Here is a 243,719-nt window from a genome sequence, read left to right as displayed (position 1 = left end):
CGGGAATTAGCAGACTGTACTTTGTCCTAACTTAATGGGATGTTAGGATGAGACATTTAGCGCCAGAGTATTTTTTTCATCATGTCCGTTGACTGTAAAAAAAAAAAAAAAATCCGTGATTGGCCAGTTTTAAAACCAGCCTACTCTCTCCTGTGTTTTTTAAGACACAGAGGAGGGGCTGGAAACTGTTAGTTGTTGTGACCTACCTTTAATCACTGTTAAAATTCAGTTCAGCAATGCTGACAAAACCCTCTTCCTCTAAGCAGCCCTTAGTCTGCTGCTGTGTACAGATGAGCTGCTGCCCTCCCTAGACAAACTGCTTGGAACAGTTGCATAAGAAGTCTCCCATTTTGGCATCCAGAAGAACTGAAGACTTTGACATCTAGCACCACAATCCCTATTTTGAAAGCAGTGTGACAAAATTGTCCCTGCACATGCTTTAATGTGGGGAAAGGAGTAGAATAAGAGTCTACAATTGTACCCTGAAATATGGGCTGTCCGACGGGTCTTGTGAGTCTGTACCCCTGGCAGATAGCTGTCTGTCTCCTCTCTGCACCAACACTGCACATGTGGTCTCTGCTGGGGGTGGATGACATGCCACATACCTCAAGCTCAAGTCTAAGTGCTTCTGCTTTTGTTGCCCTTGAAAGCTAACCTTGAAGGGAAGGGTGATGTTTGTTTGTTCTCCTGATATACACTGTTGTATATCAACAAACTCTCTTGCAGTAGCCATTTCATGCCTAGGAGCCAGGCAGGTAATAGGGTCCTGTCCTCCTGGCAGCACTTCAAGAGCAGGCAGCGCTGCCTGAATCTCAACTTAACACTGCATTCTTAGGACTCTATGAAGGATAAACAGCAGTGTGCATTGCAGTGTTCAGATGCTGCTTTTTTCTACCAGTTTTGTTAGTCATTTGCTTAACCTCTCCTTCCCTCTCTTTCTGTGAGGGAGCTTTCAAATAAATACATGTCAAGTTAAAAATTATCTGGAGAAGTCTATTAGGTTCCCTTTTTGCAATGCCTTGCAAGGCTCTACCTTGCAAGCCTCTCCAGGAGAGGTGTTCATGGCTCCTTTTTCCTGAAGAGCAAAGAAGAAACCCTTTTTCTTTTCCCTTGTAACCCCTCTTCCCTAGCAGGCAATAATGATGATCACCTTGCTGCAAGTTCTCACACTTCCAGGTTGGCTCTAAGAGAGGGTTTGCATGGTGCTGTGAACCTGCTGTTGGCTGTCAGATCTTGGCACCATGTCAGTCAAGTGAAGCTGGCCAGCTTGCCCTGTCTTTCTGAGCCAGTGGAACAACTTCTTTGATCTCCTTTCTGGTTCTTGTGTGGAGTTGTAAATGCAAACTGCTTTCCTCTGTGCCACGTTGTATGACTTCATTTTCACATGGGAAGGAGATTTTTATATCTTAAGTATTTTTCTATCTATCCCAAGAGATTCAGATTATTCCCTTTTTAAAAAAAAATTGTTTTTATTTCTGTATTGACATTAAAGGGGTGAAAAGTAAAATGCAGTAATGGAAATTAAACTTGCACTGTATCTAAGCCCCGAAGTATGGGAGAAGCTGGTGTTATGCTGTGTCATCGTGGCTCTGTGAACTTGTAAAAGACAGGTCCTATTCCTGTTTCTGCCCCGACTAGTTTTGTAATTGTGGGTATGCTCTCTATGCCCTAACTCCTCCATCTAGAAATTGAGGATCATGGAAGATACACTGGGTTCTGTAGGACCTGTGGAAAAACACTCTCAAAACACCAAGTTCTGTATCACAGGACTCCACTAAGGGAAAGGAAATAACTGCTACTCTTCACTGGGAGTTACGTACTTGTCCGATTTTCATGGAGTCTTGGTGTTTTACTTGTTCTTGTGTTGAGTTTGCTCATGCTTTGCCAAACTTGCGTTCAATCCCTGATCTCAGCAGCCCTACCCATTGGCACTCTGTCCTGGGACAAGCTGTTTACAGAAACAAGGCCTATCTCTAAGTCCTTGACATTCATGCAATCTATCTCAGCAGCCTGTCAGGGCTTATTGTGAACATACATCCTCAAATCAATCGCAGATGGGGATCCTGTCGTGTGTGTCAGGTTCTCCCCTCTCTCAGCGGCAGGAAGTGCTGATTAGCTCTTCCGCCTGCTCTTTCTAGACAGGCTGCAGGAGTTACTCCTGCATCGAGAGGTCTTCTTCACACACCTTACTTTCATCAAATAGTGGTTTGTTGTGGGAGGTGGCTCTGACAAAGACAAGGCCAGCTTCAGCAACCACCAGAGCATCTTTATTAGTCCATTACAAAGAGCATGAGGCTTTGAAGAATTTGAGTTCCTTGTGTAAGGATGGTAAAGCTCTCCAAATCTCTGGGAGGGGTGAGAAGTGTGGTTGCCGCCTGCAAGATAAGCATTCTTTCTTGCATTAAGACTAGATCTACCCATGCTTAGACAGCAGCAGGTTTAGAAGATCCCATCTCTTGGGTACCAAAATAAAATCCTAGCACTCTATTTCAATGTTACCTTCCCTCTTCCTATCTTTTTAACCCATACCGATGAGCACTTTTAAGAAACACTAATTTGATCCTGATTCTTCTTGCTACTTAGGAAGTCAGGCTCACTCATTTTGGGGTTGGGGAAGTAGAGGTCAGGCACAACAGATTTACCAGATCTGCTTCCAGAGTGCAGGCCCTACAGTATCTAGAGTACTCCACTGGAATTGTATTCTCTCTCCTAGAGGGTCTGTTTGCAACAGGGTTTTTTGTTTGGTGTTGAGGTTCCTCTCCCCCCTCCCTTCCCCTCTCAGGAATAATTGCTCTAGCTCCCTGAGGCATAGATTTGCAGTGGTCTACTCTAAAACAGGCTACTATTGTTTGTGGGGGAACTGGAGCTGTGTATACCACCTGAAATAACTTGCACAGCGAAGGGAAAGTGCTGATAGAAGAGTTGCCTCTGCTGGTGCTTCTTCCGGAAGACTGAGAAGGTCCTTGTCTTTCTAGAGGCAGCACCCTGAATCTTCTCCAGCTTTAGACTGTTTCCTTGAACTAGATGTTACGGCAGTTTGGGATAGTATCATCTCTGGGAATGCTGGGGCATTTCCTGCTTTAATCCCTTTTGGAGAACTTCAAAGGGCCTGGTTGTGAGACCTTTGAGGCTCAAAACTGTTATGATGCAGTTTATTTCCTGATGTTGTCAATCACTTACATGTAACTGTCAAAACATTACTAGTGTCAGACCTAATATACCAGCTACAATAATAAAAGCAGCTGGTAATGAAATGGTTGGGAGAAATATACACATCTCTAACACAAATAGAAAATTCAATTCAAGCTTGTCAGTTTTATTTACCCAGGATCTTAAATATGAATCAACCTCTCAATGAAAATAGCAAAATATAACTTCCTGTGCCTTGCGGTAGTATTCTCTGTTCAATTTTAGCTTCTCTTCTGGGAATTCACATAATCACCTTTTGAGGGTTATCTGCCTTGCTAGCTTTGCATAGTGAATTTGTTCTCCTTTCCTGTTGTTGAAAAAACTTTTCTGGTACTGCACAGCTGTCAGCACAATATAGCCACAAAGTTTTTATTTTGTTTTTTTTTTCTGTTGTTGGAGGGAGCAATGATAGTCATTTATAAAGCTTCTTTTGTTGTTCCCTGGAGTCATGCGCTACCGAAAAAGGCTCCTCTGCTGGGGTGGAACAGAGCAGGATAATGCACTTCACTGCTAGGGCAACACCCAGACAGAGAGGGGCCATTGAGAGCTTTCTATAATGTACAATCTCTACGAGGCGGGCAAATACTCAACTCCTTGTCTCATGCAAACTCAACATGGAAATAACATAGCTAACTCTTTCCTACTGGGATTGGAAGCTAGCATATCAACCTTGACGTTATTCCTTACGCCACTCTGCTGCAGAAATACAGGGTGTAAAGGAAATGGGGAAATGCCTACGCTTGCTTGATTGTGCAATTACTGTAGGCTTAGCTGTCCTCTTTGCTGATGGAGAGCTTTCTGCCTGCAGATGATTTCCTGGTGGAGAACTATATGACCATTGTTCATAAGCAGGGAGGAACCTGTAGATGTGTATATACAAGCCTTATGAGGAGCAGTTGGGAGAGCTGGGGTTGTTTAGCCTGGAGAAGAGGAGGCTCAGGGGAGACCTTATTGCTCTCTACAACTACCTGTAAGGGGGTTTAAAAGAGGTGGGTGCTGGTCTCTTCTCCCAACTGACAAGTGATAGGACAAGAGGAAGTTGCTGCAAGTTGCACCAGGGGAGGTTTAGATTGGATATTGCAAAAAAGTTCCTCACTGAAAGGGTTATCAGACACTGGAAGAGGCTGCCCAGGGGAGGGGGTTGAGTCACCATCCCTGGAGGTATTTAAAAGACTGTGTGGATGAGGCGCTTAGGGACACGGTTTAGTGGTGGACTTGGCAGTGTTAGGTTTGCGGTTAGACTTGATGATCTTAAAGGTCTTTTCCAACCTAAATGATTCTATGTTAAAAACAGAGCTTTAAATCTTTTCTCTATAATAAGAGGTGCAGTTAGTGGGATGAGAGGGAAGATTTCTTTCTGCTTATTTGCATTGTCCTTGGTATCTCTCACTGCCAGTCATGGTGCTTGGTTTGCTGTAGTAGAGAACAGATTTTCGTGTGCTACATCTTGTCTATAAGCCAGAGCATGTGGTTATGACCTGCAACTCAGCCTAGTTTGGTTTGAACTGGTAAGGCAGAGGTTCTAAATTACACAGTTTTGCATGGAAGTTAATTCGGTACTGTTGGGTTTCTTGGTTGAAGGTTTGGTTTTGGGTTTGTTTTTTTTTTTCAGACAGAGATCATAAGACTGCTGCAGAAAAATGTCTTTATTTGCCTTGTTTGATAATCTTGCTGTAATGGTCAGGTTATGTGACCAGGAGTGTAAAGGGTCTTTGTGTAGCATAGGAACAACTTATTTCCCTGTGGGATACCAGTCCTTCACTTTGACTGATGTTCCCATTGTAGGTCTGCTCCAAGCATTCATCTGTAATCTCTGCTCAGAAGGATCGGTTCTCCTCCTCTGGCCACTACTTCCTGCAGTTAAGGCTCTCTGGCTGGTGTTTTTTGTCTGTGGGGAGCCATGAAGTCGTATAACTTGTGGAAGGAGCAGAGATAACAACAAGCACCCATCTGTTCTTCTTTTCCATCCTTTCGGGATGTCCGGGTGTCCCCTAGTTAGAATTCTTCTCCAGATAAGATAGCGGAGGTGTCACTCTGGGGCAGTCAGGCCAGAAAACAATAGCGGGTTGAGTCCAAAAAACAAGATTGATCAGTAAGTACTTCTCTGTTGTCAATAAGGGGCAGAGCTGCTCTGCAGAGGTCAAGGCTGGAGCTGTACCCCACATCCCTTCAGCTTCTTCCTCTGATAAACTTCCAGGAGAGCTATCACGCTTGCTCTTCAGAAAGCTTGGGGTCAGAAGCTCCACCGAGAGGGAGGCTGCAAGAGCCACAGTGTGTGCAAGGGCTTTCAAACCTCTGTTTCTTGAGTGGCAACTGTTCCTTGGCTGAGTGGGATGTTCCAGTACTTGTTTTTCTGTATCTGCTTTGTCATCCATTTGCAGCCAGTGTCTTTGATGGGTGAGTAGAGAGGTATTGCCTTCAAGCTTATTTCTGTTTGCTGTCTTTAAGGGTCGTGCTGAACCTTGGTATTCTTGGGTGAAAGACTGGAAGATGTGAGAAGTATTCTTTTTTTTTGAAGGTGGTGTAAAATTCCAGTTGGAAAGAACTTTCTGTTACAGAGCGTGAAGGCTCCCATATTGGGACAGTCTCTACTCTCAAAGTACTGTGGGATTTTCCTCTCCCTTTGGAGGAGAGACTTTATGAGTAGATATTATGCTACTTTTTCACCTGCTTCTTTGACAAATCTTGACTGAATTTAGTGTCATAATGCAGTGCTGCTCATTTCTTTGCTTAGTCGTGCCAGAGCAGAGACCTCCAGCTACGCAATACACACAGGATTAATCTCTCTGAAGAACGGCGGGTTTATGAATGCTTGCTAGAGCCTGATTAGTCATCCAATATATATGCTAGCATGTCAGCTAGAGAACTGATGATATCATCAAGATTACAAATTGAAAAGCTTTACTTCATAGCTAATGCATGTCAGGCTGAATTGCTCAGGCCACGCAAGAAGTGTTGAGGAGGAAAAAAATTGAGCCAAGAAAAATGAAAAACAGAGGGAGCTGGAGACAGTTATATGTCTTGTGCAAAACCCCCATGCTTTCGTTGTTTAGGGAGAAGAGAGGAGAGGTTGATTAGTTGTTTCTATATTTTTGCGGAGTTTTTTCTTAAAACCTCAAATTAGTTTTCAGTAAACTGTGCTGCCAAAGACTGCTTGGGAGGTTGGCTTGGGAGCAGCCCTGGCAGTCCGAGGGTGGCCATGAGGGTCTTCAGTGTTCAGAAGAGCACTGTCTGCTTTTTCTGCTTGTTTGCCTCCTCTTTACTCCTGCCTGAAGCTCCCAGAGGCATGAAAGATTGGAAGGTGGGCTACCCTATTCTCCTGAAATGCCTTCTTTCAGCTCTCTCTGAGCCGCTGCGTGTTCATCTCAGTAAATTTTGTCTTTAAATTAGCTTCTGAATGTTTAGGAGACAATGTGATCTCCCTAGATGAGTGTTTTCAGAGTCTGTCTACAAAGGATATTTCATAAAGTTAATTATACTATATGAAAGCTAATGAGAGTGTGTGTATTTTTGGTGCTGCCCAGCTGGGAAGCTGACAGGGCATTCCTCGCTTCGCTTCATTTGGCTTTTAACAGCACAAAAACCTTTTAATCTTAGTCAGTGACTCACCCTAAGGCCGTACCAAATAATCTTGTGGAAACCAAGTGAGTTATACTGAGGGAAGCCTGGAGGAAGCTCTTTTCAGCTGTGTGCAAAGGCAGGACCCCTGTTTTCCTGTTGTGAGAAGTCAAGCAAGCTTTTAGAGGATGAGATTTAACAGTGCTGCTGCTGTCTGTGGGTAAGGGGAGGCAAGGAGAGGCAGGTGAAATCGAGAGCTTACAAGGGATTGCCTGGTGAATCTCATCAGAGATTCCTGCTGCAGTTCCCCTCCGCTGCTCAGAACTAAGGGCTGGTTGCGGTGGGAGTGAATCCGTTCCTCTGCATACCTTGTGAATTATGGCACTAGAGATTCCCTTCATAACCCAGACCTGTGCTCCCTGTGCCAGCTTGCAGCTCTGCAGTGCTCATGACTATGGCAGCTGCCCCTGCCTTTTTTGCTGGATTTCAGGCCAAACAAAACGTGTCTATGGCTGAGGATGGTGTAAGGATGTTTGTCAAGAGAGGTGTAATATTTGTGAGAAGGTGCAAGATAGTATGTCAGTGAGACAGGTATTTACAAAGAATGCAGCTAAATACGGGTGACTTGAAGGGGCACAAACTTGGTCATAGGAAGTTCCATCTAAACATGAGGGAGGAACTTCTTTACTTTGAGGGTGGCAGAGCACTGGAACAAGCTGCCCAGAGAGGTTGTGGAGTCTCCTTCTCTGGAGATACTCAAAACTCGCCTGGAGATGTTCCTGTGCAATCTGTGGTAGGTGACCCTGCTCTGGCAGGGGGGTTGGACTAGATGATCTCCAGAGTTCCCTTCCAACTCATATCATTCTGTGATTCTGTGAAGTCCATTCTCTGAAGCACTTGTAGTTCCCACTTCTAAGTCAGTGAAGCAAACCAAAATAATGAACCAGGAAGGTTTGTCTGTATCCAGAGCATTCTAATAGAAATAATATAGTGTCTCCTCCCCCCGCCCCCCCCCCCCCCCAATTGCATCACCCTGTTGTTTAAACAAAACAAACTAAACAGAGAGAGCAATTTTAGAACTTAAAAAGAAATGTGGTATGGAAAGTACGGGGTATTCCAGTCTGAGATGCATTTAATCAGAATGATTGGTTTTATTAGCCTAATTCTAGCAAGTGGTAATCAATTTTCCTTATTCAAGGCAGTATTAGCATTCATTTTGCTTAATAGGGAATAGTCATGGGTAAGTGGTGCTTAATCAGGTATTAAATGTAACTGAAAATGAAACCTCTGGACTTTTAGTGAGGAAGCTGCCAAATCAGGGTTAATTAGGAGAAGACTGAAAATGTAATGAACACTTCAGTTCTTCATTTGTTTTCTCCCTATGGTATTCTTGTGTTTTAATTGTTTGTAGAAGGTTCAGAAAGGCCTCTGAAAAGGGACACGCTTCTTGAGCCCTGCATGAACAGACATGCGCATACCAGGAGGTCCATGTGTTTATATCTTGCCCTCAGAAACACTTACAAACATCTGATCCCCTGCAGAGATCAGGAGGGTTTGCGGGCTTGCAAGTAACATGACTGTGGAAAGAGTTGAACATTTTGCTCCCCAGAAGGTCCTGATTCAGACCTTCATGCTCTTTAGATTTTAAGATAATAAAAAGATTTCGGGAAGCTGTTTCAGATGCAGGGAGGCGACAACATCACACAAAACCACACTAGATGCCGTGAATCGTAGAGATGTTTAGCATTTGGCAGAGAGGGAAGAGGACAGAGTCTCTGAAGGAGACCAGGGCATGTCAAAGAAGATCTGTAAATACAGGGGGCTGCCACCTCTCTCTCTTGCTCCGCTGCAGAATTTTACGGAGTGCACGGATTTGAGTTACAGCTCTTTCACCTCACCTTGGCATAAAGGTACATAGCTATAGGAGAGGCAGTGGAGAACAAAACCCCAGGTAAATGGAGCAGGGCCTCTTTCTCCTACCTCACCTCTCTAAGCATACACTCTTGGTTAGAGACAGCCTGCTGGGCTATAGATCAACTTCATTGTGACCTGAGATAGCAGTTCTTGTATTTAGCTGTTTAAAATTGTACCCTGAAGTGAGTAGGAACTGATAAATTATGCTTAGAGATCGCTTACAATTATATAAAGGTCTAATAATTGAAATTGAATATTTTCTTTCTGTACGCCTGTTGCATATCTTGCAGTTCATGTTTTAACTGATGCTTTGCAAGGTGATCTCTGGCTTGTGGTTATGGAAACTCAACTGTGAGGGCTGACATGGGCTATGGATGGATTTTTAGAGAGGCAGCATAACCTGTTTGAAGTCTGGTCCTCTTCTCCAAGGCATGTGGGAGAATTACCAGTGACTTCAGGAGCGGTTTGCAGGTGCTCAGTTAGCGCTTGACCAAAGGGTGGATGTCCTCGGCTTGATCCAGTGCTCCCAGGACATATTTCTTATGGCAAAATCACTCCCTGGACCTCAGGGGTTTCTTTTGTTGTTTGTTTTTTTTTTTTTTCCCCTGTCGTGCTCTAAAGCAGCTGAACAGCAAGTCAGACGGTTGCGTAATGTTGTAAGAGCTCTGTTAATTTACTTTTTCTTCCAAGACACTTAAGTCGAGCTGTCAGAATTTTCCATAAGGCAATTAGTTAGCTGGTCTCGCTGTTTCTCCCCAGGGATCCCTATCTATCACAATGATTCTGTTAAGTCAGGAATAGAAAGAGAAATTATTTTCCATTCCTTGCAATTATGAGTCGACAACTTGATTTGATATCTACCAGATGTTTTCTCTTGTCTCTTGCTGCATATCTCAGCCCTGGACCCCTGCTCTGCCTACATCAGCCTGAACGAGCCCTGGAGGAACACAGATCATCAGATAAACAGTTCCCACGGCCAGCCGACATGCGACAGTCAAATTGACGGGGAGTGGTATCGCTTTACTGGCATGGCTGGCGATGCTATGCCTACCTTCTGCATCCCAGAGAACCACTGTGGCACCCATGCTCCCATTTGGCTGAATGGCAGCCACCCGCGAGAGTCGGATGGCATCGTCCCACGCCAAGCCTGTGCCAGCTTCAATGGGAACTGCTGCCTTTGGAATACCACGATTGACGTCAAGGCATGTCCGGGCGGGTACTACGTGTATCACTTAACCAAGCCCAGCGTTTGTTTCCATGCGTACTGTGGGCGTAAGTAACTGCTGAGATGGCTTTTCTGAAACCCCTTCATCCCCATGATGCAGGAGAGATAGTGAGCATCCATGTACCCGAGAGAGGTGGTGACTGGTTTCTGGCTTTCTCACCTGGAAGCATGTCAGGTGATGCAGTGCAAACAGTGTCTATAAGAGATCGATTAGACAGTTTCACCTATGTGAATTCTAGCCTTTGTTCAGCTAGAGGAAATCTGTAGCTGACCTGGCTGCAGTGATTTAATGCTGTCTGTGGGCCCTCTGGTTTGTCTTGGCATGCTAGCAAAGCCAAAATTTGCATCTCTGACTTAGAGTAATTAAACCAGATTGTTTCTCATCAGCTTCAGCAGTCTGTAACGGATGGACTAGGTGTAGGCTGTGAAGCTGATGGTGCAAATACACTATTTTCAGCGCGTGCTCAGTGGTTTGTGCTGACAAAATTCTTGTCATGCCCTAGATTTTTATGACATCTGTGATGTGGTGGATTGCCAGGGCTCCTGCCTGGACTCCAGTGACTGCACGTGTTCCCTGGGGACGACGCTGGGACCTGATGGACAGACGTGTCTTGGTAAGGGTGGAAATAACTCGTGTCAGTTACTGATGCTTTCTTTCCCCTTTGTTTTGTTGCTTGCATCTCAATCCATTGTCTTACAAAGCAGCATAAATAACAATAGGTATCCTGAGAGGAGTTTCCCCCCTTGCTGCTTAGAACAGGTCTTTGATTCTGTAAATGGTTCCCGATCTCTCCCTGCAGGGTGAGGTATGACATCCCATGACTGAATACATTTTGGTGCCCCTGGAGCTACGCATGTACAGAGGCTAGATTTGCTTTCTGCATGGTCCAGCTGCTGAAGGCAGCAGCTTCACTGTCAGTAGGAGACTCTCTTTGCAAGATCACGGTATAGCCTCGTTGGCATTCAGGAATGGCTGTGCAGTCTGTCATTAGAGGTTTCCTCTCGCTCACTCTGTTGAATGCCTCTTTCCTCCAAGAAAAAATTCACTGGCTGGCGTAGGGCTATGCATTAAGCTTCACCATACTTACGGCCCTTGTGGGGCATCGTCCAGGGCCTGGGGTTTGAGGAGAGCCAAAGGATTGCAGGTGACAGCACAGCCTCGGCGGTTCTAGGCAGCATGACAAGGTGGTATTCAGGGGGCTGGCACTTGGTGGCTGCACTGGCAGAGACCAGCATGACAAGGAGGGAGGTGGAGGGCTGTAAGTGAGAGCAGAGCGGGGAAGTGGGCTTCAGGAATTTGTGAGGAAATCCCCATGAACCTCTGAGGAGAGGACAGCTGTGGTTGTGCATGTGTTGCTGGGAGGTGATCGCCTGGTCTGTGAGGTCTTAGAAGATCATCTGTGGGGCAATGCAAGGGGCTGGGAAGGCGGGTGCCTGTTGGGGAGCTGCAGAACCACACCAATGGATAGGAAGAGGTGATGTGGAGGGAGGAAGGGGTGCTGGTGTTTGGGGGAAGCAGCCAGAGCTGGGGTAAGAAGCCTAAATTTCTCATGACATGACTTTTCTTGGGGAAGCTTCATGGGGTTCATTAAAATGTTTTGGTTTGATTTCAGCTTTGTTTATATGTTTACAGCTGGTTTTCATTCTTGTGTCTTTATTTTGAAATAAGGGTTGAATCATTTAAAATGGCTGTAAGATAGTTGGCCAGGTGTAGCAGTACCAAGTGTGATGCAAAAATAGATAGGGTTTATTTTTGACCAATTCTGGTGTTCACCTAGTTTTACCATGCAGTGAAGTCATGTAACTCCATTTTAATGTCTTTGTGAGTGGAATGGAGAACACTTTAGGATGAGAAGATAAATGAAAACATGAACTCCCTCAGTGTGTGGAACCAATTTGGAAGTTTCCTAGTGCGACTGTGTCCGTCTTCACCCCAAAATGGCTGCTGCATGCATGCTGTCTTTCCTTCCACGTCTACTTTGTTCCTGAGGTAGACACGGCCTGGCAAAACACTCTGCTACTGTCAGTAGTTAGTGGTCACAGAATCACAGAATCAGTACGGTTGGAAAAGACCTGTAAGATCATCGAGTCCAACCTGGGGGGGGAAAAAAAAAAAAAAAACCAAAAAAAAAAAAAAAAAAAAACAAAAAAAAAAAAACACCACACAACATCAAAAAACCCACAAAAAAAAAAAAAAAAAAAAAAACCACAAAACCCACGCCACACAACAACAATAACAAGCCACAACCCACCCAACACCACACAGCACCATGTCCATCAAGCTACATCCCACAATGCCACATCCACACGCTCCTTGAATACCTCCAGGGAGGGTGACTCTACCACCTCCCTGGGCAGCCTATTCCAGTGTTTCACCACTCTCTCAGTGAAGAACTTTTTCCTAATGTCTAGCCTGAACCTCCCCTGTCGCAACTTGAGGCCATTTCCTCTAGTCCTGTCACTAGTCACTTGGGAGAAGAGACCAACACCCACCTCTCTGCAACCCCCTTTCAGGTAGTTGTAGAGAGCGATAAGGTCTCCCCTCAGCCTCCTCTTCTCCAGGCTAAACAACCCCAGCTCGCTCAGCCGCTCCTCATAAGACTTGTGTTCCAGACCCCTCACCAGCTTCGTCGCCCTTCTCTGGACACGCTCCAGCACCTCAATGTCCTTCTTGTAGTGAGGGGCCCAAAACTGAACACAGTATTCGAGGTGCGGCCTCATCAGAGCCGAGTACAGAGGCATGATCACCTCCCTGCTCCTGCTGGCCACACCATTTCTGATGCAAGCCAGGATGCCGTTGGCCTTCTTGGCCACCTGGGCACACTGCTGGCTCATATTCAGCCGGGTGTCGATCAACACCCCCAGGTCCTTTTCTGCAGGGGAACTTTCCAGCCACTCATCCCCAAGCCTGTAGCGTTGCCTGGGGTTGTTGTGGCCGAAGTGTAGAACCCGGCACTTGGCCTTATTGAATTTCATCCGGTTGGCCTCAGCCCATCGATCCAGCCTGTCCAGATCCCTCTGCAGAGCCTTCCTACCCTCAAGCAGATCAACACTCCCTCCCAACTTGGTGTCATCTGCAAACTTGCTGAGGGAGCACTCTATCCCCTCATCCAGATCATCAATGAAGATATTAAACAAGACCGGTCCCAAAACCGAGCCCTGGGGGACTCCGCTTGTGACCGGCCGCCAGCTGGATTTCACCCCATTCACCACAACCCTCTGGGCTCGGCCATCCAGCCAGTTTTTTACCCAGCGAAGAGTGTACCTGTCTAAACCACAGGCCGCCAGCTTCTCTAGGAGAATACTGTGGGGAACAGTGTCAAAGGCTTTGCTGAAGTCCAGGTAGACAACATCAACAGCCTTCCCCTCATCCACTAGGCGGGTCACCTGGTCATAGAAGGAGATCAGGTTGGTCAAGCAGGACCTGCCTTTCATGAACCCGTGCTGGCTTGGCCTGATCCCTTGGGTAACCTGCACGTGTCCCGTGAGCGCCCTCAAGATGAGCCTCTCCATAACCTTCCCCAGCACCGAGGTCAGGCTGACAGGCCTGTAGTTCCCCGGATCCTCCTTCCGACCCTTCTTGTAGATGGGCGTCATGTTGGCAAGCCTCCAGTCATCTGGGACCTCCCCCGTTGACCAGGACTGTTGATAAATGATGGAGAGCGGCTTGGCAAGCTCTTCCGCCAGTTCCCTCAGCACCCTTGGGTGGATGCCATCAGGCCCCATAGACTTATGAGTGTCCAGGTGGCATAGCAGGTCGTTAACTGCTTCCTCCTGGATCATGGGGAGCCTATTTTGCCCTCCATCCCTGTCATCCAGCTCAGGGGGACGGATACCCTGAGGATACCCGGTGTGGCTGTTAAAGACTGAGGCAAAGAAGGCATTAAGTACCTCAGCCTTTTCCTCATCCTTCGTGACAATGTTCCCCACCGCATCCAGTAGAGGATGGAGATTCTCCTTGGCTCTCTTTTTGTTGTTAATGTATTTATAGAAGCTTTTTTTGTTGTCCCTCAACATTTAGTGGGATTATTCATCTCTGTTGCCCTGATCCAGGTCATGAGGCCAGGAAAGCCAGTCCACGGTCTGGTCAGCGCTCCCATGTAGCAGCCCCTCTTTGCCAGCCGTGTGTTTACCCAGGGGCACATTCTGACAGTGTGTTTTTTGTAGATGAAAATGAATGTGAGCAGAACAACGGAGGCTGCAGCGAATTTTGTGTTAACTTGAAGAACTCCTATCGCTGTGAGTGTGGGATTGGGCGCACGCTGGGAAGTGACGGGAAAACCTGTGAAGGTGAGGTTTCAGTAATCACAGCCTGCTGGAAATTATATAAATCATTCCCCTTCCCTTGCAGCACTAGTTCTCTCTTGGCTCTTTGCAGCTGGGATTAAATGTCACTCATCACTTCTGTGCTTGCCAGTGGTGGTGTTACTGAAATATCCTTCTAATCAAGCAGAGAGGGAGTCCTCTTGCTCTCCCTGCCTTGTTCATTTCTGTTAGGATTTGCCTTGTATTTATCTCTGTAGGGGGGAGAGGCAGCAGTGGATCTGGAAGACTGGTTGTCCAGACAGAACTAGTTATTTCTGGAGATGCTGGGATTTGCCTCTGGAGATTTGTATGGCAGTTGTGCGAGGGCAGATTTAGCACTGCTGTTTTTTGACCGCTAGCATTAGGTATGGGGTAATGTCATGACATTAGACTAGAGTATGAGGATCACATAGCCTCCCAGGATAGAGATTGAGGAGAGGGGGTACCAGTCTGCAAACAGAAGCTAGGTTTGAGGTTAGGGCTGCATTTTGACTGTTTGCTTTTTGTAAGTAGTTAGTAGTGGGCTCTGCTGTGTGCAGCTGCTACAGTTACTTCCCAGTGGTGGCTCAGCCAGGTTGAAAACGATTGATGAGTTTAGACTGGTAGCTTAGCAGGGGCTTAAAAACTAAATTGTAGGTTTGATCTCTTGTCACTAACAATGTACAAACATCTTTGAGCAGAAATATGAAAACCCAGCAAAAATTGACCTGTCCCTTAAGTTTTCTGTGGTCAGCTGTGAAGAGCACTGTGCCCCCTCACAGGCAAAGCTGCCATGTTGTATGTTTACAGGCTCTGTGGGGCCTCAGACAAGAATAACAGCTACAGATGTGCCTCACTTTCGAGCTACCTGGTTGCCAGCACTGAATACATCTGCAGCCTGCATGAAACTTTACATCAGCCGCTGTGTGGCAGACATCCGTGGTGCAGGGAGAGAGAGGGATTGCCATTGTATTTTGGGGCTGGACTCCACCCTTCTTTATGGTTCACTGACAGATGGCTCCAAGCTGCAGTTTTTGTCCTTGTTTTCCCCCTCTATGATACCAAAGCACGTTTCATTTCACTTCTGTGAAAATCTCCTCTCTGAGCTCTGTTAATAAAACAACAGTCATCCAGACAATGACATTTCCCTGGGGAAAGCTGCTGTGCAGAAGTGCTCCTTAAGTACTTGTTAAGTTGTGTGGAGCCAAAAGTGATCTGTAGGCTTTGTCCCTTCGGCATCCAGCACTGAGCCGGTGGGGTGTCACGTAAACCATCTGTACTACACGGCAGTTTTTATTCCTGAGCACTGCACTCTTCTGACAGGGCTGGAATAGTCTGTGCTTGGAAACTCATTTGTTTCTGCTGTTCCCAAAGTTGGATTTTAGTGCCTTTTGATATATCATTTAATTTCCCCTTCTTTAAGAAGGATGGTGCTTTTCACGAGTTTAATGCTGCTGCTGGGCATTTTTACAATCTTGTTAGAGAGTTTTATTTCTAAAGATGTGCCCTCAGCTTTGTGAGCCATTAGAGTATGTGATTTACTTGTGAGCCACCTCACAGCTGTTGCTAAAAAGAACAAATGCAAGAGATTTAGCTTGATTCTGTGTGCTGGTGAGGCTGAGTAGAGTTAAGAGTATCTCAAAATTTCCCTTATAATGCTTTACCCATTACTTTGACTCATGTGGAGTGTTCAGGCTGTTGTTTTCCGTGGAATGTGTAGGGTTGAGAATGGGATTTCCATTCTTTTCTTTACATTTCAGTGAAAAACACACAGTCATTTCTGATGGCAGGCTTAGGGAGAAATATTTTGTATTTACGATTTGTTTATATTATATGTACTATTGTTTTAATGAGGAGATCTAACAGTATTCATCCCAAAGGGTTAAAAAAATCAGGCAGTGAAGGTTATTTTTTTAAAAAAGTCATGATACTCTGTTATTTTCTTTGTAACAGAAAGGCAACAACAACTGGAAATGGCCTTACTTGCCTGAGATTTTCAGATCTTCAGAATGTATTCAGATGACCTTTCAGGCTCTTTTCTGCAGCTGTAATGGCTAGGAATATGTTTTACACAAAAATTCAGATCCTCGGAGAATTGCCTCACCTGAACAGAAAAGATGTAAGAAAAGATATGACACATCCTCCAATTAGCTGCGCTGCCCTCTCTCCTCTGTACTTTAGAACAGGGGAAAATTAGGAGGGGAACTGACCTTACACCATGAACTTGTGTCATTCTGTCCCTGCGATAATGCACCTCAGGGTAGCTAAACTCACAAACTAGCAAAATTTCCTGCTAAACAAACTGCCACGAGCAGAGTTTCATCCTCAGCCTACAAAGGGGATGCAGGAATCCAGTACGCCCACCTCCATTACAGCTGAGAAACCCACAGCAAAGAGCGCGTCATCTTCTCCCTGGTGTTTCCCGATGGAAATAGGAGCTGGCTACCTGTGAGTCTGTCCTCCCCAAGATACTTTCCCTGCAAATCTCAGGGCTTTAATTCTAGTGATGACTAAGGGAGTGAGTATGGTTCCACATGGTAGAAGTTTCAAGAGGATTTTCCCCCCACCTTTTTGAAGTGAGAAGCAACATAAAAAATTAGTTTAAGAGGAAGTCTCAGAAGTTAGAAAGGGCTGAGCTGAAGGTTGTCTATTCAGCCTTCTTATGTATGCCAGTTATAGCATACGATTTAATTTGTTTTTTTCACAGACTTTCTTGTTAAATTCACTGTGAAATGACAAACACTGGAAATTGTAGAATTAAAAATAGGTTTCCACCCCATTTTCTTGGAAGCAAGCTCTCACAACTCTGTTGCTTTCGACCTCTGTGTTGGTCATGCTGTTTGTCAGGCAGGAGTATACATTGGGGCCTGCGTAGCTGCCACACAGCTGCCTGAGGAGCAGGGTGTGCCGATTTTCCTTTCTTTTGCAGAAATTGAAGGCTGTCACAATAACAATGGAGGCTGCAGCCATACCTGCATTGAAGTGGAAGACACGTACCAATGTGAATGTCCGAGAGGACTTGTTCTGTCAGAAGACAACCACACTTGCCAAGGTAGGTCAACAAAATGTCCCTGGCAGCCTCTGTCCCCTGGAAGTCAACAGTATGTCTGAAGGAATTTTTCTTATTGTTTTTGTTGCGTTCTATTAGCCTGTCCTTTCCAGTTTTGTTAATGGAGCTTTGTTGTTAATGACAGATCATCCAAAACTGAGAGCCTGGAGACATTGCTCTTTTTACCAGGCAGGAGAACAGGGACACAGGACCCAGCTGGGTGCATCTTGCATCACAGGCGGTTTTGGCAGTGTTCACTTACAATCAAAATTGCTTAACATGTCCCATTATATTGCTCTGCTTCCCTTGTGTATGCCTTTGACAAATTTATGCTATTAGAACTGAAATTTTCCATGCTTCAAACCGGGCTTTTGAAATTTCAGCTGAAGTGGTTTAGCCCTTTCCAAGGATGGGGTTAAAGAGAAAGGCCTTTTTTGCCCAAGTATCTCAGTAGCCATTCCAGTAAGCATTCCTATGTCTTGAAGCAGGGCACTAGTTCTGATCCTAGGGGTTTCTGCTGTCCCTTGGAAAAGTGCCCAAGATAGCATCTGAAAATTGACTGTTGCTTCTGCTGCATAGAGGCAAGGGCAACGTTATCTTTGGAAGACCTTCCATCTGAACTTTACTCCATTCCTCTATGCGGGGGTGTCCTTGCCAACTCACTTGCACCTATAGCATGCACATGGAATAAACGTGTTCCCTCTTTCAGGTTGCAAGAGCTGAGCGAGATTTCCTTTGCAAATACATCCAGGTTCCCAGGGTTCAATTTAGCTCTGCAGCAGTGAGTGCAGGGAGCAGAGGATCAGGGAGAAGTTCCTGAGGGCATTGGGAGTTAAGCAGAGGGTCTGTAGCTCCTCGTGCAATGACTTCTTACAATCCAGGACTTGCACCGAGGATTCTTCTGGGTCTCATAATCCCACAGCTAGCTGAGCCCCTGAGATGCTGAAAGCATTGAGCAGCCTGTGTGTCTTACAGAGAAGTCTACTATCATCTTCTGCTGAAGGGACATTCGGTCAAAACTGTGTGTCGAGGAGAGCTATGCGGGCATGTGAAAGGCAGACGGAGGTGATGCTCTCTGGTGGGCCTCATCTGACTTGCCTAGCCACTTCTCAGACCCGTCAGGCTCAGCACAAAGCTGGAGAAGACGCAGTACTGCCCTGGTAGAGACAGACCTCGTAGCTCCCTGCTTGTGTTCTGCCTTGGTGGGCCCATGAGGAACCTGTGTGGTTGCTTCCGGACATTTCCACGGGGATTTGCTAATGGGCTGGACTCGGGCTGTAGCCAGGGCAGGGTCTAAAATCCAACAAAAGGGACCCTGTCATAAGCTAATTCACTTGGGCTTTAGATAATACAAATGAGCTGGTGTTACCCGGTGTGCTCAGAATTTCCTGTAGTCTGATATGTTACAAAGTGCCCAGACATCAGTTAGAAGAACAGATTCAGACTTCATGGCAGCCACAGGGCAGGTATGCCTCAGAGAAGAAGTTGGAATGGTTCTACTTGATGAAATTTCTGCTTTCTAAGCTTTTTAGAAATGCAGGGCACTGTTTTCAGGGGTGAGCACTGCACACTTGGGATTCAGTAGTGCTTACTGTTCCAGCAGAGCCAGGTGGGGAGTAGGAGATGGGGATTTCCAAGAGCTGTGATTACACTTACTGTTTGAAGGTCTGATTGATGGATACAGGCCAGAAAAGAGCAATGAGGCTCCCTGAGGCAACCCCAGCAGGGTTAGAAGGCCATGCATTTCCCAGCCAGTGTTTCTCATTCTTCTGAGGCTGCTAATGAGAGCAGCAGCACTGCTGGGTGCCAAGCTGGGGCTTGGGATATGACATCTTGTAAAGTGAGATTGCTTGTTCTTTTGCATTTCATGAATTTATGTCCCCATGCAGTGGTCTGCAATTTTGAGCAGATGTGACAGAATACATCTGGAACTGAACCACGCAATTTTTTATGGTATCTAATTGGATTCATAGTGGTACAATTAACAGTGCAGGGCAGGCACCGTTGCCTGAAGCAATTGGATCTGCAGCCTGTTAACTCTCCCCTGCATTGTCCCTACATTCAGAACATTAATAATCTTCCACAGAAATCACAGTATTGGCTACAGTTTTCCCACAAAGATAGCAGCCAACGAAATGCTTGGAATTTTGCAGACCATCCTAGTAACCCACCTCTTTATGAAGTGTGGTGGTGAGATGCTTTTCTCCTCTCTCCCATGCCCAAGCCTTGTGTGCAGTTAAGCGGGGTACGATGGTGTAGTTTATTTGTGTTTGTAGCAGTGGTTCAGGGCTCCCCAGCACCAGAAAGCCTGTTCTACTGAGCAGTCTGTGCAAAAAGATAACCCCTGCTCCAAGCAGCTGTACTTTGAAAGGCCAAGGAAGGAGCCACAGACTGGACAAGGAACATGTTGCCAACAACAGCAGACAGCAAAATGAGTGTTGGACTCATCACAGAGGCTTCCTACCAGGGTCAGAGTACTAGCAGGCATTGGTGCAAAACAGAGTTTAAAGCAGTCATGAGGAGGCTTTCCCAGTACTTACAGATGCTTTGCGGTGTATGAGAGTGAAGAACTGAAATGTTTGACTGGCAAAGATTGGGCGAGGCTCTCAGGAGCCTTGCAGGCTGGGGTGAGCCCAGGGCAGGGATGCAAGAGATGAATGCTGACAAGAGTGCAGCTTTCTGAACGGATGCAAGAAGTTCTGAATAAAAGTGGATTCCCTGGCACCCAGGATAACTCATTTCTGCTGGGCATCTCAGTCCTGGCAGTCAGGACCTCATCACTTGCCCTGGAATAACATGTCTCCATATAGCCACAGCTCCCTTGCCAGCTCCTTTTCAGCTCCCCTTACGATGCTGTTGCTGGCAGTCTGTCTTGGGGGAATCAGGCCTGCTCAGAGCTGAATCACGCTGATGCACGCAGTCTCTGCTTGCACTGTTAAATTGGTAGAACTGAAACACTGTTCTCAGTATTGATTACCGTTCTGTGTACAAATGTCTAAGGTGGTTTGAATTACATTACCAGTTACTCTGAGATGGTTAGTATAAGGAGTTTCCCGGAGTGTTTTCTGAAATAGTGGTAAGTTGGCTTAAATCAAAAGTGGATCTACTCACAGGTTTCATTCTCTTGTTTGTGCACCCTGGTGGTGGAGTGCACCCAGACAACTCGTGCAATGCCAGAGCAGAGGGTAAATAGGTGTCTCCTCTTTCTTCCCCTTTGTGCCAATCAAAGACATTTAGAAACAGAGATAGCCCGAACCAAACTGGTCCTGAACTTTGGAGAATTGCAGTTGGGATCTGCACTCTCTTGCCCTGAATTACACCTTTATAAAAGCATTACATTTTCTTATTTGTCAAGAATTCACTAGAACAGTGAAGCTTTAAATCCAAATTGAGCCAATCAGTTCTCCAAAGGATATTCATCTCTGTCTGCATTGCACTGTGTTCTCAAAGTCCCTCTGTCTCCTTGTGAGCTTTGCCATTTGACGTGCTCGGTTATTCCTGCTTGCCTTCTAGTGCAGATAGAAGAAAAGTTAAGGTAATACTTAGTTCTTTAATTTTCTGTTCTAACCCAGCAATGTCATTATGAGAGCACATTGCTTTGGGCACAGTGCATACATTTTAGCATATCACCTTGAAAAGATCAACTTTTAATAAATAATGCTCCCTGCAGGTACACAGTAGCTGTTACAAATACCTTATCTGGGACAGGAGAATTTTTTTAAGGGGGGTAAAAGACATGTTTTACCAGTGTGCCTTGTATCCAAGATCCAGAATCCTGAATTATACAATTAACTTGATCGAAACTAAGGGAAGGCAGATCATATGAATGTCAAGGACTGGGACTGTAATTTATTTTGGGAAAAAGCTTGGGGTACTAGTATATTTGCAAAAATTACTCTGCCTTGTTTTGACATGTTCTGGGTTTGATGCAAAACCTGATGAAGAGTCTTAAAAAATGGCTTTGCCTGGGGTGTTGTGAATTTGATATCCATATCTGGGAAAGGCTCTTTCCGGGACATAGCAGTGCAAGAGAGATCTATCAAACCTGTGCTGAGTGTTAAGTATAGCTGGAAATACCACATAGCTAAGTTTGTGCTGCAAGTATAGAGGTAATTTTCGTCATCTTTTGTGTTGTCATTGCACCAGGATAATTTGAGGCAGTGGTAGCTCAGGACGTTTGTATTGTGTAGATGGGAACGTAAGATAGGTAGTTAGATTACTATGGTTAGATAGTATCATAAATGTAGCATATGATTGCCCTTTCTTTCCCTCAATAGTAATTGGTGTAGCCCTTCCGCACCTCCCTGATACTGGTACTCCTTGATAGTTTTATAGTGCAGACTGTTATTCTGGGGACTTTACTTGTAGTTCCAGTGCTGTGCAAGTCCAGCTCTATTGAGGTGAGCATCCCAAAGGACCTGGTTGGAGGCCTGGACCTTTCCCTCATCAACACTTCCTGCAAAGGAGTATCCAATGGCACTCACGTCAACATCCATTTCTCCTTGAAGTCCTGCGGCACTGTTGTAGATGTATGTATACATTGCTGTCCTGTCTCTTGGGATCTCTCGGATTTGGGGACTTGGCTGTGGCTTACTTGGGGAATAAAGTTCATTTAGCTGTACCATCAGAGCAGTTTCCTGTGTTGCCATGCAGCTGGCCTCAGGCTAGACCTGGGGTGGCATCCCAAAGTAGGAGAGCTTGTTCCATCTCCGGTCTGATGGTGTGTGTCTGTCAGCATGGGTACTGCCTTCTGCTCACCTAGCACTTCACAGAGGCAGCTTCACCATCGTTCCAGTGCAGAAAGCACTGGTGTCACTCTTCACCCTCCTGTTGAGACAGAATCTAGTCCCTGATAATGTTTCAAAGGTTATACTGGCAGCAGGTCAGGAACCAGAGAGCTTATCTTAGCAGACGGGTAGCAACTGGAAGCAAATTCCTCTGCTTCATGCAGGAGTACAGCGCATCAAAGTTGACAGCAAACTGAGAGAGGCCCTTAGTTCATAGGTAGGGATGAACATCATTCTGGTTGCAGCATATAAATTCACAAGCTATACTTTCAGTGGCTAGTTTATGTCTGAGTTTCCTGAACAAGGTAAACTGAGCTGCTAGTCTGAACTCAGAGAGGTCTTTCTCAGTGATCTCTCCTTTCCCTTAAACTCCTTTCTTTGCTGCAGGTAATAAATGATAAAATCATTGCCACCAATCTGGTGACTGGCTTGCCAAAGCAGACTCCTGGAAGCAATGGGGACATCATTGTCCGCACCAGCAAGCTGCTGATCCCAGTGACCTGTGAGTTCCCACGCCGGTACACCATCTCTGAAGGTTATGTGCCCAACCTCAAGAACTCCCCCTTGGAAATCATGAGCCGCAACCAGGGCATCTTTCCCTTCACTCTTGAGATCTTCAAAGACAAAGACTTTGATGAACCCTACAGGGGTGCTCTTCCCACACTCAAGCTTCGGGACTCTCTGTACTTTGGGATTGAACCCTTGGTACATGTCAATGGGCTAGAGACACTGGTAGAGAGCTGCTTTGCCACTCCCACCTCAAAAATCGACGAGATCCTGAAGTACTACCTGATTCAAGATGGGTGAGTTCACTGTTCCGTCTCTTGCTGGCTATTAGATGGGAATTGGCAGTGGAGCTAAGTTGCGTTGCCTGTGCAGGAAACACTATGGCTTCTCCACAGCAGCCTGTCTGCTGTGTTCCTAGCAATCACCAGCAGCCAGGCCTTTCAGCCATCAAGCTGAAACCACCCGTCCCATCAAAAGTGATTGGGAGAAACAGTGGGAGGCAGTGAAAGAGGTTACTCCAAGTGCAGCCTTTACAGGACATATTTCCCTGTAACTAGCCTCGTGGATAATTGAGTTGGCTCCTGTAGAAAAGATATCCTTCCTGATATCCTCCCTTCGCCAGCCTGCAGAGTGCCAAACCAATCGGCAGAACTCCCTGATGGCTGTGTGCCACTGCCACGCAGCCGCTGCAGCAACTGGAGCAAGTTTCTTAATTTTCCCATAATGGCCTTATTATAGCATGAGCCAGAAGACTCCATGGCTGGTCCTGGTTGGAGCTCCAGGAGCTCCCCTTGCTTTGCTCTCTCTCTGATGCCTGTCAGTGCAGTAAGCTTAGGGTCCCTCAGTTTGGCTGGTAATTTTCTGAGGAGTTTGGGGTTAGTGGTCTTTCCTGGATATGCTAGTAAAAAATTCAGGGTGCATCTGTGGGTTAGGGAAGCATTGCTGTGGTCTCTGCTGTGGCTCCTAAGATGACCCCTGTTTTCAGCCTCTTGTTTGGGTGCTAACATGACAGTGCCATGGTACAACATTGCTGTGGAGTGTTTGCATCCAGCAGTGCCTGGCAGCTTAACCAGACAATGCTGTGGCAATGTCACAGTTGGGAACCAGTCTGCTGTCCTCTAGGGAGGAAAGTCCAGCCAAAGTAATACCTAAGACATACCCAAGTGTCATAGCCCAACAGTCAAGGGACTGTGCTCGCATAAGTCCTGTATTCTGTCTGCCAAACCATCTAATGAGGACAACAATTATTTCCCCAGCTGCCAGGCTAAATCATTGACCGTTACAGCTGGTGATGACAAGTCCTGTATGATTGTCTTGTAGCAAAAGGGTCCTGCAGAGTACAGTACACAAAAATACTGTTTTCATTTCCTTCTGACAAATGTTTCGGCATTGGCTTGCTCTCCTTCCATCCTAGGCTGCAGCCCTTCTGTGCCTGACATTTCTGGGGTTTATGAACAGATTTGTAATGGGAGGATTGATTTATCAACTCCCTGGCTTGGCTGTTCCTGTGAACCCTTCACAGAGTCAAGGCTCAAAACATTCATTCATTTCTCACTATGAGTGAAAATGATGGGATTCAAAACTGGCCAAAACCTGAGCTGAATAGAGAAGGGAGAAGGCAGAAAATGTCATCTTTTGAATTCACCACAGCACTAGTTGGAGCATTTATGGCACCAGCAGCCCCTTTGGCACTATTATCCTGCAGAGGGCATTAAAACTTCACTTGAAGGGAAAAGTGGGCTGGAGTTGGCTGGCTGGAGCCTCATCCAGCCTGCTCTGCTCTCCAGCCCTCACTGCAGGCCGCAGTGTCCCCAGACATGCCAGCCACCCCCCCACCCCCCCCCCCATGCGCTGTGCTGTATTTAAATTGAACCCCTCGCTTAGACCAAAGGCTAATGATGTGCTATTGAGCTAACTAGAGTTCTTTGTCTCTCTGTTCGCAGCAATTAAAAAGTAAAATTAGCTGAATACACTGCTGATTTGTCCCTGCTCCAAACAGTTCTGTAATAACCCAGTTTCTTTCCATCAACGCAGCCCCAAAAGCCCAAGGCAATAAAGATGGGATTTTTAAATCAGCTTGATTATGTAGGATTAGACCTGCAGGAGTTAACTGCAGCTTCCAGAGGGAAACACTGTTTAAATTTGAGGGGATATACCTTAGAATGAGGAATGGGAAAACTCCCTCACCTGCTTTCTTCCCTGTTAATTCCCTGCCATCTCCAGTTGGCAAGAGCTGGGACCCTCCTTCTGTGGGACTCCTCAACCCTCTCTCTATGCTGATGTGACCACGCTGGAAATCAGGATTTTCCCCAATCCCTCCCCACTGTCTCTATAATACCCTGTATTGCTGCTAGCCCAGGCAGCCAGCCCCAAAGTAGCTCTCCCACTTCTGATCTTGTTCTTTCTCAAAACAAAAATAAATAAAAGGCATTGACCAATTGCACAGGCGATAAACAGTGCAGCTCTCTGGGGCATCCAGGGCAAGGTCATGTCACTGAGGGCAATCCATTGTAATCTGATGTGGTCAGGAGCTGCGATTTATCTGTGTGTGATGTGGTTAAGGTAGTTCCATTGCAAGGCTCATCTTGTTGCATCTTGGGCTGCCCCTCCTTTGTAGGCTGAGGTGGTTATTTTACTCTCCAAGCCCTCCTCTCTACCCTGCAGCCCCTCAACGAGAGGGTCAGAGCACAGCTCCCATGGCACAGCCACTCTCTGCTGCCCTAACATGAGCACATTATGCCCAGGAAAGGGTTATTTTCCCCATATCCTGAGCAAGGTCACTCATTCTCCTTCCATACCTGTGCTCCCTACCCCTTCGCACCTCTCCAAGGTGGGAGGCACAGGGTCTGGGGGTTTCCTAGGAGGGTGGGATGTGGTGTGGCCCCATGCACAATGCAGAAGGGCTTGACCCTGTGACGCAGGAGGTTTCTGAGCTCTTTTTGTCATGCCGCAATGCTTTGTCAGAACCCCTCGTAAGACATACCTAGGGTCATGGTAGGGGCTCCATGTATCCCTGCTTTCCTCCTTGTTGTTATTCCATTTTTCCCTCTCCTTAGCCCCAAACCAGTAGGTTTCTTGCCATCAGCGTGGAGAACCGTTGGAGAACCTGGGATTTAGGAGTCAGTTTGAGCCAGTGTTCAAGAAGCATCACAGTTTATATGCTCACAAATTAAGTACACGCCTATGAGTTGACTTCATGGCCACAAAGCTTGGCCAGTCACTTATGAAAAATCTTTAACTGTCATTTTTTACAATCAGATGCCTTCAGGAATGCTACTTTAAAAAGCAATTTTATCCTAAACACCTTAGTAACATCTAGCGTTTGGCCTCAAGAGGGAGGAATCTATGTCAATTTTTCTAGATGCACAGTGTTAATTTATTAGCTCCCCTTGGGTGACTTTTTATGTTTGCCTCCCAGGCGAGTTAACTAGACAAGTGCTGCAGACAGGGATATCCCTTCAGACTGTGACCTCCACTGGCTGAGAAAAGCTACAGAAATACATGGTGGTGAAAATAATGCCAGGATCAGACCAATGCTTAGTGCTCCCATGAACTTATGCTGCTCTACTGTATGTAGCAGAAGGGCAATTCTGGGAGGGATTGCAGTAGGCTGCTGCCCACAGAGCCAAGTCAGCCAAACAGCGTAGAGATTTTTCAAATACATGTTCTAGTGAAAGCAGAGCTACATGTAGATGTGGGGTTTGCTGCTGTTTGAACATGTCAAACGTCAGCATTTCTGACAATGCCTTACATATTTCTGGTGTAAAGATGGAAACTAAAGGTTGCTGCAAAAGTAGCACTTCCAGCTGTCACACCATTACCTCTTGTCTCTTCCACCACACCATTTTATTATTTTTTTTAATATTCTGCAAAGTCTGCATTTCTGGAAGTAACTTGCTAGAAGGGACGAGCAGTGTTGTAATGCAACATAAAACCAGCATCTGGGCCTCTCAAAATGCCTAAGGCTTTGCAGTAGGCAGCAGCAAATATCAAGTCACTGTAACTTTTTGTCTTGCTGTTTCTTTGTCAAAGAAAGGCTGTAATAGTTTATAAATAGATTGCACCTCAAATGTAACTTTTTATAGAAGTAGTTTATTTTCTTGCAGTTCTGTGACCTCTCACGTGACCGTATAGTGCTAATGATGGAGAAATTGAAATTATGAATTTTCATTGTAGTGAATTTGAGCTGTCTGATCAAGTTCAGCAGGAAGAAAAATGTAAATGATGTAAAGCAAAGTAGATCTTGATTTTTTTTTTTTAAATATCATCTGTGATATTTTAGCAGCGTGGGTACCAGCTTATTCATTTTAAGTGTGATTTATTTGCATATATGTGTGTATACAGAAAGTATGTAGTACATTATATGCTGTATGACAGTTCTGTTGATCACTGCAGACTGTTGCACAGGAAGGTGAAATGAGGACAAACTCGCCTGCAGCTCTCTGGCAGTACCTCTGCGAGGGGACTGGACCACGTCCTGCCAGCTCTCTCTGCTGCTGAGCTGTTCGTTGTCTGGAGATGCTATTATCATCGCTGGTGTTTTTCCACATCATTCCCGAATTTTCTCCTGTGGCCAAAGAGGAAGTAACATGGATGGTAGCTTAGCTTGAGACAGCCAAGCCCTCCTTTCCTTTTTCTGGTTAAATAGGCTGCGATGTTTTTTCTCTTTCTTTTTCCATTTCTGGGAAACCCATTAAAGCCTATCCCTCTGCTTTCCTCAGCTGCGTTTCTGATGATTCGGTGAAACAGTACACGTCAAAGGACCATCTTGCCAAGCATTTCCAGGTTCCTGTGTTCAAGTTCGTGGGCAAAGACAACAAGGTAAGCTCAAAACCCACCTCTTAGATATTGCATCAGCCCTGATCTGACTGAAGAGTCTCAGCACAGAGTTGGCTGTATTAGAGTGCAAAGGAGAGGAATGGCTGGCCCAAGGCAGGTGCTGCTGTGCCTATTCCAGCAGTTGTGTCTTTCAGGAGCCTGACACAGGTACTTTAGAAGAGAGTGATGAAAATAACTAAAAGTAAATAAAATATGAAGGACAGTTGTGGAACATCAGCACCATAGCAGGTTAAAATCATTGCTGTTTCCAGGGTAGTCTTAGTGGACCCTTGTATGCTGGGTGAGAAAAGCGTTCCCAGTCACCAAACAGAAATTCGGGGAGCTGGGCACATTACGCAGTGTCCTATCTTTAAAACAAGACAGTCTATAGTTTTGAATCTCATCAACCTTAGATCTTCTCTAGCTCTTGTGAGTTACAGATACCAGGTTTCCAGATACAAAGCCACCATTCTGCTTAATTCAATGTGAAACCAGGCCATCCAGGCTGGTGGCACTCTGGGGCAGAAGCTTTGTAGTGGGAGGGCAGTTGAAGGATAACACCATTTTTCTAATGCAAAGAGCTTTCCTTTTCTGTGCTAGAAGAAATCAGGTCTTTTGGTCACTGTTGTTTGCTCAGCCAATGCTGCTTGCTCCAAAAGGCATAAAGCTGCCTCTCCAGCTCCTGGGCAGCCTCAGTAGGGTTAAAACAGATGAGATCTTCCAAAATGCAGAAATTTCGCTTCGCTATCTGATTGCCACTGCTGCCTCCAACCTGCATCCTCCTGGCCTGTGCAATGGATTTTGCTTCAAACCTCACCATTGACCAAGCATTTGCAAATATTTGCTTCCCTGATTCCTGCTTTCAGGGCTGTTGCTTACTCTCATTGTCATTTAGAGGGCAGGGAGCAGCAATCCTGTCACTGTCTGCCTTTACTGTGCAGAAAGAAAAGGCAGCTCTCTCCCTGCCCTTTGTGTTCTCCTTCTCCCTTCAACTACCAGTCTTAGCCCCTCATCAACCTGTGCGTTCCTCCTTTGGCCCTCGGTCTCCTAGCTTTATGTTTTCTCAGCTCATGTCAAATTCTCTTGCACGTTTCTATCAGTCCATCTCCTTGTGAGGCTTCATGCGTTCTTGGCCTGCTTCCTACCATGCAGCTCCTACCAGTCCATGCGAGCTCTTCCAAGCTTATTCCTGGCATTTTCCTCCCTTCCTCTGGAGCATCATTTCACGCCTTCGTATTCCCTGTCTAGCCTTTGGCTAACAGACAGACGCTATGCTCTGAGATCTCAGCTAGGCACTCTGGAAAACTTGCCCTTTCCTGGGCATGTAAGGAAACAGATGGAGCAGCCAGTTTGACTGTGGATGGCAATGGTGGATAAGGACCTTGTTGATGTGGGGACAGAAATGACTGTACTGTCGGAATTGTCACTCATGCTCTCTGAGAGCTGGTAGTGCTGCCAGTCTGATTCCCAGACCTGCGCATTGACTTGGCCTGCTGTCTCACCACCCTCCAGGAGGTCTTCTTGCATTGCCGCATCCTTGTGTGCGGGGCGCTGGATGAGAGCTCTCGCTGCGCCCAGGGCTGCCGGAGACGGGTGCGCCGGTCGGCTGCAACGGAGAAGGAGGAGGAGGAGGAGGAATCTGGTCATGTGGCAAACCACATCCTGACAGGTGGCCCCATCAGAATTGACTTTGACGACTAACACTCACGCACTGGAACAGCATCTCTGCCTGAGACCAACCTTCCTTATCAATGCCTTCTTTCATGGTTGTTTGAGAAATAAGAGGTATTTGGTAAAGCCCCACTTGAACCCTGGGACTTGTTTCCCTAACTGCGTGATGATTATTCGTGAAATATGTTGGGCACGTGGGGCAGCCCTCTGAGTGCAACCTGGACTGCAGAACAGTTTGGTTTTTACCTGTGTTTCTTCCCCACAACCCTTCAGTTAAAGGGACCCTATTGCTTTGCAGGCCTGAAGCGTTACCCAACTTTGTCTTGCCCTACGTCCACCTGCAGGCTCCACAGGACTATTGTCCTTGACTAAACAAATGTTATTCAAGCCCTTCTTTCATCAGACAATACAAATAGTATCGTAGCTGAACGTGTTTGCTATGCAGTTCTGTGAATGATGCTGAAGCTTTCGGATGTGCTGAGATTTTGGATGACTGTTAATAAAAACATGTATAAAATATATATATATATCTCATAATGCTCCTTGGAGCTATAAAACAGTTGTCATTACAGGTGGCTAAAGCTCAGAGCTATCACAGGCACATTTAAATGTTATTTTTAAATAGTAAAAGGTATTTAATAAAACTTGATTTTTTTTTTAGTGTCTTTTGATAATTGCATGCAGTTTAACAGTGTTTCCTCTTGTATATCGTATATCATTATTTTTTTCCCTCTTCTCCCCCCAGCAAAAATGTGGTGCCTTTTTTAAGTGCTATAGCACCTTGATTGTAAGAAAAAGACCATTAAAGATCTATAAACACCCCCCGCCAAGCGTGCCACTACCAAGTCTTTGTTTGAAAGTTGAAATGAATTACCCTGGTATAGAGAGGCTGTGGCTCTGACAAAGGGATTAGAGGAATGCACATTAAGTATTTATACCAATCACTTGTAATGTTGGTAGTTCTCGGGACAGGGTTGTCCCCAGTGAGCCTGGTGACAGGAGACGTAGCATTGTTTGAGTGACCGTGTGCATTTGCGGTCTCCTGGTGGGTGACAGCTGGCTAGAGACACAATTGCTGATGATGGTGGCGGCATCATGCTTGTCAGGAATCCCTTTGGTTTGTCAAGCTCCTTCCAAAGAAAATATAATGGATGATCAGCTTGGGCTCCTCTGGGCTTCATTCAGGAGCAGGAGCACGGTGTGGTGAAGGATTAGAAATGTAGGCTGAAAGGAAGGAGGCACAGCGAGCAGTGGAGGACAAAGTAGGAGAGGCAAGGTTGGAGTGTGAGAGAGGAAGGATCCAACTCCACCGTTGGCTGTGGCACCACAGTGCGTTCATGAGGTTTTCTGCGAGAAGCTTCACAGTGTGCAGCTCTGTCCTGTGTGTGTTTGGAGGTGCATGGGAACGCCCCCCCACACCCCCCACCCCAGCCTGCATTACCCATTTTCTACTTTAGTTGGAAGCAGCCAAATAGCTGCCAAGGCCAAGATTTGTTGCTGCTCTCAAATAGATGGGGAGTCCGTCTGAAGGGACCATTTAGAAGGGAGTCACAAATCACCTCAGCAATATTTGATTTCCTAGATTTATTTCTTCTGGTGACTGAGATTCCAGTGAGGAGTGGGCATTTGATGAGCTGGGAGATCCATGATTTTTCTAAATGGCTTCATGGCTGCTTTTCCGACTTGGGAATATGCGTGTGTGTGTTAGAATAAATGAAAATGTTTCTATGACAATAAGTGGAAAGACATTTTTCATGTATTATCTAACCATATGTGAAAGAAAAAGAAATTAAAAAGCCTCCTTCTTGCATTGCTGTGCATCTCCTGGTTCTGCTGATTCACGTCTGCATTAGGGCCACACGGGCAATTTCCCGCTGTCACTTCTTTTTTAAGGCAGCACCTGCTAAATATACTTGTTTTGATAAAATAAGAGCTGGGAAATGAAATTAATTAGCTGGTGCCTTCTGGAGAGGCAACTGGTGGGTTTTGTTCGTGTGAAAGGGACATGGCGGAGTGGTGGAGGGAGAGGTTCATTTCCTGGCTTGTTTCAGTTATTGTGCACGTTATTTGATTCTTCCTGACAAATTCATACAAAGCAGCCTTTCTGCTCTGTAGCTTTTTAATTAAATAATCTGTAAGAGTAACGAGGAGGAAACACCGGTCTGTGTGGCCATGTGAATGGAGCAGTCTGGGAAGGTGTTTAGTTTGCCCTGCAAGCAGGATAGTAGGTCTACTATCTGCCACTGCCCTGTGGCCATTCCTCCTCTGATGTGGAGGGGATGCCTCCTAGGCACAAAACAAAACCATTTTTCAAAGTCTCTTACCTCTCCCCAGTTTACCTCCTGTTTCCATCTGTCTTCTTTGTCAGCATTACAGCCTAAACATGAAATCAAAGGCCAAACTCATCTGAGAGCCAAGGGATTTGTTTGTCTGTTTAATTTAATCTGCCATGCCACAGAGTGGGAGTAAAACGCACTGCAGAAGCAGGCAGTGCATGTGCAAGACGGCACCGTACCCAACCAGTGCTCCCGAGGGTCTGACCAGCACTGCCAACCACAGTTCAAAGTCTGAGCTGCATCAGTGCTGCCCGATGTGTGCAGTTGGTGCCACCTCATTCTCTCTTAGGATGTAAAGTAAATGTCTGAGCATTGGATGTCCAGGAGTAAACACTTATTACCTGCAATCCTAGTCCCTGCTTTTATGTCCTCGGTGGAAACACAGAGATTGCGGTTTGAGGAACCATTACAAGGAGAGGGCACGCTGGCCAAATGGGTTGAACATCAGCAAGAGTTGCAAATAATCCTGCCAATACACAAAGTCAACAGGAAGCCATCGGGTGAGCACAGTGTCGTCTTCCTCTTCAGAGCAGGGTGATGACCCCGGGCTTGTGCATTGACCTGGAGAGTCCCGTGATCAGCTGCTTCAGTGGCTGTGCACCCCTGGGTAGCAGGAGTGGCTCAGAGGGGAAGCAATTTTTAGTTTGGCTGCAGAAGTTTTACCGTAGTTCTTGCACTGGTTTTCTCCGACGCAGGATTATCTGGTGGTTTTCTTGAGTCGCTGCCACCACTTGAAGGTTCAAAAGTTTCCTTGTAGAGCTGCTCGTGGGGTTTTTCAGGTTACCACAGCTTAACTTTGTAGTGAAAAATGCACTTACTCAGTAGCTGCACTGCGTGCAGCAGTCTGTAGTGTTTTGGGATGAATGGTGGTCTGAAAGCATGAACAAATTATGATTTATATTGGTGGTGTCTCCAAACTGTCAGTGTGCGGATAGAGAGATTTTGTTCAGAACCCTTCAATTTCTCCAGTGTATACCATCATCTGTCATCGGTTGCTTGGCCTGGCTTTAATCTGATATCACTTGAACTATAAAATGCTTTAAGACGTTTGCCAGCCAGTCGGCCGTTGAGCGTAGACAAGATAGATTTTTTTTAAATTGTGTCATTTAATCATAAGAGTATGCTCACATTTAAAACTGGCAACAGGCACCATTTCACCAACGAAATACAAAGTTTGGGAAGTGTCTGGAACGAGAGACGTTTCCTTCCCATCCCTAGCCAAAAATAACATGTTTCTTAGATGGATAATCAGATTGTCTGTCCAGACTCATGCTCTGATAGACACGCACTGCAATGAAGCTTGGCAATGCGATATTCACTCTCCAGTGGCATTAGCACCGCTAGGAAACGATGTCATTGCATCTGATGGGTGTGAATTAAGGTCCTCCGTAATGGAAAACATCCCAGTACACCTCATGCGGTCACTTCCATTTTCCCGGTCTTTTAATACCAGTGGGCTCTTGTTTCAGTCTACCTGGGGCCAGATGAACGTCTCATTGCTGTTCACTGTAAAGCAAAGATGACTGGCAAGAACAGGAATAATTCATAGCTCCACGCGTGCATTTAAACACAAACTAGAAGAAAAGTAACTAAAACAGACTCTTTCCATTCTTGTTAAATCACCCTTCTGTAGCCTTAACTTTTCTGTGGCAGATGGAAGAACATAACTATAAATATGTTTGCAGAAGACGCTGAAGTATTTATGTGGTATGGCCCGCGCACGCAGTAGCAACTTCCTTTCAACAAGAAACACAGATGAAAGCTGTCTGCAAATGTTATATGAAGATGAAATTCCATATACCACTTCAAATTCCAATTTTGCACACAATAAAAGCTCCCGATAGCAGATGGAGGTATTAACCACGTTTTAGAAAGAATGCTGTCGGCGGTTGCTGGATCGCTCTTCAGCTGGCAGTGTCTCTGCCCTACAGAGGTAGCATGTAAGCCCTGCCACCTGACAGATAAGCCTCCAGGATTTTGAATATCCCGTCCAAGGCAACTGTGAGCCTCCTGTTTCCCTCATGCAAAAGATGGAGATGAATACCCAGCCATTTTGTGTAAAAAAAGGATCCTAAGGGAAAAGCTTTGTTAAATGATGTAGGAGGAAAATAATTAAATAGATGCAGTCTGGATGACACTGCAGAAGAAAAGCAGTTTCCTCTCCTTGAGACTGTGGGAGAGTGTTGTGGGTTATTGCATTTCACATCTCGGGCGCAATGGGCTTTGGTCGCCCTCTGCCCAGATACAAATCGTGCCTGTATCACAAACACTTAAAGTCCTTCTCATGCTTACCAAATCCCCAGATGTTTTAAATCATTTTAGGACCCACCAAATATTTAAATAAGCAGGGTTGTCAGGGTGTGTAATGACAGGATGGAAAAATGTTAGGGACGGGTGCACGCAACATACTGAAAGCAAATTACCCTTCTTCTTCAGTCTGTCACCAGTGATGGAAAAATGTAAATAGTGTCCATGGACTGGGATTTTCAGGTGTTGCAGATACCTAATGCCTTGCATTGCAAATTAGAGAGTTAAGGGGCTGGGGGGGCTAATATATGCGTGTCTAAGGCAAACAACAACTAAAGCCCCTTGTTTATAACCAGCGCTGCATCCTGCTTGCCTCTCCTGATCAGTCTGTAGAGAAAATTGGCATCGGATCATTCAGGCTGATGGACTTGGGAAGGGGTAGGGCTACTGAACTGCATCTGTGGTGGACGGCAGGCATCACTGCCCTGTATTCACAGGCTGGCTCCCCTTTCACAGCCCTCTGCCCAAAAGCTGTGGTTGATGTGTATTGTTTGGCCCAGGTCCCCCCATCCCGTGCTAGGCCAGAGGGCTGATAGAAATCACTGTGCTGAAGTGCCGTATCTGAGAGGGGATGCTTGGCAGCAGGCTCATGGAGGCCGGGCATCTGCTCTTCCTCACAATTCATCTCGTTCTTCCTCACTGCAAATACAGGCACTCCTTTGGCTGTTCATGAAGGGCCGGCAGCCCAGGGTCCAGACGGCGTTGAACACCGTGTCTGCGACGGATTCACAAGCTGTGGAGAAGGAAGAGATCAGGTAGGTACTCCAGGATGTCTGAGGGCTGGGTGGAAACACCCTACCCTGAGCCCTGTGCTGAGTTGTGTGGTATTTGCAGTTGGAAGCGCGGGCTGTCTTTTTCTCTCTGGATATTGCATTTTTATAAATCCGCATGTTCCCTTTTGCTGAACTGAGGGCTCTCTTCTCCCTAGGGTGGCACCAATCTGGCACTAACTTCTCTCCCCCTAACCTTCCTCCTTTCTTGCTTTTCTCAGATTTCCCAGAAGACCTCCCCAGTACTGTCTTTCCTGGCTCCTTCTCCCCTTAGTTGCCTATAGCCACTGCTAACCAACCTTTTCTGCTTTTTGAACATTACGATGCTAGCTGCCAGCCAGCATGAAAAGTCCTACTGTGGTTGCAAGAGCAGAGCTGTTGATACAGTCTGCCTGACTACTAGCCACTCCTCTCCCCCAAAAACAAGCCTGAAATTGCTTGTCAATAAATAAATAGGTTAATATCAGGTCTTTTAGGGTTTACTCACTGGCACTAACATTGATTGCAGTAATGTGTAATAGATTTGGGAAGGCCCTGCCTTTGGGACTGTCTCCTCCCTCCCAGCCTCTCTGACCACCTCCCTCTGCTCCTGCTGCTTTAGGATTCTGCTTGATTGGAGAGGCTGTAGTGAGTCAGTGGGAATACTGAGGCTTTGCTTAACTGGTACTGTTGCATCTGGGATATTTGTGCCCACGTGAAGGGAGTGCAGCTGCTCTTCCCCTGCCTGCTTTCTCTCAACTCCTGGTGACTCAGTGGAAAGGATCCCAGATAAGAGCTGGGATGGTGGTGGAGGAGGACGACTGTGTGACAGGAGCTGCTCAGAGCAGCCCAAGGGACAGGGAGCAGCAGGTATAGAGCAGAAGGCAAGGGGAGGAGAGGATGGTTCAGAGGTTTGTTCGTGTTAGCAATGCTTGTGCCTTCTGTGGCAACCAAGTCAGAGATGCTGGAGGAATCTAGTCCTAGTTTTGACTATAGGCAGAGGTGGCTTGGCTCAGCCAAGGGGTGTGTGGGTGCTGCTCCACCTTAACTCCTTAGAGCCTGTCTGTTGGCTTCACTGCTGCAGGCAGAAAAGAAAAAGGAGGGGTCTGAAAAATTGGCAGGAGAAAATCTGAAGAGATAAGAAGAGGTTGGCTGCACGAGGACCTGTAGATAAGGGTGACCACAAAAGATTAGCTGTACTTGGCCTGTGGCACTTAAATCTCAGTCCACATCTTTGTTTTCTCTTGCTGGCCTGGACGCTCTTTCCAAACATTTATCTGTGACAAGGTGGAAAGCTATCTGCACTAGTACCGGTGTCATGCGTCAGGGCATCGGCAGCGGGGATGAACCCAGAGTGGCTTGCTGTGGTAAGCTGGGAGAAACTCAGCAGCACCACCAGTTTTATTCGGCTTTGGGAACGTGCTGTTCTCAAGGGCTCTGCCAGGTTTTCAGGCCAGAGCTCCTGTAGATACCTTTAACTGTTTCAGTATCACTTGCCATTGGTAGGTCTTATCTCTGCCTGTCCTGCATTACTGCCACACAGCCCCTCTGCCAGGGATGGATACCTGCCTTACAGAGGATGGGGATGCTCTGAAATGGCCTCAGGAGGGGCAGCCTGGGGGAGGTTTTCCTGCCGTGGCTGACCTCTGGTAGCGGCAGGATAGATGTTTCCCCTTCTCATACAGTGCAGGGGTGCTTGATGCTGGCACAGAGGATCAAGAGGCAGGCTTGGGCTATCGTATCCATAACCTTCACAGGGGTTACTAATTGTAGCCTTTACCAAAAAGCTCTTCTCAAACTCTCAGACTGAGGCTCTTAAAATCAGGCAAAGCCAGGGTGGCTCTTGAGCTGCTGACGTGTCACTGGAACTTTGTTAGTACAAGGGCTTCTGAGCAATCCAGATCTTCCCTGCAATGGCTGAGCCACCACCCACACTGTGGTGTGTCCCTGGTGCCATCGTCATCTCTTATCTGTGAATGAGATCCCAGAGAGCCCTTGTCCTTGGCTCTCCCAGTTTGTTGGCCCTTGGCCACATACAGGTTTCAGTGTGTAGCTTACTGGCTCTGGAAGGCTTTTTGATCGCCCATGAAGGTGTTTGAACTCTCAGGCAGGGCATCCAAGGGTTGAAGGAATTGATTCTAGGGGGGTTTTGTTGTCTGGGTTTTTTTTTCCCCTTCTTTCCACATGTATTTTGTAATGTTTTCCAAATGTAAATAATTTTGGGTGTCCAGTTTGGAGACAGAAGCATGTGTGTGTGTGCAGATCTCAGAACCACGTGTTCTCACTCGGCTCTGACCCATCTGTGACAAGCACAGGACAGATGTGCTGCTCCCTACTGCAGATTTTTGTTTCTTTTGGCAAGGAAAGGGCTCCCTGTCCACAACCTCCCCTCCCTGCCGTCACTTGTTCCCCTCTGCAGGGTATGCGAGCCGGGAGGCCTACCTTCCACCCTGGAGACGAACCCGAGACTGCGCTTGAGATCGGAGCAGATGGAGTGGAGGCACCAGCGGAACTTGGCATCGCAGCGGTATTTGTTGGCCCCGCAGGTGTCGTAACAGATGTCCAGCTGGTTACAGCACTTGGTCATGGCAGGGATGCCCAAATCTAGCTGGGGAAAGAGGGAAAAGAAGTGTCCCTTGGCTGCCTCCTGGCCTCAGACTCAAACAGTTGCAACTGCGTGAGGTTTTGCAGAGCCCAGCTGACTTCTATTCCAGAAGCTACCCCTAATAGCTGGGGCAGCAGGAGGGAAAGCATGCTTCTCCCTCACCACATAAAGACAGTGGTGACAGTAATGCAGGTCTGATGCAGGATGGACCACGTTCCCTTCTCCCCTGTCTGTCACAGGGGATTAACTTCTGGTAGAGAGGTGGGGAACAGCCCCTCCATGACCATTTGCTAGTTCTCATTTGTCAGAGCTTACTGGAGAGCTTCCTGTCCTTGCTAGCAGTGACAAAGGCCCCTTTTTCTTTTTCCTCGTTTTCTCACAACCTGACAAGTCCTGCTTCTTGACCTAATAAATCTGCTATAATTGTTATTAATGCCTTATTTCTTACAGATGCACTTGTAAGGCCAAGGACAAATACAGCTTGGTCAGGGGAGTTCTGCTCGCTTGGAGGTAAACAGCAAGCTTAGCTAATAACCACGGGGGTGATGGGACAGAAGGCCTGTCTCCTGGAGAGACTGGACTCATTAGCTTGTTATAAATTCTTTCTCTTTTTGGCCTTCCTCATGTAATATTTAGGAGATGAGTTTTTTCTTTATTGCGCTCAGTGCTTATGACTGCCTGCATAAGGAGGAGGTACCACAGAAATGCCCACAAGGTTTGCAAAGAAATATAGTTTAAGGAACTAATCTAACATGAAAAATGGGCTGTAAAGGGAGGGTGTTTCAGAGCAGGAATCTGCCTAATTGCTGCAGACTTCATGAGCAGCAGTAATGCATGAGCTAAATAGTAATTCCTGCTCTTAGAGCCTCCTAGGGGGGTGCTTTTCCTGGTGATTCCAATATGATTTTATTCACTGCTTTTAAAATAACAAGTGGGTGCAGTATTAAAGCCTGCACGTTTATTTCAGTGCTTGGCAGAGGCAAAAAGCATGGGAGGGGGTGAAGGGCCAGGTGTGGAGAATGCATTCAAGTATTGCTGTTTGCGCATTATGCTATGTCACTGAGCTGCCCAGCTTTGAACGTGTTCCATGTCCTATCACAAGGGCACAGGATTGATCAGGGCCTTGATAAGAATCTGTTTCTCCACACTGGTCCTCTGCTTGGGCAGGCGCCCCCTTTTCTTCTTCTAGTGCTAACCTGCTCAGTAAACTTTCTTTTTTGGTATCTACCGAGACAACCAGAGCAACAGGCCAGTCCTTTGTAAATATAACTCTTGGCTACGTGATTCCTGTTTCGCTGCCACCAACAACTGAGGTCTTAATGCCTCCCTGACTGACAGTCAGTTAGGCAGTGCTCAGACTGACAAGTTCACCTTGCTTGCCATCAGCAGGCAGCGCTGTTTTTAGGCAGTCCCAGGCAATCCCCTAACACCATATAAGTGATATTTCCTCCCTTTTCCAGAGCTCTGGCTTCAGCTGTGAAGAGAAGCCGTCACACAGTTGGTGCATAGCACAGTAAGCCTTTTCCCTCCCCAATATTATTAGCTGGTTACTGTGATTAGAGACTTGCATCATTTGGGAATGGTGGGTGTGGCAGTACATACACTTTCGGGTACCTTGAGCCCCAGAAAATAGGAGCTACAGCCATTGGGTTCTTGGGGTTTGTAGTGAGGTCGCGGCATTGGAGCCTTCCCTGAGAAAGAAAGGAAAAACGTTAGGAAAGCCCATCTTCCCAAGAGTAGCACCAAAAAGCAAGGAGTGTCATGCAGCTCCCCTCCGGTCTGCATCCCCAACCTCTTCATTCTCCTCCAGGAGATGCAGGGAGTGAAGGGTAGGTACTAGAGCTGGCTGAGACAATGGCCCTGCTCTCAGATCAGTTCTGTTGAGGCTCTAGAGCCTGACTTAGCTCATACTCCTCTGGCACGGCCACTGGAGCACTGTGTTGTGTGAACTGCATCCCCAACACTACTAAAATGTTTAAACTGGTCTGAGTCCAGTCCCTAGGTCTGGGACTTTACCCAGCCCTTACAAATGGGCAAGTGCCTCTTTGCAGCATGGAGTTTTGCAGTTGAGTAGCCCTCCATGCTAGAGCTAGTGCCTCAGACCTCCCAAATCTCCTAGGAGCTTTTTCATGTACTTCCTGAGAGCTCTGCACAGCTGGGATCACCCAGATGTGTTTTTAACTCCTCCAAGAAACTACTAGCTAAACTACTAGCTTAGCAAGGGGACTTTCTGTCCTCTCAGAGTGTCAGTGAACTGTGGATGTCTGCAAAATTGTGCTAGACCTTGCATGTCTGATTTTGCTTTGAGTAGGAGGTTGTCTTGGTCCGTTTTCAGCATGTGGTGATGCACTGCCACATTTTGCAAATAGTAGCTATCCCTTTATCTCTGCCTTCCCTTAGTATGCTTCTTAATATGCATAGAGGAGCAGGAATTTCCTCTGTGAATAATTATTTACCCAATGTAGAAAGAGTCCAGCAGATAGTCAGCTAACAGAAGGTTCAGCAGAAATTTGTTTTACTTTGCTTTGAAGGTGTGCAAGCCTTCTGCCTGCCAGCCCATCCTGGGGCTTTGTGTATCTTATATAGACATAAAATAGATCTAATTTAGCCCTTCAGGCAGGGTTGGGTTCTTTTAAACTTGATTTCCACTGTTTTCTTCTTGTCACCACTGATAATCATTTAAGACGCTTTTCCCCTTTTTTCTGTCAAGGTACCTAAAGTACCAGTGGTTAATATAGCCATAAATCTACCGTGTTCTTGAGAAGAACTCAGAGACAGATGCCTCAAAAGGTCTTACGTAGGAATGTTCCCAGCACCTTCTAAACTAAAAATTGCCAGAGCGGTTTTGTTTAAACAACAGATTTGCAACAAATAAACAACTGGCTGAAATCCTGTCCAGCTGTGAGACACCAATAGCCAATTTTCTCCAACGCTACAGAAATGCAGTTATGCACCAAGGATTTAGCTGTCTGCAAGCCAAGATAAAGCTCTCTAGTTGACATGACCACCGGGTGATGGCATTTGTGCGGGAAGGTATTTCTCAGTACAGCAGTTACTACTGTGTTTCTACCTTTTTGGCCCCTTTTGAATAGATCAGATCTGCTTCATGCTGTAGATGTACCAGAAAGCATTGTTTCTAGTGCAGAAAGCATTGTTATATTGAGCAGGTAGAGCCCAGTTAACCGTAAACAAAGAGCACAAATCAGTTGGTTGCAGCACACTTTCATTGTAGGATTGTCTTCGCACCAAAAACATAACTTAAGTCCGTTGAGGTATGCTGATGCAAGGTAGTTTCCGAGTTCATGACACATTGCGCATTACACTGTTTTGGTGGTTATGCTATAGAGAGAAGGAATTATGTCTATATATGGGCCGAATCCATAACCCAAGGCTCCCAAGCAATATAACGAGAGGAGGTGCTGCACCCAGGTCTCAGTGCAATTCACAGCCTAGTTGCTCTTTTAGAAGGGGGTGAGAATTGGGACTCAGAATTCAAATGTTCCTCAACTGAGGTAGGAGGCAGAGGAAAGTTCAAAATCCAAGGTGGATTTTGCAGGATGGGGTCAAATTTTAATGACTTGCTTCTAATGCTGACGATAAGTTACATTCCAGTAGCACATCGTCAATTAATGGGATAAGGTATCAAGTCAGAGTAGGAGTGAGACTGTCTGGGGATATGGAGATAACTGAGTTTCGGGAGAAAACCTTCCATTAAGCTGAAGTTACAGCTATTATAATGTCTTAGAAAGTTTTCCAGAGGAAAAAAATATCTTACGTGAGAATTGTGTTGATCGACAAAACATTGAACTGCCTTCAAGATAATGTTCTTGTAGGAAACCTGCCCCCCTCCTCTCTGAAAACCAAAGCTTAATCATTTGTAAAATGCACCTTTGTGAACTCTTTCTCAGCTAGATAAAGTCCAAGACACCACAGTTAACCTCCCTCCCATGTCTTGTTTTCTAGCTAACAAGAAAACAAAAGCAAAGCAGAAATAATAGGCGTTCCTGACTCTACGTGAGCATTGACTCAGTGTTCTTGTTATCATTTATTGCTTGCCTGTCTTTATAGGCACGTCTGTGATGGGGAAGGGACTTGGTGGGTCATGCTGGCTGTTTTGCTAGCTGTGTTTCACTAGGAGCCTGTTGTGGTCTGTCTGCTTGCTGCAGGGCATCACTGGGGAGAGATACCAGAAGGCAGCTGCAAACACATCAGTACCTGCCCAGCAACACGCTGAAGAGCCATGCTGATGTGTAGAAGCACCGCATTGCTGAGGAGGCTTGTTCTTTGGGAGAAGATACACTTCAGGGCGCTGCCTTGTTGGCATGGCCTTAGAGGAGAACTGAAGTTCAGTTTCTAATGGGAAGCGAGTTTCCCTGATGCATTTTAATATCTCCAGGCTGTTGTAGCTGTGCCAAGAGACTGGAAAACAGCCAACTGGCTTCAACAGCTGCTGGCGATGCAGGAGGTCTCAGACACTGCAGTACTGATACACTGGTAGGGGGAAGTGAATGTATTTCTGGGTGAATAGATGGTCTTGGGGCTCCTTGCTGTTTTGAGTGGTCCATTGTTATTTCTCTGCCCCAGGCAAGCAGGCTTTGGGCAGACGTTGCCCGTACTTACCACAGCCTTTCAGCACTATGTTGGAGAGCCTTACTTTGAAGGCTCTATTCCCACAGCCTGGATGTGCCTCCTCATCCTAAGCCCCTCAGGACCAAATGCTGGGCAAAATGTTGAAGTCCTGCCTGGCCAGGCAGCTGAAGGAAGCTGTCAAGGGATTTACTCCTGGTTCAGGCTGTTTCTCTGCCTGAAATGCCCAGAGAGATTTTGTGAGGAGGAGGAGATACTTGCCAGCAAATGCTGGTGTAACCCTAATGTGCTGATTTAAGGGAGTAATCCATCAAGTTGTTTGTTTTCAGACCTCACTAGCTGCTGAAAAATCAGGAGGAGAGTCTTACAGCCAGAACAGCAAAGTGCTTCATGCTCAGCTGAAGATGGATGTGGCAATCATAGGTGAGTCCTGACCTTTATCGTGGCAAAATAAGCTATTATCAGTGTCTCTTGGCTGAAATGAAAGAAAGGAGAAGGCATAATTTTTGCTTCTTGCCTGGGGAAAAAGCAATCAGGCCCTGATTCAGCAGCAAGATGGTAAAGATGGTTTGTGTTCATTCTTCTGGGCACAGACACCTGGTCGCACTGGTTTAGGATCGTCCCTGCATCCCTTCCACTTGCAGTTTCCAATGTCTGTGCTAGAGACCAGCACAGACAAATGGTCATGGAAGGGTCCAGCAGAACCCTTGGAGGCACGTGAGCAGTGTTTCAATAGTTTCCTCCTTCAGTCAGTGATTAATGAGTTGTTCAGCAGAGGACGAGAACAGGACTAACGATGTGCTTGTTTGTTTTCCTTTCTAGGTAAAGCATTTCTCCAATAAGACGCAGGATGCTCTCAGGGAGCGGGCAGGCATTTGTGCCGCTCTGTGGAGATGCTCTTCCCCCTGCCCGCAGCTCAGGGCCAGGCAGTGGCAATAGGGGCAGGGAGAGCCCCAGCCTCGGGATGTGCCCAAGAGTGATGACTTCCCCAGGACTTGGTGAGTCCTGAGACTCCCTGAAACAAGCTCTGAATATCAGCCTTCCCCAACCTTGCCTCAGGCACACCGAAATACCAGCCACTTTAAGCCCACTACCGGGGTTTTCAGTCCTTATGTTAAGAAGGGCAAGTCTCTTTCTGCTCTGAATTTGGAGCATGGTGTGGACCTAAAGGGAGGTTGTCACACACAGTGTGGGGCTGCCACAGTGTGGGCCTGGGGATGGGCTGCCTGATGGGCAAATGGCCTCATCCTGTGTGCTGGGGCGATGCTGTGGTGTGCATGGGGGTTTCGTCCTCCAGACACTGCGCCCCCAGGGCGCACGCTGCCATCGATGGGCCCCACAGAGCAGCTGCATTCCCCTGAGCTGCTGCAGAGAGGCAGCCGTGGTCCGGGAGTGCCATGGGGCCCTGGGTTGAGGGACTAAAGCTGCAGGGCTGAGGGACCAGGGCCACTGTGGGGCTGAGGTGATGGGCTGAGATGCCTGGCTCCCTGCAGGTCCCCGGGGCTGCGGTGCCTGGCTTGCCACTCCCTGTTTGCTCTTAGCATGGGGCCTGGGGAGCAGAGCTGGCAGGAGCAGGGGGACAGATATGTACACGTTATTTAAAAACAAAGCAAAACAAAAAAACCCCAACAACTTTAAGGCTGATTTTAAACTCTTTGTGGCCCCACTTTGGCTAAGGGTGGCTCATCTGCCCTCTTGCCCTGACAGTGAGCTCAGGTCCCAGCCCTGCAGCATCTGTTTCTCCCAGCACCCTCACTGCTGGCCTGGGAGGGGTGGGAGGTGCTTCCCTCCGGCTGTATCTGGGGGCGGGGGGATCATCACAGACAACTCTGCGCAGGCTGGAGAAGTGCAGCGTGTAGCCCGCATTCCGGAAGAGATGGGATACGTACAGACTGAAACTGAGTCAGTGGGATCTCTCCAAGGCATGGCGTCTGTGTCGGTGAAAACCAATGCTCAGAGAAGGAGAGGGGTTGAAATCGCCTCTGTGCTTGCAAGCATCTTTCCCAGGCTGTCAGTAGGGACATGGGATGAAGCTGGGGGGGAAAAGGGCTGATGGGCAGTTGTGTATGGGCAGGCTGAGGTGACAGAGGATGATTATTGCTGTGAGGACAGTTTTAAGAGGCTGGGGAGAGGACGCAGCGTGTAGGAAACCTCCTTGCTGTTGCCAAACAGGTTGTTTCAGCAGGTACCCTGCTGATGGCTGGTGCTGCCGGTGCCTCCAGCTGCCCAACACCCCACAGACGTGCACCATAGGGGCCTGCCCCACTGCACCTCTGCACACCCAATCCCCTGCCCTGCCTGTGCTCCTCCTGCCCTGCTCTTCCTGAGATGTGTCATCCCCCTGCATCCTGCCCCTAGGACAAACCAAACTCTTCCTTTTTGGTAAATCACTCTAAAGTCCAAGGCAAGTGGCAGCTGCCTCATTCCGCCTTGAGTACTAAAGGTTTCTCCACAGTGACAGCAGGTCTCGTTTACCCTCCTGTTATCTCCCCTCCTCCAGCCCACGTTATTAGCCAACTTGCAACTGCTGAATAATGACACTCCGAAGGTTGCTGAGATTAGGGCCGCTGGCAATACTAACAACCCCTTCTGAGTCAGGTCTGCACGGGCTGCTCATCCTCCCCTCCGGGGCCTCACTGCCTAGCATGGTCCTTCTCTCTAGGTGTCCAGGCAGCTGGGCAGCCTGGTTACCTATATGCCCTTCCTGTAAAACCTGTGTCCTCTCCTCTTGTCCCCTTGCACACAGCACAGTGGCTTCAAGATCAAGCTGTTCTTGGCGAGAGGGAAAGATGAGGGTTCAGTGTCCCTGTGCTGGTACTAGCAGAGAAGTTGTGACTCTCTGCAGTGACTTTTCTGTACCGAGCATAGCGGGGTCAGGTCATGGATAGGAGCTGGTTGTAGTCTCGGGGAAGGAGAGTGCTGTGAGTTTCCGCACGAGAGGGAAAGAGGGGAAAGGGCAAGGGAGAAAGGAGCTAGCAGGAGTGAGGTTCGCTTACCGTACCGACATCTGTACTGACAAACGCCGTTTTTACCCCCAAGCAGTTCCAAGAAGGAGTCAAAGTAGCTGTTAACCATTTCGAAGCTGTCCCGGATGGCCCCGATACCCCAGTCTGAATAGGATGACTCTGCTTGGGGAGCTTGGTGGACGGTGTTCTCCTGTGTTGTTTCCTCGGTGCATTGCCCTAAGCCCAGGGTCAGGCACAGAACCGCTGCCTTGAAAAGCAGCCGCATGCTGTAGTCCAGATCCAGGCCCTGGAGCCCTTGTCCAGGCAGATGTGCAGGCAGGGAGGAGTGGGAGTGAGCAGTTGTGCGTAGGAGGTGGGTAAGTACCCCTCTCCCCTGGACTTTAAACGCTGCCAAGGGAGCCGGCATGAGGTCACCACAATCAGAGTGCAAAGTGCACCATGGAGGTTTGGACCAAGTTCGTCTCGCAGAGAAACACCGGGGTTTGAGTTTGCACAATCCTGCTGGAACAGGCTCAGCCCCTGCGGCACCAGGGCTTCAGCTTCCCCAAAAGGGACTGCTCCTTGGGGTGCTGAGCGGGGTCTGTGTGCCCAGGTCGTGTGGCACACGGGAGACCCTCTGCCTGCCCCACCGAGGCAGTGCACGGGTTGCCGCACTCTCTCCCCAGCCTGTTGGGAGTTGAAAAGTATCTCTTTGTCCAAAATTTCTGCTGCTCAGGCAATGGGGGTAACAGATCAGCAGCAGACTGAGGAGCACCACTTGCCTTTGTCCTAGGCCTCCTGGACATGTACTGGGGGGGACGAGACATCCACACAGCCTAGCTGCTGTGGGGGATTGCTCCTAGCAAAACCTGTGGGACCGCGGGGCTGACACGCTTGTTGTGTGAAGGGGCTTTCCACGCCTGCACGCCCAGAACAGGCTACCTTGCGGGAGGCAGGCCCAGGATAGAAAAAGGTGGCAGAGAGCGCCTGGGTCCTGCTTCGCCCCGTGTCCTGCTCTGCTATGGCTAGAGGGTGCTGTTGGGCCTCCAAGGGGTTGATCCAGCAGCTAGGAGTAGTTTGGGTTTAGGAACACTGCATGCAGGGCAATCCCTTGGCACGTCCCCTCCGGTTATAGGATCAATGACATAGATGAGTATTTGCCTTTGATGGGACTGCTGAAGGCTGATGTTAGACGGCTGGTTGTTACAGCTTTTGCATAATGCTAGCGTTGCTGAATTAAACATGGGAGCATTGGTGGCCCAGAGCGAGGAAGGGCTGGCACCGAAACCCAAGTCAGGTAACGGGCTTGTGGGGAAGCTGCAGGTCCTGTCTCTGGGGTGGGACTGGCCTGCCGGGACCTGGGGGCCTGCACAGCTGGTGGAGGTTTCAAAGAAGTTACTCATTAAAAGAAAACAACCAAACGAACACCAACAGCAGAAGACAACACAAGCCACTGATAAAGAATGGGGAAGGGAAACAGCATGGGAAGGCTCCGGCTGCTCTGGGAAAGCTTTTCGGATGTGTCCCAGCACAGCACTGCCTCTCAAAAACAGACATTCTACAGCTGATTGGCTGATCTCTGTGGACTCCAACGGCCAACTTCAGCAGTCATTCCTGGTTGAGCAGCCAGGCTGTCAAGTGGAGACTCTAGAGGGCAAGGGGTAGCCAGGCAGTGGGTCTTTCAAATATATGGCAAACGTAAGTGCAAATTCTGACGTTTTATTGTTTTGCAGGAGACTTGGCCCCACTGTGTTGTTATTTCTGAAGCACCAGGGCCCTGCGGCACCTGTCTGCCTGCGTCCTTCTGCATATGGCCGTGCGTTATGTGCTCCTGGCGTGGGATAAGAAGGAGGGACCACAGCCAAGTCTTGGTTTCTCAGACAGGTAAGTCAGAGAAGAAGTGGGGAAGAGGAGCAAACAAGCTGGTTAGTCCCTTTCCTGTGAGATGGTGCGGAGACAGAGCCAGCTGTTGCCTTCTTGTTGTATCTGTTCTGGTGCCCACCACTGACTGCGTTCATGCTCAGTGTCCCTCAGAAGGGGGTGTGAGGGTTCCGTAAGTCAGCAGCCAGAGGTGATTCAGTTGTACAGCCACAGCTGATACCTGTGTGATGCCTCCCTGAACGCTGTTACATAGCCAGAGCTGCACACCACTCTCCGAGCCCGTGGGGAGAACCTTGGCTGAGTTACTGGATTGAGGGGATATATAAGGTGTGCAGGAGGTTCCAAGGGAACTTCAAATCAGCGTTGTCTTTTGGGAGATGAAGCCAAGGAGAGAGACAGAGAGCTTCAGGAAGGGAGGTTGGCAGTGTCCAAGCTACAGACAAGGCAGAGGAGCACTGTAATGCCTGGTGAGAAATTAGGGTGATGTTTTGGGTTGAGCTAGATGTGCCAGCTTGCTACTAGATGGGCCATTCCCTGGAGCCTGGGAACCAGCAAGTCCCTGCCTCTAGTGAGCTTTTCTTGAACAGGGCATCATCACTGTCATAAAGCAGTGGGGACACTGGTCAAGTGAGGACTGCCCTACAGGAGCACTTTGCAGGGCAGGACTGGAGAGCTGGGGCCTGTCCTGCTGTTCAGACCATGCTGGGGACTGGTCTGCCAGTCACGGGTGGAAATGGGCAGCTGTCCTTGGAGTTTGTTGTCAAGGAGCCCCAGTGAAGGGAAAACCGGGTTCAACAGTCCCACGCAGTGTCTTGCACTGAGTGGAGCTGTTCGTGTCTCCGTTGGCTGAATCACTGCCCTGCGTGACACGCCGGTTTGCAGTCCTAGTGCTCCCCGCCCTTAGAAACAGCCTGGCAGAAGTTAATGTGAAAAAGAGCAAAATAGCTATTCAGAAATAGCTTGGAAACATTGTGTAGAGCCCCTGGGTGGCTGTGCTTGGTGATGTGCTTTTATGTGGAGCCTTTTAGGGTTGCTCTGGAGGCAATTCCAGAACATGGCTTTCTTCGTCATCCCTTAGTCCCTGGTGGCTGATCCATGTGCTGCTGAACGCAAACAGAGAGGGGAAAAAATGCTGGCAGGACTGCAAAGGATGCAAAACATAGTGACTGTTGCATGAACTGTCCGCGCTGTGCCACACAGGACATGCAGCCTTGGAGGGGGTGGCTCTGGCCCCAGCTGTTTGCAGAATCAATTGGAATTAGTTAGGAAAGCTGAACAGGATTGGGGGGGAGCAGCTGGCAGAGTGCGGAGCCTGGGAAAAGAGGAGTCAGAAACTTTCCTCTTAGTTCGTCAGTTGTTGTCCTGAAGCAAAAGTTTGTGAATAAAAAAGCAGTCTAACTGCTTTCCCAAAACGTGGCAGCCCCTTTGCCCTGCCCCGGGGATGAGCCACTCTTCTTCCTTCCTCCTGCTTCCTTCCACCCCTCCCCACACCAGTCTCCCGAGATGTTTTCAGTCTAGCTGCAAATAGCTTGGTTGCACCCAAACTTCAAGATGTGAAGATGAGGAAAAATGTAGGATTGAGTAAAACTAACAAATGCCACACAACACCTCCCCACACACACAGTTATCTCGGAGAATTGCTGCTCAGGCTCAACAGCTGTAGAAGCGAGGACTTCCTGAAGCGGATGTGCACAGCAGGTACCTGCAGGTTGTCTGACCTTGCTGTGACCCACTGTGGTTGCAGATACCCCCTCCCTATGCCAATTTTTCTCTCTCTAAAGATTTGAGAGATACAGATGTTGTTTGCCATGATGGTGAACTCTTACAACTGGTTTCTGAACCTCGTCTTGACCTCAGGATGAGCAGCTCCTGACTCCGTGCGTTCATTTCTAACTCTGTAATGCTTAAATATAGAGCAGCCCTCGGGCTTGATGAGTCACTCACTCCTAATGACACTAGCAGACTGCTGGCAGCGTGCCTCTGTCAAAGGGGAGGTAGAGCGAACTACACCGGGCAGACGCCTGTCCCGCAGCAGCGCGGCTGTGTCCCCCCACACTAATGGTCGTGAACCCCGTCCCGGATGAAGCTGGAAATGATCTTGGCTTTGCGTTATCAGCCACACCAAAGCAAACGCTGACCCTTGCATCCTGGCTCGGTTCCTGGGAGGGAAGCGCAGGGGCTGGTCCAGCTTCTTTTGTGCATGTCTTTTTCAGAGCACTCTGTCATAGGCAGATGCGTGGTCATGCACTGTGCCAGGATCCTTCCCTTTGTGTTCTGCGGGGGACATGGGAGAGGACAGATGATTGAGGGGTTGAGCTCTTTTTCTATCAGTTTTGGCCTGCTCGATGAGTTGCTGGTCGATGTTTAAGCATGGCCTAAGCAGGGTGAATAGGCAGCTTGTGGTTAAGGTGCATGAGTGATCTGTGGTTGGTTCAAAGCCTGGTTTGGGAGCCAGGTGAGTCACTGATTATCGGAATGAGAAATGTAGCTTGATGATGAAATGCCCGAGTCCCTCACAGAGTCAGGTCAGAGTCCAGCAGCTGGAGGAGGATGGGTGGGTGGTTGAAGACCCTCTCCCTCAGGGGGGCTGCGCTCCAGTTCGTGGTCTGGTCCTGACTCTCCAGGAGTTGTGGACAGATCACTTCAGCCTTGTGCTGCCTTCCCCCATCCGTAGGAAAGGGTCTGACAGTGTCAGCACCTTTCTCTTCATCTAGTCCTGCCCTGTGGCGATTCGCAGGCCTTTTTCCCTATCCCTGTCCCTACCCTGCCTCGTTCAGCTGCAACTGCTGCAGTTCTTACTCAGGCGGGGCTCCTCCCATGGTCACGATCCACCATGGTTGTGCTCTAAGTGCAGCTGGAAGAGCCCCAGATACCCAGGTAGGATGGTGGGAAGCCACAGTGCATAAGCACTGGCCAGGGGTAGCACAGAGCTGAACCACAGTCCTTCCCTTCCTCCGTGGGAGGGGGTAAAGGCCACCTAGGCCCCCCCCAAAATCCTGGGCAGAAGGTGGGGCAGCCCCTCTCTTGTGTCAGGAAGGCAGGCTGTGAGCTGCATCTCACCCCATGAGGCCCCTGTGCTGAAGCCACTGCGCTGCCGGCTTGGTTACAGCAGCTCGGTAGCCAGGCTGACAGCACGAGCCTCACACCTACTCGCAAACGGGCAGCCCCGCTTCAGCCATTACCAGCCTGGGGCAAGGAAGCGGTGTCCCCAGGCCAAGTGGCTGGAAGGCAGCCCGCAAACAGCCCAAGAAGCCCAGAGGGTTGGAGTAAGCCGTCCTCTGAAAGGACAGAGCCATTCGGGTGCTCACATTCTCCTGGCGTTGGCCCGCCTTGCTGAGAGGGGCACGGCAGCAGTTAGCGGCATGTACAGAGTAGCTGGGGATGCAATCAATTCACATTTCCAAAATGAACTTTGGACTGATTTCCTATCCTGTGGCTGCCAAATCTGTGAGCGCATTAGCTGTGTCTGTGGGCTTCATGGGGAATGGAGGGCAGTTCCCTAACTGCAAGCCAAATGCTCTATCAGCAGTGCAAGGCTCCATTCCACAGGCAAAAGGATCAAGGCTTCTAACCAGCCCTTGGTATGCTTTTTCGCAGGCTGCCGATGACCACAAATGAAGTACGAGCGCCACTGTTTTGAAAGGGTGAAGCACAGGAACAGCTGTTGTGTATAAACTGCAGGGTCTTGATTATGGAAGACATCAACCTGACCTTCCTACACGTAAGTGCTCTGTCCCCCTGTTGTGCTGTTGGTGTCTGTGTTGCAGGGTAGTCTGATCTCTCTTCCCCACCCTAAAACTATTCAGAGTAACTGGTTGTTTGACCTCTTGCTTCAGGAGATTGAAGTATTTGTCATCCCTGGAAAAGGGTCTTTTAGCAGCTGACCCTTTGCTGTGCCTGTTTCGAGTTTCAAGCCGGGAGCTCACGTGGTTCCTGTGTCACTATTAAATCCTGCACCAGCTACTGCCATAAATCAATGCACTTGGGAGACAAAGGGGCTGAGCCATGCTCCTCCCCAAGAGCGTTCAGCTCCTTTTCGAAAATTTTTATGTACAACGTGCTTTCAGCCCAGCATTATCTGCCCTCCCCTTTTGCAGCCCATTAGTGCTGTGTGTTTCCAACTGAGACACAAAGTTTGGGTCTGAGAATGTGTTTAATAGTAATTTGTGGTATGAGCATCTTCTGCACCTGCCTGCCTAGATTATGAAGTGAAATAAATAAGCTTGGTTTCCAGGAAGCACATATGGTGATAAAAATCTGTGTGATCAGATTTACAACAGCCATATACGAGGACAGTTTGATGTGGAGGATTTTTCACTGCTAATGGCAGTGGCTTTTATTTTAAGCCCTTTTTTTTTTTTTTTACATTAAAAATTTTATTACAAAAAATTTAACAGTAAGGCAGTTTCTCAATTGTCAGTCACTGTGAGCCAAACAGTTTTCAATCATCTTTAATACAAAACTAGATTCACCCAGGAGCCACGCTCTTGATCCAAAAGCCCTTTGAGAAACGAAGGGGTAAGGCAGAAAGCAGCAGCACCACTGGTGTAATCCCTTACACATTTAGTGTCAGGTGCATGAACACAACTGCAGTGGAGAAAGAGGAAATATGGATTGGCTGCAGCTTAACAAAATAAGCTTACCCTTTCTAATAATCTGGAATGTTTTGGTCTGATGTCCCTCAGCAGACTTCAGTTTTGAGGGATTATTTTTTTTAAACCAAGTGAAATTTTCCACTGTCAGAAGACAAACTATTTTTCTTCCCCAAAGAATTGCAAGTAAGTCATTGAGTACTTCACTGCTTTAACAAGTCATGCACTAAAACATTTTTACTCCCCAAGCAATGCCTCTTAGAGACCGTTCTTAAAATGCCGTTTAACACTGCAAGTACTCGATGGTAGTTGAGGTGAGGGAGGTAAGTGTTTAGCAAACTTCCCCAGACATTCTGCAACTTCTCTTGAGCTTGTCATTCATCTGTTGGTGGCGGCTGAACAGAGATCGAGGAGGGGGGGGAACCAACCCCATTGCTTAATATAACGAAACTGTGATTTCTCATTGCTTCAACCCTTCCCTTCTTCATTCAACACGTAAGAGACCATAGTGTTTTCTTCCACTATGGCCGTACCTAAAGCAGTCACTGACACTTTTTATTCAGTATTTCTCTTTTACCTTACATAAATTGTACAACTTGTAGCTTTTAATTATTTAAATGCCCAGTAACTCCTCTGCTCACTTTAGAAAAAAACAGCTTTTCTGTACTAGCAAAACCAGATGCTGTTTTCTAAACGTATTCATGGTGGCAACACTTTGATTTCTGTTTGTGCTTCTTAACTATGCAGGATTGGCTTTTCTGAAAGCATTTATAGATGCCTCGGAGCTACTGAGAGAAAATTAGTGCCCCAAAGGTAAGATTCCGAACGCCACACGGTTCGGTTCGTTGTCTTCTTTTACTTGCAGGGAAGTGGCAGGACTTCCCTCCTGCCATGGTTACCTTTTTTTGGAGCTTAAGAAAGTAAAGCTGGGAAAGAGAAAACCATGGATAGGAGGCGATGAATGACACTGTGTGAAAGGGAGAAAACTCAGGTAAGTAGAAATGTTACGGTTTTTTTTTAATGATTACAATTTATTGATCAAAAATATACTCTGATAGCCCATTTCTTTGGTAAATCTATTTATATCAGATACTGCTCTAGTGTACCAGTTACTTTGAACAGATGAGCAGTACAGATCATGAGGTGGAACTATTTCTGATTTTTCTTTTTATTTGTTTTGTTAAGTAAGTTCTGGATAGATTTTTGTTTCACACCTGCCAAAAGCACAGGCAAAATGCAAGACGGTGCAGGGCTAAGGATAAACAGTTACGTAGGTCCCATCAATAACAGGCTCAGAAGAAACTTAACAATGCATTTTCCAGCAAAGATTTTAAAGTGTCTTCTGTGAAAGTATGCAGTTCCTCAAACTATAGTACCTTAAACTGCATTCTCAGTATTCCAGAGGTATTTCTAACATGTTAACAGTTGGTTTCATCTACATTTTGGCTCAATTTTCAAGATTTTATTGAGGCAGAAAATCCAATTAACTAAAATTGGAATTTTTTCCTTGGTAAAGACTTCAGGCTTGACCCCTAAATCAGTAAAACCATCATCATCCAGAAAATCAGACTGTTTAGGTAGAGTCTGGTGCAGCTCACTGATTCTTGTCCTTGTGCTAGTGGAATATTTATTTAAGACGTTTTGCTAAAAAACCTGCTGTCGAAGAGAAACGGCTTAGGAAAGCGAACCTCCCTGCAGCCTCTCCCCACCCTGCTTAGCTCTTCCTGTGCTGGGGGGCAGCGGGGACGGCAGTTATTCCTCCCGCAGCAATCTGACAAGCGGAACAGAAGTTCAACAGCTACAGCAGCCACAGTCTCATCTCCCTCAGAGGTTTCAACTTCATCTCAGTGTAAGGATGACTCATCTCAAACTAAGGTCCCTGAAAGTCACTGTGAGTGAGTTCTTCCAGTGCGGGCACCGCTGACTTTGGGGATGCTTTTTCTGTGTAGGTGGCACGAATCAGAACAGCTCCAGCCCTGGCTCGTGGGAAGAGCAGCAGTGAAGTGAGCAGCACCAGAGCCTCTGGAGGGAGGGCCCTTCCCAGCGCTTCCTCGCTCTCACGAGCGCCGGGGACAGCTAAGGAGAGGGGAGGCAGCGCAAGGTGCATCACTGCAGTGGAGGTGGCCTCTGCAAGGTAAGTGACACCAAACTGTCCAGCACAGGCACCTTCTCTGGCATCCTGTGCAAACAGCTGCCCCGTGACTGAAGGCATGTCACTGCTACAGCCTGCATTCAGCATCCGCAGCAGAAAAAATCATTTGCAAAATAAAAAGCATCTAAAAAAGATTTAGGATTATAAATAGGCCATCTATTTCTCACAAAACCTTAAGAGCTGGGAGGACGAGGGTGGAGAGCATTCCGTGAGGACTGTGTATCACCTCATCACCTGAAGTCTCATAACCAATTTGAAATTCCAGTGTCCTAAGGCACAACTACTTTGATTAACGAAGATGGTAACATTCCCATCCCCGCTGCCCAAGGAGCAGATGTAAGAGTTGACTACTAAGACAGAATAAAAGCAGCATTTGTTTATGTGGACACACATTAAAGAAAAAAAAAAAAAGGAGAAGGAGGGAAGATGGGCTGTAATTGTTGTCAGGCTGCTCTGATGCAGGCACGTGTGTGACAACACTGCTGAAGCATCTCATCTATGCGTATGTAACTGCTGGCTCACGTTTTCAAGGTTAAGAGCCAAATTCACCGCACAGGCTGAGAAGGAAGACAGTTTAAGAATTGGGGCTTTTGTGGAAGTGGAAAACCAAGCTAAAACATTGTAATAACTCGTTCCCCAGAGAAACACCAACCATGCCCACAGCTCTCAACAGTAGCGGTCAGGCACTCTAAAAAAGTGAGGAGGCGAATGTCTGGAAATTGAGGATGAACTGGTTTAATTCAGCCTTTCTTAGAAGGGAGCCCTCCTGTGAAATCATCCCTCCCTTAGCAGACTGACAGTTGCGAGGAGGACTCTAAGCGAGCAATCACTGGCTTTCTATGCTGATCAGACGGGCGATGGTAAGGGAACACCACACACAATACGGCTGTTAGTTGTGGCCCTGATCTGTATTTTGTCCTTTTGTTTTCTGTAACACTCATAGACCTTAAAAATCAATATATTCTGTTCATAAAACCTTAAGGGGATATTTTAGAGGGAACTAAAAACAAGTTTGTTTTGTCCACAGATGAAACACCGGTGTAGTTGAAGACTGAACCTGTAGTGGAGTGTTAGTCAATTGTAAACTGTAGGAGATGTGTGCATTTTACACAGACTGAATACAGAAGAGACAAAAGAGGAGTCTGCATCATTCCAACTCTGATAAAGTGCATGGCCTTCGGAATTCCTGTCCCCGCTCGTGGAGCCATTTATTGGATACTGCAAAGACATAAAGGTATCTGATCACTGCACCTGGTTAGCGTGCGCCTCTGTTTAAGCTAAATATAGGCTATTGGCCAACTTTCGGTTAAGCCCAGGATTATCTTCATTTTCTAAAGTATTTTAATACATGCACACAAACATGAAGTTGGTCTAATCAATCCAAGAGGGAAAAAAAAACTTCCAATAGCTGCAAAACTACAGAAGACTATTAAAGTAGATATAGTATTGCATGTATTTTATATATACAATAACATAGGCTACTATATTCTGTAACTTATAATTATATATAGAGATTGAGATGAAGTAGATATAAAGTAGATTTCTTTATAAAGGACCTAATTTCTGCCTGCTTTTTATTCCACCATGAAGTCCAGAGGAAAAAGAAAACCAAGACAACCCACCACCAAGCCCCAGGCCTCCAGGTCATAGGCAGCGAGAACAACGTGAGGGGTACTTACCCCATTTGTTTCCAACTAGTACTGGGCAGGCCGCATGTCGCGTGCTGTAATCTCCTTCTCCGCTCGGAAAGAGATTGTACCAGAATACAGCTGTTCCCTGGAAATTGCAGTGGAAACCCTCAGCGTTTTGCTCTGTGCGAAACATGCTTTCACACTAACTTACTTAACGGTAAGGCAAAGATAGGTGTATTTCTATTTCAGACATTCTTTTTAAATGGAAAGCTCTTTTGCATAGTCTAACATTTGCTTTCTTAAGGAATGAGCCTCCTTTGACTCATTCTGTGTCTATATATACACTTGGCTGTTAATTTTTTTAAGCCCTAAGCCAGTTTCATTCAACTCTGACCAATTTAGAAAGCAAGATGATTTACTAAAAATGCACAGCAGACCAGAAAAGAAAGACCTTATTCGTGACCTTTCTGTGGGAAAAAAAAAAACATAACAGGAACAAGCGATTTCAGGGAGAATTCCCTACAGCCACCTCAACACTAAACCTACTTACAGATTTGAGTATTTTCAAAATGTGTTTTGAAGTATTGTAATGTTTTGCAAAATCTACGCATTAGAAGCAGTTAAGTCCAAAACGTAACTGTGTGTTAACACGCAGAACATCAGAGGCCCTTGGAATCGCCAGCGCTACTCCAGTCGCTTCACTTAATTTTAAGTACCTCTGTGCTCCCATGAACAGTGCTCCAATCTTCTTTATATAAACCCATTTTAAAGCTTCTTGGTAAACGTTTGTGCATCTGTTCTATTTTTGAGTAGGTGGAGAGAGGAGCGGTTACACCGGATAAAAGAACCCTGCTTACCTTTTTAGGCCAAACACTAGCTCCTACTTCAGGAAAGACAGTAGCTCCCCCTGCTGACACATCGCTCATCTGAAAAAGCGGGGAAAGGCACAGGTAAGTCGCAAGCCGACACTCTCCCAAGCGTTGCGTTTTAGTAAAATAAAACTAGGTTACTGAACAACTTAATTTCTACCTCCCAGTCAGTGAGAAAAGGCTGCGTGATGAACAGCCTTAAATAAGGCTGAAACCCACCCGCTTCGTTCAAAGTGCAACAGCCAGCCTTGTCCCTGAACGTTACACGCCTAAATGTTTTGGCAGTGAGCATGCTATAAATACCGATGCAGACATAAAACCGAATAGACAGGCAAATAATTTAAGCGGATGCTCACCGCTGAGGGGAAAAAAAACCCTCCTTAAGAACACACAGAAGAACCATTACTTACGGGTACAAAGACACCCCGTATGTATTACCACTAAGTTAGTGGCTGCCTTAATTTGCAAGTCACTTCAGTAAAAAAAATGTAGTGAAATCATTCAGTGGTACATGGAATATGCAGTGACAGATATTTTTGGCACTAGCACATGACAGAAATACATCACTTACATAAAACAACCAAGTAGCAATTCTGTTGCCTGTTCCCAATTCCTTAAAAGCATCTGGCTCATCTTTCTGTGAATAAAAGCAAGCAGATCTCATAAGCATTTTGTTTTGATTATTGAGAGGAGCCAATGACACAGCTGCAGAGCCAGCAGCAGACAAACTCATGCAGAAAAATTAATTCAGTCCCTCTATTTGGAAGGCGGGGAGAATGCACTATGGGTGTATCTATTCATTTCATTTAAATAAACCAGGTATTTTAAAATTCTGTAGGACAGGGAAGGCATAAGCCCAAATTGCTAATGGGTAAGAACAACTGTACTCTCTGAAAATAAGTATATAAATCCTCTTCGCAGCCACAGACTTCATTATTTCATTACGCTCACTCATCCCCTCTTGTCCTTGGCCAAGACGAGCAACAGCGCAGGCAGCTCTTCAAGTCCCAGGCTCACCAAGAATCACGCTCCAGCAGAGCTCTACCATGGGGGCAGCTCCAAGCATGCCCTGAGGGCAGCTGCTGGCCCTACTCCCTCGGGGGTGGTTCTGCCTCTGTGGCCCTCACCCCCCTTCCTGCTCCAACCTTTCCCACCTGGAGCTGGAGCCATGGGTGCCAGCTGCTGTGCCAGGCAGGCTGCTGCTCGACCTAGCTGGCCTTCTGCACTCCTCCCTGGCGCACAAGCGTTTTGGAGTGCCATTAAAAATCCAACAAGTGATTCATTAAGCGGTGCGTGATCCCAGCCGCAGGGCGCCTGTGGCAGCCCTTCCTGAAACTTTCCACAGGACTAAGGTGTGTCCCTGCCTGAACGCACGTGGCGTGGCTGCAACAGCACCAGCCCAGCGCTGTGTTCAAAGGCGAGGCCTCCTCCCCACTGCGCTCTGGCACTTTACTGTTGCTCTTTTCATTACAGCTGGGAAGAAGGGAGGAAGCCGAGTGGACCTCAGCAAAGCAGGAGCTTGTAACAGGCTAACAAACTAGCCAAGAGATCCATTTGGGCAACTAAGAGGTTTTTATCACTTGACTTACAAGAGAAAAAACCCATTTTGATGAGTTAATGAGACTAACTTTTGTCACACCTCACAGCCCACCCCCTGTGACCACTATTTGTGTGTGCTAAAATTTCAGCAATCATTGCTCCAGAAATTAACCCATGCATTTCCAAACAAAAACTGTTAATTGTTTGCAATGCTTTTGAGCATGTGCTTACAGAGCAGAGATTCTGATTAATAGTTTGGTGGCTTGGATTCACGGCGTAAGGTTAATCGGAAGGTGTTAAATCACACGTAAGTATGCCCAATAAAGAACCAACTGAATTCAGTGGCATTATTTCCAGCAGTCTGCAATTTAAGCTGGAATAGAAATAGATTGGGAATTTAAATCAAATTAAAAACAATGACGAGATGAGAAGACCTCAGTAGACTTTTTCCAGTTTCAGGAGTCTGCTAGCAATCAGCATGTAAACAACAGTAACAGAGCACTTCTTTCTTACTTATATTTTCAAAATTTCTCCAACAGCGTGCAAGACACCCGTGTCTCGGCTCTGGGGGAAGGGGTTCTCTCTCGGCATCGCAGGCCTACACGGTAAGCTGCAATGCAAGTTTTCCTATGCTGCCTACAAAGCCTTCCCCACAGAAAAGGGCATTAAGCTCTCACCCACGCAGCCACGTCTGCCTTATTCAGCAACGCTCTGCACTGCGGACACAGTTAGGGTAGCTTCAGTGCATGGATGCATGTTAGCTGAGGCCACCGTCATCTGCCACACATGTCAGGAGCACAGGATATACGCCAAGTTTTTATACAGTTAAGCTGTATATCCTTCAGTGATGTAAAACAAAACGGCTTTACATGGCCAGTACCCTGGCTAGCTAGAATATTTGTAAATGTTTCTCCAGCTTTAGAATAAAGCTAATAATGCCCTTTGCTCTGTAAAGAACTATCAGTCATCTCCTTAGAATTATTCTTTTTAAATTAAGTTTTAGAAGAAAAGCCTTGTTGCTCTCTGTAATGCCTAAAATAATTATCAGTTCAGCTGGTGGTTTAGAGGGCTTTCTCCACTAACATGGATTAGAAAAGTTGAAGAGCTACAAAATTTACTGCACATTAAAGAATAAAAACTGTGCCAGAGCCAAGAGGCCCAGGCTTCACCAGGTGGCTATCTCTCCTCCATCTCTTTACTTGCCCGTGCAAAGTCAAAGTGGGGTTCATACTGTCCTCCCACTCCGTAATTTGCCACCTGAAAAAGAGAAACACAGTGCTTGTGAAGAAGAAAGAGGTGGAGACAGGAAACAGGACTTACCCTTCCAAAATCAAAATGAGGCTCATACTGGCCTCCTACTCCGTAGTTGGCTACCTACAGTGAAAGGAGAAGCACAAAATCTAGTAAAGCAGTATCTTATCCAGACAAGAATTTGACCATCATCTACAACCTTTCGATAGGTGATGTTTAAAAATCAAGCCATAGGAAATTGCAAGTCTCTGCCAGTTAACCCATACTGTACGCAGCAAAGTCCTGCTAGGTTTATTCACAGATAGCTCTGACTTCACCCAGACTCCTCATCAAGTGTAGAGCCAGAACCGGACCCCGAGCTTTAGGGTCTCAGCCCCTCAGTCTGCCTTTGCAGTTCTCAACTGGACACAGCTCCCAGCAAAGCCACAGCTGAACCTTCTCTTCTTCCCCAGGCTCATCTTTCCCTGAAAGCTCTTCTGTCCACTCCCAGCTGAATGGTAAAGACATTCCCCCATTTCTGAGTGCCTGATGCTGTCTGATCGAATGATAATCACAGAACCTGACCCCAAAACTTTTGAAACTCCTGAACACCTGGACAGCCCCGGGCTCCAAGGAGCGCCAAGATGTTTGGCTACAGGAGCAGCAGCACATCCAAGACTGGCACCCACAAGATGCAGTGTACTCTGGGTAAGGAATCTGGTACTTCCCTAGGGCAGAAAAATATTTTTGTTCTGTAGAAATTTTACAAGCTATATTCTCCTCAAAATAGGTCACGGAGCTTTTACATCATTCAAGTTTGAATCACTTTTTGATCTCTATGTCAATAAAGAGGATCCACTGTCCTTTTTGCTGATTGATTTTTTTTTTTTTTTTTTTCATCTGTGTAGTCATAACCAAGTTTCAAGCAGCTGCTTGGGCATTTTATCATCCGGGGCCTTGATGGAGTAGCACAACAGCTTTCAGGAACCACTTTCTAAGTGGCTTTCTAGGTATTCATGCTTTCTCAGCATCAGTGAAGCAGCTGTTCATTTAAAAGCCTCAAGCAAAAATGATTAAAATAAAATTTACTCAAGTTACACGTACAGTCGGTCTTTCCCACGTTATAGAGACACCAGACACAGTATTGGCCTTCTGGGACCGAGGATGGGGTGGCAAATCTTAACACCCCTTCTCTCCCCCCTTCCTTAGGTATTGGCCACTATCACCACAGCAGCAAGGTTTGACCCTGCAGCAATGAAACTCAGTTCCATCAAATCAGCTGCCCCTGGGCTGAACGAGCTTTTGGGGCCACCTCACCCCACTACCCGAGGGGGCATGGTGCTGCACATAAAGCTGTCCAAAATGAAATGCCAAGCGACATTCACTACCGTGCTTGTCCTAACAGTTTACCTGTAGTTCCTCTGCTGTGGAGACATCAAGTCCTGTTAGGTCCTGTATCCTTGTGTTAATGCGAGATACCACAGGGCTTTCATATCCAGACAACCAAGCGCTAAGTGGGGGGGGAAATAAATTAATAAAATACAGTAGTAATAGGCAGTAAGCTAGCAGCACAAATGCAACATTTGCAATGACTTCAAATTTGAGATTATTTTTTAGTACTTCTTAAGAATTTGGTAGGATGATCAGAAGTATTTCCAGGGCATTATAAAGACCTGCATTTAATAAACATGTTTTCTGGAAAGAGCATTTACACCACTGGTTTAAGGAAGCTCTAAAACTAAGGGTGTTAATTCCCACGCTGGCCTACCAAATGACTGAAGAAAATGTTCCAAACAGTGAAATTTGCTTCAAGCTCTTTTAGAAAACAGGCGCAAACCACTTTTGCTCTTACCCATTCCAAACAGCTAATTTAGACCCTGCATTTGATGCATTTTGAAGCAACACTTGGGAAAGGAAAAGGTGAGTTACTTTATTTAGCATACGCAGAGCCTATGTGACTGTAACTCAGCTCTTCCATACGTCATGCACTTACAGGCAAGCGTACTGTGATCTGTCCTTTCACATTACTTACTTACCTGTGCAGTAGTACTAAAAATCATTATGAAAACAATTAAATAATGCATAAAATTCTTTATCATTTTCCCCATTGAACAATTTCTACCAAAACAGCCTAGTACAAATTTGGGATTTAGTACATGATTTTTAAGGGGAAAAAACCAAAAACCCACAACTTTTTTTTTTTTAAATATAAATGTGAGAAGTCAGCCTTACAGTTCCAAAAGCATCTTCAAAATGTCTGCCTCCTACTCTATAAATTAGAGCTTTTCAACTAGACATACTGCATTTCAAATAACTGGCAAAGTAGTCAGCAAGAAAGGTATGAACAGGTAGAGAAGCAGTTCTACAGGAGAATGACTGCCTTCACCCAGACCCAGTGTAGCATTTTCTACTCTAAGTGGTTGCTCAGTTTTGAAAGCTGCATGACTGGGAAGCAGCTCTGTCATCCAAAAGCAGCCACATACCCCGAGTAGCGGTATTTGGCAGAAAAGGGCACAAGCTTAGGCTAACCGCAGCTCTGCGCATCCCTGCTGGCCCCTTACCAGCTGTGAACACATCCAGTGGCTTACATGGAAACAAACACACACATGCATTTCATCTCTTTACAAGATAAACATTTTGTTCTTTTTGAAAAAATAGCAATTTCATCTACTCAGTCATCATTCTTGTCTTTAAAAACCACGCATCTGCTCGCATGATGCTTGTTTTTCTTGCTGCTTTACTCAGCCCATTCTAGCCCATGCACCTTCATTTTACCTGGTCCTCTTTTCCCTCTCTTGGTACGCTCACCACATCCCTGGTCCTCATCTCTGTTTACCTTGGCAGTCCTCTACTAGTGGCTAATAAGGATGATAATATTGACAATTTGGGCCCTACTGTCCCCCTTTTTGCAGGAAACAAATGGAGGGAGACAGCTTGTGGTACCTTTTTTCCCTAGCATCTGACTCAGTTTTTTGGGCTCATCATCAGTGGTTCCTGCTACTTTTACAAGACTGCTGGACAGAAAAAAGAAAAAAAACCTATGCCCAGAGCCTAGCTGGCAGGTACATCATAGTATTTCTACACAAATGAACTTTCACATCTAGTCTAAATTAAGGTGGTTTTCTTTAATATAAAATTTGTATTTAAAAAAAAATACACCAAAACACTTTGCATGGGAGGAGCAGTAGCATGACATGTGACACAAGGCACTGACACAGGTTACAGAATCTCTACGAGCATTTTTTTTTTTTTTTAAAACTGACAAATAAACTATAGATAAAAAGAAAGCTTTCTCAGGACAGACTTGCACAAAGACATACAAAGATCCATCCACTTCTGAACACTGTTAGTATAAGGAAATGTTACAATGCGACTTTCATTTATGGTGGCAGGAGAATGCAAAGACTGCTTCTACAGAGCACTCCCAAAAGAAAAGCAGCTATGCAGCCACATGCTACGCAGCCATGTCAAACAGGCAACACTGACAAGCACTCCTAACTTCACACTTAATACCCAAGAAAAGCCCCAACGCAGCCATCAGGCAAGCCCGTTGAGCCTTCAAAGCGCAGGCTCCCACTACCTCTGTCCACTCTACCATAAAGGCCTTAAGGAAAAAAAAAAAGCAAGCTTTCTTACTATATTGATTATTTAGAACTGCAATGAATGCTCCGAGTATTTCAACAGGGAGAATACTACACCCTTTCACAAAGTACTATATGTATTTTAGCAATAAAATTAATCGCCCAAGGATACAAAGAAAGTCTATGAAAGGTAGAGGAAATAGGGAACTGAAATAGTATTTCAAGTGCCAGCTTGTCTGCTGGTTGCTGAGCAAAACTTAAGGGGAGGCCTGTGTGAAGAGTTACCGCCTGATTTAACCCTGTAAGCGCCAGGAACTCTGCTCCCACAAGGACAGAGAGCCCAGGAGGGCCTGCAGAACCCTGCACCCATTGTCCAGCATCAGGAGGTCTCTGCTGGCCACCTTTAGGATGCACGACAAGGGCCTCTTTTTCCTGCTCTTATCAAAAACAAAACAAAAAAACCATACACACACCCCCCCCCCCCCCCCCAAACAGCCTCCCTCACCAGTGGTGTATGTGATGCAGAATTAACAGCCTTGAATTGTGCTCAGCAAACTTTTTTCTTTTAATATACGCACAGTCCAAGGTTCAGCCCGATTCAGTAAACGCACACAAGGTTCTACTCTTCAATGTGCATTTGTTAAATTAAGTTGCTCACCTGACAACTTAACTCACATGAAAAGTGTTCTGTCCTGTTTTTGACCAGCTGACACCTGTGAGTGAGTCCACCATGGGTAGAAAACTCATTAACAAAAAGGGACAAGCTTATTTCTTGGGAAGTCGTTAAGCACAGCAGTTTAAGACATGGGTGACTACTTTTGGAGGAGTTGATATTTCCGTAAGCCAAAATTCCCAGACTACAAAGCAATAGCATTTTGGTGTCCCGCTTGGCTTTTTACAAAGACACCCATGAACTAAGCTAGTATGTTACAGTGATTGAAAGAATTTCATTAGAATGCTGAATTCATGTAGGGTGGTTTCTTCTTCCTCATGACAAGACCTGTCTTTTAACAACTTTTATATTCATTACAAACAGCTAGCAGTAATTACATTTACTTCCCCCCCCCCCCCTTATAATTCTGTATCAGGTATCTTATCAGAGATTTTTTCATAGCACAAGATTTACACGCAGAAATAATTTTAGACTAAGCAGTGTATTAGGAAAAAAACCTGACAACTGACCAGATTTACATGACATAGAAGGCCATATGTGCCCAAAACCTCATCTCCTTCTCCAACTGCACTGGTTGGTCTAGTACCAGACATTACAAAGGCCATGGCCTCAGTCTCAGCTACACATCAGCGCTGCACCACAGTATTTCAACACTGCTTTTGTAATGGTCGTTGGCCACACAAAATACTGACATTTATGTTCAAAAACTTTCTAAAACGCACTTCATATGTAAAAAGTATTAGTAGAGGTGCAACAGGGAGTGAATAAAAGCACAGACCGGTATTTATGAAGTGGAAACCTTAACATCATGAGCTACAAGCTCTGACTGGCTGCTGGGAGGAGAGGAAAAAAAAAAAAGCAGCTTCTTTAAAAGCAGTGTCAGAGCGGCTGAGTTTATTCTGGTTCTGCACACAGCACGGCTTGATGGTGCTCCTCCAGCTGCTGGCAAGGTGCCCCTTTTATACAGCCTGCCACGTACTGCACAGCGAACAGTAGTCCTCTCAAAGAGAGGAATGCTGTAATTTAGAAGTGCATTTGCTCGGAAAGAATGTTTGAAGGGGAAAGCAGTCATCTATTAAAAAAATAAAGCAAGCATTTTTTGGTTTTCAGGAGCAATGACTCATCTGGATTCCAAACCAGCTCCAACAGCTCTAACAGCAAGACATTTCTACCAGAGGTTCTGCAAGAGAAGTTCAGTGAGCTCGCGTTAATAACATGATCCTTCTGAAGCAGCCTGGCTTGGGGTTTTTGGGGGGGTGGCTTTTACCTCCTACTATAGCTTCAGGTGTCAAGTTCTCTTGAGAAGTATATACATCCTAAAACAATCTGCACATGGAGGAATGCGAAGGCAAGGGGAAGAAGCATGAGAAGGGAAGTTCCACTCCTCCCTCGAGTCCGTTCCTAGCCTCAAAAAATTGCCTTCACTAACCTCGCAATGTGCTGTGCCCCATTTACTTGTACGTTTCTTTGCAATTCTAATTTCAGCCTCCAATGAGATAAGGAATTAAAAAACTTAGCTCAGTAAATTCTGATTTAATTCTGTGAGCTCCTTAGATGTGCTGGAAAAAAGTCCCAGAGTGCCACCTTTTTGAGCGCCAAACCTTTAAACGTTTAAGGGTCTCATTCACCAGGTACGAGCCCCCAGGCTCTGTTCTGGGCTTGCGGCACGGCACACCGAGGAGGCAGCGGCACTTCGCAGACAATGGCTGCCCTTCTACTTCGTCACAGAGTCCCTAGGCAAGGCACAGCACACGCTTAATTCCAAAGTAAAGCCCTAGGAGAAATAGTTATTTTGTCATGTCGGAAGCCAACGAAGAGGCAATGGCAAGCGGGATATGGTTGCACTGTCGGCTGCACACATTCATGAGGGAATCTGCTTTTAATGATGGGTGTTGTCCAGTACTATTTTTTTCTGACTATGGCATCTGCAATAGTCTCAAGGCATAACACTTCCCACTAATGAAAAATCAAAACTCTAAATAAAAAGTCCTTTTACTGAGGATCATTCATTTAAATAGGGGCCAGTTACACATCTCAATTTCCATTAGTAATCTGGTCACCTTCTCCAATTCCTATTATTAGCCCATTAAGTTTGACAGAAACCGTGAGGGTACGTTCAAACAGACTAACAAGCCTCTTCAGTAAACGCCCCAGACTGGTCTGTGTCACAGAGGACAAATCCTGAGACTGAATAAATGCTTTCTTTAAAACACGCGGTCACCGATAACCGAGATAGGACATGGACAAACTTTAAAATTAAAAACTAAAAATAAAAACTAAATGCAACACATGTCAAACAGGAAGATGTATGTTCCTAAAGTCACTCTGGAGGGGGCCTGTGGAGGTAGTTTTAAGGAGCAAATACATAAGAGCTCACCAGGCAATTTCCAAAGGAGTCCCACCACCTGCATGAGCTCTGATGTGTAAGTAGGCCTGCACCTTGCTGAAGGTGCGAGGCAGTCTTCAACGTACAAAAATAAAAGTTTTCACCTTGCCACTGCTTGTAACAAGTGTGGCTTTAAGGATCGTTCAGCTACAATGGTCTTCTAGTTTCCGTGAGAGTTATAATCATTCCCGAATCAACCAACTTCTTGTGATCCCGTATTTGAAGCAGTTTTAGCTTTTTAAAGAAATACATAGCTAACTAACAACCCTGGAAGCTTAATCTTCTAGCCGTTCTAATTTCAGGTGTTTGTTCAAGGAAGCTGAAAGAACTGGTTTTCTATTCAAGCAGCAACTACTTTCAATCATTTAAACAAGGAAATTCTTTAAAATTATCAACTAGCTTTCATTTGCACTATTCCCACGTATTACAGCAGTTCATCGGTGCCTAGTTCTAAGCGGCGAGTATCAACACCTAATTTCAGCGGCAGAGGTGAACTACCCAGGCAGCCTTTTCCGCCGTTTGTTAGCGTGAGCAGAACCCCGCGCGGCACAGACATTTTAGTACGTTAGTTGCACTAAGACAAGCCATGCTAAGCAAGAGAGGGAACTTCCATCTTGGCTACCACTAACACGTAGAACTATTTTCTACTTCAGCAGCCGCTTGCTTTGTTAAATGACAGCTCAGTTTGCTTTAGGCCATTCTCTTTCTTCTCAAGAGAGACTAAGAACATAGAAGTTATGCAAAATCCTTATTTGCCCCACGTTTAGAGATGACGCGGTACAGTCCCAGAACAAACTTCCTCGGACTGGGTATACCTTTGGAAGACGCTCCCCTTACCTCTTAGAGACTCTGTAATGTGCTGTGGTCAGTTTCCCAGTCTCAGGGTCATGAACAGTAGCACGGCTCAGCTACAAAAAGAGAAAGGACAAGGGCTTACCCACCTAGTCGGCTGCTTTTTTGCCAAGCCACAGGTGTTTGAAAGGGTTCCGATTGGTCTGGATGGTATGCAATGCTCTTAAATTGGCAATATTAGAAGGGCAACAGAAGCTGTAGCTGCCATGTCCAAATCAAAACAAATTGGTTGGAAAAAATTTGGTGAGATTGTCCTTTCACTTTTTTCCTCCTTTTTTTTTTTTTCCTCTTTTTCCTTTTTTTTTTGTTTTCAACTAGAGACTTTCTGCAAGTAATTTATGATGCTGAGTTTCACAGACAATTCCCCTTCACCCAGAAGTTTAACTCCTTTCAGAATTTTTGCTTAATGCTGATAGAACACGCGGCCAATCTTTATAGTCACCACTACTAAAACCGGTGGGGGCGGGCAGAGGGTAGGTGGTTTCTTTTAGAGCCAGCCAATTTTGGAAAACCCTGGCTAAATGCAAGACTCATAGTACTTCAAAGACAAGTTGGGAAGAACCTGGAGCCCAGTAAAAACGTGCTTGCGTTCTGCCAGATTTGTGTCAGCAGGAGGTAAAAGAGCCCAGACAGGAGCGTGGGATTATCTCAGACAACAAAATGCTGTGTGACAAATGAACATGTGTTTTGCATGCCACTCCAGCTGTCACGCACAGCAAGGACCTGAAGCATCTCTTACACGTGTAAAGGCATTTCAAGCGGTCTGCTAGATTTTACAAGGAAAGGGAGGACAATTTTTGGTTGGTGACAAGAGCAAGGGGAAGGGAATATAAAAAAAAAAAATCTAGATGCTACTGAAGGTTTTGTAGCATCACGTATTTTTTTACGGTGATTGTAGAGACCTGCTTCTTGTACAGATCATCATTTGAGAGCACGCACTGAGAAGGTGACCAAAAAAATAAAGAAATCAAAATACGCCCCAGAACTTCCAGCTGAAGGAAAAGACTGAGAAACTCAGCAGTAACAGCCTGTTACAGATCTGCACGTAATAAAGCGGTGGACTGCAAAGCCAAAGTTGTCTTTTTAGACCACCTCTTTTTTCCCCATAATGAGCAGAATCTACACACTCATTACAGGCCCAAAACATCTGGCATAGAGCTCTCTTACCTTTTGCTAATTCTGTAATGTGCCGTCTCCAAGGCTCCTGTTATGGGGTTTGAAATGGTGGCTCGCCTCAGCTGTGAAGCGAACCATCAGAATAGTTGCATTACAAAGCACATACTGCATCACAGCAATCCGACCATTCAGAAGCCTAAGGGGAAAGGTCACGCAAGCCGTCACGCAAGCCACCCGGTCACCTTCTGCGGTGGTTTTTCTTTTACAGAGGGGGTGGAAATTCATAAAGCAGTGATGGGGAGGGAGGGGGAGTCTCCAATTTTACTAAAAGAGAGGTTTTTAGGGTTTTTTGGTTTGTTTTTTTAAACAGAGCGGTAGAGAAGATCAAGTTTTCCAGGAAGTCACGTTTCCATTTCTGTAGTAAGAAGAACAGCCGTCTGAATAATGTAAACTAGCAGCTTTCATTTCCTTCATATTGCAACAACTGCTGGAAGCGGTACAATATTATGGCACATGTACAATTGGTCCTTTGTTAGCACTATGTCCTGCGCATGTAAGATGAGTTTTACAGTTATATCGAATCCAGGCAACATTGTGATCTTGTATAAGTGAAAGATGAATAAAACCCTACCTTTTTGATTCTTTCTACACCAAAAGCAGCACTGAACTCCTTTAACGCTGACTGCTAACACCAACTAATCGCTCAGTCCAAGGACACATATACATTACATTCCTAAGTCTTGGTTCAAGGCCTTCCTTTCCCTCTGCCGCGCTCCATCCCATCTACATTAATACTCTGATTCAGAATCTTATGTGCGCCCTTTAACAAATTTGTTCATGTACTATCGGACACTCTCCATCGTTGATAACGGGAAAGGTTGAGTTGCAGAGCCCACATTTTGTAAGAGGCACAAAACAGCATACCAAGCCCCAAACATTTAGAAGAAGTATTTTTCTACTGTTAAAATGAACTAAGTAAATCAAGGCCTCTCCACACCTACTAACAAGAAGAGGTACCAGGAACTCTTAACACGCTGCCTCTTCTCTCATCCTGTGCAGAAGCATACAAGAATCAAGGCACAAAGTACGATTCCGGCGAGACTCCCGAAGCTGAGTAAGGTGGCTTCCTCCTGCCAGCTTATGCCGCCAGCGCAGCAGAAGGCTGGACACAGATCAGACAGCGCTGCCTTCCGAGAGGCGGCGATGGTAACATCCCGAGCATCGGGAAGAAAGAGATGACCTTTCAGTCTCAAAAACCACAATCCTCTTGCTATGCTCGTTACCGAGCCCTGCAAGGCCTCGGCCGTAGGAAATATGTGGAACGCTAACCACATACAGATGCTTCTACGTTAATGAACTATGAACCTCCGAGTCTTTACCACCAGCCAAACATTTGATAGGAAAACAATTATCTCAGCAAGTTCAGAAGTTAAAATCACCACGTTCACAGGTTTTTATTTTCAGTGCTGAGACTTACTTCTACTCCATAAAGAAGTGATTCAGTCATATTCCACAGACATAATGCCAGAGCTTTTGCAGCAGCAGAGGGGCTTTATCGTCTGCAGACAAACAACCGGGGCTCTGATTTGTAGGCCTGCAGCAGGGCTGCCTGACAGGAGAGGGGGAAGAGGTGCTTTACAGGTAAGTGAAGAGAACTGCTTGCACTTCTTGCTTACAGTTCAGAATGTTACCTCAGAAATACAACACAACAGCCTTTAGGAAGCTTGAAAACTGCCTTCTGGCTACCTAGTAGCCAGTGCAGAGGCCAAGGACAGCCTCATCCTCGACGTGCCCCTGGATAACCCACAGCTGGTTTACTTTACGGCAGACCAAGCTGTCCTATACTTAATGCACTTATCCCTCTAATCTCCAATTTGCTCAGCTCTCTCTGGACAAAAAGCCATTTAGGCTAAAAACAAGAAAAAAAAGCAGGAAAATTATACTTCTGCAAGTTTAAATCTTATTTTAGAAGTAACTGGTAATTGACGGAAAAACAAATCAACTTAACTAACTACACTTTCAACGCACATCTTGAGATGCGGCGTCGCACCAACCGGATACAGAAGGCAATTCCATCGGGTCACTGTTTGCCTTGGACACTCCTGTTTACTCTGACAGTTAAGCTGCCCTGGCTTATTCTGCATTCAGAAACAAGAACCTCGGGATCCAGTTTCTGAAACAGGATTTGTTGAGCTGGCATTGTGAATAAGAAGCCGAGTACCACTGATGAAGTACTGCCCTCTTAAAGCTCTTTCATCTGCAGGCGGCTTCAAAGCCCAGGAGAGAGAAGTCAGTTTTATACTGAATGGAGAATACAACCATTCATTCTTGTCTATACAACAACGTGGCACTGCAGGACCAGAGGAATGGCTGCCTCTCCCTAGACGGCACTCTTCTGCATGTCACAACTTTGGCAAATACAGACTCAAAAAAAGAAAAAACAAAAACCAGAAAATCAAACAAAAACCGGGTGACAGGTATACTTCAAGGCAACCTAGCTGCAGTACGTTTGTTTTCTGTTGGAGAACAGTCTCCTCCTTATCCGAAACAGCGTGCACTGAAATTGTGTCTGCCGGAAACGTCTGACAATCCTCTCTTAATTACACAGAATTTCCAGTTTCCCCACTGTCTCCTTCAAAGAGTGTGTCCCCAAGAGCTACAAGGTGAGAAAAGCAACGTGTGAGCACACTGCACACACACCTGCATTCAAGAGGAGACAGAATCACACACACTCATACAGAAAACTATACACAAAATTTAAGATTCCAAAAGGCAAAGAAGCATAAGGCATTTACCCTTGGCTTTGCTAGTTCTTTCACAGTTTCGATCTCTTCATCGGAGATGATGTCGAGGAAGCGAACAATACGAGGTTTGTCCCACTCGTCTTCCTGTTTGACAGGGCCCAGGATGTATCTAGGATTCCTGTTTCCATCGTAGTAGCGGCAGAAGAGTCTTTTTTGTCTCCGAGGAGTCTGAAAGCAAGGTGGAGCAAGAGAGAATCAGAGAACTTCCACATGACATTAATAACTCTAAGAAACAGAAGATGTCCTGAGAACAAGAGACAGGAACAATTCACTTTCCCTACCTTAACGTTACGTTACCAGTTAAAGAGATGCTTTAAGTTTGAGAAATTCATACTTCCGGCACATTAATGTTAGTCTGTAATACTGCAACAAGCAGTACTTTACACAGTCCTATTAAAAATAATTTTGTCACCAAAAAACCCACCCTCATTCAATCCCATATGTAAATCTAGACTTCCAGCATCCTTATTCAATTAATTACAATTATGTAGCACATCCAAGTTAGTCAGCAGTGCCTGCGGCAGTATTACTTTTTGTCTGCTGGACAGAATGAAATGGGGAAGAAATCCAACACATGCTAATCCTCAGTCCTGCACCCTCAGCCAACTGCTGTAACAACTTCCTTGCTTTCACGCCACATACAAATTCTTGACATCGCTTTGTTACGGTTGGTTTCATACATTTGAAAACAGGCTGCTCCACTTTACCATTTTGAGACCCTCCCCACGGCACAGCATTTCGTACTTCCTTCTCTCGGGCAGGTAATCCTTTTTCTTAACCTCAGTTTCCTTCTCCAGCTGGTCTTCTGAATCTGTACTGGACTTATTTGCTTCTTTTTCTTTAGCCATGATGTATTCAAAATATTTCATGTTCCCGTTTGCTCTTTGATGTTCAGGATCTATTGACAAAGAAACACACAAATATCACCGGCAAGTTTCCAACTTGTGAAGAAGTACCCAGAAGAGGCTATTTACAAAAAGAAAAACAGATGCACATTACTGCTTCTCAAATAGAAATTAGAAACATCTACTCTGGTTTGAGAGCATTCACAGCCGAGCTGGAAGCGATGTTAGCCTGCAGCATGCAGGTATCCTTACTCGTCTGCAGGAAAACACACAACAAGCTTTCAGAGCTAAGCTCAACTCATTCACAGTTAAGAAACTGCTTCCTGTGAGGCCTGGATCCTCAGTAGGCATAGGGGTCCAAGCACCAAGAAAAAGGGTTTGGGCATTCCAGCCGATCTCACCAGAAAGGGAGAGACAAGGGAAGGGGACGGGGAGAGAGCTGGGACGGCATGACTGGCTTTAAACCTAAAAACTTCCCCAATGGGAATTAAGATTTCTGGGGACGAAGCTTGTAACAATCACTAAGCTTACAGAATTTGCTTCAGTTCATCCTTTACACAGTCAATCAGTGGACTATTTACAGAAGCATAAACACTTTTCAGATTCCATAAAACAGGCAGAATCTTAGCTTGCTGTATTGCATTCTGTGTTTGTTTTCCCCCAAGTTTTTCATCTCAAGTATGCTTAATTTGCATTTAAATAATCCGCAGAGATTTTGGTATCACCGATTTAGTTTCAATTTCATTAATTTTGCTCTTGCCTGTACCTAAGGGGAAGTAATCTCAACACAGGAAAGTAAGACACAGTAAGAGAACCAATTTTCAGGCGGTAATGACTAAGATGGGTAGATGGTTAGGAACCAGAAGTGACAGGAAGCAGAAAATATTTCAATGGAAAGAAGCAATCCTTAACCATGACACTTTGTGACACAGTAGTTTAGAATATAATTGCCCATTTAAACTGGTGGCAAAGTATGATTTATGGTAATACAAGTCTTATTTTTCTGAAAGCTACATCAAGAAGTTAATGGAAATGTCAGCAGTAATCCATTTTAAAAACCCGTGTACAAGTGGGAACGCCGGCAAGACCGCGCTCCTCAGTACAAATCCGCAGCCAGCACCTGCTCGATCACAGAGCTAGATCGGGGTGAGCTGCGGATCTCTCTTTCGCATACCCAGTTCCAGGAGGCGCTTGGTGAGCATCATGGCTTTGTCCAGATCCCCCTGCTGATACACGGCGTAACTCAGGTAGTCCAGAATGTAGACTTTATCTGCAGAAGACACTTCTCCCTCATCCAGCTGTTTCAGAGCTTGTTCCATCCAGAGCTCAGTGTGGTAGTAGTCAGCTTCAGTGTAGGCAATCTTTCCCAGCTCAAAGCAATCTTCAGCTGTTAGAAAGGATTTGTGCTTCACACCTGTATTTAAAACAGAACAAACAGCATTTACAGAGAGTTCTAAACCAGTCTTCAAAGTAACATTTAGTTACTTCTTATTCTTCACAGCACAGCTTATTTCTGTTCATGTTGCAGTCTTCCACATCTCCCTTCTGCGGTGGCTATTTGTTGAAGGCTCAATTTAAGCATCTAAAGCCTGTAAATCCTTGGCAGAACACATAAGCGGTTAGATGCAGCTTTCCATTGCCAGAACCCCAGCAACTAGCTAAATGTCTTTACCATTAGTGGAAAATAAAATAAAATACACCCTCCTTCTTCAAAACCCCAAACACTTGGAGCAAGGGCAGTAGTAAGCCAAATACGAAGTTTCAGAAATCTGTTTTCAAAGACATTGTGTTATCGCTTTCAAAACTCTACTGAAGCACATCTTGTTAGTGACAACTTAGCGGGGGAGGAACAAGAAAACATCAATCAGTAAATTCCCAGCTGCTCAAGATTTTTGAAGTTAGCCATTTTTAGAAACATTTGAAGAGACCTCTGAAAGATTAAAGCACTAGTAAGCGAATGACAGATTCCTATTTTTGCCACTGTAAATTAAGGCCCAATGAAAAACCAAATTTAATCTTGCAAAAAGGAAACCAGACCTGCCAGTTTTACAGCTAAAATTACATTCCTGATTACATCTTAATATGTCCTGAATGTCTAACAGCAGCTCCCACAGCTGCGTTCCAACAGGGGAATTCTTCTGCTGAAGACATGCCTTAAGAGATTAAATAGCTGGAGAGACAGTCCACGAAAAGCAGCATCCCCCAGAACAACTGTGATTCTTCTCGCTAATTAAACACCTTGTGGTCCATCCTGTGACAGCCAGTGATTTCAGGTTTCCGAGCCTGAAGCTGCTAACTCTACAATAATGCAAAGATTAGGGTGCAGTGGCGCTGGAGTGCTCTCAGAGAGAGAGATCCTCTGGGAAAGGGTAACAGGTTGCAGGGCCATAGCCTGGTACATTTAGAAGCAACGTAACACCCACATGTGAAAAGGCAACTCTTAAAAGGGTGCTTATGACCGCTACCGGCGAATAGGGTTGATAATTACTAAAAAGAGACAGCACAGCCTGTAATGCAGGAAAGAGGATTAATAAGCAATATGACAGTAGTTAAGACTCTGATCAAAGCTTGGCGAGCTGGCCAAACAGAAATTCCCTGGGAAGAAAGACAAGGAGCACAGACAAGCGATCATGTGGGATGTTCCTCTCTGGAGCTCTGAAGAGACCAACCTATTCTCTTCTATGCTTTAGAACTTTGGGGTTCTGCAATTACACTTCGTTACACACGGTCTGGACAGCTTATTGCTTCAAAAGAAGCAATAAACTACAGTCCACCCAAAGCACTTTATCTTGTATTTTTGTGCTGTTTTAAGAAAACAGTAACGAAGTGCTTATTGTATTAGAATGAATCTGTAGGTCTTTGAAATAGTCTTGAACTAAATCCAAAAGCAAGGTTATACATCATAACATACAAAGCCAATTAGCCTTAATTTTATTAGGCATCTGACCACAACGAGTGCTTGCAAAAACACAGATGGATTGTACAGAGTTCATTTTTTTGCCAGCTGGCACAGTACTATTTTCAAACAGAGGAAACAAGGAAAACTCAGCAGAGAAAGAGTCTTCTAACAAGAAAGAAGCCTGTCTTCTCCTGCACATAAACCTATTAAAGATTACCTCAGATAATGCCACATAAGCTCAAGTCTGCGTAAGCGCTCTGTCTTTTGTTTTTCAGTTTATACATTCCGTGAAGTTTAAGCTCAAAGAAACTTCAGTCACTCCTAATGTGAAAGGTCCATCTTATCAGCGAGAGGGAAGGGGATAATAAATGATAGAACTGTTTTGTTAAAATGCATTACATTGGGCAATAAAGCTAGGTATCTACTGGTGCACACAACTACTTCAACACAAGGAAAATCCTCACCCAGGCAAGACTTTGTCGCTATTGATTTTTTTATTAAAAACTATTAACACTAAATTATCTTACCATAACTAGAAGAAAGATGCAGACTTCAACTAAAAAGAAATTTTCAAGTTTAGCACAAGCAGAAAATCAGCATGCAAGTGAGGAGAACGACAGGGCAAAGGAGAGTCTCAATTCAGAAAGAAACTTGCGTTCTGTGCAGTGCATTTTCTCCGCATGCACTTGGGCAGCGTGCTGGCAGAAGAAAGCCCACACCAGGCAGGGAAGCCAAGCAGATGTTTCCAACAGAACCACCACAGCAACAGACCCGACAGTATGGCGGAGCGGGTCAGCTCTTCCTGGGTTCCTCTGCATCGGCACAGCCTGAAGCAACAGGTTCCTCTCTCTCGAGGTGTGGCAGAATTAAAACCGATACCTACGTCAGCCTACGTTCAACAACCCACATCACACCACTTTTCATAAAGTTAGCTAGCTCAAATGTTTTCCTGTTGTTACCTTCACACTATGCAGTTAAACAAGATGGAACAGAGTCAAATGATTTGTAATCAGGACATTTAGTAAAAGTTCTCAGCATCTTCTGAAAATAACATCGATGACTCTTACCTGGAAGATTCCCTCTTGAGAGTGTGTCTGTGTCCAAATTATACGTGTCTTGAAGCCGCAAGAGGGCTTTTGCTGCACCAGTCTGATCTTCGTCATTTGGGAAAAACTGCCGCTGGATAGTCATGTTGGAGATAAAGCCTAGGAAGACAGGGAAACACTTGGCCTCGTTTGTCCCAGGAATTCTATAAACTCTATGCGTGAAATGACTCCCTACTCCGGGGAAAGCTAACATTTCAGGAAAGGCCATTAATAAGTCAGGAAGAGCACCAACAAAGGCTGTAAGCTTGTTTCGAAAGGACAGGAGTACCCATTTGGTTTCATGCAGAAACTCTTTTGTCTTAACAGGTTAAAAAGAAAAAGTTACATACAACAAAAAGACCACCCCCACGTGGAGAACGTTACAGATAATATATTGGTAGTTTTTGGAACCATTCCGCTCAATCTACCTTCCAAAAGGCTTTTCATTTAGTAACACGGAATTTACAAATAATTTAGAAAAGGGAAAAAACAAACAGCGCTAAGAATAGCAGTGTAAAGATTAAAGCTGGTCAATAAAAAGACAAAAACCAAAAATGCTGATGTCTACCCGCAAACAGCTTTTGACAAGACTTTCAGGCAACTAAGCAGCCCCTATGAACCTAACCGCTTTCTGTGGAGTTGGGCATTAATGTATTTACATAGAAACCTGGGAAACACACAAAGTTAAAAAAGGTTTCTTGAGGTCCATCTTCACAAAACTCTGAACTGAACTGAAGACGCTTGCTGAAACGTTAGCATTTGGGAAAGCAAAGGAATAATCAAAAAGAAAAACTTGGAAGCTTTTTAACGCAGCACTAGGGTGACGTTTATGGAACAGAAGACAAGCAGGTTCTATAAAGTAAAAAAATATTCTCTCTAGGAACTGTTCCCCAGTCATTAGAGTCACATGTCATCACCTCCCCTGTCATGAAAGGCTCCTACTCCTCTCTGGTGAACACACACACACACAACCACTGCCGTTGCTGTTACTTGAAGGGCCCTCCTGTAGAGCTAGCGCATTATCCTCTCTCCAGTGGGAGAACTGACGCTATTTTTCCCCTTCTGCTTCTGCACAGTCAAGAGGCTGGTGGGCTGTTTGCACTGACGAGGGAGACAGAACTCTAGGAAGCCCGGAGGGCAGAACCAGCATCCTGGTACACGCAGCCACCAAAAGCCACCACAAAGTCCACCGTGAGGACCTCGGTGTGAACGAACTGACAGCCACTCTGGCATTTTCAGAAAAGTAACTCTTCTACTGAACAAACTCTTTTGTCCCAAGATCCAGAGGCAGACCAAGCTTTGCAGTGGTAACTAAGGACAGTGCCAACATGATGTTTAAGTTCATCTAATATCCACCAGTAGAAAACTAAGCAGCACAACCAAGACCAGACAAAGCATAGTATGCAACACGCAACTGCAAAACCATCCAAAAAATAACAAACTGGCCAAATTTGTCATTTTTGCCATGCTTCGGTAGTCCTTTTTAACTATTCAGACCTGATTAATGCTATCGGTTTATGGAAAGGTGTTCCTGCTTTAAAAAGATACCATATCCTTTCACTCCCTGCCATCCATTCTTTACTACATTATGCTTCCCCCAGTATTTTCCCTTTTTCTGACAATTCTCTTAAAACAAAACAGTCCACTCCTTTTTTTTTTTTTCTTTTCCCATTCAGAAGAAGGGCTTAAGATGCACTGGTCCAGATTTGTGGCTAGCAGGTGAAGAACTTTTTCTGATGGCACATTCAGTCACTCACAGGAAAAAGCGGGAAGCTGAATGTGCTGAATCCTTATCAGAGACTAACCCTAGGTCTTTTTTTGAAAGCTCCACTTTTTTATAATTTCTTACTACAAACCTACACCTGGTGTTAGTTAGTTGTTGAGACAGATTCTCACAGGTCAAATATAATCATCCTGGCTTCCTTGCTGCTAAAAGTCTCTTTCACAGTCAACTTTTTTGTGCTGTGTTCCCTACTGAAGAGCTTCCGCCCTTGCAGAGGAGAAGAGGCAGCAAAGTGTTTACTACACTAGTTCAGATCAGTTCCACAAATGCTCAGTCTCTGCCAACGTTCAGGTTTTGAACCATCACACCTTAACACTGGGCATATTGGCAGCAACAGCGCTTGACAATACTCAAAGACAGCCCCACATGTCTTGCACTCGGAAGAGTTTTTTTCCTTTTTTTCTGTTCAATGGAGTCATCACACTGAGAGATGAAATTTCCTAAAATACTAGTTTGCAAAAAGCGGGAGAGTACATGAAGCACGCCCTGATCCCTTGCAAAATTTAAAGCATCCAAGGAGATTATTCAGTTTAAACATGACGGTTTTCCTAAATTTTTGTAAAGCTTGAATTATAGCATGCGGACAGCGAAATGGCAGGTCTTCTAGGATTATTTTTTATGAAGGCACCTCAAAAGCAGACTTACAAATCTAATTCAAACCATGACATGTGAAAGACATAGTCAAGTAAATGCAATTATAACGTGATCCTTGTTCTTACTACAGGCACACTTACCATCTGACATGTCCTTCAGAACCAGGCTCTCCAGCTCACCCCACTCTGTGTTCAGCCGCTTCATCAACTTAAATGCATTTACAGGATGTCCCAAAAACCCCTCTGGGTCTTTTGTAGCAGTATCTGTCAGCTGATCCAATTTCTCTGCCCATCTATAGCAAAAATATACATTCATTAAAGTCTCTTCTAAAAGTCTGCCAATGCATTATAAAACCGATTTGAAGCTACTCAACAGTCTTCACTAATAAAAAAACCCAACACAAATTGCAAGCTTTTACATTATCTATATATAAAGCTCTTGCAGAAGAACAAAAGGGGCTTTTTTTAAAAAAAAAAAAAATCTTCCTCCTTGGCTGCATCCTAAATTTTGTGTTGCTCTTGTGTTCTTTGTTGGAACACTGCTGAACGAACTCCTTCCTACAAATACCAACTGCAGTATGCCAGCAGTTCCGTTATGAGTTTTCATGCAGGACAAATCAAAACCAAAGCTTTACTCACATTTTTCATATTTTATTTTTAAATGCTCTTTTTTCTAAAGTTTACAATAAAGGTAGTTCAATGCTTGTCTCAAATTATTTTTCATTTAGACACACACTCTTAAATCGACCGTAAGCCCCTTGCCTCCCACCACAAAACTGCCTTCCATACTGTAAGCTTGTATTAAGAAATGTGTTGTCACGCTCCCAAATGAGGAGCCCAGGTCAACGTTCTGGTGCCACAGCTCTGACTCTGCAAACCTCTCTAACACTGTCAGTGCCGTAAGCCATTCACAACTCCAACGCACTCTGAAACAAGCAAACCTTTCAGCAACTACTGTTGTTCATCTATCGTTTTAATGCAAACACCCAGGGAGTCTGTTCCAGCCTCAAGTCAGGAAGCACATCAGTCATGCTATAAGCACCAGCGCTACGCTACTACGTGTCTGCAAAACAACCAAGCTTCCCCTCTCTATCTGAAACAATGCAGATCTAGAACACGAAGACATGTAACAACATCCTGAAAACAGAATTAATTAACGTTAAAAAAGCCACACCCCACATCAACACCGATATAAAGCAAATAGAAAATCTGTAGCCTAGAGGGAACTCTGTTTTAAACATCCTCATGAGGGATTTACACACATTTCTGAAAGCCAGGAAACCATCCTGTTCAGTGATACAAAAATTTTTATTTCTAGCTCTGATAAAATCTGACATATTGGGCTCTGCACACCTATAGAGCACAGCAACATAGTAATGGCAACAGTCAGGTCTCTTGTTATTTTTAAAACCAGTAAAGAAGTTTTATTTTGCTTTATTTTACTTTTAAATCTAAACATAGCACGTAGAAAGAGACTCTGCTCTTGTAGGGTGCTATTACTATTCATTGGTTAGCCACTCATGAGCAATACGGCCACAGCAACACTTTTTAGAGCTTTTACATCTAGTCTATCATTACAGTCCTTCTAACGCTCATTTGGCGACTTCTTGGGTTTTACTTTCCACTAAGCAGACTGTCATTCAAAGAACTATATCCCCTTGGGAATTACATGCAAGCAGGAGTCCTAAAGTGAAGGTATCATACAGAAAGCGGGTTGATTAGATTTCATCATTAGAAAGCTGAATCAAACAAACCAATGGCTCAGAGATAATAACTTAGGACAAAAACCCAGCAAAAACTGCTAGTTTAAGCTTTGCCTCAGGGGAAAAATTCCACAAATTTAATCAGCCTTGAGAAGCACTTTATAAGGGTGGACTCAAATTATTATCTATTAGCATTATGAAACAAGCTGCTTACTTTTTGATCTGTTCCAGCTTGCTTTCTTCTGCCTTGATGTAATCTTTCAGTGACACTACCAGATCCTTCTCTGTATTAATTAAGTCTGTCATATGACCTAGAAAACAAATGAGTTTGGTTAGAGAAGGAGAAACAAAAAAACTGAGAACTGAGAATTAGAGGCATTCTTCCTCTCATTCAACTCTTCCTCTCTTCAACTCTTTCTTCCCCAAAGTCCTTCTGCATTTGTTTAAATAATCCTGAAGAGGCATTTGAGTAAAGCTTCTTGCCTTTTATTTTTTTTTTTGAAGGAGACAATCCCATGTTGGACCAAGCTTGTTGCCATGGAAGTTAACGTAATACCACATATTTATTATTAGAACTAATTTAGGATTCATTTGGAAAAGGAAGTAGGTTGCAACAAGAGTAATCTTTCATCCAAGCATATGTAATGTAGAGCAAATAAAGACAAAGCTACAGAAATATACAAAGACTTCATGTTTGATATACAATACTAATCTAGTGGTTTATTTTTAAGATTACTTGCATGATTTCAATAGGTCTCCTAACAGACTCTGTTATTAATTAATAATAGTTTCATTTCCTGCAAGGAGGCAGCTGAACTGGTTCATCATGAAGTGATGCAGTCCACATCTTCAGCTGTGTCACCGGCCATCAGAACCCAAGAGAGAGTAAGCTGACATTCTGGTATCATTATTTACCCTCAGCAGCTCTTCTGCTTGCTTCTGTATGTGTGCAACAGTCCACACCAAAGTTTTGTTTAAAAGTCCATACCTCTAAGAATACATAAGGAATACAAAGCCTAGCCTGGGTCATTACGCTAACTGGACTGACTTAACTCAAAGCCTGTTTCTCCCCAAAAAAAGAAGTCAATAAGGTCGTAAGAACTTGTAAGTGGATTTAGTTCAGTACTGATTAAGTTCTGTACCGATTAAAGCCTTGCATGCCATTAACAGATCATTGCAGAATCAGTTTTGAGAGCCGTCAAGAAATTCTTTCGGCTATGCAGCATTATACACCAAAGCATGTCTCACCAATGGAAGTGAAGAAGTCCGTATGGGCGTAAGAAAAAGGCAGCAGAAGTCCAAGGGCTACGGTACACCAAATCTTGTTGAATGCCATAGTTCAATAGCTGTCACCTCACCACGTACCTACGAAAGAAACACGAACTAGGTGAAACATCCCTATTCACCAGAGAGTTGAATCTGCCTTCAAAAGAGCCAGCTTATTCTCTTGGGGCTGCCACTTGTTCTTGAGGTAGCAGAATCTTGATAAGCTTGAGCAGCTTTCACAGAGGACTGAGGCCCTTCTGCAGACTTCCTTATACTTTTGTGTGGTAAGAGAAGAAAGAATAGACTGGAGACATCTTTTTGCCATCTAAGACACACTGCAGATAGAGCTGCTTCACAAAAAGTACCAAAACACCCAAGACCAAACACTGAAAAAACCTTAATACCAAGCTAAGATGTATCTTATCAAGTTCATCTACCCAATGAAAAAAAAAAAGTATTTCCTTTGATCAGTCAAAAAGATGCCCGTGGAACAGGTCTAAATGAAAACCCTATACAACCAGTCCACAGAGCCAGTTATTTGCATGCTCCAGCTCTTCAGCTGCCACCATCAGGGAGCCAGCCTCCACACCCGACAGAAAAGGCTTCTCTGCCGGCTGGTTCATAGCTAGTCCCTGGGTAAGTCCACGGCAGGCTCACAGGCAGCGCTTTCTCCCACAAACAGCTGCCAAGCTCTCAGCCTTTCAAGATCCTCAACCCTTTCAACAGACTAGGATTTCCTCGCTACTGCACACTTTAAAAGTAATTATGCTGTCTTGGAATTCACAAGATTTACTTTTTTCCAAACACAAAAGCTTAAACCCTCATGTATTGTATCTGGTCAGAAAAATTAAAACCGCATGCACTAACAGAAACTGTTTTACAACTCTTCCAATGGCAAGACAACTAATGAAGTTAAAAAAAAAAAAGAGAAAAAAGAAACATCACAAAGCAAGTCCAGCTACAAAGTGGCTCGTCCTATTTAGGGAAGAAAGCAATATGCTTTTAATTGAGTTGACAGTACTGGTAGCAAACAACAAAAAATCCAGTGTGCCATTCACTCAAGGTGTAAACAAAATCAGGAAAGTACAAAAGTCACACCCAAAGAAAAATCACCCCAGCCAGAAGTGGAGGTATTAACAGGAAACGTTCCCTTGACTCGGGGTACAGGATCTCTCCTGACATTGCACCTGAAGGGTCAGGAAGCAGTTCCCTCCTTTCCTTTCCACCTCTAGCACTGCAGAAAGAGCAGTACTCAGGTTTAGATTTACTGACTCTGTGGACTGCCTCGTGGTCTGGACAAGCACAGTTTCACTGGCACCAACAGGAACAACAGGGAACTCATACGAGCCTAGAAAAGCAGCACAGCCTCCAATTCTTGTAAATCATCTGAGATCTGCACAACCAAAATTGAAAGGCTGAAACATTCTGACACATTCACTGGCAGAAAGTAAGTTGTAAAGTGAAAATTTGGAGAGGGAAGCCTGGAGTCCTGCTTTTTCCCCAGCTGAGTCAGGCGCCTCTGTCTCAGCAATGCTCTAAACCAGCCCTGCTGTCCACTGCAGCATTCCTCACCTCCTCCCTGCCACAGGCAGCCAGGCAACAAGCTAAATCAGACTATTTCAAACATAACTAATCAAAAAAAAATCCCCCCCAAAGGCTCATTTCACCCTGGTTCAGTTCTGATACAGTTCACTGTGTAGCCATGTAACATCCATGCCAGTACAAGAGGGCAATTTGGAGGCAGGAACTGGCAGCCAAAGACAGCAAGGAAGACAAAATTGTTGTTTCTGGCAGCAGCACAGGTTTAATCCGTTTGTGAAACTCCAGCCCTGAACACAATGAACAAATACACAACCCTCCACAGCCAGCCTGTAACACTTACCTAGTTTTCAGCATAAACCAGGGATCGTGGCAACATCTATACAACCGTACCTCCCTCTTCTGTGGCTAACGCCAGTCTCATTAAACAAGAGCTCCAATTGAGTAATTGCTGTAAATTGATGGGTCGCACCTGGAAGCAAGTTTGCTTGCTGGCAAATTTCACTCTACTTAAAAGAAGCTGTATCCACACGCTCAGAGACACTGATGTGTACCTGCACTCCTGTTAAAAACACTGCTCAATTCGTATTTTGGTCTGCAGAAAGCCAAGTACCTCCTGCTCGTTCAGCACTCAAGCTAATACATCTGTGAATCAATTACAAAGTACAAACAGTTCTACTACACAATAAATATTTGCTAACATTATCAATACTCAGAAGCTGTTTGTTTACTGCACTCAGTGAAACACAAGGAAAGTTTCAGAAAGTTTACTTTTTACTATTAATCAATATGAAACCTTTCTAAAATACAAACAAAAAAAACCCCCAAAAGGTGATGAAAACACTATCTCCTCTCCACCTACGGCTCTTGGTGACAGTCTTCCACCTCGCACAATAGAATGATGCCTTAAAGCCTGAGTAGCATGCCTCGGAAACAGTTTTTCCTCTTCTCTACCTGCCTTTCCAGCCTGCTCCAATACCGGGCTGCCTCCGAACACAGCTGCAACCCTATTCCCTCCTCATACCTTCACAGGTATACAGCAGACAGTGAATGGCAACGGTCGCAAATCGCAACAAGGGAAGTTCTAAAAAGGTATAAAGAAAAAGTTTCTCACAGTGACAGCAGTTAGGCACTAGAAGAGGTTGCCCAGAGAAACTGGATTTCCCATTCTTGGCGTAATTTCAAAACTAAATGGGACAAGCCCATGGGCAGCCTAACCTAACCTCCAAGCTCACCCAGCTTCAAACAGGAGGTTAGGCTAGATGATGTCCAGAGGTCACATCCAACTTCATTTTTCTTTCCTTTCACAGTCTCCAGATTTTCTGTCATTTGCAAGGACTCAGACTCCCGTAATAGCTTTCAGCCACCCAAGATTACTTCCCTCCCAGACGGAATTCAGAGAGCTGGAAACAGAGCCCAAGGCAGCGGCCAGCCAAGCTTTCACTGCCCTAACAGCAGTTGCTAAGTAGCACAGCTTTCAAAACTACTGCAGAAGGATCAGCTACAGGTTCCCAAATCAAAGAAAATAAAGCTCGGTTAAGATAGATGCTGGAAACATCTTAGACGCCTGAGCTGCCAAATAAGTAGGCTTAATTTCTTCCTGTCAGTGACACGAAGTAAAACAAGATGAAAATCCTCCCTACATTACTCCTGTCAGTCTGACTCTCCTCCTCAGCCGTGTCCCTCAGGCAAACACGAAGATGGCAGCTGAGCATCTCCGAGAGGAGGGAATCCACTACCCACATACAGAAGCGAGAGCCCAGCTGACAGCTTTAACACAGGAGCTTTCCCCCTTTCCCGTAAGAAGTACATTTGCTAAGTTTTGAAACAGTAAAACATGGCAGAGCAGAAAAAAAAAACACGAATGGAGAAAAAATCGCAAAGAACAAACAAACGTGTAGATACAAGTAAAACAAAGCAGCAATTAGATGAACGATACTGCCAAGCGCAGCACAGGATTCCCTGACCAGTAGGGACACACAACAAATGCCATTTCAAAGACAAAACTTAGAGGCGCGTTTTTTGAGGACTTTTAAAGAGTTCAGCTCTGCTCTACAAGTAGAAACAACCTGCAAGAGTCATAGGAGAGTGGACGTGCACGTAGCACCCACGCAAGCAGAAGTAAAATTGAAGTTAAGACAGACTACAGAGAGGGAGATAACCTCACAACAATCAAGGCCACGCTAATTGGTGACCAAAGACTGAAGCATTTATCTGAAGATGCTTGTTATACAAGTCTCCTCACTGCCAATTCCAAGCTCCCAGGTGCTTACCGGGATCCAGAAAACAAGACAGAAAATTGAAACTGAGCGTGTACTTTAACATGGAATTATTCTGGAATCGCTCTATTTTAATTCCAAAACAGCTTCTTTATTTAGGCAAGAAATAAGTGACCTACTCAAAATTAAGTCTGCTGCAAGGCCAGGAATCAAAAACTGTACCACCAAGATCCTCAACTTCTGATTTAAATACTAGTCCACTCTAGCAATCCTTACTGTATCCCACCGTATGTAAAAGAAAAATAAAAATCAGTTAAACTGAGCTGGGGGGTGGGGGCGCGGGGAAGAGGACAGCACCAGAAATGAGAGCTGCTCACTGCACTAAACCTCTCCTGTCTCAAGGACAACTCGAGTTAGACTCTCATGACATGATGTGACAGAAACACTACTCAAAAGGAAAAGAACTTTCCCAGAGTAAGTAAGTACTAAGTACCAAGAACACTTAGCTGTCATCATTGCTTAACAGTCTCACAGGACAGAAATAGTAGAATCCAGTTCCGAGTTCTCTAGCATGTTATATTTAAAGGCTGTTTTAAAATGAAGATCCAAGCAGTGAGAGAAGAAAGATTTTTCTAGACTTGCTGCTAACAAAAGAACATGGCATGTTTTAGGCTTCTTTTTAATGACGAAGCTGTAACACATGTAGTCTTATGTACATGTAAGCAATAAAACAATCTAGTAAGAGATGAGAATCAATTTTAGAGTCAAATAGGAGATGTGTTTTAAGTATCATTTATTGCCAACTTGAGGACAACATCGGCGAGTCCTACTATAGAACAGGCATGTTCCTACACAGATTTGTACCCAAGGAACCGAAGCCAGTTTTTCCTCGGTTTCTTCCAGACTGAGACTGAACGGACACAGCCGTCTCAGAGCCCACTTGTTTTAACTTTCTAAGCCAAGACAAAGAACGCTGGTGATAGAGCGGAGCACTTATCTTATTAGACACAACAAGCAGGAGGCTATTTTTCTATTTATCCTTCTGCTCAAGGATTTGCAGAATATCTATAGAGATATACAGAATGTTTTCAGATATTAAGAGCGATTATAAAGAAAGCAGGGCAATCCTAATGATCAACAGCTGAAAAATTGTAACAGATAAGAGCTCTTTTAGGCTGAATTGTAGCCCCACAGGTGGTTCTGCAGTAGCAGAAAGGCTGCTCCCCTCGAGGGGAACAGCAAGTCATTCGGAAGTTACTGCAAGAACGCTGCCTTAGAAACACACAGCACAGTGACAGCAAAGATGCTGTTTGAGCACAGACTTTATTTACAGTCTTTCCTCAGTTAAACAGACAGAATTTATGAAATAAGTGTTTTTTTCAACAAGTATATTGTTTTGGACCACTTTCTTTTTAAAAAAAGGTTTCCTTATCTATATCCATCCCAACATGGAGGCAGAGTTTTCCTCCCATAAACTTCTATTTATCCTCACTCCTTCCACAGTATAACTCCTTACCCATTCTTTACGTTTTTCAAACTGCACTGGGTATCTTCGAATCTATGTGCACGACTCAAAATCGTAGCATTTAAAGCTCGATTTTAAAACCACTCACTATGCAACAACGCTTAAATCTCTACAGGGCAGAGAGCCGCTCTCTCTTCTGGCTGGATGCATAGCTCTTAATGCATACATTAACCCTGTTGTTCAGCCGAAGTTTCTGCAGCAGCTCCTGTCTCCACACCACCACCTCAGCCACGCCAGTAGATGACCCACCATGTGTAGGGCTACGCAGTGAATCAGCAAAGGGAACTAATCCACGCCAGCTATGTTCTGCGGGGAGGTGAGGTAGCGATTTTCCCCCCGTATGCTCATTCCTGATTCGGTTTATCAGCTGTACCAGCCCGTGTGAAGAGCACAGACCAGGAACTGCCTAGGACAGCACTGCCACTGGACAGCAGCTCATGAAATGGTGCTGCTGCTTCAGCTTCTCAATGAATTAACAGCTACAAGAGATACCCCTACCTATGCCACAACCACTACTTAAATGGCAGAATTCACACTCTCAGCACAGCAAGATTTAGGCATATTCCTGTTTAAGTCCCAGGAGGGGGAAAAAAAAAAAAGAAAAGAAAAAAAAGTCAGTACTGGTTCTGTCAGCACATAATTAAGCAGCAGTGCAGAGCACTCTACGTCAAAGCAAATGCTTTGTAGTATGATTCAAGACGTTCAAATGTATCCAACAACGATCCACAAGTAGTAATGGGTGCAGAACGGTACGACAGAGAACATCTCTTACCCCAAAAGCAGGCCTCTGCTTCCCAAACAAACTGGGAAGTCGCTACCTTTACTTTCCACCCCTGCCAGAGTACTTTTTGCATGCTTAGCTAAATAGTCTTTGGCATGGTAAGAACCTGCATTTAACGTTTATTACTTGTTGTAACCGATAGCTTCTTTCATTTACTAAAACCTTGAGCACTGGATCTTTAAGTATCTGAAGTAGGTGAACACTTAAGCACTCGGGCACCTCTGCAACTCCTCTTACTGAATTCAGCAGAAAAAAAAAATGTGTGAAACTGAATGCTGGGCAATCCTTTCGATACCTTCTCTGTAACCCACAGGTATCTTTCCTCTAAGATCATCCTGCTTTTCAGGTAAACTGGAAGATTTGCCCTGAGCATATCTGACATTTGAATCTCCTCTTTGTCCAACAGCACCCTCAAGACTCCATGTTGGAGTTTTTCCTTCTAGTCAGGTTAGGTCCCGCTCAAAGGTACGGCTTACTACGAAGTTCGATGCGAGATAGGTTTTACGTAGTGCCACTGGCTGAATCCAACCCGAAGTAGCAGAAGGAGGAGGAAAACAAGGTAAGCTTTATTCCTCACCATGTCACGGCTACACACAGAGCCTTGTGGTTGCAAACACAGCGTGTGACAACCGGCGCAGCCCCTTCAGCCCTTCTGCGAAGCGACTTTTCATCTATCCAAGCACGAAACCGCTTCAGCGCCCGAGCGCTCCCGCACTCCGAGGGCAGCACAAACTCGCCCTCCGCCCGCGGCTCCCTTTTATTCAGCCCCAACAGCAGCCCCCGCCCCGGCCGGAGAGGCACCGACCCGGCGGCCCCCGGCGGCAGCCCGGGAGGTGCCGCAAAGCCGGGCGGGGACCGGCGGCCGGGAGCCCACCTGCGCCGCGCAGCCCCGGGCGGGGAGCCGAGCCGGGCCGGGCCGGGCCGGGCCGGGCCGGGCGGGAGGGCGCCGAGGCTCACGGCGGGGGGGGCGCTGCGAGCTGCTCGCGGCCGCATTTAAACGCCGGGCGCGGGGAAGGGGCCGCCCGGCCGCGGCTCCCGGGAGGCGGCGGCACTGTTCAGTCTAGGAGCCCGCGGCCCTGCCCGCCGGCGCCCTCCCGCCCCCCTCCGGAGGCTGCCGGCTCCCGTTACGTAACGGCCGCGAGGGCCGGGGCACCGGTCCCTCGCCGGGAGGGCCGGCGGCGGAGCGCTGCCACGTATCGCCCCCACCCCCGCCCACGTAGCGCCCGACGCGCCCCGCACCCCGACGCGCCCCTCGCCGCGCCCCCCTTACCCACCCACTCGCACCGGCACCGGTGGGGAGCGCGGGCGGCCGGGCCTCACCTGAGGGGGGCGGCGGCGGCGGCGCTGAGGGGGCGCTGAGGGGACGGCGGCAACGGCCGCGCGCCAGCTGCCCAGTGGCGTAACCCACCGCGCGCGGCCGGCCCCGCGGAGCCTTTTATAGGCGCGCAGGCCACGCCCCCCCCGTCCCCCCCCGTCCCGCGCGAGGCGGGGGGCGGAGCGGGCGGCCGCCGCGCTACGTGAGCTCGGTCACAGCGGCGGCCGCCCCACTGCGCAGGCGCCGCCGCCGCTCCACGTGGGCGCCGCGGGGTCCCCCCGCCGCCCTGCCGGGAGCAGCCAGCAAGGGCGCAGCCCCACGCGTGGGGTTTGTCTGTCTTCGTCGCGGAGGGGGGAAAGAAATTAGATGAAAACGGGAACAGCCGCCCGGAGAGTAAAAACTGTGAGCAGCATTAGGCCAAAAGTGGCATGAAATAAACCAGTTGGTTGTTCATCGTCGTTCCAGCAATTCAGTTGGAATGGGGGACGTCCGTCAGCAATTTTTCCTTTCTCTGTAGATGTGGGCTTCAAATGAAGAACCACCTCCGTGCCAGCCTGTCATCCTCCTGCTGTTAAGGCAGACGTTTTTGGCCACCCCTAGCTGGAAAGCTTTCCCAGCCACAATTACAGAGCGCCGGCAGAGGCGTAACAGGGTTCAAAATCCCCTTTTAACACCCGTTCTTTAGCGGGGTTACTTTCAACGGGCTTACAACCACCTCATTCATAAGAGGTAACAGCATCGCAGCACGATCCGTAACGAAGATTTCTTCCCTCTACCTGAACCGTCACCTCAGCTTCAACGCCCTCAGCAACGCCTTTTGAAAGGCAAACCTCCCAAGGTGGGGTGTTACACCCCATTTTGGGGAAGACTGTGAGATACGAGGTATCTCGTACGAGAAACAAACGACAACGTTAAGTGAATTTAGTCATTTCTTCTCCAGATGTGGACACAGATGTGTCCACGCAGCCGACTGCATCGCCGGTACTGCGAGCACTGCTGTGCCAGCGCAGGAAGAAGGCCAGCGTTCAGTGAAACTATCCGTCAAAAAATAAGCTTTCCTTTCCTCTCGTTTTGGTCGTCTTCCAACAGAAATACAACTCCTACAACTAGCAGGAAACACTGGAATGATATCCAAGCTTCTAGCCGAGGCATCTAGTTAAAGCCTTATTATCCAAAGAGTCCATAGTACCCAGCCAGAGATTTAACAGCAGCTTCTACAGATTTGGCAAAACCTCACACGCCGTAGAGGCGTTGAGATTCTTTCTAGTGAGAATTGCTGCTCTCTCATCGTCTTTTGCACTATTCAGATATTTTTAGAAAGGAAGGCAGAGAGTAGAGAACAACAACAACAAGTTTATTAGCATGTTTAGCAGCGGGCTCGCTTGTATTGGTCAGCACGGGGCCGAAGGCAAAGAAATTTCTGCTAAAAGGAGCCCAGGATTTTGGCATCTACCAAGCAATCAAATCAAGAGTTGTTTCCGATAGTCAGTGGCATCGTCCTGCTCCATGACTCTGTTTCTGCCCCTTATCGGTGCTTTCTGGCAGTTAGGTAGAGAGTTACTTACTCATTTTCTCCTGCCTCCCTCAACTCTGGCATAGTTACTGATGTACCAGCGGCATTAAAAGATTGTTTGCGAATTGCTCTATGGCGGACTCATGCATTATCACCCGCTGTCAAACGCTGATGGCGTTGGGCAGCTTCAGGCAGGCCTTAGCACAGCAATTCGTCACGTCGGCACCCTGTTAAGAAGCACTTACTATTTCTAAGAGCAAGTGCAACAGGGACGCTTCTTGAGAGAGAACCGCAGCAGAACGAGCGGCTTTCGGACTTTCTTTAGGATTTGCAGAGCCCTGTGTGTTTTCCAGCAGAAACACTGACTCCTTCGCAGCAAGCACAAGCCTAACAACAGGCTTGCTGGCCTGAGCAATCCTGTAGAAGCACTCCGTAGGCGCTAAGCTGAAAGATACTAAAAGAAAGGTCGATCTAAAACAAGAGTGAAGCACAAGAGGCCTCGTAAGAACACAACTGTAGTGGCTCGCACCAAAGCTTCGTTTAGCCCATACCGCCTAGAGTACTCTTGCAGCCTCCAAACACTTCTAACAATGTTCTCGACCTGATGTGGTCTGTCTATTTAGTAACTCTCAGCGGAGTTCTCCGTTAAGTACTCCTGAGCTAGGACTGTTTTGCATCCACAACATCCTTTACTTAGCAGTTGTGCCATCCCTTAGCCAGGGCATGGAAAACCACCTCCGTTTGTTCACTGGGAACATGGCTCCAGCTAGTTAGATTCGATTAACTAGGTTCCTGCATGGGAAGAGACACAAAACAGTGGGTACCTATCCCTTACGCAGGCTGAAGTATCGGAGCCTACCTAGTTCCTTGCCGCAGCCGTATTCCAAGTCTTTGATCATGCTCGTGGTCCTCTCTGAACCTTTTCCCGTTCTTCCGTATCCTTTTAGAGTCAGCGGACCATGACCTGCATGCAGTGTTTAAGACACAGGTGAGTCATCTTTATATCATCCCGAGTTAGCTCGCGGTACTGCTTAGCTTTTTAAAGTGTATTAACAACTCCAGTTTACCCTTTGGAAAGAGGTGAAGCCTCATCTAGTTTCACACGCGTTCATCAAACGGTCCTGGTTAGTCAACGCTAGTCTGCTCCCAAAATGAAGTCGTTACCTGCAGTCAAGAGGCTGGATCCTGTATCAACAGTTATTTTGTGCAGTGTGGCAAATCAGTGCCAGAGTTTAAGGATCTTCCCTAACCAACAGCAGCAGGGAGGGGAAAAGACAAAACACACCCAATAAGCTGAAACGAGCAAATCCTACTAAAACGTCATTCAGATGTTAAGGTGTCTCCTCTACACCTCTGCAAGTGTTAGGAGAACAGAATGTAATGAGCAGTATCAAATTAAGACAGTTTCTGTCTTTCAAGGTCCCCACCCTGAATATGAGAAACTGAAGGAGTCCCTCACGTACGTAACATACACTACAAGTCTATCTTTAGAGCAAGGCCAGATTTGGTTAGTTTGCATCTAAAATTTAATGATAGAGGGAAAGAGTACTCATTAACTTTCTCTTTAAAGAAGTGGTTTGTTTTTCCTTGCTTTCTTTCGAAAAAAGAAATATTTTTTTACCAAGAGGTTTCTTGTGGCTTGACCATAAGTTTTCAATGCGAGTTTGCTAGTTTTATGTATTTAAAGCAATTAACAGTTGTTTTGCAAGGGCCAGCTGTTAGCAATCCCAATGCTTGTTTCTCCTTATTGGGGGCAGCTGGAAAGACACAAAGCAGAACAGCAAGAAAAAGCAAGATTACTAGTATAACCATTATTAGCCTAGAATTACATTTTCCAGCCACTTCTTTGGCCCGAAAAATCTTTTACCAACTGCTAATACCAATATGAGTATTTTACAAACCCAGATTTAAAAAAAAAAAAAAACTTAGCAACACAGGACCAAAGATTTGCCTATTTTGCAATCTTATCCATGTAAAAGATCACAAGTATTTGTTCTCACTGCTTGTCTCCTCCTCGCCTGCTCCTTTTGTTTGCTCTTCGTGCGTTAGGAGAGTCTCAGGGATTCACTTCCTCTGGTGGTCTGCCAAAACTCAAATTAGTAAGCTACAGGAAGCTGTCAGAGATGCATTTGTCTGGCCAGGCCTTCACTTCACTCACAGGATTGCTTCTAGCACAGAGTACAGTATCTGCAGGGGACAAATATAATATACACGGCTTATACATGCAATTCACACAACTCAGAACCTGGCTCAAAACTACTTGCAAAGAAACAACTCAGTGCCAAAGTGACAACTGGTATTGTGCTCCTTAAATTAAATAATTACGTGAATAAATGATGAGAAAGCCCCTGTTATTTTCAAAATCGTCTCCCCTGCTTGTGTGCTGCAGAAATATTTAATTGGGCAATGTGCAATCACACGCAGGTGTACGGACCCTTGGAGAAGGCACAAGGAATCTCTCATAGACTGCATGGCTTCCCACCGGTCAGATCAGTGACAGAAATGACTCTAATCTTATTTTCTCTGCATATCTTCGCACAGGACAGAGGCCAAGTATACACAATTGGGCTAATCCACAATTTTTTTTCAGCTGCGTATAGCAACAAGAGGCTACAGCACTGTGCTGCCTTCAAAGAAGTCTTTAGACTGCAGCGTAGTGCTCTGGCTTTTAAACCTTCACGTGGATAGGGGTGCGCTTACCGAATGACCTATTGCTTTGGGCTGAAGAAGGTTGAGAGGCTGTCCCGAGATTTGAGGTCCAAAGTATCTCCCCCAACTGCTTCCCTCTAAAGCCAGCTCTTCTTGCAAGATCCGTTTCTGGGGGCAGTTAGGGTTTGTTTTAACAGCAGGGTGATACTTCCCTTCGAGATTATATTTCAATCCTTTATCTTATTTAGGGAAGATGTGTTTTGTCCATTAATCCAGTTAGCCTAGTGGATTAATAAGATTGGGCTTGCTCTGTTTCAGGAAGCACACAAACAGCAGTCAAGCATAATTAAACCTAAACTTGTAAGCAACGCTGGTAACAGAAGTGCTATTTCCCTGCATATTCTCTTTATTATATTTAGAAGCTATGCTCTCAAATTATGTGACATGAATTCTCGATTAGACTGTCTCAATTCATGACCAAAAAGCAAAAGGCTGCCCTGAAAACATTTACTTTTGTATGTTTATAAAATTATCTTTGTGCTAAATATAGGCAGGTAGGTTCCAGCCCAGAGTAATGTTTTCAGTACTTGAAAGGAATCTGTTTGTTCAGTTATAAAGGCAAGAAAAATATTTGTCATTATTCTGACATCTGTTTTGGCAAAGCGTGCTTTCTAATCAGAGCTATTCACTTGCAAATTCAGCTGCGGGTTTGGGTACACTAAACAGCTCTGCCCTTTAGATATATACAGCTCTCGGCATATTTTCCTGTTTGAGGACATACGGTCCTTAACTTTAAACAATGCTCTTATGTTACTGATACAAAAAACAGAGAATCTTGGGGGGCGGGGGGAGAAAAAAGAAAGAAGAGGAAGAAACTAACAGGAACAAACTCCTCTGCTAAGAACAACTCAAATTACTGCAGTAGCATTGTTCTCCTAACACCTTCTACTTGGCAAAATACAGCACGTGGATTTCTGATAGAATGAAGTAAGTGTGGGGGGAAAAAAAAAAAAGAGAGTTTACTCTCAGGCAGCCTTACTAACTCCAGGAGTTAATCAAAACCCGGAGCAGAGAGTCGGCCATCCAGCTTTGCCAAGGGCTTGCGAGCAGCCTGTGCAGAACTACATTTCCCAGCGCTCCCAGTGCTGGAAGAGTGACTCAACCCGGTAAGACAGCTGCTCCGCTGTTTGCTGTGGGAGCACTGCTTCCAACCGAGGTCAACGTGGGACTCTCCTAGCTGATCCCTGCTGCTGGAGACAGCACGCCTTCTGCACAGAGCGCAGTAAGTGGGGAAAGCGCGTGAGGAATGACGGGCCTAGAGCCACCTCCTGCCGCTCTACAGCCGAGGTGAGATTCGCAGGCAAGAGAGGGGAGTTTGGGGCGGCCTCCTGAGATCACGTTTTTACTGTCTCCATCTCTGAGTTTTCAATGAGCCTAACCAAAATCCAGCATTGTGGTTCCTAGAAAGGAAGGGGTTAAACGCCTGCACACGTTGCATTTCATCGTTCCAGGTACAAGCTATTTCTCTTGTCCCCAGCCGGTCACATCCCGCTGCTCATTCCAGAGCAAAGTGCAGAACTCCTCTACTCAGTGCTGGCTGCTGTGCTGGAGGTTTTCACGCACCAGGCTATGCGAGACACGGGGGTGGAGAAGTGACGGACACGTAATCATCGCACCACAAAATCGTTTCAGACACAGTCTCCGCGACAGTCGCCGTCCTCGCATGCGTCTGCCTGAGCCTGTTGGCAGCTTGCCGAGTTCCCACTGCTGCGGATGAAGCGCTGAGCAGGGACGCCGACGCTCTCCCCAGCAGGCTTGGCTCCCCCGTCTCCCCAGGGATCATCCCGGTGAAGACCACCCTCACTGAGACAGTGGGAAAAGAGGGATCCGGGGCAGAGATGTCAGAAGCCGCAAGGCAAAGCCTCCACGCCGCTGGCTACAGAAACTGCCTCCACATACAGACAGGAGCCTCCACTCCAGCACCACTCAGGCTCGGGAGCCATCACTGACCTTTACAGAAAGGAAGGACGCTCGGACTCTTCTTTGGCACTGCTTATGTGTCTGTACATCAAAGCAAATGCGTCTGCACATCGAAGCAAATGTAACTTCCTCCATAAAGGGCTTCAAGTGCTACGGTTGAAAAGTGAAATATTAAAAATAATCGTTAAGGATTATGAATCATAGTTCATTTTTGTTTCAGATGAAGGAGATGGTAGCGTTTCTGGCAATTTTCTGACATGCTGAAGCCGAGTTCAAACTGCAGTCTGTGGCTGCCTGAGCTGAAAACGTGGTAGGATCCTTTGGCACTAAAAACATTGATAGCTGGAGGTGATCCAGTTCAGCTGCAACTGCTGTCTCTCATCTAACTCGGGGAATTTTCTTCCGCAGCTGATATTTTGTCTTTCATTCTCTTCTGGCATCGGTGCCTTTCCCACAGATCTACTGTGTGCTGCAATAGGATGTTCAGTTGGATCGAGGCCATTACAACTGTGTAGGAAACAAACAAGAGAGCAGCCACCTTCACTGCTTTTTTCCCCAGGGATACAGGAGTTTAGGACAGGAAAATTTAATCTAGTCTTACAGCAAATTCTGTAAGAACAGTATACACTCACAGATGGAAACAAACTGGGGTATCTTTAAATAGTCTTAAAAATTGCCTGAAACTGGGTTTCATGTGTGACTGGAGACTAAGACCAAAGCGATAATTTTAGAAAGCAGATGCCAGCAGTCTGCAGACTCTGCGAGAGTGAGATTTCTGGTAGCAGTGGGTTATTGCATGTTTTAAATAAAACTTAAACTTTGCAGGGCCACTGCATTATATCCCATGCTTCTCTTTTTAGGCAGAGACAGCTACCTGTAGGTGTTGGTTATGGCTGCGATTTATCAAGCAGTGTATAGAAGAGCTTCCTCTCTCTTCTGCAGGTTACACTCTACCTATGTTAGAAAAATGAGGTAAGTTCTCATCTGGTTCTTGCGTACAGTGGGAAGACCAGAGTCTGGCGCTCTTGTGTCCATTGCCACAAGCAGCCCTACCTAAATCTAACGCGGGGGTTAATCTTTTAACAGTTCAGCAATAATACAGTAATGCTATGTGAGCTCTGTAAATGTTAACAGTCAAAACCCCTCCACTCCCTTCACCGCTGATAAGAACTGGTTCCCTCAGGCTGAAGGTCTGTTAATGAATGCCTATGCTTGCTGTCTTAGCTAAAGATCTCAAAATACAAGGCAGACTTGAAGTGATGCTGCTCACCTCCTTTTAAATACCGCTTCAAACAGTCTGAAAGAAGCACATCCTGACACCCTTTTTCCAATTACTGCTTTTCCAAACTCAGGCCCCCTGGCCAGCTGGGCCCTAAGACTTGAGCTTGGTCTTTACCACTTACGTCAGTGTGACAGGTCGAACGTACCCTGCAGTGACACATGTAGCCTGATGGGAAGCATATTCCACATCTGAAGTGCTCAGTAGCTTTGCCAAACAGGACTTGGAGCCATCCAGATTGGGGAGATAAAAGGGAAGATCAAGGTTTCCTGCACACAAGCGATCACATCTATAAAGCAGACCTCTTGGATTAAGAGACTGGGTTACTGATCTTCTCGGATGTCCAAGACTTGGGGCTACTTGCGTGGTAGTAAGAATTGCCATGTTTTCTGCCACACGGCACCTTCGCTAGAGGCTACAGCCCACCAAAGAGTAGACTCAGCTGTCGAAAACTCTAGAAGCGTGTGGGTTACATAAAATCTGTACTATCCGTTCAGCTCTCCTGTTCTGTGCAAAGTAAATGTGTCCAAATAAGCGTAACACGCGTAATCTCAACATGATCTTGAATTCATCTTCCCAATTCTTTTCTCACTGCAGATACTTAAACGAACTGAAGGAAGATGACAGCCTTTGTAGACAAGCCCAGACCTCAGGAACTTTCTACCTCTTTCACAATCTCTCCCCCTTCCTGCAGAAAGTTGGGAAGAAATATTTGGTACCGCAGCTCAGTGCAGCAGGTAAGCAGGTGTCCAGAAAGAAACACCTCCTGGATCACACAGCTGAAATGGTACAGAGTCCTTTGCAATAAGCAACCCCTCATGTGGGGGTTGAAAATATATCGAGCTGTGCAGGAACATCCTGCTATGTGCAGCACGCTATTTGTTAACAACCAAAGACTGTTTAGAGTTAAAACTTTGGCATGCAGACACAAGCTCATGCTTTTCACACACATACAGTATCAACATATACCTGATCTGTTTTGAGATGATCAGTTTTAAACATTTGGGCCCATGCCTTTTGAAGAGAAAGGGCTGGCAGGAAAACAAGAAAGGTCTAACTGACAAAGGTTATTTGGCATAACGCAGGAAGTTTTCTTTGAGATAAAGGTATTGGCTGGTGTAGGACAGAAACAGAATGGATAGCTGCTCCCCAAGCATGAAAACATGTGCATCTATAGCTTGACAAGGTCAAAGCTTCCAATAGCTAGGAGGAAAGCCAGATGTTTGGCTCCATCCGGGTGGGACCACTTGTCTGGTCCCCTCTCTCACACAACCACCCTGCCTTGAGCCAAGATTGTGTGTGCCTTGAAGATCCAGAGAGAGCATCGTGGTTGTATGAATTTGCTTTTATCACAGCTTTTTCTTCCCCTTTCCCCTACTGTTTAGAGATGAAAAGGATCCTGGAGAAATTCAAAGAGACTGAACAGTGGATAGAGAAGTCGGTGCTGATGGGTTGTTCAGACGAGCACGTACCACACTTTGCCCTGGATTTAGGTTGGGATGACTCCTCTTCCATCTGTGTCAGCATCACGTTTGATGCACCGAGACGAAGATGCTGCCTAGGCAGCATCCCTGCTCCTCGCTGGGTGAACACTTACTGCTAAAGAGGACTCGGTTGAGTCTCTGTAAGAGCTGTTGTGAGCCTGGCAGGTCAGAGACACGGAACTGCACTGCTGTTCCTGTGCCTGTGTTCGTAAAGGTGGGCTGTTGGCAGGTCACTTAACATTTGGGAATGTTACCACTGATATGATGTCACTTCCACGGGAACTTCCAGAAATTGTATACCGGAACAATGAAGGGCGTAAAGTTGGGATAATAACTGCAATTTATGAGATCAAAGATTTTTTTTTGTTGTTGTTTTTTTAAACAGGAGCCTTGGAGAAATCAGTCATTGAGTCTGAACTCAAGGGAACCTTTACTGACTTACGAAAGGCTCTCTTTGTAGTGGATGGGAAGGATTCTCCTTTGCTGGCTTCGGTATTGTACAGGATTTTTTACTTTGAGAAGTTGCAATTTCTAAAATCGACCCTCCTTCTTTTCTCCCATGTTGTTTTATGATTTAATACGTATTGTGGAAGTACCTACTGTATACTTTCAGTGACCTAGGTAAAAACACAGTATAAATTACAGTTTTCCCAAATCCGCGATCACAAAAGCAAGCTGCAACGCAAAGAGAAACAGACAAGTCGCTTAAAAATGACCACAGCAATTAGCCATTTAGCATCAACCTGCTGTATGTCCAGTGTGAAATATACTGATCTTATCAGTAGTCAGAGCAATCCCAGTTTGTCCTCAGCTTAACAACTATGAAGCAGTAGTTTTCTGTAACCTCCTAGGCAAACTGAATTTCATGAATGAACTTACAGATCTTCTCTCAGAGCTGCTCTTTTAGAACTACTCACTTATAAGCTGTTACTCTGCAGATGCCTTATGTTTGTAAGCCCTAAGAAAAGACCTGTGTGTGCTAATCAGCTGTCCTGACCCATAAGTAGCAATAGCTCATGTTTCTTTTCCTGCTCTATAATGTTTGTGGTGCTTGGGCTATTTTTCAAGAAGGTATTCAGGGTTGGAGACTCCTCAGAATAGTTCATTTCCCATTACTACTCCCATCATATCCCAATAAAGAACAACTCTTCCCCACCTCCCCTGAACATGCTCAAATCTGGATGCTAAAGTGAGAAGCATGAAACATCGACTGCAGAAGCTACCATTTTTCAAAGAAATGCCTGTACTTAATTTACCTTTCTGAGACTTCCAAACGTAATCAGAATTTATCCACATGACTGCATGCTGGGGAGAAGACAGCAAAGTATCATTCAGGGAGACTGCTCTGAATCATCTCTTTGCCCCAGACATAAATAAGATTTGTGTTTCTCTCTCGGTGTTCGCAGGCCCAGTCCCTTCTCCGGTGGCACGATTCCCACCAGTACTGTAGCAAAACTGGGCAGCCCACTCAGAAAAACGTAGCTGGCAGCAAGCGTGTCTGCCATGCCAGCGGAATAACTTACTATCCACAGGTGAGCACCTGAACAGCACAGGTAAGCAACACAGGGTCTCTTTTGCGACAAGCCCATGCTGCTGGGTCGCATGGAGGGGAACCTGTAAAAGGCAGCAGCAGTGCTTTGCATGTAGCTGGGTACTTTTTCTTCACTGTTCATCCAGTGACCCTCATCCAGCTACGAAATGCAATAATTTGCACTTACTCATTTGGTCTGAACTCCTCGGTTTTTGCTGCATTTGTTAGATGTCTCCAGTTGTTATCACCCTGGTGTCTGATGGGAGCCGGTGCCTCCTCGCACGACAGCCCTCATTTCCTCAGGGGATGTACACCGCTCTGTCAGGCTTCTGCGACGTGGGTAAGGCAGTCTCTGATTCAGCGTGGTGGCCTCGGACGTGCAGGGCGTGGGGGCAGAAGGATGGGACATCAAGCAAACGCCTGTTCACAGAGGAGGATGAAAACATAGGTGGTATCAGGGAAAAACATACTGGATCTAAATAGATCGGTGTTGCCATTCAGACAGAATTCAAAATAGCTGTATGTATCTGAAGAGAATGGGAATTATGGGTGGGTATCAGTTGCTGTAGTCCCTGATGGTAAATACAAGTGTAAGACTCTCCAGGTTAGAACCCTGGATACTTTTTTTAGCCCATTTTGTGTCTAGTACAGTCTGGCTCAGAAGAAAAACTACAGACCTGTTGTTACAGGAGGGAAAATGGCTTAAAAAGGGAAACGATGAAGAGGGGCAGCATTGTTCTGTCCACCAGCTGTATATAGGCAAAGCCAAAAACGTCTCCGTTTAAGGGAGGTAAGCATTGTTGATGAATTTAATTGAGCATCCTCCTGACCAGTGTTTCCAGGTCAGCACAGTCGGAGCTCCTGCGTGTGTGGTCAGGGCTGGAACACCTCAGAAATTAGTGTGCCTACATTTTCTTTGCCACGGTTTGCTGCCCTGAGGCCAGGCCGTCCTTACCTAACTTTGGCTGCTTCTAGGTGAAAACGTGGAGGAGACAGTGCGGCGAGAGGTGGCAGAAGAGGTGGGCCTGGAGGTGGAGTCACTCTGGTACTCAGCTTCTCAGCACTGGCCCTTTCCCAGCAGCTGCTTAATGATAGCTTGTCACGCATTGGTGAGAGCGCAGCAGGCTGAGGTGAGCAGACTCAGGTTCCCCTGAGGCATTTCACTGCCTGCCTTACCTAGCAAAATCTCTTTCAGTCCACAGACTTCAGTTTGGAGAGCATCAGATCCTATCTAAATGCAGTTTTCCATCAGCTTCCTCTACAAAGGAAGAACAAAATAATTCTATCTTCCGTTTCAATGTGCCAGATTTTGCACAGGTCACTATATGTACAAGCCCAGAGCCCAACACCCCTATATTTTTTCCTCTGAACTTTGCAGAGGAGGTACTCTCCAGTATTAATATAATATTTGCCATAGAACATGCAGATTCTGCCATGTTAATTACTGTGCTCAGCCGCTGGTACTTTGCAGGCCAGTGCCATGATGGAATAGGGCTACGTCGTTTGTGGCTTCCCTAAGGAAACCAAGACAACAAAGCATTGGTGGATAGTAACATCCTTTCCTGTACCAGCATCAGCACTTAATTCAGGCGTGGATAAAGCACTCTGGGCATTCTACCATAGGATCTTTGTGGGTGCAAGAAAAAGCCAGGAACTGCTGCCCACATTTAAATCTGATTTAAGGAAACGGTATTCTCTCAATCCTTTCCAGATCAGTATGAACAGCCTGGAACTAGAGGAAGCACGCTGGTTTGGCCTGGAGGAAATCCTGGAGGGTCTCAAGAGAGAGCCCAGATCTTCAAAGCAAGACGATGGTAGTTTTTTACCCTGGTTCCCTCCCAAACAGGCCATTGCTCACCAGCTGATTTGTGAGTGGGTTAAGCAGCAAACTTCCCAGCCAGCTTAGGCATGACTTCATCAAGTCTGCGATTCTACCGGAACTACGAAAGCTCGATACAAAAGCTTCCAAAGTTACTGAAGGCCAAGTCTGTGTTACGGTGAGGATAGCACCAGACGGATGGCAGTCTTACACTCAGATACATAGGCCTACAAAGCCATTTCTAAACTGATCATCCTCAGACAATTCTGTGTACAGTGGATCACCTTTGAGATCCCATGACTTGCAGTAAATGTACAATAAAATTCTTAGTCCCAAAGCATCAAACTTATTGTGACCAGCAAGCAACAGAAGAGTGAGCCCCTGGCACCTATGTCCCATTTTCCTCCATTTTATTCATCTTGGGCGGATATCAAATGCACAATTTTTCCAGAAAAAAATGAAGGGACAGTGGCACCTTTCAGTGTTTGCATTTATATGGATCTGGAAGAACTATCAAAAAAGCAGAAAAAAAGTCACTGCCTGTATGCTCTCCCCTTCTTCTGTTTCCCTTCCCATTCAGTCTTCCAGTTGCATATAAAACATCCTATTTTTTTGGAAAATTTTAAGTGGGCTCCTACTTCTTTGAGATCTCTGAGCAACTAAAAATATCTCTAGAGGCACCATTTTTCTCACCAGTAAGACAGTGTTACTTCCACCCCAAGGAAGACAGAACAGAGCTACCTGGTGGTAGAGAGTGGAAGAGCAAAACCTACATATATGCATATTAGAAGAACCCAGATAATGCAAAGGTGAGAGGAATTGCTGCAAGAAAGGACTGCACTTCCAACAGAGAAAAATCCTGAGAGGCACAATGCCTCCTACCCTGTGCCAAAAGTCTGTGGCTTGCCTGGAGAGCTCGTCTTGTTTTATTGATGAAATGGTATCACTTCTCTGGAGGGAGAGCGACAAAGAGACAGTCTGGGCAAGGAAAGCTTAGTAAAAGAGACAGATGGAAGGATGTTTGATCTGCTGCTGATTCAGGCTGACAGTCCTTTCTGCCTACTTGGCCAGAGTTTAAATGCCCAGATTGCAAAGCCATCAGTCCAGATACTTGAAGGGGGAACAGGAATGTATCACTGACTGCCACCGTTAGGATTCACTGCAGGTGAAAGACCTTTTGAGCAATGGTAAAAATCTGGAGTCATGACACCTGAGCAATAAGTAAAAAAGAAGGCTATCTCACACCGTTGAGGCATGCTTTGTTTCCTCAGGTTAATTTTATTTTAGGAGGTTGGGAGGGGATTCTTTCAGGCCATGGTGGCATGTGCAAACACCTTTCCCACCCTCATTAACTCTCAGTCAATAAAACCCACGTGCCAGAGCATGTCTTTCAGGTTTGTGAACTCGATCTGTCAGTCGTCCTGGTAAGAAGGTACTCTGGTACAGCCAAGGGCATTGCTTCCTCCCCTCCAGCCCAGCCAGGCACACCACAGGAGCCCACACACCACTCAACTTAACTGCAACACTCCTGCATCCAGTTTCTTTTGAAATGTGTCTCACCTCCTCTCTTCATAGCAGTTTCTCCTGCTTTCTCTCCCATCACACCATTTTAATTTCTCAGCATTTACCTCTTCCTCTCTTATCTCTGGAATATGCCATTTTCATTTTCAGCCTCACTCCTTTCTTCCCCTTCGCTGCAGTAGAAGATATTGAAGAGTTAGAAACCCACCAGCAACATCTTCCCGCTTCTCACCCTCTTTCCTGCTTCTCCTTAATGCCTTCCCAGCTCACCCGTACATAGTTCATTAATGTGCCCCGAGCTTGCTTCCAGTGTACAACATCCAGCTTGATCTACTTTGTACTTTTTAATATCCACACATGATCTGTTCCGACAGAAAAAGGGCGAAGAAGTAAAAGCAGCAAAAAGTAGCATGTATGAATGAAAGGAGGAACGGCTGTGTGACTTCTGCAGTAATCTGAGCTTTGTGTGTTTTCCTTTTGTATTTTCACGGTACGTATTTGCAGTGTACGTCTTTGTCAAACCAGCTACAGTGTGCTCAGATGCAACATCAACGAAAATTCACCTGTGTTTGGGAAACACTGGGCTTATTAAATAATGGGTTTTAACATCAACATGCAGGTTATCAGTGAGCTCTAACTGAAAGAGAGCAAGTACTGACTGACACCAGCTCCTTCAGAACTGTCCCTTTTACATTGCTGATACAGACCTGTCTTGGTAGGGTGTCCCTTTGGGGCGATGTGGGCACCGCCAAGATTTTGAGACACAGCATAAGGCAGGCTGGTCACAGGAGATGTGATCATTACTGCTGCTCCCTGGCTCGATGCCGGTGGGCCAGACACTGCCCAGGCTGCGGCAGCTAGATATCCACAGACTTCACGACAACTCTAAGAGGTGCAGTCCATCTCATGCTCTGACTCTACCAGGCTTTTTCAGATTTCATCAGTTACCGCCTGTTTCCTACAAGAAGAAATTTAAAAGGAAAGCTATTTTCTCATTTGTTGACTTCTGTGAGTCACCTTTTAAAACACAGTTTTAAATGTCTGCATGTTCCATTTAATTATCAATTAGAAAAAAAAGTCTTTTCAATGTACTCAAATACTTCTTTTTTTTTAGAGCAAGAACAACTCCAAAGCAGTATTCCCATCACATCTTTTAAAGGTCCTCAAATTTTAAGCTGTTTTAAAAAAATCCTTAATCCATACCCCTTTGACTTAGAGGCCACCCTTACTTAGAGGCCTCATACCTATTCCTGATGTTAAAAAAGCAGGAATGATTATAGGCAATACACAGCTATGAACAGGACACAAAAACAAGATGAGAGAGACATTGTTCTCACTTGCCTTTGCCTCAGAAATCTGGCTGAAGCCCGAGCAATACTCACTGCAGTCAAGACAGAACATGCTCCCTAAAGGCTCCCTGGAGAAAGAAACGGGCGATTCCTGACTGATGCTTCTTCAACAAAACACAGCAGGGCTTTTCCACGTAAAAGATATCAAGCAGGCAAAAGGGACATAGCAACATGTTTCTCTCAAAAACACATCCGTTAAATGAATCCTCTTTGGGGACGCTTGGCTTGTGTAAATCACTGAGACTCTACTGCTTTCAGAGACCGCAAAGGCTTGGGACTTACAGCAAGACCTACCACTGAAAAGCAGTCAGCCCACAGCATTACAACCCAGTCGTTTACAAATATTACCAGTCAGCAGGATACATGCGCAGCTATAAAACAGTAACATTAATCTGAATAATTTGAAATAGCTTTTCGGAGAACAACGCGGGCAGGTTCAGAGCAGCATTCCACCTACCTACCAAAAGCAGCAGGGCATAAAAGTTATGTTTATCTCCAACAGGTGCCAGCAGAGGATTAAAGTAACCAAACCACATGACACAACCTGTCTATCTCTGACTGAGGGAGCTTAGAAAAATCTTACCTGGAAATGGTATGGACTGAGAATACTTGTTTCACTTACCACATGCTCTCCCATCACCTTGGGCTGCTCTGCTGCTGCATGGAAAGGTCACATTTTCCTACCCAGAGGGGTACTCATCCATTGTGAATGGCAGAAAGTCTGACTTCAGCATTACAGGTCAAGGAGGAAGCTCTTACATTAAGAAATTACTTCACCTTAAAACATGCTCTGAGACACAGTGGACACGTGCTGAATCTGATGTTTAGCCTGAGAGGACATAAGCACTTAATGGAGCGCCCTGACAACATGACCATGTTAAAGTCATTTCTCAGGTAATCATTTTTCAAGTAACCATGAGCAGTTCAACTCTGGCAGCTGCAAGGGACAGGTTGTCAGAACAACTTGTAATTACACAAATACAATTCCTGTGCTTCAGTCTGAAGCACTGCTGAAATGAACTCAGCAGCCCCAGCCTTCAGCTCCCATTTAAAACTTGTTCACTTTTCAACTTTGCAACAGATGGCAAACAGCTGTGTAAGGGAAAAAATATTGCCAGAGGTCATTCATGCAACAATGCATACACCTGGGAATAACTAAGCACCACCAAACCTGCTTCTGTTAGAAAAAAAAGGCCAAGTTGCCAATCTGGAAATGGTGTGACTTGCATTTTCTTTAAGAGCCATCAGTGGTATTTTGTAGACAACCAGGTGCACTCACCCAGTGATGTCCAGAATCATCATCCCATGGAGAAACTGAAGTTGGCATCAGCTGTCACAAACATGAGAAAGATCACAGAAGCAGAAACACAAAGTCTCCCCAGTTCCCTCACAGAGAGGGCAGCATTGGCGCAGGAACAGAAAATGCTGATACAACGCCCTTCTCCACCCGTCCTTGTGCTTTTATATATCATTCTCCACAAAACTTCACATCTAAACAAAATACAGCTAGAGAGAGAAATAGCAGAAGTTAGGAGGCAAGGCAAGGAAGAAGTTTTTCAGTAAGATTTTAAGTGATTGGGGAAAAAGAATGATACATGGTAAGGTCATTCTAATGGCAGGAAATGCAAAGACGACCCTATTTCTATGAGTGGAAATCACAGAATCGCTACAGTTGGAAAAGACCTGTAAGATCAAGTCCAACCATCAACCAACAACCCCATGCCCACTAAACCATGTCCCGCAATGCCACGTCCACACGTTCCTTGAACACCTCCAGTGATGGTGACTCCACCACCTCCCTGGGCAGCTTGTTCCAGTGTTTCACCACTCTCTCAGTAAAGAAATTTTTCCTAATATCCAGTCTAAACCTCCCCTGGCGCAACTTGAAATATTGCAAAGAGACTCAGAAGATTTACTAGTATATTAATAGAAGCAGAAAAATAAGAAAGATGAGGTTTGGGATAGGGACAGAAGCAAATTCACACATCACTTATTAATAAAAGTCTAAGAATCTCAACAAGATCTTTTAAGGAATGGGAAGCTGAAAATTCATAAATGGTAAGGTGGATGCTACAGTCAGGGTGCTAAATAAATGTGTTGCACTAGGACAAGAGCAGCTATACAGCTTTACCTGTGAAACACTGTTCACTGATTTGTGTAACAGGAACACAGCAAAAGCAAATAGATACTGCACAAAATTCAGGAACTGTGATCTGTCTGAACAGTAAAAACCTGGGAAGTTTTTATTAGTGAAAGAAAATATGTCTACAGTCACAAGGGGTACACAGTAATGACCTGAGGAAATACAACAGTTAAATATGGCTACTGTCAATATGCAGCATGAAGAATGCCTAGATTAAACTAGATTATATTCCAACACTGTATCTGTATGGCCTTGTAACTGCAGGTAAGGTTAATAACCCTCACCAATTTTAAAATAAAATAAAAAAAAAGGTCTGGTCTGAACTAATTTAGATTAACATCACTGCACTCATTGGATATCATTACTCCTTTTTCCCATTGAATTATAAAGTCTTTACTGGAAAGATCTTATTTTCTGCCCCCTACCTGCAACAGTGGTCCAGTCACCTACATATTTTTTTTCTGAATAAACTGAGCTTTACCTTCACATTAGCTTTGCTCTTCACTTCTCATCTTTGTATGCTTGCAAAATTGTGAATATCCATCTGGGAGTGTTAACCCACTTAAGTATAGGCTCTATTCCAAACAGCAATCCACACTTTACCCAGGAGCAACGCACAATGTAATATTCTTCTGCCTCTGTTAATTACTTTGCTTCTTAGCTACAGTTTCACACCGGAAACCTGTAAGCTGTTCATGACACCCTTTTCCATGACACTGCACTCCACAAGACGGTTTCCTAGCCTGGAAGCATAGCTGGCACGTATTCCTACATCTGCCTGTTGTTTCTACCCCATTTCAACAGGACAAGCTGTTACTGTATGTTACCGTAAGAATTCAAACACAAGATAAACTGAATCATGACCACCACAGCAATCTCAGTTATTTGCCCTAAAAGCACAGTTTTGCTGTTGAATTAATTATCCACTATTGGCACCTGGAATCTGTAATAGGAGACCTTCTCCATCCTCACAAGGTGGTAATCAGGTTCCTCAGCTGGTGGCTGAGGAACACACTTGATGCATATCAAGTAAGGCCATGATTTAGGCTTCGCACCCCTGACTTTTCCTATTGAGCAATCCACTTTTTTCAATAGCTCTGTATTCTGCTGTTTAAGCTGAGAACCCCAACTGCCCTCCATGCTGATATTTTCTTAGGGGAACCAACAAAGTTGGAAAAAGAAATAAATTCCCATTTTAGACCTGCCAGAACAGATGCTCTAGCGTTCCGTTCCAAAGACGTAAATGGAAAGAGGGCAGGCAGCTGTTGCTGCAGCTTTTGCAGCGTCCCAAGGGATCCCGAGGTGGTACAAAGGGCCTGCCCTGACTCCCGCTGCTATTAAAAACAGAATCTAGTTTCTCGTAGAAGTTAGAGAAGTAGCTACAGCAGGAGCTGCACAAACACTCATAAAAAATGCTTTTCCATCGCTGCAACTAACACATGCCCTGCAGATTAACTGGGACTCCTATACTGCAGTGTTAGAAAGGAAAGGCAGGAGGCAAGTGTCGTGCAGGGAGGTGACCTTTCATGGCAACAGAGGAAGCTGACATCCACTTAAATGGCAAGGATGCTGAAAACAAGTTGATTTGCAGGAGATTGATGTAAGCACAGGAACTTCAAATAGCAGGTAGTATCACCGACACCAAACTGCACTTGAACACAGCTAACTGTAGGTAAATACCATTCCTCCCGAGCCACACCTCCTCCCCACCAGACAGGAGTTAGACTCATGCTGAACACATTACTAGCCTGTGGGCTGCCGACTTCTGACATGGACTGCACACCCTCCATTAACACAGAGAAAATAAAGGGCCACTTTCTTAGGCTCCTCACTGTTCTATAAAGCTGGTCAGGGGAAAGAGCAGCAACAGCCAAACTGCCCAGGTGTTTAGAAGAGTTTTAACAAGTTAAAGGTCTCTGCTGTCCCCTGGGATTAGTTTTGCTCTCATATATGGAAGATGAAAGATCCATTATTTGTTTTCTTGCTTAAAACATACCAGTCAACAACTACGACATTCAGAACTAGGGCTACAGAGGTCAAGCCACAAACAAGCAAACTACATTTCTGGGAAGGGTCAGAAGTCTTAGGATGAACAAGGCTGTAGGAAAGGCAGATGCTCAAGTGAGCAAAGTGAATAAATTGTGTTGGAATGCAGTTCTAGTTAAATTAATTTAGAGTATAATGGAAACTTTGATAGCAATCCGTTGAAAGGGAACCACACTGCACTTGTCTTCCCTAAGTAACTCCATCAGGCTTCCTTCACTAAAAGTACTCTTTCAAAATTAAAAGCAGAAACGCCTCATGTGTTACTTCAAAGCAGTGGAAGAGGCAGCAGGGAAATGCTTATTCTTCGATGGCAAATTCTCTTGTGAGCAATTCCAGAGTCTTGAAGGTCTCCACTGTGAAGCTGCTAAACAAATGTAAATAGTTGGAGTAAGTACAGCCCCACAGAAATAACAGTCCAATTGGTGGAAAAGTAAGATTATCCAAGAAGCAAGATCAGCTGAAGTGCTTTCAAAAGAGCAGCTTTGTTTTGAACATTAGGTTAGAAGTTTTCCTCACATACTACATTAGAAGAGTCCTTTGATCTATTTTGACCTTTTGTATAGTACCAGCCACAAGGGAGTTTAAACGTAATCATGTTCTTGAAACTGAATTATTTTTTAAAGTATCTAAACTTGACCTAACTACTCATCAGTGGAGAATTTTATGCAGCTTCAGTGTTAATTACCTTCCCTGTTAAAACATAAATCCTTTTTAAGGTTCAAGTACATCCGTTTTCCACCACTAACAGCTGGTTATCCTTGTCTGCTGGATTCAAGAACTCCTGTTACCCCAGTTTTTCCAGTGTAGATTTGACTAACTCCATCCCATTCCACCTCACCTCTGTGCCATCCAAACTCCTTGAACTTTAGCGGCATCTTTATACTTCCTAATTCTTCTTGTCCATCTCTAATCCCTGTCCAACTTGCCAGTACCCTCCCTAAACTGTTGACAAAGTAACTTGTACAACATCAACGGAAGATAAAAGTGGAGGTAGCATAGCCATCATACCCTGTATCCGCATTCATTCCATGCATTCACGTACAGAATCTCCAATATTTACGATATTGTACTGGAGCATTTTACAAGATATTTGTCATTCACAAAAACAAACAAAAATTTGGAAAAAAACCCAAAAACATGAGCAGGGGTCAGCAGGGAAGTCAGCAAGCAAGCATTTGTGGTACATTGTCAAGATCTCACAAATTTCAATGAAACTATGCCAATGTGTGACTTTCAAAGAATTTTCTGCACATTGGTCAAACTCAGTTGGCAGTCAGATACTAAAACTCATCATCCAACAAGTGTCCAAGTTCCTACACGGAAACAACTTTTGCTACATTCTGCTTTGTCAGTTAAAAGTAATGCCATCATGCAAAAAATTAAAACAAAGACTTCAAATAAATGGACTCCAAACCTTAAGACTAATAAGAACAACATCAATAAAAATAATTATTATTATTATTATTCAGTCCTTTAAAAGCAATTAGGTATGCCTTCAAGGTCAATCAGGCTTTCGTATCATTGAATACTATTTTTCTGACCAAACAAAACCCAAAACCTCAACCAAAGAGCTTCTCTTCTACCAGTTAAGACACTTGATTAATTGTTGTGTGGAAGAAAAAATAAAGAAAAGACTCATAGAAACTGATTCAGATCTGGCAGGACTACGTTCTTGCTGTCTGTAAATCAAGAATTTCTACGTATTTTATTTCAAATTTATCTTGTTAAAACTAAGTCTTCATATCTAGAACAGATTTTTCATTCCATGTGAAAGCAAGATGCTGAATGCCTTCTAGCTACATTTTCACTGAAAAACAAAACTCAACTGTTCAGACTAGGCTCATACACAGCTACTGCTGGCACGGTACCAAAATTCAGCAATAACAGAATTCAAAAAATGCCCAATTAGGAAAATGCTTTAACTCCAAGAACTTCCGATACTGCACAGAGGAAGTTATGCATACCTTCAAAGAAAAAAAAAAATCTCAAGTAACCAAGTTACATTTCTGCTTTTATTTAAATAAATTCAAAAAATACTTAAAGCCAGTATTTACATAATTCGATCCAATTACTCTTCAAATCCTCTGGTTAATTAAGAACAGATTCTTACAGTAATTATCAGAAGTTCTTACAATGAAACACTGTACTTTTGGAAAAGCGATTAAGTGTCTGCTGAACATTTAAACAGAGTTCCCAAATCCACAAGAGAACACTGTTCCTATAATATGGTATTCCTCCATCTCCCCCTGAAGGCAGCAGGATTTTCAGAACATGAACTGTTTTCCAAGATATTGAAACCACCTAATAATGGGTAAAAGGACATTTTAGAAATACAGCAAATTGGATCGTTGATTTGAAAAACTGAAGACAGGTTTTATAATAAAAGTTTCATTCAGTCACAACATCACTTTTCAGTTTTCCAAAAACACGTTAGCACTGGAAAAATCCAATTTCTATCCAAGATAGTATCCAAACAGACGGCTTTTGCAGGTAAGTTCACTCTGCATCTTTAAAGTCACGCATAACTAATGCATAAAATGCTTTAAATTCAAACCTTTTGTCTCTTCTTCCAAATACTGTTAGTCTTTCTGTGCTTCATTTCTCAATCAGCCATGTCTTCTGAATTAAGACAGTCTTTTATTCTGTTGCTCCCTCATTAGAGTCAATATGATCTGCATTTTCAGGTAAATACACTCCCATGCTCTGTAAAATGTTAGAGGTGGGTCCTGCCAGTCCAGACTGGGCTCTGTAGGATTCAAGCAGGTTAGCTACTAGGTTCATATCCACATCAACTGGTGTCAACTCAGTATCTTCAGCTCCAGGGCCAGCATTTCGAGATGTAGTTGCATTAACAGAACTTGCCTATAGTAAGTATAAAGAGAAAGTTTTATCAAATTGTATAAATGGTTTTATTAAAAAAAGATAAAACATGCCACAGGAGAAAAGAAACAAGGAAACAGTTCTGCAGCCAACAAAGTTCAGTACATTCCACAGTGTCTTGACAGACAGGAATTTAGTCACCAAATGCTCATGCCAGTTAAAAATCAGCACTTTCAATTATACAGATTAGGTTCCAAGAGGAGGACAGAGAGGGTTACCGACTCCTGGCTCAGTTTCCTATGGGAGTAATCTACTACAGGAACTCAAGAAGTCAAGCTACAGCTGCTTGCCTTACTACTAAACCAGGGTAAAACAGGGAAATAAAGCTAAGTCTTGGAAACGATGTGCAAGTTAAAGCTTAGCTAATTTTTTTTTCAAAAACATATACCATGGTGCAACTGCAGCACCCAGCACCTTTTGCTCGCACGTGGGATTATTATTTTTTTTAATAGTTAGTTAGCATGTGATCAGAAGACAGAATTTTTTTATCACATTACTCAAAATGACCAATTTTAGCATATTTCCTCTTTCCTACTGAAGGTCTCAAAACTATTATGCTACCAACTAGAACTCAAAGTATACTTACCGCTTTCTTCTGGGTGGTGAAACTTTTACCAACGTTGGTATGTGCCAGTTCACGGTCCATCTCATTCATATATGACTTGAGACTGCCTATAAGCTCATTAGGCGATACCTTCTGGTCTTGCCTTTGATTTTCAGCATCTAAGTCTTCATCATCCTCATCTGAGAAGTCAAACTCCTCCTCTTCATCCAGATCATCAGAATCCAGCTCTTCCGAGTCTGCCCCTATGTATTATATTGTGTCAGTACAGACAGCAAACAAATCAGCACAGTGCCCATGGGTGATCAGAAAACCCAGGGAAGTCAGATAACCATGAGATACTCTGACAAAAGAAACAAAGGAGCAATCTCACCTAAAATTCTGTCTAAGGCTTTTGTAAAAGAATCTACGTCAAAGGTCACATGGGATTCATCAGATGACCTGAAATAGAGAAATATTTTAAAATAAAATAAAGCTTTTATGCTTGTGTAAGCCTGACACAGGCATAAACCATATGGCATATTGATTTCTCTCAAGCCTAGACTGAAGTTGGGACATTTGAACTGATGGTCTTGGAAGTGCTTAGAAGTCTGAGGCCTGTATGAATTACAAATGAAACATCAAGTGGAGGAATTCCTAGCATGGAGGAGAAAATAAACCCAACAATTTTAATTGTTTGTCGTGGTCTAACAAAAACTGCACTGAAGGCAACCAAAATAAGTATGCCTGAATCCTTCTGGAACAAAGTGGTGGTGTTATACCTCAGACAAAGATTTAAAAAGCTGAGAATCTCTGAGGTCTCCTGCCTAGAAAGAACACTAAAGGCTTCATTCTGGTCTCTCTTACGGCTCAGTTGTTTGCTTTTTGTTGTTGTTGTTTTTTAAATAACTGAAAAAACCTACATTGTAACTCAGATATTGACAGTAACACTAATTAAAAAGGATCAAACAGTTAAGAGCATAGTAGACCGTTATATGCTTGACACAGCTTACACAGCATTATTTTCTCAATATTAAAGCTATTAAAAAGAACCTGGACAATATGCTACTACCCAACTCCTTGGTTTTTAAAATTAAAGAGCTGTCGACCCAACATTCACACACACTTTCTGAATGGCAACAATTAATCTAGCAGCATTCTGCTGTTGTCTAAATAGTTAAGTATCTTCAATTAGCACTTTTCTTCCACTGTTGGGAATAATGAGAGGGACCCACAGCGATTCTTTGCTCCTGCTTCTAGGTGTACAGTATGTGCTTCAGCAGTGCAAAAACAGGCCCAGTATATTCAAAACATTAGTCTACAGGAAAACTCAATACAGCTGTACCACAAAAATCAACAGTCTTAATTCACAGAGACAGATTCCCTCAACTTAAGTTTAATTTTTATTTCTGCACAGCCTCATGAGAAGCATCTTAGCAGTCTGAATAGTTAGTCTTTCACGGTAGGAAAATTGCAGCACAAATGAACTTGAGATGTACATTTTAATAACCATGTTAAGAACTATGGTAACGAACAACAGTAAGCCTTCAACTTAGAAGGGTTAAAAGAACTTTAAAAACCACAAAACCAAACTAAGAGTGCTGCAAAATAGCGTAACTTCCAGCATTTTTACCTGCACCAGTGTCAGAGTGGTCACCAAGTTGGTTTAAAAGCAATTACATATCCACTACTAACATGGGTTTGTTTCAGGCCTCTGCTAAGTGGAACACTTTCAAACTTTGATACTCTGCATTACAGAATCAACCAACGGGCTACAGCAGAATGAAAACACATTCCACACCAGACGCCGAATTTAAAAATACTACTACCATGGCATTTCTGCTCCTTCATGAGTAGAGACTTTGGATACAAAAGCCTTCATACTTTCAGCAACCGCTTCCAAGTCATACTTCTGCTCTTCCTCATTTGAGGAAGGAAGGGACTCATTTCTTGCCTCCTTCAGCATCTGATCTAGATCATCTGGTGTAATCTCCAGCCAACTGTCATCTGAAAGATTATAGGACACACTTGTTACTCTGCACAAGTCTGTTTAGACCACAAGTCCAGATGGCTGAGACTACTGCTAGCATTTTGTAGCTTACTTGTGTACTATTAAGTTTTCAGGCTGATACTGGGTAACACAGGGTATAAGGCAGTGAGAGGCTGAGAAAAATAGAGTTCAGATTTTGGTTTACTATTTAAAACTCAGCTTTATATGCAGCTTCAAGCTAGCAGATACTGTTCTAGTCACAGATAATCCTTCTGCCACTAAGTGAAGGAAGAAAAGGCTTACACTACAAAGGGAGAGCCAATCCAAGCTTAAACTATGATTGTTAGCACTGAGTGTTGGATTTGTATGCTACTGCATCATCCAGAAACACAGATGCAACCTGTACGGCACGCTGGCAACGACTACATTTCTGTCAAATGAGTGGAAAAAAGCCTATTATATAAAGTTTACGCTGGCCTTATATTGGCCATTAGAGTAGACCACATAGTAATTAACTTCGTATTGTCAGTATTGGAATTGTGGTATCAAACCAGAAACTGAATTGAATATCTTGTCAATTCACAGCCCCAAGCTTTGTGTCTTATACAAATGATTTGATTGCCTCAATCTTAAATGACGGCTCGTGAATAACACCTCTAGCAGTCACAGCATAGAAGACCAACTAAGTGGATACAGAGACTGGTACAGTGGTGTGAATGTTCACCCTCTCCCCCCACAAATCATTTGGGATAGGAAGAGTCCACCCCCCGACCCTGCCCACCATCCTCTGGAGGAAGACAAGCTGCTTCTCTCTCAAATTCCTTCAAATCAGTGGTTGTTGTCTGTAGCAATGTCAAGATTTCATCACCTGGGCTCACTTCAACAGAGCTAGAAGAAAAAAATTCAATTTACTAAAATGGATTTTTACTAGCATTACAATGCCAATGGCATCACACGCTCTACATGCAGGTTTTCACTCAAATTCCTCATTATTCCTTCTGTGCAAATACGTCAAAAAGCTAAGTGAATTTGGGGGAAGTACCAGAATACTATACAGAGAGTATTAGCCAAAACAAGACACAGCCAATTACTGTAATTCCTTGTTGATGGCTCCAAAGCCCATTTCTCACATTTCCTTTGTTCTTCATACTTACTTTGTCTTGGTAAACATTAGGATTGCCAGATCGCAAACAGCATAGACTGGAAATTCAAGCAAATAACAGTCAAGATACTGTGAGCTGGCAAACCCTCAGATATTTTTGTAATGATTTATTTTTTGGATTTGATCTTTTGAAGAAACCTACAGCCAGCTGCCTGCCTTGAGTAAAGGAGATAGATTACTCTGTATTTATTATTCACTGGGACTGCTTTTCAATGAAACTTTTAAACATTTTCTATAGCCAACCAACCAAATGATGCTTTTCAGTCACCTCTTAACCCACTTGGAATAGCTTAGCATTTTACAAAACCAAGATAAATAGTTACTCAAGCAATAACTTCTACTAGTAGAGAGTATTCTAGAGGAATTAATACCCCTATGTCCTAGCCACAGCACCTATGTTAAGTGTACAATGGTGAAAAGGGTTCAGGTTTTTTGTAACAAGCATTAAAAAAGGTAAGTTAAAGTCCTTGTAGGTACTGTGTCTAATTACTCATGAATTTCAAGTAGCTCTTACCTTTCTGGCTTGATAACAGATTCCTGGAAGTAATCTTCTGCCATATGCAACAGTTCCAAGTACTTAGCAGATCCTTCCATTTCTCCCTATTTAATGCAAGTCACAAGTAGGAATCTAAACAATTCTCTCTCCCCTTCCTTTTCACAGCCAGGCTTCATAACAACGACTACTTGTCACACAGAAACTTAGTGCTGAGAAAAATCAAACACGGAATACTGCTTTGCCACTTATACTTGGAACAGAATATAGAAATGGGCATAAGGTGTTTTCACAGTCAAATACGAATTGAACTCTTATACTGCAATATCAGATGGTGTACAGTAAAACCAATGAAAAACAATAATATGATTCCCACAACAGGGTGGATTTACCATGCCCAGGTTACAATTGTACAGGAATTGTGAATGAATCTCTTGGTGTTTGGGAATTACCCACAGAAGCAGCATTGCAGTACTGTAAGAATATTCCCCTTTTCCTATATTTAAAAGATATTAATCTAAGCATTCCAATAGAGTTGTCCAATTTTATAACCTTCAAATAAGTAGTCAATTTATGTCCAATTTATAAACTTCTAATAAGTAGTCAAAGGCATCTTTTAAAAAAAACAAAAAAACCCAAAACCCACGAAAACAAAAACTACACTTACATGGGCCCAAATGGGTCCATGGGTGTTAAACATAGATCTTTAAGAATATTTAATTCTAGAGGCATGCAAATGAAATGTAAACCAGTGAAAACAGTTACAGTGACACACAACCATATTGTGGTTTCCTTTACTCAAGTGTATTCCCCTTTCTTTAGATGAATGAATTCATCCCCAAATCCTGCTTTTTCCTTTTTAATTTCCAAAATAAATTAATTAATTCTGAAGGGGAACAAACTGCACATACCTCCTCTAAAGACATTCATTTGATTTCCGTAGGCAGAAGCATTAGATTTCTTGCCCTGCTCTAACTACTTATGCAAGTTCAAGAGCTAAAACGTATTTTCCCTGCAATGTTTAAAAGACACATACACACACACTCTACTTCACCTTGAAGTAATTTTTTTTCTTCAGGCTGCTAAGGAATCTCTCCCACAGGGGACCGCTCAACGCATTTCTCTTGGAATCAGGAGAAACTTTACTGCACTTGGAGCACAAAATTTCAAAGCCATGAGCCTGTATAAGACATACAACAACGAGAGCATCTCAAGATGTGACAGATTTAAGTGCACCTTTAAATGACTGCATAAAGAACTATCATCAAGCTCCTGATGCTGCCATTTGAGAAGTGGGTGCCAAACCCAATTATATGTCAAGTAGCAGTATGTTGCTTTGGAAGTTGCAATCTGTCTTTCTGCAACAGTAATGGACCATTTTGACTTTGCAAAGTTCCTCCACATAGGCAAAGCAACCTAGAAGGCAGATCTATAGTGCACAAGTTGCTCTTCACATACGCGTGAAAACTTTACTTGTATTTATGATCTATGGAAGTACAAGAGAGCTCTATTCTGTAAAAGAAAACTCCCATGATACTGTACTTCCAGAAAAAAGGTAACTGCGAATTTGCTTGCATTTTTCTGTACAAACAGGCAACTTACAAGCAAAAAGTAATTTCTCGGACATACGTAAAGAAGTAAACTAAAGACTAGGTACAAAATGCATGAAAGATAATTACCAGTTTCATGCCCAGTTCATAGGCTTTGTATTGAGGGTGAGATGGGGGGGGCAGTGTGTATCCACTGCGTCTATCCGGAACAAACTTCTGCTGCACCAGTTGTGCATATAAACACTTTGTGAATGTAACCTGAAAAAGCCAGAGCAAAAGAAAAACACTCACTGCAGCGTGGCTGTGTTGTGTATAGGCATAAACTTTCTGCCAGTCTCATCTAAATTTTGCTTTAAAGCACCCACATTACAGACAATACCTGAGATTGTATTCAAAATACATCTTAGATACATTTGCCTAAGACAGGTTGCTTTTCAGATCGTACTAAGTATATTCCAGGTTGACATCTCTAAATAAACATGAACTTCATTCAGTCTAAATACATTAGAAAAAATCCTCCGTATTCATGACAAGGTATATTTTGAAAAATGTAAGGGCTCTTTTCAATTAACAAAACCAAAGCTGAGATTTCAAAAACTGTCTAGAGGTCTAAAATTTGACTCCGAAGCTTATTTTCAGGAGTCTAGGGGTATAACTCTGTAATGCAAATGTATCAGATAGAACACTGCTTGGACAACGCTCATAAAACACTTCATAAAATAGCTTTCACCGAGCTGTGTAAGCACAGCTGAGAAGGTGAAAAGCCTTGGAATGAATAGCTAGGGGTAGTTAGGTGCAACTCCTTATGTTGGCTGGCGGTGCTGTCAAACTGCTCTGATCACAGAACTAGATCAATTTATTTAGCAAGCATTTCAGCAGAGGGACTATTAGCAGTAACCTCCGATTTCAGAAACACTTATCTCATGATTAGCCTTTTGAAAGTCTAGTCATGTCAATCTGAAGGCAGAAAAGCTATTAATGTAATGAACTGGAAATTCATGTCTAGTGTCAAAAGAAAAAAAAACAGAAAACATGCTATTTTAAATATTAAATCCACATATTTATATCACTTGGCGACAGAACCTCCACCAGTTACAGAACCTAATTAAGTGACAAGTTGCATTAGAAGGATCACTTACTGCAGTCATCACACGCTCGTCTGGAGGGAAAGTCCGAAAAGAACGACACGCTCGTAAATCTACAGGATCTCGCAGGTAAAAGGCCTGGACTGCTGCAGCCACCAACGAAGGGCGCTGCCTCAGCACTGCCACAATGCCTGCTGGAAGGTAGCAGTGGGCTCGATGAAACGAGGCCTCAATTTTCTCCGGATACCTGTCGCATACAATAGCAACATAGCGTATTAAGTGTATTGCAAGCCCAAACCACTCCTTTTTAATTATTATTCCCATTTTCACTTTAATATTAATCTTTATTATGGGCCAACTGCCAGGACATTATTCTAAACTACAGTTAAAACTCAGCTAATCTAGCACCTGGAGTGCCTGTTTATATATATACACACGTATCTATAAATATACACAGCTAATAAAAATGTAATCTTCACATTGGTAAGATGAAACACTGTGAACTTGACTAACATGTCCAGCTCTACAGTATCCTTCACCACACCGAGCGTAGAAGTCATCTGGCTCACGCTGTCAAATCCTTGCAAAAAATAACGTAGAGTGCTGAACGCGCCTGTGACAAGCTGACGCTCTGAAAAGCCATTTGAATTCGCAATCCTCTTTCTCCCCCCAACAAAGGACTCCTAAAGGCTCACAGAACTTTCAGATTTTTCAGTACAAGAAGGATGTGAAGGAAGAATAACTCTTGTCATTGTCAGGTGTGGCATCATAGCAGCGAACCACTTTCAGAGCCCCCAGATCACAGTACTACAGGACACTGGTCTCCCTCTTTAGAAGAATGCCACAGAAAAACCTCTAGCTGGTGGTTTCTGAAAAGGAAGCAACTTTATCACATCTAACAGGAAAACGATTGACTACAAGAAAGCACCCCAGACAGCTCGGAATCAAAACTTACTGTTGCAGAAGACCAAAATAAAACACTCGCATACCCACTGATGCGTTTATACACTGCTGTTCTAATGGGTTCTGCAGCCAGAAACTCCTCCGAACGGCTAGATAACAGCGTTAACGCCTGCGAAATTGTTGGAGTGGCAGCAGACAGGTCGCATTCCTGCTCTTGAGCCTCTGACAGCGGAATGATGTGCAGTTCTCCTTTGTAAAAGAACACCTGGCAGACAGTAACATTCTCATCAGATGGGACAGGAACAGTCACACACTAAGCAATGCAAAATTTCCTTTCATGTATGAACGTTATTTCTTTAAACACAGAAAATACTGAAGTACAAATAGAAAAATAATACAGGAAACAGCTGGGGTTTTTTTTGTTGTGTGTTTTTTTTTTAAATGGGAGATAAGGTAAATATAGATGCCAACCAGTAAATAAATCCCCCTATTTTAACTGCAATAGATTTGGTCAAATGTGTCTTGTTTCCTTAGTAACGGTAATACCAAAAGTTTCTCTTCAACTAGAGATTTGCTTCAGGAGAATCAGACAGCATAACCTAATTGCTGAAGAATAGGACAGGGACTAAAAAGCATTATTTCAGGGGCTACACGGGACCTCTGTTGGTTCCTGATCCTAAGAAAAGAACTGAATGTAACATTATCAACCCCCTCACTCCGTCCGTTCCTTCAAACGGAAGGAAAATACAGCGCTGATAGTGCAGATACAGGTTTCGAATTAATTTTTGTGTTCTGTTCCGCCCCTTTTCTTTTTAAGAGTCTTGTGGTAGGAAAAAAATTAAACAAATCTTTGCTAATGAAAAAGTAAGTTCTCTCCATTTAAATCCACTGCCAAGAAACTCAGTGACATAACTACTAGCAATCATTCACAGCGAGGTGATCTGGCTGCAGACTCCGGAGGACTCTGAAGGAGTCCGCTCATTGATTCACCCATGCCAGATGCAGTCTGTCTCCTTGTAGAGCCAGCAACGCTCCAATCTTGAGCGTACCCCAGTCTGAGGGCAGCAAACCCTCATGCCTGAGCACTCGAGAACATGGTAGAAGAAATCCAAGTGGCTGTAGCAGAGCTAGAAAGATGCAAGAGTGCTCCCGAAGAGAGCAATATGGTATGTTTGTATTATGCTGCCAAATACATTCCATAGTTCCCATGTTATCCAAGCTTTCCCTGCACTCCGATAACCTAGAAAGTAGAAAGCTGGCCAAACTTACTGATTTTACAGATCAATCAATAGCATGACAGCTTCACTGCCTTCACATTTGCCAGCATGAATAGCAAGTTTTAAAAAGTTTAGTCAGCTCTGCATTATGGAACAACTCTTAAAGAATGATTTATGTGCAAGAGTCAGATCTAGCTGAACGATGCAGACTCACAGCCTAGCAGGCAGGTCTGTAGACTCCATATTTTTGCCATAGTCTCCATAGTTTTGAAATTAGTATAAGAACATATAAGAACGTTCTCTGTCTTCCTTCCATCAACAAACCAATTCTAGAAGAACCACTTGATAGCTGTAACAATTTCCAGATATCCCTACAGCACTTTCTCAGGATGCACTCACTCTACATAGCGTTCTGCAAGAGCACGCAGAGCAGAACTGAGTATCAGCGGTTTGCAGTAGTTAGGTCTCTCATTCAACATCCACAGCAAGCACAAAGCAGCTCATTAAAACCAGAATGAAAGCAGAAAAAAACCTGCTGTTAATTAAAACAAGTCTTGAGCCCCGACCAGAAGTTTCCTCGCTAGTAAGGGATAGATAGCACTCTGGGTTTTCAGTGGCAGTCAGACCACTTGGCTAGATAGAAGTGCAAGAGAAAACTCAAAGTGGTAAGTAAAAGGCCATTGTGAACCACTTGCCAGTTGGTACAGAAGTTTTACTCACCCTGTTGTCACTATTCTCAGGATTCAGCCACTTTGGCAGAAAATCAGCCGCTTCTATCAAGAGAAACTCCCCATCGTTGTCATCGATCCTGGCCAAAGAGAAATCGGCTTCTTACTAGGGGAAGTCTGGCACAGCACAATAACGCACGCTGCTACATGCACGTCTGCTTTTTTTTTTTCACTCTTAAGACACGGCCCTCCGCCAGCCCCTGTCAGGAAAGGCGCTGCCCCTCAGCACCCCCGCCCCAACCGCCGGGCACCTCAGCGGGGCCCGCGGCGGCGGCTGGGGCCCTCACCTGGCCGCCAGCCCCGGGAACTCCCTGGTGATCTCCCGGAGGAGATAGACGATGAACCACTCGTCCTCCACGTTATCCCCGAACAGCGTGGTGCCGCCGATGTGCGCCGGGGTCTCGCCTGGCCGGGGGCAGAGAGAGGAGAGGCGGCTCAGCACCCCGCCGGGCTCCCCCTCAGGCGCGCCCGCTTCCCGCCCGCCGAGCTCCCCCTCACACCCCGTCCCCCGAGCTCCCCCTCACACCCCCGTCCCCCGAGCTCCCCCTCACACCCCCGTCCCCCGAGCTCCCCCTCACACCCCGCCCGCCGAGCTCCCCCTCACACCCCGTCCCCCGAGCTCCCCCTCACACCCCGTCCCCCGAGGCTCACCCCGCGGCGGCACGTAGCGCAGGCGGAAGGGCTGCCGCTGCCAGATGTAGGCGGCCAGGAGCGGCGCGAAGCGCACCACGATCGCCTCGGCGCAGCGGCGCAGCACCGCCTCGCCGCCCGGCCCCGCCGCCGCGAAGAGGCGGTAACGCACGGCGTCCTCCGGCAGCGCGGGCCGCCCGATCCCCTCCATGGCGGCGGGCCGGGCCGCGGAAGGCCGAGCGCGGCCGAGACGGGCGGAGACGCTCCGCCTCCCCGGGGGTGGGGCGTCGTCATGGCGGCGGCGGCGGGGCAGCGGCGGATGGCGGCGGCGGCGCGGCGGAGCTGAGGATGATCTCGCGATACGCGCGGAAGCCGGTGCCCCCCGGCGCTTCGGAGATGTGAGTCGCCGCCGCCTCCCCCCGGCCCCGCCGCTCCGCTCCCCGCCGAGGCCCCGCTTCCGCCTGCTCCCCGCGCTCGGGCCTGCCCGCCCGCCCCGCTCCCCCTCAGCCTGAAAACCGGGCCCCGCGCTCGGGCAGGGGGGGCATGGCGGGGCCGGGGTCGGAGCCGCGGGCCGGCGCGGGGCGCAGCTCGCCCGTAAGGCCGGGGTGGGCCGGGTTTAACGGGGAGCTGTGGGGGTCCAGCGCCCTGACCGCGCTGCGGCGGCCTGCGCCAAGGCCTCGGCGGGGGGAAAGGCGGCCGCGGTAGCGCGTTTACAGCGATCGTGGCCAACGGGTGTTCTCATCGCTTGAAAAACACAAGCGTGAGAGAACGTGATTAAATCCCGCTTCTTGTCTTTTTTTTGACCCAAGAGGCAACTGATGTGCAGGCGCTTTTGGGGGGGAGGGGGAGAGGTTCAAAGTAATGTATCGGGGTTTGGCAGTTAGCTGCTTTGATGCAATCTTGTTCATGTTTAATTCGGTCGTCTAGTCTGAGCAGCAGAGAAATGACAGGAGAGAGCTGCTTTGCTTAAGGCTCTTTCGGCCGATACTTGGGACAGGACTTTTGTTCCTGCATTCATACTTCTCTGTCTCCAACTACTGTGGCTTTTCTCATCCCTCTTTCCTAGACATCTAAACTTTGACAAAACAAAAAACTAGCAAATTCTGTTTCTCCTAACTTGCCTGTGCATAGTTTGGTGGCTACTCTTGTTCTATTTGATTATAAGTCTCCTACAGGGATAATGACATCGTATCTGCTTTTAGAGAGCTGTAGACCAATTCACACCAACATTTTAAGTTTAAAGGAAGACACTGATTTCTAAGCGAAGACCCTTAACTCCGTGTTTAGTCTAGAGCTAGTTTTGATGCTTAATTCTAAAGCTTTGGTAACAAGAATTAGCCTTCTAATAATAAAAAATGAGCTGTGATAACGCAAATTAGTGCATTCCTTGAAAAGCAGGGGAAAAAAAACCTGTTAAGCCTGGGAACCCTGTAGATGTTTGTTCTTATAAGTAATGTCAAGTTCCACTTCTTGTTTTAGACAAGGACTTCCAAAACATGCCTTGCGGCATCATCCACTGCCAGAACCACGAGCTGAGGTGTGCCCAGCCGTGCCCACGGCTGAAAACTACAGCAAGATCTCCAGGTACTTGTCTACTACATAACACAAATCTTTGCAGACAACGGCAAAACCAGGCACCTTTGTGCTGAGTTAACTTTACAGAAGTCATACAGTTGGTAGGCTTAGGCTTTGCCTCAGATCTGTATCATTTCAGAACACGTCCTTCCTATTTTGGAAATAATAAAAAGTGTGTAGCTGTGTTCTGTTCCCAGATCGCAAATAGCCTGGGTCATCTAATTTTATGGCAGAAACAAGAGGAGAAAAGATAAAAATAATTCCTGAGTGGTGTAGAAGCGGACTAGAAATAGTTTGCAGGTTAACTAAGATAATTTTTGGAAAATCTACGTTTTGCTTGACCTCTAGGCTGCCTATGTCATTGAGATTATTAGGAATTACAGTTGTTATAATTACTTGTGTAGTATGGCTTCTGCTTAAATGCCTCTGAAGTAACTATTTACCCTATGAAAACTCTTACCATTGTTGAGACCTATTCTGATACATCCATGCGTTTTTTGTACTGAAAGAAAAGTTTACTTACCCACTTCATTTGTCATTGTGTATTGTTGGGGGTTTTTTTTGTTGTTTTTTACCTCAACGTGCATTTCAGGGAGTCTGAAACCTGGAAGGAATCGGATTACCCTTCTGGTACTCCAGCTGATGATGGGAAATCATGGTCTGCTAGTCAGAGTTACGCTGACACCTCCACGGAAGACAGCTCAGCCTTCTCTTGGGGCTACGATGTGAGTAGAACGTAATCATCAAGCCAAATGTAGCACAGTGAGTAGAAAGACATTTGAAACACCATTGCAAATACATTTCAGGATAAAAATGGGGATTGGATCTGTCAATAAATCATTATAGCGGTTATAGAAAGAACATCTTTTTTACCTCTTCCCCATCTTTCTCTCAGATCAAAACATATTAGGCTCATATTATTCAGTTAATATTCTGCATTTCCATCTAAAACTTTGGAAATGCAAATCATTTAATGCATAAGTGTATCTATGCAACATAATAAACGTTGCTATTATGGAATCCCAAACATGAGTGGATGACTTTCAGACACTTGGTCTGAGTTTATCAAATTTCTGCATACTTGTATGTTTCTCAAAATATAGTAAGCCCCTAAAACATTATTTTCATTTAGAAATATTTGTTTTATTCCCCATCTACCAAAACAAAGTGTGCTGTTGCTTTCTGTGAGGTGAGATGGAACTGTTTAGATTGAAATTACCCAAGAACTGACCCCATTTTCTAGCTACACAAGAACATGTAACAAAGGTCCTGAACATCCTTCACTTTCACAGTGTTTCACATCAGTCTGCATTGCTTTTTGTTTTGCTGTTGTCTATGGACATTGCAAGCAACAAATTTTCCATTTCATTAAAATGTCGCTGAATTTTATCCCTCCTGTTCCGATTTCTTATATGTAAATTACTATGTCTTTAACTTAATATCCTAATACAGATATTTCAAAATGTTTTAATTGTTTTTTTGTTGTGTCATTGTAAGCTTTTTATGTAGCTACCGTCAGTGCTAACAGCAGTCTGTATCATCTCCAGGGGGAAATTATTTAAAGTTAATGTTTTTCTATGCAAAAGAAATAGAAGTGTTTAAATCAGTCTCACTAAGCTTTAAACAAATAGTTGTCTTTCTCAATTATAAAAAAAAAATAATAAAAAAACCCCTCCAAATGCTATTCACTAGGTATTTATTGGATAACTTTCCTTTCTAGGAATTTGATAAAGCTGCCACACAACAAGTTCAGCAAATGTTCAGACAAATTGATGAGCTTCTCTATGAGCAGAAAGAAAATGTGCATGTTGAGGGACTGCGGGAAGAATGCCACCAGTGGACATCCAACTTTCCTCATCTTAGGTATTTTATTAATGGACTAATGCTAGTACCATCACAGAGTTATAAAAGGGTAGGGATGGAAACAGTTGCTTTTAAAACAACGTTAGTAGCAGGGTAGTTTTATGCAATTATGTAATAGATAGAGATAAAAAGATCGCTCTGGTAGTCTGCCTGCCATTGTCATTAATAAACATTCTTCTGTCTCACATTTGGTTCCTTGCCAGAGGATTATTGCTATTTGCCACCAACTTGGCTTTAACAGCAAAATTCTCTTAGAAAAGATGTACGGTAAAGCTAAAAGCCAAAAATTTAAATAATTTAAAAATCCTCCTACCCTAGCTCAGCAGTCCTTATGACTATCTGGAAACTTAGATTTTAAATCTTCATTACACGTACTTGAATAGTTTTGTCCATATTCAAAAGTCTTACAATTAGCAGAGCATAAAAAACCAAGCTAAATTTTCTTAATGTATTTACCTGACTTGAAGCAATCTGTACGAGGGAGAACAACTAAACCCACATTTAACTATCTCCAAGAAAACCGCCTAGCTTCCCTATCGAATTTTTAGGATTTGCTGCTGTGTGTTCTTACACACGTCAATAATCTTACTTTCAACATTTTCTGATTTATTTATCCTTTGCTTTTGCCACGGCAGGGTTGTGGGGAAGCAGATAGTGATCCCCACAGATGAAGGGTATGGATGGTATTCAAGTTCACCTTCTGGCAGTTTAGCTTCCTCGGATGTAAGTTCACCACGAGAAAAAGATTCTAATGAGTAAGTACCAGCGGTTAGTCCAAGGTGGGAAGGTAATTTTGTTCTCAGTGGACTGCAGTGGTAGGCTTCTTAAAATGGGAAGCCTAACTCCTTTCTGTTAGGCTGAGCACACTTTTTTTTCTTTTTAACAAAAATTAGTACATTCAGAATAGCAAGACTACATACCTGTGCTTGTTGCTAACTACAGTAAACTGGTCAGTAAATAGAAATACCTTTGCTGCTGCTGACTTCTTAAGAATATGTATGTATTGTAGCCGGTTTTATTGTTAATCATCTATTAAATTTGTACAGAACTTCAAAAATGCAAAGCAGTACATTAGTATTACTTTTCTTATTTAATGTTTTAAAACGCTTTTTAATGAGCTTTGAATTTTTTTCTGAAGTTTCAGAAGATTTAGCAAGATTTAAAAATATCCAAAGCAAAAGAGTTTCTACTGTAATGCATAATTTCTTGGCCTCCCTACTGCTTGGCCTTAACTACCGTGTTGTCTCTCACTCTCTGAGTTCACCAAATGCTGCTATTTTAAGTGGAATAACAACTTACTTTCATTTCTGCTTTCTGAAAACTGTCACCTGCTCAGATTTAGTGTTTTTGGCAAGAAGGTACCTCTTTCTGTTACTCCCGTTCACAAAAAGGCTGACCGTTCCAAGTCTCCGACCTTGTGTTCTCCAGAGAGCGAAGAAGGTGAAGATGGAGTAATTGTCTCTGAAGGCGTAATGGAGGAATATTTAGCATTTGACTGCAGAGATGTGTAGGTATTGAATATAACGACAGCAACTAGTACCAGTGTCCTGGAATTTCTGCTGTTAAGATACATATCTATATCTCTCTATATATATACTTGATGTTGGTTGATAAAGTATTTGATGATTTTTTTTTTCATATATCTTTCCTCTAGAGAGCTCTCAAAAGCCTGAGGTTGATAGGGCACTGGGAATTCTCCTAATCCATCTCCTAGAACAATTCATTTTGCTAAATTATTTTTGTCATTTTTTTAATAATTTTTCATGCCAGCCATTTTTGTGCCTGGTTTACGTAGTTCGTTCCACCATAATTAAAAGCCTGCTATGTATTGGCATATTTAATAGAACTTGATTAAATGCCGTTTATTTTTTATACTAAGTCAAATTCATTGTTGTTTGTCATGTACTAGCAGTGGCTGCTTTGGTTTTGTACCAGCATTTTGGGTGGAATTGTACCTTTCCACATTTTCAGTGGTAATTTAAGAATTAGTCGGGATTTTATGCTTGCCAAGAAATAATTACCACTATTTTTATCTTAAGGAGAAAGGATTAAGGGTGGCATGAAGAGGATTCTTTTTGCCCCTTTACTTTATTCAACCCAACAATATGAACATATGGCCTGGGTAAGGACTCTGGATGATAATGTCAGTTGCTAACTACTTAATTGGTTTTAATAAATAAAGCCACTTACCTGCATGGACCATGAGATTCAGATTGGTAGGTGACATGCTTTGACCAGGCCAGAGAGATACTGCTGCAGCAAACAATACTGCTGTCTCTATAAAATAATGGTAAAATGCTTTTTCTAGTGGTATCTCCTTTTTTTCCGAGGTTTGTAGCTTTTTGATGTTAAGTACTAATTCAGGGAGCAGATACGAAAGCTGTAATAATGTGCTTGCATCGGTATGGGGTTTTTTCGCCCTTCTGTAAAGCTTCTTTTGGCAGCTGAACCTGAACTTTTATGAGCAGTCGTCTTCCAGGTTTCACACTTCAGAATACATCTTGCATTGTGGAAGAGTCTGCAGCAAAGGCCCCTTGGCTGCTGTGAATTAGGGTTTTTTTACTTTCTCCGTCATTGATTTCATCTGATTGTCTAAAACTGAATTAAGCCCTTTCCCTGAATTCCTCCTGGCTGTTAGAGTAGCAGGCTAAGAGTGGCATTAAACAGTCGTGAGTAGTAACATTCCCCTCTCTGGTCTTCAGAATTCTGTAGTGACATTAGATATGGAGCCTAACAATGTGATGAACAAATATCACTGTAACTATTAATATTTACTTTTAAATGGAACTTTGATCTCCTCTGCAAATTATTTATTATTCATGAAGTATCATTTATAGTCATTCTGTATGGAGGAAGCAAGGTGTGCAATAAGGTGATTGTCTCAGTCCTTTCTCATTCAGGTCAGTGGTAGATTCTGGCAGAAATAAAAGTTCAAGTGCAGAACAAAAAGTTCTGTGCAATGTACAGAAGCCTGCTGCTTTCACTATTAGACTAAGCTATTTGATATTGCTGTTTATTGTACTGTCAGCTCTCAGAAAATAATGCGTTATAACTATGAAACTTCGCCTTAAGCAATTGTCTTCAAGCTATTTGGCCAGCTGCCTTGACCTATTTCAGTTTAAGGGAAAATAGAACAGAAATGCAGCCTTAGCTGATGTTTTAATCCTATTAAATAATTGCAACAAAAATACAGGAGACAAAATGTGTTTATGGTACAGATAGTGCTCACATTTTTACAGGGAGGAGGAGTTGCATGAGAGGCAAATCGGACTCTCCTCTGGTAGACGGAAATTGGGGTTTCCTCCTATCTCTCCGTGTTCCTGCATGAAGGATTCTGTGCTCACATTTCTGTTTGATGATGTGTGGAGTGAAGTCCTAGGCTGCATGGAAGAATTAATCTGCAGACATTGGGAAGGGTCAGCCTCTGGTAAGGATCACAGTTAAACTGAAGAGTCAAAAGGGGATTTCAGTTACTTAATTTTGCAAGGATGCAATTAGAGAGATGTATTTGGGAATAATCTCGTCAGAGGAAAAAAAAAAAAAAGATATTTACTTTGCTAACAGTGTGAGACATGCCTTCAAAAGATTTAACAGAACTTATCACCCGAGAGGACTCTCTTTAAAAAAATCTGGATTCATAGCACTGTCCACAACTAGCAATGCCAATAGTCTGTATTGACAGGAATTCTCTGCTGCTTTGCATAGATGATGAGAAAAATATCATAACAGTAGAAACAATCGGAGCAGATGCCAGAAGCCTTTTGCAGTTTGATCCTCTGCCAGCGTTGTTACCTCGTGTGCCGCAAACGAAAATGCCCTCAGTGACATCTGAGGTAAGTAATTTCAGCCAGCTGGTGTGTGTAGGGATGAATCAATACAGCACTACCTAAACAAACAGATTCGAGTATGTCAGGGGACTGTTTAGATATTTAACTAGTTTGGATTTTGTATGAATGCTGACTGTCCTGTCTAACCCTTAAGTTCTGTTATTCCTCAGTTGCAAGTTTTAATTCCTACTTTTCTCTTTAAAACTTGGTATTTTATATATGTATTGGACAACTATGTGGTGACTGTTCATTAATGATGTAGTTCTTCCTACATTTTAATAATGTTTGAACTAAACTGTGAGATCGAGGATTGCGTGTGTGAGATTCCATTCTCGCTAGCTTACCTATAGTTAACTCATCAGGCAATAGAGGACAAACCTCAGCGCAGTTGTAAACCAGGATTTTTTTCTCAGACACTGAATTTGACTATATAGTCTGCTTTAGATGATCTCCTCCTAGAGTGGTGAGCACCAAACTGTTGTGTTTATTCCATTTTAATTCAACTCTTCCCTTCTTATTTCTTTTTATTTCTTTCTCCTTTGTTTCTGCCCCCTGCCTCTTCCTCATGTTCCCCTTACTGTATGTGTAGTGCCCAAAAACCAGATGTGGCCGCAAAAGCAAAAAGAGGAGAAAAACACCTCAAGTATGTATGCTGGAGAGATTAAAGCTCTGGTATTTTCTATATGCTGTCATTACGGTGGGTGGAATTTGATGTTTTTCCAGATCAGTCTGTATTCCAGAAAAGGAGTTTGCAGTTCTGTTCTTGACAGAAAATTTCAACATACACTGAAAATTAGTTTTGTAAAGCTTCTGATTATAGCCATTGTTGAAAGATCCTCTCGTGCAAATGAGAAGCTTGGTTGGAAGCTATTAAGTATGCCATAGCATGGTAGGGTGCACTTTCTAAGCACTACCGTTTGCAAGAAAAACGGAATGCTAAGATGCCTATCTTCGATTGGGAAATAATATAACTGAGCATGTATCTGGATGTCATGGAAGAAATTAATTTCTTTCCTCCAAAATTATTTACAAGGACAAAAATTGTAAATATGTGTATATGTCTCTGCCAAACAGTAATTTACTTATTTGTTTTTTAAACTTTCAGATAAATCTCTCTCAAGGGTCAAGTAGTGGCTCTCAACGTAATCTAAATGGCTTGATGGTGATACATGGGATCCAGTTACAGAAAAGGAATCTGCCTGTAATGGAGAAAACACTGTAAGAACTATAGATCATCTGTTGTACAGTAGAGCACTCTCACAGGGAGAAGCCTACAACAGTGTGAGATAACCTTCTACACTGGAGAAAGCAATTCTCAATTATTTTCCTGCTTGTTTATTTATTTATTTGTCCTCTATGAAACGGTATACTTCTAGTACAGGTTTTCTGTTTGATTGCTGCTGGTTTACCACGTAGCGAACAGCTGTGGCATTGCTGTTGGCACTAACTGACATCCTGAAAAGAGATGAAGCTCAGAATGGTGTAGAGAAAGTGATTTGCTCAGTTCTTAGAAGTGGACTTGTGTTAGATCTAGGCTATGGGTATGAAAACTGATGTTTACGTTGTGGGTTTTTTTTAATATGTTCTGTGATTAATTTTTACTTCTGTACTGGAATCTTGAATCAGAAAGTTCATAGTTCAGTAAAAAAAAATAAAGATAGGCTTCTTTTTTTCTTTTCCATCCCCTATTCTTTTCTAATTTGGCTGTAAGTTATTTTATATAGTTATGTAAAAAAAAGAAAACACGTCATCTCTATCCATACATAATATTAATGTCACATGTAGACGAGTACTTTGGTAATAAGGTAGTTCTCAGTCATGTTGACCGTATCTCTCTTGGTTTTGCAATTCTTTTGTTAGGGACCTGGATGACAAACGGCCAGGCTCCAGTTCCATCCTCTCTACCAGAGTGTGGCCAAATCGTCCTCTAGAGCTCAGCACATCATCCCTGTCACACTCCACGAGAAGGCGAAACCCACCACCACGTACCCTGCATCCCATCAACGCAAGCCACTCTCGTACTGGGACCCCAGGGTCTGCTGTGGACAATGTCTTCAGGGGAACTCGACTGTACGTTTCAAAACCAGTTTCTCACGGCAAGTTATCATATTTAGAGAGCGCAGCTTATACAAAAAGCATTCAGTGGAACAGAAAGAACATGAATTATTTGATTAAAGAAATTAACTGCCCGTTAAAGCACAATCTCCCCTGAGAAAGCTGAGTTGCCAAAGCTGATGTTTACTGTGCTACAAGCTGCAATTCAATGAATTGCATACGTATTTAGGTAGCTTTGCATACAAACTATAGACCTCAGTCTGTCCGGTACAAGCAAAGCCAATACCACCATCTCTTCTTGACATCAGCTTTCTTTTTCCATAATCTATTTTCAAGGTGAACTTAAAAGTTTACAGTTTTTGGAGGCTGAACCTGAAGGTGCTCACCTTAGATAGATTATGACTGACCAAAGGACTTTTAGTGAACTCAGTGAACCTACAATCACATCTAGAGTATCTTATTTTTGTTTGGCATTAATGATCTGACTGAATGTAGTCATTTACAGGGAGTACAGGGTATTGGGAAACAACGCAGGGTTTAATATACTTCTGTATTCCACATGTTGTAAATTGACATAGTTTCCTTTTAGTTTTGCAGTTTACCTATAAACTCGTCCAGCCTGTTATTTTTCGTCATGTACTGTTCAGAGACTTGTTCCTTGCCCCTTCACGACTGATGTTTCTACCTCCAGTATTTTATGCTTCTGTTCCCTTTCCTCAGGCTTTGATCAAATTAACAATTGTTAACACCTCCCCTTTATTACCATACATGTTTAAATGCATGTAGAGAGCAGTAGGAAAGTCTTTTTAAAAATTATGATTATAGTTTGAAGCTTTTCTAACGTATCCTTACAGAACATCCTTCCTTCAGTCAACTCCAGAGCATGTATAGAGCTAAGGCCGCTTGATCATTTCTAGCACTTTTCAAACACACGATAATACAGACACCTTTCATGTGAAAAGGCTGTATCTAGAAAATAGAATACTTGTTCTTTTACGTTCCTCCTGTGACTAATGCTTAATTCATTTTGTATTTTGTGCAATTAGATTGGTTTAGCTCCCTCTAGAAGGCTTCTATAGCATCTTGCACCTGTTCCTTCAAATACTCAAACAACATTAGGAGAAGGTAGAAGCCTTGTTTTACCCCCAGACATTTTATTTGACGCTTGTAATAAGTGGAAGAGCTACAATATGCATTTGCATTGTGTAGCTTTTTTACTTGCTTTGCTTAAAATCTGGGCTACTGCTGTTTTCTAGGCTCCGTGTTTATCTTCAGTTGCTAGGCTGAAGTTAGCAGTAAGCAATACTTCATCGTAAAGGACATGAACAAAGAGCAGAAAATAATGCCGTGTCTGGGAATGGGCAGACGAGATTCTACCGTTGTATGGTAACTGCCCATGAAGACACCTTTCTATACACACACCTTTATTCTGCAGCACCAGCCACTCGGCACACTCCTTCAAAATGCACTGGATGAGGTGCATTTTAACCACAACAAGCCTTTATATACACCCATTACCAGGATTTCTGCTGGGGTACTCATTCTCAGGCTCACTTTGCCTACATGCTTAATATTAAACATTATGAAAACTAGAAGTTCATGTTAATAGATGAAAAAGATTTCTGCCAAACTTCACCTGCTGCAGAACTCCTCTTTTAAATCTAGTCTCTAATAGTCAGCCCTAACACCAGTGTCTTGTAGCAAAATTCTGCAACCGTTGCTCTTAGTTTTAACATGGTCTACATAATGCCAAAAAACCTGACAATATTGAATGTTTGCACAATACCAAACATACAAACTGTATGTTTTTTTCTGTTCTTACTGGTGTGTTTCAGTCCGACTGCACATGAGCAGCTGACTTCACCCTCCCCACTGCGGCTAAGCCGAAATAATCTCCTACCGCCTATTACTACCACCGATGTGGCAGAGCATGCGAGCACTGCAGGGGCCCAGAGGCAAACGGTAATAGGCACAACAGTTTTACTGCTGGATAGTCTAAAATTGTAATCACTGCTGATCAAATTACCAAACCCAAGACTTCCAGTTTGTTTGTTGTCTTGCAAGTGACAGCAACTGAAACAGATGCACAAAAATGCTGCATCAGTTTTGACCAACAGCATCACCCAGAGTTGAATGCTTTAATTCCAGTAAATGCCAGAATTTTTTTCCTCCCCGTAAGTAGATGTAGAATGATCAACTTGAAAATCAGCTTTAATTCCTAGGCTAACTATTTTAAATATACAATAAGAAAAAGTCATTAACTGTTATTCTTTAATGCAGAAATCTCGAGGGAACTCAAGTCGAGCTCGCAGTGTAACAACACATGAAGATACCCACCAGCAGCTACAGGAGCGGCTTTTCTTACCTGATCACGTCTCCAGGCCTAACACAACCAACGCATTCTTGGTAAAGCATGGCAAATTATACCCAATCATCCTTAGTTACTCAGTAGGGTGCTTTGACAATTAACGTAGGTAAACATTAATCAAGAACCAAATGTCACAGGTGATGAGTGCCAGGGAGTTCATCAAGGTCACCGCTTGATCAGATACTCACAGGTTAACAGAAACATGGGATAACAATCTCACTATACTCCCCACAGCCAGCTCCTAACTACACCTATAAGCAGCTGGTGGTACTACACACTTCTTGAAGAATCCAAGTTTAGGATGCTTGTGGAAAAAGCTAAGTGTTACTTAAGGTGTAACATTCCATCTAGCTGCTTCTGCGAGGGCTTAAGAAGAACGGTGGGGTAGGAGCGGATGCTTTAAAGTTTCGCATAGACATTGGGAAGTCATTCCTACAGCTGTGTTCAGAAACACAAGGGTAGGATAGTCTTCATTGCTTTCTTGCACAAGTTTGCTGTACTATTAACGTCCAGTCCGTTTCAGTATCAAAGGCTCTTGGTTTAAGTCACTCTACTGGTACCTTGTCCTACCTAACGAAGTATTTTTATCTAAGCTTTAAAAGCTGTAATTTTAACAATAGCTTTTAAATAGCTGCTGGTTTGGTTTCTGTGTATAATTTCAACATCCTTGACTTAGCAGTTGAGTGTACAAACTTTTAAAAACCTATTTTAAAACAGAGCAGTTTCCAGAAGTGGTGAGAATGCCTTTAACTGGCCCAGTGATCATTCTAAGTAACAGTGTTACAAAAGTGTATTTTCTACTCTGTAGGAGTTAAACTTCAGGTTGATTTAACCCTCCTGAAACTTGTAAAAGCTCTACTTAAACCTTTTCAACATCTTACGAATTAGGAAATACATATGTTTAAGTAGTTTGTATTATAATCTTGATGTTTAGAATTTTTCATGCAAAGATAAGTAACTTGAACTGTCTTTTCAGCCAGATCCACAGCACCGCCGTTCTTGCACTGTTATTGATTATAGTAATCAATCTTGGACAAGCAGAGGATCGACAGGTTCAGGTATGCTCACCAGTCATAGAATTTCATAAGATTATGCAAGAGGTAGGCTTTTGGGACAAGGATGCATTTCCTACATAGGTAATTACACTGAGGAGGTTTTTCAAAGTTCTATTTCACATTTTAAATTTTCCATTATACAAGTTTTATACTTGCATATGGAGTATGTTTGGGGTAATTTTTATTACTACCTCGTATTTTAAATCATTTAAGGGAGCTTAATGTAATCAGCCCCAATGCCTCTCATGCCAAAGTTAAGAGCAGGAGCTGCCAATTTAAACAGGCACTAGCAACAACTACTTTCTGTCCAAGGTTTTTCTTCTGCTCAGCTATACAACCCAAGGAAATTGCATTATGTCCAAAAGAAACTTATTTGCACTGTATCTGGAAGAGATTGTACTAGATCTGCACTAGATCATCAACTTAAAGTATATTTTAAAGCCAGTAACTGTATCAGTACAATTCACATGCATACTCTGAAATCAAAATATGCTTGTACTGTTTAATTTGTAAAAACTGGATGAACTTTGTGGAGTTACTTAGCATAACCTAAAATGAATCTCATCTAAAAATACTTATTTTTAATCGATCCGAGTACCAAGGCAGCAGGAAGGCATTTTTGTTGTGAACGTAATGCATACGCTTCCCTCCAGTTTCCCTTCCTTCACTGCAAAGTAATCTCCTTAAATTGTTTATGGTTAATACACTTTGAAAATAGTCTTCAGATACACTTCAGAATAGCTACACAGTCACAACCAGGGCTGTGGTTCTTTTTAATAGTAGGAAGCTACGAGACTAAGTTGCAGATGTGTACAGAAGGGTTATGGTAGACCAATGAACCTTACTTCTTTCAACGTTCAGAGGTTTAGGTTTTTCACCTCTTGGCACACACAGAGCCTAGCCTAGTCAGTTGAAAGGGAGTTTGTTCAGAGATTACAGTACAGCAAAAGTTAACTTTTGTGCCCTGGAAGAGCTTTTCTGAATGCCATCTTTATAACTCTCATCTGAGTTCACCTTGAGCACTCCCTGTCAACTCTGTAATAATGCTAAGTATCACCTCCACCTGGAAAGGGTGGCACAGAGCACAGAGATTAGATGCACTTTCTGAAAACTAGGTCTGTCAAGACGAGTTACACTGGATTCCTTCCATCACAGTGTTTTGGGATTCCTTATGGAGTTGTCAGAATTTCCCACGTAAAAATATACTATCAAGATAGGATTGAAGCTGCAAAAGTTAATGGAAGCTGCAAAGGTTAAGGTGGCAAGCACATGGGTGATTACTAGAGGACAGGAGGGGTCTTTTAGCTTGTTTAATAGTCGAGTGGCCTACTACCGCTAATGTAAGTGGTACAAGAGGCAACTTGAGTTTAACAAAGGCATGGCAGTGATGTAACTTGTTTTTAAACAAGGAGTGGTTCCTACTGAAATTAAAAGAAATATCTGCTCTCCGCCCCCCCCCCCCCCCCAAAAAACCCCAGTATCTTTAAATGCAAGATGAGTTTTATGACTGCTGTATAAACAACAAAAAAATTGAAATCAGCAGAACTTTGTAGACGTGAATACTTAATGAAATATCAAGGAATACAGTAGTTCCCTGCAATGCAGCAACTAATGAAGGCACAAACTTTGCCCCTTTTGGAAGACTGGTCACTGGTCTCAAACTTGCACAAGCTATACATAATGCAGTTGATAGCCACATATTAGAATAAAAAGCCAAAAAAAAAGCATTTTAGTTTTAAGCTAAAGGAGCTGTATTTGGTACTTAAGTTTTAATACCTTCCAGAAGTCTTAAAGTTGTACATGATCTCTGTTTATTAGGTCTTCAGCTGCATGGTTCTGTGAAAGCCCACAGTCGAAGTGGATCAGTCACAAAAAGCAAACAGGGGTTCTAAGGTGCCATGAAGAAGTGTCCATCCATCTCCAGAGAGCCATGAACCAACTCTCATTCTCAGCAATGTCAACATTGTTTACAGAGAGTTTTCAAACACCCTTCCTTAGGAATAATTATTTTTATATAAATCTAAGAAGCAGCTGCCAAAGATTAGAAGGGGTATACTTAAACATTCCATTTTCTACCAGTAGAAAAAGTGATACTCCAGTGGAAGGGTGAATATACTCCAGTGGGCAGGAAAGCCTAACTGCTAGAAAATCAAGCCAATGCTCTCAGTCATTGCTGTTTTCCCATTAGTGGCTTGTTACTGGTTCATGTTGTTAGAGGCAGGTACTGCAGAACCTGCTGATTTTTGTTAGCTCTACAGAAGATTAATCAGGTTTTCCATAGCAGTAATAATTTACATTTATAAAGCTATATTTATATGTCTAAAGCAATATTACACTATCAAAAGCAAGCACTGCACATGATACTGCTTCTACAACTCAAGTTATGAATCCTGTAGTAATTGCAGCAGATATTAACATAGTTGTGTAAAAATAAGGTAGCAAACCCGATAAACGGAACTGACAGCTTTAAGGGTAGCACACCACTGAGTCTTCCTGTGTTTTATACCTCTTCCTCAGTGACTGAAGAAGGTTTTAGAGGCAAAAAGGAGTCTCTTACTGTGAGTAGTTCCAGACAGTATTCAAAGAAAGTACACTGTCTTCCTGGTGAGATGTTATATGGTAATTTCACAGAACAGGTCAGTCTCCCTTTCTAAAAATATCTGCAATTATACAAGATTTCTGCACTCCACCACAAAGTTCCACAACCCACAGATGGAATGTACCTTTTGGTAGATGTGTTCTGTACTGCGTGACAGACATACCGGAGGTATTAGCTGTAGTTGCCCTTGTGGCTCCGAATAAAACAAAAACATGAAGTACAAAATAAGTGATTAGTTGAAGGTCTTACTCCCAAGCAGTACATGCCAGACTACAAGTAAGCATAAAGACAAGGTGAAGGATAACCACTTACTGTATTTTAACCAAGTTAGGACACTGCACAAAAACAGTTGTTTCTTTATAATCCAATCAAAGAGCACTTTTTTCTAAATTTCCTTGTTAATATTTTCCAAATTACAATTTGTAACAGGCAAAACCTGTCAGTATTCTTTATGCAGTGGCCCCTACTTCCCCACTCTAAGTTATGCGATCTACCAAATATTAGGGGGACCTACAGAACAGCTAATAGTTTTTAATCAATATTGACATTCTTGAGTCTAGTTGATCCAAGCATGCTCTGATCCAAAAGAAAGGCAAAGAAAGCAAAGCAGAACCATGCAAATGTAACTGGGCTAATGTTCCTTTGCATTTCTAGAGGGGGGGGGGGAAAAAACCCAACTCTGGTCTCAATCTAAATCTCTTTAAGTTTGCATAGAGAGAAATAGATGCTAAAGGAGGCCTCTACTCACTAAACCCTTTCAAAATACAATTTCTCTTAACAGCTAAGACTACTGGAACATTGACCACTGTGCCATTTAGTTATCTCAAGGTAACTGGAGATAAGTATCTCATTTGTATCAGTGCCATTCCTCAGGGACCAAGTGAGTGTTCTGGAGCCCTAGTGCATTAAGAGTTACAAAATATACAAATAAACTTGAACAGACTTCTTGTAACATAATGTAGTTTTTCATAGCCTAGAAGAGTCTGTATGTTAAAAAAGTGGGAGCAGTCTCATCATAAGGCAATTTTCGGTTTCTGTACAAATGGTTGACAGCAGAGACTTCTCCTGGGCTGTTAGGTATCCATTTTGTATGGCAAGAGTAATGTTCAAGTCATGTGTTATGCAACCTAACAATATGCTGTACTCTCTCAGAATCAGGATAATTTTTGAAAGCAGCCAAGTAGAAGGGAACAGAGTTACCGTCTACCTCTAGCTTCCCCCCAGGAAGCTCTATTAAATAGTCAGTTCCTGAATGCTATCACTGAAGGAATGAGGACCTTCAATTCAAAATTATATGTTCACCTAGTGGCTCGTAAGCCTTTGAAAAATGATCCACAAAATAAAGCCAGCCTCATTCCTTTGAGCTACAGCAAGCTGAAAACTAGTTACCCTTCAAATTCATACCCCCCCACACTACATCAAGTGGTTTAAAACCAGCTGAAGTAAAAACCTTCAACGTATTTGCACATCTTACAGAAGTACTTCACTTCTGAAGTAACAGAACTGTTGACAAATACAATGAAGTAGCTAATCACTACCATCCTACAGCAGACTTGACTGCGATGCTATTGAAGTAACACGCAGGACGTTTCTAAGTTTTGGAACGCCTTGTTATGGGACATCACGAACCCTAGAAACACACAGAACTGACTCTGTTCTGTGCATTTTTAAGTTTATTACCTCAGTGTGTTAAGAGAATCTCTGCATACTCACATACGTGATGCGGTCTCATTTTTCCTACGTGGCCCTTTAATCGCATCACCAGTGCTGATGCCACAAGTAACAATATAGCCATATTTTCAGCTGCTATAGAAGCATGTAGTATTTACTTGCCTTAAATTAGTCAAAACAGTCAACATGATCAGTTTGTTTGGAACAGTTACTAAGACAACGTAGAGGGCTGGGGAAGCAACATAGCACAGAATTCTGCAAAATCTTTTCATTTATTAAATCTGCAATTTTCAAAAGTATCTTTATAAAACCATTGGGACATCTGAAAAAACACCTGTTGAGCTGAAGTGCAAAAACCTTTAAAAACAGCTGAAAATTTGTTACAAAAGAAACGTGTGAATAGCAAAAAGATAAGGCTTCTCACGCAGAAGCCACAGGAACCAGCACAGAAGACTGAAAGGTGTGGGATGACATTGTTTCACCATCAGCTGTACTGATACCCAGCAGGTGTTTGGAAGGAAGGTGCTTCAACTAATAAACACCCAGGCATCCCACACATCACACCGCTTCCTTACTGTAACAAAACTTTTAGTCGACAATCTGTTTGATCTTAACTGAAGAGCACCCAAAGGATTTTAAACAGTAGCACCAGAATGCTTTGTCTTTCTTGCTCATGATGTGTTCTGTATCGTACCTCCCAGTCACAGCAAGTTGATGCACACACACTCCAAAACAGTAGTGCAGAAACACTCTGCAATTCTCCCAAACCCACATGTTCTCGTACAAAATTATACCCGATATTTCAGACTACACAGTTCTTTATTTCTTTCCCTTCTTGGCTGCAGTCTTCTTTCCTCCTTTTTTAGCATTATTCCCGTATTTTGCTTCCAGTTGGGCCAAAAAGTCATCCATTTCCTTTTTTCGATCTTTATTTCTGCTCTGGGGGAGGGGAAAAAAAACCAAAACAAAACCAAACCCAAAACTTTTACTACTTCCCAATACAGATTATTCTATTGAAGTTAGATAGCTACATAAAAATCTCGGAATAGATTAAACAGGGAATACATGCTACAGGAGGTATAGTACTGTCAAGCAAAAGCCTACTTGTATACTCTAGACTCTATACCTAACTTTCAGAAGTATCAAGACAGAGGTAAAGAGGGGCTATTAAAAAAAAAATAAAAAAAATCACGACATAAGGCTAGGAAAAGCAAAGCAATTTCTAGTTTAGACCCAAAACTCTGTTACAATTTGAGGAATGATTAAGTGTGAACATTCTAGGAAGCCCACTGGACAGTAAGAAAGGAGAAACAGAAAACATTCCGAAAACCAGAACATAAACAGTATGTTTCTTTCCTTGATCCCCAAGACAGAAAAGCAAAATAGTAAGACCTATCAAATTCTACATCCTTGTGGAATCCCTCAGAAAGAAAGAATCATTAACACTCCCTAACTGCCTAAAACCAGAAGTTAAATATTTTGATTGTGTATGCAGTAAGAATAAGCATATTAGAATAACATTGTTAATTTTTAAGAAGACACAGGTAATAAAATCCATACCATGCTCTGACTATTAAAGTACATAGATAGTTAACGTTAAGGTCAGCTTTTAACCTCAGGAACTCAGAGGAGCTGCAAGGATCCAAAACACAAAGGTGCTCAGGGAAAAAACACAGTTATAAGCCAGTAACATAATTATCTTCAACAGACAGAAAAAGCCTTACTTGAATCAGCGCTTTCAAGTCATCTTCTCCACCAAGGCCCAGTTCGTCTTTAGTCTTTTCTGCCTCTCTAGCTTCTTTTTCTGCCTAAAATAGCAAACTAGATTTTTAAAAAGTATTTTGCACGTTATTTGACAAAGTCTTATATTAGTTACCAAACACTTTATTTTGCACCTGTATATAAATAGCTGCAAGGAAACACAAACTGTTTCCAAGTTTGGCCACAGATGAGAGATCACTCAACAAGAAAGCCCATTCTGGTTCTGCAATTTAGTACAGCGGGACAGCTTTTTGCCATTTCACAATGCTGAACATGACAAGATGCCCACCCCCATCCCTGTTCCCCTCCACCTGCACTTTTTTTGTCTTTGTGGCTATTACATTTTCTTACAGAAAGGTTACTGTGATGTGTATATAACATATTCTACAAATTGTCCAAAAAAAAACCCCAGACATGTTGGAGAAGAGGTCCATTTAGTCCAAAATGTTATTTCACACTTGCCAAAAGGCGAGCATAACATATTTCCACCCCACGTACGCTTCCTAACTCCAGCAACTCATGGCTTTGTAATTAAATGCAGGAGGAACAGGCTAAACTGTAGTAAGCCATTGTGTATAATAACGAAATAAAAGAAAGTAGTAATATGTAGCAGCCTATTACAACTTGAAAGCCTTTCACAACCATTTGGGGGGCTGGAGAACACAGGTTGACTAAATGTGAAATTCGGAGATACTGAGCAAGATCTGTAACCCAGCAATCCTGTGGCAAATGTTTGTCTTAAGAACGGTTTCATTTATTTCTACTGAGGGAGATTAAAAGCTTATCATAAATAATGTTTCCCTTTGGTCCCTGATTGATATAACCTACCCGCCTTTTTCTTGCGATCATTTTCTGCTTAGACTCTTTTACAAAACCTTTGTAAGATGGGACTTCTCCAGAGTCAATGGCTTTTTCTATGATTTTCCGTATTCTTGGTTCATCTGTATAGTCCACACACAGCACAGACTCCATTATTCTGTCCATGTCACCCTCAAAATCCACGTACGCTGCTTTAATATCAGCTAGCTCTTCTTCTGAATCTTTATAGCTTTTTTCGAAGTCTTCAATATCTTTTACAGTGATCTGCAACAAAGAAGTGACACTTCTTGAGTTACAGGATTTATTCACCAGAAGGATTTAAGAGACAGCATAAAATAAAACCCCAAACCCCAGTGTTTTACACAAAGCTCGTAAGGGAGACGCGGCTACCGCTCTGAAGCAGCGGGCTGCCCCTTCGCGGAGGGTTTGCCGTCCCGCTGAGGTGAGCCCCGCCAGGCCCCGCCGCCGGTGCCCAGAGCCCGGCCCGGCCCTCACCTTCTTGAAGAGCAGCCGCCAGTACTCCTGCCAGTCCCGCTCGCCCCTCAGCGCCTCGCCCTCCTCGTCCACCGTGCCCTGCTCATCGTACACGGCGCGCTGCTCCGCGTCGCTCAGGACGGCGTACGCCTTGCCCAGGATCTGTGGGGACACAGGGGCCGGTCGGTCGGTCAGGGGCCACCGGTGCCGCCCGTCCGCCCTCCCTCACCCCCTCACCTGGAACCGCCGCGTCGCCTCCTCCTTAGCATCGGGCTCGGCGCGGTCGGGGTGTACGCGGAGCGAGGCGCGGTGGTAGCCGCGGCGGATCTCCTCGGGCGAGGCCTCCCGGCGGACGCCCAGGACGCGGTAGAGGTCGGGGGAGCCGAAGGCGGCCTCGCACTGCTCCAGCAGCCCCATCCCGCCAACGCCGCCGCGGCGCCGCCCCCGCCCGCCGGCCCGCCGCCTCAAGAGCGCCAACCGCCGCGCCCCGCCCGCCTCTCGCGAGAACTGGGCGGGAGGCGGGGAGGCGCATGCGCGGGCGGGCGGCTGAGAGGAGGGCAGTCCCCTGAGGGAGGCTGCCGGGCGTCGCTCTCCCGAGCTGCCTCTCCGCGGCGGAAGGGCAGCTTTGCTGCAGAGGTGGCCGGAGGAGCCGGCCAGGAAGGCGGCAGGAGCTGGGCAGACGCCTGCAGCGGGGCCGTACCCGGCCTGGTGTCCCCCATCCCTCCCACGAGCGTGGGGAGGGAGTTTCGGCGGTTGGGATTCACGGTGCTCCCCCTCAGGGGCAGGCCAGAGCCTCCCCTCCTGCCGGGGCGCTCAGTACGCCTTCTGCACAGGAAAGCCGGCAGCGCTCGGATACCCTTCCCCTCACTAAATTAAAAAAAAAAGGGAAAGGGGGGGGAAAGGGGGGGAAAGGGGGGGAAAGGGGGGGAAAGGGGGGGAAAGGAAAAAAAAAATACAAGGGACTCCTATTTGGCTTTCCACTTCCCACTGGTAAGCAATAAGCCTCATAGGTCAGGCGGTTCTTGCAGGCTGGATGAAATCCACCAACTACTGAAGCAGCTTTGCCTTCCTTCTAAAAATACAGATGCTCCCAAATACCTCTGAGGCTTTCATTAAGACACACGGACCCCAGGAAAAACAAAAACCAAGCAACTCTTCAAAATACCTGTATTTATTACATCAAAGTTCTAACAGTTCACACATTTCCTTTTCCTTCCAGGCTGTCCCAAATGTGACAACAGGAAGGCAAAAGTGTTTGCATGTATCCAAACAAAACCATGGAATAAAAGTCCAAAGATACCTTTATACAAAACTCATATGGTCTTTAATTAAATGCAACATGAGTGGTATACACAGATTGATACGTACAAAAAGACAGATGCATAAAATAAAAGTTAGTATTTTACATTTCTCGTGCCTTTTGTTGAAATGTAGAACATTTCGCTACCAATACCATGGAGGGAATAAAACAACAGCATGAACTCAGATTTCAGCTCTTATTTACAGAGTTTAGATGGTAACATTGTAGAATATTCTTGCTTTCATAAAAAATTATCTTATAAAAGCTAGTCGTTATCTGCCATTATTGGAGAGCTCTGCTGATGTCAGTGAGTATCACTATTCACAGCTTGATTAACCGGTTATTGTTGTACAGTTCGGGCTACACCTGCAATGATTATTTTCAGTCAGTTCCGAGAGACACCGACTCCTCTCTTACCTGATCACCTTTCCTACTTCTCCAGTGGGCCCTTTACGGGCCTTCCAAATTTCAGTGCTAATGCTGACTGCAGCATTAACAGAGCAGGGTAAAGACATGACAACCAAAGGGCATTAAATATAAAATACTTCACCATTTTATTCTTCTGATTTTTTCAACTTTAATTTTGCCTTGTTCTTGCGTGAGGAAGCTTTGGCTGTTTCAGCTTTCTTGGCAGTTTCAGCAGTTTTCTTTTTTGGCCTTTGCTTTCTGGTACGTATCAGGTCTTCACGTCCGAGTTCAACCATTTTTGCTTCCCACGACTTCATTTCGTTCTCATACCGAACCTTATCATCTTCAGCAAGCTGCAGGTATGGCTGGAAGAAAACGACGTACCAACGGTTTACAGAAGGGGCTTTCTCAGGATAACTGCCATGTCACATCCTCCCCTTGGACACAAAGGTGACTTACTACAAGACCTGTGCAATGCACGTCCCAGGTGTTCACTTCTGCCTCCAGAAAATTCCAAAAACTTCAAAGTTGCACAAAAATACAAAACCTTAGCATTGAATTATGGTTATGTCAACGGGTGGCCATTCCTGAAGAGGAAGTTTATTCAGTATCACTACTAACAGCTAAGGCTTTCTATTTGAGTACTCGTTTGAGAGAGCGGGCTTATGTAAGGAATGGGAATAGGTATTTCTGCAGAACTATTTCAAATTCTTTTTCTACAGAAAAAACATGAACCTAGCGCACGTTCGAACAATTCAAAACAATCTGGAAGGAGGACATTCAGGAGGAAGGACAGTAAGGTACAGAATACTTGAAAATCTGGAGGTTTAGATTAGATTTCAGTATAGCACCCCTCCAATTTTCCTATACCCATCTGCAGGTTCATATTCCAATACACTGAGAAAGCTGGCAGAAAATTATCCCCAAGACAATCAAAGTTAATAAATTACTGTGTGCACATCACTCATAGATTTCTGTTGCTTTTACCTGTCAAAAGTTTTTCCACAAGCAGCAAATTACTATGCTGGCATTCAAAAATATTATATAATACTAAAAAAACCCCCCAAATTGTTGTAAATTATTCCACCTTCCTCCCTAGATGCCACTCCACATCCGTTTCCAGGCATACCGAATTTCCATCCTACCCCACTCACTCGCATTTCATCAACACTGTCAAAGAAATGGTCACTACTGGAATAAAAGTAATGACAATCTTTTTCAAGACACATAAATAAGATCTCAGAGGATTTTCCTCAGTATTATATTTTGAGCAATCAAGCTCAAGATTTTGTATGAATTTATTAATTTTTACTCAGGTTTGACATTTTCCGATTAGATCGGAGCCTCATCAAAATCTGCTGACGTACCTGCTTTTGAGAACTGGACAGTTTTCGCCACACATCATATAATTGCTTCAGCTTTGCCTATGGGATACAGAATACACAATACGTTAGGATTATTTTAACAACAGACTGACCGTAGAGGGTTACAGACGAATGCCACACTAGTGAAAGCCAAGTATAAACCAGTGTGAAAAAGCACATTCACACCAGCTTAATACCCTCTTAACATAGGTAAATAACAAATGACACAGTTCAACAAGTTGCTGGGCGTCATCTGAGCCACATTTACAGGTAATATAAGCATGAAGCAGTTTAAGTTTCTTAGCCTGCCGCAAAAGCAGGCAGACAGAACAGCTGAGCTGATTTATAGCAACGTCACTACGTCTCACAGTGCATATTGGTTTCATTTAAACCAAGCCCTAACTTAAGCCAAGCCCCCTTAAGTATTAACCATGTTCACAGGAAACTTTGTACCACTTCAGGATTATTTTGCCCCCTGTGTGTGTCAAACCAGTCCTCAGCTAACTGGAGATGCCTGCCTTGTACACAGTTTGTTCCTCGGTTTTCCATCTCCACCATCCTGATTTACTGACTAAATGCATAGGCTAAGGAACGCATTAGGCATACAGGGGAGGTCTCCAGCGCTTCAAGAGCTGTAATCCACCAGCATAACTTAAATCACGCCAAAGCGCAGTTCAGTGCAGAACTTGCACCTTTACTGAGGAACTCGTGCATGTTCCGTAACATCGACTGTGCTACAGGAGGTACAATAACCACTACTACAGAAATGGCAGCAGACCGCCACAACCATCTGAAAAACTAATGTAATTCTGCACCAAAACAAAGAGAAGTAGAATTCTCTCCTTACAGAAGGAACAGATGAAGTCTGTCACAACGAAGCGCAAAAAATAGCGCAAATATTTTAAGTCTGTATACCAACACAGCAGTTTATATAGGACATGCCACCAGCAGTATAGGCAGATCACCGCAGCCTAAAAAGAAATAACCTCAGCAAAGCAAAATGCAGATACCGACCTATTGAACAGTTTCTTTGAAAACGAGAGAATCTAAAACAGATTTTCTGAACACGATAGATCCATTTTAAAGAACAATTTTTCCTGGCTTACCGCAGGTGAAATTCCCTCACTTTCTTGGAAGTTTTCTGACACAAAAATGTTAAAGCCGCTACGAGGTCTTTTAGGTTTTCCAAGCACAGTCAATTCCTTTAAAAACAAGCAAAGTTATTCAATCTACCAAGCATGCGTTTTTCCAAAACTAAACTTAACATTTGTCTTTACATTTTACACCAAAACCAGACTCAAATTAATTTTTGGTGTTTTATTCTGTAAACTGGACTGAATGCCAAGATACTCTCACCGCTTGTCAAGACTAGCGCTAAACTAAATTAAGAAAAGCTAACAACTTGAATTTTCAGACATTAAAAAAAAGCATTTTAAACCAATTCTTACTTCAGCTAAGTCTCCCAGAAACCAAAGACTGTTAATAAATTCCACTCAGTAAGATATTTGTGACAACAGGTTTTCTATTATCTTCGTAAGGCTTCGGTTTCTGGTGTGAAATACTGTACGCTTGCAGAGAGGAGGGCAGATACCCAACTTTGTGGGAAGTGAGAAAGTGGAACAGAACCAGCGGTTTTCCAGGGAAACGGAACTAGGTTTCCGCTGTCAGAATGCTTTGCCTACAGGGATGATGGTGAGAGAGGGAAAGTACAGCAAGTTACAGATGCAATTACACTTCTTGTTTTCTCCAGCCCTAAGACACTCCCACTGCAGCCTGGGTGCTGCAAATTAACATCTGCTTAGGTATTAGGTATGCCAGTTAAATTCCTTGTGGTGCCACACTCTAAAAAGGATCAGCAGAATCATTTGGATTAAAAACTTCCTCTAAGTAGGGGTCTTTTAAACCAAATTAATTTCACTTCTGCCAATTAGGGCAGTTTCACGCCAGCAGTTTAATTCACAGAAGTGAACAAGTGATAAGTAACCCCTTCAGATGATTTTGCCACTGGACAAACCGTTAATATTGTATCTTTACAATACCGTTAATATTGTATCTTTACAGATGGTTCCAAGTCTCTCTGGATTTGTATATAAACCAGCTAAAAGGGAATAGGGAAGATGATCTGTACGAACAAGTCAATAAAGGACACTGACAGACGTGCCTCTATGCAGGCCTAATTCAACATGTCAGCCGCTACACAGGTAGCAAAGTGGCAGTATCCAAAGAAAGTAAGGAAAAAAGGCTATTTCAGGGAGCTACCACCTTGTAGGGGCCACTGAAGTAACAGGTACAAGGTCTTTGTGAAAAGCTATTTATTTCTGGATGTCTCCCCAAGTAAAGGAAGTGTTGCTGGTTGAAATGCTTTTTATTACCTATCATTCCTTAGGCAGCTTTAAGAATAGGAAGAAAAAAGCACACAGATATGTGCTAGTTCTGGTCTTCAAGCACAGGAAAGCCACTAAAATAACCGCTAACATCAGCTATTATTTTAATCCATGGGGTTTTGTTCTGGTTGGGTTTGTTTTTGTTTTTTTTTTTTTAATTCTGAGTTGCTTTTATATTTCTAAACATGCCTCAACTCTGCTCTGTATACTAGACAAATAAGACTTCAGGTTCCTTAACAGAAAAGAAACTTGAACTTCAAAATACCTACTCTTTTTGCCCTGAATGATCTTCTTTTTGCCAGTCGTTTTCTCCTTTCTTCTTTCAAAGCCGCAGCCTGGGCTGGAGATAGCTGTGCTTTATATGCAGCCAACTGCTCTTCATATCTTTGCCAGTCTGTCTTTCTAGCTTCCTCATAAACCTACAATGCAAACAATCACCAACCTTAAACAGATGTTTTCAGTCAGAAGCACTTGACCGTTAAACAAGCTAACACTTCTAATGTACTAATACAAACCACTACAGACTACCTTGGAACATAACATTCTTAAAGTCACAATTTCAGATCCGTTTGATTAACAGAATGCATTCAGAAGAACTCAGATTCAAAACCTGGGCTCCTCCCATGAATTATCTCAGTTCATCTGATAACATCGGCCAAATCTTCAGGTGCAGCTCAAAGCAACAATCTTCTATCCAAGAAGGAAAAGCTGAAGCTTGGTTGAAATCATTACTCTTAAAGTGTGTATACCCATTGCAGCAGACCAGTGCTGCAGTCACCGAATACATTCGTACGCCGGTCAATACCAGGTACAGAAGCATCATAAAATCATGGCCTTAGTACCAGGGCACCAAGAAGAGCTGAGCCAGGCTACCAAGCATCCAGGTGGACCTGAAAAATCACCATCCTGTTCTCCATTTCAGCAGTACAAATGAAAAGGTATATTTTATACCAAGGCACATAGAGCCAGAAGTCCAGAAGGGATATAAGAGCACTTCAATTCTATTCAACAAAGATACTACTTCAGCTAGAAAACTGCAATTACTTCCTAACTGACTCCAATTGCTAACTGCAATCAAAGAAGATCATTACTTTGCTATAAATGGCACTTATATTCAGCAATGATTAGCAATTCATAGAGCTGTTTTACATTACCCCTTGAAACTGCCACTCTTAAAGAAACTTCACTACCTATGACAAAAAGTAAGTTAAGATGAAACTTAAAGAAAGCTACCTGTTAAGTTAGGTCTCTGCTTACTATCTAATCAGCAGAAAAACAAGTTGGTCCTTTCATCAAAATTAACTAAGCTTTCACCTAACTTACGCATATGAAAGCAGATCAACTTTACAATGCTTACGTTACTATAGACTAACGCGCACACATACACAATTACCATTCAAAAAGAAATGAGATACTGGTTCCCAGCCCTACAGCCACACAGAGCAAGATCTGTCTCATTTGTATCTCTGGCAAGATATTAAAAATACTAAAACCCCGGTCACGTGTAGAAGTCTCAAAGTATCTCTCCCCGAGCACTTCAAAGCTCCCAATTCTCTTCAGAATTGTTTTTACGTCTGAACCTTTGTACGCACGCGCTTTTTTATTGTTGTCCCCAGAGGACACCAAACCAAGTAAAAGAACCACTAAGACTCTATGGAGTTCAAAGTGCACAGGGCAAAGATACAAACTTACCTGCTTCTGTGATGCTGGTAACTCCTTCCAAGCACCTGCTATTTTTTTAACCAGCTCTATGTTGCTCATTTCTGTACATTAAAATTAGAAAGCAGGAAAATAAAGATCAATATGGTATCTTTAGTAAGGTTCTTCAATCTTTTTTTCCCCAAGGAAAGCTGTCACTAGTACCTTCTTCCTGTACAAATATACTTTCCTCCCTTCATAAAACTAACTAACTTACTGTGGCATTTAAAGGGAACTATAATATTTGGGCAGGGGGTAAAAGTCCCTGTTCTTTGTTCAAACTCGAACGAAACATGCAGTTATAAACTGAAGCACCATTTCAAGACAGACAGCTATTACCTCTCCACAACAGTTTGATTTTTTTTCTTTTGAGTTGAATTCTTTTCTATACAATTCAAGATGGTCCAAACTTGGAGGGGGGCTGGCAAAAAACCTCTAAGTAAAATTTCCAGTTGTCAGTTTTTTGGCAAAAAGAGTCTGCTGGATTCTTTAAAGCAAGTATAATGTGATCTTACCCACCTGATATAGCATATATGCTTGACCTTTACTAAAATAACGTCCTTTATTTACAATATTATTCAACAGAAGGAAGGTTAAAGAAAAAGTAATTTCCTTCTCCCACAAACAAAATTACAGTGACTTGAATCCGCTTTGGTTTTCAGCTGACTGCCTTTGACTCTGGCCCCTGCACTATGGTCATCTGATGAGGTTGCCAGTCAGACCTGAATTTGTGAAGGGGGAAAGAAATATAATTTAAAAAAAAACCCAAATAAAAACCCCACGGGTGGTGGAAAGAGGATATAAGCTTTTATTTTCTTGAAAACTCCTTTACAGGCTTTCCCTCTGCTTCACGCTAAAAGAAAAAAATAGATCTTCCTCTCTCCCACCTCAAACGTAAAGTTCAGCCATCTCAACAGTGGAAAAGCAAAACTAAGCTCTTATCAGTAACCTGACTTCCAGAATTCTGGAAAAACAAGACAGATGGGGAGTTTTTAGTCCAAGTATACCCATCTTAAAACCTTGGAAAATACGATGCTTTGCCAATGATAAAAGAAAAGAAATATATTATCAGGTTGTTTTTGAACATTACCTCTATTGGAACAAGAAAGCCCAAAATTCTCAATTTGCATATGAGATACAGTACATTTATTTGCAGATTATTTGAATTTTGGTAACGTGGAAAACACTGGTGTGGCACGTAACTACAGTAAGGTCTGCAAGTTCAGTTCTCAACTTTTCAACCCGTTGAACTCTTGAATTACCGAGCAAACCAGGGTATCCAATGGTTTTCCCTACTTAAATTTACCTCATGACTTGCCCAATATGACCCCACTTCTTTAAACAGTTTAACATTCATTTCAACAGTAATTTCAAAACCAGCGCAGCTTTCCATTTTGCTGCTCTGACAATAAGAGTGACCGCATTGCCTGTAAATAACGTTTTTGATAATAAATTAAGCATATTCACAGAAAACCATTTTCCTCTAAATACATTTACTTTTTCTCCCTTATACATTGAGGCAGTTCAGTATATGTAGTTTTTAAATGACTAAGCATCAAAAGAAAATCATACACAGCTTGTTAAATCAACAATAGTGTACTTCAAATACATACAGATTTAAAAATAGCTGAAAACCACAAATCGTTGTTAACACGTATTGCCCAGATGAGCTCTTTCTTTAAATACGTTTAAAGCTACACGCAAACGTTCGCTTTTTTGCGTTATCAAGTATAAAAGACTAAGCTAATCCAGGTACAGGCAGCAAGTATGGCAACGCTGAATTTACTCGTGGTGTGCTACGGATAAAAGGATGGTTTTGGTCTCCTGAAATCAGGGTAAGATACTTGAGTTGCTTCAGGACGTTTAGTGTCACAAGGCAGTAGTTTGTTCTAGTTTTCTTTTCAAATCACACGTTCTGGAGAGAAAACACCGTGCCTACGTGAAGTGAGGGCAGCTTTAAACGAAGCCTCGGGCCCGCCCGAGGCGTTAAGCCTTCGCATTTCTAGGAGCAGAGCCAAGCCCACCGCACCCCGTTCCCTTCAGGCCGCGTACCTGGGTTGCTCTGCCTAAAGGCAGAATGGTTTTCTTTCAGGAAACGGAAATAGGCCGTCAGAGGCCGCTTCGGGCGCTCACCCGAGCTGATCCCCCTGGAGAGGCACTTCTCCGCCGAGCCGCCGACGCCGCAGCCCCTGCGGACAACGGCACCGCCAGTTACCGCCACAGCGCCCCGACGCGCCGCAAGGCCTCACGGGACGCCCGGCGCACGCGCGGGGGAGGCCGAAGGCCGCAGCCCGCCGAGGCGGCGCGCCCCCCGTCCCGGAGCCCCCCGTCCCGTCCCGCCCCGCCCGCACCTGAGGAGCCGCTGCGCGCCGGTGACGAGGGCCGCGGCCCGGCCTAGCAGCGCCAGCGCCGCCGCCATGCCTCCGCGCGCCACCCCTGCGCGCGCAGGGGTCGCGCGGCCGCCGCACGGCACCCTGGGAAAGCGGCCGCCGCGCGCAGGCCCCTCCCCCCGCGGCGAGGCGAGGCGATTGGCTGCCGCGGCGGTGACGCGCGCCCGGGGCGGGACGAGGAATGGCGGCACCGCCCCCCGCCCCCGCTTGGCGGGAGGGGCCCGCCCCAAGGTGACCCCGCGGCGGCGCCTCCGCCCGCCCCCCGGGAGGGGGTCGAACACCCCGGCCCGGCCCGGCCCGGCCCCCCGCAGCACCCACCGCCACCGGCCTACGGCTCGCGGGCAGCGGGCCGGCGCCTGTAAGAGAGGCAGGCAACTTGCTCCGTTTTTCCTCCGTGTTTATTGTATTAGGCCGCAGCAGCACAGGCGGGCGGGAAGGGGTACAGAGAGACCGAAACGGACCACGCGGAAGCGGACGAGCGGTGGCCGAAAACGAACACCGTACAGCTCCGCGGCTTTCCTCCTCGGCGCAAGCTGAGAAAGGCAGAGCACGCTTGGAACGCGCGGGGCCGAAAGAGCAGGACTGAAGGAGGGGAAAAAAGGGTGCAAAGAGGAGACAATTCTTTTCCATCATCGTGAACAAGAGAGGATGCAGTAACCTCTCAGCTGTAATCCCCCCCCCCCTTAAAACAGCACATACTGTAAAAGAGCATTAACAGAAGAGATGCACGGGGAATATTTCATCTCTGTGGATTAACTCTGACCAACCCATTGAAAGAATGACGTTTAAGTAATGCGTTTATCTCCGAGAGCATTCTATTTAGACTTTCTGCTTTTGAAATGCCAGGAGAAGCATGAGAATCAACGACTTGCTTTCGTGCCTCTAAAAGAGCACGTGCACACGGCAGAATTATTTTTTATAGTATTCAAAGAGGCTGGAGGCAGAATGCCTTACTCGTTTCTGTTGGTCTTTGGTTTTTTGATCAGGCTGCCGGTCTTGCACTGTGATGGAAAGTCATTCTTGGGTATATGGCACACAGCAGAAACATTACAAGTTGAAGTGTTTTCAAACCAGAGGAGAGTATTCCGAGATGCAAGCCAAGCTTCCCATTTCACACAGTTCAGTACAGATACTGCAAACATTTAAATAACTTCTAGTACAAAGGTGTTACTACCGATCTAGAAAAAATAAAAACTCTGGGAACACATTCTGATGGTCAAAGTTTTCTATCACCATTTTAGCAGTAAGTATAAACAATGGCTTTGCCTTCCTAGCTACATTGTCCTAGTTCAAGTATAATGAAGCACTCATTTTAATAACAAAAACCCCCACATTTATTCAGCTTACAATCTGACATGAACAAGGGTATTTTAAAATCAATAGAGCCACTCTCCACCAAGCTTTTGTTTCAAAAGTCACCATTACATCATAGATAAAACTGTAGCACAGAAGCGACATTTTCCCCGTACGTGCCCAATTGGGTCAGTAAGTCAGCAAGCACAAAGATAACAACGTCCATTGGTAGGAATAAAAGCTCCTACTGTGCACGCTTCCCACCCACAACCTAAATTCCAGTGTGGCATTCATTACAGCAAAATACTTTTGTATTCTTAAAATGGTATTTTATGATGACAAACTTCCCAACTTTCACTTTTCTTTCACGTGCAAGGTACAGAGAAAAATTAAGTCATGCATTTTTATTTTCAGATACTCAAGAAGAATGTACGTTAGGAAATCAAAATTCTTCTGCTTTTCAATCTACTTTATAAGAAAAGTCTGCCCCTCTCCAGCACTATCGGTTTTCCACACGCACAGTCTGAAGCAACTGAAGTGCCAGTTAATGGAAAAGTTAGCTTCAAGTGTGAGAAATTTACTGCAACATTCTGATATTGCAAATATACCACCTTAACTGAAGTGTTTGATGTTCAAACAATTGTGGTATTTCCTCCATAAAGGAATATAGATGTAACATGTCATTGAACTAGTTGAAATCCTATATAAAACAACAGGCATAGCATGCTAAATAAATTAGGCTAAAGCTAGCATAAAAATTAATTGCAACAGAGTTCTAAGTAGTACATGATGCATGGCTTTATCTTCCCTTTCGTCTACAACACACATGCACTTAATATTTTGATTCGCTAATGTTAGAACAAGCACTTTAAGGATATGCATGATTTTAGAAAAAAGCCAAGACAAGTAGTAGAAAATGCATTTTATTTATATGGAAAAGGCTACATTTAGATTTGTAAAAGGTCTGTGATAGTGTTATGTTGCCCACATGTCAAAAATCATTTGTGAATAGCAACAAAACGGTTACGTATCTTTCTACATAGCAGTGCAATTAGTTCACATTGCAATAAAATTAAGTCAAGTATGCAACAGAATCAAAAACAAGTGTTTCTCCATCATCAGCGTACAAAGAATTACAGTGCAAAGATCATTTTAGGTTTTAAGAAATCTGCAGTCAGTCTTTAGAATATCCTGACAGGTGGGATACTCCAATTATTTTCATTACTAGCAGTTGTATCTTGTCAATACTGTGCACAAGCAAGTCAGTCTAAAACAAAATGACTTACATGGTAAATAAAATATTTAGTCTATACAGTAAAAAAATACAAATTATATAAGTGAACTAACAAAATGAAATTTCAACACTTATGAAACAGACAACATACTTTAAGGACACACATACAGTATTCATCACATGAAAACAGCTACTTTTTCCAGCAAAAATAGTTTGGTTGCTTTACAACTGCATTATGGATTTTGTAGTCTGAAGATGCAGATGTCCAACTCTTAAAAACCGTAATAAATGTCTTCTGCAAAGCATACAAAGAGGATAAATATTCTTATCACAGTCATAAGGTTATTTTTGGAAATTTGTTCTCCCTTGCTCCAGAAACACACTTACATGGGTGAAAAAAATTCAAGGGGCATCATGATACATTGAAACAGTTAACTGTGCTCCATTTCCTTCTAATGTTGAAAAAACCCTAGAATTTACAGTACTCTGTGGTATATGAAAAAGTCTTCACAAGTTTACATTGCATATTTCTGAGTCCATTCTCTTGCATGTCTGTTGTATCTGTACGTGCAGAAAGAAAGCATTACAGTGAAGAGCTGTTAGTGATACAATGACAATGGCCACATATTTACTTAATACAGACATTATTGAGCTTTTCACCTCTTAGCATTGATTCAAATAATGTTAAAATAGTCTAAAAGGCAAGACACATATACCCACTGTACGTTCAGTTTCTAAGGCTACCTATCAAAACGATTTAGATTCAAACTCACAACCAATCTCACAGGTTTGCATTAAAATGTGTATCATTATGCATACTTAATTTGCATTTCACAACTGGTTCCCTTATTTGTACCTTAACAGGAATTTGTTGTCAATTATTCCTAAATGTGTATGCTATTAACAGTCTGACGAAGTTCACACATTTTAGTTGCATAAAATTCAGTATAATTAACTGGTTTTGGCAAGGGTGGGGATAGAAGGCACAGTGATTTTTTTGTTCTCCATTCTGCATTTCAGAACCTGAAAGGAAAATTTCCTGAAAAGCATTTTTGACTAGATTTTAAGTCTTGGGTCTTTTCTTTCTGATACGAAGCTGACTAGCACTCCCAAAGGTAAATGTCCTTAGAGAGTCAACAACTTCCCCTCTGGTCCTCACATTTGTTACATTCCACCGTTTAGACTAGAGTCACACTTTCTTCTGGGTCCTCCAGAGAAAACTGTGACAAGTTTTTAAATGCATTTCTTAAGATCAGTATAGCAACTCATGTACTAACTGGTTTTGTTTTTAAGAATATGCTACTATACAAATCTTTGGATTTTTACTTATAGTAAAACACTCATAGATAAATGCTCAGGGGTAACCAGCCATAACTTTCTTCTCCTAAATCCAAGCTGAGACAAAAAAAATATTTAACTGGTGATCAGCGTAAGAAGATAAAGTTATAGTCAAGACTACACATTCTCTCACTTTCTCCAGCAATGATTTAATTTCAAGTTTCAGAGACAGAGAAATATCCCTTGCTCACTTCCTTCAAAAACAGAGGAGGCACAATAGCTGAAATCACTATTAAGTGGATAGACAAAAGCTGCGACACAAATGGGTAGAAGCCGAGGCACAACATCCTCAATTTGAACGCTGTCTGCTTTGCAGTACAAGACACAGAGTTCAAGCACTTCAGAAGTGGGTTACGAGATTTGATTGTATCAGACGTCGAACTGTCAGAAAAAGGCCATTTTAGTACTTCTTCCTCTAGAAAGAGAAATACTAGACTATAGGCTTCCATCTAACTTCTACATCACTCCTCCTTTAGCCAGTCCTCAAGGTAAAAGGAATACGGAGACCTTCATGGACCTGTGGTACGTGATAAACCACAGGCCATTAGCATGCATTGCAAGGAGTCTTCATTGGCTCAGTACTAAAAAATAGGTACCAAACAACTTCTCAGACAGTTAAGCAGCAAATCAAAAATTTTTCTGGGTATCACTAACGTTCCACAGAATCTGAAGCGAAGAGTCTAACAATTAAAATAGTTAACAGCAAGGTTACCAAAAAGCAGCTTAAGTACCAAGGATAAAAGCCTGCCCCAAACTAAATTCATAACCTTTTCCACAGCTTGAAGAAGTCGGCGGTTATGCTGTCTAGGAGTGTGCTGCACGGCTATGACTATTTAATTTACCGTCGAGGCCACCAGAAAATTTGTGACAGATTCATTTTGGGGAAGGTTATTCCATTCTTGGCAAATTAGGACTGGATGTATTTGGAAAACCTTATAGACTCCTACTCCTTGTTACTCTCCTAAATTGATCTTGTGTTTCAGTCTTAATCCTACACACACACCCCTAGAAAATCCACAGGTGCTAAAACCCTGTTACAGAAGACAGCTCAGGCCATGCAGATAGACTGTAGACTACATCCTGGATTGTGCTCAAAATACCTAGAGCAGCAGAGTTCAACAGAATCTCCCAGTGGTAAGCAAAATATTTCTTTCCTGGATCACTGATTCTGTAACCTTTCCCAGGCATAAAGTTTTTAGTTTGTAAGCCCAGGAGGAGCAGGTAGCTGATACATCAACAGAAAGCAGCAAAGATGGAAAATCTCACACACGTAGTATTTCCTCCATGGAACCCTTTGGAAATGATGCAGTCTAATCTACAGAATAAAGGGCTCGAGCTTCCTGCCACCCACAACTGCAACAAACTCTTAAGAAATCAATGCATCACTGCGTAGATACCCATAAATTTCACTATTCAAAGTCTGAGTGGCAAAAGCAGTCACTCTAGAGAGGTGCTGCTCTAGAAAGAAACTCTGCTAAGCCAAGCACTGGGCTTGCTAGTGACCTCTAAATCCTGTTATCTGGTATTGTGAGGGTTCAGCCATGTATGCAGTTATCACAGTATTTCAAAACCCTCCTCAGGAGTGATGTACAACAAGGAGTCAGCAAGCCTTAAAACTGAACTTTGGGAAATCCAGGTCGTTCTGCACTGTAAATAAAAGACCACCGCATAGGTGTTTGTCAGTAGAGTACTTTTAGAGTTAAAACTCCTCAAAGCAAAATCAGGTTTGGTCCAGCAGCATGTAAGGCTTAAGTTATGTGCTGTCCATGTTACCTACCCAAGACCGGAAACTTCCTGCAAGTTCTACAGCTGTTCCAGAAAGTCAAAGAGGTTCTTTTTCTCTGTAAGATGCTGCAAATTGCAATAAATGTGACAAAGGTTCTTAGCACTAAAGAGAGCTGAATATTAGTCTATCCTACGTTTACAAAATTGTGTCAAAACCACATTTGTTGTTCATACCTAATATCTTACTAAAGGCACAGGTTTTACAACCAGAGGATCACAGTAGCCACAAATAATTCATACTTGGGAAATGATTTTTCATGCAATCAATATAAACGCACAACACAAAACTCTGAAGGTTTTATGCAACTAAGTAAAAAAAAAAAGTAAATATCCTACAGCTGCGTATGCCTACAGTTTCCTGCTTGCCACTCCACTGATCGATATTTTCAAGATTTAAAAATCTAATCCTGTAGCAATCTATAAAAATAGTATCTTTAAAAGTTATGATAGAAGGTGCATAGCAGATAACCATCTGCAAGTACCACACACACAAACATGTATATGTTATACTCACTTTTCCTTGTCTGACTTGTAGATCTGTGCAATATCCGGTACTAAAGGATCATCTGGATTAGGATCACAAAGTAAGGAGCATATGGACAATAAAACTAAATAAAAGAGACACTAGATTAAACAAGTTAGTTTGCTTTATTTCTATAATCCTTTAATATATTCCAGTACACTGAAGGAGGGTGGTGGAAGGGAGATTGGAAAGAGAATGCAGATCAGTATTTAGCTTTCACATAGCAGTTCTGCTCAGAAATGTTTATACAGCATCATTTTTCTAGGTCCTAAGTAAACAACACCTGACACTAGCCTCGAGAACTTGCAACCCACAGACCTGTACCTTTTGTAATGATCTCTCTCCCATGTTTTAAGCTATGAACATTAAACAAACTACAGACTACATAGTTACCTATAAATACTTGATCAAATTAATCTCTTCCACCTACAATTATTTAAGATAATTAATATTGTTAATATTACACTGCCATGCAACACTTGATTTGTGCATATCCTTCTCCACTTCTGTGCTGACAGTTATTCCCTCCTTCATATGAATATTTCACTTAATTTGACAGAAGCGTGACTTCCATTTTGGGGAAATACTTCATCAGTATTAGATGCAGGTATTCATTTATAATTCCATATTCATTTCCTGGAATTGAACCAAGGATATTTGATTTTTCTAACATTTTCAGTCCATACTTTTCAGGAAATTTCTATTCTATGCTCAGAACTAATATGAATACAAGAGTATCCAACAATTCTAAACATGTAGTGAAAGGGAATTTGATGCTACAGTGAGAATCTGCTGTAGAATAGGATTTTTTTCCTTGCTTTGTCTTTTTACAAAAGAGCCCGGACTAACACCTATTTTCAGCTGTAGCAAGTTTGACCACTTCATACTGACATATTTCATTTTATTAAGTGCCAAATACACCAGTAATATTAGAAAATCAGGTTAGAATACTTGGTCACACCAGTCAGAGGTGCTATCAGTATGTTGTAATACTTTGATCCAGTCAAACAAGAACTATAAAGGAGAAACTTCCATGAGCCACTGAGCTAATTTCCAGTTTATGAAATATATAATGTGCAAGCACAGTAAAAGCACACCAAATCAGAACATGTAAGACCAGCAGACTGCTCCTCTTTATAACTGAGGGAACAGTCAACAAGTAAAGACAGAAAAGTGCTGAAGATCTAAAAACTTGAAGAGTTTTCAGTTGTAAATGCTAACTGTTAAACAAGATGTAAGTGTCAACTCTCATTTGCTAAATACCTTGCTAAATACCTAGAAACAAGACACTGTTTTCTCAGCAATAAAACGATCAACCAATTTCTGTGGAAAGTTAATACCAACTACACACAATAGCCATTCATGTCATCGGCAACTACATCAGGAAACAGTATTAAACTGAGATTTTATTTAGCTTGTGAGATTACTGCATGGGGTTGTTACGCATGAGCAGAAGTTGCTTTTCCAAGGAGGTATAGCAATTGCCATTGGCAATTTCCATTGGACAAAGACTAACAATTTTTTTCGTTGCTTGTACACCAAATGCAATGACACTGTTCTAAAAAAAGACACATGGTTTAGAGAGCTCTCAAGTACATAAGCAAGATGTGATACTGTTTAACCTTGAGTCACATGAGAACTTTCTGTAATATGACTAAGAGCGTGCCTAAGCATTTTGAAGATGGGTGAGAACAAACAATGATAGCACCCACATTTTAAGCAGCTTTTGAAGTGACACAAAATGCCTACCACAAAAGAACTGCTTAACTGTAACCTCAGTGTTCCAAAAATCTACAGTGTTCAACTCGAGAAAATGTAACGACAGGACTAGAATATTTTAATAAATCTTTTACTGATGACTTCAAAAGCAGCTACATTTTAAAATATTCATCTTACAGAGGAAAGCAAACCAGAACAATTTATGTCACTTTAAAATAAAGTGTATTTAAGGCCTTAGCCCACACAAGGATGCCCAGGCAACCTAAAGAGCCATCAATTAGCAATCAGGTAAGCCCACACACGTCAGTATCAGGGTTTTCCATTTACATCCAAATTCATTTGATTTTTAAGCTCTCTTCACCAGTTTCTCCTCTGTTCTGCATGCACAGTCAGCTATAATACAGAAGTTGTATTTCGGGCTAATTGCGCATTTATTATCTTACTCAACTTGTTTTAGAACATTTCTTCACTGTGCACATAATATTTTATGTAATGTGACACTCCAAATAAACTGTGCAAGATCTTGGATCATAACAAGAATTCCAATGGAATTTGCCACTTCTGTAACACGCAGGATAAATGAGTTCTCACTGCCACCCTTAGACAGTGCAGTAATACACAGAAAAGCACCATGGTAGTGTATGCCATTTCATAAATCCATTGGCAAATCTGTGAGTTTACCTTTAGATACAGTCAGAGCCGGTGACCATTGCGATCTCAGGATATCAAGACAAATACTCCCATTACTGTTTATGTTTGGGTGGTATATTTTTGTTGTAAAAGCAATCTGGAATAAAAAAATAAAAAAACCCCAAGTAACATCAAATTCTATTTATTACATTTGGAACCATTAACATTGTCCCTTCAGTTCCAGTCATACTAGATCTGCCAACACAATCTATTGTACAGTCTTATCTGTTCATCCACTACGAACACGTATCCTATTGCTGGCCTTTCCGGTTTTAACTTCCAAATTAAGCCTCAAAGAACTAAGATGCAGAAGCAAAGCTTTGACCAAAAAATTGCATAAGTTTTGAGAGAAAGGACTTACCTTTGGTGGTTTGAAAGGATAGTCTGTTGGAAAGTGTACTGTGAGAAAAAATACTCCCCCTTGATATGCACTATCAGGCTGGGGAAAAAAACAAAACAAACAAAACATTACTATATATTTCAGTTATTTTGGAGCTTCCCTTCTGAACACAGGTAGCCTCCCAAAGCTATGAGTATCTTAGAGAATCCATTCTTTCCCCAGTACACAGCCCATGCTATGGGCCACAGCCCACCATGGGCTGTGTACTGGGAAGGCACAGAGGGAACTGAACCCTCCCTCTGGCCTGCAGAGCTACAGTAGAGCCAACCACAGCTACTACTGCAGTAGCACAACATGGCTACTGATTGCTGCCCTTCTTGGGGAGAGAAAGGCAGGGAGCAGTGTTTGACTGGTGGAGCTACAAAACTGCTGATCCATCAGCTCCACCGCACCAAGGGGAACACAAAACCCAGAGCAGGTCTTCCAAATCCTGTCTCCGTGAAATACCACAGCTGCTCTGATCCTCCTCCATCCTTAAACTACAAATATACTTACCTTAAGAAGTGGTTTCTCTTTGCAGATGCAAAGAGTAGGATTTTCCAACATAATTCAGTTGATCATGATGACATCAGGGAGTTTTAAAACACACAACATCTTTGTGACCTGTACAAATCTGTGAACATGCATTTTGTTAGAGAACATGTGCACAGGTTTATGTCCAGGTTGCACACAGTTAATAGATAGAAATAACTTTGTTGCAGTCATCTGTTGAGGAAGTCTTTCATTTTTATTAACTAGAAAAGTGAGGGAGAAGACCTCAGTGCTAAATGATAGAGAGCAGTGCTGCCATTTCTGATTAAGGGAAGATGAAGAAAACTTTTCTCATTACTTGGTAAATTTAAAACAGCAACATAGGGACTCAATCTCAGCAAAGCTGCAGAAGATCAAGTTTTTGGGTTTCTTATGGAAGCAAAGGCAGACTGTTTTTTAAATAAAATGTTTACATTGGAAATGAGCAAAAATTACCTCTTATATTAATCTCTAAACCTGTAAAGTCACAAATGGTTGACTAAGACATGTCGTCTTACACACTCAAAATGCAGTGTTGCAATGTGAGGCAGGTTATATATAGTATTGCTAAGAAGTCAGCATTAGGAAACATCAGAAGAGATTGCCGCTGTACTTCCAATTAGGTTTGAAAGGACTGCTTGCATGCATACTAAATGGATTTGTCAAAGTTAAAATAAGCTGAAGATGAGACAAGTTCAGTGTCAGACAGAAGGCAAAGTGAAGTCACAGTATGTTTTGTGAGGTATGTAGAACAAATCAATGATGCCCATAGACAGGAGAAGAGGTTACCCTACTTCCACACATAGGAAGTGAATTCTGAAGGTAAGCTTTAGTCCTATGCTTCCCTCAGGCCATCAGGAAACATACAGGTTGTGCATCCCTATTTCCTTATGTTATCAAGACAAAGGATTAACATGCTGACTGTGTTCTTTTCTTGCTGGCAGGTATGGCTGAGAAAGGTTGGCAAGAGATGCTCATTCTTATCTTTAACTAGAGAAATCTGAGGAACCTGAAGCAAAGAAAAGAGTATTTTCCACTACAGAATATGGAAGGTGAATTGCAAGCTCAAAGAAAAAAATGGAATTCAAGCTGGGATTTATGTGCTAGTATCTCCCTTACTCAGGTCACGCTAGTCATTCAGGACAGAGACATTATTCGTGGCAATCAGTGCATAAGCTTTTTTCAACTCTTAAATTCTTTGCTGTTTTGCCATTCACCTTTAAACAGCGCAGAAGGGCAAGGGTCAAAATGACTTTGTATGTAAAGAACACAGTCGTTAAAGAGAAATGGCAAAAGCATTTAGTATCCTACAGAAAAACTTTCCACAATCATTTCAGTTGCTGCTGGGCCATTGGCAAGTTGGACAGCAGATGCCAGCATACCACTGGCAAATTAGTAACTGGTCTTTCACTGCTTCAGAGCAGCTGTGCTGGAAATGCAGAAATAGCCTCAAAGCAGTCACAATTCCACTTTTCTCCACCCTGGGATGCTGTATCTTAATGGATTAAGTATTGTCTCAAAATTTCAACTCACACAGTGGTTCAGCTCATCACCTGAACCAGAAACTCTTCTTTACAAATTACTAAGTCCAAAACGAAACCACTAGGAATACAAACTCCTTACCATGATACTAATAAACGCCCCTTCCCTCAGGTCATGTTGTTCTTTATTCTTTATCCTGAAACTCTTTTCAGTTTTCCTTTAAAGCTTTCTCTTCTTAAGCTTTATTGTCTCTTCTTACGCAATTTCCTTGACAAGAGTCATAAATGGAGTCTTTAGAGAGCTCCTCAACCCAAGGAAAGCAGGCCTTTCTCACATAGAAACCAGAAGTACCCACAACTGCTCGTCTACAGTTTGCAAAAACCATCTGTTTTTGCCAGAGCCACATCACAGCCATCAAACAAGCTCTCTCTAAAAGCCCCGAAATCACCCTGTGCAGCATCACTCTTGTTTACAGTTACAACTTTAACTTTGGATTACACCCACTCTTCTTCCTTTCAGATAGATGAATCTTCCAGAATTGAAACGATCATCTTCGAAACACAAGCTTTTCATTTTGCAGCCCCCATCACCAATTCAAACATTGCAGCTAACTGATTAAGCACCCCTAACTTCATGAAGAGGACAGATTTTTGAACAGTTACAGAAAGAAACTAGTACCAGACTACTAAGAACAACAATACCACCCTAAAATCTTTAATCTGTACAGCAGCAAAGCTGAATTGGACTGCCATGTTTACAGAAACCCAAGTGGATCCTTCTGTAACAAAAACGGAAACAGGTCTACTTTCTAAGGGGCATGAATTACATACTTACAGGTCCCATAATTGTTGCTTGCCAATGGAACACTGAAAGCAAAAAGATACAACAATTAGAGATTTTCTGAGCTTTTTCTTAACCAAAAAAAAAAAGGTCAGCTGTGACAATATACTACGAAGAGCTTACAGTCATCTCCAACAGGTCCAGCAGAACAGTGGGCCGGTGGGTCTCGCTGCAGATCACTTAGTTCCTGTAAGAAACACACAAATATTTGTAAGACATCTACATGAAAATACACACCACTCAGCAGCATCACTTCAAAATCGAGAACGCAAACCGATTTTATTAAATAGACCTGTGGTATTTTTAAAGAAATCAACACTTGAAATGCCCATTGACATTGAAAGGGGTTTTTTGCCACATAGGTCTCCAGCTAAAGACAACATTGTGCTATAAATTAATATCTGAAAGTATTTAAGGGTTATCGCCAAGTTCATGATAAGCTGGATATACTGAAGTAGAGACAGAAAAAAAAAATGAAGAAAATGAAGGGTTCCTTGATTTCTCTGTAAACTCATTGCTTAATTTAGAAATTTACGTGCTAATCTGACTGTTCCTTTAGATTTTACAAAAGCTTCTTGTATTGGCCTAATCTATGTACACTAGCTGAGTTAAACTAGCTCATAAAATGCTTGCAGTCTGCCTAGAGGTGATAAAGATAAAATAAAGGTTCCTAAGTAAACTAGAACACAAAGGGAAATATTAGCTCTACACCTTATTTAACATACCTTGATTTAATTCCCTGCATGCCTTTTTTTTGTTTGTTTGTTTGTTTTTGTGGGGGTTTTGTTTTGTTTTTTGTTTGTTTGTTTTTCAAAATTACTACTAAAAAACCCCCAAGGAAGTTGAAATTTAAGAGAAGCATTCAGAGAAGCTTTTCCAGGTCAACTGATTTATTTCTCTTACAGAAGTCCACAGAGTCCCAAATAATTTAAAATTATTATTTAATTACACAAAACCAGGTCAGCTTTTAATCTCATTTATCATCAGCTTTTCATCTGATTTATCATCACTATATCAAATGCAAAACAAGCCAGGCATTAATGTTGGTTCACTTTCCTTGTTTAATTTAATATACTACTTTTGATGTTTCAAATTTTACTGTACTAATAACAAACAACTTTTTTCAATTCTAAGCTGATAGGAACTGTGCTGCAATAAGTTTAACAATTATGTGTAAATACTTCCATTGAAATAAGCTAAAAGATGTGTGCTAAGCCACCGTTCAAAAGTCAGTCAACTAATTACTCAAAACATACACATTTAAGTCAACAATAGACATATGGAGGTCTGCAAATATCTCCTTAATTTTAGCATAAGGAGTAACAGTGGAAATATTTCTATCCAAAAATCCTTAGTCAAGACAACTACTTCCAAAATCAAGGTTTAAATCTGAACTAAGTTTAACTCAAGTGTAGAATTTGTGTACATAGCGTGATCAGACCTTATATACAATTTGAAGGGCTAAAACTCTGCAGGTCTCAACTGCTGTGATATATTTATCCATTTACAACATCCAGTAAACATTTCAATTCACACAGTTCTCTCTGCGAGGGACCCAATTTACCGTGGACTTGGCACCCAAATTCAGGCATACTTCTTACAGGTCCACTCTCGGCCCTGAATTCAAAGAAAGGCACTGCAACGTATCTTCAGCCAGGTGACAGAGTAGTAATATTAATACTTGCTCTGAAGTCACTTCTCACAATCTTTGTGATTTAAAAAAAGAAGAGAGACATTTCTTTGATATATACTGAAATATCTCAGGTTGCCAACTAGTATTACTTGTCTGCCCTCAACATTATTCTGTTGGTGAAATTGTCTGCTGGTCCAGAAACACCACTCTGGGCTAGACTTTGACTAATAAAGGCACTAACAAAACCCTTTAGAAGTGCAGTTCCCTTTTTAATTGGAGGATTCAGATTTCACTAAGGGAGTGATACAAAGAACCAGTAATCTATGCAAAGCCAAGTCCTTGTCAGTCCACCAAGGGAGTCAACAAGTCTCAAATTTCCAGGAGTCACGAGAGTTGTAACAAGCATTACCAGCAGCAGAGCAGTTACAGCCACTGTCTACTCTAATTTGCAACTCAAGATCTAACCCAACAAGAGATTAAGTCTTGTACACCCACTAAAAGAGCCAGCTACACGAGACTGTTAGCCAAAACACAGAACTTAAAGCCTAGAAATCATGTGTTTTATAGCAGTCATGGCTGACTGCTAAATTAAAGGCGATGACAGGAAAGATATGTAGCTTAACTCTTCAGAAGGTCTCTAAAATATATGCAAACATTCCTTTATGCACATGCGAACTGCGAGGCAAGCATTGAACTTTGGAGTCGCAGGTCTGTAACAGTACTCTCATTTGTTAGATGCTTTCCTCAAGATCTTTACATATCCCAAAACCACACAAATGGTTTTTCTTTCATATGTACACACGCTCTTCAGAATTGGTAGGAACTGGGAAAGGCTCCTCAGGTATACACTTTCAATTTGTTCAGGCTAAAGGCACTGAAATTTGTCCATGATTAAAAAACCCATGTTTTTAATCATACCTTGATGAGACCCAGAACTCTCAACCCTTGTTATTAATATTTCCCTAATAATGATGAAGAAAAGGCTCTCTGGTACTAACTTTACTAAATAAGAGCAACATTCACAGACACAGAGAGCTTCTGCAGCTAGGAAACATAAAGCCAGACCAAACTTCAAAACCCCGATAGCGCAAATTCAAGCCATATTTTTCAATCAGAAGAAATAATGTATTGAAGCTAATGTGGTTTAAAAATACAAACGGTAGCATGATCAAACTTTGTAAATTGACTTTGACAGTGTTAACGGTTTGAGCCTTCGCGTACAGCAGCTCAGCTCAAGCTGTGATAAAAACAAAGAACTATTCAGTTTTACACTGTTAATTACGCGGTTTAAGCTTCATATTCAAAGCAAAATTATCTGGAGAGCCGTAAGATTTAGGCTTCAAGCTTTCCTATGTCTTTTGAAACGGTGCAAGGAAATAGTAAGAATATGCCCCAAGAGTCAGACTCACTTGCCTGTGTCCAGAGGCAAACACTGCAGAACAGTTGCGATGATTCTCTGGAGTAAGTAGATGTAGAAGAACTGCTTCGTGACTTTACATATTCACAAAAGAATGAGATGTTGACTACAAGAATTCTCTATACAAAGCAGCAAAGATGCTCTTCACAAGAAGCCCAAAACCTTGCTGTGTCCAGAGACAAGGCTGAAGAGTTACAAAGCACCGTGTGCTGAAACCTCATCAAGAAGCACAAGAGAAGCGCATGTAAGGCATTACAGAGTCAACACTAAAGATTTCCCTGTAATTTTAAGTTAATTGGTTCCAGCAGTTTTGGGCATGTTTTATGGATTATCACTATATAGCTGCATGATGCAGGTCTGGTTATGACAAGGCCTTGTCTACGCTGATATTTTTAGCTACTGGTATAGAAAGTGCTGGTGCAAGACTTTGACGTACGTAGGCTAACAAACAGGATCTATAACTCAAAGCAGTGCAGATTCAGTTTCAAAAGAGAAAGTCAATGCTACAAATTACAGTGCACACCTGTGCAATGTCTTTTATGAGGATATACAAAAGCAAAATTTTGTCTGCAAGAGATGCAAACAGAAGTATCAGTTATTTCAAACACTGGTGAATGTCACAGCATAAAAGCATCTATCAAGAGCTCCAACACATGCCACACTATCCCAATACAGCCAGGATAAACTTGTACAGAGAAAACAGCTAAGCTGAGGACAGTGGTAAGAATAAATCTTCTAATCCTCTCAAACATAGGAAATACTACAGAGCAGAACAGAATACTGTTAATTCTACGCCTCTAACTGGTTGCAACAGCAAACTACTTCTCCTATCTGTAACTACAGAACAGCAGCAGAGCACAAAAGTAAGTGGGGTCCGTGACCATAATCACAGAATCACTATGGTTGGAAAAGACCTGTAAGATCATCAAGTCCAACCATCAACCCAACACCACCGTGCCCACTAAACCATGTCCCACAGTGCCACGTCTACACGTTGTTTGAACACCTCCAGTGATGGTGACTCCACCACGTCCTGTATTAGCCACACCACCAGGTGTGGCTAATAAAGGAATATTAGCATAATGCTACAAATGCCAAACAACAAGTACTGAAGATGGATGCAGCAAAGCCTCCAAGTTATCACCTTTCACTGCACCACACACCCTGTAGAATAAATAGCTCTGTGGGACACGCGAGACAAAAATTTTAAAATCAAGTGTAACAGATGTAAAACACACGCTACGGCAAGCTATAACTGCTGGAAATATTTCTGAATGTGCGGACTAGTGCTCTTTGTCAAAGTATAATACAGGATGTATTTCATAAAAGTATAAAGTTGGTGAAGACTGGAAGGCCAGTTTAGCAGTTGCATGCTTCATTACCAGTCAGGCTTCTCTCCTAAAAAGCTACTGGAACAAGATTCTAAAGGATACTTTGATAACAAGGAGATAGATATTCTCAGCATAGTACTCATGGACACTCAATGGCTATGAGCATGAGTAGTAACAAAAAAAAGCCCTAAAAATGTCTCCTTTTTTTCAGTTCAAAAAAGACTGCAGACTGTCAGAAGACCGAAATAAACTGCAGGCAGCATCACTAAAAGCTATTTTAATTCTCTAAGCGACACAAAACCACAACCAGAGCCTTTTTCCACACTATTCTTTAAAATATAGGGTTTTATATTTGCCAGCTACGTTCATAATTTCTTGCACAAAATGCACTGTAGACCACAGACTCACTTCCTACCAACTCCGTGCATACACTGCTGCTATTATATTAAAGCTGTTTGGAACCATCTGTCCAAAAAAACCAGTGATCATAATTAGACTAGTTAAAGAATTCTCTGTTCTTCATAAATTTGGTAAATGTAAAGCAAATATTTATCATAACATTTACTGATATAAAGGTAAGTCTTAGTAATAAAGGATATATTCTCATTTTACACATTGTTTTAATGCAAAAAAAATATTGCTGAGATATCACAGCTAATGTTTTGGAAACTAATTAAAACATTTCATATTACAGATCCAAAAAAGAAATTTCCTTAGTATGTTTATTACCATCCAAAGGATGCACCTGACTCAACAGTTTAAAGTCAAAATCTAAACCACAAATATTGATAGAATTTTATTTACTTGAGTCAATTTACACTAACAAAAGTTATTTTCAACATAAATATTCAAGTCAGTATGTCCAGTTAGTCTACACATATATGAAACACATACTGAAACAAACAGACATCAGTTCATTGTCATATCTAAATGTTTGAATGCTTCTATTCTTACTGAGTTGTGGGAGAAAAAACAATCAAGCACTATGCACCAACAAGATAAAAAACAACAGCTATTTTTAAACAAGTCTTCAAACATGTCAAAATAGTTTGTCACTGGTTTCAAAATCTCTTCCAAATCAATTTTTCAAAAGTAAAACAAAAGTATACCAAAAGTAAATACTGGGTTTGTATATATTTCAAAATAGCCTGGGCCATTAACAACCATAACATCAGCCCCTCATTAATGTGAGAGGAGCACCCACAAGTAGAGGGTTTATGATTAAAACAACCTCCTCAACTGTAATAGTGAACTGACAGGACAGCAAACTCTCCATTAGATACGTAAACAAAGGATTCAAAACAGGAATCTCAGAAAAACAGTTCTGCACAGGGCGGATGGGCTGAATTGACCTATACACTAACTTACATAACCTGTCAGCCTGAATTATTTTCCACCTTGCACAAAAGCCATGGTGTCTCAATTTCCAGAGGCAGTAACAATAAAGGCTTCTTTGCAGAATATCCCTTTCCAATTAAAACTTACATTATTCTTGTTTACATAATTTGCAACACTTGGAATTTACAATGCCCACGAAAACGTGGGTTATTCTTTCATTGGTGCGTCACAGACTACAGAGAAGCAACATCTATTCTACCTCACACACAGAGCACAGCCTAAAGTTTTTGACAGCGTAGAAATACACTGCCTCTCTCTCACGCTACGGCAGAGTAAAGCACTGACAAGGTAAACTAATACAGGCTCCTCAGCTTAAGATGAATAAGAATCCCCCGTCCTTCCAAGAACTCGGAGATGAATTTGTCACGGAGGTGGCACTGACGGCTGTGCTTACGCCACAGGGCTTCATGCCCTCACTGCTCTTCCACCCTCAGCACCAAGTTGATACACTTTCACTTGCAATGATCAGCTTGTTTGTTCATTATTCAGTTGCTCGTATTTTAAGAAAGCTCCCAAGCACAATACATCTTCCCATTTTTAGTGGATAGTCTTGAAGTCTGCAGGCTGTCCTCCTTTGAGGAACCCCCTCAAGGCAGATCCGCAAAAGACAGGATGAAACCACACAGATCACAATGGCAATACTATTTAGAAATTGGAGTCCCAACCAGTATGAGACAAAAAATGCTTACTAACATTTCTACATATTACAGCTTTGCTTCCTCTGCAGGCACTATCACCCTGCACACACATGTGATCAAAATTACTGTGAACACACACTCAAGCTTGCCATCACAATCCCTTAGCTGTGTTAAAGTACAATTCTGAACCACCCAAGCTTAACTTCAGACAGTATGTCTAGACTGACAAGCTCCCAAGTAATACCATTGTGTTTTCTGACAGCGCTCTGTTCTGCAAAGAGTTCCTCTAGGCACTTTCTGAAACTATGAAGCCCTTACAGCATTTCCTCTACTCCAGATCTTATCCCTTCCTACCCCTGAGATACAACATCGCTACTAACCATTGTAGCCAGCCTGAAACATCAGGAAGTTAGTTGGCATAAACACACCATCATACAAATATATTTCATAATTTTCGGGAAAGCTTTACATATTACAGTGACATCAAGATAGTTTGCCTTTTCAAACTTTCCCCCTTCATTTTAACTTTCCATTTGAAACAATCCTATTTCCTTGCCACTTTTCTACTGCTGCAGAGGCAGGCTCTTGGCCAAATCCCTCTAGTAGGATTTTTTTTCTTACCTTGGAAAGGCAGCAGATAGTGATGACGGTAATGAAAAAAAGAAAATGAGCCATAGTCATTTCTGCTGCAAACTAGAAGCAAGAGGCAACCAGTTCTGAATCTAACCTCAACTCTTCTGGTAGCTCCTTCCCTGACATTTCTCCATGTTTCAGACACAAGTTATTGTATAATCAGGAAATCTTACACTGCCTTGATGTCAGCATCCTGGAGAGCATTTCTTCATTTTCAAAGAGTAGAAACAGAATCTAATAAGGTTAACAGGATGAAAGATACTCTTTCATAAATAGTCTACCCATAAATTTCACATTTATTGAACCTGAAGTTATTAAATGCCACACAAAGAAAGTTGCGGCTTTCCAATATATACATAGAAGTCTCTAAAGCAGAAAGAAACATTACGCAGGGAACATGATAACATAAAAATACGGGGAACATTCCTATTCTAGCAGGACCTCATTTGGAAGACCACAACTACCACTCCATCTCAAAAACACCGGAAGACTACCAGACTTTCTGCTTTCTCTTTGTCTGTTCACATTAGCAGAATGAAACTGAAGAAAGAGAGGAAAGAGAAGGTATTCAGAACAATCCTTTTATAAACACAAGGATAAGGAGATATTCAAGAAAAGGTGGGAAATTAAAAAGCCAAGAAAAAGCAAAGCATTCCCATAATATGTAGATGCATAACAGAGTTTTAGCTAGAGAAAAATCACTGTAGTATGTTATTAATATTTTATATAATGTTCAATTGCAACATTCTAACAAATATGTGGTATGAAGTAGGAAAAATCTACCCTAATAACCTGTAAAGGCATAAAAAGATTTGTAGCGTGAGACCTAGCTACCGACTTTTGGCAGAAATCCATCCAAATAACTCTGTATCTGTTGTAGGGTATCCCAAACCTGCTTGCTGCAGAGTCAACTGGTCATTACAGAATTCTCTGCGTGTAATACCAACATTTTCCAATAGCAGAGAGAATCCAAAACAACAAATTACATCACAGTCACTAAACTAGGATAGCACAAATGCTAACTAAACATGGCGTGTCAACAGCAACAAAACACCACGTATTCTATAACATGGCCAGTGCGCTACTGTTCGACTAAACTTCTATGTTTACCATCCGTAACGCTTTTTTGGTCTGCACTGTACAGTGACCGGTTAGGTCTTGCCAAACAACAGGAATCTAGAAATTTACTCCTCGCTTAAAACCCGGCCATTTACAAATACTATCCCAAAACTCTACCACTGGGATACATTCGAAGGTCATGTGAAGTACTGGACTGACAGCACTGCCTAATGTGGGAATAAAACTTAGGCGCAGAGCTAACTGAGCTGCGCACGACGGGAGCGCAGCATTTTGGCAACAGATACAGCTGACTTACACCTCAACTAGAGATAACCCCTTAATAGAGTTTCGCCCTTCACCCAGTACCTTCACAGCCACACGGCTTCGGGAAATACCTCAGACCTTTTATTAACGACAGTTTAAAACACCGACTCGGGGTGAGAGGGCCTTCAAGAAGGTGAAAAGTCCCGAAACGGCGAGGAGGCCGACGACAGCCCACCCTTTCTCCACCTCAGGCCCGCTCCGCCCGGGACAGCCGCGCCCCGCGCCGGGCCAGGCCCCTCTGCCCCCCCCGAGGAGAGCCCGCGGGGCCGCGGGACCGGCTCCGGCAGCCGGGGGAGGGACAGCGGGGCCACGACCCGGGCGACGGAGAGTGGAAGGACGGGCCCCAGGCGGAGACAACGCGGGACGACGGCTCCCGCGACGCCTCCCGCGGAGCCGCGGCCCGGCCCGCCGCCACTCCCGGGCAGCAGCGGGGCGCGGGGGGCCCCTCCCGCTCCCCCCCCACCCGCGGCTCGGGCCCACTCACTTTCTGTATCCGCTTCAGCGCCATGGGAGCGCGGGGCGAGCGGCGGCAGCGGAGAGCGCGGCCGGGGGCGCGGAGCGGGCGGGCAACGGCATCCGCGCGCGCGGCGGAGGCGGAGGGTAGGGAAAGGGGGGGGGGCGGGGGGGGAAGGGGCCGCGGGGCGGGGCGCGCGCTCACCGGGCCCTTTGTGTCCGCCTGCGCCTGCGCAGCCCCGGGCCGCTCGCGGGGCGCGCCGGGAAGTGCAGTCCGTGGGGAGAGCGGCGGCGCTGCTGCCCCCTGGCGGCCGGCGGTGCGCACCCCGGCCCAGGGCCGGGCGGGGCTACGTCTGTGACATTTAAGTATTTTTTCCTTACGCCACCGCTTACAATTTACTGTACTTTGTGAGCAGGCTTTGTTTTGACCTTATCCTCTGAGAAGTCTGTGGATGCCTGGGAAACTAAAGTGCGGTTAGGCTGTTGGCGTTCCAAGAACAAAAGGCGTTTGAAGGTCACGTCCTCCGCAGGCAGGCGGAGAGGCGGAGAGGAGCCCAACGGCGGGGAGCTCCGGGGTCACAGCACCTGCGACGGCACGTCAGTAAAAACCCCATGTCACATTCATGATGCTGTACGAAAGGAACAGGAGAGGCGTGCCGGTTGGAAAGGCTGTCGAGTAGGTCCCAGGCTAGCAAGTCCTTAATCAGGTATTGGACCCTGACAATACTTTAAGTAAAAACCAGTAATTCTTACATCAACATCCAAGTCTGTGAGGTTTGAGGCAGCTGTCGCTCGGAGGGTATCACTCCTTAGTTCTTCTCTCCACAGCTACACGGAGAGGCCTCGTACAACAGGCTGTTCTAAGCGGTTTGCAGAGCCCTAGCAACTCAAGGCACTCGCTAGCCGCGGCTGACGGCACGGCCCCGCCAAGCCGCCGCCTCCTCAGGACACGCAATGACGCCCACCACCCATTTTACACTTGCAGAGGCCTCTGCACGCCTCAGACCCGCTTCTCCCTCAGGGAGGGTGCTGTGCTGGGCGTTAGGCCAGCGATGGGACTCCACAAGGCCGCCTGCCTCCCTCCTCCCCTGCGATGCGACCCAGCACCAGCTGCACCCACCCTCACCGGCGGCAGCCCCGCCCCGTGAGCCCCTTTTCTCCGCGGGGACGCCTTGACGAGGCGGGGCCTCGCCGCCATCTTGCGGGAGGGCGTGATCGGGAGCGCATGCGCGTTGGGGCGCGGAGCTGCGCGTGCCCTCTACGGCGCCGGAGCGGGAGCGATGGGGCTGGGGCAGAACTCCGCCGTGCGGGGTAGGGGCGCGCCCGGGGAGGGGTGCGGGAAGGCGCACGCGGGCACGAGAGGGTGGCGGCGGCGGCGGCGGCGGCGGCGGCGGCGGCGGCGGGGGGCCGGCGGCGGCAACGGGGGTGCGGCCCGGTCCCGCTTTTCGCGGACCACCGAGGACAAAATGGCGGCGTGGCCGCCCCCTGTGGGGACGCGGGTGCCCCCCAGGGCGTTCCTGGCGGTGCGTTAGATGCGTACTTAAGTAACGCACTGGGGGGGGCGAGGGCCGGCGGCCCGGGGCGCGGGCGGGAGCGCCGCGGGCCGTGAGGGACCCCCCGGCCCGGCCCGGCCCCCTGTGAGAGCGTCAGGCTCCGCGCCAGGCCCTCAGGTGCGCTTCGCCCCTCGGAGCCGGCTTCGGCCACCCGCCGGGCCTTCTTTATGGTGGGGAACAGCCCCTTTCGGGCACCGCTGGTTTATTCTTGCCTTTCCTCCTGCCGCTTCGCTGTTGGGCTTTGCCTTTGTTCAGGCCCCGTATGTTTTTGTGAAGCCGCTGGGTGTAAATGTCAGGAAAACCTGTAAATTTCTGGGTTTTTCACTTATCCTCAAAGCCTGGTACTGTACAATAGGGATAACGGTGACACTTGTGCTGCGTGGTGATTGACCTAAACCATGCCTGAGATAGCGTTGTGTGTTTTAAATGCTGTTGCACAGCCGGGTAGGATGAAAGGGTGGGGATGGATGGAGGACAGAGTGGAGAGCTGAATTATCTGATTTCCTCTAAAAAAGGAGCTTCACCTGCGTGGCTGTGGTTTCCAGTTGCAAAGCTGCTCATGGTTTATGCCCTTAAGCCAGGGGACTCCATCCAGACAGATTTTTTTTTTTTTTTTTGGTACACTGCTGCTACAGAGGATGTTGGCAAAGGCATTGCTCTAGTCTAAAGTGGGTTATAGTGATGGAAAGCTGTGCTTATTAAGATAATCAAACCGAAGCCCTGAGGATGACTTGATAATAGCTTGCAGCCAGGTTGTATTCCCAAGGGCAGCTTACTGTCATTTATAAGCTTGTAAGAATTAGAACAGTTCCTATACGCTAGGAATCGAGAAGAAGACTTAGTTTGGGGGGGGAGGGAGAAGAACATGCTCCTAGTCAAACCAAAAATATCCTCTTTATCCCAGGAAAGCAGGGGAACAGCCGACCAGAGCAGTCTGTGAGGGTGCTTTGTTTAGGAGGAGGCGGCATACGGTTAATGTGAATACTGTTGAGATTAAACTTGATTAGCGACTGGCAGGTCACAGCTCTGTCGTCAGCTTGTGCGTGTGTCTCAGGCTGATAAATTTTGGAAGTCATACTAATGCCTGTTTCCCTAGAGGAAACTAGACAGTAGGGATTTAATTCCTGGAGAGTTAATTGCTTCTGTGTCTATTGGTGTGCTGTGTGCCAAAAGGTTACCCTTTGGCAGGCAGTGAACAGCGCAGCTAGTGCTTTTTGTTGTGAGCAATGTGGTGGTTTGCAGGTGTGACCCCACATTGACCACGGATCTGATCATGCTGACTTGTCTTTTGCTGTTTATTGGCCAGATCCAAGAATCTTTCTCTCTCAGGTGGCCTTTTTACCTTACAGTTTCAGTTAAATCAAACCTGTCAGTCATAATCCCATTTCTTGTCAATGCTGTGAAGTGGTAGAAGTGATTTCATCTGCTTGACTGGTTGGCTTTTACTATTAGGCTTTTGGTGCAGCCTGGACGACTCCTCAGTACACAAGTGCCACGTGTTTCTCCAAGCATGGGCTGCAGCAAGGTGGCCTTTCATTGTGGGCAGTTACTGGACTGTCATAAACAACTCTTGGACAATAATAGTCTCTTCATTGGTGACAAAAGGAGGAGAACAATGCTTGAAAGTTATAAGCGCTTCCAAAGACAGAAAGTACCGATGTTCATGTCTGGAGTTACTACTCTATAGCTGACTTTCAAATAACATGAACATTTTTCTTAAGGAGCAGAGGTAACTTGAAAATTGCCTCTTAGGACTGTCGTGGACTAACTTTGTAGGGGTGCAGCTATCCCCCGTGTTGTTGCCAGTTCCTGCAAAGTAAATCGATATGTTTCGTAACGAGGACTGTGTACTCCTGGTGGAGCCAAGACCATCTCGGTTTCTTCATGCGGTTGTCATTGCAGATGGTAAATGCATGTTCTTCCTGCAGATAAAATCTGAGCTCTCTGGTAGATCCTAAAACTACCTCTGTGGCCTAGATCTGGAAACATCCAAAGCAATTTCCTAGCTGTTTAGGGAAAGAAGGGAAGAGGAACTTTGTGACCCAAATCTCTTTGGATATGTCCAAAGAAGATAAATTCCCACCATTGGCTTGTTGCTGTTCTCATCTTCTGATTTTTTTGTTGTTGTTGTTTACTTCTGTGCACTGCCTGCTCTCCTGGGATTGCGTTCTTTGGATTTCTGTTTTCCTTCTTTCCATCTCTCTTCTCTTCTCTCCTTTGTGTGTTGTTTTTTCTGCCATTTTAGACAAACCTTTTCCATTGTATAGTGCTTATGACATTGAAAAAATTTTTCTGCCATGTTACACAGGCCTGTAGTGTCTTGTCCTGTAGTCACTTTTAACATTGTGTTTTGGTATTATACCGGAATTGGGATTTGTTTAATAATCACTCAAAAGTTGCTCTTAGTGTTTTTATTTTAAAAAATAAAACCCCTTGACATTCCACATCAATGTCACTCTGTTAACACATGCCTCTTCAAGTAATACATGCATGACCTTAAGAGTTTGGCAGCGAACTGTTGAATTGGCACCAGAGGCATGTTGAAACAGAGTTTAAAGTATTTGAAAACTTCTGAAAAGTGTTTTCCTTCCAGTTGCAGTTTTATGGTTAACTCAGTTTGAAAGATGAAATGGGTATTCTAGCTATTCCAAATCTGTTTGTGAAACAAAAACAACAGTTGACAACAAAACTTACTACCTCTGAAACCTTGCATCATAGAGAGAGAGTCCATTTGTCAAATTCAAATAGCTTTCATAAATTTACATTATATTTAAGGCAATGCTGAAATTTGAAGAACAGACTGATTAAATGTTTGGATTTTATGTATTATTGGTTGATAGATTTTTCCACCCTGATACAGCTCCAGCAAAGTGATGGAAAAAATGCTCATATGGTAAAAAAGACATGATCTATTATAAGAAAAGAATATATTAAGCTGGTTTTTATGTATACAATCTGCCCTGGTGTGTAATAGATGAATCTGGCCCTTGGGAGAAGTAGAGGGTCACTGAAATAGGAGATGGCAATTACTTTAAATTAATGATCTCTGCTTGTTGAGCTGTGCATGGTTATGTGGTATGTGGCCTGAGGGATGGTCAGAGGGATCTGGGTTAGCTGCAGATCTGTAGAACAGCTCTTCTAAATGTTCTGCAAAGCTACTGAATTTTAGTACAGACTTCCCTGCTCATGCTGTGAGACGTAGAAGTATTTTTATCATCGGAATATTTTCATCTGCTGGGTTGTTAAGCTGACCTGGACTTTTGGGTAGGTGCAGTAGAATATCAGCTTCATTAAGGTGCAGCCCCTTAAAGGGTGGTTCAGTTATAGGAGTCCTCTTTGGGCTTCATTGAAGTCACTCTTTCCCCTGAGTTTCCTTAAGGGAGTAGATACAGTCTATCACTGTCCTCTCATCAGTTATTTAAAAACGTTGGTTAAGACTTGATCCATTGGCAACGCATCAGTTAGCACTTTGGACAATCCTTGCAACTGCTGCTTTTCCGAAATCCCCAGTTCGGGTGATCCCTCTGTCTTGCCTGCTGCTGTTGTAGCTGCACTTGGCATTTCATCAGAAATCACTTTAAACGTGTCAGACCCAGCTTGTCCCTGAACTGGCTGGGTACGTCCTCCCTGCTGCAGCCCTGCTCTGCTTGGGGGAATGTGCTCAAGCGAGAAGGGGAAAGGGTGCTGCAGACTCTGGGGGGGTTTTCCGTGGGAGAACCTGCTGCCTGTGATTTAAGCTGTGGCTGTTCTTTGGATTAGTTTGGGCTGTTCTGCTAAATTAAAGCAGATTTTCTTACAATCCCTTCTTTAATTTCACCTCCTCACTTCTTTACCCTACCCTATTAAAATGAATGCATTACTCTGGCTAGTTTGTAATGGGGAGATAAAGAGGTGAGAACTCACTGGATGGATATAAAACACTGAATTCACAATACGCTCTCTGAGGCTTTTATTTTTTAAGGAGTTTGCAAGCAGGGGAATATGCCCTAAATGCTTTGATGTTAGAGGTGGTTTTCTGTATCTGAGTATCACCGTGTTGTTACAGGGAGGGTTTGTCACTCATTTGCAGGGGAGGTCTCAGTGTATGTTGGTCTCTTATGCTTCATTTACTAAGAAAATGAACTCTGAAGGATTTCTGTATCTTTTACTCCTTTAGTAAGACTCTAAAGGAGTGCCTGCCTTCCCTGATCTTACAGGGCTGCAGAAGTACAAATATTTGTCTAATTCCACATATTGCTACATCTAGACCCTTGTGGGTCAGCATAGTGTGGATGAGCTAACACAGTGTTTTAGGGCTTGGTATGGATTTTGGAAAAGGCTGTGGGACAGGGTGCAAAACCTTCTTGATCCTTTTAGTACAAGCTCACAGTGGCAATACAGTAAGTCAGTTAGTCGTGGAAAGTAGCAAGAACTAACAAAGGCTTTTTGTTTCTTCTTATCCTTAGAGTTAATGTAGTACTGTCTTTTGTGGCTTGGCATCTTTCAAATCCAATGCAAACATTGAAGGGCAAGATAGAAATTCCCAACTGGAGACTATCTTTTAGTTCTCTTAAGTTGTGTAAATGTGCTAAAACTTAAATTCCTGCTTGATTTATTTGTCTGTAGAGTCAGCCGAACTCTGTATGTATATGTTAAGAGTACATGTGTGGGTAGAAGTGGTGGATAAAAAGCAAAAAAGGAGCAGCTGCCTCCAGCTCCGAGAGGAATGGCCGGGGCTATGGTGCAACCAGAACCTTTGGGCCGAAGTCCAGCACATTGTCATGAGGCAGAGAGGAAACAATAGAGGCACAAAAAAGAAGGAAAACTTCTTGCAGAAAAGGAAATTATACCAAGTGAGCGAGACTGCAAAGATTTTGGAGATATCTGGGGGGGGGAAATTGAGGATGGGAGGTGGTGGAAAGCGGATTTTTTAATGGAATTCTCTTTCAGAGAGTCAGGACCTAATCCAGTTAAAATAAACTCGTGTTATTCTTCTTAAATATAATCTTTTTGGATCCATATTCTTTTCTGTACACCACAGAAAGGATTTAATCTAAGCTGGCTTTTTTCACTCTTCTGAAGTGGTAGTATATTGAATAATTTCCCCATTGCCAAGCACCTATTTACATTTTTAGTTGCAAGATGCGTTATATTAAAAGCTACTCATTACCCATATCTTGGGGGGATCCTGCTTGGGTTGTTGATGCTGAGCATTCTTCTTTAGTGACTTTCCTGCAACTGAAACAAACAACGGGGTTTTGCTGCTACAGGGTATACTTACAGCTGGTTTAATGTGCTGAACTTGGAAATGCTATACTACCGATGTTGGTATCACAGGTTCCCAAATAAAAGGTTAAAAAAAAAAAAAAAAAAAAAAGACCAAACCCTGCCAGGTTAATCTTCACCCTTGTGTGGAAGGGATTGGGGTGAAGGAGAACTCTGATCAGGAGGAAGGAGTAGATTAACTAGGTGAGCGTCAAAAGAGTATATTCTTCGAAAGTACTGCATTACCACTACAGAACAAAAAGGTCTGCTGGAAAGTAGAGGTGTTGCCACAAGCATGAAGACATTTACTACTGAGTAGTTTTAATAGAATGTTGTGGTCAAAAAGTGACAGGCTCTCTTTTTTTTTTTTCTCTTTCATTCCAGTTGAATGGATTGCTGCAGTCTCCTTAGCTGCTGGAGCAGCGGCTGTTGGGTATCTAGCTTACAAAAAATTTCTCTCGAAAGACAAATGCTGCAAAGCAATGGTGAATCCCCATATCCAGAAGGATAACCCCAAGGTAGTCCATGCATTTGATATGGAAGATCTGGGAGACAAGGCTGTGTACTGTCGTTGTTGGAGATCTAAGAAGGTAAGAGAAGAATAAATGGTCCAGTTTCATTCATGTGCATGCATCTTTCAACAAAATTATTTTCAAACTGCTTTATTTAGAGGAAACTAACTTCTTTTCACCTCAGCTATTCTGCAGTGAGATGTAGCAGTATTTTAATCCATAAAACTATGTAGATTTATGCGGTCACTCAGAGTAAAGCCTGCAGATCAGTGCTCATAGTGAACAAAATGTTTCTGTAGTTTCGAAGAAGCAGATCCCTTGAAAGGAGAGCTGCTGTTTGGAGCAATCACAGTCACGAATGACAAATACAATTTTGTGTTCTGTCTTTGCTAATACTGAGGCTTACACAAAACTACTGGCCTGTTGGCAGTAGGAGCTCAGGAACCATGGTCTGAAAGGACCTTAAACACCTTTTAATCATGGAAGATGGAAGCTTAGTCAGTCAGAAAGTACCTTGCTATGAGTTCATGGTGTTAGTAACGCAAATCCACTAAGAAGTCTCTTGGTATCCCAGAGCTGGTGTCAGATTGTCACTTGCAATGTCTGAGCCTATCATTAAATGTTGTAGACAGGGTGAGTGCAGAATGGTTTTGGAAGAGCCTGTCTCGCGCAGATGGTGTTACAGTGCTACTGCTGTTCTGTCCTGAATTTATTGTTGTGGTACGGCTGTGCACTGTGGATAGCTACCTTTTGCCACATGAATGAGTACAGTGGTGAATTGTTTGCAGCGGTGATGGAGGTAATCTAAAAAGAAGTCATTGTGGTTAAAAGCTTTTGAGGAATCTAGACGGGTGGACTTAATGCCTTTGTGCCTTAGCAGCTCAGAATAGTTATATGGGTAATCCTACAGTAAAGCCAGTGAAATCATGATGGCATACTTTAAGCCTCTATTTTTGAGCAATTAAGAGTCTGACCTAGACACTGGTCCAATTTACTTGTGTATGAAGTTGGGTTGTGTCAATTGCCTAAAATCAGTGGTAAGCATGATACCTAGCCTTTCAATAACACTAAGATCAGATTTAAATCTGAGGTAGAGATGCGTGACATTGGATGTAGCTGAGATCTGTGTAATTTGTCTGTGGTGGTAGTTCTGGGATCTGTAATGAGAGGAAGTGGATTGCATGAGTAGTCCTTTCCATTTACCACTGGCACACATTTGAAAGCTTTTTAAGATGTCAAGGCGCTAATGTGCGGAGACTGAAATAATGCAGACCTTCAAAGCCAGATAACTGAGGCAAACAGCCTTGAAATCTAGCTGTCTCTCCATCAGTGAACTGAATACTAGACTTCTCAAGCCTTAGACACAGGTCTAATCGAGCCACACTCTGCAGTTTTCCAGGTACTGTAACTTTCAGTTCTTGCTGTTGTCAGGTCTGACTTTATTACCTTGCGTGTGAAAATAGGAAGTTACACATTTGTAGCTGTATTTGGTTTAACACTGTGTGTTACGTGGCTGTACAGTGTGCGGGTATCATGCATATGTATAGCAGCATTGTTGCTAAATCTTTGTGTTAAGTCTCAGCCAGAATCCAGCGCTGGAAGCTGCCGCAAGGGCTACAGCTTCAGAAAAGTAAAAGGGGGAGGAGAAAGGCTGCTCTAAATATAGGCCATTTTAATATCTGAATTTGGATTTACCTCGGGTTGCAATAGTGTAGGCACCTCCTTCAGTGCTGCTGAAAAAAAATAAATCCTAACTTGAACTTTGGTGTTTGTACTTTCTGCTTCCTACTCTGTTTTCTAAACAGAAATGGAAGATAGCATCTGGTTGTAGTGGTTGCGTTGCAGCTCCTGCCAATATTCTAGCTATTGTTTGATGCTGTCTTTTTTTGTGTGTGTGAAATAAAACTCTTAAAAAGTACATTTTTGGCATATATTGAAGGGGTGTTGTCAGTTTAGGAACATACTGTCCTACTGAGTTAGGGCTCTGAAATCACACACTAAAAGGAAATAGACGGGGCTACCTTATAATGAGTCTGTTATTAGAACTCTGATCTGAAAGGTCTTGTAAAGGCATTAAGGAGGTCAGTGGAAAATTTTGAAGGCATTTGTTTTCTTTGACTGATGCTTAGTAATGAGTATTTTAATCAGCATGTTGTGCTTCAAAGACTGCAGTTTCCAGTTTTGCTGCCTTCCTCTTGCCCTAATCAGTTGAGTTGTATGGTGGGTAGCATGACCTTTAAGATGGTGTGCATGCTTCTTCTCATGTTCAGTTTTTGCCAAGCGGTAGTAAAATACAGATACATTCTTCATCATTCTCACATGCTTGTCGTCTTCGGAAGTAGTTAGCTAGCATTATCATCTGTTTCTTACAGTTCTCAAACTAAGATCCTGTTCAAATTTGTAAGATAATGTTTATATGATGGCAACATGGTAGAATGTGTGTGCCTCCAATGCAGGGAATTACAATTACTTCAAAAGCAGTAAGTACTTAACAAAAAACACAGCGGGTAAGTGGCATATGGGGATCGCTCTTCCATATACGGCTTAGAAGACATGTCCTCTTGTATGATTGTATGAGCACTTCTCGTCAGATTTAGCCTCATCTGAGGCATGAGGCTGTTAGTAAGAACCAGTAGCGTTATGAACCATAGGATATTTCTGTGTGTACTGGTGGTGTGCATGCACTACAGCAGGCTTTGCGTGGTGTTCCTCCTGTGCAGCGAATAAGAAAACAGTTGGACTATACCAGTGTGTTTTGGAGTAACTCTTAAGAAAGGAGCAGGATTATTTTCTGTTGGTTTTTTTTCTGAATAGTATACTTCAAAGGCTTTTTTTGGTTTTGTGCCGTCCAGAGTCTTCGTGGAGTGTATGTGTTTAAACAAACCACACGTGGTATCTTCAAATAAGTCTGTCTTGGAATGTAATTATCTGTTAAAGTGGGTGGTAGGTAGTTCTTTAAGTGGCCCTTTCCTATTTAGTGTTGTGCTCTGCAGGCACTTTATAGCACTGCTTGTCAAGTTTTTTGGAAAAACCCAGTGTTAAGATTTACCAATGTAGAGGCAAGAGTTTTGGCCTAAAACCAAACTGTAATTAGTCTAAAGTTAGAACATTTGTTTTCTTACCCTTCTGCATTTTTAAGTGTGTGAGCTGGGGGCAAAAAATTAATTTGCTTTCTTTTGCAATGACCTGCAACCTCTGTGTCTTCCAGAGAAGTATTAGTCCCCAGGCTGCGCATCAAGGAATACTGCTGCAGAACATCAGAAGAAATAGTGATAGAGAATCTAAACCTGTTCATTGTCAAGGGAAACAAGCCGAGCTGTCCAGATCACTGCACAGTTCCCTCAGGGTTTGAGCTTTGGCTGCTATTGCTAACCTGCTTTATCTTAATCAAGGATGAACATGTTGTGTCAGGCCCAGGATCCATCTATTCAGTATCTGGTCTTCAAGGTGACCAAGTGGGTGCTCTGGAAAAGTGGTGGTGGTGGGTTTTTTGTTTCTTTTTTTTCGTTTTTCCTGAGAAGCTCAAGTCTAGTGTCTCAGCCTCTGGGAGCCTGTGGTTCTGAGACCAGCTGACCCAGAGGATGAATTCAGAGCAGTCAGAGTTGATAGCCGTTAAAGATATCTCGACGCTATCTGAAGCTTATGAATCCCACCGTTTTTGTGACCTGCAAACTTGAAGTGATGATGTTGCTGTAGCTGGACCTTGGGCTTGCCTCCTGGGGCATGGGTGATGTTAATGTCTGATGGAAACTGGGTCAATGCTTCTGTCAAGACCAGTGGACTGTGTTGCGTGGAAAAACAACTGGCCCAGGAACATCTGGGTTGGAAGCTGGTCAGTGTCCCATGAACATATGTTCTTGTTTGAGATTTTTCCCAAATATCTGTCAGTACCTACTCATTGAGTCACAAATGACTGATGCGATGATAAAGTTCCTGCATGAATCAACTTACATGAGTATTCTCTGAATTCAGGGTTTCTTTATTTAGAAACGTCACCTGCCTTTTATAGCGTGGGTTTTGACATTTTGTAACTGAAAAACAAAAAATGCCCACCTCATCTCACTTCCCTCCCCCAACACATGCCTACAGGGCATGTGGCTTTATTTTTAGAGCTCTGGGAATATTTTTTTTGCAAGTAGATTGTCTTCATTATATTGGTTTTGGGCAGTACTTTGAAATCTTTTATTCTAGCTAAGCGTGGGTGATAGGGTATCAATTTTTTACAGGGGCTGAGGCATGAACATTAGGATCAGTGGAGTGTCGAAGATTGTTTGACTGTGACTGAACTGTGAGGGAATATTGCTGTTGCAAAGGCAACAGCTGAGTAACGCCCAGCTTTGATTCCCGTTGCTTCTAAGCAAACAAAATAGTAACCGAATGAAAAATACTGGTGCGTGATTTCTGTGATCATCTCCAGAGTTTACTCTGCAGAGGAGGCATAGCCCTGAAAACAGATCCTTGAGAAGTGATGGGAATCTAACCTCACTCTTGTTGCTTCACAGAATGTCCTTTGGCTCTTGCGCGTGAAAAGAGCTGCCCAGGAGCAGAGTGGTTGTGACTGGACTGGGACCCGGGCAGTTACAGCTGGCTAAAGGAGTCCCTGTGGGTCTTGCTCTGACCGGGCTGTTCTAGGGGGGGTTTTTTATGGAACAAAAATGTCTTCAAATTACTAACTCAGTGCTACCCTTAAAACCCCCTGATGAATAGCCATATCAGTTGGAAGTGCAGTTTATTTCCATTAGCAGGTCAAAATCCTAATGTGGAAGCCAGCTTGCACAAAGGGACCTTTGTGTCGATGAGATAAGATAGCTGTGTCGGGACGAAGCAAAGGCAGCTTGCCGCTCTAGCTGTCTGGAGGCAGGACTAATGTGTAGGTGTCTCTCTTATTTAAGAGATGAGTTAGGGAACCTGTTCTTTTTTTCATCGTGTGCTCTGGAAAACCAGGAAAAAAATTCAGCAAAGGATCTCCTCCTGTTTCTCTTCTTCACCCCACTTACCTTCTGTAACTGCACTCAACTCTGGCTGTTGCCCAGGAAAACAGAGCATGGGGCGAGGTTGAGAGCAAGATACTCCAGGTAGGTTACAGTTGAAGGTCAGTTCAGGCTGTATTTTCTTCATGCTGGCCTGAGGCAGGAACACCAAATAATGTGGAGTGGAGTTGCTTCTTTTTCTTAACAAGCCTCTCATCCGCTCTGCGCTCGCGTGGACAAAACTAGTGTTGAGCCAAAATTCAGGGAGACTTGAAAGGCCAGCGCAGAAGTTATGGTCTGTGGTCACAGCGGATTTAATGAGAAGATGTTCTAATGAACTCTCAACCTAGGTTCTTAATTCTGAGTCTGAATGTACTTTAGATGTGTTTATTCTTTCTCTTTTCAGTTCCCGCTGTGTGATGGCTCTCATACAAAGCACAACGAGGAAACTGGTGACAACGTTGGGCCTCTGATCATCAAGAGGAAGGAGGCGTAGAGCGGACAGTAGAAGCTACAAAATGAATATCTGACAAATCCTCTGCTCACTTGTAATTGGGGGAAAAACCACAAATTATTTGTCATGTCACTGAAGACTTCCCAGTGTAGTATATACATCAGGCTTCAGTATCTGTATTTTCTCTGGTGCTTGTCTTGTTTTAACACTACAATGCATCATTTACTAAATAATAATGGTTTAAATTTTTTGTCCTGTAAAGTGTGTGTACCCTCTCATTGAGTATGAAACTAAAATGACGCACAGAATGTACTTCAGCAGAAAATAGGTATTAAATTATTTTCAAATACATGTGTACTACTCTGAGGCTATTCAGTAGAACGTGTGTTCAAAAGGTAGATCTTAAAATTCTGGAGAGGTTCTAAAGTCACAGGTCTGGGTAGATTTCTATGTAAAAGGCAGCAGCAGGAAAGAAATGGTGCCAAAATGCAGCTTAACCTCTGATGATGCTGCACTTTGTGCAGGTGTCACGTTTGGCCTGTTACACTACTGTTCTGTGTGGCTTCTGTAAAAGAACAAATTTGAAATTGTTAACTATGACCAGACAACACAGAAGGCTTATAGCAAGATGGGGCTAAAGAGCAACTTTACCTTTGATTTTACAGCAGTGTTGAAATTTGACCCTACTACCATATGGTGTAAAGAACGTACTACTGGAACTGCAGGCCTGTATTTAGAGTAGGATTAGGAAGATAGTCTCTGTGAGAGCTTTCTTAATAGACAAGCGGAATGATACAAAGTGCTCAAAGAGTGATGGGCAAGGGGTGGTAGGGTTGTCTTTTGCTGCTAGAAAGCCTTAGTTCCACTTGCAGTCTCTAGCAGTGAAGATAACTTCCCTAGACCACAGGATGCTTACGTGGGGGAGGCTATGCCGATTTATTCCAGAAGCTAAAATAAAAACTAAAACCCCACCCATGGTTACTGTCTGCTTCATTATTGCTCTGGCTGGTTCTGGAGGACTCTTCCTGCTGCAGAGGGAGCAGGCACACCTTTCTTACTAAGTGGCCTTAGGCTCTATGTGTCTTAAATAACTCCTGCTTCCCTGGGCTGTTAATGTTGTTCAGCTAATTTTACCAAAAGAACTGCTGTGGACAAGGAAAGGCTTTGGAGACAGCTAGGAAAAAGGGGGAAAGGAAGGATGAGACAAGGAGAGCTCTTACCCTCCTTTTTTATGGCGCTTGTCTGCCTTGTCTGACACAGTTGCATTAATGGCTATCATGTTGGTTTCCTTAAAATAGCTTTATCAAAATACAAATAACTACAAACCAAAACCCAAAGAGTGGGGTGGGTGGCAGAGGGCAATTTTGTATTAAACCCAGTCCACTAGTGTAATTGCAGCCTGTGTAAGATTGAGCTTTCAATGTCCTGGGACAGAGAGACTACCTCAGAGCTAGAGGAAAGGCCTTTTCAAGAAGCTGACATTTTAATCTGGACCCTTAAGGATTCTTCCAGATAATCGGGGCAGTAGAGGTTTTACTTAATTTTTTTTTAAGGGTGTGGTTGGTACGACTGCTTAAGATAGAAGAAAATGTTTTGCGTGTTCTCGATGTGAGCCTTTCAGAGGCTGAGGTCTCAGCTGACTGGGCTGAACTTTGGCAGAAGGCACAAGAAGTAGAGAAGGTGGCACAGAGGCAGAGAGAAGAGGGTTTGGAGGTAGAGTGCTACAGCAGGGGCAGCTACTGTCTGTGGGAGACCTCTACTTGTCAGAAGTTGCAGTCAAATACATTTAGTATCTATCTTTTCTTCCTGTCTTGACTGTAAAGGTACTTGATGTTTTTTACTTGGCCGAGTACTGATGCATATGGAAAGTTGTTTTAACCTTAAATTATCAAATATATTGCTTTTACCCAAAATGAAGTTATTTCTGTATTACTAGAACATGACACTGGATATTTCTGTATTTTTGTCAAATACACATTTGAGCTCATCTTAATCGCAAGGTTGTAACGTCTGTGTTATCTCATGGGTGTGCTGTTTCTTTCAAGGGAGAGTTACCCTGTGAGTAGTTCTGTGTGCCAATACTGCTGTAATCATAAACCTGCATCTGGGTTGGGTTTTCCTTCTGAGACTTCTTTTCCTGTTAGCAGCAAAACCTGGCTGCTCTTGAAGGAATAAAAGTTCACTGAAAGCTGCATTAATGTTCTGAGAGATAAAGTCCTGAAGTTTCAGATGAGTCTTCCAAGCCATAAAACTTATTTTCCTGGAGTTTGGGTGTCAGGGAAGTGGGGTCCATGAGAAGTTTTTGTTCCTGGGAAGCAAAGATGCAGGAGCTGAGTCTGCTGATTTACATCCTGGTGAGTTTGTTTTGGAGAAGTGTCACATTTATAAATGTTGACACAAAGTGGTTAAATTTTATTTTGCTGCACATAGAGTTTTCTATACTGTACCTCATGTATGTGAGCTGTTTGAACATGATAATGAGAAGAGATACTTGCATTTGAGTAAACAAACTTGCCATCAGTCTTGATGAGCATCATAGAGAACACTTCCTTTTTTTTTCGTTAGTGCTGTAATAGGTTATCGTGTTCTGATAGTCTGAGTGCTTGCCTGCTCCGGTGTTTTCTGAAATCTCTGTTCTTTAGGCCTTTCCTTGAATAATCTCTAGAATATGAAGCGAATTGGTTAGATTTTGCCAAGTTTTTAACCGTAAAGAAATTCTTCTGCAAATGTGCAATTTTCATTTAACATTGAAACTCCTACATGAAAATGTGGTACAAATCCTTCCTATCAATGCAGTGGAGGATTCCTGTCCCAGAGTAAAACTGTGTTTCTATTCTACGTTATTTTTCAACGTGGAAGTGTTCCTTAGGAAAGTGAACAGATTAAAGTACTGATTCTGCAGTGTGGCTCATCAAAATAGTCTGAATGTCACATATTCAAGTGCTTCTAGAACCAGCGTTCTTGACGAGGAGGCGGCTGTAAGTTACAGGTACTTTCTGCGCGTCTAATTCAAGCACCGTTAATTTAATGGATAATTTCAAAGGGTGGAGGCCAGCATTGCAATCACATGCTGGTCCACCAGGAGGAAACAAACGCTGTGCAATGGATACTCCGTGTTGTGGGCGATGCTGTTCTTGGGGTTTTATGCATGTGTGTATTTGGGAGGTGGGGCGGGTTCAGCAGCATTGCTGGCTGGCTGAGCCCAGGCTTCTTGAAGCGCTGCATAAACATGTTTGGAACTAAGCAGCTTCTCATGCATGGTGGCTCATGCGCTTTGAATCAAGGAGTTTTATCGCCAGTCCCCCGACGGCCAGCTGCAGAGCTGACCACAGGCCCTACTAAAATTTTCATCATATTGTTGCAGCTTGGACCTTGTTCTGGTGCTGTTTGGGGTCTGTAAAATTTATTTTGCACAGTTGCACAGCAGTTGGAGTGGGATTTTCCTTTAAGTATAAGGCAGCTAGATAAAGACATGGAAACGTGAGTCACTGTGGTATCACAGTTGCTCACTCCAAAAACGGAAGAACATTTTATAATAGCAGGAAGGATAAGAACATAGGCATGAAACTAAACATTGGTACTGCAAAGAAACTTTCTGGTCAGCTGGTTTCTCTTTAGCCATGGAAGCCTCTTACTAAATTCGGCTTTTATTTCAACTCCTGCAGCTTCAAGGCTGACAAAACCCACCCTGAGCCCTGGCTGGATTAGGTGGAAGAGCACGACCTCCCCGTAGCGCATGGGCAGAGAGGGGATTCCCTGCTGCGGCTGCCCGGCAGACTGAGTTTATCAGTGCTCAGCATCTCTATTTCAGCCCAGTCAGAACATTTAATCTGCTGAGAAGACCAAACACCTTTTTTCTATTGTCACTGGTACACATTAAGCTCAGCAGTGTCAGATACCCGCTCCCCCAATTGCTTTGTGCACCCAGGCTTGTTCTGCCCTGGTTTTCCTGCATTGGTGAATGGCTTCTCTGCGCTGGCAGGAGAATTACCACTTTCCTAGAGCCATCATTAATTTAGGATGGGAATCAGGGGCTGCTGCTTGAAGCTCTCTGGGGCTTGTTTTCTACTGTAGCAGTGGTGTAGCTGTGCTGCCTGCAGTGCATGGTGCGTTTCTTGGGCAGGATGATTTCCAGGCTGGCTAATGCACAGAGCAACTGAATAAAAATTAAATAAGGTAAAAATAAATAAATCAAATGTGTGGAGAGAAACAAGAAGGAGAAAAAGAAGAAATAAAGTGGCAGATGGGAGGAGAGCATAAGCTAGAAGAGAAGATTTAACACCATGTAATATTGTGGGGTGGTAGCAAAAAGGGATAAATCAAATTACAGAAAATTATGCGCTGCATTTCATTATACCTCTTAATAGAGTGAAGCATAAGATATACAAAGTGGCTGTTCATTAGCTTCTGGGACTAAGTGGTTCTATTAGCCAAAAGCTTACTCCTTAGAGCCAAAGGGGTTATGTGCCTCGAGCAGACGTCTGTTACTGTGTTTTTTCCTTCTGAACTGTCTGTGAAATCCTGCAGTACTGGACAGAAAGCAATGTACTTTTATGCCGTGGGTCCCCTGTTAGCAGTCTAATGTTCCTCCACGCCCACCTTTGTAAACTGTTTAATTAGATGTGCAATTGTAATAAATAGAAGGAGTATTTACCGGTATGCTCCTTGAAGTCAGTAAAATCACAGTAGGTTTGCGTGGTTGTAGCAAAGCAGAATTCAGTCTACCTTTATTGTGCAGTTTGGACTGGTAAGAAAGGATTTATTGGGGTTCTCAAGCAACTGTTTTCTTCAATACATAGAAGTTGCATACATCTCACGTGAGCACAGAGATACCATTTCTCTTGTTATTTTTTTCTTGTCTGAAGACTGAATCATCCCTCCGCTCTGATTTGACATTGCACTGCCCTTAATCTGCTCTGCTCTGCATCCGCTTTGTCATACAGACTGCAGTTTTGGTGCTTTTGAATGTGTGGCACATTTATACAAAAAAAAACCTGCCTTCTGCTCTCCGGGAGAAGCCTCTGCAAAAAAGAGGAGTTTCCTGCGCGCGCCAGAAATTATAGCTTTAATGTGTGAAGCATTCAAAATTCAGCATAGTGCAAGGATCTGCTCAGTAGCTGGAATGTTTGTGCTGTTCAGTCAAGTCAGCTGGCAACAGAAAGGCAGCAAAATGAATGATAAGGTCACTGACTGCATAACTTTTCTCAAATACTTTTCTGCAGCTGACAAATATCACCATACATGGATAAGACATAGTCAAGATGCACTGTCTGTCTGTTCAGCGCCAGGACTCTTGCTTGAGATTCGGGTACCAAAACAACGGCCCGAACAGACTTTCACTTCAATAATTATTAAATTTGTTGCTCTTTTCAAACAGCGTGATCTTGCTCTTTTAATCTCATTCTTGGCTGCAACATCTGCGCGGGCTAAATTACTTTTTAAGGGTTGAAATTCTGTTGCTTTGCAGACAAAGTCTGGGAGCAGAATACTGTTTAATAGAAGATACTTTTTAAAATGCCAGTTGGCAGTGGGTTTAGTCAATAAATAGGTGTTTAATTCTGCTGCAGGTGGGGGCAATGTAAGTAGCCTCTAGGGAAAGACAAAGAGGCATTTTAAATAAACCGCTTGGCATGTTACTCATTTTAAATCAAGTACCAGGGTTATCCTAAAGCATTAGGATCTGCCTGGTAAAATGCCATTGTGCATTTGTAAACCCTGAGCAACCCCCTGATAGAGAGATACAAAGCCGTACGTGGAAAATCTTTTTTTAGAAAGACAAAGGGAGTAATCTTTATCTACCTGTAAGCCACGAGATCAGGAGATGGTACTAAAGACTTTGCTCTAATGCCTCTGTTTCAGAAAGAAGACAACTTCTTGCCCAAGGATGTCAAAGCACACGCATGTCATTGCCGTTTTCTAGGGCTGGAGGCAGCTAAAACATGTTGCACCAATTTAGACTCTCCACAAATCATGGTTTAATTCCATCTTCTGCACCAATTAATTAATGGTATGTTCCTATTCTCCGTGAGAGACCAGGCGTGGAAGCCGGACTCAATACGTGGCACGCTGAAGCTACACATAGCAGCAAAATGATGCCTTTTGTCTTTCTCTCAATGCTCTTTGTGATGTTGCCCAACATTTTGTTGGCTTTTTTTGGCTGCAGACGTACACCGGGCTGATGATCTCAGGCAACTGTCAACAGTGACTTCGGGATCTCTTTCCTGGGCTGTGACAGCCAGTTCCAGGGTCAGCATCAAAGAGCTTTGGTTTGGACGATTTTCCTCTACATGCATTGCCCTACGTTTATCCACACTGAAGCTCCTGTGCCAACATTGAGCCTTTTGTTCAGTTTTGTGAGATCCTGCAGGACTTCTTTGCTATCGGCATGGCATTTGACTGCCCTGAGGAGGCCAGGAGCATCTACAGACCTGGAGACTTTGTGCACGCTCCCTTCTGCGGGTCGTGAATGAAGATGTTGAATAAAACCAGTCTCAGCAAACACCCACTGCTGCCTCCTCTCCACCATGAAAGCCCTTCCATTTGCTTCCCACCCCTTCACCTCCTCTCAGTCCAAAAATGGACCTTTCTTCCAAATTCTGTGCTTAGTTTCTTTAATGATCACCAACAAAAAAATACAATCCAAGGACTCTGAGAAAGAAAGGAACTATTGAAATGAGCTTCTCACCTTCATAGTCCTCGTAGCTTTCTAATACAAAACAAACCTCCCAAAATTTACAGCTGCGGTTCTGTTTGTAGAAAAGGTGATCCACAAAATACACAACTGCCGTGAATTAACCTCACAGTCATTTTCGAAATGAGCCGTTATTATCTCCAGAGAGCGTAGGTTGGCTTTTCACACTGTCCCTTTGTTTTCATCCTGGAAAACCCCAGATGTACACGGTTGCCAGGGAGGAGACTAGTGTCAAAGAGTTTGCATCAGTCAGAGCCAAGTAAAATATTAATCATTGTGGGACCTGATGCCTAAGTGACAAGGAAGTAGCTAGGAAAGAAAGCGGGATAGCACCGTTGAGTTTTACAGCTACAACAGACACGGGTAGTTTATAGATTTTCCTTTGCTTAACAAGAACAAAGAAGATAGCACTGAACTTCTGTGAATTTATCAAAGGATTCAAAGCCCTGAGCTATTTTAAGAGGGCGTGACACAGCAACACTTCTGCTGTGAAACAGCGAGAAAAAAGAACTGCAACACGGCTACAACCTCCACTGCTGCAACGACATCTGGCATATGCCAAATGAGCCAGACAGGCCCTCCCGCCCGCAGAAGCACCGCTGCAGATGCTCTCGCCCTTCCAGCAAATTATTGGTTTCACCGATCGATGTTTCTTATCAGGACCATACGTACGGTCCAGGTCGGCTCTGTTGCAATCTGTTTGGCCGGCAGAAGCTACGCAAGCGCGGCCGCCCGCTGCAGGAAGTGGCTCTGCGGGCAGCAGGATCCACATCTCTCGCACAGACCTCACGCAGAAAACAGGGCTCCAGCAGAGGAGCGGTATTTTTGGCGAGATGGGGAAGAAGCGGCTGTGAACCGTCCAAAGCACCAGTCGAAAATCTAGCGGTGCTTGTTGTCAACATACCTCTAGGGTACCAATATTCTGGCCAAGTCCCAGCCCCACTAATCTGTTTACCTAATGTCCCCCTGCACTTCCACTGAAGTATGAGCTTATTTCCTGTACTAAACTACCATGCGTCTTGCGGTTAGTTATTAACTAGCTGTTGTATTTCAAAAAGGGCTTTATTTCAGCAGAAAGTGATTCTTTTGTAATCCTCACACAGTTCAGGGGAGCTTTGCAATCTCCCGGTGAGATATCCTCTTGCAACGCAAAGCAGTTTGTGCGAAATAAATGTGTGTAATATTTATTATTCTTATATTGTTAGTGTTTACATTTTCCTCAGACTGAGTGAGGTAAAATTGTTTTCCAGCAACAAAGAGTTATCCAGAATTAAGCATAATTTTGCCAAATGCATTTTGCTGGGGGGGGCGATTCCCAACCACCTGCCCCTGCTTTAGGAGCTGGTTGCAGCCTCTTTCGCTTTCTCTTCAAGTGCAATTGCACAGCCCGGAGACGAGAAGTTTCCTTGGGAATCTTGCTGGTAGGTTCAGCTTTCAGTGCAAACTCTTACAGTATCACGCTCTGTGGAGAAATTAATTATTTGTCATTTCTGGTATTCTCTTGGTTTCGCTTGTTTTATTTTAGGAGAACTTCCCAGATAAGGTTAGTGAACTCTGTGCGCTGAAGCATGAGGGTGGAATGAGTGAGCAGAAGATAGCGTCTCGCATCACTTGATTTCTATATGCATAAATCTGACTAAAGCAAATATCAGGGAAAAGGAAATAGTCAGTGTTTACTTATTCCAATTACTCATGCTTTCATATTTCTTTTAATCCCCTCCAGGCCCACTTCTGTTAGCTCTAAGGCTATCTAGAAGCTATTTGTTCAGGACTAGGTACTTGAATAGCCTTTAAATTCCAATTTTTTGCCTTCTAATTCCCTTTTTTTTTTTCTCATTAAGATTTCGAGCTCAGGTAGATAGCAGCGTTAAATGGGCACTCATGCAAGTCTGAAATGCCATCTATGTTTTTCTGTCTGCATTTAGACCCAGATCAGCCGAAGTGTCTCGCATCTCCGCAGGGGGAAATATCTTTCCGCAAGGCTCAGGCTGGCATCCGAACCGTGCAGCAGCTGCTGCTGCCGAGACCGGGAGCCTTCTTTCTGCCAGACACGTACCGCTTGTGCTTTTTTTTCACTGTACTCCTCAGTAATTTCTTTTGTGCAAGGGCTGACCAATCTGTGGTATTTCTCTCCTGTGTCAGCACCCCCTGGGAAAATTCAGCATTGGGGAACTGAAGGTAGGAGCTTACGCTCGCAACCATCTGACTCCTAGTCTTTAGGGCTGGACAGTAACGGCTGATGAGAAGGAGATATTGGGGAGGGAGAAATGTAACTTTTCAGACCAGCCTTGTTACTTCAGAAAGTATCTTGCTGAGTTGTTACCACTGTCTTCCCCATCTTACCCAATCAAGAGAGTGAAACAAATTGTTCCATGAACAACGACCTAATGAAACTCAGTTTTGAGAGATTTATATGCTATGCTCCTTCCTCTCACTCTTCAATACTCTCATTTTCCCTGTGACCTTCCTGTTGCTTTGATACTTTAATTTCCCCAGTAACTCCCCCAAACTGCCATCCGGTTCTCCCAACCACCTGCCACATCTCCCAGCTATGGGATGGGGAAGAGGCGGCAAGTAACAGCGGAGCTCACCGCATCGTCTTTCTTCTAATGTCAGCGCTGATCCCTGATACATCAGCCCATTTTTATAAAACCTGGGGGAATGTTATATATCTGCTAAAATTAATTTTCCTATCTCTGTCCTTGTTTTCCCATTCCTGCGTCCTACTAATGCTAAACATGACTTGATACTGGCGGATACCGTGGCAAAAGTGCAGATCTAATATTCACAGAGTTCAGCTAATTTTATAAAGGAAAGAAACAGCGAAAAGAAAAGGGAGTAATTACAGGCTGACAAATAGAGCTGATACATACCCCAGCGAAAAGAAATGTTAGTAAATACTGTCTCCCAGCCAGGCAGCGGGCTTTGGGGTCCCGTGAGCGAAGGCAGGGCTTGTGCATACCCTCCTCTACCCATGGGGAGTTAGAATTCAGATTAGAGATTAATCCCTTATCCAATTTTGATCTGGTGTCAGGCCAGGTGCGCCCACCTCAAACGCAAGGCCAGCACCCACAGAGCTTGGTAAGGCTCTGTTTTAGACTGCTATGAAGGTCCTTACCCACTTTAAAGGTCTGATACTATTTACAGGCTTCAGTTTGCTCGCGCTTGTAGTCCCTCTGATCTACTGGAGAGAAGATAAACAACCCACGGGATGACGGTGGATTGATACAAAACTGGAGAGGATTTGGGGTGTACTTCTGGTTACCGAGAACCAGCGGAGGGGGAACGGCCTCTGCCTGCCAGCACAGGGCTCTCCCGGGAGGGCCGGGGGAGCCAACGCCGGCCCGGGGGCTGCCGGCCGGCCGGGGCGGCGTGGGGATGCCCACGGGGGTGGGTGTCACCGGCCCCTCTGCGGGTCGGGGCCGGTCTCGGGTGCGCGGGGCCCTGCTGCCTCCGCAGGCGGCCGCTGAACGCAGGCGCTGCCCGCCCCGGCCTCACCGAGGCGCCGGCGCGCGGGCGCGGCCTACCCCCGGGGCCGCGCGTCGCTCGGCGGCGGCGGCGGCGACCCCCGCCCCGCCCCGCCCCGCCGCGGGCCGGGCCGGGCGGCGGAGGCGGAGCCGCGTCCGGGGCGGGGCGGCGCCGCGGCCAGTCGCTGCCTCAGCGGCGGGGTGGGCGGCGCGGCGCGGTGCGGAGCGGCGCGGCGCGGGGTGATGGAGCCGCGGGCCCTCACCGCCCGCGCCCCGGTACGCAGCGCCCGCTGAGGCCCGCCCGCCGCCGCCGCCGCGCGGCCGGCCCTCGCCTCCCGCCGCCACCCCCCCACCCCCGGGAAATGGCCACGGAGCCCCCGCGGCCGGCGCCGCCCGCGGTGGGGCGCCCCGAGGGCGGGCGCGGGCGCTGCGCGGGCGGCGGGCGCGGCGAGGCGGAGGAGGCCGCGGCCCAGCCGGCGCTCGGCGCCTCCCCGGGCCCCGCGGCGGCGGCGGGGGGCCGGCGGCGGGGGCTGAACGGCTGCGTGCCGCTGTCGCACCAGGTGGCCGGGCACATGTACGGCAAGGATAAAGGCGGTGAGCGGCGGCGGGGCGCGGGGAGGGGGGCAGCGGGGGGAGCGGCGGGCCGGGCCGCCCCTGAGGGGGTCCCCGTCCCCCCCCGCCCTCCCGTTTGTCTTAATTCTTCCAAACCTGGTGGCGGCGGGGCGGGTCTCGCTTCAATTCTCCTCACGTCCCGCTGGCGGCGGCCGGTAGCTCAGCTGTTGGCGGCGGGGGGGGGGGGGGGGGGTGTGACAGGCGGGAGCCGCTCACCGGCGGCGGGAGGGGGACGCGCGCGGCGCCTGAGGAGCGGCGGGTCGGGTTTGCCGCCCGGGTGGCTGAGCCGCCGCCGCCGGGCTCTGTCCGCCTCCCGGGCTGAGCTGCGAGCACCTGTTCGCCCCCGGGTGCCGCCGCAGCGCGGGGCTGTCGGCCTGGGGGTCGCCTCAGGGCCGAGGGGTCCCTCTCCCTGGGCAGGGCCTGTTCCTCCCTTCGGGGGCGGGAGGGGCCGGCGGAGCTCGGCCGGTGCGCACAGGTTGCGGAGGGAGCGGTATAATGTTATTCTTCTGGTGGCTTTCATCAGTGCTGATGGCCCGTCAGGACGGGAGAGTTAACAGGAGAGTTAACCTTTAAGCCGAAGGGCTTCTGCGGTTCAGCTTCGCTTTAACGGGCACCTTCTAAAAGAAGCGGGAATTTAGGTAACGGCGTGCTGGTACCCTCAGAATGTATATTGAAACTAGGCTTTATCCAAAGGGAACCCCCAAACCTGTGGCCGCCAGAAACTTCAGCAAAACATTAGTAAGCCATTTACCAACCTGGGGTAACTTCTTAACTGCTTATTTATTTGATCATAAGAGTAAGGCCTAACCAACGGCTAGTAAGCAGTCTAACAGTGCAGATACCATGAGGAGACAGCATTTTTGAAGCATGCCTCCGCTAGCTTTACACTTCTATTTGAATTCCAGGTTGAGGAGTGAGGAGTGAGGTGTTGGCACTTCTGATGAAGGTGCCTTTTAACATAGGCAGCGGTCAGTGCCAGAGCAAGCGGCCAAGTTAACGTTGCCAAACGGCATTTCTTCCAGGACTTCACATTTGGTATAACCCCCGCCCTGGAGCCAAATGTAAGGTATACATCCATTCAACTCTCAGCGTGCCCTTTGAGAGTGGCTATAACGAGTACCTGCTGTCATATTGCCTTTGAACCCTGTCAGTAGGAACTGTCTCTGCCGAATAGGCCAAGAGCTGAACTTCAGAACCCCTTCAACCATCAGTGAGTGGAATTACAGCACTAATGGCACTGTGAGTGTCTTATCTACAGCCTGCATCCATGGTATGTCTTGCTGCTGATAATCTCCGCAGCAAAGTAATTCTTGTCCCTTGCCCCTGGTGCAACCACTGCCTTAAAACGTCGAGGAAGGTGCGTTGGGTCCTTGGTGCTGTACGTCTTCCTCGTTGCTCATATATCATAACATGGGGTGGGATCAGGCAAAAAAGGCTCACTTCGGGGAGAGCCTCACCTTTGGCACGTCAGTTTTATCGCATTTGGATCAAGACAACATGGGTGATGCGCCACGTATATTGCGGGTGCAGCTCAAATGGATTAGGTAAAGCTAGCTCTGCTACATCCACCACAAGACGAAGATTTTCCTGCAGAGGTACAACCACCCTTGATGATCTCATCTTAGAAACCAAGTTTTACATTTAAGTGAAGACCAAAGCTGCTATGGCACTTACGGCTCTCTCATTTTTGTAACTGAATCTTCTCGTTTTATTTCTTTACAGATGTTGTATGTAGGAGTGCAGGCAGTCAAGATGCTAAAGATAGAGGGTCATGTATAATTCTGCAGTGCTGCTCCCCGTGGTGTCTTTGTTGTGAAGCTAGTGGCCAGATGTTTGGATATATGTAGTTGCTAATAGCACTGGTAAGGAATATCGCAGGCAATCTGTATGCCAGAATCTGTGAGAACTTTAAGCATGTGTGAGGAGACCACTGTGTCTTCTACCTCCTCCGTTGCCTTTTCTGCCTTTTCCTACAGTAGTCACCCTTCCTGCTATTTTCCATTCTGCCCTTTTCCACCCCATTGAACCTTTAGCATTTTAAAAGCCTAAAGCTATAAAACCAGTATGCCTTTTTGTCGGGATACCTCTATTGCTATGCGTACAACGTGGCAAACGTACCTTGGAGGTTGTACCCGGCTGGTGTTAGTATCTGAGCTGTTTACTGATTCAAGCTCAGAGCCTTCTTTGTTCTGCCCAGCTTCCTCCTGCATGTCACTGCTGTCCTCTGCGCTCGACTTCCCTTCTGTCCTCACATACAAACACGCAGAGGACTTGAAGGTATCATGAGTATTTTTTAACTTTTTTTTTTCTTGTTGAGGTATACCTTAAAATTTCTTTGCCATAGGGTTCCCTCCCTCCTGAATAAGACCTTTCCATTTTCCCTTTGCTCCCTGTGACTGTTACCGCTTTGTGAAGAAAGGTCTCGAGCAATCTCCCTGCATGCACCCATAGACCCCCGGCTTCTGGGCATTATGATTGACCTTTTGTTGAATGCTGTGTTCAGCAGTGCTTCCCCTGGAACAGAGTAAATCACCTGTAGTAAGTAAGGTGACCACCTTGGGTTGTGGCTTAATTCCATAGGCAGGTGGAAGGAGACAGGAGCTGATGGGATATGTCACCTCTTGCATCAGGCTGTGGTTTGGTGCCCGTACCTGCAAAGTGCTGGAGGTCCCCAAGCCGTTAGTGGGATTCTGTAGCTAAAGGAACCATTCTCTTTCGGTGTGACTTGCTCGGTTGTGCAAATCGCAAAACTTCTAACTCTGGCTGCTATTTTCCCGAAGCAAAGGTTAAGGTGGCACATACATACTGGTCAGTCCTTATTAGATACCCTCGGAGGGCAGAGGATCTTTTCTAAAGTCAATGTTTGTCGTGTTTGTGCAGAACAGGTTTTGTCTATAGTTCAGTGAAACGTGGATTGAATGGATTGCCTTTTTTTTTTTTAGAAGAGTGCATACATCTGCATTGGTTATTTTTGCAGTAGATTTGAATGCTAGCAAGCTTTGCATGCAGAGCCATAGAGAAATGTTGATGAGATATTTCAGAATTTTAATTTTGGTATAGTTCTGCTGCTTCTTCAGAAATGTTAATTGCTTATTCATATATTAATACTACTCTCTGTCTGTGCTGAAAAACCGCAGGAACCCTAGAACAAAACCATGACCAACGTTCATATGTTAGTATGATCTGCAGGTGATGGTATCTCTGGTTGTTGTTGTTGTAGACTGGAGGGAAGGTGATGGAGTTTTCATCTTTGTGGTGAGTGTTGAAACATGAGTCTTGGGTTTCCAGGCCTGCCTCAGTCACAGTGACAGAGTAGGTGCTCTAGCCTGTCAGCAGTCCAGAGGATGAGGGAACTTTAGACAACGTCAGGTTATATTAAACTTTTCAAGTAATATGTCTCAATCCAATAGTGTATGGGTTCTACTTCCAGGAATATTTGCCTGGTCTTTCTACCTTGTAGATTGTCTACTTGTCTTATCATCAAAGCCACCATGCAGATTTTGAGGAATAAGTGTTATAAAACCTTTTTTAATGTTGTGATTGTTAGCAACTCACATTCAAAATGCGTACCATTCAGATACTTTGTGCACTTTGCTAAGCGGTTTCCAGCACGTGTAAAAGGGTACGGGGGGGGAGAAGCTATTGTGTCTTGAAGTAGTGGTAGTCTGCGCACTGTTGTGTGGCAATATTTTTCTAGTTTTGGAAAGTATACAAAATCCAACTTTCAGCAAGCAGCATGACTTGAGAGCTGTTCTACATAATTTTTTAAAACCACTCTTTGTTCATTGGCACAGCCAACTAATGAAACAACTTTTCTAAGTCTGGTGGTTGTTTTAAAGTAAATATCTTAGGCTCTAAAGATTTTTTTTAGTTTCCAAGACTGCAAAACAGAGCCCACCCAGAGATAATGCTTTCTAAAAGGTGAAAAAACAATTGCTGTTACAACTGCGAACTCTTTCTGGGACACAAAGCTCCTGGCTTGTTTTACTGTGTTTCCTCAAGTGGCAAGCTGAAGGTGGAACCTATTTTGGATACAGTTGGCATTTGTGCTTCCCTTCTAAGCAAAATAAACTACTATCTGAAAAGCTATGAATAAATCCTAGAAGAAAATTTATTTTCCAGAAGTGTTTTTCTTTTTCCCTTGCAACTAATGATCTTGAAATTTAGAGCGCGTTTCACAGGGACGCAGTTACTTTACTCTGTTCTTGCCCATATCCATCTCTTGAGTACCCTCAGATATTCAGTTGCATTTCTTACGCAGCTACTCAGCAGTATTGCTGACTGGAGAGTCATTAAGGCTGTTTCGGGAGCATATTTTGGGGTTTTTTTTGGTGCAGGCATGATGAAGGTGGTTGCCTGGCTTGAGTTCTGTATTGTAATTACTGTGATAGAAATAGTCGCATCTGATTAGCATGAGTGTTATAGGGGTGCTACTTCTAGTAATACGGAAGTGCTCTTTCTATGCCACTAGTATAGAAATGTATTCACAGGACATATATTTCTGTTTTAGCTAGTAAGAAATGCATTAAACTTGGTACTAACTCCTTTAACTTCTTGGCATTGTTGGAAAAACACCTTATCAGTTATTTAAAAAGGGAGTGGCTATGTAATCTTCCATAGCTGAATGAATGTTTTTTCTGGGTGAAACTTTTAATGTCAAATCCCAGTACTTTGTTGGCCTTGAGCAGAATTAGACCCAGGAAATCATCTGATGGCTAGAAAAAAAGGAATGCAAGCAAACCTCTACTAAGGGTGTTGTGTAGGAGCTGCCGATTTCGACTCTACTGTGCACGTACTGAAAGCAGTACGACTTTGCAAATAGGCTGTCCCTGATGGTGTATTTGCTATTTCTGAAGAAAAAAAAAAAAGGACAAAAAAAGCTGTATTTCTTAAAACTAAGCCCTGAAGGAAGTGCTTCTCTTCTAGGTATACTGCAGCATCCAGATGGGACTGTCCTGAAGCAGTTGCAGCCACCACCTCGCGGTCCCAGGGAGCAGGAGTTCTACAACAAGGTGAGGGTCCTGCAGCGTGGAGGGAGCTGGCTCGCCGCGAGTGAAGGGATGGGTGTGCTTACTGTAGAAGTACATCCTTATTGTTGTGGTTGGGAAAGCGCAACCTAAATATCTGAACGGTAGGTCACTGGCAGCCCTGTCATGGTATCTGTGTGTTGTCTAGAACTTTCTCCTCTTGAATGTCTGTCCCCATGCCAGACCTACTTCACTCACAGGATTTCAGCTTGCTTATTTGCTCGTGGGGTTTTCACGTCCTCTAAGATTTTATCTAAAAGCCTTGTATTATCTCCATCTATGATTAAAGGGTGGTATGTTTGATCCCATCTTTCTCATGTTGCTGAGTGTCTCAGAATTGGTTGCTTCTAAATTTAGCATGTCTTACACTTCTGTCTAGTCTGGTTTATTGCTAGAAGTATTGCTCTGTTCACTGTGTTAAAACTGTTCACTGTATTAAAACTCAGCTCCTTTTAAAAAGTCAATAAAAAGTGAAACTCTCCAGTTGTTTTAACTTCAGTTGTATTTTTCCTATTGCTCATTTTCAGTTTGCCTTGTCAGTAACTTTAATAACACAAACCAGGGAAGCTGTTGCTTGTTGTCTTATGATGGTAAACTGTATTTAGAACCTCTTTCTCTTACTGAGCTACCTGCCCGTGATAGTCATGTGTTTTTTCTATATCAGCTTGATATGTCATCCCTTTCCATGGCTTATTAGGTAGAAAGAACTGTAGAAGTCTTCATGCAGGATGAGAGAGGAGTCTTGAGACTCTCTTTTTGTTGTGTTGTTTGGTTTGGTTTTCTTCTTTTCTTTTTTCCCCTAGAAGGGTATTTAAGTTACCAAAAGACCTTAGGTATTTTGTGGAAATGTCTCACATTAAAACAGACTAAGCAACATGCTCTAAGAGAACAATGTGTTTGCATACTAGCATTACTCGATAATTCTTGTGATGGGACTGGTAGACAAAACAGCAGCTCTTGAGTTAGTAGGAGCTCAGCAGGAGCCAGTTAAATCTAAATGTAAATATTTTTCTGAGGTTTCTCAGTGACTGTCATTTAGATGAGGTTAAGAAAGATGCAATCCAGTCTGAGTGGTAACTCTTCAGTAGAAGGAGAAAGCTTGAGCAGACTCCTTTGAGTGCCAGGCTACTTAGTCTTCTGTGAAATCCTGAGGTATGGACAGTAACATGCTGTCTAAAGCCATCGGATAAGAGGAGTAAGCTTGAGCAGTGCTTAGACGTTAACTGTTCACAGCACAGGCATTATCATTTTGCCTGTTGCTTAGATTCACGTGACAAGCCGTGAGCAAGACCCTGGGCAAAATCTTCGAGAAAGAGGTCTGTATTAGTGCCCTTGTTACTATGCCATGTCATAGTGGAAGAAGTCAGGTCTCAATGCTAGTAACTTGCAAAGTTAGGTTCAATTATGTCTTCCAGGGTCTTGCCGGGTTGCTTCTGACACTGAATTTTTTTGGTTATAAGCCATTTGGGAAAGGGGTTGGGCAATTCTTGAAAAATAATGGAGAAATGGAAAGGTGTATACACAATTAGTTGTGCGTGGACTAAGAACGCCTTTTTGTGGGAGAGGGGAAGGAGAGCAAATGCATGTATGTTACGTAGGTGAAAGTACAGGAGAAAGGTCTTGGGGATTTGTCGCTTCTCAATGATTAACTACTATCATGTTTGCTCTCGGGCAAGAACCACGTCACGCAGGATATAGACACCTAAGCACTACGTATGGTTGTTACAGGATGAGGATTACTGTGGATTGTGAGGGTTAGTGTAAGGTACGGTTTCACGTACAGCTTGAGCTGATACAATCGCTCGTTGCTGCCAAGAGGGAAAGGCCTTTCTTCCCATTCTTGCCACTTACCTTGTGCTGTGCTGGTGCTTTTTGGACATTGATGAGCTGATTTGACTTATTTAAAAGATGGCAAAACTTCCTTGTGTTGGTAGTCTTCTGTCAGTTTCAGTGATTAAACTGATAAGCAGTGGGAACAACAGCAAGACTGCCCTGTTTTGGTGACTGAGCTCAAGGCATCTTGTGGTGTGTAATCAAAGAGACGTTATCACCTTGGAGTAGGCTAGTGAGCCTTCAGAGAATGGGGGAAGGAGAATTTTACCGCTCCTTGAGACAAGGGGTTGTTTAAAGGCAGTCAGTTACGAGAGATGGTGAGAAACAGTGCAGAAATGAAACAAGTGGAACAAGACTGAATCCCAGGCTGTCACTTTGTCAGGAGTAGACAGCGAGTCTGTTGATAAGATCAAACCAGTAGGTTACCCATTAGTATATGTGGATTAATTGTGACTTTTTTTCATTTCTGTGCCTATTTTTTTATACATGCTTATAACTGTTTTATCTGTAGTGATAGATCAGTTATTGCTTCCTTTGCATGCTACCTTACCCTGACGTGAATTAAGATTAGTGCCCCAGTACCTGGGCCAGAAACAAGTGGGGTTTTTTACTTATGGGTGAAGCAAACCTCCTCAGCTGAAGTGATTGAGATCCTCTGTAGTTTATGGGAGCAAGAAGATGAGAATGTCTCAGTTTCAGCTGCACAAGTCAGCTGGAGAGCAGCTATCGCAGATCTGAGGCAGAAGTGTCTTCCAATAACCAGCAGTGACGGGGAAGCAGTATTTCAGCATGCAGTCTGAGTGCTCGTGAGCTGAGGGTTGCAGGCAATGTGTCATGATGGAAGATAATGAGGCATTAAGAGACAAGTTTGACTATAACTCTGATATATTTAACCTGATACCAGGTAGATAACTACCTTCTATCTGGACAAGACAGTCTTCTCTTCTGAAACTGCTGCATTTGCTTTCAAGCTCCATGTGTGAACATGACAGAGGGCCATAGTCTGTGTCAGCAAATCATCAGAAGTTTTTTTTTCCCCTGGTTATTGATGGGTTATTTTCTACTGAGCATGAGGCTGAGTGCTGACTGGTAGAGCCCAAATGAAATGGGCTTCCATTTTGGAATGGAAACTTGAGCAAGACACTGCAGTGCAAAATACTAATAGTGGTCTGAAACCTGCTCAGAAGTGGGTGGCAACTGGAAGTTTTGAAGAATTTCACAGGTCTGTCAAAGTGGAAAACTGGAAAATCTCTCAAGTAATTCCTACTCAGACTGCCATTAGGTTACCTTTCTGTTTTCCTGATAGTATATTTTCAGTTTAGCAGTTTAAAAAAAACAACAGTTTAAGTGCAGGTCTTCTTTCTTAAGAGATTATTTCACCAAGTAAACCAAACTTTTATCTCTACTCCTATGTGTCATTCTCTACTGATGGGGAAATGGCTTGCCATGATTCTGTGTTATGAGGGAGGGGAAAAATAGAGTATGAAAAGATTATTGTGAATACCTTCGCTGATAAAGTGTAGTAGAACAATGAGGTGTTTGTAGTCATTGTTAATAACTTACTATGTATTGCTTAACTTATCATCGGAGTGTGACTTCCCAGTGGTAATGTCCCCTTTCTATTGAGTTCTGTAAATATGAGTAATTACCAAATCAAAATAATAACATTTTAATTTTGTTCCTGCAAATTCCTTTGCTGTGCCTGAGGGCGTGAACTTTTTACAAACATAGGCTGCATAACGATGGAGTGTTTTACCAGGTCTTCTGGTACCCCTATCTGGGTAAAAAAATTTGAGATTTTCAACCTTGAATAGCTACAAAATACTTTGTTTTCAGTAGGTATGAGCAGCAAGAGTATGAAAAAAAATTGAAGTAGAAAGGTTGTGGTTTTTTAAGGACTATCTACACTGATGATCAGTTGTTTCCATCTAATGGAAATACTCAGTGAGAACGTGTAGGTGGAGGCACTTTAAAGGACTGCTTTCAAAGGAGTGTCGGGAGGGAGCAGTATAGAGAGATGTGGAAACAAGAAAATAGTATTGTTAGAAAATGCAGTATAATATATTATGTAGTAGTGACCCATTTCCATTAAAGAAAATAAATTGGTAAAAGGCAGTATGTGTTTATGGTAGGCAGCCCACATATGCATGCTAAGAAATCCACAAAAGCGGGCTACTACTAGGTGTGTTTTAGTATTTGGCTTCAGTCTGCTTTATGCCAGGGGGCACTTATACATGCCGAAACAGTCTGATTTTATTCAGCAGTGTTGGGAGAGGGAAGGGAAGAAGCCTATCAGCCCTCCTACGGTGATCTCTTCTGGCAGATGAGTTGGGAACTGTGAGAAAAGCATCCTTTGAAAAGGTTAGTGTAGTCACTGTATGAGGTAAAACCTCCCTGCTTAGCTGGGTACAGAGCCTGGCAGCTCAAACATGCCAGGGTGTACCCAAGAGCACTGTGTGCTAGCATAATTCTCTCTTCCTATTTAAGAGCTATCCTTTTCAGCACAGGGTTTTTCTTAATTTGTCACGTCAAGAATGTAGCATTGCAGAAACTACTGTCCTGTTGGTGCCCCGAAGAGGGGGAGGAAGTTGGAATGTCAGGCCTTAAATAGGGCAGCTGCTTTTGCGGGCACAAAAGGATAGAGCTTGGGCTGCGAGTATTTAAAACTGAAGAAGAGAGAATTTACAGTTGTTGAGGTTACTGTCGTGACTACAGTTTCCTACAAGCTCTGTGTGTTTAGCGCTAAGAGATGGAGTGTTTCTTACGTTCAACAGAACAAGAGAAGGTCACTGAACTGTTTTGAAATGGCAGCTCTTTCACTTCTGATTTCTGGCATTTGCTCAGTGGGGCTATAAACCCCTGTTGCTCTGTGTACCTGTTCTGAGCATGACATACTGAAGTTTTAAAGGTTGCTAATAAACTGGGATTTTATGCTTAACAAATCAATAAATGTTCCTGTAAACTTTTATTTGAATTGCCCTTCTGCTCTCCTGTGGTGACTGAGTGATGCTTGGCGTATGAGTAGTACGCCTTCCCCCCTCATCCTGCCTGCTGAATACTGTCCTGAGAAAGCTCTTGCAGCATGGACAACTTCCAGCGCTTACCTTTTTTTTTTTTCCCTGTTTGCTAGCAGCTGCATGTCAGAATTGTCATAGCTGTTTCTCATGATGTTGCCAAATCATGGCTCCAGATAACATACCTGCAATACTGTAAGGTTTCCAAGGCTGTTGTAACGCAAGTCTTACCCGAATTCTCAGGTATCTTTGTCCCAGAAGGCAAGGGTAGTTTTAGGGGGTTGGAATGAAAAGGTGGATGGGGTTCTCCCAGTCCCAGCTCAGCTCTGGCAGCCTTCTACCTGTGTCCCAATGCTTGGGAACCAAGGGAGCTGATTCGCCCCACGTAGCGTTGGGGAAAAGATAATCGGGCTAGTCATCTGGCCCTTCTGGATAACAGGTCTTCCACCCACTGCCAATTAATGACGGCTCTCTTAACTGCTGTAGCAGTAGTCTGAAAGTTCAGGGTTCAAGCTCTGCTGACATGTAATATGAATGCAAGGAAGCTGTTACCACTGTAGATAATAGAAATTGTTTTTCATTCTTGTTACATGTCCTGAAAACAAAGCCAGGATGTAAGAGACACAAATAGCTCCAGCATGTAAAAGAGATCTACCTTAGGTGAGAGTCAAGCTCTTGAAAGCTAGGAAGTAATGGTTTCATGGTTGCCCACGCAATTGTTGTTCTGAATTTCTGTTGGCTGCATTAAAATGCAGCTTTCAATAGGGCAATGACCTGTGTCTGTTTTGTTTCCCCTGAAGAACTTACTAACTCATTTTACAGCCTGACATAAGGCAGAGTTAATATCGCTTGTGTAACTTTTGCTGTCTTTCTTCTAACAGTTAGTCTTCGAGTTTGTGACCAGAGGATAACATGTTGGTGAAGACACAATGACGTTAATATTCCTGAAGCCATAGTTCCTTGTGCTTCTGTGGTTACAGAGAAGAAACGTGTGGGACGTATGCCCGTTTGGACAGTTATCAATAATCTTCTCCTTACTGTTTTAGTTATTTCATTCTCAATAACCTGCCACTACTCCTGTGCTATGGCTTTTCATTACTGCTTGATGCTTTCTTCTTTTCTGCATTGTCTAATTTTAATTAGCATTCAAGCAGCTTCAGGCGGTGCAGAAGACTTCTGGTGACTTCCCTCCCCCTCCGTGGCATAAAATCAAGCCAGCAGCCTGAAAGATGTGTTTTGGCCTGGAAGCTTTTGCATAAAGTTGCAAGAAGTGACTCATGAAGCACAGCCCCCTTTCAGCCTATATAGCACAAATCACGATAAGGCAGCCCGTGTTCTGTAAACTGTTCTCTGCTAGTGACGGAAAAGGAAAGGGATCGGGGAGGCAAAGTATGTCTTGCTTGAGGATGAATTACCCTATTTTGTAAACTCAGTTAACTGGTTTTATAGTCTTGATTTAGATGATTATCCTTGACTGAAAAAGGAGTGGATAAAGGCCATCGTGCTGCTATTGTGTACTAAAATATCCTTATCCCGTCATCAAGTCTCCAGCTAAGGTTCCGATTTTCAGTCTTGTATGGACAAAGCTTGGAGAAATAGGATGGATGGTTCTCTTAACATCTTATCTTGGGGATGCAGTGCCTTGCCCAAACCTTTCATTACTACCGCATTCAGAGCTGTAGCTCAATAACCTGAAAGGTTATCTTTGGCCATGTCTTGTTCTGGTACATCCAGACCTGCTGCATCTCCAGAAGAGGTAGCGGTACTGAAGTGTACAAATTACCTGTTTGCAAAGATAGCGAGCACATTCTGATCCAGTCCATTTCTGCCCTTGACATCATGCCTCCTACTGAGAAACTGTCTGGGAGGGATTCTGTTTCACTGGGGAAATAACCAAATTTAAGTTTCCAAACTAGGGTGTGAAATTGCCTCACACTCTAAACCACAAGCCTGGACAGAAATATTGTAATAAAAGGAAGGACACGCAGTACTTCTTGGCTAATGAGAAGAAAATGGCTTTTTGACCAAATTGTGAAATACTGGCAGCTTGTATTCAGATCTTTTTCACATTAGGAGTTGTCTAAGAGGGATGAAGGATGAAGTGTAGGTCTAAGAATCTGCTGAGTTCCTACTACTGTCCTATAAACCTTCAGATCACTATTAAATGACTGAAAGCCTACTGTACCAGGACAGTCAGACTTAAAAAGTGTGGCAGATTTTTGTGATTTTTGCATTCTGTAGCAAAAACAAGTTTGGAAGGGACGTACCATGCAGTAGAAGATTAGCCTAGAAGGGTCTGGTGAGCATCTGTTCCTTGTGCTCCTTGTATATTGTGTGCCACAGAACAAGCTACAACCTGCTTCAATAAATCTAAGAAAACCTCATAAAAGGAGACAGTAAAAGGCCATTATTGCAGTTTGATGCTATCGGGGAACTACTGGGTGGAGTTGGTAACAGACAGTAGTCTACAGTCCGTGCTATGTAAGTTAGTGGGGGAAAAAAAAATCCACTTCTCTTACCGACCTGAATTTGAGCAAGATTCCTTCCCAAGCATAGATCTGGCTGAAAATAAAGCAAAAATGCATAGTTTTAATGTGCATATCCACAGTATGTTAAATTGGATTAAGTTACAGGACAGTGCTCCTGCTGTGCTAGAGAGTCATGCAACTGCTAACTTTTTCAGACTGGATCAAATACTGTTTAAACTTCAATTCAGTTATGAATGTTTCAGAATATGGATAAATATACTAAAGGTATGTTGGTGTTATACAGAAAATACAGTACTTTGTGCGTTATAAGTTTATTTAAAAGTAAGATATGGTTGGTGGGCTGCCAGTATGGGATTGAGGAAAGTGTAGGTTGCCTCCTGGAAAGAAAAGGAAAATAAATTCAGTTTCTGAAGAAAAGAATTCCAGTTTCCACATTAATTAAAAAAAGAAGCTTGTAATATAAGAATATTTAATAAAGCCAGGACTGTGTATGTGTGGGGAGAGATGTGAATCTCCAGTGCATATGGTGGAAAATAATGTAATGTTTTGGTATGTCTTGGTCATTGAGATACCAGATTAACCATAAGTAAATTAAAAACTCCATTAAATATTATGTTGCATGTCCCACTGAGTATACAACATGCCTGTTAAAATTCCTGTAATATCCAATACTTAGGGAGCAGTTTGGTGGCAATTATTTTTCAGTCTTTGAGTATTTATTTTTCTGTGTGTGTATTTTATAAGTGTGTGTGTGTGTATATGTAAAAATCATCCTGACAAAGCAAAACAAGTGACTTGGCTCACCATGTCTGAGGGTAACAGAATCCACTTACCCAGATTTTTTCTGCCTTACTAGAGCAGACTCTGATCAAAGGCTTCCTAAGGCTTCTTAGTGGTGTTGCTACTGTTTTGCTTTTTTGGTTTCTCCAAAAACCGGGAGCCGTTGCATGCTTTCCCAGAATCATAAGCCATCAACTAAAACTCCTGTTAGTAGGTGCCATTCTTCTCTGTCCATTAAAAAAATCAGTAAAAATAGTAAAATAAAAAGAATATTGCTAGCTGCCTGTGTCTTTGCAAGTGTTCTCGTTACAAAGTAGAGCCTGTTGCTGGCAAACGAGCTTTTGATGTAGAAACTGAGACTACAAATCTGATGTAACATTTGCGGGGTAGCCCTTGAAATGATCAGTTTGGACACCTGGCTGCAGGTGGGAGTTGAGTAGTCTGGAATAAGGGGTAGGCTATGCTAAGAGATGGTAAAATACATAGTTGCTGGTAAAATACAAATAACTTAGATGAATAAAATTGTCAAAATTAAGGGGAGGACTAACAGGTGTTTTTTAAAAGAAGGTAAAGATTTTTTTTTTTTCGGGGGGATTGATGGTAGATGTACTTAAATGACAGTTTAAACGGAGTGCCTTGGCCTGGCACTTAGGCAGCGAGCCATCTCCAGGTGCTCAGCAGACTGCAGGACAAGCTGGATGCTGACACTGCTGCAGGGGAGGGGATGAAAATGTGCGTGGGACTGTGGTAGCCCTTGCTCGGGTTGACTTAAACTACCGTGAAATTGCACCTTGAGGGTAATGCTGCAGTAGATTCTTTGTGAGGGCTGCCTCTTGCAGTATTAGGAAGAAACCAACCCAACGTATGTCTGTCAGGACTTGGTTCCCCTTTCTGTCTCTTTGAAATGCAAAATTAAATTTTGCCTATTTAAGTGTAACTGCTTCAGTGTTCCTCCCACCCCTCGTTCTCTCACACGCTACCTTGAATCTTCAGCTGTGATCAGATAGCTTTCCAGAAACAGAGGGTAATGCTTATTAATATTCTCAGAAAGCAGGACAGCCATACTGGTTTATTTTCCCTTTTGTCCTGTTGTTCTACCATTTCACTTTTCTTTCAGTAATTTCAGTGATATTTTAAGCTTGAACTCTTGAATAATTGGAGTTGCTTAAAAAAAAAATCTTCTTGGAACAGAAAGTTTGTATGAAAACACTCTGGCTGCTGTCTTTGTTCAACTTGCTTTTGCATCCGTGAGGATTTGGATGTGTCAAGGTGGTGGTTTCTGACCAGGTCCGTGTCTTCCCTTAAAATGCAGCATTCATGTTGCACCACTTCGTGCATTGCAGTAACTGAGCTGTCTTTTGGCACGATATTTGTAAAGATAGATGAGAAAACTGGTTGTACCATACTTCTTCAAGGGAGGTATGAACTGGCAAAGTGACTTGACTTTTTGCCTTGAAATATGCTGGATGTCTCTGGCTGCTGGTAGCTTGAATTTTTGCTTCAGGACAGGGTCACTACAGCTCTGTTGGGTGAATGCTAAGTGTTGCCAAACTAAGAAGGAAGAGTAAGAATGGGAGAAGTAGTATTTAGTGTGTTTAAAATTGAAACTTCTGTATCAGATGACCAACGGTGGTATGTCTTAACTGGTTTTTTAGGCTATGTTCTCTTTATTTTGGCCTCTAGTGGAGAGTACCTAATGGGAACTCTGCTCCAGTCTGTCGTACATATATGTTGACATAACTGAACCAAAGGGATGTAGATTCTGGAGTAGAGACCTTGATGTGCAATTTGCCGTGTACTTTTGGACTATATTCACCCAAGAGTCTCATAACCGACTTAGGAGGCTGCTTAACAGGTGTTTGTGCTGTAGGTGATTGTATTTACATTAACACTTTCCTGGGGGTCATCTTTAAGAGCTTTTCTTTTTTAAGAAAAAAAATGAATAGAATGGTGGTGCCTGAGGGATCAAGCTTTGTTGCACATCCTGGAAGAATAATTATCTTTGACTTCAGAGAGCTCTCACGTTCATTGAAGACTCCAGCTCCTACGTAGTTGAAGCTGAACATAACATCTGATTGTGCTAGTCTGTTGAACCTAGGACAGACTGAAGGGCAAGAGAAAGCTCAGTTCTGTGGCAAGAGATTTCTGATGAAACATGATCTCTAATTTTGCGATTTTTGACCAAGAAGGCCCTGATGCCTGCTACCCTGCTCCTTGCTCAGCTGGGTGGCTTGCAGCAATTGTAGGGGGGTGTGTGTAAAGTAAATAATTTAAACTTGATTTGTTGTTAATCTTCAGTTGCCCAGGAATCTTGTGGCATGAAAGATGAGATGGGAGTTTGCTGTCTTGTGAAGAGGAAAACAACCCTTTTCTGCTTGTGATGGGGTAGGGTTGGGTGCCTGCTTATGTCTTTCAAAATACTTTACTGCCTTGCCAGTGGTTATTGGAAAGAAAGAGGGACTGGGTGATCTGTCTCTACCCAACTTACCTCTGACCGCTTCAGAGAAACTTGCTGCGTATGGTGTCTGTAGCTCTTCACTCACAGCTCCACGGTGGTATTTGTTCAGCATTGCTGCTGGTGGCTGTGCCTGACTGCTGCCTTTTAGTTTCTTCCTTCTGTCTGCTGAAGTTTTGAAGCTCTGCCACATCCTCAGAAATGGGTCAGAGTTTGCTTTGCCTCATGTAAAGATGATTGCATGCCTGGAGCTTCAAATCTTGCTAGGGTCAGCCTAAATTTGACTGTATAAAACATGTGGAAGTGGATAAAATAAGACCTACTGTTTTTTGGCATTGTTAGAGAATGACTGGTTGATAAACATGACCAAATAAGTATCTCTTTGGGAGATTTTTGAAGCTTATTTTCACAGCCTTCATTTTTCGGAAGGTAAGATGGCTAACTCCTTGCTATCATTTTTTTTTTTCCTGACTCCTGAAAGAAGGATATGATTGTCACAAGTGTGCACCATTCTTATTTGAAATTGCATTTACGTGATCAGATTGTGGCAATATATCCTGATTTGTTTTAAGCTTTTTTTTTGTCTTTCTGTAGGTATCTTCAGTGAGAATGAGTACAATCTCATGTATAGTACGGCTATATATTGGATAGTAAATTAAGCAATTCAGTATAATAGCATTTAGTGTAACAGCATTCATAAATACTTAACTTCTGGAATTACTCTGGTATCAGGTATTTTGCATATAAGCAGAGATGGCTCAATTCCAGTTGGATTTGTGGAAACAAATACTGCGGATGCTCGCAAGTCAAAACACGATGGTACTACTTTGAAAAAGAAGCGAGGGCTCTCTGAGTTGTAAAGCTGAGCTGTTACGAATTGCTAAAATCACAGCTGCTGTTTCAACCTCAATTTTTTGGCCCTTGTACTTGCCTGGTGTAACTGGGTGATGTAGGAGTCCGGAGGGAAATGCAGTGTGCGCTCAGGTAATTAAAGTCTAATACAATGCGTACACATTGGGAGACAGAATTAAGGTTGCACTATCATCTGTAAATCTTGCATTTGGTAATTTGAGTGCATGACTTAACTGCTCCCCACCCCTCAAGAACCCCCCAAAAAACACACTGGAAACTGAACTCTCTGCCTGCTGTTGGCAACTGCTTGTGGATCTTGAGGCTCTGCAAGCTATAGTGCTACTGCCTTTAGGGACAATTTACGATAGCCAGCAACAAGAAAAGGTGATGCTTCAGACTGACGTGCCTGTTGTGGCATTTAAAGTTGCCTACTCAAATAGCTTTAAAATAAATGCAAATTAAAAAATATATTTTCTTTTAAATCAACTCTTTTATGTAGTTTAGAAGACTCTCTTTAGACTACATTTCTGTCAAAGTGGTATTTTTTCATCAGGTCAGTTGAAGATGGGTCTGTACTGCCAGAACTAGTTTCCTGTTGAAATTAAAACATTTGTTTTACCCTCCCTCTGTCGTTTATGTGATTAGCTAGTCTTTAGAAAACAAAAAAACCTGAATGTCATGCTGCTTTTTAAATAAGGAAAAGAACATTCCCATTCTCCCAAGCAGCCCCGTTTGCATTAAAAAACAGATGAATCTGTTTGGATCAGACATAGCAAAACAAACAGAGTGTACTTTGGATTAAAAACTAAGGGATGGTAAATTTGACTTGGAATTAAAGTCCTGAGTAACTGGAAATTATGACTTCATGGTGTCTATTAGACTATCTGAGCTGCCACAGGACATATCTGGGGCATATTCTTCCTATGAGTTAGTTGCTGTAATGGTCATATTGTGCGCCCTCCAAATGTCAGCATCCTGTTTACTCGCTTTTAAGCCCAACAGTTATTACATTTTATGTCTCCAGTTTGTGCTATTGGAAGAATGTAGCCTGTGATATGTAGAATGGATACCTCCCCTGGCTGAGCTGACGCTGAATTGTTTTGCAGTTCTTGATTTGTTGGATGAAGACGTTATGTACAGTTACCAGTAAAGTAGAAATAACTTCTATTTATCAGTGTATGCTGGAGAAATGGACCTGTTGTTACATTAAAAAAAAGCACAGCTGCTTTAAATGAAATTGGAATATTGCTGATACAAGTGAAAATATAATGGTTTATTTCTGAAGGTTGTTCTGGGGTAAGTGATACCCTGTCTCTTCCATGAGTTTTCCAGCAATATCGGTAGCAGCACCTTGTGGGGCATGAGGTGCACGGTTTATTTCCTGTGAAATTTTAGGGATGGTTTTGTCATATATACATTTATGTTTGGCATTCTGAATGACATCAAAATGTGTAGCTTGGTACCAGGTTGTATGAAATGAGAAGAAATGCCCACGATATGGGTGTTGTTTACGAGGCCCCTCTCTAATAAGCAGAAGTGGTTCTCTCCTGCATAGAAATGAGCATAATTCCTGAAATGTCTGGTTTCGTTGCTTTGCCCACACCAAATGACTTCCTCTGATCTTTATTAACTGAGTGCTTATTCTTGTTTGACATGCAAATACATTACAGGCTGAGATTGAGGTCTATATTAAGGTCAAATAAGTGCTTTGTATATGTTACGTCAGACTTATGAGGGGAGTTTATTACTGTTTCTGGGAGAAAGATAACTTCTTGAGAGACAGAAATAATGCACTTAGTTCTGTTATGCTGAAGTAATGATACTGAACAATGCATTACTGTGAGTTTGTCTCCATTTAAAATGTCTTATATCAGTGTATTAAAGGATAGACTACTTAGAAGATATCACTCTGGAGCTCTTTTCCCCATTTGGCCTTGACTTTGGGCTATTAGACCCTATTATAAATTATCTGAATATCTTTATTGTATCCTACTATTTGAAATACACATGAGCATGCTCATAGTTACTTGCTAAGTTTAACCACTCATGTTGGTGATTAAAAAGTAAGTCAAAGCAAGATCATTGTCTCTTTTCAAAAAATGGAAGTGATCTGATGCGTCATTTTCTCAGAATCTTTTTGCCAATATATTAAGCAAATAAGTTCTTACTATGCTTGCCTGTTTTTTCAGTTGCATTCAGTGTTTCTCCTTGTCTGATGCACTTTTTGCTTCCATCTCTCTCCTCTTTGTCCTGTCCTAAATATATATACTTGCTCCTGTGTAAAGGCTGTGATACTGCGTGATGGTTGCTGCCTCTCAGATGTGCTTAAATTCACCTGGGAAGAGAATATTTGTGCTGGGTGCAATGCAATTCCCTGTCCTGGCTATGAGGTGCTATGATAATAAACTACCACAGTAAACAAAAACTGGGTTTGTACTACTTGTCTGAAAATACCCACAGCATGAAGTAATTCCACCAGTCAGTGCTTGGAGTCCTGGCCCAGAAACAGCCGTCTGTACGGTGGGGAACAGTGAACTCTCGTATAAAAGACAGCAGCGGACGGGTCTGTGCCTCAGCATCTGCGTGGTGCTAATCTTTCTCTCTCTCTTCTCTCCCACCCTTAATTTTTTTTTTCTTCCTTAAGCTAGTAAGATCAAGCTACATTGCAGTCTTCTGGGGAGACCACTGTCTTCTGCCAGCAACATCTGAGGCTCAGCAAAGAAATGTTGCATAAATAAAACCAACAGCCTCTGATCCCAGGGACAAGCAAGGTTTTTTGTCTTAGAGCACAAGAATATCAGCATATCAGCTTGCGTTAACAGGGAGGAAAAATAGGTCTAGATGTACAATTACCTCTAGTCCTCAGAGCTGATGCCAGCTTGTCAAACCAGGACGTGTGAAAAGAGATCGGTGCCCTGTGATGTGACACTGTGACTTGTAAGATACACGTCCAGCAACTTTTGTATGGTTAAGATGGTGACAGTAGCGGTAGAGGATGCGGCAGTAGGTGTAGGTCAGTGTTTTGCATCATTCTGTGCACATATTTGTGTGGTTTGAGCTTTGAGGATTCAGCCCCCTCCTTAGGATCTTTAAAATGGGGCTTGTAGCACGAGCTAGTTAAAGGAATGGGTCAAATTAACTGCTCTAGCATGAAGTTGGTGTGGGTTTGGTTGTATCGCCTTCTCGGTCACTGGCCACTAACAGTGCTGGCATAAAGGTGTCAGAATTGTGGCTGGTACAAGCCCAGCAGAGCCCCGTGTTACATGTGCCTAAAGGGCTATGGAACAACGCCGTGCGTTTGAAGCACGCTGGTGATTTGAGTTTGCCCAGTTTGAGATTTCTGCGACGAAACCTAAATTTAGCACAAACCTGCATTGACTGATTTTAACATTCTGCTGCTGCGTGAGGCTCTGTCTAGAGTTACACGGCATCGGTGGTCATAGCCAAGGCTTGCCTTGATGCTCTAAAATAGTAGCTGGACTTCAGGTCTGGGGTTTTCTCCCTAGGTGTATTAATATTACAAGGCTAAAGGCATGTATTTTGCAGTACCTCCCCTTTGTAGTTTCCATTGCGAGATACTCACCCACCGTGGTTAAATGTGGATCTCGAAGCAACGAGCTGAGCCAACTCTGCAGAGCTGTGTTCACACCTTAAATAATTTTTTGCATTGCTTCCGACTTTGCAGCGGGCTCTGACTGCACACTGAAGCAAAAGCAGAATTGTTAGCTTGCCCTGGTCAGTCCTATGCAGCCTCTGTGGTTATTGCTGTGCAGCCGCTGTAGGGTTGAGGGCCAGGACACGAGTCTGATAGCATCAGAACTGCGATAGCTGCAAGGGGATTAGGATGAGATGGTTCCTAAATGCAATAATAATCATTGTAACCTGTACTTGTGCGGATATAGATCTTGTAGTCTGCAAAGCACGTTGAACCGTGCTGTAGGCTACCTCCTATGTCTCTAACTAGATCTTTGGGCGGGGTGGGGGGAATCTGGTCAAGGGAATGGTTTTGAAATCCTCTTAACAACAACCCTGCAAACTGGTGACAGTCATGCGATTCCGTAGCAGATAGTATCCAAGGCTTCGGTTTAACTCCTCAAAGAATTGCTCCTTCAGGAGTATAAGCCAGCTGCTCTTCCCAAACTGTTCTTGTTTTTCTTACAGAAGTTGAAAAAAATGTTGAAAGTGTTAAAGCAAATGCGAAGAAATATATTTGAATTGTGCATTGTCTGGGTGAGGTAGTTAGAGGATGAGTTGTTTTGGAGGAAATGAGGGAATACTATCCAGTCTGAGCTTGTATTCTTTACCTGATATAACTTAAAAAGCTTCAGATATATGATACAGTGTAGTAATCCTATACAGTCTTGGATCCAGGATGGGAGAACACCCTTTTTGCTAAATAGGCTTTGACGCTAGCAATTATAGTTTAGATTTTTATTCAAGTTAAGCCATGAATTATTCTTAGTTAGAGTTGATGCATCTTTTCTACTTAAAAATTTGAAAGAAAGGATACCATTTATTTATGTTGGCCTGTAATAATTATCATCTTCATCTTGAATGTTTTTTAAATGTGAAGTAGAAGTCTTGAACCTATGAAAACAAAGACTGTAAGAAATTATAATTATGGGGCAATGGGAAGTATAAAATGAATGTTTTAAATGATCTCTCCACCCCTCCCTAATTTATTTCAGGTTTATGACTCTGACTGTTGCGACAGCATTCTTCTGGAGCTGCGGGAATATCTGCCAAAATACTTCGGTGTCTGGTCACCACCTACTGCACCAAATGGTACTGTTCTAATTTTATCTGTTAATCCAAACGTCCTGGAAAAATCTTCTGGAGACTGATTTTTGGCGGTTGTGAACTCCGTAGGGGTGTTTTGGTTTTGTTTTGCAGCCCACTAATGTTCCCTGTAACAACCGGTTCCCGTTTGCAGTCCTCTGGCTGGATTAGGTCTTTGGGGTCTTCCTCCCAGGGGAGATGGGGCATGGCCGTTGGTACGACAAACGTTTCCTGAGTAGGTGGACCTGATGCGTATCGCCCTGGAGCTGCTGCTTTGGTCTGGGTCAGGTTGGAGGAGTAGGCTGGTTGCACGTTTATGTCTGGTCAGGCCATCAGAGCAAGAGCCAGGAGCTGTGTGGGTGTGTAAGGAAGAAAAAATGGACAGGTTGGGGCCTAAGGGAAGGCGTTCAAACTGGAATCTGCTGCTGAATCTCCAGAGGTTGAATCCCGTCTCCATGCCGTATCGTACAAAGCAGTTACTTTGGCAGGTACCTTGCTAGGCAGCTCTGCTTGTCATCCTCTGTTACTGGTTTGAATGGAACAAAGCTCTGGTAGCTTAACTTTGTGTTTGTGTAACATGGTAGGAGTTAGGAAGAAAAAGGTATTTTGGGAGGACGATTGGAAGACTGTTTCTTCAAAAGAAAATAGATATTATTGATGTATTTAAAAGAGAAACTAGTTTTTCTTCTGGGGACTTCTCTTATTCACACTAGGGAAATGGACCTTCTGCAACATACAGAAACAAAAGGATGCCATCGATTCTGTTTAAATACATGGGCACTAAAACTAGATGCTGTGCTCCTTTAATGTAACTGTCATCTTTTGCTTATGCCATCACTTGATAGACTTGTTTTCCAAAAAGAGTAGTAAGACCGTGTCCAAAGACACTGTCTAAACTCTGCAAAAAGAAATGCAAGGAGGATTGTGGTAGTACTGAGCACTTTTTGGCTCAGATTTGCCTTCACGCTTTCATATTTGGCGCTAACTCAAATAGCTCTACTAGAGCTATCGTTTTCCTTCCTTCATAATTTTATGTGTGTCATGGAGCTCACTTAATGTCCCCTCCAAATTGCAAATCAATTTTTTTCTGTTCACAGTAGGATCTTAAGATGTAAAAATATGTGGTCTAGCTAAGATACAGTAATTCAACACATCCATAGTTTACTTTGGGAATCCACTAGCACTGTGCACCACAGGGCTCAGTTTTGGCAGGTCTCCACCTGTAGTCCAGACATAGCCGGTAGGAATAACTGCTTAAAGGAAGAGTAACTTCTGATTTTTGTTTAGCTTCTTGAAAAGGCTGTGCAATATCAGGAGCCCTCTTCATAGTTAACTATGGCGGGGATTCAAACAAAACTCTCCATTGCCGTATGTGTTATCTGTAGTAGTAATGAGTTCTGTGTAGTCTTGATAGAAATCAAATACATTGGAGATGATGGAGCTTAACAGAACACACGCGTGCTGGATACATCCAAAGCTAAGGAGGTAGCCATTCACGTTGGGAGTCATCTGTTGTTTAGCAGGTATTAGCAAATGCAGTTTTGCTAATGCCAGATATGAAGGAAAACCTCTGGGATGCATTTGTGTGTGCGCATTGGTGCTTGGCACCAGAGGTGAAAAGAATCAGCAGTGTTGCGTTTAGACTGCATGAAAAATAGGAAAACAAGTTTTGAAAAATAGGATGAGGGGAAGTAACCACACAGAGGAGGGACATGAGAGGCTATTTTGGGGAAATCAGGGATGGGTTTGTTAGCTGTCCCCCCCAGATTAGTTGTGGATTAAGCTCTGGTTCAAAAGATCGAACAATTTGCTTAGCTGCTGTGTTGTGTCCCAGTGATGTTAGATGAGGGAATCTAGCTGCTGGAAAGGTATCTAGTTCTTAAATGTAGATTGAGGATGTTTTTGTAGGTTTTTTTGCAGTCTGGATAGTGGGCAGTCACTGCTCTACAGACTCTGGGGACACAGCTCCATACAACCTCTGAGTAGTGAACCCAGTAATTCCTTATTGTTGCTAAATTGGGGATAGGTGACTTCTAAAAAAACCCGAAAACTAAATTAAACAATCTGTCAGTTACCAAACTCTGCTTGCTGCATGTTCTGAACTATATGTATTTTTTAAGAGTGTTCATGTGGAGGAACAATGCCTGGTTTGCCAGGGCAGAGAGAGGATGGCCGTTGCTGTCCATGTTTTATAGAGAATTCTTTTATTTATGAGATAAGGAGGGCTCTTCGGTGAATGGTGTCTTGTACATGCAGCATCATAGTTGTTATCTTGGGTAGAGGGTTGAGAGTTTGAGCAGGTTCATACAGACATGAAGAGAATCGTAGACTTGTAGTAGGGAAAAAACCCAGAGTAACTTAATTTAGGACCGCTCTGAACTTGATCTGTGACAGTCTCCGAGTTTCCATTTGACAGGTAAACAGGAACTGTGGTGGGTAAGGTGGAGAATACAAGAAGTTTATTTTCTTAGAGGACAATTTGGGGAGAAGCATTGGTCTTCTATGCTGAAAATGCAGACGAGTGGATGAAATTGCTAGCTAAAAGGGGTGAAATGTATTAAGTGTAAATGAGAGTATTGGAAGTGTGACAGAAAAGGTGGACTGATATTCACAGTATCAATAAGATTTGTAAAATAACTGTCCTGTTACGCCAAAATCGCATAGCTAGTACTACTGCCCAGGAGACTGAGTTCGAGGTGGATGACGCTCCCATCTCCCTAAGCTAATCTAAAATGGGAGTGAGACAATTTGATTGGGACCTTGGGTTCACTGGCATTGTGGGCATTTGGAGTTTATTAATAAAGAGGTGAAAAAGTTGTTACAAAGATGTAAGAGCCATGTTAAGCTTTTTATATCTCCTGCTGAGATTTCTGGTTTTTGCTGCCTACTTCTTGTCCCTGCATATTTTTTTTAAGTAACTTTACTGCTGCTCATTTCATACTGTGCTCTAATTTTTTGTTGCCTAAACTGAGAACAGGGTGGATAAATATAAGCCAGCTTCAAACCTTTCTTTTCTCCTGTTGTTGCTGGGAGCAACTGAGGCTTTTCCCTGCTTATTCATATGTTTTGAGAGATGTCTTGCAAGTTACAAGAAGTCATCAGATGCCTCAAGTTATTTTGTCACTTCTGATTCCAGTGAGGACTGAATGCATCAGCATGTACGTGCTGAAGTCTGCAGTGGTTCATGCCATGCATACTTGCTGAATTTTGGTAGTCTTTTGGTTTTTCTCCTGTGGGACTGTAATAAAATATGTAAATAATATGTCAAGCCACATCTTCCTGCCTCCTTCCCTGCCCCTGAAAAACAGAAAGGGGGAGGGCAAGCCTCTGAGGAATGATTTGTTTAAATCCTTGAAATATATAGTCAGGATTATCTACCAAAGCTAAGATACAAAAATCCTTATGAACTCTTTTGTCTGCAGGGGATTTTAATTTAACCTGGTTTTAGATGGCGAGTGCATGATTTTCAGAAGCACGCTGGGTTAGCAGGGTACTACATCACAATTTAGAAAAAACGAACTTCTTGAAAAATCTGCAGTTTTGTGTTTAACAAAACAAGGAGAGGATGGAGAGTGCTCTAGTTATCTAGGCTCAGCTGCAGACTTGTTGATGACCTTGAGAAGGACACTTGGGGTCAGATCCTCAAAGACCGTGAGAGCACCTGACTTGAAAAGGTAGTGCAGTGATACCTTGTTTGCCTTAGTCTTAACGCTTTGAGATATTGTAGGGGTAACTGTTGAAAGTTGTGATATGTTCTGTTACTGTGGTTTTGGGGTCTGTTTCAGTAAGCCGTAGATCTTGAATGCAATGCAAACAAGAACCAAACGGTGCCAGGAAAAACTAAGCGTAAACACTTGATGCATTTTTCTGAAGCTGTCATGAGAAAAAATAACTTGGTGTGAGGCTTTATCTGTGGTGGCATTGCTGTCCTCGCAAGGAGAAAAAGCTTTTTGAGAGTGGGGGTGTCCATTGAACAGGTGTAACATAGTCTTAATTCTGAGCTAGCAGTTAGCTAAGGATGAAGACTTAAATAATAATTCCAAAAACTGTGAGAGAGATGAGTCATTTCTGGATAATTCACAAGCTTTGCCAAGTAATTTGTATTTCCCAGGGTTAGTGTTAGCTCTAAGTTACTTCAACGCTTCATTTTTTAAAAAATAGTAATTGTTACATTTTTAGGAGGTCAGTAAGGGAGGTATTCTAGCTTACCAGATCTGAAATGGATGGGAAATGAAAAAGTGACAGATACTTAGAACTTTTAAATATTTTGGAGGTGCTCAACGTTGGTGCTGTATGCTTAAAAAGAGGGATTTGGACCAGTGGAGTAGAGGACAGCGGATAACCATGGGTGCTCTACAGATGCCTTTGATGGAAAGAGCATGACTGTCTTGCCTGCATGTTGTCTGAAGGGAAGTATGCTAGGGTTTGGGAGATTTAAGTTCTGCTTTTTAAGCTAGTTGTTTTTATGGTTTCACTTTTTGCTGGGTTATGGAAATAGATGTTTTACATTACTTTATCAACCCTAAATGATAATCGTATATAAAAATATTGTATCTAAACGATTTGTGTAATTTATGGTAACTTGCAATTTGTATAATTCTGTATTTGTAACAGTTTGAGTCCTGAGGTGCTCGCAACACCACCAACTCCAAAATGCTTTGGGTTATGAAAGACTGCAGCCATTTTCTGAGATGGTTTTCTTACTTTCTTTTCCCACCTCCCTTGGCGTACCTCTGGCTCAGTGCTTTTGAGAGCTAAGTACTGAAAACCTGGAATTTCATTTAGTTGTTGTCATCTGGATTGTTTTAGAGTGATAACACGAATCTATTGATTACGGTGATTTCCATAATATGCGAGAAGGATGGGTGTGACGGATGATGCTTAGATCTTTTACAATCTTTGTTTTAATGACAGGTAGCTAACAGGTTATATGGACTCCCCTGGATTCAGTAGCGGTTCCCTAAAGCCCTGCAAAAGCTGTGCAAATACCTGACTGAATTAAACCTGTGTTTAAAAACTTTGAATGGAAAAAGTGGTATTTGCAGTTCAGGTGATACAGAATACCCTTCCTGGTAGGGAGAGTATTTGTCCCGCTTCTCCGTAGGGGATATCTAGTGATCGAATATCGAGTATGTTTGCTGCCTGTGGCTTCTCAAAGTTAAGTACGAGTTACTTTAGCTTGGATATCCCTGCAGTTGTAGTTAACAAACCTGGTTTATGGGTGAGATAGTCTATAATGAACTCTTTGCTGTAGCTAGATTGATTTTGTAGCCCAAAGGACATTGACAAGAACTGCAAGCTGATACAGTGAGTTAGTAGAAGACTGGGGTTTTTTTTTAAATAGTGTATTGGTGTGACATGATTCCCTGAGAATGACTTTACACTAACAATATACATTTATACATAAAGCAGGTATCTAAAGGATTAAATCAAACCTATTTCAGATTGATACATACGTACTTTGGGGAATTGGGATATTCGATCATGACGGTGTAAAAATGGAAGCTGTAAGTAGGACTTATTAAAGCAATAAAAGTCCCTTTCACTACTTTTCCTTAAGAAAGTGTTTCTGCTTGCTAAGTAGAAATGGAACATTGCTTGTTCCCTTTATCTTGACTCTAGCTGGTTTTGTTACCTGTTTGTACAGCTATCAAAACAAGGCGCTTTGTCCCTCTTCTCTCTTTAGACTTGATCTGGTTTTGCTTTCTTTGGCAATCCCATTTTAGATTATGCTGCAGGAATGGGGCAATAATACAGTGTTTTTGTGTATTCAGATTGCATTAAAGCCAAAGAAATATACTCATGGAATAGGCTGTACTTGAAAGAAAAACAACCTTTAATGTGAAGTTTGTGACGGATAACAGGTGGGTTTGCAGAAGCTGATGTGAAGAATGAGATGTGTTAATGCTGTGTGGTGTCTTGGTGCGTATCGTGCCCTGGCAAGGGCTGGAGATCCGTGCAAGCTTCCCGCAAGCAGAGCTGTCTGCAAGTCAAGCAGTTACTGAAGTTTGTTTTCTTCTTGTGTTCTGACAATCGGTGCTGTGGGTCATGTCAGTAATAGTCTCTTACCTGCGCTGGAGAAGAGCGTAAACCAGTTTGACCAGGTTTTAGATACTCCTTTAAATCTTCAGGCTCTCCAAGGGCTTGGGGTTTTTTGGTCCACCCACCCTCCCAAAGGGACTTTTGGAAATGGATGAAAGGCAGCCTAGGACTTGAGGAGTGTTTTCACGGAAAGGTGTGCCATGAGAAAGAAGGACAGATGGGAGTGAGATAAAAAGAAGAAAAATGAGACGCATTTTGGCCCCTGTAGGGTAGGACTCTGAAATGTTAGTTTTGTTTTTAAAATGACACAAAGAAAAATGGCTGGTTTAATTCTAGCTCTTTCACACAGAGAAAGAAAACACCATCTCCATTGCAAAACCAGCCATGTAGTTACCTGCAGTTGTATGTGCTTATTAATGTGTTTGAAGTATGTTAACGGCTTAATAAAAGCTACTCGTGAATTTCATCTGGGCAGTTAATTTGAGTTTGAGTGCTAGGTTAGCACACTTAAATTGTATACCATTTTCTAAGCAATAAGGCATTTAGACTTTAATGCCGACAGAATTTGTGAGTGTCAATGACTGTGATTTAGTCTGTGTTCAGAGACAAATGTGATTCTTAAAGAACTCACGTGATGTTAAGCCTTAAGTGATTCCCCTTCCTCCACAGAAGCTCAGCAGAAACTGTATCATTATTTTGCTTTGACCCCGTGTTTATGAAAGTTTTGTCTTTTTAACAGATACGTATCTAAAACTGGAAGATGTGACCCGTAAGTTTAATAAGCCTTGCATAATGGATGTAAAAATAGGTCAGAAAAGTTACGATCCGTACGCTTCAGCTGAGAAGATACAGCAGCAGGTCAGCAAGTACCCGCTGATGGAAGAGATTGGCTTTTTGGTACTTGGCATGAGGGTAAGAACTTGTTTTGTTTTCCAATTCAGCTTACGCTCTGGCCTGTTGTCCCACACCAGATAACAGCAGCTGGTTTTTTCTAGCAAATGACGATCCTCTTGAGTTTTACGTAAATAAAGTGTTCTCTGAATATGTTGGTAGTACTGGTATCAACTGTTGTGTGAAATATGTTCCAAAACACTGCTCCTGTTCACAACAAGTGTTTAACTTGGCCCTGTCCCTTCTGGGAATCTGTTTGCAGCCTGGGTTCTGTGCATGTATACAAGAAAGGGGGTTGGACAGACCATGGTTATTTAAAACTAAATGTAGTTGCAATTAATTCTTCTGGCAAAGCAGGTACTTCAAATTACCAAAGTATTTTTTTGACTTTTAGGCTTATATCAGAGATTCACATACTGAAGCAGTCTTCGTAATAATTTAATAATGAGCTGGATCCTCTCCAAATTTTTCATCTTGATTTTTTGTTGTTGTTTTTTAAATAAAAATAATCTTTATGTAATTTTTCTATTTAGGGAAGAGTAAGTTAGCTCTCAGAGGTGATGCACATAGCTATAAATAGCTGCTTACGTTCTGCATTTAAAAAAGCTTTCCACCAGAAGAAAACCTCTTTGATGCTTACACGCTCGCGGAACAACTGTCAGTTGAAGGTTAGTTTGAGACGGACAAGGCCCTGCAGATGTCTGTACTAACTCTGTTACATTTCCTTATTTTAGGTGAGGAGACAGATGAAGTTTCAGTATTTGTGCATCGGCTACTCTAAAACTTCAATGTAAAGAAAAGCTGTACAGAACATGTATGGATCAGTGACATAAATATGTTGATGTCAGTAACCAATTCCTGATGCAATGCATTTAAAGTACTTTTTTCTGCTGTGATTGGCACAGGAATATTTTTCTTTTTGATGTGAGGTTTTTGTTTTCCTTCTTGCATACACAAAGCCAGGGCTTCTCAAGCTCTGCATCAACAAGCATAAATGGCTGAAGACTTTGATAAGCTTCCCCTTTGCTGTTAGATAGCAACAGCACACAGATTGCACCATTGTTTGAAATAATTCTAATATCTCTGTAATGTTTTGTACTTAATTGCCTAGGCTCTCAGCCTTAACTTTGTCTTGAGATAAGCTTTTACAGCTATAAATTATAGTGGTCATGAGTAGTAATTATGTAAGCCTATGAGAGAGAACGTGGGAGTCAAGTCAAAAACCAGTCAAACAGTTTAGAGAAGGAAGGCTGGAGATTATAGCTCTGGATTTGGCTTATGTCATTACATAACCTTTCTTATCTCATGTGCAGAACAATGTACTTCACATCCTTTGTTTCATGACAGTGCAAAAGGAATGAACGCTTGCTTCCACGGTATTTTTGCTTGTGACTATTGTTTCTAACGTCGTTTATTGGTATCTTTATCCCGATGCATAAATTGTTTCGATTCCCTAATTCAGACTGCATGTAACATGATGGCTCCCCCAAGCATTGCAGTTTCCCATCCGGTGTTTAACTAGATGAGATTTGTTTTGTGCCTTTGGTACAAAATTGCATGTTGGAAGTTATTTTCCAAAAAGAATTCAAAAGGTTCCTCCTCCCCGCACGCAACACTTAGCAAAGTCTAAATTCATGAGGCATTTTCTCTGCTCAGCTTGCCGCCTCTTGATTATGGGGTGCTCTCTGCCTGTCTGCGTGCTTTATTTTTGCAAGATTCTGGCCATAATCTAAGACACTCTCCTGTACGGGCATTTACTGCCTGTAACAGCTAACGCGCTGGATAAAGGTTGCTAGTGTTTGCTGGGCAGAACGTGGTATAAAACGATTCAGAAAGTAGAGGGGTTTGTTTTTAATCTCTCCATTCAGTGTTATTTTTAACATGGAGGTGGGCTTGCTTATTAAGTTTCTATTTTAGAAGAGCAAGAAAGAGGGCCAGGAAAAATAGAAAATGTAGTTATGTTATTTTTAAAGTATGCATCATACAAGCTGTCATGAAGGGACACAAGCAAAAACGTGTTATAGGTGGTTTTTTTACCCCAAAATTTATTTATAGGGGGTTTTACCCCGAAAGCCATCGATACAGCTTTTTTTATGCACTAGTAAATAAGCAGTCATCTGTTTTTATATATAAAATATGTATGTTTTGTCCTTAAAAGAAGCAACTCTCCTATGTGGCAGAGCTTTGATTTATGTACACAGTTCTGGCATTTGGCATGTGCTAAACTATATTAATCTTAATGCACCGAATAGACAGAATAAATGCATGGAAATGCATTTAGAAACTACAGTGATTTCAATAACATTGGTTAAAAACCCGGTTTCATATTTAGTGGAGGGGTTCCTTTCTTTAACAGATGAGGACATAGATTTGTTGTGAAAGTAGTGAGAGTTTAAATATAAGTTGGAAAACTAACGTACGGTTCCAATTGTGAAAATACAAGTTGCAGTATGGTTTCAGTAGTAGACATAGAAGAAATATCTTCGCAGTGTGTGTAGTATTAAAAATAGAGTATTTTCTGCTGCTGAATGCAAGCAGAATATGTGGATTGCGATCTCATTTCGGATTTGCAATCCGTTCAGAATCCACAATTCCCAATTTCTGCGGGTTTTTTCTTCCAGAACATCTTGATTGCAATATCACGTAGTCCACAGTATTTCTGAAACGTGTTTTTAAAGCACAAACTGGTGATTACGTAACTTTACTAGTATAATCCATCACTTACTTTTATTGTCTGTGCCTATGAACTATTGCATGCAGTCATGCAGATACCTCATCAAAGCTGTTTTTACAAGTGAATTTTCTAATCTACAGCACATGCTCCTGCAAGATATTTTAAAACTGGCTGTAGCTGAGTCCGTTTTATGAGTTCTTTATGAACCCTTTCTGGTATCGTGGGAATTTTCATAAGCTCTGATGTGTTACTAACAAGGTTTAAGAAAGGAGGAATAATAAAGCTATTAAGTCCTGCATCTAGTGTTCATATTCTTCCACAGTAAAAAATGACCAGAACCGGGTTTTTGACATGTACAAGTCTAATTCAAGCTTTGATGTTTTAAGAAAACAGGAAGACAAAACAAAAAAAAACTAAAAAAAAACCCCATGAAACTGAAAAAACCCAAGCCCACAGCAAACCAAAGAAACCAACCAAAAGCCCTGAAAAAAACCCCCAAAACCTCCCAACAAGCAAGCCCCCCAGAAAGTCTGGAAATAGATGCCTGCAGTGGTTGAAACGAGCAGTAAACCAAGGCTCTGGCTGGTTCCTCTGTGCTGGCTTTGTTACCTCTGTGCGCTGCTGCCTCCTCCGCTTTTCTCTCTCCACTTCCCGGTTCTCGCAGCTGAGTTCGGCTCATCTGTTTCTCAGTCTGAGGGTGCCGAATCCATGCTGCGGAACCGAACGCAGCAATTCCTCAGAGTCCGGTATCTGCTAGTGGATTGAAGGGTATGTTTCAGAAGTACTTCATTTGTAGAGTTCGGGAGATTCATCTGTCGTCCTCTTGGGAGGGTTCGAGCAGATGGGTACCCTGGCAATTTTTTCCAGCAATTTTTCTTTACACGAAAGACTCATCATGTGTATGACAGCTGGTCTGCTTGTGTCCTTGTAAGATTTCCTGTATGTCAGGAAAAAGCTGATGATAAGATGAGAGATGGCCTCTTCCCCCCCGCCCCGTTATGTAAAAAGGAGGCATAAAAGAAATTTATTCTAATGAGATGCTCTGTGGAAGTTCTGGGAGTCCAATATTATGTATTAAGCTATTTTTAAAGTGATTCATGCTTTAACTGCAGTGTTGTCATTGCTTTTATTTAGGAGATTACTAGCCTGCTTTTTCACAGCATTAGTTTCAATGTTATTTCATTCTACAACTTACTTATCTAAGGACCTTCCTAAAACTTTATATTGCTTGTCAGAGCATTTTGTGGTGTACTTCATCATATAAAGCACTCTGTCAAATACCAGAAGAACAAAGAAGCAAAACGGATAGAATAATATGTAAGTGTATAGTCTTAGAAACAGGGGAGCAGGGATGCATCCTTCCTGTGCTGAAATTTCAAGCCAGCAGCAGGCAGGGATGTGTGTACTTTCATCACTTGTGGTCTAGCAACAACAACGTACTGTTTTGGGGTTTTTTTAAAAACAAAAAAGGGAGGGAGGTGTTTAGATAAATGGATTTCGAGAAATGGGCATGCTGTCAGCAGCAGTATTAGTGTTACAGCATTACTAGAAAGCAGTAGTATCAAATAAGAGAATGTATTTTAAAAATTTTCTCCTTTTGTTATTTTTTTCTTCAAATCCTTGTTTTACTTTCTTTTGGAAAAAGAAAAAAATAAGGCTGGTTAAAACGCAGTGTTAGTCTGCCACTGTGGCAGGATCAGTCCCTGAGATCAGAGGACTGCAGAGAAACGTGGGTTCTATAGACATGAAGGAAACCTATACGTTTATATAGGGACGATGGTGAGGTCCAGGCAGAAGGTCCCCAGTTGTGGGTGTGGGTCTCAGCCAGGCGCTGGAGTTGCCCCCTGTGAAGGTGGTGGGCTGATGATGAAGTTGGATGTCCTCGGGTTAGCTGGGGTGCTGCCCGCGTGCTCCCTGCTTCCAGCTCGGCTCCAGTTTTGGCAGCAGGCTGGGTACTGACCTTCAGACGCCAGTTACGAGCGCAGAGGTGCCTTGCTGTACACAGAAAACTCTGCGTAATACTTAAACGCTAGCTTTTACCTTTTTGAGTGTAAAAATAGGGGTGACTGTTACGTATATTTACGGAAAAAATACGAGGGGTGGACGGCTCAGCCCTTTGAAGTCTGGATGTCTTGGCATCAAAGCATGTGTGGCTCATCTCCGTGTCCTTGGTTAGAAGAGCAGGTCCCAGGCTGCCCTCGCAGGGGAGCAGGGACAGGCACTGGCAGCTCCGCTGGGAACTGCTTCCCAGGCACCGGCTATTGCATGGGAACGTCAGCGGCACAGAATCCATATCATGCGTGCAATCGAGTTAGCCTTCGCTCTGCAGGTACCCCTTTGTAATACTGTATGAGCCTGCTCAAAAGAGCTTTTTTTCCCGGTTTCAGTGATACGGATTAGTTAATATTTTTTGCAGATGTGGAAGAGATCTGCAAATTATTTAATAGAGATTTTTATTTGTGCTAGTAGTATCTCTACCAAACAGGCTAGTCTTAATATGTATTTAAATTATACTTTCTGGAAGTTAGGGAGTTGCTGCAGGTAAGTATTTGAACAGTGTGTGTATTTTTCTGCCTCGCCATGGAAGTTGATACTGAATTACCATAAATAACATTACATAACATTTGATATTTGTTTTCCTCAATCCGGTCTTCAGCTTAATGTCCTAAAGCTGTACTTGCAAAGTTTCCAAACTGTGTATCTCGCTGTTGAGATGTGCAAGGGTTGCGCTTTTTTAGAGACCACACTGGACCGACTTTTTATGTTGGCTCAAGGTTTCCCTCAGTTCAAGAACGTCAGATAAACTAACTGTAATTGAAAAAAGGGTACAAAAATATGTGTGCGTATGCAAGCAGCAATAACTTACACCTCGTGGGGAGACAAAAGCCAAGTGCAGGTTGAGAAAGTCCAAAGATGATTTCCGTTGACAGTTAATCATCTGGATTTTTTTTATGTGCTGCCCATACAGAGTCCCTACTACTACCAATTAAAAAAACCTGTTAGCATGCTGGATTCCAGTTCTGTTTATACAGAAACCTCATGGAATAGGAGCTACTTGTAGGCACGAGGAGCAGCCTCCATATTGTCAGCCAAAACAGCTCTGGTCTTCTGTGGTAAGAACGTATAAAAATCACCGATGAAGCAGGAGTTTTCTTGCAGGCAATGTTTTGCAGCTTGTATAAGGAGTTTTCTTTGCCTTGCACTTACACAGGGAAACTCCTTGCAAATACAGAGCAAACACGTAATGTGCTGCGGCAGGTGGACAAGAAATGAGATTTTCCTGTCTAATTATTTCTTGGCCTTTGTTAAGGTTACAGGTTTGACTTATTTGACTTGTCATGGTTTGGACAGAAATGGGCTAGTACAGACAGCTGCAACAACAGGGATACACAAAAAGGTTGGTTCAAAGGCAAATATTCCTTTTGGGAAGGGTTAGTAGTAGATCAGTAGCGGTGACGGCATGAACAAAAGCACGGTGAAGCAAGAGGTCCGTAGACTAGGACACTGATTTTTGGCTGCTGCAGCACAGCCAGCCCTGTGTTTTGGGAGCGGGGTAGGTGAGGGTGGAGCAAGAACTGGTGAAAGGTTATTTCTGTTTGAACTTGGTTTTCTGTTTCTCTGCTTTCAGTGTGGGGCTTAATGTATTTGGATTTGGTTGAGGTTTTCCAGGAATGTTTCAAATAGTCACTTCCTTGCAGTTGAGAAAAGGCTTGAAGCAGTATTACGAGGCAGCTTGTTGGCTAACATGGAGAATACTTTCATGATTACCTATATATGTTGCCCTTTAACGCTATTGTCTGCAGCCAAGCCCATTGGTAACCAAGGGTGTTCCGAGTCTTTGCTTGTTCACCGGATAGTTAAATATATATCTTACACTGCTGGTATGCGTGTGGGACTTGGTAGTCTGTCGTCGACCATTTTGTGTAGTTAAAAACGCACTGTTAATGCACAACACGCACATCTGCTCGGGGATTTTTAAACTATATAGAAAGCCATTTGGGGGGAATGGTTTTGTGCAAATTATGAGAAAGGGTAGGGTGGCTTCATGGGAAACCCAGCTCAGAAGCCCAGGGAGCTTATGTGCTGCTCCAGCATTTCTTTGGAAAACAAAATGAGCTTGCAGATCTTAATCAGCATTTTTGAGCAAGTGCCCATGTCACAAAAACTGTTAGCTCCTACGGGGGAAGAGATGAGGTTCTGGTAAACAAGATTATTCGTTCAGGAGTGTGCTGCAGTGCTGGTGTTTGGAGGAAGCTGCCTCTAGACCGACTAAACAAGAAGGTTTAATATTATTAAAATGAAGAGACAGCTAGTGAAAACTTAGATGTAGTCATCAGACTCCTGATCCTCTTCCTAAGCAATAGATTTTTTTTTTATTCTTGCTTTATTTAATTACCTTTGGCTTGTGGTTCTTTAAATTTAAAATGTTTTTGAAATTTTTTGTATGTTTTTTCAGGTATCAAAGTTACTTTCAGTATTTACATAAGTAATCTTTGGGTTAATTCCTTGTATGCTGTACCTCTTTTATATGCTTTGGGGGTGGGGTGGGTGGAAAGTGGTGAAAAATGATTTCTTTGTGAAACCAGAATCACACTTGTCAGATGCTGTTTTAGACTAACTCACCTCTGCTGTGCTTTTCTGCAATTTGCAGCTATCAGGGCCTCGGTTTCTGTAACTATCATAACAATGGAGATAGGAATTGTAACAGTGGGAAGTGTCTGCTACCAAGTGAGTTTAAACATCCAGGCTTACAACTTACTACTTTGGTATAACCAGAATTATTTACTGCCCCTTAAATTCATGGCTGATGACTGAAAACAGTTTCCACACGCTATGGTTTAAGCTCATTGGGGACCCTGAATTTAATTACTTTTTTTTTGTCAAAATAAGAGCTGTTTGAGACTTTTCTTCCCAGCTACTTTGCGAAGCGGGAGTTACGGACCTGTGTTTGCATATTGTGTTCATCGTGGTTTGGATGGAGGAGAGAGGTTTGGGGGGGGGGGGGGGGGCCTGCTATAGAAATGGAATTTTTTTTTTTTTTAATTATTGCTCAGGTACCACTCCTTTTTATGCGCTTATGTTTCACTGTCCTGGACTTTCTCTGTGGGCTACAGCAAGAAAAAAGCCCCCAAAGGAGGGATCAGGGGCAGGCGCCTCACTGGTGCGCCCCGACTTGCTTTACGTGGGATCCCCCTTTTTTTAGGGCGGGTGAAGGGAGGGCAGAGTGCTGCAGCCAGGATGGGTGCTGCAGGGTTGGGTGGTCTGAACAAGTGCCAAGCGCAGAGTTTCTGCCAGAGACAGCTGCCTGCTCGGTAACACCATTATTTCTGCAAATAAGAATTGTCTGCACTCTCATAAACAAATTATACTTGGGCCTGGCTGGCTGGCACGTTTCTACTATGGAAATTATTTCAGTTAGAGGAAAAAAAATGTGTCTCTACGTAAAACATTTTTGAATTAAGTTATAAAGCTTGTACAATTCCTGATATGGACAAAACTGTACCCCTATGAGTTGCCTCCCTTTCAGGCGAGAGCTGATGTACCGCTATCAGTGCTGGACCTGAGCTTTCACTCGACTGCTGTCATTTATTTAGTATAACCTCATTTGTGCCAACAATTATAGTGTCAGATGGGTCTCGTGGAGCTGGGTTTTCCTGATCACATCATAGTATTTCTTACTGTTTTGCTGCTGTGCTTTCTATTCCTATGGTTTTAAGAACTGCAACGTAATTGCATTGAATTTGGAGCTTGTTACGTTTTACTGATTGAATATTCATAGTAACATGGGTAGGAGTATGAAAGTTTCAAGTCGTAGCGTTGATTTGCAAGGCAGGTGCCATATAAAATGTTTTCCCATAATGGGTATGTTGCTTTTTGCCAATGTAATGATGTCTTTCAGGTGCAGGAAAGCTGTAGCTTAGACCCCAAGATGTGAAGGGGAAGGATTTTGCAGATCAGAGCACTGGAGGGCAGTGCTGACTGCTGCAAGTAACTTAAATCTATGTGAGGGATAAAATGTTTTGTAGCCTGTCTTGTAGCTCTGCAGAAATATCAGCTGTTCAAAATAAGTGGAGTTACCTCCTTGTTTCCTGCAGGTTTACCATGTGTCTTCTGACAGCTATGAGACGCAAAACCAGCACTATGGAAGGAGCTTGACAAAGGAAACAGTAAAGGACGGTAAGGGAATGTGTGTGTCAGAGTTTGGTGCTCTTGGATATTTTTCATTTATTTACTTACTTATAGAAGTGTATGGAAAAAGTAGTCTGTGTGTTCCCGTTTTAAAAGTCCCTTTTTCTCCTCTTGCCAGATGGGTCTTTAGCAGTTTTCTGTATCATTTGAACTACCTGTCCATACTAAATTAAGTTTGCGCTTGGCTTTAACAGCGGTGTAGTCTATAGCAATTTCCTTGTCGTCTTTTACTACTACTAAGGGGGTGATAGTCGTAGAACTCAATTTCTTTGCAGCTTTGAGACTATAATGAAGTAGAAAACTTCTAGAAGTATTAAATGTTTTTATAGTACATACATTTTTTTTATCTCTAGTTGTCTTCTGTGAATATATCCTGTCTTTTGTGTTAGAAATGTAAATGCACCTTTCAGTTAAAGTGACCTTCTCGGTTGAAGTCAATCTGTATGTTGCTCTACGTTGAGAATGAACAAAAATGCTACCATCGTGTGTCTGTTTGGTGGTGATAACTATTTTGGACTAGTTATTAATTGACGTCTGTTCATCTGTCCCCCACAGAGACAGGAGGACACATGCACAACCACACCCCTCTGTAGAGCTGGCACTAACTTGTCAGCTCTGTCACTCATGATGAAGAGCTGCTTGAGCTGCTTCATCCCTGGAGAATGTAATGGGCCCCTGCCCAGAACTGTCCAGGTGCTTGCTAAAATGACATGGGGAGCAGGAACCATGTTCATCTACTGTTTGATTGGTATATCAATTAGTTAATTTTATTTACAATCCAAGCCTGACCTGTAGTATTATACAGCTGGCCTTGCCCAGGTGAGGTGAATGAAGGCATCAGAGTTCCTTGGTTCACTTCTGATTTAATTAGCGACTGCCTGAAAGGAAACTATGTGAATACTGTCTGTTTCTTCAAATCAAGAACTATTGTCATCCTGAAAGAAATGAAAAATGTTTGATTTCTTTTCAGAGGTGAAAATAATCCCCAAATGTGTCTTGTTTCTTTCAGGCATCTCAAAGTTTTTCCACAATGGGTACTGCTTGAGAAAAGATGCAATAGCTGCCAGCATTCAGAAGATTGAAAAAATTTTGGAGTGGTTTGAGGGCCAGAAGCAACTCAACTTTTATGCAAGCTCATTACTGTTTGTTTATGAAGGTTCATGTCAGGCAACGACCGTGCGGTTGAGTGATGTCACCTTGGCGGAGAAGAGAGGAGTGCCCAAAGGACTGTTATCAGGTGGAGACATACTGGAGTATAATAATAATATTCATGTAATAAATTCTACAGAGAATGGAAAAATTGAAGCTTCTGTAAGTAAAGGCTTGTCCAAATTTTATGCACTTCACAAAAAAGCATACTCTAAGAGGCACCACAGTCAGCTCTCACTAAAAGTTGAAAACTTGGAGCAAGACAACGTGTGGAAAAGCAGCACGTGCATTGCACAGGAGCATCTGAACGGAAACGTTATACCCCAACTGGAAAAAGTTTTCTGTCACATGCCAGCAGAGATCAAGGAAAGCGCAAACGTAGAAGTCCGAATGATAGATTTTGCTCATGTGTTTCCTAGCAACACAAAGGATGAGGGCTACATTTATGGTCTGAAGAATTTAATCACAGTACTTCAAAATATTTTGGATAATTAAATTCTTTGCTATGGTTTTTACTGGGGGCCAATGATAAAGAAGAGCAACAACATGAAGAATTTCTGCACTTGCAATGCTGTATAACTGGGTTTGTATTGTTCTATATTTTATTTGTCTTTGTACTTTTGGTAGAAGGGTTTAACTTTTTATAATCTCACTCAGGAAAATAATTGGTAGTTAATTAGGGAGTGTGAAAGGATGAAGATACTTGAGATTAAGCAGGATAGGTAAATTAGGATGAAATGTATCTGGTTGGCTTACATCCAAGGAGTACAGTTGTACAATAAGCAAGGGTTATGTTAGTTCCCATAACGACTTTAGCGTAGATAACATTTGCCCACTTAGCCTTGACACTGAGCCGTACCTCCGTTAACAGATTTTTAGAAAATGGACTGAAAACTATATAAAGTGCAGGATTGATGTCCTCAGTACTGCCCTCTTGTGTTTACTGCGTTTAAATAACTGGAGTTAACCCTACTTGGAGAGAAATCCCATTTTGAGTCGGTAGTCTAACCTGGAAGCCAGTGTATCAAAAAGCGCTTTTCAACGTCACGGGACGATACTGCCATTATTTCAACACTGGTGTGGGCGCTTCCCCTCTTGGCGGTTGTCCGTAGCCAATGTTCACAGCAGACAAGCTACAAGGTAATTTGTGTTGAGGTGCTAAGAAAATGCTGGAGTAAAATATCCTAACAGGCTTAAACTGCACAACTGCTAGAGAAACTGTTTGTGCCTAAGGAAGAGTAAAAGAATGCAAACGCGAGATGTTTCAGGAGCTAATTTGGTTTGGGAGATTAAGTCAATCTGTTAATGGCTTGCTGATGTTGTGACTAAGGGAAATGCCTCACTCCTTTGTTCTGATGGCCCTTCTCCCAAAACATTGCTTTTAAAAGCAAACTAATTGAATGGGGAAACAAAGCATTTTGAGTAAGCAGGCTTCTATTTTTGCAACAAACGTTTCACGTTTCCACTGCTGGGGAGCACCGACTGGAACCGACAAGCAATACAGGTGAAGGACCCTTCACTGCGAAGATCCAGTTCAGCCCCGGAGCAACCAGACGTACCTCCGTTTGTCGCAGCGGAGTTGTGGCTCTCTTACCCTGGGCTAAAGCCGGCTCTCTTTTTTTCTTTTAATGACTCACAGGCAAGCTGTGTAGTTTGAAAGTTGGCCCACGTCCTTCTTTTCCACAGGAAAAATTAAAGCTTTCATACATCATACTGATCTCAGATATTCCGAATCCAAAGCGTTTTTGGTGTGTCTCTTCTCTATGCTGTGTACGTGGCTGTCCTACCACACCTATATGGTCAGCTATACGAAAAGTCGGGACGGAGGAGTCTTGCCATCCATAGAGCAAGATTTTAATGCTTTAAGCAAGCCCCAGAAGTAAAACTTTTTAGAACGGATTTGGTCATTGGAAACATACATCTTTTACATGTGGACTTAGTGTGACACCGTGGCCTTGCTGCTCTCTCTGTATGGCGTTCTGCACTATGCACTCATTTGTGTACATGTCTTTGCAAGGTCTCAATTTGACATCTGTTTTCTATATCGGAAAGAGATAAATACTTTTTCAGGCAAATACGCTGTTTTAAATAATGCTGAAATTTTAGCTCTTTGAGGACCTGGGTTAATTGGGAAAAAAACAGGGTATTATGTGTAGAACTACATTGTTTAAACTTTAGAGCTAATATTGGCAAATACATTCAAGAATGAAACAGATCTGTTAGTAACATAATGCTTTTGAAGCATGGGAAAAGACGCACGCAGGAGGGGCAGTATCATTTTGTCGACAATTTTATGCAAATTATGGTGAAAACTGAGGGGAAAATATCGGGAAGAGAAAGTATTTTTTTTTTCCTACCTGCCATTTCCATTGCATCATCTAGTTAATATATTCCCAACTCTCTGTGAACTAATTTAAGCCATATTCTAGAAAGAGTTTGTGGGTTTGTTTGCTTTGATGCTGGTTTCTCTGTTACGATTTTGTTGTTCTATCCCGTAAATAGTCAACACTAGAGTAGTCTAGGCTGGTAGTGGCCTTGTATGATAAATTCACAATGTTTTATAGAAAATACGGGGGGAAACATTTATACATCTGAGTTTATGTCCTCTGTAATTCATCTCTTCTGGATTTTAATCCATTTTGTGCCGGAGAAATCAGGCATCTGTCTCAAAGAAGTCAGTTATTGGAAAAATGATCTGTATGCTCTTAGTATAAGCGCATTCTCCTGTCTCTGCTTTAAGATATAAGTCTTCAGTGTTTGAATGCTCTTTAAGTATTGATTGTTGTGTTGACTATGGCAGTGTTTGTAATGCACCTGGAATATTGTTAAACTGTCAGAATATTTTGAATTTAAAAAAATAAAATAATTTTATCATGGTTTTTTTACCAGTAGTTATTATGGATGATAATTTAAAATGTAGCTTGAGAGATAACAGTATTTTTAATTGGAAGTTGTGTAAATAAAGCTTGCTGTAGAGGTGTTTTGGCATAGTACCAGCTGTGAATTTAAGCCTACAAAGGCATTATATTCACATCGTTCTTGCACATTTTAGATTTGGTGTTCGTAGCGTCCTGTATCTGACCAGATGGTTTTCAGTTATAGTTGGAGATGTATTCACAGAAATCATTAAACAGATTACAGGATTAATTAGAAACCACAGAGGGAGACACTGGTTACTAAACGTATGCATTGTCATCGATCTCCCTTCCTCCCAGTGATGCCTCTCTTGTTCTCTGTAGGAAGCGTACAGGACAGGCGACACTTAGGTGGAAATCTTTACAGAAATGGTGGCAAGGTGCTTACGTTTTTCTGTCCAACAAAACTAGAAGCAGGTCCCCTCCCCAGACTGCTGTGGTATATCTGAGTGCTGTTGTCGTTGATGAAACCCGGCTGGTTTGATTTTAAGCAATAAGAGTTTGATTTAGCAGAATCGATTGCCAAAAGGGAAGCATTGTTGTTCATGTACTCTCTGGGAATATACTTTTCTGAAGACTTTCTACCTAGGTGATTGCGAGAATTGTGTATAGGCTGACTTAATGAGAGCTTGAATTGTATAAAGTTTTATAAAAAAGCATTTACATATATGGTATTTTTGGATATGGGTGAAATTTGTTGCATAACCTACATTGAAAATTATTATACCATTATGAGATGTTTAAAATATTTTAATCAAATTATTTTATGAACTAAACTGGAGACTTTACGTATAGTTGTGATTCCCATGAAACTTGTACTGTTTTCCATTGGGTTTTTTTCTGCTGTAGCGCATAGTCGGGCTGTTCTCGTCCATAACCCTACAGTTCCGTGGAGAACTTATAAAGTACTCAGTAGATTAGGAAATAACTAATTCCCTTTAGTTTGATTAGCAGACTGCATACATTCTTGAAATGCTTCAGTGCACATGATATTTTAAGTAATGTTCACGTATTGTATGTCTAGAGCCCTAGAAAAACTTCCTCACCTGCAGAGAGCTCCTGCTGATCTGAGTCTGGATTCCGCAGTGTTTAAAATGGGCCTTCTTGCATGTAAGGGCAGCAGCGGCGAAGGGAAGGCATCACCTGCGCTGGTCCTGTCAGGTGGGGGTGTTTACAGCCTGGACTTAAAATCCTTGTCATTGTTGGCTGACTTCATGATGTGAAGTACTATCAAGTATAGGAAGACAGTGGAAGAATAGAGACTCGCATCCACATCTGCTGTTTAAAGTTATGATTAATTGTTCATCCGCCCTGCTAATATATTTTTTTTTTCCTCCAAGTAAGCTTTCCTCCTGAGTGCCTTCTTCGGCCCTTGCCACTGGTAACCTTCTGTAGCATTGTTGTGGAATGATTTAAAGTGAAACTTTTATTTCCTAAAAAACCGATGCCGCACAACGGCTCTTAAAGTGCAGGTATTGTGGGAAATGCAATTACTATGGGAAAAGCAATTTCCGTTTTGCACTCTTTCCCATGGAAGAGGAGGAGTGAGATGTTAGTAAAGAGCATGTTTCGATGGGAGACTGGATCGTAGGTTTTATGAAACTTCTTTTATCTGTGTTTTGAAGAGGACATTTTGGGGGCGAGGTGAGTGCCAGCCAAGCTGCCTGAAGCTTTCCTTTTCCTACTGCAATGGATATTGAGGTTTGGGTATAAGAAGGTATCATAGCGGGAAGCGGTGAAAGTTCATAAGGAGCCCCGAGTAGGACATCTGATCAGTTCTGCAGTGCAGATGATGGCTACAGGTAGGATCCAAAGGCTGCAAGTCTTCAGGTATCTCACAGGGAGAATATGTATTCATTGAGTTGCAACAGGCTGTTGCAGGCTGTTGGCGGTGAAGTACATTCCTCTCCATAGCCACAGGACGAATACTGCTTGTTTTCCCGTGGTCACGGCAATCTATAAACGAAAGCTGCGGGGGTTGGCATCCGAAGGGCAAATGTAACTGTTTGAGCAGTGTTTGAAAGGGGAAAAAAATGAGAAAAGCTAAGGATTGTATGGCAGAAAAGACTTCAAGAAGTATCTTCTACTGTAGTCTTTAGTGGAGATGGGCGCCATGTATTTGGAGTTGAGTTTGTTTATTATATGACATTCAACAGCAAATAGTCAGAACAAAGGTACTTTAAAACAACCTTATTTGAACCAATGTACACGATTTAAACTAGTTATTTTTAAAAAGTGACCTATGAAGTAACTTCCAAATATGATGTGTGTTGCACCTGACTATAAGTGAAACTAGAGCGCACGCAGGCACTTTAATACTCTGGGAACTGTACTGGAAGATAAATGAAAGCATGTGAAATTGCACCTGATGCTGTGTTCTTAATTGTTTTTAAAACCTAAAATTCTACATTAATTATGCCTGATGGGTGAATGTGTCTAGTCTGGTCTCGGTTTCTTTGATTCAAGTGTCTAAAGCCATCACTCGATCTCCTCTAATTTGTATGTGTTTGTAATGTCATTTGTTATTTTTTGCCATTATTGGACTGCAGGGGGTATTGTTAATATTACATGTGTTTATTTTATAGAACATTGTACTATGCTATCTACCAACTTTTGTAACTTAATTATAAGTGATATTTAGGGTAATTCTAATAGCTGTATATTTGGCAAATTATTAAAATTTTCTGCAAGCTACTTGCAAGTATAATTGGTTTCTTTTTAATACAGGAAGATTGTCTAGAAAGAGTGTTCTTGAATATATTCACACTGATTAATCCTGCTTTCTTTCTCCTCTTTTTGATGTGGTCTATAATGGGTGTTTACCTTGGATTTACCAGTTTTGCTTTACCAATGTATTTTTGTCATAGGATCCATTGCTATTGTTTGTTGGGAACACCTGCGTTGGTATACAAGAGTCACCTCTATAAAACAAAAAAAAACCCAACCCCAACCAAAAAAACCCCACCACCCCCCAAAAAAAACCCACCAAACCAGAACTTGGTGGGTTTTTTTAACAGAAGTCCACGCTTTGCTACGTTGCATGTGAATTTTGTTGGTCAGCACTGTATTCGATGTCTATAGCAGTCCACCATAGTCTTTTTCCTAAAACCTTCTTCCCTGCTAGGAGGTGCTTCTCTGAATGGAAGGAGGATTGGAGAAAACAAAGCCATCCCCCTAATTGAGACACAGGGAAAACAAAAAAGGCATTTTTCGTAAATTTGGGGCAGTTGGGGCCTTGATGAGCAACTAGGAAATGGCTGTTTTACTCCAGAAGAAGCAAACCTCAAGATAACCTTTAACGTTTGGTTGAAAGCTGTGAAAATCACAGCGTAAGGGTGTTAAAGCTGACTTGACTTTTCTCCTTGTCCTTTCAGAAGGGGGTGAGTAGTCAGGCAGTGAAATGAAGGCAGAGATGAAAATGTGGAAAAGCTCCGCTTTTCCTTTGTGCTCTGGGTTGTAAAGCAGGATCCTGCGCCTTGTCCTCAGAGGACTTCACCTGAGCTGTGTATGAAAGAATTTGCTGCCTATGTTAAGGTAGGCAACAGACTTACTGCTTTGCAGATGTGAAAACTAAATTAAATTAGTCAACTGATAGGCATAATGGTTGTAATTATATTGGAACAGTTGGTGCCAATTAATAGTATTCTCCAGCTAAGGGCTACTTGTGGGCAGTACCTGCAGTCATTTTGGAATATATTGCATAGCAGTCTTATTTTACACTGTACCTTCGAGTAAATGAATTAAATTGTTTATGCAGGACATCTGTACCTAAAATTTCTATAATCCTTTAAACTCATGCTGGAAAACACTTCATAGGCCTGTGAGAGGCTGTGTCTGTTGTTGATTACAAGCCCCTTTGCATCCATGATCAGGTCCCTCATCCGAAAGCCTGCAGGAACAGCCTTCCACTTCCATTGTGAATCTGTTTGGTTTTGGTGGGGTTGGATTTTTTTAGTTGGTGGGATTTTTTTTTTCTTGTTTTAAATGTGTTGTCTTGCTTGTACACCAAAAGCTTTCTAAATGTGTTCAGTAGTCTTAGTATTGTCTTGCGGGTCTGCGCAGCCTGCCTTCCTGTGCTTCAGAATTGAAGTGATTAAAAATGGGGTGAGGCTACAGCTGTGGGAAGAAGCATAATTTTGTGAGGATCTAGTTTTTATTGGGTTTTACAACTTAAAACTCTGGTGGCTACGCATTGAAGAATCCTCTAAAGACAACCCTGTTTCCTTGTTGTTTTAGAGTGAAGGAGGAACCCTGCTCCTCCGTTGCCTGCTCAAGTCACTCTTCAGTGGGGCATCGCCCAGGCGGGGGTCACCCTGTCTCTCTGCTGTCTCCTTCCTTGTGCTGACGTGAGGGTTTGAACGGCTGCACAGTGAAACCTGGTGGGGAGCTGACGTGGCTGAAAACTGACTCGCACAAAGAAAATGACGTGGGAGGTGCAGAGGGGAGCTGGGGAACTGCACTGGCTCCCCCCACCGCCAAAGGAAATCCCATCCAGGGTGGACGTGGAGTTGAGGCTGTTTGTCTCACCACCCTGTGTAACGAGCGAACCTACTACTCTTTTATCATAAAGACCTACATGTGGGTCTTTGCTAGCACAGCTAGTGGGTTTATTTTTTTCCCCCGTGTCGCACAAAGCATGACTAATGGCTGACGGATGCTAAATGTTACAGTTCTGCTCTCGCCTCGCCCTGGGCCATCTGTTCCTGTGCCCTCCCCAGCTCAGCTGGGGCTTTCTGCAGCAAGTGGGTTTCACTGGAAACCAATCTGACACATAAATGACTAATTTTCTGCTGTCCTGACTTCCTCCATTTAGCTCATTTTGGGGGAGACAAGGGCCTCTTCTGGGCGCAGTGGAAGCGGTGAAAGATTGTGGCTGTGGAAGGGGAAAGGGATGGGGTTGCTAGAGAGCCATTAAAGAGGCTTACCTTTAGTATCAGGTGTTTCTGTTCATCTCCTGTTGCTGCCTGCTATCTTTGCTTGTGCTTTTCGTCCTTGCTATCCCCAAAGAGACTTCCGCTAAGTGTAACTTATTTTAGTTTGTGGATTAGGCCACCACAAGATTTGAAGATAAGTGTAATCTAGAAGACGAACTGTAAAATATCTGCAGTCAATAGCCATTTTCCTCTGGTCATCTCTACACTTACTTTGACCCTCAGCAGAGCAAATAAATCTACCTCTGTGTTGTGCAGCACATCTGAAGGGCAACCTGTAGCCTGCTGCACCATATGTCCCTGCTGCTGGCAGTAAAGAATCGGCGTCAGCACACACTGTGGTTGATGAAGCGTAAGGAGAAATTGAGTACAGCCCATTTTCCCACAGCTATATAAGCTGTGCAATGTGGCTAGCAATAAAAACTTGATTTTGTTAGCAAATTCAGTGGATATAAATTGGGCAAGCAGATGGGAAGCTATCAAATAGGTACTATGCCAAAGTACCAATTTTGCAAAATTACTTTTTTAAAAGAAAAGCCAGAAACAAACTAGGAACAGCTATGAAGAAAATACAGACTTCTTGGGCTTTGGTCAACACAAACCATTTGTTCTTCCAGACTCAAAGTATTTAAGGTATTTAACTGGAGTAGCGTCTCCTCTAGGATATATTGGCATCCTTTTCGTACACAAAAAGCCATCCCTATGGCCTCAGGCGTCTCCAATACCTGTTCTTGTACGTTTGTGGGTAGGAGAGGTAATTCCAGAAAAACATGTTCAGTAGCCATCAAAAACCATTGGGAATTTGTATTGGATCTTTATTCGATCCAAGCAGAAAACACTGTTGTGCTACTATGTAAGTCCCTAAAAGCAATGGTCCTCCTTATGGCTTGAATACTCTGCGTGGTTTTCAAACTATTGATGGAAAGCGGAGCTGCGGGGACCCTCATGTGGAATTACACGGCCTTTTGTTAGGTCTTGCACTGTTTAAAGTTACTGTGGTCTCGCTTAGCCAGGGACGATGCATCTCCCGGGACTCCGCACAGGGCATTCAGGGCATGTCTCCTCTCCAGCTCCGGCAGTCAGAGCATCTTCCTCCTCTGTTACACTACAGTTTAGTAGTGCCACAGCCTTAAGTAATAATTATTGATACTGTGTTGTGCAATCGTCTTTGTAAAGAAAAATAATATTCTTGTGAATAGACAGGGTGGCCTCAGCCTGCCTGCTTTCTTCTCTTTTAAATCTAATTTTTTTTTACTAAGCTTGAGTATTAAAACCATAGTATTAAAACGATCTAAGAGACGTATCTTATCAGTTAAACTGGTTTTGTGGTCTGTATGAGGAAAATGGAAGCAATAAAATGGAAAAAGAGCAATCCAGGCATCAAAGCAACAGTTACAATCTGTCTGGGTCAACAGATGTATTTTTATGAGTTTGTGATTATCATTGCAAATTAGAAAAATGTACTGCACTATAAAGAGACTTGAGAGCTGGGCAGTTTGCACAAGTGCTTCTCTTTCCTTTTGTGTTGTTAAACAAATGAAAGCAAAATCATGGCCCATACACATCCTTCTCCTTAAATTACAGTTATCCTTAAAGCTAATCTAAATGCCTGTAACTGGATTTTTCGGTCTAATTAAAGCCCAGCAGCTCCCACAGGTTTGTGAGAAGTGCTTCTGAAACAATCTGAAGGTTTTCAGCAGCCTAGATTGAGCTCTCTAAAATCTTGTCTCTGACATAAGTATTTTAGTACAAATGGCAGTTCCTAAGTTTGACCTAAGTTTAGCATTTACTTACTCATTGCTGAGAGTAATATAACTGCGAAGCCTTTATTTGTGTTAGTCCTTCGTGCAGCCACTGAAGGAGAGGTACCCTTGGGAAAAGTAAAACATGCTCCTTTCCAGGGCTGGCAACTTTTTGTTCAGTGGCCTTTTTCAAATTAATTGTAGAGAAGGAAATACAATAGTGAAAAAGGAAAAGAGCGGAAGAGGGGGGCAAGTCTCTAGTGCTACACTTCCCCTGCATCCCTCCTCAGTCAGGGCCTTTACAGAATTCAGCCCACTGCCTGTAACCACACGTTGGCATTTAATCACCTTGAATTGACTTCTTTTTCTTCCCCTGCCTGGTAGCTTTTCGGGTCCATTTTCAACGTTGGTACCCCAATATCTGGAGCAAGGAGGGTCCAGGTCTCTCTCCTGCCATGATGGTGCCTCGGAGGGTCCGACAACCAGCCCAGGCTCTGTCACGGCTCACCTTTGACATCCACTTGCAGCAAGCTAGAAGCGCTAGTGTTTTAACACTCTTAAAACTTTGTCCAGAGAAGTAAAATGATGAATCACTTGGTCTGTAAAAGCCAGTGTGCCTCTAGGAAAATAACGAAGACATGGAAGTCCTGAGTACACCTTTGATTTATGCTTCTTTATTGACCCTTTTTCATTTTCAAAGCTTCCATCTCACCTGGTACTTGCTAACACAAAAGCAACTGCACTGTCTGTTGGAGCAGTTGGCAGGGCAGCTGGCGTGGGAAGTCTGAGAAGTGAATCAGGTGGTCTTCATAAAGCAAAACTTTCTTGCTGGCAGAAAAAGAAGGTGCCACTTTTAGTCTTCAATTATGTTAGCTTTGTCTAAATGAAAGTAGCTCCCAGGGTATAGAAATCAAAACAGAATGGACAATCAATTAAAGAAAGGACATGGGGAGAGAACCAGGCAGAAAAGGAGGAACGCATTTGCAGGGAACTGGGAATTTTCCCTTAAAGAAAAGTGCATAGAAATAAAAGAAGTTTAACAAAAATAAGGCTTTATTGCTTGCAAATCATACCGGCATAATGGGCTAGTAATAGAAATCACTGATTTATTCACTCTAAAACAGAGCCTGGGTATTGCAGAAGGGCTCCCTTAACCTCATCTATGTTACCCTTAAATCCCAGTGCTGGCTCTCCCCATGGGGGCCACTGCATATATACCATGGGACTCAAAGTGGAAAACTGAGTCCAGTTTTTGCCTTTAAGTGGCTCTATCATTTGGTACAGAAAACTTGAGCTGTTCCATCTACTAACCGAAGAATGTTTCAGTCCGCTTATCTGGGTGACATCAGCAGGAGCTTTCGTCTTGGAGTGTGTTTGGAAGAGACCCTCTTGCTCCTCTGATCGAATTCAGTGCCGTTTCCAGTTGCACACTGCACCCCTGACTACAGAGTACTGCCAAGGATTCTGAGAGTTTGGAGGCTGATACAACAGTCTGCAGCATCCTCCTAAACCGGCTGGTGGTGTTTTGGGATGTGCCCCTTGTACCCAGCAGGGACGGTGGCATTCAGCATTAGGACACACTGCTGATTTATTCTCTGCCTGCCTCCTTCCTCCCATTAGGTCTTTGCAGGGGGTCAGACCAGGGGAAATGAGCCTTTGGGTTTCCCCTGTGGGGACCCTGGGGCTCCTGTGACCAGGGTAGGGGTGAACAGGGGAGGCTGGTTCATGGGGCAGCTGTGCTCTGTGCTGGCAGCCCGGCATGGGTCCCCGTTGCTGGGTGGTATCTGCACAAGTGTCACCGATGCTCTCCATGGGCCATAGCTCAGCTTTGCACGCACTTTTCCTATTTCTCGGAGCTAAGTCTTTTTAACTGTATATCTTCACTGCCTGAAGATGAGTATCCAGTTTGTTTGTGGAGAGCATCCCGATTTCTGGTCCTATTTCAGCACCGTGACCCTCAACTCATCTGGTTCCAGAGTTTCTGGTAACCCTCCTAAGACTCTTTCATCGCTTCAGGGTTTTTTCTCTTTCCCTGCCTTTCCTCTAGCAGGTGATAAACCCACTGCCGACAGACACTAGTTCCACCATTGGCACATTTTTTCCAAAACACGTAACAGTAATTCTGGCTTGTGCACCACCATCTATCTTAAACATAACAAATATCCCACACAGCTTTCTTACACGTGGAGAATCATTGGAGTTTTTTGGCAGACAGCATCTTTTGCATTTTCCCTGGCTGCAGATCCCCGTCACAGTGGGG

The 243,719-nt window shown here is 43.5% G+C and overlaps 11 protein-coding genes across 20 annotated transcripts; 5 read left to right on the top strand and 6 right to left on the bottom strand.

Annotated features, from left to right (window-relative positions):
• Positions 1-5,522: 5,522 nt before the first annotated feature.
• On the top strand, positions 5,523-29,032 carry OIT3 (oncoprotein induced transcript 3). Its single transcript, XM_059821461.1, has 9 exons — positions 5,523-5,586; positions 9,559-9,933; positions 10,390-10,500; positions 14,054-14,176; positions 17,100-17,222; positions 21,588-21,748; positions 22,394-22,809; positions 27,235-27,334; positions 28,844-29,032. Exons 1-9 carry the CDS (start codon positions 5,523-5,525, stop codon positions 29,030-29,032), a joined length of 1,662 nt encoding a protein of 553 aa, XP_059677444.1.
• A 5,227-nt stretch (positions 29,033-34,259) lies between these two features.
• On the bottom strand, positions 34,260-44,817 carry PLA2G12B (phospholipase A2 group XIIB). 2 transcript variants are annotated; one of them, XM_009816195.2, is made up of 4 exons: positions 44,583-44,817; positions 38,602-38,690; positions 36,837-37,002; positions 34,260-34,378 (listed from the first exon to the last, which is right to left on the bottom strand). In XM_009816195.2, exons 1-4 carry the CDS (start codon positions 44,815-44,817, stop codon positions 34,260-34,262), a joined length of 609 nt encoding a protein of 202 aa, XP_009814497.2. The 2 variants fall into 2 exon arrangements, with proteins under 2 accessions (XP_009814497.2, XP_059677447.1); XM_059821464.1 differs by having other exon boundaries at positions 38,614-38,690.
• Positions 44,818-50,758: 5,941 nt separating this feature from the next.
• Positions 50,759-80,106, bottom strand: P4HA1 (prolyl 4-hydroxylase subunit alpha 1). 6 transcript variants are annotated; one of them, XM_059821037.1, is made up of 15 exons: positions 79,994-80,106; positions 78,960-79,056; positions 77,184-77,335; positions 74,649-74,786; positions 71,857-72,096; positions 70,545-70,735; positions 69,829-70,005; positions 65,903-65,973; positions 59,836-59,935; positions 58,516-58,569; positions 58,131-58,166; positions 56,228-56,317; positions 55,645-55,713; positions 54,836-54,932; positions 50,759-54,374 (listed from the first exon to the last, which is right to left on the bottom strand). In XM_059821037.1, exons 1-15 carry the CDS (start codon positions 80,079-80,081, stop codon positions 54,304-54,306), a joined length of 1,671 nt encoding a protein of 556 aa, XP_059677020.1. In that variant the 5' UTR covers positions 80,082-80,106; the 3' UTR covers positions 50,759-54,303. The 6 variants fall into 6 exon arrangements, with proteins under 6 accessions (XP_059677020.1, XP_059677021.1, XP_059677019.1 ...); XM_059821038.1 differs by lacking the exons at positions 58,131-58,166; positions 65,903-65,973 and adding an exon at positions 67,085-67,155 and having other exon boundaries at positions 56,228-56,293; XM_059821036.1 differs by lacking the exon at positions 58,131-58,166 and having other exon boundaries at positions 56,228-56,293; positions 58,399-58,569.
• A 12,677-nt stretch (positions 80,107-92,783) lies between these two features.
• On the top strand, positions 92,784-100,971 carry NUDT13 (nudix hydrolase 13). Its single transcript, XM_009806803.2, has 9 exons — positions 92,784-92,834; positions 94,393-94,504; positions 95,409-95,548; positions 96,197-96,304; positions 96,681-96,787; positions 97,702-97,827; positions 98,055-98,166; positions 98,802-98,956; positions 99,538-100,971. The coding sequence occupies exons 2-9, from the start codon at positions 94,422-94,424 to the stop codon at positions 99,730-99,732; spliced, it is 1,026 nt and encodes a 341-aa protein (XP_009805105.1). The 5' UTR covers positions 92,784-92,834; positions 94,393-94,421; the 3' UTR covers positions 99,733-100,971.
• Positions 100,972-108,711: 7,740 nt separating this feature from the next.
• Positions 108,712-120,094, bottom strand: ECD (ecdysoneless cell cycle regulator). The gene is made up of 13 exons (XM_059821220.1): positions 119,905-120,094; positions 119,541-119,658; positions 119,246-119,333; positions 117,395-117,573; positions 116,460-116,652; positions 115,450-115,578; positions 114,825-114,950; positions 113,792-113,877; positions 112,897-113,003; positions 111,955-112,132; positions 110,520-110,587; positions 110,171-110,391; positions 108,712-109,566 (listed from the first exon to the last, which is right to left on the bottom strand). Exons 1-13 carry the CDS (start codon positions 120,092-120,094, stop codon positions 109,342-109,344), a joined length of 1,908 nt encoding a protein of 635 aa, XP_059677203.1. The 3' UTR covers positions 108,712-109,341.
• Positions 120,095-120,231: 137 nt separating this feature from the next.
• FAM149B1 (family with sequence similarity 149 member B1) lies at positions 120,232-135,891 on the top strand. The gene is made up of 15 exons (XM_059821139.1): positions 120,232-120,281; positions 121,363-121,467; positions 122,051-122,183; positions 123,179-123,321; positions 123,957-124,076; positions 124,658-124,828; positions 126,561-126,748; positions 127,027-127,154; positions 127,738-127,791; positions 128,254-128,366; positions 129,009-129,218; positions 131,039-131,165; positions 131,484-131,609; positions 132,548-132,629; positions 134,445-135,891. Exons 1-15 carry the CDS (start codon positions 120,232-120,234, stop codon positions 134,516-134,518), a joined length of 1,824 nt encoding a protein of 607 aa, XP_059677122.1. The 3' UTR covers positions 134,519-135,891.
• A 401-nt stretch (positions 135,892-136,292) lies between these two features.
• DNAJC9 (DnaJ heat shock protein family (Hsp40) member C9) lies at positions 136,293-140,367 on the bottom strand. The gene is made up of 5 exons (XM_059821140.1): positions 140,188-140,367; positions 139,972-140,112; positions 139,486-139,740; positions 138,621-138,704; positions 136,293-137,835 (listed from the first exon to the last, which is right to left on the bottom strand). The coding sequence occupies exons 1-5, from the start codon at positions 140,365-140,367 to the stop codon at positions 137,716-137,718; spliced, it is 780 nt and encodes a 259-aa protein (XP_059677123.1). The 3' UTR covers positions 136,293-137,715.
• A 736-nt stretch (positions 140,368-141,103) lies between these two features.
• On the bottom strand, positions 141,104-149,523 carry TFAM (transcription factor A, mitochondrial). Its single transcript, XM_059821246.1, has 7 exons — positions 149,456-149,523; positions 149,157-149,293; positions 147,099-147,169; positions 145,676-145,825; positions 144,129-144,224; positions 143,026-143,082; positions 141,104-142,023 (listed from the first exon to the last, which is right to left on the bottom strand). Exons 1-7 carry the CDS (start codon positions 149,521-149,523, stop codon positions 141,805-141,807), a joined length of 798 nt encoding a protein of 265 aa, XP_059677229.1. The 3' UTR covers positions 141,104-141,804.
• A 351-nt stretch (positions 149,524-149,874) lies between these two features.
• UBE2D1 (ubiquitin conjugating enzyme E2 D1) lies at positions 149,875-170,285 on the bottom strand. Of its 3 annotated transcripts, XM_059821071.1 has the most exons (7): positions 170,226-170,285; positions 161,432-161,495; positions 161,303-161,334; positions 158,438-158,515; positions 158,068-158,173; positions 155,659-155,752; positions 149,875-152,582 (listed from the first exon to the last, which is right to left on the bottom strand). In XM_059821071.1, exons 1-7 carry the CDS (start codon positions 170,247-170,249, stop codon positions 152,537-152,539), a joined length of 444 nt encoding a protein of 147 aa, XP_059677054.1. In that variant the 5' UTR covers positions 170,250-170,285; the 3' UTR covers positions 149,875-152,536. The 3 variants fall into 3 exon arrangements, with proteins under 3 accessions (XP_059677054.1, XP_009805709.1, XP_059677055.1); XM_009807407.2 differs by lacking the exons at positions 161,432-161,495; positions 170,226-170,285 and adding an exon at positions 158,972-159,089; XM_059821072.1 differs by lacking the exons at positions 161,303-161,334; positions 161,432-161,495; positions 170,226-170,285 and adding an exon at positions 158,972-159,118.
• A 1,153-nt stretch (positions 170,286-171,438) lies between these two features.
• On the top strand, positions 171,439-184,920 carry CISD1 (CDGSH iron sulfur domain 1). The gene is made up of 3 exons (XM_059821011.1): positions 171,439-171,505; positions 177,376-177,581; positions 182,880-184,920. Exons 1-3 carry the CDS (start codon positions 171,475-171,477, stop codon positions 182,967-182,969), a joined length of 327 nt encoding a protein of 108 aa, XP_059676994.1. The 5' UTR covers positions 171,439-171,474; the 3' UTR covers positions 182,970-184,920.
• Positions 184,921-193,447: 8,527 nt separating this feature from the next.
• IPMK (inositol polyphosphate multikinase) lies at positions 193,448-238,176 on the top strand. 2 transcript variants are annotated; one of them, XR_009484098.1, is made up of 7 exons: positions 193,448-193,679; positions 198,624-198,709; positions 214,836-214,932; positions 221,708-221,880; positions 230,629-230,710; positions 231,732-232,454; positions 238,161-238,176. XR_009484098.1 is itself a non-coding variant. In XM_059821271.1 (6 exons), exons 1-6 carry the CDS (start codon positions 193,448-193,450, stop codon positions 232,364-232,366), a joined length of 1,305 nt encoding a protein of 434 aa, XP_059677254.1. In that variant the 3' UTR covers positions 232,367-237,446. The 2 variants fall into 2 exon arrangements, 1 of the variants encoding a protein (XP_059677254.1); XM_059821271.1 differs by lacking the exon at positions 238,161-238,176 and having other exon boundaries at positions 231,732-237,446.
• The last annotated feature ends 5,543 nt before the right edge of the window (positions 238,177-243,719 follow it).

The sequence above is a fragment of the Gavia stellata genome, chromosome 9 (assembly GCF_030936135.1).
Source record: "Gavia stellata isolate bGavSte3 chromosome 9, bGavSte3.hap2, whole genome shotgun sequence".
In the NCBI taxonomy this organism is placed as follows: domain Eukaryota; kingdom Metazoa; phylum Chordata; class Aves; order Gaviiformes; family Gaviidae; genus Gavia; species Gavia stellata.
This window is presented reverse-complemented; position numbering and strand designations above follow the sequence as displayed.

What these genes read in the sequence shown, in the direction of transcription:
- OIT3 (XM_059821461.1), top strand. Translation starts at nt 5,523, where the DNA reads ATGTTCCAGTACTTGTTTTTCTGTATCTGCTTTGTCATCCATTTGCAG. An exon ending in TACTACCTGATTCAAGATGG is followed by an intron (nt 22,810 to 27,234) that starts GTGAGTTCACTG and finishes TGCTTTCCTCAG; the next exon opens with CTGCGTTTCTGATGATTCGG. An exon ending in TCGTGGGCAAAGACAACAAG is followed by an intron (nt 27,335 to 28,843) that starts GTAAGCTCAAAA and finishes ACCACCCTCCAG; the next exon opens with GAGGTCTTCTTGCATTGCCG.
- PLA2G12B (XM_009816195.2), bottom strand. Translation starts at nt 44,817, where the DNA reads ATGCGGCTGCTTTTCAAGGCAGCGGTTCTGTGCCTGACCCTGGGCTTA. An exon ending in GGCTCAAGGTACCCGAAAGT is followed by an intron (nt 37,003 to 38,601) that starts GTATGTACTGCC and finishes CTCTTTCCCCAG; the next exon opens with CTAGATTTGGGCATCCCTGC. An exon ending in GTTCGTCTCCAGGGTGGAAG is followed by an intron (nt 34,379 to 36,836) that starts GTAGGCCTCCCG and finishes CCTTCTCCACAG; the next exon opens with CTTGTGAATCCGTCGCAGAC.
- P4HA1 (XM_059821036.1), bottom strand. Translation starts at nt 80,081, where the DNA reads ATGGCATTCAACAAGATTTGGTGTACCGTAGCCCTTGGACTTCTGCTG. An exon ending in TCTGAAGGACATGTCAGATG is followed by an intron (nt 74,787 to 77,183) that starts GTAAGTGTGCCT and finishes CTGTCTTCCTAG; the next exon opens with GCTTTATCTCCAACATGACT. An exon ending in TTGCTACTTGGTTGTTTTAT is followed by an intron (nt 55,714 to 56,227) that starts GTAAGTGATGTA and finishes CCGCTTTTTCAG; the next exon opens with ATGAGCGATGTGTCAGCAGG.
- NUDT13 (XM_009806803.2), top strand. Translation starts at nt 94,422, where the DNA reads ATGGCTGCGATTTATCAAGCAGTGTATAGAAGAGCTTCCTCTCTCTTC. An exon ending in ACCGCAGCTCAGTGCAGCAG is followed by an intron (nt 95,549 to 96,196) that starts GTAAGCAGGTGT and finishes CCTACTGTTTAG; the next exon opens with AGATGAAAAGGATCCTGGAG. An exon ending in GAATAACTTACTATCCACAG is followed by an intron (nt 97,828 to 98,054) that starts GTGAGCACCTGA and finishes TGCATTTGTTAG; the next exon opens with ATGTCTCCAGTTGTTATCAC.
- ECD (XM_059821220.1), bottom strand. Translation starts at nt 120,094, where the DNA reads ATGGAGGGGATCGGGCGGCCCGCGCTGCCGGAGGACGCCGTGCGTTAC. An exon ending in ACGAGCGTGTGATGACTGCA is followed by an intron (nt 115,579 to 116,459) that starts GTAAGTGATCCT and finishes TGGCTTTTTCAG; the next exon opens with GTTACATTCACAAAGTGTTT. An exon ending in AGCCTTAGACAGAATTTTAG is followed by an intron (nt 110,392 to 110,519) that starts GTGAGATTGCTC and finishes TATAATACATAG; the next exon opens with GGGCAGACTCGGAAGAGCTG.
- FAM149B1 (XM_059821139.1), top strand. Translation starts at nt 120,232, where the DNA reads ATGATCTCGCGATACGCGCGGAAGCCGGTGCCCCCCGGCGCTTCGGAG. An exon ending in CGAGAAAAAGATTCTAATGA is followed by an intron (nt 124,077 to 124,657) that starts GTAAGTACCAGC and finishes TCACCTGCTCAG; the next exon opens with ATTTAGTGTTTTTGGCAAGA. An exon ending in CCTGTAATGGAGAAAACACT is followed by an intron (nt 128,367 to 129,008) that starts GTAAGAACTATA and finishes TTCTTTTGTTAG; the next exon opens with GGACCTGGATGACAAACGGC.
- DNAJC9 (XM_059821140.1), bottom strand. Translation starts at nt 140,367, where the DNA reads ATGGGGCTGCTGGAGCAGTGCGAGGCCGCCTTCGGCTCCCCCGACCTC. An exon ending in AGGCGACGCGGCGGTTCCAG is followed by an intron (nt 140,113 to 140,187) that starts GTGAGGGGGTGA and finishes GTGTCCCCACAG; the next exon opens with ATCCTGGGCAAGGCGTACGC. An exon ending in TGATCGCAAGAAAAAGGCGG is followed by an intron (nt 138,705 to 139,485) that starts GTAGGTTATATC and finishes TTGCTATTTTAG; the next exon opens with GCAGAAAAAGAAGCTAGAGA.
- TFAM (XM_059821246.1), bottom strand. Translation starts at nt 149,523, where the DNA reads ATGGCGGCGGCGCTGGCGCTGCTAGGCCGGGCCGCGGCCCTCGTCACC. An exon ending in GATCATTCAGGGCAAAAAGA is followed by an intron (nt 144,225 to 145,675) that starts GTAGGTATTTTG and finishes TTGTTTTTAAAG; the next exon opens with GAATTGACTGTGCTTGGAAA. An exon ending in TGTCCAGTTCTCAAAAGCAG is followed by an intron (nt 142,024 to 143,025) that starts GTACGTCAGCAG and finishes GTTTTCTTCCAG; the next exon opens with CCATACCTGCAGCTTGCTGA.
- UBE2D1 (XM_059821071.1), bottom strand. Translation starts at nt 170,249, where the DNA reads ATGGCGCTGAAGCGGATACAGAAA. An exon ending in TGGACCTGTTGGAGATGACT is followed by an intron (nt 161,335 to 161,431) that starts GTAAGCTCTTCG and finishes TTTTGCTTTCAG; the next exon opens with TGTTCCATTGGCAAGCAACA. An exon ending in AAGCAACAATTATGGGACCT is followed by an intron (nt 158,516 to 161,302) that starts GTAAGTATGTAA and finishes TTTTTTCCCCAG; the next exon opens with CCTGATAGTGCATATCAAGG.
- CISD1 (XM_059821011.1), top strand. Translation starts at nt 171,475, where the DNA reads ATGGGGCTGGGGCAGAACTCCGCCGTGCGGG. An exon ending in GCAGAACTCCGCCGTGCGGG is followed by an intron (nt 171,506 to 177,375) that starts GTAGGGGCGCGC and finishes CTTTCATTCCAG; the next exon opens with TTGAATGGATTGCTGCAGTC. An exon ending in GTTGTTGGAGATCTAAGAAG is followed by an intron (nt 177,582 to 182,879) that starts GTAAGAGAAGAA and finishes TTCTCTTTTCAG; the next exon opens with TTCCCGCTGTGTGATGGCTC.
- IPMK (XM_059821271.1), top strand. Translation starts at nt 193,448, where the DNA reads ATGGCCACGGAGCCCCCGCGGCCGGCGCCGCCCGCGGTGGGGCGCCCC. An exon ending in ACCACCTACTGCACCAAATG is followed by an intron (nt 214,933 to 221,707) that starts GTACTGTTCTAA and finishes TCTTTTTAACAG; the next exon opens with ATACGTATCTAAAACTGGAA. An exon ending in TTTTGGTACTTGGCATGAGG is followed by an intron (nt 221,881 to 230,628) that starts GTAAGAACTTGT and finishes TGTTTCCTGCAG; the next exon opens with GTTTACCATGTGTCTTCTGA.